The following is a 288,358-nucleotide window of genomic DNA, read 5'->3' as shown; positions in this document are numbered from 1 at the left end:
TCATCCTTCAGGGATATTTTCACTGGGTATAGAATTCCAGGCCGGCAGTTACTTTCTCTTTGTGCATGAAAGACTATTTTCTTCTGGCTTCCACTATCGCTCTTGTGACCTTTGATGATGACCTTTATTTATTTCTTTGGTTTCTTTTATTTTGATGTGCCTGATTATTCTATTTATTTTGATGAGTTTATTTATTTTGGGGATTTATTGGGTTTCTTGAAACGGTAGATTTTTTTTTTTTCCCATCAGTTTTGGAAACTCAGCCATTATCCCTGTAGATTTCGTCTCTATTCCATTCTTTCCATCTGCCTGTTTTCTGTAGAAGTTGTTTTGCTTACCCTCTCTTCTGTGTTTAGTGTATTTTATCTCTCCATGCTTTACTCCAGACATTTTCTTCTGTCTGTAATTCTCTTCTCAGCCATGTCTGATTTGCTCTTAAACCCATTCATTGATGGGTCATGGTGTTTTTCTGTATTAGAGTATTTGCTTGGTTTTTCTTCAGATTTACAATGTCTTAAAAAAAAGTCATTTCCAGGTCTCTGCCAAAATTATCAAGCGTAGCGTTTTTATCTGTAAACATGAGAAGAATCTTTGTTTCTTAGCCTGTATCTGATATTTGCATATTTGAGGTCCCCATGGTTTATTTCTGTTCTCCCTGTTAGACTGTTTTTTTTCCAGAGCAAATACTGTGGTTCATTCTGATTCAGAATGTTTGAGATGAAGGTTGATTTTCTGTACTTCTAGAAAGCTCACAATTATGATATTTAGTTAGGATTTTGAATTGTGGGAGTTAGAAAATGTTGAAATACTAAATCTATATAGTATCAACTCCAAAGGCAGTAGGATTTCTTAGTAATCTTTCCCAGAATAAATAGACATGGAAGAATGTAGGCACCAGGGGCAGTTGTGGTCACCATGCAATTAAATACTCCAACGCAGCTCTGGGAACAGAAAAAGTGAGAGTCTGTGAGCATTGTGTCCAGATCCTTAGGTGTTTGCACTGGGACTCGATTTGGCATTGGACAAGTTGGGAGAGTTGGGTTCTAACTCATCCCTCTTGGGGCCACAGAGAAATCACCTAATTTCTGTGCTTTCTGTCATACATTGGCATATGTTGGCATATAATTATTGAATTTTAGTTATTATACAGAATTGAGAAGAATTTATTTATTTTTTAAATATTTTATTTATTCATGAGAGACACAGAGAGAGAGAGAGGCAGAGACACAAGGCAGAGGGAGAAGCAGGCCTCATGCAGGAGCCTGACGTGGGACTCAATCCCGGGTCTCCAGGACCACGCCCTGGGTTGAAGATGGCACTAAACCGCTGAGCCACCTGGGCTGCCTGAGAAGAATTTAATAATAATGACTGCAGGTACGGTTGCCTCCACTCCTGCTACCAACACTAGTGTACTATGATCATCACCACCTGCAATGAGGTGTTTTCTTTTTTCTTTTGCTTTTTTTTTTTTAAAGATTTTATTTATTCATGAGAGACACAGAAAGGCAAAGACATAGGCAGAGGGAGAAGCAGGCTCCCTGTGGGGAGCCCAATGCAGGACTCTATCCTGGGACCCCAGGATCATGACCTGAGCCAAAGGAGACACTCAACCACTGAACCACCCAGGTCCCCCTCTTTTTTCTTTTTCGTGTGTGTGTGTGTGTGTGTGTGTATGTATTTCCTGGTTTGTTTTTTGTAATTGAGATATAATTGACATATAACATTGTATTAGTTTCAGGTGTATAACATAATGACTTGATATATGCACATTTTGCGAAATGGTCACCATAGTAAGTCTAGTTAACGTGTCCTCACACATGATTACAACTTTTTTTTCTTATGATGAGACCTTTTAAGATCTCTCAACAACTTTCAAATATACACTACAGTATTAATTATAGTTGTCATGCTGTACCTTGCATCCTCAGGATTTATGTTTTATAACTGGAGGATTGTTTACTCATTTCACCTACCTTCTGCTCCCTCCTTTGGCAACCGTGGTCTGTTCCGTGTATCTAGGAGTTTTTTCATTTCTTAGGTTCCACATGTGAGACCATGTGGCATGTCTTTCTCTGACTTATTTCACTTAGCACAGTGCCCTCCAGGTCCACCCATGTTGTTGCAAATGGCAAGATTTCCTTCTTTTTAAGGGCTGAATAATATTCTATTGTGTATAAATACCACAACTTCTTCATTCATATATCGGTGGACGCTTAGGTGTCCTCCTTGTCTTGCTGTTGTAGATAATGTTGCAGTGAACATGGGGTGCAGATATCTTCTTGAGTTAGTGCTTTCATTTTTTTTTTGGATAAATACCCGGAAGTGGAATTACTGGATCCTATGCTAATTCTATTTTTTTTTGAAAGATTTCTAATTTATTTATTCAGAGAGACTGAGAGGCAGAGACACAGGCAGAGGGAGAAGCAGGCTTCATGCAGGAAGCCCGACGTGGGACTCGATCCCGGGTCTCCAGGATCACACCCCGGGCTGCAGGCGGCGCTAAACTGCTGCGCCACCGGGGCTGCCCTAATTCTATTTTTAATTTCTTTTTTTTGTTTGTTTGAGTTTTATTTTTTTAATAATAAATTTATTTTTTATTGGTCTTCAATTTGCCAGCATACAGAATAACACCCAGTGCTCATCCCGTCAAATGCCCCCCTCAGTGCCTGCCAACCAGTCACCCCCACCCCCTGCCCTCCTCCCCTTCCACCACCCCTGGTTCGTTTCCCAGAGTTAGGAGTCTTCCATGTTCTGTCTCCCTTTCTGATATTTTTAATTTCTTGAGGAACCTCCATGCTGTTTCCAGAGTGGCTGCAGCAGTTTGCATTCCCACCAACAAGTGCAGGAGGGTTCTCTTTTCTCCACATTTTCAACACTTTTTTCTCCCCTCCCCTCTCCTCCCCTTCCCTCCTCTCCCCTTTTTTTCTTTTTTTTGATAGTAGCCATTCTAGGAGATGTGAGGTGATAGCTCATTGTGGTACCTATGGAAAGTGCTATCCTAAGTGAGTTTTTTTAATGAGGAATAATCTAGGCCTTAGAGATAAATTCATGACTATTATTGTTCTTTTTACTTTAGCTGTCTCATTTTGGTTATCTGTGTATATGAGTCTGTTGACTTATTTTGCTTCAGGAGGAAAGCTCAGAAAATAAATAAATGGAATTTAGGAAGCCTTCTGTTCAAAAATGTAAGGTACATTACTCTGTTTTTTTCATATAAATTGCTTATGATGAATTTATTCATTTGTTTATTCAAAAATATTTTTTGAGTATAATCTACTAGACAGACTCTAACAAGTAATTAATAGGACAAAAATCTCAAAAAATGTTTTTTAAAGCTAAAATGTTTCATTACCTTTGGAGCTTTTTCATATGTAAAATAAAACTTCATTTTACTGAAATGGCTTGTGATTGACTCTTGGTTTTAGAGTCCAATTTTGGATGACATGGATTTTCACTTCACAGTTCCTATAGAGGAATAAAGCCACGGTGTGATAAATGAAAGCTCATAGTAGGTGGTCTCGTTGCAAACATGTGAGCATGACTATCTTATAGGCTTTTTTTTTTTTCCTAAGATTTTATTTATTTGAGAGAGAGAGCATGAATTGGGAGAGAAGTGGAAGGAGAGGGATAGGGAGAAGCAGACTTCCCACTGAGCAGGGAGCCTGATGTAGGTCTCAATCCCAGGACCCTGAGATCATAACCTGAACCGAAGTCAGACTCTTAACCCACTGATCCATCCACCCAGGCACCCATATATTATAGGCCTTTATGCTAAGCATTCATAATATGAGATATTCAGTGGTGGCTAAAGTATCTGCAATTTAGCATCTTTTCTTTCAGGCTTATTTTTCTGTTATGCAATGTTTCCTCTGCTCTCTTTTGTGCCTTTTGCAAATGTATTTAAACCATTAAACTTAAAAAAGAAAAATGCCTCCTCTTTTGTCTCACATTCTACTGAGCTCAGCCAGATAAGACAGTTCCAAATCATGTGTATTTGGGAGTGGAGAGGTAGAGATGGCAGCTTCTATTCATTTGGCAGCTGAGACCTAGTTCTGTAAGGCAGAGTTGTACTGAGAGGTGGAATTTGCTGACATATGCTAAAAAGTAGATTTGTTTGTGAGGTTTTCTTTTTAAATTTGAGCCTCATTTTGCTTGTTTCACATGTACAGTACTACTGACAGGTTCCCAGGTATGTTTGCTAAATGCATACATGGTACCTGACCAGCTGGGGAAGTTTTCACACCAGAAACATCAGGTATCCCCCCTCTTAGAAGCAGTGAGAAGCAAGTGCATTGGGGCTACCATGGTATTTCACTCTTGCATGTCCTACTTGAGGGACCCCTTTGCTATGCCATAAAGCACTATCTCATGTTTATGTTCCAGTATGTGACAGTTTCTCTCTCTTGACAAGAATACTGAGACCTATCCTTTATTGTATCACTCCTGAGTGCAGAACAAGGAATTAGAGCTTGGTTTCCTTTGGTGATTTTCAAATGGGAGGCCCTGGGTTTTGTTGCTGCTATTGTTTCTTTCCTTTGAGTTTCACAAGACTTGGTGAGATTCCTTCTCCTGAGATTCCAGTTTTCAAGAAATTTAGCAAATTTCAAGGTTCCTGTTTTTGTTGTTTGGAAACATATCTTGCTAATGGGAATTAAGGAAGGGACATAGAGGGAAAGAGGTTGGTTTCAGTCTTTGATTTTTAACTTGCTTTAAGGAATGGAAACTGAGCAGGCTTATATGGGAGGAGATTGAAAGGTTATTGACAACATCAGTTGCTCGTCTCCAGGGTGTCCCAGAGACCCTGTTATTCCTATTCCTATTATTCCTGGAATAATATGGCACATCAGCAGGCTTCTCGTCCAGCTACTTGTCATCTGGGCAAAGTATACTTCTGGGAGTGTCATTTGTAGACAGAAAATTATACTTGTTTTACTAAAAATGTTCTAAGTTCCTCTTCTCTCCCACAGTGAACTAATTACTTACGATATGCTGGGATTCTGTATTTGTGATCTAACGAAAGGATATAAACGGACATTTTTTACTTACCCGTGATTCTTTGTCAATAGTTTGTAGCTTCAGTCTTACACATATGTAATCGTGAGTCTGTCTGCTTCTCTTCTTTCTCACTTGTCCAAACATGTTAGACATGCCTCACCTGTTTGCTATTTTCAATAAGAAACAAATTCTTACTACATTTGGGTCCAGTGACAACATCAGAAGATTTATATTAGGCAGGCTGTGGGAAACCGGGACTTCTCTCTCTCTCTCCTCTTCCTTCTCTGCTGTGGGATCTCTTCTTAGGTCAAACACAGTGACTTCCATCACATTGGCATTCACCATTCTCTGAATCACATGTCCTGCTTCTCATAGTGTGATCTCTTGTGTATATGCCCCTCGGGATTTCAGAAGGCTAATCATCTCAGCCCCTTCCTAACCAATAAGGATCCACATTAAGTTTGTGTTCTTTCTCTGAAGTGTTGAAAGTAGGAATGTGCTCTCCATTTTCCTGTTTAGCTGACACGGAGATCTATTTATTTCATGTACTTTTGTGTCACGAATCTTCTTCTACTTGAGTGATAGAGTGATGGCTATGTCTGGGGTTTTCATTCTATTGTACTTTGGATGCTTAAAGGTTTTATAAGATCAGAAAGTCTAGGACTTTTTGTTTGCTTGCTTTGAAGTCATGCCCTGGAAGCTTGCTGGGACTTTGATCTTTATTGATTCTGCCATCTCAGAAAATAAGGAAAATAGGTAAAACCAAGAAGAATAATTGAAAAAAGTCCTGTGGAGCAAAGCTGTCACGTGGCAGAATGATTCAGGAGTTGCAGGAAGCATTATTGATTGTGAATCCTTTGTGAATTTTTTAAAGAACCCCCTTTAAAAAAATTTGGCCTTGGGATCCCTGGGTGGCGCAGCGGTTTGGCGCCTGCCTTTGGCCCAGGGCGCGATCCTGGAGACCCGGGATCGAATCCCACATCAGGCTCCTGGTGCATGGAGCCTGCTTCTCCCTCTGCCTGTGTCTCTGCCTCTCTCTCTCTCTCTCTCTCTATGTGACTATCATAAATAAATAAAATTTAAAAAAAAAAAAAAATTTGGCCTTAACAAGCATTATTTAGTTAAGATACAGATACTTTAGATATGATGACAGTGACAGTATTTTATGATAGAATGTTTTTAAAAAGACTTAATTTTCACAGAAAAATGTACATTTAATTTTATAAGTAAATCTTTGTTAAATTGAAAAAACTGTACTCTCACATTATATATCTGTGAGGTAATAGGAAACATATGTATTGGTCTTTGTCCCCAGTTCCTGGCAAAGAACTCCTAAAACATTTGCAAATTTCCCAAACGATAAGAGCATGCTGCTGACACAGAGTTCCTAAATCCCTTGGAATTTCCTCAGGGATGGCAGGAAATTTTGTTCTAGTAAGTTTACTCTAAGTGGGCGGTGGATGGGGGCTGGTCACTAGAAAGAACAGGCCGTGGTTAGAAGTTTGGAATTTTTAGTCTTGTCCCTGATTCTCCAGACAGGAGCAGGGCTGGAGATGGAGTTAATAATTGATCATACCTAAGTGATGAGGCCTCTGTAAAATTCCTAATAGTATGGGGCTCAGAGAGCTTCCAGGTTGATGAGCAAACTTGTGGAGGTCCTAGGAGAGGACCACACCCAGAGAGGTCAGGGAGGCTCTGTGTCCCCTCCCACATCCCTGCCCTGTGCGTCTCTTACATCTGGATGTTCATCTGTATCCTTTATCTTATCATTTTATAATAAACTGGTCGACAGTCAGTAATCTGTTTTCCTGAGTTCTGTGAGCCTCTCAAGCAAAGTAAAAATGATCATCAATGGTAAAAATAAATTTTGTGTATATTTTCTAACCTAAGTCCCATAAAATTTGGCTTATTTGATAATGTATTTTTCTTCCTTGAAACTTGGTTTTTGTATTCAGGACAAGCATTTCCAAATTAATTAGTGTCACATTCATACTTGTCCTGTTAGTTCTAATCATTTGTTTAAACTGAGATTTCCTTATTTTAAAATCATTACTCCTGTTGATGGAAGGAAATGTGTTTGAATTTCACAAGTAAATAGGCACTGTGTATTTGTTACACATGTTGAGTGTTAATTAGCCAGAAACTCTAACCTCTGGGTGGGCAAGGACATGTCTCTCACTCAACATTGTGGCCTTTGATATTTCAATGAAAAATAAATATTTGTCTAGGGAATAAATTGGAGTCTAGTCTCTCAGAGTATTTTTCCATCAACAGTTTTTATTCCCTTAAGCCATAAATGATTTTCTCTAATAAAATAATTAATAAATGTGCTCATTCTTTCCTACATGTGTACCTTAGTGTTTCTTCAGAAAATTGAAACTTATATGTATTAGTTTTAAATTGGGTACAGTGGGGATCCCTGGGTGGTGCAGCGGTTTGGCGCCTGCCTTTGGCCCAGGGTACGATCCTGGAGACCCAGGATCGAATACAACGTCAGGCTCCCGGTGCATGGAGCCTGCTTCTCCCTCTGCCTGTGTCTCTGCCTCTCTCTCTCTCTCTCTCTCTCTCTCTCTGTGTGACTATCATAAATAAATAAAAATTAAAAATAACTAAATAAATAAAATGGGTACAGTGGACTTTTGTCCCCTTTCTTCAACTTTCTGTATGAAAATTTTCATATAGAAAAGTTGAAAAAAAAAGTTGAAAGAATTGTACAACAGATACCTATATACCTACTACCTGGATTCCACAGTTAACATTTTAATATATTTGCTTTATCAAATATCTATCCACTTGTCCATCCTCTTATCAGTATATTTTACTTACACATTTTGGGAAGTTGTGGGTATCAGTACACTTCACCCCCACAACTTTAGAATTCATTTGTAGTGTTTATTGACAGAATATTTTTAGAGTGTAGCTATTTGAAATTATATGTGATCATTTCGAACAGATAATTGTTAGAAAATTAAATTCTATCCTCTTTATTTTCCATACTTTCAAGGTAAAGAAAGCAGTTTAGAGCTGTATAATTCTTTGTAGTTTACAAGGAATTTTCCTGTCTATTTTCTAATTTGGACCAATAATATTGCTGTATTGCTGATAATAACTGTAGCTAACAGTTACTGTACCAGATACTGTGCTAAAAGTTAACCCATAACAGAGATGCTCTGTTAAATTCTGTTTATCCCACTGGTACTTGGTGATCATGTTTATTTTTCAAGTGGATTGATGTGTTCACTTAAAAATATTTTTTAGCCTGTGGCATGCCTTTTGAATGCACATTTGTGAGCTGCTGCTATGTCTAGACTGAACTCTTTGGTATTTGGATTCCTGAGGACAAAAACAGTTTCTTGGGTATTGTATCTTTATAGGTTGTTATTTGTTTTTTAAGTTATTTATTTATTTATTTGTTTATTTATTTATTTATTTATTTGAGACGCGGGGGTGGAGGTGGGCAGAGACACAGGCAGAGGGAGAAGCAGGCTCTGTGCGGGGAGCCCGATGTGGGACTCGATCCCGGGTGTCTAGAACCATGCTTTGGGCTGAAGGCTGCACCAAACTGCTAAGCCACCAGGGCTGCCCAATATAGGTTGTTATTTGTAATAATATTTGGCCACAACTTAGGAGGAGTTGCTGAAAATGTTCCTGTGTTCTTAGATTATCTTTTACACATTAACCTTTGATATCCAAAATGTTGTGTGACTTTAAAAGCAAATTGGGTCATATGAGAATAGGCATCTAATAATTGTTTAGGGGGTTACTAATTAATTTTTAATATCCTATGAATAATTATAGCTACTATTTTTTATATTTGTTGTATGCCAGATACTGTGATTTATGTGTATTGTATATTTAATTTGTGTAACCAGCCTCTAAAGGCTGAGGACTCTGAGCACAGAGGGGTTAAGTGGCTTGTCCTAGGTCATGTGGCTAGCAAATGGAAGAGTCAGGTTATGTGTGTTTCAGCTCTAAGTCCTAGCATTTGGCCACTGCCCTAATGTTTTGCATTGTATGTATGGTACCCAGACCACCTGCATCATAATTTTCTGGGGCGATTATTAGAAATGCAGACTCCTGAACCTCATCCTAGACCTGCTGAGTTTGAACGTGTGCATGAAGTATGTGTTTCAGTCATTCATTTGATTTCTTTTTAAAGATTTATTTATTTGTTTGTTTATTTATGATAGACACAGAGAGAGAGAGAGGCAGAGACACAGGCAGAGGGAGAAGCAGGCTCCATGCAGGGAGCCCGACGTGGGACTCGATCCCGGGACTCCAGGATCGTGCCCTGGCCAAAGGCAGATGCCAAACCGCTGAGCCACCCAGGGATCCCCTCATTTGATTTTTTAAAAAGATTTAGTTATTATTTTAGGGCAGCCCAGTTGGCTTAGTGGTTTAGTGCCGCTAGTGGGAGAAGCAGGCTCCATGCTACTTCTCCCTCTGCTTGTGTCTCTGCCTCTCTCTGTCTCTCATGAATAAATAAATAAAACCTTAAAGAAAAGATTTAGTTATTATTTTAGAGAGAGAGAGAATGTGTGAGCATTCTCAGAAGGGGGGGGGAGAGAGAGAGAGAGAATCTCAAGCAGACTCCGTGCTGAGTGCAGAGCCTGATGCAGAACTTGATCCCACAAATCTGAGATCATGACCTGAGCTGAAATCAAGAGTCTGACGTTTAACTGACTAAGCCACCTAAGCATTCCACTCAGTTGATTTTTATGTGCACTGAAGTTTGAGGACACACTGTGCCATATGCTTCTATAAGCATTGTCATGTTTTAATCTCTAATAACCTAGAAAGATAGCCAGAATCAATTAAAAATTCTTGTCCTTGGAGTACATGACATTTTGGGTTCATCTTTTTGTTTGTATCTTTCTTTCAAGATTGTCATGGATTTTAAGCACCCAGATGGTGTCACAGTGCCAGTTATGTTGCCTCGTCGGAGTTTGCTGGTGATGACTGGAGAATCTAGATACCTCTGGACACATGGGTATGTATTGAAATGACCTTGGTGACAGAACACCTCTTGCTTTGTGAGAGTTCTCCTCTTTCCTGCTTGAGCCACCAGAATCATGCCCCATGTCTGCACATTGATGTGTCCAGATTTCAACCCCCAGGGACATCTGTGCCCTTTTTATGGTAAATAGTAACCTTTTATTTTGATGAAATTCAAGCTTAAGGGGAAATTGCAAGTGAAATATAATGAGGTCCTTTCATCTTTCTCCTAGATTTACCAATTGTGAACATTTCACCACGTATTTTATTGTTCTTTTTTTTTTTTTTTTATGATAGTCACACACACAGAGAGAGAGAGAGAGAGAGAGGCAGAGACACAGGCAGAGGGATAAGCAGGCTCCATGTACTGGGAGCCTGATGTGGTATTCGATCCCGGGTCTCCAGGATCGCGCCCTGGGCCAAAGGCAGGCGCCAAACCGCTGCGCCACCCAGGGATCCCTATTTTATTGTTCTTATATATATTATCATTATTATTACTATTGCCGAATCATTTAAGTTGCAGACATCATGACCCTTTACTCTTATATGCTTTATTGCATATTTCCTGAGAGCAAGTATATTCGTTATATCAGGGATCTGGCTCCTTGGCCAAATTCAGCCCTTAGCCTGCTTCATGTAGCTCTTAAGCGAAGAATAGTTTTACTTTTTTATTTGTATTTTAAAAATTTTTATGATTATTATGATTATGATTATTTTGGTTTTTACATTTTTAAAGGGTTGTAAAAAACAAAAACAGAACATGTGACAGAAACTGTATGTGGCCCTCTTTGCCTCAAATGTTTAGTATTTGGCCCTTTTACAGAAAAAGTTTGCCAACCTTGATAATATAAAGCTGCTGTGCAACTCAAATTCAGAAATATCAGCACTGATAAAAATACTCTTATATTGTCCATCTTCACATTTTGCTGGTTGTGCTTCATAGCATAGTACTATTGAAGACTGCCGGCAGTTAGAAGAACACAACCAGATTTTACTCAGGGACTATTGCAGTAGGAGGGAAGGGACCACAGCATAGAACTGGGCTGGATCCCAATTACAGCAAGGAGAAGTCAGGACAGATAGCCAAGGAGCTGGGGTGGGGCTGAATAAATCCAAGTGGAAGCATCAGCGATGAAGCAGCAGTGGGAGGCTGGGTTCTGGCCAAGGACCATAGGGTTCTTGCTGATCAGAGGTCCCCTGGGGGATGGTTGGACAGTGAGGAATTGGGTCAGATATTGAGGAGGATCAGATGTCAAGAGTGGGGGATTCTTGTTAAACCAACTCAGCAGGACTCTTGCTAAAGTTGGGCTCTTGGCAGTGATGCCCAAGGATGGGGCCGAATCAGGCTCAGAGGAGTCCAACTAAGGTTTGGTTGAGCAGAGAATCTTTGTTACTGGTTTGTAGTATGCTCTCCCTCTAATTCACAATTCCGTCTTCAAAACTGATTAGTTGTCTGGTCTCTACTTTTCTTTACTTTGAAACAATTCCACAGCTTCTCTTTGTGTTTTGGGATGTTGGCATATTTAAAGGGGCCAGTTGTTTTGTAGAATGTCCCTCAATTGGAGTTTGTTTGATTTAATTTAATCTCAGAGAAATGTGTTATGCACTGTCAGCAGGAATATAGCTTTAGCCTTAGAGGAGAAGCATCAAACTACTAAAATTTCCATATATTCCACTTAAAATACTGCTGAGTTCTGTATTTATTAATAACGTCCTGCTTAGAGATTTTAACCGATGCATTAAAATAGGAAATCAAGGAAATGAATGTGTAAATCACTCTGTAATGTGTCCTGAATATGAGCCATAAAACAAATGGCCTGATTTTGTGCAATGAGGCTTAAATTTACCTGATTTTTTTTTCATGGCCATCTAAAATATTTACACTTACAATAAATGAAAATGGTGAGGCGATCCAGTGGGTTTGTGTGTGTGTGTGTGTGTGTGTTTATTGGAGTTTGATTTGCCAACATATGCTTTAACACGAAGTGCTCACCCCGTCAAGTGCCCCCCTCAGTGCCCATCAACCAGTCACCCCATCCCTCTGCAAACCTCCCCTTCCATTACCCCTTGTTCGTATCCCAAAGTTAGGAGGTTCTCATGGTTTACCCTCTCTGATATTTCCCACTCATTTTCTCTCCTTTCCCCTATAATCCTTTTCACTATTTTTTATAATCCCTGAATGAATGAAACCATATATTGTTTGTCCTTCTCTGATTGACTTACTTCACTCAGCATTATACCCTCCAGTTCCATCCATGTTGAAGCAAATGGTGGGTATTCATCATTTCTAATGGCTGAGTATTATTCCATTGTATACATATACCACATCTTCTATAACCATTCATCTTTCGATGGACACCTCTGGACTCCTTCCAGAGTTTGGCTATTGTGGACATTGTGCTATAAACATTGGGGTGCAGGTGTTTTGGTCTTTCACTGCATCTGTATCTTTGGGGTAAATCCCCAGCAATGCAGTTGCTGGGCCGTAGGGTAGCTCTATTTTTAACTCTTGGAGGAACCTCCACACAGTTTTCCAGAATGACTATACCAGTTCACATTCCCACCAACAGTGCAAGAGGGTTCCCCTTTCTCCACATCCTCTCCAACGTTTGTGGTTTCCTGTCTTATTAATTTTCCCCATTCTCACTGGTGTGAGGTGGTATCTCATTATGGTTTTGATTTGTATTTCCCTGATGGCAAGGGATGTGGAACATTTTCTCATGTGCTTGTTGGCCATGTGTATGTCTTCTTTGGTGAAATTTCTGTTCATGTCTTCTGCCCATTTCATGATTGTATAGTTTGTTTCTTTGCTGTTGAGTTTAATAAGTTCTTTATAGGGGCAGCCTGGGTGGCTCAGAGGTTTAGCGCCACCTTCAGCCCAGGGCCTGATCCTGGAGACCCAGGGTCAAGTCCCGCATCGGGCTCCCTGCATGGAGCCTGCTTCTCCCTCTGCCTGTGTCTCTGCCTCTCTCTCTGCCTGTGTCTCTGCCTCTCTCTCCTCTCTCTCTCTCTCTGTGTGTCTCTCATGAATAAATAAATAAAATCTTTAAAAAAAAAATAAGTTCTTTATAGATCTTGGATACTAACCCTTTATCTGATATGTCATTTGCAAATGTCTTCTCCCATTCTGTAGGTTGTCTTTTAGTTTTGTTAACTGTTTCTTTTGCTGTGCAGAAGCTTTTTATCTTAAGTCCCAATAGTTCATTTTTGCTTTTGTTTCCCTTGCATTCATAGATATATATTGCAAGAAGTTGCTGTGGTAAAGTTCAAAAAGGGTGTTGCCTGTGTTCTCCTCTAGGATTTTGATGGATTCTTGTCTCACATTTAGATCTTTGATCCATTTTGAGTTTATCTTTGTGTATGGTGTAAGAGAATGGTCCAGTTTTATTCTTCTGCACATGGCTGTCCAATTTTCCCAGCACCATATATTGAAGAGACTGTCCTTTTCCAGTGGATAGTCTTTCCTGCTTTGTCCAATATTAGTTGACTGTAGAGTTGAGGGCTCATTTCTGGGTTCTCTATTCTGTTCCATTGATCTATGTGTCTGTTTTTGTGCCAGTACCATACTGTCTTGACAATCACAGCCCTGTAGTACAACTTGAAATCCTGCATTATGATACCCCCGGCTCTGGTTTTCTTTTTCAATATTCCCCTGGCTATTGGGGGTCTTTTCTGATTCCACACAAGTCTTTTTAAATTTTTTTTAATTTTTTTATTTATGATAGTCACAGAGAGAGAGAGAGAGAGAGGCAGAGACACAGGCAGAGGGAGAAGCAGGCTCCATGCACCGGGAGCCCGACATGGGATTCGATCCCGGGTCTCCAGGATCGCTCCCTGGGCCAAAGGCAGGCGCCAAACCACTGCACCACCCCCGGATCCCTGATTCCACACAAATCTTAAGGTGATTTGTTCCAACTCTCTGAGGAAAGTCCATGGCATATTGATAGGGATTGCATTGAACATGTAAATTGCCCTGGGTAGTATAGACATTTTCACAATATTAATTCTTCCAATCTATAAGCATGGAATATTTTTCCATCTCTTTGTATCTTCCTCAATTTCTTCCAGAAATGTTCTGTAGTTTTTAGGGTATAGATCCTTTACCTCTTTGGTTAGGTTTATTCCTAGCTATCTTACGCTTTGGGGTGCAATTGTAAATGGGATTGATTCCTTAATTTCTCCTTTTTTTTAAGATTTTATTTATTTGTTCATGAGAGACACAGAGAGAGAGGGAGAGAGGCAGAGACACAGGCAGAGGGAGAAGCAGGCTCCATGCAGGGAGCCCAACGAGGGACTCGATCCTAGATGTCCAGGATCAGGCCCGGGGCTGAAGGTGGCACTAAACCGTGGAGCCACCTGGGCTGCCCAATTTCTCCAACTTCAGTCTCATTGTTAGTGTATAGAAATGCCACTGATTTCTGGGCATTGATTTTATATCCTGTCACATTGCTGAATTGCTCTTTGAGTTACTTCCAAATTTCTTCTTGTGATTGTGTTCAAGTTTCAAAGTATTATGGTCTGAAAATAGGCAGGGGGCAATCCCAGTCTTTTGGTATCGGTTGAGACCTGATTTGTGACCCACTGTGTGGTCTATTCTGGAGAAAGTTCCATGTGCACTTGAGAAGAATGTGTATTCAGTTGCATTCGGATGCAAAGTTCTGTATATATCTGTGAAATCCACCTGGTCCAGTGTATCATTTAAAACTCTTGTTTCTTTGGAGATGTTGTGCTTAGAAAATTTGTCATTTGCAGAAAGTGCCCTGATGAAGAAGTCTCCTACTGTTAGTGTATTGTTATCTAAATATCTCTTTCTTTAGTTAATTATTGATTGATATACTTGGCAGCTCCCACATTAGGGGCATAAATATTCATGATTGTTAGGTCTTCTTGTTGGATAGACCCTTCAAGGATGATATAGTGTCCCTCTTCATCTCTTGCTACAGTCTTTAGGATAAACTTTAATTTATCTGATATGAGGATTGCTACCCCAGCTTTCTTTTGAGGACCATTTGAATGGTAAATGGTTCTCCAACCTTTTATATTCAGGCTGTAGGTGTCCTTAGGTCTAAAATGAGTCACTTGTAAACAGCAAATAGATGAGTCTTGCTTTTTTATCCAGTCTGAAACCCTGTGTCTTTTGATGGGATCATTTAGCCCATTCATGTTCAGAGTTACTATTGAAAGATATGAATTTAGTATCATTGTAATACCCCTTTAGTTGCTGTTTTTGTGGACTATTTGCCTGGGCCTCCTCTTTCTTTTACAGGGTCCCCCTTAATATTTCTTGCAGAGCTGGTTTGGTGGTCACATATTCTTGCAGTTTCTGCCTATTCTGGAAGCTCTTTATCTCTCCTTCTATTCTGAATGAGAGCCTTGCTGGATAGAGTATTCTTGGCTGCATGTTCTTCTCATTTAGGACCCTGAATATATCCTGCCAGCCCTTTCTGGTCTGCCAGCTCTCTGTGGAGAGGTCTGCTGTTAATCTAATATTTCTTCCCATATAAGTTAGGGATCTCTTGTTTCTTGCTGCTTTAAGGGTTTTCTCTTTATCTTTGGAATTTTCAAGTTTCACTATTAAATATCGAGGTGTTGAATGGTTTTTATTTATTTGGCAGGGGTTACCTCTCTATCTCCTAGACCTGAATGCCTGTTTCCCTCCCCAAGTTAGGGAAGTTCTCAGCTATGATTTGTTTAAATATGTTTTCTGGCCCTCTGTTCCTCTTGGCGCCCTCTGGAACCCCAATTATATGTAGATTTTTTTCTTCTGACGCTGTCATTTATTTCCCTCAACCTATCTTCGTGGTCTTTTAATTGTTTTTCTCTTTTTTCCTCAGCTTCCTTCCTTGCCATCAACTTGTCTTCTATGTCACTCACCGTTTCTTCTACCTCATTAACCCTTGTCATTAGAACCTCCAGTTTGGATTGCATCTCATTTAACTGATTTTTAATTTCGGCCTGATTAGTACTTAATTCTGTAATCATGAAGTCTCTTGAATCCTTTATGCTTTTTTCCAGAGTCACCAGTAGCTTTATAATTGTGCTTCTGAATTGGCTTTCTGACATTGATATGTAATCCAAATTCTCTAACTCTGTGGCAGAGAGTAGTGTTTCTGATTCTTTCTTTTGTGGTGAGTTTTTTCTAGTCATTTTGCTCAGTGCAGAGTGGCTATATGAGTGGGCTGTGTCAAGAATATCAACCATGACCTAAGTAAATTTCACCCTATATGGTTCTACAAATTGAAAAGAAAGATCAGAATGAAATAAAAGGACCACTAAAGTGAAAAACAATTTTAAAACAAAATAGTAAAAAAATAAAAGGCAAAAAATCCCAAAGAAGAAGAGAAAGAAAAAAAAAGAGAGAAGAAAAAAAAGGAGGGGAACTGGGAGATGGTGGTGGTGATGAAGTTGTAGTGGAGGGAGAATGTAGTCTACCTGAGGGGTTCTAGAGGGTGATCCTCTGTTTTCTGAGTATATTAAGTTCTGTATGTTAGAAGATGCTCAGTCCCAAATTTATATAAACCAGAAATACTTGTAGAAGACCCTAACATTGACCACCAAAACATAAATGAGATAAAAGAGGGGGGCAGAATGGGAATGAGGAATCTCACAGACTGAACCAGCACAGTATACCACTTGGTTGTGGGTGCATGCTGGTCATGTTTTAGAAGGTTTTTACTTCCACCATTGTAGAACAAAATGAGGCAGAGAAAAGAGAAAACACAAAACCAAAAAACCATATTTTGTATATTTCCCAAAACTAAGTTGAGTATGTTTGAAGGGATTCTAGAAGTGGAAAATATATCTAGGACCTGTAATTGTAGAAATATAAGACTCAAAAAGGAAGAATCTTAAAAATAAAGAGGTGGTAAAATATTGTAGTTAAGGTGGGAAAAGAGAAAAAAATGGATATTTACAGTCTGATATAAAAACAAGTTGTACTGGAAAAAGGAAGGAAAAAAATAAGAGGGGTACCCTCTAGTTCTATATATTATAAATCCCTCGACTTCCCCTGGAGCTTTCCAACGCTGCTTGGTCAAGAACTTGCTCTTCCCCTGTGCTTCCAGCTGGTCTTCAGGGAGAGGGGCCTGCTGTACTGATTCTCATGTGTGTGCACCTAGGGGAGCTGCCCTGCCTCCTGCCAGGTGCCGGACTCAGTGGGAGCTGTTGACCTGGTGAGGCCTCTGTCCCCTGGCAGCCCCGCCCCTCCCAGGCACAAGGTGACACAAGGAGGAACAACACCACTGGCAGCGGCCAGCTCTCCAGCTCTGGAGTCAGCTTCCACAGTAACTACTGTAGTCTCCCAGTCCGCACTGGTTTGGATGCCCCTGGGCGGTGGGGGTGCACTGATTTGCACAGCTTGGGGGCACCCAGCAGTGGAAGAGTCCTTGCTGTCCTGTGCCCTCCCATGTCTGCCTGTCCCAGGGGGAGTGCAGGATCCTGGGCTGTGTCTCCTTGGCGCCCTGGATCCAGGGCCTGTGCTGCTGGAATCGCACTCCCGGGGTACGGCTCCTGAAGGCAGCAGGGTGCAGACCCCTCAGTCTGGAGCCCTCGACTGGCCGACTGGCTTCTCCCCAAGGCCCCGCTGGGCTGCGCTCTAGCCCTTTACCAAGTTTGGCCCACAGTCTGTGCCACTCTCTCTCCCCGGATGCAATTCCTGTATTAGTGACTCCCAGAAACTGGAGGCTTCACTGCCCCTCCTGCGATTCTGCTCGATTTCCCTGCTAAGCACCTTTCAGTCTGGGAAGAATCTGGTGTGGATTTTTTGAAGTTCCTGCTTCTCCGGGGCTGGGCTTTCCTGTCCCGGGGGCTTTCACCGCCTGGCCTTAGCCTGGCTCTTCGCGGGGTCCCTCTCCCACTTGTTTCTTTTTTATTTATTTTTTTCCACCTTCCTACCTCGTTAGAAGCAAAAGCCCTTCTCTCTGTAGCATTCCAGCTGTTCTCTCTTTAAATCTCAGGTCGAATTCATAGGTTTTCAGGATGGTTTGAAAGTAATATAGGTAAGTTGGTGGGGCCAGGTGAGTTGAGGACCCCTACTCCTCTGCCATCTTGCCCCTACCTCTCAATCCAGTGGTTTCAAGTACTTCTAGAATTTTGAGAATATTCACAGTTTCTTTTTTTAAGCTTAAGCATTTTTACTATTGATGCACTTAAGAGTAATGGTATTTTAGCAAATATAAAATGAAAAATTACTTTTCATAGGCCTCTGTTATAAACATATTTTAATCTATTTTGGGTAATGGTACAGATTCTCCTAAACATCATTTCAATCATATTATTTTCTTTCTTTTTCTCTTTCTTTTTTCTAAAATTTTTATTTATTTGAGAGAGTATAAACATTAGGAGCATAAGCATTAGGGCAGAGGGAGAGGGAGAAACAGACTCCCCACTGAGTAGGGATTCCCAACTTGGGGCTAATCCTCAGGACCCCAGGATCTTGACCTGAGCCAGCCAGAGGCAGACATTAACTGACTGAGCAACCCAGATGCCCCCAATAACATTATTTTTTTGTTCAAAGCATATTATGCAGTTAAATATTAAGAATAGTTTATCTCTATAATATTGAACTGCAGTCAATATTTGGTTTTAAGCCTTTCTCTTGTATCAAAATTCTTTACAATAATTTTAGGAGAGAAAAACCATCAGTGTTATTGTTAAAGGCTTCCATTGATACCCATTGGCTCTATTGTGATTATGTGTGTGTGTAGGGAAGGGGTAGAGTAAGGAGGGAGGGGCTACAGGTAGAGACAGGAATAGAAAGAGACTGGCCAAATAATGATATACCAACCATGGAGGTATTAATTAATATCTCTGGGGAGATGGGAGAAGAGATGAAGAAGCATATTTAATACACTTAAAAATATGTATAGACCACAGGTAATACCCCTTGATGAAAAAAAACCACTTTGATCTCTGCTGAAAACAAAGTACTAGAAAGCAGTACTGGCGGATAGGGATTGAAGGTTGATTTGGGGCACCCGGCTGGCTCAGTCTGTGGAACATGTGACTCTTCATCTTAGGCTTGTGAATTCGAGCCCTAAGTTAGGGGTAAAGTTAATTTTAAGAAAAAAAGAAAGTTGGGATCCTTAGGTGGCTCAGCGGTTTAGCGCCTGCCTTCAGCCCAGGGCGTGATCCTGGAGTCCCGGGATCGAGTCCCACATCGGGCTCCCTGCATGGAGCCTGCTTCTCCCTCTGCCTGTGTCTCTGCCTCTCTGTCTCTGTCTCTTGTGAATAAATAAATAAAATCTTAAAAAAAAAAAAAGAAAGAAAAAAGGTTGATAAACTCCGCCCTGTAATGTTAATTCCAAACTCTTAATTTGATCTAGTTCAGATTTACTATTCTAGCCACCATGCCTTAAATAAAAAATGGCAGCCTGGCAGCACATGAGTCAAACATAGCAGGCAGGCATGTTCTGTTTTGGCTGGGCCAGTGGTGGTCTATGTGGTAGCATTTAAAAAAATTGCCTGGATGTAAAAATCAGCTTCCACCTAAAAATCTGAATCTTCAGCTTCTTTTGAAAATGGGACATCTTGGGCAGGCTGGGTGGCTCAGCGGTTTAGCGCCACCTTCCGCCCAGGGCCTGATCCTGGAGACCCTGGATTGAGTCCCATGTCAGGCTCCCTGCATGGAGCCTGCTTTCTCTCTCTCTCTCTCATGAAAAAATAAGTAAAGTCTTTAAAAACAAAGAAAATGGGAAATCTGACAACATTGGGACGTTGGATCCCTTGGCCCTGGTCCTGGGGACAGTCTGGGGCCTTATAGAGATGAAGCCTGTGTTCTCAAGTTCTCTGCACATCCCACCACGCCTGGGCTGAGCATCAGCTATCAGGTATTACTGTGCTCACACTATCGTGTTTTGCGAGGACACAGTCACTTGAACGTGAACTAGAGCTTGTCTGTGTTAGAAGTAGGAAATGGGAAGCTAGAATAAGTGGAAAAGTGAAGAAAAGTGGAAGAGAACACTCTGTTTTGAAATAAACTGTTTGTATATATTTAACAGCGAACAATGTATTTCTAGACCAACCCACCTGCTTCACTCCTTGAGGTTATCTGACTGGCTTGGCAGATGTTTATTTATATATTTATTTGACTCTCCTTTTAAATCAGTTTTGGAGCATTTTCTTTCTGCTGGGCCCTGTTCTCAGTTTCTCACAATTAGCTCACTTAACTCATACAAGTCACAGTGGAAAGTTTGTTCCATGGTTTTGTCCCCATTTTAAAGGAAACGAGCATAAAGAGATTATGTAACTTGAACAAAGTCACAAAACCATTAAGTAGCAGAGCCAAGATGAGAAGCCAGGCAGTCTGGCCTCAGGATCTGTGCCCTTAACCATGTTGTTACAGCTGGACCTGATTGCTCCCTCTAAATTCATGCTGTGACCTCTGGCCTTTACTCTCTCGCGCCAGCCCTTGGCAGTAAATTTCCTTTTCTTTTGTCTTTGATGTAGAGCTCAGCTCTGCCTTTATAATATGTAAAACTTTTTCTGGGTGCATTAGCCTGAAATAATTTCTCCCTCAAATTCCTAAAGATTGTATTATCTTAGAAGATAGAGATGTATCTTCTATTGAACTATTATTTAAACCTAAAAAATGTTTATCTTTTTATTTAATACTTTTTCAACTAGATTATAATTTGAGTAGGGAAGAAAGAAAAGATGTTCAGGAATGTCTTAAGAATTCATTATTTTAAAGATATGGATTACCTATTCCTAAAAGTCTGGCTTAACTGCTTTTGGCACTCCAAGCAAACTTCCCAATGAGCAGGGAGCCCGACTTAGGGCTTGATCCCACGACCCTGAGATTATGACCTGAGCTGAAATCAAGAGTCAGATGCTTACTAGACCAAGCCACCCAGGAGCCCCAAGGTAGAGCATGGATTTAAATGTCAAAGTGAAACTTTTAAATTGTCTAGAAGAAAATACAAGAGATTATTTCTGCAGCCTAGGGGTAGGCAAAGTTTTTTAAAGAAAGATTTTAGAACACAGTATAAAAGAAAAAAAAAAGATTAATTATGTCAGAATTAAAAACTTAACTCATCAAGAAATATCATTAAAAAAAAAATGAAAAGACATGCCACACTAGGGGAGAAAATATCCAGAATACATATATCTAACAAAGGTTTGGCCTTAAGATTTAAACAGATCCTTCACCAAAAAAAGTATCAATGAATGGCTAATAAGCAGGTGGAAAGGTATATAGCATCATTAGTCATCAGAGAAATGCAAATTAAAACCACAATTTCAGGGGCGCCTGGGTGGCTCAGTTGGTAAAGTATCCACCTCTTGGTTTTGGCTCAGGTCATGATCTCATGGGTCTTGAGATGGATCCCTGCTTGGGCTGCTGGCTCAGTCCATTTGAAGATTCTCTCCCTCTGCCCCACCTCCTAGTCACCCATGTGTGATTATTATCAAATCAATCCATAAATCTTTAAAAAAAAACAAACCACAGTTTCATACCACTTGCTACTCACTAAAATAACTATAATTAAAAACTCAGGTAATTCCAAGTATTGATGAGTATGTCAAGCAGCAACTGTTCCATATTATATGTTGTTTTCTGATGTTGATGTCCTTGACCCTCAACTAGATTTCACTTACTAAGAAAGTGTCATCCCAAGTTTGCTTGGGGTGCCAAAAGCAGTTAGGTCAGGTTTTTAGGAATAGGTAATCCATATCTTAAAAATAATGAATTCTTAAAACATTCTTGAACATCTTTTCTTTCCTCCCTACTCAATCTAAGAAAGATGTATTCAAAGCTATAATGATAATTATGTGTTTGTCTATTTGTCCTATTTTTGTGTTCACTTTTTGCTTTATGCATTTTGAGGCTGTGTTATTATTAGTTAGATGCATACAGATATACACAGTTTTTATATATTCCTGGATTGACTCTGTTGTTATGAAATGTCCCTTTTTGGGCACCTAGGTGGCTCAATTGGTTAAGCATTGGACTCTTGATCTCAGCCCAGGTCTGGATCTCAGGGTCATGAGTTCAAGCCCCATGTTGGGCTCCATGCTGGTTGTGGAGCCTGCATATAAAAAAAAAACGAGAAATATCCCTTTTCATCTCTAGTGATATTTATTCCTTTGAAGTCTACTTTGATTAGGATGGTTATACCACTTTTCTTTGGTTTTGCTTGGATCATGCAAAATACTTGTCTTCTGTAACATCTTTTTTTTCTATCTTGATTTTCAACCATTCTATGTCCTTATTTTAAGGTGAGTGTCTCTTGTAATCAGCATGTAATTGGACTTTATTTCTTTAGTCCATTGTGACATTCTTTGTTCTTTAATTAGATGTTGTAGTCTTTTTACATTTGACATAATTATTGATTGGATTTGAGTTTATCGTTTACTTATTTCCTCTTTGCTCCATGTGTTCCTTGTTTTTTTTTTTTTTTCTCTTTCTCAGATATAGTTTTAATTAACAATTTGTGGGCACCTGGCTGGCTCAGTCAGTCAGAGGAGCGTGCAGCTCTTAGACTTGGGCCCTACATTTGGGTGTAGAAATTACTTAAAATCTAAAAAAATAAAATATTTGTTATTTTATTTATATCTCTTGAAAAAATTTTAAGTGTACAGTCTTTTTGTTTTAAAGATTTTATTTATTCATGAGAGAGAGAGAGAGAGGGAAAATGAGAGAGACAGAGACATAGGCAGAGGGAGAAGCAGGCTCCCTGTGGGGAGCCCAGTGTGAGACTCTATCTCAGGACCCTGGGATCACGACCTGACCCAAAGGCAGATGCTCAACCACTGAGCCACCCAGGTACCCCATGTGTACAATCTTTTAATATGATTACCCTGAGGATAACTTCTTAAAAAATAGAGACTTCTATTTCCTTGTTTTTTCTATAGTGCTTAACAATTTGGGGGAATCAAATAGATATTTTCCATAAATTCTTCTAAATTTGCTTTTTTCTTTAATATTTTTAAAAGGACCTGAAATATTTTTATGAATACAGTGTTAAATAAATTATTTTGACTGTTGTTTTTAGAATCACACCCAGAAAATTTGATACTGTTCAAGCATCCAAGGGTCTCCAAAGTGGAATTATCACCAGTGATGTTGGAGACCTAACTTTAAGCAAGAGGGGAATGAGGACATCATTTACATTTAGGAAAGTGAGGCAAACGCCTTGTAATTGTAGTAAGTATATAATTTTGATTCTGAAGTAAAATGGAGTACATTTAGTGTAAAAACCTTTTTAAGTCCCATCAGACCCAAGGGGAGCTTTGTCTTAACATCTCTAACGGGATTTCTCATGTTCCATATAATATTGTACTCGATATAGATTTTTCTTATCCACCCCCATGGAGTTTGTTCCTTGAAGGCAGCGACTGCATTTTATTGATTTTTATTTTTCCTAAATACAGTACTTGGGCATAGTTGGATGCCAAATAAACTTTTTTTTTTTTAAATTGAAGTCACAGTTAAGGGTGCTAAATAATATTGTAGGACGTTAAAATATCACTTGTACAAAAATAGGTTTTATTGGAAACAGCTTGTCAAGTCTCTAAATTACTTCCCTTAACCCAACGAGGAAGTTAGAGATGACAGGTTGTTTCATGGTAAGTAGGTAACTCTAGGGCAGTAAACAGTGGTTTGTGTTTTGGTCAATTTGGAAATCTAGGAGGGAATAAGAGAAGTGCTGAAAAACGTGTCGAGAGGATGTTATTTTGAATTGTCTATACAAGTATATCATGACCTGTATTTCATGGTCTCATTATATAAAAATCCCTTTCATTTTGTAAATAGTATCTGTTAGAAAACTTGAAATTGCTATATTTGATATCTTGATGTTAGTGAAGCTTAAAACAGATTTTTGTTTCTTTTGCTAAAAGTGTCATTAAGGCCCTGAAATATCAAATTTTTTATTAAAAATTTATTTAGTATTTGCTGAGTGTCTAACTGACAGTAGTTTTACAAGATACTGAAAAATAAAGCTTGAGGAACTGGAAGTCTAATTGGAGAGACACTGCAAATTTTCTTATGCAAAAGTTTCTTTATTGCAAATGTTAATTATAAAGGTAAGGCATGTTATAGAAGCTCTGAATGTGTATTCAGTTTACAGATGTTTTTCATCTTCAAGGACATCTTTTTGGATACTTTTGATCAAAATTTGAATTTTTTAGGAAAAGGGTTTCTCCTCCCTTTAGATTACTTAGATATTTATAATTGCCAAGAGAATAAAATTTTACCAGGACTGGTTTAGGATCATTGTAGAGTGTGTGGTACTGTAATTCTAATGTGATCAAGATTACGTAACCAGTCAGTTTTCACCTGCACATTTTAGAGCTGTCGGGCTTTATACCCCCTTTTTAAATGTCTGCGTGAAATGTTTAGAGCTGCACTACAAATGGTAGCAGAAACCAGCTCTCTCCCACCCCCTTCTCCAGAGTTAGGAAGAATTCCTGAAGTCATGGACGCTGCTGCCCACATCTGAGCTGCCACATGATTTCTAACTATGCCTGTGTCCTGACTGCGGCTTCTCTGGGAGCAGTGCTCCTTCCTTCTGCATGTCCTGCAATAAAAACGTGTATCGTAGACTTCAGCTGAAGATAAAGGGAAATCATAGCATAGCAGAGGACGGGCAAAGATTTAAAATGAGTGTTAGACATGATTGCTGGGAACAAGAAATGACTTCAGAATTGATTTAATTAGGGTAACAGTGTACTCTCAGTTTCCTTTGTTATGTCCTTGACTTGATGGTGTTCTCCTTAGGGTGTACAGATTCTGTCGAAGGAGGCGATCGATGCCTGTAGTCCCTGAGATTGTGGGCTGTGCAATCTGCACTGGCTCTGAGGCTTACCTTGTTTGTCACTGCAGGACCATAATGTCCTGAGCTTCAGTGTTGTCTTCATCTGTAAAATGGATGCAATAGTGTGTCTCATGGTGTTATTGTGAGAATTGAGACTATCCGTCTCAAACTGCCTCAAGTGTTTTCATTAAATGCTCGTGATCATTACCAAATGACACTTTGCTCCTGGGGCTTGTTTTTCCAATAGTCCTAGGGCCCCAGAACTTCTGTTTCTTTGCTCACCAAGAGAAAAACTCTAAATTGTGTTAATTCAGCTAAATTCCTTCTGGTTAGGCCAGACCCATCGAGATGCCTCCCTAAACAAAAGGACCCTTAATCTCACTATGAAAAATCCACCTGCGTGATAAGGCAAAATTGCAGTCATGTCTTATTGCACATGGTTTCCCCTTCTTGTTACTTAGACCCCTCACACGTGTAATTGGACTTGTTAGGTAAGAGCTATTTTTAAACTGATAGATCAGAGCCTGCATATCCCTAGCTACCAAATTTGCATTGATTTGCTTGTTCTTTTAAGAAGACGTGATACTTTATGAATCACTTGGATAAAAATGAAAGATTTATATTCCCTTATTTTTTTATAGGTTACCCTTTGGTCTGTGACAGCCAGATGAAGGAGACCCCTCCATCATTTCCCGAGAGTGCTAGGGAAGCCTCACAGCTGGAGCAAGACTATGTCCATCGAGTTTACGAAGAGATTGCTGAGCACTTCAGCAGCACGAGACATACTCCATGGCCACGCGTTGTGGAGTTCTTGAAAAGTTTGCCATGTGGTTCATTAGTGGCCGATGTTGGGTGTGGAAACGGAAAGTATCTTGGTGTCAATAAGGAGCTATATATGGCAAGTCATTGTTTCTGGCTCTCTTTTTGCTTAATTTGTTACATTGTTATCACCTGCCTCCTGACATAATGCTGTCTTTTAGGTCATTGCTGAAAAGTTATAACCAACAGATGGAAAATTAACGAACACTCCTATTCCTTTTTTTATTCTCCTGAGAATTTGTGGTCATGTGTGCCATTATTTGTAGTGTGTGTGTGTCTGTGTGTGTGTGTTTTCCCCTCCCTTTAGATTTTGCTTCCTAAGATTATCAGTAAGACTATCTTATGTTTATAAAGCTCTTAACAGTCCAGAAGGGATATTTCTAGAAGCCACTGTCTTTACTTAGATCCTCCTAAGTATGAGAAAGTTAGAGTGTTGTGCCCAAGATTGTGAATCCGAGAAACCACCAAGGAGCTGACACCAATGCAAACCCACAAGGGTTTATTTACAAGCTCGAGCTTGGGTCCAAGTATGGTCACAGCGGAGCAGGGACTTGGACCCTGAAGCTAAGATGCGTAGCAGCTTTATAGGAGCCAGTGGCCAATGGGATTGTAACACACATAGAAAGTTGCACAGTCATAGTGACCATTTGAACTGGCCTGTCACTCTGGTCAGAATTGGCGGGCACAAGGCAGGGTTACATTTTTATGAGCCGATTTCGGGTAAGGGTGTGCTCAGTGGCTTGACTAGGGTGGGGGAGCACCTTAAGCAATAAGCAGGTCATGTGGGGGTCATACAGGAGGTGGTGGGTGCAGCACAAAATGGAGTTAGTCCTGTTCTGCTTGTCCAGGGATAGGGGATTTTTGTTAAATTTCCTGGGTCCCACAAAAGCTGATGTTTTTATCTGTTAGAAATGAAGCCACTGAGACTCACGGAGTACAGTACTTCCCTGCTGTCATATAATTAGGGGACTTACTGGAACTTGAACCCATGCTTCTGATGCCACATATGGTGTTCTTTTAGAAGGAAGAAATAAAGGTTACTATTTTGAGGTGTCTCACTGTGGAGGACACTAAGGCTTAAAATAGCTTAAACCCTGAGACCTAGGTTACAGCATGAGGCCCCGGATTTGAACCTACTTTTTTCTCCTGCCAAATTTCTCTTTCCAGTAGCTATGATTTCCTTGCCTAAGGTCCACTTTTTTCCTGCTATGCAGGGAAGTGGAACATTCTCCCTGCACTAGGGCATTATTGTAGGTAGCCATGTCCTGGCTGCTTTGGGAGGACTAAAGCTTCCCTTTTTCAAGATTCGGGGCAGGAGGAGCTGAGTAAGGAGCATAGCCGGGAGAGTAAGAGCAGCCCACGCTCACGGGCTCCTGGGGTGCATCCCACTGCGCATCCTCTGCATCTCGATCTCGTCCTCAATAATCTGTACCTCCATGAAGAAAGTCACTCTTGCACCTGAGGGAGGGCAGTTTGTACATTGAGACAGATAAAAGCACAGCTTTTCATTCAAGATAAGACCTTAGTATCCACCTATTATCATCATGTTTACAATTAAATTTTAGTTTATAAAGAATAAGGTCTAATGAGTTAGGTTTGTTAATGTGGAAGAAGTGAGTTTTGATGGGCCACTTAAAAATCAAATTGACATCCTCTGATATTTTCATCTTAAGGTATTATCCAAAATGTTTCCCAGTGAGCTCTGCTTTTGGACTTCCCTGATGATAACCCACAGCTTTGTCGAGTCAGGCAGCACTCAGGACAGTGAAGTGAGGCTGAGGTCAACGACACTGACGTAGTCTTATGGATTGCATCATCCTGTTACGAAGGAAAAAAATGATTTCTTGGTAAACTGAGCAAAAAAAATCGGAATCTGCTCAAGGAGGAATATGTTTAATAGAATTAGAAAATCACAAGTATAGTCCCTTCCCATAATTTATATTCACTTTATGGTTGGGAGTCCATGTGTACTGCTTCCTCTCTGCTCTTCATAGAGCCTACTGCAGTGTCTAGCCTCTTGGGAAGGCTCAGTAAGTGTTGGTTCAGTGGAGGAATGAAAACTCCTTGTCTGCTTGGAATTACGGTTTTCATTATACCAGAAACGGAATTACATGTGATAAACGGGAAGCCTGCCTTTTGAAGTTGCTGAAGCTCCAGTCTATATATTGGAGTGTATTTTGAGCAGCTGACTTTGAGACTGAAAATATGTGCATTTTTTGATACTCATGAGGGAATGTGACCTGAGACATTCATTCGAGTTATTCATATGTAGGATTGTCTCAGAATTTTAAAAACTATGATTATCATTATTACCCGCTTCCTTAACAAAATATATTTTTAAAATACTAGCTTAGGCTCTCAGAGAGAGTTTTATCAGCTGCTTTTCACTTTTTTAGATGTCCTCAGTTACTCCTCATTTCTGTCATCAACACTGGCTGCTGTCTTTATTTTCAGGGGTAAATTTTATAAGCAAAGACTTTATGCCTTCAAGAGACTGCTACCTTTATAATAGTACCAACAGTAGATGACATAGTATGGACCTCAGCATGGCTCACTCACTAAGTGATTATTCTGTACGTTGGTCTCAGACCACATTCACTCTGAATGTGGTTCGTAGATAAGTCATTACTTAATACGTGTTAGGGACTTTCTTGGTTGCTGTAAATAGTTGGGATTACAGGTATAATAATAATGCCAGGAATCTATTTATAGTGATAAGAATTGGAGATAATGTTTTTATAAGACTCTTTTGTACATTTCTGTTTGTTTTGTTTTGGTTTTTGACTGTTGACTATCCCAGTAAAGGAGAGAACAGAAAGACCCTAAGAATATCCGGTACCTGCTGTGTGCTAAGTGCTGTGTTCTGTTTTCTCATGTAGTGTGTGGGATTGGTATTCCTGTCTCCATTTTACAAATGGGAGAACGGACGCTCGGTCACATTACAACAGGCCCAAGGTTATCTGATGTCAGGACAAGTACTAGAACCTCCTCTCCAGCTGCAGAGTCCATATAGTCTGGCGTTCTGTTGAGAGAGACTTCACGGCCAGCTCTGGTGACAGACAACAGCTGCTGTTGTCTTAGATGTGGCAGAAATCATGTCTCATTTGTTCACTTACTTGGCACATGATGGAAACTCATTGATGGTTTGTTGAATGGTGAGGAGCAAACCTGTGAGTTCACCTTCTATTTCTCACATGAAAAGTGAAATAGACACAGTGCTGTGTTCTGTAACCTTGAAGGAAATGGGACAGACTCACAATGGGTGGGCCCTAGCTCAGAATGACATACCTTGAGGATACATAGGTTTCTCTTGAGGATACATAGGTTTCTCTTGAGGATACATAGGTTTCTCTTTGTATCTAGATTCCAGGATGAGAGATTTTGTCCACCCTTTGTTCCAAATGGTAATAATAACATTTGCATAGTCCTTTGTGGTTAGGAAGTATTTAATATGCATCATTTTGTTTGGTTCTCCTATCAACCCTGAGATGTAGGCATTTTTATAATGAGGAAACAGAAGCTAAGTGCCTTTCCTAGGTTGTTCAGCTGGTTATTGCTGAGGCCAGACTTTAGCTCAAGACTTTAGGGGGCTGTTTTCACTGCACGTGACTGGCTTTGTCTGCCTGTTCCCCTGCGCTCTGAACTCCTTACAGCCAGTCTGATTTCCCTACAGTTGTTTGTTTTCTTAGCAGTTTTTAAAATGTTTTGTTTTTTAAGTAATAAAAATAGTTGCAATGCGGAAAATGGACAAACGGAAAGGTGTTTGCCTATAGTCTTAATACCCTAATAAAGCAGCTTTATATCATCACAAGTATGCATGCAACTTGATGACTCCGTATCACTTCATATTTCCACTATGATGTGTACCCTTACATAGTTACTGGACCTTATAACACTCTGCGAGGTTCCTTGTGTTCAGTGTGGAGTTAGTATACATAACACAGTAATGAGCACCTACTCTGAGAAACTTGTGAGTTTTTGGAGTGAGAAAGGAAGGAAGGAAGCATGTGGGTTTTTGGAGTTAGAAAGCCTGGGTGTAAGTCTGTCCCACCACTTACCTCTGCTAACTTGGGGCAGATTACTTACATGTGGTGAGACAAGTCTTCTGCGTCTGCCGTGTGTTAACAGATAACTCAAGAGTGTGTGTCAGGGTTGAGGTTATTAATACAAAGAATCTGCTGTCATACCTGGTGGCTGCTCCAGTAAAAGGCAATTTTTTTTTTTTTAGCCCATTTAGCTTTTTTTCATATTTTGGATAGTTTTTTGGGGGATGAATTTTTAGAAGAACAATTATTGGGTCAAAAGTTGTAAATAGGGATCCCTGGGTGGCGCAGAGGTTTGGCGCCTGCCTTTGGCCCAGGGCGCGATCCTGGAGACCCGGGATCGAATCCCACATCAGGCTCCCGGTGCATGGAGCCTGCTTCTCCCTCGGCCTATGTCTCTGCCTCTCTCTCTCTCTCTGTGACTATCATAAATAAATAAAAAAATTTAAAAAAAAAAAAAGTTGTAAATATTTCTGGGGCACCTGGGTGGCTCAGTTGGTTCAGTGTCTGACTCTTGATCTTAGCTCAGGTTGTGAGTTCAAGCCCCATGTTGGGCTCTGCACTGAGCATGAAGCCTACTTAAAAAACAAAAAGAGTCATGAACATTTTTATCTTCCTTAAAAAGCAGTGTGCAAAATTGCTTTTGAAAATCAGTGGGGCCCGTTTGTACTGTCACCAGCACTTTGAGAGCGAGTTTTATTACCACCATCACCAAAGCGCATTTTGGTTTTAAAGTATTTTTGATACTTTACTAGGAGAAAAATGAAACCTTGTTTTGCATTTTGCACCTTTGATTACCAGAGTGAAAGTTTTTTCATTTTTAGCAGTCCTTCTGGAATTGCATGTTTCGTGTTTTGTTGAAGATTCTAAAAATTGTAAAGGAGTGTAAGTATACAGTTGAAGCCTAACCAGTGTGTGTTTTTATGTCCCTGACATCCATCCAGTGTACAGAATTATGTAGCTTGTCGTGAGTCCTTTAATAAACGTGAGTGCTTCTAAATCTTATTTATCAACAAGCCCTTTTCTCTCATGCTGTTGACACTATGCAGCATGATTAGGAAGAACCTCAGATATTGGGTAGTATCCTTGGTACGGAGGCTGAAGGAAAGTGAAAAATAGGAATGGGGAGAGAGGAAGTGAGTGACCATCTGATTGCAGCTTATGAAAGACTTGGGCAGGGTGAGCACAGGATGAAGGTGCTGAGCCAGGCATGCGTCGTGTCTGCACCAGACCTGCTGCTTTGTGGGTCTCATTGGCGCAGAGAGGCACTCGTACAGGTACCTGTGGTGGCCTGGCAGCCAGAAGGAAGGGGTCTCCTCTTGTTTGCTTTGGCTTCTGTGTTCCATGTTCTGCTGTATCTGTGGTTCTCGGGTAATAACTTCCCTTCTTTGTTGAGCACTATGTCCTGGTATTTGTTTTGTAGTTAAGTTGGATTTTTTTAGACTTTTAGTAAGATTTATAACAATCTGACAAAACTTCTGACTCCATGAAATGAATTTTATTGTAAAAAAAAAAAAAAGCAACCACCGAAATGTAATACACATATTATTTGAGTGGTATTGTCAGGTTAATATTGTGACTGCTGGCTTAGCAGCATAGAATACGGATGAAAATAAAAGTAATGAGCCAGTTATGTATCTTACGTAGGTAAAGATGGCAAGCAATTGGGAATGGTGTCACTGTTATCAATAGGCCCTTCGTACTTTCTCATCTTAAAATATATCAAAGATACATCGCTATACTTTACCTCTAGCTTAGTACCTTTTATTATACTTCAAAAATTAATGCAGCTCTAGGATAGAATATAGAAGCTGCTTAATGCCAGTTAGAAATTGAGCAAATTCTTATTAAGTATGACTAGCATGGCAGTGTGATTTAACTTAATAAGACTTGTTTTGACACGAAGACTCGTATTCTTTATTCTCACATAGACTGAGGGAACCTAATAATCAGTGTTCACTGCATCTAAAATTCAAATGAGTAGATACAGACTTGAGGTGGCTACTTCTGTCTGCTGAAATCTATCACATTTCTTTTTCTCTATTTCATACAGAGTGAGTTAAGAAATATCTGGGGATAATTATTAGTGATTTAACATTTCTTATGCCCCTCCCCCTCCTAGCCCTCCCTCAGTTTACCTGTGCACATTGTACAGTGCTCTCTCCCTACCTGCGCACACACATGTGCACATGCATGCATATGGTACTCTCAGGATTAAACACAAAACTGTGTACAAAAATACCAGCAGAGCTAGAGAGGAGACACACCAGGTGGTGTGGAAGGTGTGTGAGGCCTCCCTGCCTGGAGGGGAGGAAGGGGTGCGGCTATTCCCTCAAGGCGATTGCATTTGACTAAACAGTTCAATTAAATAGCGTTCGACAAATTTTGAATTCATCACTTTATTCTTGATATATATAGGTTAGGTATAAATTTAGCAGAACAAGACTCAATAGCTTTAAAAAATGAAATAAATTATTTTACTTTTTTATTATTTGGGGATTTTATTTTCTGATTGTGTTGTGCCCAAGATTGCGAATCCGAGAAACCACCAAGGAGCCGACACCAATGCAAACACACGAGGGTTTATTTACAAGCTCGAGCCTGGGTCCAAGTATACCAGCGGAGCAGGGACTTGGACCCTGAGACTAAGAGGCGTAGCAGCTTTATAGGGGCCAGTGGCCAATGGGATATGCAGAAAGTTGCATAGTCATGTCAGTCCACATGCAGGTGGCCGATTGAATTACATCTTACCCTATAGTATCCATTTGAGCTGGCCTATTACTTTGGTCAGAATTGGCTTGGCTGCCACAAGGCAGAGTTACATTGTTATGAGCTGATTTCTGATTAGGGTGTGCCCAGCAGCTTGACTAGGGTGGGGCAGCACTTTAAGCAATAAGCAGGTCATGTGGGGGTGATACAGGAGGTGGCAGGTGTAGCACAAAATGGAGTTAGTCCTGCTCTGCTTGTCCAGGGGTAGGGGATTTTTGTTAAATTTCCTGGGTCCCACAATTGTACATAAAATATATTGAAAAGTAAAAAGAAGCAGGCAAATGAGAGGGAAATATCAGAATGAGTGGAAAATATCAGAAAGGGAGACAGAACATGAGAGACTCCTAACTCTGGGAAACGAACTAGGGGTGGTGGAAGGGGAGGTGGTCGGGGAGTGGGGGTGACTGGGTTACGGGCACTGAGGGGGCACTTGATGGGATGAACACTAGGTGTTATTCTATATGTTGGCAGATTGAACACCAATAAAAAATAAATTTATTAAAAAATAAATAAATAAATAAATAAATAAATAAATAAATAAATAAATAAATAAATGCAGGCAAAACCCCAGCTGTCCTATATGTTGGCAGATTGAACACCAATAAAAAATAAATTTATTAAAAAATAAATAAATAAATAAATAAATAAATAAATAAATGCAGGCAAAACCCCAGCTGTCCTCCTGCTATCTGGGCCATCACAGTACAGTTTATGTCATGTCAGGAGACACCTGCAACTCTGCACAAAAATCTGAAGGTCTGTGTTTATGGGATAATTTCCATTTTTATACGCATGATACTACAAAAAGATCTAGATTCTGGTTGGTGATCCACTGGGATGCCAGTTAGGACTTCCTGTTTCCACCTTTGTCATCTTTACTCTAGTCCTTTTGTTTCCATTCAGTAATTTGAGTTCAGTTTGATGCCTGTGAGGACTAGCAACACTGCCCTGTAAGCACGTGATATGACCTTGTGCCAGCTGCAGGAGCAGAAAATCACAACCTTGCACTGTTTCACAATGTGAAATCTAATAACTTATACTAATGAATAAACCCATTGCTTGTAATTTCTCTTGACATTTAAACAGGATATTATGCAATTCTTTCTTTTTCTTTATTACAGATTGGTTGTGATCGGAGCCAGAAGCTAGTGGACATCTGCAGAGAGCGGTGTTTCCAGGCCCTCGTCTGTGACGCGCTGGCAGTGCCCCTGTGCAGCGGGTCCTGTGACGCCTGCATCTCCATTGCTGTGATTCACCATTTTTCAACAGCAGTGAGTATCGCCTCTCTCTCCAAGAACCTATAGCTAAGGTGATGAGAGATGTTTGTGGAAGTGACCGCGGTGGACCTGATTTTAGTTTTTCTTTCCTTCCTTACCATTCTCTTCCTTGTCATCCTGAGGTTTGTTCACTCTGATGAGAAGGCATGTGGCCTGGAGAGGGGCTGCAGGGCAGTGGTGCTCCCGCAGAAGCTCGTGGACTCCACCCTTGGGCTACCCTGAGTCTTCTCATCTTCTCCTGGCTTCCCCACATGCAGGGTCCCTACATTTCAGCTGTCCGGGCTGTGGGGGCTCAGCAACCTTGGGCTTCCTGCCCACTCCCTTGGCCTCCAAGCTCCTCTGTTTCCCCTCTGCCTTCCTCAGCCCCTTGCTTGCCTCCCTAATGGTTGGGTTCCCTTCTTTCCCATCCTTCCCTTTTTTCAAAATTCAGGTATTTAGCTGGTAGTAGTCTGCTACTCATGCTTCTAATTAGCCACATATGTTTCTAATTTTAAAATAAGTGAATTAAATGTTTCATATTTTTCTTACAAGAAGAAAAAGAATCTAATTTTTCCTGTGTGTCAGTGGTTTCTCCCCTAATCTAAGCAGTAATTTTATAGATTGCCCTGTGCTGGCATCACCTGATGACCTAAAGTGAATTCAGAATGAAATCAAGAAGAAAACCCTCCATGTCTATTTTTTTTTTAAATTTATTTATTCATGATAGTCACACGGAGAGAGAGAGAGAGGCAGAGACACAGGCAGAGGGAGAAGCAGGCTCCAAGCACCGGGAGCCCGATGTGGGATTCGATCCCGAGTCTCCAGGATCACGCCCTGGGCCAAAGGCAGGCGCCAAACCGCTGCGCCACCCAGGGATCCCCCTCCATGTCTATTTTATTAACGCAAATAAAAATGTTCTTTTCCCTGTTTCTTTAATACCTTTTTCCCTTCAATCACAGAACAGAATTTTCTTTTTCTTTTGTGTTTTATATTGCTGTTCATCCTAATTAAAAACAGCCCTCTCGTCAGTTATACTATCCTGTTTCCTCTCCGTATCTCCTCTTGGTTGATAAAGGACAATGTATTTTCTACCAGGAACGTAGAGTGGCGGCTCTCCAAGAACTCGTTCGGCTCCTGAGACCTGGTGGGCAGGCACTTGTTTACGTCTGGGCAATGGAACAAGAATATAATAAGAAGAAATCCAAGTATCTTCGAGAAAATAGAGTTAGCCAAGGAAAGGAAGAGGGGACCAGCAGTGATACAGCCATGCCAGAGTTGCTGGTGGAGCAGGTGCCTAATGTAGGTAGTCGAGACTCCGAGTGCTGTGTCTCCTCTGTTACTGACCTCCCGGAGGGAGGGCATAAGGCAAGGACAGTCACTAATGCTAAGCTGCCTGTTCATACAAATAGGACCTCCTTTCCTTCTCAAGACTTGCTGGTTCCCTGGCACCATCAGGGAAACCCTGGAGAAGGCAAGCCTGGGCATCCAGCCGGAGCCCATGACCCAGGCCCTGTGTTTCACCGATACTACCACGTGTTCTGTGAGGGAGAGCTGGAAGCCACCTGCCAGACTCTGAACAGTGTCAGCATCCTGCAGAGCTACTATGATCAGGGCAACTGGTGTGTGATTCTTCAAAAGGTCTGATCATCTCTGTGAACATAGATACAGGGAAGAAATGCTCAGCTTGTTTTTTTAAAGATGAGATTTACTGTCTTTTTCATTAAAGAGAGAACTTGTGGAAAAGTGCCAAAGGAGACCGCCTGAGAGAAATTTGGGAGTAGAGATTAATTAGGATGCATCCAGGCTGCTACTACGCTGACTTCCTTTTGTCCATAAAAGTGGACTTCTCCTAAATGAGGAGGAACGGGGATGGTTTGTAAAAGTCTGTGACTATTTGGGATCCCGGAGTGAGAATACAATATTTTGAAGATAAACTTTTTTGCTATAAATGTTACTAATTGAACTAAATCATGTAGAGTCTTGGTAATGTAATCATATAACATTTTAATAAAGAAAATATTCTTGGTCAGTAGAGAAATGTCTGTGAAGTTTTTTTTTTTAAGATTTTTTTTTATTTATTCATGAGAGACAGAGAGGCAGAGATATAGGCAGAGGGAGGAGAAGCAGGCTCTGTGCAGGGAGCCCGATACAGGACTCGATCCCAGGACTCCAGGATCATGCCCTGAGCCAAAGACAGATGCTTAACCGCTGAGCCACCCAGGCATCCTGTTTGTGAAGTTTTATCTTTGATTGTGAACTCTGTAAAATCACAGATGATAACCATTCTGTGCCCTCACCTCACAGGGCTTGACATATAGTAGGTGCTCAGTAAAATTTTAGTCCATCAGATAATAATTATACCTTAGTAGGAACTTCATCCAACAGATACTCATTGAACCCTTCCTATATATTAGTTACTATTTTAAGCACTGGTTGTGGAGCAGTGAACAGAGGCTCTTGCCCTCTAATTTACATTGTAGAAGGAGGACAAACGATAAGCAAATAAATAGATACTATGTGCTAGGTAGTGATAAATGCCATGGGGAAAATGCAAAATGGAGTGAGAGGTTGTATCTAAACAAAAGATTTATATTTAAGGGGCTGAGATAACCACTAATCCTGAGTAGTTCATTACCAAGAATTTATTGGTCTCCCAAATGCGTTCACTGGGTGCTATAGGCAGCCCCAATATGCTCTTGTACTAACTCCTTTGTTTAAATAGCTAAAGTAAAAATTGTCAGCCAGACCTAATTATGCCCATATAGTCAAAGCCATCGTGTCACCGTTGGGTATTTCTAGTCATTCACAGTTTGTTCTAGTCTGGGTGCGATCAGCAGTTTTTACTTACAAATATGTCACAGTTACTCTGTTAACTTAGGTCTAGTTTCTAGGAGGAACAAAGGTAGAAAGTTAAGCATAGGTCAAATGATCATGTGGAAAGGAAAGTACTTCTGTAAATAACTGCCAGCATGCATTGCCTTTATAGTCATAATGCTTAAGACAACTTTGAGAGAAATTGCTTTCCATGAATGATGATGCCCAGACGATTGTATCTCTTGTTACTGTTTGTGATAAGTTGTTTTCAAGCATCAACATTCCAGAAACCAGAAGTGATCAATAGGTCTTGGGTGAGACAATGGTTATAATTATAATTGTTATAATTGTTCCCTCCAGATGAATTTATAAGGTTTATGATATGGAAAGAAAAAATATGGGGCTAAAAAGCAGTTTTAATCTGATAGAAATTCTAGGACTTCACATCGTAATTTGAAGTTCAGCTCATGCTAATAAATTTTAGTATATGTACTGCCAAAGTGAGCACTCATGCTAATAAATTTTAAACTCTAGATGGAATAGATGATTTTCAAGGAAGATGAAAATACCAAAATTAATGGGAGAACAGGTAGAAAATAGCATAGGAATTCAAAACTTTGGCTCTTGAATCAGATTTAAAGTTGAACTCTTGGTCTCCCCCCCCCCCCCTTTTTTTTTTTTTGTTAAGCTGTGGAACTCTGGACAAATTCCCTGATTTTTTCCATGCTTCAGTTGTTTCAGCTATAAAGTTGGAAGAGTTGTTATGAAATTAGCTTAAATAATACTTACAGAGCTCTTGAGTGCTATAAGAATATAGTAAGCATTTGGGGAAAATGTCTATTACAGTTAACTCCCAAAGAAAGCCCACAGGAGTTTAGGTATTGAATGATGTCAAATCTAATTTAATTGTGTAATAAAAACCTATTTTTTACTGATTTTTTTGGGGGGAATGTTGTTTGTTTGCTTATAAGTTGCAACAGATATATCATAATTTCCCATTACGATTATGAATTTCTCTATTTGTCCTTCTAGGTCTCAATAATAACAAGGCCATCAGTAGTAGAGTGAGTAAATAATGGTCAGTTCGTTGTTACTGCATAAGCGATGAAAGTGAATAAACTCCTTACAAGGTACATTATGAATGGATCTCAGAAACCTAATACTGGATCAGAGAAGCCATTCATGGAGTAATAACTATATGATTCCTGCAGAGTTCAGGTGTGTCTCTTAAGACCACCTTTGCTTCTGTTGCCAATTGTACGTTCAGGGGCTCCCCAGAGCACTCTCAGGTTTGATAATTTGCTAGAAGGGCTCACAGAACTCACGGAAACTGCTTAATGATCATTGTTTATTTCAGCAGAAGGATACAGATTACAGCCAGCCAAGAGAAGTGAAGTGGCACCATTGACCATGGGAGTTACATGCATGGAACTCCCAGTCATCCTCTCCCAGTGAAATTTGGATGGAACTGACCTCTCCCAGAAACAATACATGACAAATACACATGGAGTGTTGCCAACCAGGGAGGCTCACCTGAGGCTCACTGTTCAGATTTTTAATGGAAGGCCTATCTGCATGGACATGGTTAACTACCCATGCTGCTAACCTTTAACCTCCGGCTGCTCTGGAGGTCAGGATGAAAACCACTTGGCCTGAGGCCCCCAGGTAAACAGATGCTTAGCAGGCAGGATATTGCAAGGGCTTAGATAAAATCTCCTCCCAGGAGCCTAAGGAAAAGGTCAGACCCCCTTTTGGATAAGGTTTAACTCTACTATGCAGTTTTCTTGAGGCGAGAGTTTAAAAACAAGCAATAGTATACTTTTACAAGCCTGGATAATAGTGAACTTTTTAATTTAATTTTTTTAAGAGTGAACTTTTGAAAAGAAGGAACAAATGGGCCTTTGGAGTGTTCATAGGGTTCTTTCTCTGGGCACCCTTTACATGGGTGCTTGCTTTGTGTTAATTCACAAACATATTGAGTATGTGATAAGACCTTTTAAATTTTTTTTTGTGATAAGATCTTTTGATTTGTATACCTTTATGTGTAATATAAACTTCAAAATTAAAACAATTTGGGGGCTCCTGGCTGGCTCAGTCAGTTAAGTGTCTGGCTCTTAGTTTTGGGTCAGGTCATGATCTTAGGGTTGTGGGATTGAACACCGGGTTGGACTCTCTGCTCACAGCATGGAATCTGCTTCTCCCTCCCTGTATCCCTCCCTCGTTTACACTCTCCTCTCTAATAACCAAATAACCAAATAACTAAATAAATAAATCTTTTCAAAAAGAATTTAAAACAACTTATAAAAGAAAGTTCTAAATACACAAATGTTTTCAATATATTATGTCAGCTTCTTTTTTTTTTTTTAAAGATTTTATTTATTCATGAGAGACACACAGAGGCAGAGACACAGGCAGAGAAGCAGGCTCCCTGCGGGGAGCTCGATATGGGACTCAATCCCAGGACCCCAGGATCACAACCTGAGCCAAAGGCAGATGCTCAACCACTGAGCCATGCAGATGTCCCTTTATGTCAGCTTCTATAAGGTATAATTTACATATAACATTCACTGATTTTAAGTGTATAGTTTAATGAGTTTTGACTCATCGCAGTGGATAGTCATATAATCATTCACACCATCAAGATAGAGAACATTTCCATCACCCCATGAAGCTCCTTCTGCCCCTTTTCAATTAGTTCTCTCCTTATAGTCAAGATTGATCTGCTTTCTACTGCTGTACTTTTGCCTTTTCTAGAATTTCTGGAATCACACTTGTAGACTTTTATGTCTCTTTTTTTCCCATTCAAGGCAATACTTTTGAGATTCACCTTTGTTCTTTCATATATCAATAGTTTGTTTCTTTTATTGCTAAGTAGTATTCTATCATAAAAATTTATCACAATCTGTTTATCATTTCACCAGATGATAGACATTTGGACTATTTCCAGGTCAGAACTTATAATTTTTTTAAGGCTGCTATGAACATTTAGGAATGCATTTTTGGGGCTCCTGGGTGGTTCAGTTGGTTAAGCGTCTGTCTTCAGCTCAGGTCCTGGGATTGAGTCTTGCATTGGGCTCCCTGCTCAGTGGGGAATCTGCTTCTCCCTTTCCCTTTGCCCATCCCCCTGTTCATGCTCTCTCTCTCCCTCTCTCTCTCAAATAAATAAAATATTTAGGAGTGTGTTTTTGCATCTACATATATTTTCATTTCTCATGAGTAAACACCTCAGAGATGAATACTGAGTCATATGGTAAGCATATGTTTAACTTTATAAGACGCTAGCAAACTGTCTTCCAGAGTGGCTGTCCCAGTTTGATAGCCCATGAGCAATGTTTGAGAGCTCCAGTTACTCCCCATCCTTGCCAACACCTGTATTATCAGTTGTTTTAATTAGCTCTTCTACTGTGTATGTATGTAATAGTATCTTTCCATATTTTTAATTTGCATTTCCCGAAACACAAGTGATGTGGGGCATTTTTACATTATTTGCTATTTGTATATATTCATGGGTGAAAGTTGGTTCAAATCTATCAATTTTTAAAAATTGAGTTGTCTTCTCTTGAGTAAGTTATATAAGTTATGTGTGTTCTAGATAAAAAGTGCTTTATAATTCACATATTTTACAAATATTTTCTCCCAGTCTGTGGCTTACCTTTTATTTTCTTAGCAATGTCTTTGGAAGAGAGCGCATGTTAAATTTTGATGAAACCCAATTTATCTATTATTTTTTAATATTATAAGGTTGTCCTTTTTGTGTTCTGTTTAAGAAATTTTTGCCCAACTCAAATAACTTAAGATTTTCTCTGACATAGTCATCTAGAAGTTTCATGGCTTTAGTCCTTACATTTAAGTCTATGATCCATTTCAAATTAATTTTTGTATACATGTTAAGGATTGGCTTACATTTTTGGATGTCAGTGTCCAGTTCCAACATCATTTCAAAAGACTATTTAATTTTTTTCCAAATGAATTGCTTGACACCTTTTTGGAAAACCAATTGGACATACAGATATGGATATATTTCGGCATAGTTTTTTTTTTTTATCTGTGTATCTGTTTTTATACTAATACTTCACTGTTTTGGCTGCCATAGCTTCATGATAAGTTTTGGAATCAGGTTTCCAACTTTGTTCTTTTTTTTTTTTAATAATAAATTTAGGGATCCCTGGGTGGCGCAGCGGTTTGGCGCCTGCCTTTGGCCCAGGGCCCGATCCTGGAGACCCGGGATCGAATCCCACGTCGGGCTCCAGGTGCATGGAGCCTGCTTCTCCCTCTGCCTGTGTCTCTGCCTCTCTCTCTCTCTCTCTCTCTCTGTGACTATCATAAATAAATAAAAAATAAAAAAAATAAATAAAAGAATTTGAAAATTTATAAAAAAAAATAATAATAATAATAAATTTATTTTTTATTGGTGTTCAATTTGCCAACATACAGAATAACACCCAGTGCTCAGCCCTTCAAGTGCCCCCCTCAGTGCCCATCACCCACTCACCCCCACCCCCCGCCCTTCTCCCCTTCCACCACCCCCAGCTCATTTCCCAGAGTTAGGAGTCTTTATGTTCTGTCTCCCTTTCTGATATTTCCTACCCATTTCTTCTCCCTTCCCTTCCATTCCCTTTCACTATTATATTCCCCAAATGAATGAGAACATATAATGTTTGTCCTTCTCCGATTGACTTATTTCACTCAGCATAATACCCTCCAGTTCCATCCACGTTGAAGCAAATGGTGGGTATTTGTCATTTCTAATGGCTGAGTAATATTCCATTGTATACATAAACCACATCTTCTTTATCCATTCATCTTTTGTTGGACACCGAGGCTCCTTCCAAAGTTTGGCTATTGTGGCCATTGCTGCTAGAAACATCGGGGTGCAGGTGCCCCGGTGTTTCATTGCATCTGTATCTTTGGGGTAAATCCCCAGCAGTGCAATTGCTGGGTCATAGGGCAGGTCTATTTTTAACTCTTTGAGGAACCTCCACACAGTTTTCCAGAGTGGTTGCACCATTTCACATTCCCACCAACAGTGTAAGAGGGTTCCCTTTTCTCCGCATCCTCTCCAACATTTTTGGTTTCCTGTCTTGTTAATTTTCCCCATTCTCACTGGTGTGAGGTGGTATCTCATTGTGGTTTTGATTTGTATTTCCCTGATGGCACCGATACCAAAAGATTGGGATCGTCCCCTGCGTATTCTCAGACCATAATGCCTTGAAATTAGAACTAAATCAACAAGAAGTTTGGAAGGACTTCAAACACGTGGAGGTTAAGGACCATCCTGCTAAAAGATGAAAGGGTCAACCAGGAAATTAAGGAAGAATTAAAAAGATTCATGGAAACTAATGAGAATGAAGATACAACCGTTCAAAATCTTTGGGATGCAGCAAAAGCAGTCCTAAGGGGGAAATACATCGCAATACAAGCATCCATTCAAAAACTGGAAAGAACTCAAATACAAAAGCTAACCTTACACATAAAGGAGCTAGGGAAAAAAACAGCAAATAGATCCTACACCCAGCAGAAGAGAGTTAATCAAGATTCGAGCAGAACTCAATGAAATCGAGACCAGAAGAACTGTGGAACAGATCAACAAAACCAGGAGTTGGTTATTTGAAAGAATTAATAAGATAGATAAACCATTAGCCAGCCTTATTAAAAAGAAGAGAGAGAAGACTCAAATTAATAAAATCATGAGTGAGAAAGGAGAGATCACTACCAACACCAAGGAAATACAAATGATTTTAAAAACATATTATGAACAGCTATACGCCAATAAATTAGGCAATCTAGAAGAAATGGACGCATTTCTGGAAAGCCACAAATTACCAAAACTGGAACAGGAAGAAATAGAAAACCTGAACAGGCCAATAACCAGGGAGGAAATTGAAGCAGTCATCAAAAACCTCCCAAGACACAAAAGTCCAGGACCAGATGGCTTTCCAGAGGAATTCTATCAAACGTTTAAAGAAGAAACCATACCTATTCTACTAAAGCTGTTTGGAAAGATAGAAAGAGATGGAGTACTTCCAAATTCGTTCTATGAGGCCAGCATCACCTTAATTCCAAAACCAGACAAAGACCCCACCAAAAAGGAGAATTATAGACCAATATCCCTGATGAACATGGATGCAAAAATTCTCAACTTTGTTCTTTTATGCACTTAATCACAACTTCAAAACATACAAAACAGAATGATAGAAGTAAGGGCAGGAAACATAGACAAATCTGTAATTAGAGGTGGAAGTTTCAGTGATTTACAGAACAAGTACCTAGAAAATCAGTAAGGGTAGAACAGACTCGAACAACACAACCAACTTAAGCTTATTGACATTTATAGAACAGTCCAGCAACGACAGCAGAATACACAAGAATGTTTACTGAGAAAGACTTTTCTTCAAGGTCATAAAACAAGACTTGATAATTAAAAAGTATCCAAGCCCTACAAAATATACTCTCTGGCCACACTGGAAATAACCCATAGATTTGCAAGAATTCAAAAGGGAAAATAGAAAGTATTTTGAACTGAATGAAAATCATGACATAACAAAATGTATGCAGGAAAACAAAAAAACACAGCAAGCCTGACATTGCTATCCTTAGAAAGACCTACTTAGAAGGTTGGCCCTTGGCTGGTATCCATGAATTTGGATTTTGGTGTGTGTGTGGGGGGCGGGGGGCGGGCAGTGGTGGCACATTCCCACTGCCCTGAAAAGATCAGCTCCCTGTGCCTGAAGTGTTTATACAGATATGGTGGTTTATGCTTAGCACCTTCCTTCTGGAAGTCTAGAGTTTGGGCACAGGTCCGGCAGAGAGTGCCTACGTGATCAGCTCTCAGTAAAAAATGTGGGCACTGAGTCCCTAGCTTTCGTGGTTGGCAGCATTTTATGCTGGGGGAATTAGGCATGTCCTATGTGACTTTACTGGGAGAGGACTCTTGGAAACTTCTGCCCAGTTTCCTCTGGACTTCACCCCATGTGCCTTTCCCTTTGATGACTGATATATTTTACTACAATAAATCTTAGCCCTGAATACAATGATATGCTCAGTCCTGTGAGTCCTAGTGAATCGCTGAACCTGGGAATCAGCTTGGGGACTCCCAACACATTACGGAAGTAGTGCTCACAGGGAAATGTATAGCACTAAATAAATGCCTATGTTAGAAAAGAAAGGTCTCAAAAGAAGAACCTCAACTTTCTTCTTAAACAAGAAAAAGAAGAACAAATGAAATGCACAGGTTGCAGAGGAAAGGAAGTGATACAGATCAAAGCAGAAATCAATGACAGAAAAAAAAACAATAGAAATTATCAGTGAAACCAAAAGCATGTTCTTGGAGACCAATAAAATTGATAAACTTCTCAACAGACCAGGGAGAGAATTCCACGAATTTTATAATTGGAAAATTTGATTAATAAAACATGTTAAGGTAGACTCTCATGAACCCATTTTTTAAAGACTGATGGTGGAAAGAAGTTTATTATTCTATTAATAATGCTTTTTTTCCCCCCAGAACTGTTTGCAGTAGGATTACTTCAAATGAGAACCCAATGTAATAAGGGAGTGTTTCTATCATCCACTGAGGAAAATAAGACACAGTTTCTGTATGAAAGAGGTATGATCTTAGCCAGTTCCTAAATATGTTTGAAGATTGTGTTTGAGAATTGGAGATTCCAGATAAAGCAAGTAAAGCCTATAAGGATAAAAATTCTTTAAATGTATTATTTATTCTTTTTGCTACTTTGCATATCTCTTTAGTCCTTGACACTTAAAAAAAAGAGAGGTTCTTTCTTTGCATTATTCCTTTCATTGCTTTTCTGCTTTGGAATGGCCACAGTGGCTAAGTCAGAAGTTTACTAAGTGTGTCCATTGTTCTTACCAAGAGCCTTAAGTCAGCCTCCTGAATGTTTTCCACTCACAGTGGGCAGAGAATGTATTAGCTCCCACTTCTGGCCTCTTCTTGATTCCCAGCTTCAACTCTGTATTTTGTCTTCCCTTGAAGATGAAGAGGAGTATTCAAGGTACAGTCTTCCTGGCCTTCTCCTAAAAGAACATTCTTTAGTTGAAGTCTTGATCTTGCCATAAAAGAATTCCCATATGGAAAGAGAGAAGGCACTGATTTCCAATTAGCTTTTGCAGTCATGACCCTATCATGTTGAAGAATTATCATTTTTCAGTTAATGAGAGAAAGAACCTGAAGTTTTAGCATAGAGTGTTATAGTGTGACTCATAATTCTTCCCTCTGCTGTTTGGTCAGATTTGAATGAAAATCTGGGGGCTGAGGGTAGGGATTATTTGGTTAGAAATATTAGCTCCCCGAATATGGCTTCAAAACCTTATTTATAGTATGGAAGCTACTCTGTTCAAATCAGCACTGGATAAGATAGGACAAATGTATAAGAATAATAATGGAGCTCTGATCTGGCTCGAATCATATTTTATATACTCTAGGAATTATAGCCAGATCTTTGAAAATTAGTTGTGAAGAGCAGAGTATGGTGGAACTCTGTGCCTGCTTTACTTTTTAGGGTCTGCCTTGCTGAACACTCTTCCCTGGTGTCCTTCCGACCTGAGGCAAATTGGTTTAGTGGTTCTAGAAAGAATAAAGCGTTTTTAAGTCAGACATGGATTTGAAACCGAACTCCACTACTTACCAGCTGTAGGACTCTGGGGAAATGTGCATCTGTAAAGAGAGGCTAATAATACTCACCTTTCAAGGTGTTGGGTGGATTATGTGAGATTACATGTAAAGTACTGCCAGCACTTCATTACATCCTAGATGGTTATGTTCCTTACCCCATCTTCTGCCTAATTGCATCCCTGAGAGCAAATCTGTCCTTTACCTTTTCTAATCTGTGTGTTTGTGGTGGGAGGAGGGATCAGTTCGACATAGGCATTAATTACCTGATTAATTCAATGCATGTTTGTTGTGTGCTTACTAGTGCCAGGTACTATTTTAAATAGTGAATGCATCTAGGAACGTAAAGAGATCCTATGCCCATGGGACTTACAGTCTAGTTGGAGGGAGTGATATATGTGTGGTGGGACAGACGATAAGCAATAAATCTAAGTAAGTAACCCATATATTATGTTAAAAAGGGATGTTTTTTTCCTCCACAGAGAAAAGGAGCAGAGCAGAAAAAGAGGTTTAAGGTGGGAGATCACATGGGTTCTGTTTGTTTGTTTTTTAAGAAAGATTTTATTTATTTATTTTTAAGCAATCTCTGCACCCAACGTGGGGCTCGAACTCACAACCCTGAGAACGAGAGCCCCACGCTCCATAGACTGAGCCAGCCTGGGTTCGTCTTTAAAAGGGTGGTCAGAAAAAAAAATAAAAAATAAAAAATAAAAAATAAAAAATAAAAAATAAAAAATAAATAAATAAATAAATAAATAAATAAATAAATAAATAAATAAAAGGGTGGTCAGGATGGTTGTCTGTGAGAAGAGGAGGAGCTAAGTGTGTACTTGTCTGGGGAAGAGCCTTCCAGACAGAGGAAGAGACCAACGCAAAAGCAAAAGTGCCTAGAGGCTGGTGTGGCTGGAGCCGACTGCGTGAGAGCTGGTGGAGGTAAGGGCAGAAGGTGGTTTGGGAAAGGAGGTAGACCACGCAGGATGTGCTGGAAAGTCTGCAGTTTTTTCCATCAGACGGTGAGCTATTTGAGTGGTTCTGAGTGGATAAGCAATGTGTGGAGACCAGAGAAGATGATGAGGGTGGAAGCAGGGATGCCAGCTGGAAGGCACTGGCCATCATCAGGATGGGAGATGATGACCGGCTTGCCACAGCATGGTGGCAGTGGAGGTAGCTTTAGGATATGTAATCTGAAGGTAGAAGTATCAGCATTGGTGACGGGTTTGAGGTGGGGTGTAGGGGAGCAGGAGATGCCAGCAATGCCCCCAAACTTGGGAGAGTGGAGCTGCCCCACGGTTATCTGGATCTGTCCTGGTGGGCTTTATCCTTCAGTTCAGATGCAGTTTTGCTTTGCTCTGTTCTTCCCTTCATTGCTTTCAGGCACAGGTCCATCATGGTGCTGTCTTAAGCTCGTCCTCCTGGTAATACATCTGCAGATAAATCCAGCAGGTACTTTAAGCTCAGGCCACACTCCTGAGCAGCTAGATGTCCAGGCAGTGAAACAGAAGTAGAAATCAGTGCAAGGATTGTGATCATAAATTCCTTTAGGGGCCGTTAGGCTGAGATAAACACATACATCCAGAGATTCCAAATTAGGATAAGCAACAGAAAGGCAGGTGATTGATGGCACTTTATTTTTAGTAAATCACTGGAGAGAAAATGCTTCCCCAAGAAGAGCCAGGTGTGCATGAGCATAACCTTCAAATGCCCTTGGCAGGAAGCAAGGGGTAATAAATAGTGATGAAAAGAGGGAGTGAAGAGCTTTATTGTTGCCTTGCCTTCTGTTGGACCTTTGTTTACAGGTCCCAAAAAAGCCCTGAAAAGCAAGTGTGAAAAAAAAAAAACAGATATTCTATTATAGTGCAAAGTATCATTGTCTTCCCTCTTGCAAAAGCAGTTGGAGTTTGTTATTGATTCATGAGAAATGGTGAATAAGCCTCAAATGCAATTTTAAAGAATGTCCATTCTGGCTTTTGTAGTTTCCAGCAAGGAAAATGGGGCAGTTAAGGAAATGAAAGCCTTTAGAAGCTGTTTTAAAGGATCAGCATAAAAAGCTAGAGAAGTTTGTACAGTTAAGGAAGGAATTCTTCATCTATGGTCTGTGAATAAGCTTCAGAGTGTCTATGAGTGACCCATAACAGGATACAAATCTATGGGTACATGTGTACATCTTTCTTGGGGAAGGGTCCATATTTTTTTCCAAAAAAAGTGCACAAGCTATAGACTCTAAGCAGTGACCTTTCCTTGCTTATGCTCATGAGATTTTTTTTAAAGATTTCATTTATTTATTTGAGAGATAGAGAACATGTGTGAGAGACAGAGCATGAGCAGAGGGAGAAGCAGACTCCCCACTGAGCAGGGAGCCTGATATAGGACTCGATCCCAGGACCCTGAGATCATGACCTGAGCTGAAGGCAGACACTTAATTGAGCTACCTAGGCACACCGTTCATGAGATTTAAAGACAGCCCCAAGTCTAAGCTCCGGAGGCACTGAGAGATTAGGATGTAGAGGTGCCCCCGGGATGTGGGTGCATGTAGGGGATAGTAGGTCTATATGATTATTACTTGAGTCAGTCCTTGATCTAGCTTTTTGAATACATATTTGAGTCCTGTGTGGGGAAAGACTTTAAGTGAAAACAAAGAAAGTATGTGGTATAGTCCTTAATTTTTTATGAACCTTGGGAGAGGAATGGGAAAGGCACAGTAGGTATTTACCAGGATAGTGGTTTCTTTTCCTACTGAAAACTCCCTTTTTCCCTCTTGGACAATATACAAAACAAGCTAGACTGGCACATCTCCTTGTTAAATAGAGCAGTTAAACCAATAGTAATGGAACCCCCATGCTTTCAGACAGACCAGTGGAAACATTAGCCAGTTCAAGGGAAAAACAAAACTTGCATGCCAGATGGTCCCTGGCTACTGGACTGTAGAGGATGGTGGTACAGGATTCTCTCTGATCTGTGTACTATCACTATGGCCAGGAGCATAGAGGGCTGATTGGCTTGGGCTGGGGTTTTGTGCAGTTCTCTATACCTGTCATTGTAGCCAGAGGAATTGGGATCCCTTGACAGGTGTAAGCAATCGGGACCCTCTTTTGTATATTCAGGTGGCATTAGTCTTGCACAAACCGTGGGATTGAGAATGGGGAAGAGATCTCTCAAAGGGAATTTGGCCTGCACTGACCAGAATGACCACAGATGCTAGGCTGCAAACAATGAGGGTTTTACAGCTGCTCTAGGTCCTCTCCAGAAAAGGGTACAAAGGAATCTACGTGGTGCAGGTTCACAGTGTTAGCACCAGGAGCCTTTCTGGTAGGGCAGAAATGGTGTAGCGGTGTCTTCTGGCCAGGAATGTTATTGCCATGGGATTAATAGCAGTGTCTATGATGACAGGCAGAATGACAGGGACTGTCTTGGCTTCAACTAGCAACCAGAGCAACTTCAGAGCTGTGCAGAGCACTGATGGCGTCAGGGGCAGTGTTGGCAGCAGGGCACCTCCAAGGACATTGCAGATTTGTGAGGAGGCCCTAGGATCCTTGAAGAGCTCTGTGGTCCCTCTTCTCTGAAATACATTGAGAGCCCAAGAACTGCTGTCAACAGACTAGGATCCCCTAAGCAGTGGGGATGATTGGATTCTGGGGTGGCAGGGGTGAGGTGGCTGTACTCACTACCAAAGCTAGGTGGGGTTGGTTACCATTGAAGGACAGTCTGACCCCAAGGGACCCGTGGCTCTGGCTGGCTGAGGATGGTGTCCCTAAAAGACAATGAGATGAGAACCTGCTAAATTTTTACTTGAATGTTGTAAGTAGGAAAGGTATTGTTTGAGTCTAACTTGAATCACTGAAATGAGTCTTGGCCCCTCAATCAACTCCCAGACGTGAGCCAGTTCCCAGCCCCAGGACTGCTTGAGGAAGGACGCTGGTCCACTGCCAAAAGTTCGTACTGTGAATGTTCTTCTCAGCCTTCCTCAAAGGGACATTAGCCCCTTACCCGGTGGCAAAGTCAACAGACCCTGTTGGGATTAGGGGACACTGGCTCTGAACTGACCCCAGTTCTGGGATCCAGGATGGCGCTGTGGCCCAATGGTGAGGGTAGGGGCTCCTGGAGGTCTGGTGATCACTGGAGTCTAAGCTCAGGTTGGCTTCCCATGGGGCCCAGTGGCCCCCTGCCCCCCAAGCCTATCTGGTGGTGATGTCCCTGGTTCTGGAATGAATAATTGGAATATCCCAACCCAGCAGCTTCTGAGTTCCTGCGTGGGTCCTGGGACCTGTGGAGTGAGGGCTGTTACTTTGGGAAAGGCCACTTGGAAGCCACTAGAACCACCTCCATAAGGAAAACAGACCAGAAGCAGTTCCAAGCTTCCGAGGGCTGCAGAGATGAGCACCACCATCAAGGACTCGAAGGAGGCCAGGGTGGCCATGGCTGCCCTATCCCCATTCAGCTGGCCTTTCTGTGGTGCAGAAAACAGATGGATCTCCAGGAGCAATGGGGGATGATCGGAAGCCCACCCAGTTGGTGGTGGATGGCAACTGCTTTTTCAGATACGGCTTAATTGCTTGGGCCAGTTATCATGTCCCCTGGTACCTGGTGTGCAGCTGGATGGGTTACCAGAATACATTCCAACTCATTTTACTTTTTATTCGATGGATACTGTATTACTTGAGTAGTTAAAAATATTTAGTAAAAAAATATATATATATATTTAGTGACTTCGTGCTTTTAATAATGAGGAGCAAGCTGTGCTTTGGATTCCTGAGCTGCACTTAAATACAGAGCTTGGTTCTTTGACATCAAGCTTGTGACTGACTTAGCAGCAAGCAGCAGCTCCTCAAGGTCTCACAGAAGGCACCACCTCATAACTAGGCATTCAGATGCCTTTCCTGGCCTCTCCTCCAGCCCTTTTCAACTACTCTCTGCCCTGAACTCCATGCCACATGCTGCCAATAGCTCAAGATATAGTGCCATGATTGATTGTGCCTTGTGGTGTTCAGTCACTGCATGCATTTTAGGGCGCCATGTCCTACTGATGCCAACTCCTAAATATTCCATGCACTGATTTCTCCCCTGCCCTACGCCTCACCTGTCTTGATTTTCTACTCTGCTGCCAAAATGGGTTTTATAAAATCTGAAGACGTTTCTCTTTAACTGAACTCCATTAGTGACTTTTAATTCCCAATAATGAGATCCAAACTCCTGCAAATGTCAGATGTGAGTCTTTACAATGGTTCTCTGCTGGGTCTGCCCTGTCAATCCTCTCTGCCCCCACCTCATACCCTGGGGTTCCATTTGTTCCAAACCACATGCTCCTTCCCATGCATGCCTCATACTTTCCCTGCATTGTTTACAGAATCTTTCTCTTCCTGTTCCCAAGATGTTATTTTCTGCTATTTTCACATACTCATATCATCCCATTATTTTAAGGCCGCATTTGAATGTGATCTCCATAAAGCTTTTTGCAACCCCGCTCCACCCCAGGTAATTTCTTTTTCTTCTGATTTCCAAAGCATTTTATCTGGGATGGTCTTACTTATCCCTTTGTACCTTATTATATTCATTTGAACATATGAATTGCCTTCTTTATTTTAGGATATAAGCCCGCTAAAGATAAAAACATAGAAGGGAATCAGTAATTCTTTGTTGAAAGAAATGCATAATTAAAGATATTTGAGCTAAATTTTTGAGAAGGAAATATTAATAAGTTTGATATCTGTTATATTTGTATCAAGTTTATCTCTCAAGAAGCTCACAAGTGTGGAAAAACAATCTAGTGCAATAGAGTAAGTTTGGCAATAGGATTAGGAACTATATCATGCCATTGGGTTTTATTTATTTATTTATTTATTTATTTATTTATTTATTTATTTATTTATTTTTAAAGATTTTATTTATTCATGAGAGATACAGAAAGAGAGAGGCAGTGACACAGGCAGAGGGAGAAGCAGAGCCTGATGTGGGACTCGATCCCCAAACTGGGATCACACCCTGAGCCAAAGGCAGGTGCTCAACCTCTGAGCCACCCAGGAGTCCTAAGCCATTGGGTTTTAAAAGAGGATACATTGAAAAAAAAAAAAAAAAAGAGGATACGTTGTTACTTTTTTTACTTCATTCTCAACTTTATTCCATTTTCTTGTGATATGAAGATCAGTGTAATCAAATCTATTTTATTCTTGTCTTATATACATTGGCACTCTTATTGTTTATATCTCTTATTGTTTTGTTATATAACAAATAATTATATAACATTATATAGCAAATAATTATTATATAACAAATATTATATATATATATATATATAACAAATAATTATTGAATATTTGCTGTATGCCAGGCACCATGGTGGTCCTAAGTAGTGCACTGTGAATGAAACAGATCTGCCCTTGCCTTCCTAAAGCTTACTTTAAAGTATCCTGAAAAGGACTAACAATAAACAAGTTAGTATTCAAGTCATTATATAAGTTATAAATCCTGTAAATGCTCTAAAGAAATTGGATTTGCTGATAGGGAATAAAAGCAGACTACCAAAAAAAGTAAGTGCATTTTAAATTTGACATCTTAAGTAATATATTCACATGGTTCAGAAAATTTGAAATACTAAAAGGTGTTTCATTGCTGCGCCACCAAGTACCTTTTCACTAACTTTTTTGTTATTTTAAAATCTTTGAATCCTATCCAACACCCTGTCATCTATATGCTCAGTTCCCCACATCTTCCCATTTCTGATTGTGGTAGCAAACGGCTCCCCATGATGCCTGCCTTCTGGCATTCATGCCCTGAGACAATCCCTTCCTTTCACATGTGCGATAGACCTGTGACTTGCTTTTGACAAACAATACGGCAAGTGTGATGGGTTGTCACTTCTGTGATTAGGCTATAGAAAGTGATGTCGGTCCTGCAGCAGACTCTGTTTTCTTCCTTCCTTCCTCTGTTTCCTGGCAGCCGGCAGCTGCCATGTGGGAGAGGCCTTGTGGCAAGGAACTCAGGGCAAACTTTGACCATCGGTCTGTGAGGAACACAGTCCAGCAACCCTTGAGAAATAGATGCTGCCAACAACCACTAAATGAGCTAGGAAGCCTATTTGTCCCCAGGTGCAGCTTCCAATGAGCCCGCAGATTCTGGGTCTGCATCCTGGTGACAGCCTTGTGAGAGACAGTGAGGCAGAGGACCCAGCTAAGCTGTGTCCAGATTCCTGACACCCAGAAACCGAGATTGAAAATGGGTATTGTTTTAAGCCTCTATGTTGTTACCCAGCAGTAGTAACTAAATACATATTCTTAGCTATTATAAAACCATGTATATACCCTTGTATATTTTTATATTCTTCAATAATATATCTGTAGGAACAACTCCAAAGTGTGGGATTCCTGGCTCAAAGAGAATGTGCATTTGTCAATTTGTTTGCTATTTTCAATTACCCATCACATAATTTATACTGATGTATAATCCCAACAGCAGTATATGAGAATAACTCCCCATCTGAATTTGTTATTGAGATGTTGGATTTTGCCAGTCTGATAGACGGAAATCATAGCTCAGATCATTTAAATTGCATTTCTCATATGAGTAAGGTTGAACTTACTGAGTAAGGTTGAGTAAGGTTCATGTCTTTTGACCATTTTTCTATTGACCTAAGTTTTTTCTCTGTTGATTTTTAGGGATTATCCCTTTGTGAGGTGAGTTGCAAATATTTTTTCCAGCTTTTTATTTGTCTTATTAGTTTGCTTATGGTATAGGTAGCCATACATGGGGCTTTGGTGTCAGTCTTTTCTTTCATGGTTCTGGATTTTGAATCAAACTTAGAAAGATGTTTCTTAACTTAAAGATACTAAGGAACTGTCCCATGTTTTCCATTCTCACTCTACACTTAAATTTTGGTAATCTTGGCTTTATTTTTGGAGTTTATCTTATGGCCTAGTGTACCATAAAGGTCAAATGTGTTCATTTCTTCCACATGGCTACTTGGTTGACCCAATACCATTTATAAAATGTTCTATATTTGTCTCACTGGTTTGAGATGTCACATTTTGCCACGTATTAATCTTCTGTATGTAAGTTGGATGTATTTCTGTGCTTTCGAATTTGTTTTTCTTTTTTTAAAAATTTTATTTATTTATTTATAGAGACAGAGAGAGAGAGAATGAGAGGCAGAGGGAGAAGCAGGCTCCTTGCAGGGAGCCCGATGCGGAACTCGATCCCGGGTCTCCAGGATCATACCCCAGGCTGCAGGCGGCGCCAAACTGCTGCGCCACCAGGGCTGCCCTAGAATTTGTTTCATGATTTTCTTCGTCAACTCATGTACTAGTTCTATAAAGTTTTAATTGTTGAAGATTTATTATATCTGATGAGTCTGGTCACTTCTTCCTCTGCACCAATTGCTCTTATCCAGAGTTTCTTGTCTGCATTTGTGTGTGTGTGTGTGTATGTGTGTGCAATTTTTCAATCACCTTAATTTTAAAAACTTGTTGTTTTTTTAATTTAGATTATAGTAAATTTATGTATTCACTTAGGAAGAGTTGGTATTTTTATGATGTTGAGTCCTCTGACCCAAGGACATAGCATGTATTTTAACTAGTCAATTTCTGTGTTTGTGTATAATGTTTAAATTCTGTCTACTAATTTCATACCTTCCAGTTGTAATTTCTTTTTTTTTTTTTTTTAAATTTTTATTTATTTATGATAGTCACACAGAGAGAGAGGTGGGGGGCAGAGACACAGGCAGAGGGAGAAGCAGGCTCCATGCACCGGGAGCCTGATGTGGGACTCGATCCCGGGTCTCCAGGATCGCGCCCTGGGCCAAAGGCAGGCGCTAAACCGCTGCGCCACCAGGGATCCCCCAGTTGTAATTTCTAATGAGTTCTTTTGTTATTCCCACATACCCAGTCACATCATACACAGATAAGATAGTTTTAACTCCTCATTTACAATTTTTATGACTCTAATTTCTTTTTCTTGTCTATTTGCATTAGTATCTCCAGTAAATGTCAAATAATAACATAGTGATTTTCTTTGTCTTATTCTTAACCTGAGTGGAAATGATTCTCATGAATTCCTTTAAGGCTGAAAATGAAATTTTATTGTGATATCAAGTCTATCCCTATTTTATTGACTTCTGTTTAAACAAGGATGTTGTTAAGTTTTTAAAGTGCCATTTTAGGACCCAAGGACATGAATGTAATTATTTTTCTTTATATCCATAATGTGATAAATTATATTAATAAATATTTTAATGTCAACATAGAAAATTTTTCAGGTGAACCTCACTCACCCATGTATGTTTTTTTTTTTAATAGCCTAATATTTTGATCAGGATTTTGGCATTGTTATTCATGAACGAGAATTGTTTGTGGTTTTTCTTGCAGTCTTTGTTGGGTTTTAGTGTCAATGTTAAACTCTTTTCATAGAATTAAAATGGAAGTTTTTTTCTTCATCTGCTCACTTCCCTCCTCAAGCTCTGAGATGGTCACATAGCATTGGAGTGATGTCCTGGAAGGGTTGGTCCAGTTCTTTCATGAGGCACTCTGGGTCTTTCTGCTTTCTTCTGTTTGCTTTGTTGGGTAGTGATAGTTCTTTAAAAAATTCCCTATTTCTTCAATGGAAATATAATTAGATTTTCTGCTTCCATGTGAGGTCAAATACTGTGGCCTACAATATTATTGCTTTCACCCAGGTTCTCATAATTGTTTACACAGGGTTGAACAAAGTGATCTTTTTTAAAAAATATTTTTTAAAATTTATTTATTCATGAGAGACAGAGAGAGAGAGAGAGAGAGAGAGAGAGGCAGAGACATAGACAGAGGGAGAAGCGGACTCCATGCAGGGAGCCCGATGTGGGACTCGATCCTGGGGCTCCAGGATCAGGCCCTGGGCTGAAGGCGGTGCTAAACCGCTGAGCCACCCGGGCTGCCCCAAATATTCTTTCATGATTCTTTTAATTTTCTTTTTCTGTGGTTACTTTTTCTTAGCATTTCTTACTTTGTGTTTCTGTGCGTTGCCCCATTAGCAGTTGAGTCAGTCAGTACTATGTCTACCTTTCTCTTTAAAGAATTAGCTATTGGGGGCACCTGGGTGGCTCAGTGGTAGAGCGTCTGCCTTTGGCTCAAGTGGTGATCCCGGGGTCCTAGGACTGAGTTCTGCATCAGGCTCTATGCAGGAAGCCTGCTTCTCCCTCTGTCTATGTCTCTGCCTCTCTCTCTGTCTCTCATGAATAAATAAATAAATAAAATCTTAAAAAAAAAGAATTAGCTATTGGATTTACTCCTTAATTCTGATTTTTTTATTTTCTGACTCACTGATTTCCTTCCTTTCTGCTCTCCTTTGTGAGACACACTCTTAATTCACTTATTTTCATTTTACTTTTGTATTGATAGAGGTTTTCCATTGTCCTTTAAACTCTTAATGTCATGTTTCCATCACGATTGATTTTAAGAAATCTGGCAACTTCCATTGTCAAAGAGTTAATTACGTAAAAGACCTTTAAATTTCCCAGGCACAGTGGAAACTTTTCTGATTTTATAATAAATTTTTTAAAGTTCCTTTATTCTCCTCTTACTGCATTTCTGATTGGAGAATGACATTTGGGCTGTTTCTACTTTTCAATAATTTATCGAGGCTTGGTTTTATAATAGTAGGTTTATAATATTATAGGTTATAGTATTAGGTTATAATAAACCTAATATAAAATAAACCGTATCAATCAGATCTGCCTTATTAGGGGCTAGCCAACAGTGCAGGTGACACAATTAAATAGTGAAAAGTTTATTGTAGGGATTGATGACGAAAGTGTGGGCCAGGTTAGGGGAAGCTGTCAGAGAGAAGGAGCACCCATGGCTGGCAACAGCTGGGAGCCATAACTTTCTCTAGGCCTGAAGTCACAAGACCAGGGTAGGTGATAGTTTCTGGAACCAGGAGAGGGAGGGCTGCCTGACAGCAGCAGTGTCCTTTGATAGAAGAGCATATACTAATTCATCTATAGCCAAACAGGTAGGGAGTCAGGGGCATAAATAAACCTCATTCTCCTCCCTGTCCAGTCTTCTGCCTGTGTCTCTTGCTGGCTGAACCCAAGAGGAAACCAGAAAGCAAAGGAGCCCAGGGTGCAGTCCATGCAGGGCAGCTTCCTGGGGCACTGAGTATGGGGAGAAAGGTGTGGGGTGGATTTCCCTCGTGCCTGACTAACAACGAACTCCCCTTTGTCTTGAAACCCCCAATTTAATAGTTTCCTACTTTCCTTTCCAAGGAGCTAAAAGGCCTGGATATTGTTTTGAGAGTGGGGAAAATTCTTTTCAGAGAGGAAGACATGGCACTGGATTATATGCCAGTGCCCTGGAGGCTTATCCTTGGTATTATTGTTATAACTGGCCAGACACTTCTCGCCTTCTTAAGAAACCAGAGGATTGGGAAAGGCAAGAGACAGAAGTGTTTTGAGCTCAAAAACCAAGTGGTGCTCTAGAGACTAGAGAGTCTTATTTTAAAATTCAGTTTAAACTAGACACAAGGACATCCAATACAGTGTTCTGTCCTTTCTCTATATAATGCTATATAGGTGAGGGAAGATTCCCTTGAGGCATGAAAAAATTTATTGCCTCCAGTTAGAGAACAACCTTTATAAAAATTCTCCTCGGGAAATGAACGGACCCGAGTCATCCTGGACTCCTCAAAGTTCTCAGACAGAAGTCAGGATATTGTTGACATATTTGACCTCTAGAAGAAGTTTCATGCCAAAAGACCAAATGTCAGTTTTTATTCTTGCTGATGCTGAAAAGATGTCTTCTTCAGAATGTCAAGGTTGTTGTGAAATGGTATCACTTAAAATACTGGAAACTCTTCCCACAGAGGCAGGCGGTCCTGTTTCTAATCTAGGCAGAGTGAGTTTTTTTCTTTTTTTTTTTTTTCCAAGAAGCCATAGAACACTACCCTAATCAACTGAACAGAATGTCAGTGAAGAGTCTCTCATGAGGGAAATTTGGCACGAAAGCTCTGAGCCAAATGAGTTTCTACAAAGCCCTTCTGAAATGAGAAATGCTATAAGTGACCTGTGCTTCCCAGAGGAGGAGCATAAAGCGAGCACACCTGTCATAATTCAGAGGGAGGAGGTTTGCACTGGCCACCAAGTGGACATCTGGTCGACCCACTGTCTGCTGGTCTGGAAGACTGATAGGTGTGGTTTTAAGAAGCAGCTTGCACAGTTACAGAGAAGATGCCCTTGGGCAAAAAGGCTGTGATCTCTACTGGCCCCAAAACTGGTTTTTCCTTCAAGTAATTCTTAATTATTGTTGAATTATTGTTTTACGTGGGTAATATGGTCCTTTGGAGGTTTTCCTACCATCTCCATATGGTGTGTATTCACCTACAGCAATTTTCTCAAAATGGGGCCCCTGAACACCTGTGCAAGGATGCCCTGGTGGTGCCCGATGGAAGTGCAAATTCCTGGACCTGAGCAGGTAGATGAGCCAGAATCTGAGACTAGGACTCAGCGTGTGTGTTTTGACAGGCTCCTAGAGTAACATTTGTGTGCTGCGATGGTAATGAGGATTTGATTCTGTTCCTGTTTGAAATATTTCTGACCCAATCATTAGGCTCAGGAGACCCAGGCTCCAAATGTACCAACTGTGTGAGCTTGGGGGAAAAACTCAGGCTCTCTGAGCCAGAGTTTCTTCATCCATATATTGGGGGTAGTTAAAGCCTCTGTTATAAATAAGAAAGATTGGGGGAGAGATCTGTGGAAGAACTTTATGAACTGCCAAACCCGAAATCAGTTATAGTTGATTAGTTATCACATAAGAGATTGTGTAAGTGAAAAAATTGGTGTAAGAATTTAGAGAAAGTCTGAGCTAGGGGAGCCAGGAAAGAGATTTATGGGAGAGGTGGTGCTCTAGCTGCACTTTGGGAAATGAGTGAAGATTCCCACGGGTGTAAGTGGGCTAATTACAAAGAGGTGAAAGCAGAAATGTATGTACCTCCGTGTTCAGAGTCTGGTTTGGCTTCTCTGCAGAGCATAACCACTTTTAAAAATTCAGAGGTCTGAGCCACCCCGCAGGCCAGTGAAAGAAGGACCTCTGAGAACCAGGCCTAGGCACCGTCAGGGCTTCTAACAGGCAGTCTGGGCTGAGAGGTGCTATTTAAAAAAAAAAAAAATATATATATATATATATATATATATATATATATATTTATATATATTTATTTATTTATGAGAGAGAGAGAGAGACAGGAGGAAGGAGAAGCAGGCTCCATGCCAGGAGCCTGATGTGGGGACTCGATCCCAGGACTCCAGGATCACGCCCTGGGCCAAAGGCAGGCCTAAAACCGCTGAGCCACCCAGGGATCCCCGTGAAAGGTGCTGTTATAAACAGTGATGTCTGCATAGGGGCAAGGGCAGTGGATGGGGCTGGACAGAGAGGATGTGGTAGGAATACAAAGGGCTTCAAGTGCTAGATAAGGAAAGTGGAGCTTACATAACAGGAGCAGCATCCTAGTAGCTTTTGGAGTGATTAAGTTAAAGCAGCAATTCGGGAAGGTTAATTTGGTGGTGGTGTCTAGCTCACGGAGGGTGGGAGGAGGGAAGGCAGAAGGGGTGCAAGGAAACTAATGAGCAGCCAGCAGAGTCGTCTGTGAATGATGTGAAAGAAAGACATAGAAGCCTCTCTTGGCAAAAGTCAAGGTCGGAAAAATGAATTTCTTCTTGAAGGAAGATGTGCAGCCTTAAAGCACCTAGTGCCTGACAGCTAGATTGAAGGTCAAAGAAAACATGTGGACACCAATGTCGAGGTATTTTGGTACCTTTTCACTCTAATAATTGACCTGTGACTGTGGGACCCAGAAAATTTAACAAAAATCCCCTACCCTGGACAAGCAGAGCAGGACTAACTCCATTTTGTGCTACACCTGCCACCTCCTGTGTGACCCACACATAACCTGCTTATGGTTTAAAGCGCTGCCCCACCCTAGTCAAGCCGCTGGGCACACCCTAATTGGAAATCGGCTCATAACAATGTAACCCTGCTTTGTGCCCGCCAAAACCGCGCCAATTCTGACCAAAGTAATAGGCCAGCTCAAGTGCATACTATAGGGTAAGGTGTAATTCAATCGGCCACCTGCGTGTGGACCGATGACTGTGCAACTTTCTGCGTATCCCATTGGCCACTGGCCCCTATAAAGCTGCTACGCCTCTTAGTCTCGGGGTCCAAGTCCCTGCTCCGCTGTGTCGGGTACACTTGGACCCAAGCTTGAGATTGTAAATAAACCCTCATGTGTTTGCATCGGTGTTGGCTCCTTGGTGGTTTCTCGGATTCGCAATCTTGGGCACAACAGTGACCTCCTCACTCAGAAAGAAAAGAAAATTCTTCTAGCACTCAGAAACTGATGGTTTACTAGTTTAGTTTTTCCATTCCCTTCCTCCCTGCCTTCCATCCAACAGATTAAAGGACCTTTCATCTCTTAGGCCTTTTAAGTGTTTCAAATATTTCTTAAACATATGCTTCAGAAATGTGAAGATTATAGATGATTTTAAAGGTGAAAATTATAGATGATTTTAAAATATATTTATTAAAAAATGTAAAAACTGGGGCACCTGGATGACTCAGCTGGTTGAGACTCTGACTCTTGGTCATGATCTCAAGGTCCTGGGATGGACCTCGAGAGGCTCTGTACTGTGGGGAGTCTGCTTCTCCCTCTGCCTCTCCCCGCACTTGTGCGTGCTCTCTGTCTCTCTCAAATAAATAAAGAAATCTTTAAAAAAAGTAAGAAATGTAAGAAAAACTTACTAAGTTTTTCTTTAAGAGGCAGGATATTCAGAGCCTATAAGAATTCATTTGTCTTTGTGGTGTTCAGTGAACAACTTATCACATGGAGGTAAAAAGTGATTTGAAAAGTTTTCCTGAATCTTAATGCAGAAGAGAATTGCCCTTGTTGGTGTCCCTGAGCGAAGTCCAAATAGAGGAAGGAGACACTGGCTCTTGGGAATTTGAGGTACCACCCTCTGTTCCTTCTTTTCACCTCTAGACAGGTAGAGAAGATAACTCCAAAGACTACAATTCATTGCCCTACTGTTGCTGGGAAAACGGATGATTATAGGGGAAGGGTTGGAAAAATAAAAGTAAGATGAAAACAGAGAGGCAGACAAACCCATGAGAGACTCTTAACTCTAGGAAACAAGCAGGGTTGCTTGAGGGGAGATGGGGGTAGAGGGATGGGGTAACTGGGTGACAGGCACTAAGGAGGGCACATGATGTGATGAGCACTGGGTGTTGTATGCAACTGATGAATCACTAAATTCTACTCCTGAAACTAATAATACAGTATATGTTGACTAAGTTGAATTTATTTATTTATTTATTTATTTATTTATTTATTTATTTATTTAATGATAGTCACAGAGAGAGAGAGAGAGAGAGAGGCAGAGACACAGGCAGAGGGAGAAGCAGGCTCCACGCACCGGGAGCCCAATGTGGGATTCGATCCCGGGTCTCCAGGATCGCGCCCTGGGCCAAAGGCAGGCCCCAAACCGCTGCGCCACCCAGGGATCCCGACTAAGTTGAATTTAAATAAAAAATTTTAAAATAAAATACCCTCAAGACAGATTTCCAAAGACATATTCCTAGGATTGTGGCATCCTATTTTATTGTACATTTTCACTTAAGCTTGAAATTTCCTCTACCAGCACTGTCCAACAGAACTTTTTGTGATGATGCAAATGTTCTATATTTGCACTCTCAAATATAGTAGCCACCACCAGCCAGCCACATGTGGCTACTTAGCACTTGAAATGTGACTGCTCCCACTGAGAAACTGAATTTTTAAGTTTCATTTCATGTTAGTTAATTTTAATAACTGCATGTAGTTATTGGCTACCATACTGGACAGTGCGTTCTAGAAGAAAGAAATGGTTAAGAAATTGTGCCAGAGAACTATTGAAAAGTCCTCTCCCTGCTTCTGTAGCACACAGCATTGGAGAACAATGACCATGTCACTCTTGGTGATGGGGACCAGGGGTGACAAGCATTTGCAATTTCTGTCATTCAGTGAACCGCAGGAGACCAACAGCTGCCAAAGGCTGAGGTGTGTCTATGACCTATGGTTGTTCCTTCTGTGGGACCCAGGAAATTGAACAAAATCCCCTACCCCTGGACAAGCAGAGCTGGACTGACTCTATTTTGGGCTGCACCTGCCTTGTGCTGACCTGCTTATTACTTAGGGCACTGCCCCGCCCTAAACAAAGACCAGGACACACCCTAATCGGAAATCCGGCTCAGTGGACCAGCATGACTGTGCAACTTTCTGCGTATCCCATTGGCCACTGGCCCTATAAAGTTGCTAAGCCTTTTAGTCTTGGGGTCCAAGTCCCTGCTCCGCTGCGTCGGGTATACTTGGTCCCAGGCTCCAGCTTGTAATAAACCCTCGTGTGATTGCATCGGTGTCGGCTCCTTGGCGGTTTCTCGGATTCGCGATCTTAGGCACAACACTTCATAAGCAGAAGTTTCACTCACATAGAACAGGTCTTCTAAATGTGATTATATTTACAGATTGGAGTTACCAGGGAGTCAGATAGAATACTATATAATACAAAATACAATAGAAAATACTCAAACAAAATTGCTTTTTAGTACATCAAAGTTTTACTCAACCTATTAATGAAAAAACCAGCAGCAAGACAAGTCTGAGGAGTGTCTGAACAACCAGAATTTATAGTCTGTTAGAAAAGCTGAAATAACATTGCTGAAACAAATAAAAAATTGACTAGTTTCCTGCAGGGAAACAAAACGTTTTAAAGTTTTTATTTAGATTCCAGTTAGTTAACATACAGTATAATATTAGTTTCAGGTTACAATGTAGTGATCCAACACTTCCCTATGTCACCCAGTGCTCATCATGGACAGGTGCGCTCCTTTATCCCCAACACTTGTTTCCCTCCTTCTCCCCCTCCCCCAACATCTCCTCTGGTGACTAGCAGTGTGTTCTCTGTAGTTCAGAGTCTGTTTCTTAGTATCTTCCTCTCTTTTCCTCTGCTCATTTGTTTTGTTTCTTAAATTCCACATATGAGTGAAATCATAAGGTATTTGCCTTTCTCTGATTGACTTATTTCACTTAGCATCATTCTGTTTAATTCCATCTACAGATGAACATACTTTAAAAGGTGCCATTACCCTACACTGGGCCATGTTGTACCTCTTACGTCCCTCCACCCCAACCTGCCCTGCTTCAGTGAATGCTGCCTTCTGGGGTGACACTTGTGCATGAAGGCACTTGGATGTCAGTCACAACCTGAGCTCCCAATCTGCGCTGTAACCACCTCGTGTGGACAGAGGTGGGTTGAAGGGAAAATATGCCAAATCCTAGCAAATTGGATGGGGTTTTTAGAGCAGAATCCCTTCTAATGGGTATGGTTATTCTTATTAAATGTACTCCATTTATTTTCTGGAGTGACACAATGGGTTATGCAGGTTTGGGGGGGATGCTGTGGAAAATATTTCCATAAGAAATTAGGCAAAAGGAGAAAAATGCAGATCTTTGAACTTTCCTTTAAGCAGGTCATGATGAAAAGTAAGCTGGAGCTTGAGGAAGGAGGCAGAAGCTGCAGAGAAGTGGTGGCCCTGGAAATTCTATGGTAGATCCTCCTAGCTAGCGTATGGCTATGTTAGCACTGCTGATGTCCTGTCCCTCAGACAGCTGCCTCCTTAGATCACACTTACTGGGGAATGAGCATGTTCACTTTGTGAGATATCTAGCATCTGTTCACTAATGGCACTTCATTAATATAAACTAGTATCAACTGGGGAGTGATAAAAGTTGTTGCAGTTATAGAGCAAGGGGGGGGCGTAGTTGGTGCCACCCAGACAGGGCCTCCTACCTGAGGTGGAGGGTGGACTGGTGATTATCATCCACCCAGGTGTGGGACTCAGCCTTGCAGGTCCAGAAACCTCAGTTTTGACCAGGGAGCCAGAGTTGATCAGGACCAGTGGCCTGAGTCTCTGTACCTGAGGTCATAAGAGACTGATCAAGTCCCCTTTGTTCCCATCTAAACTAGGCTTCAATGCAAAAACATTCATTATATGTTCTTACTTGAATTTCCAGACACCCCCTTGTTGAAATTAAATTTCTTAGGAGGTAGAAATAATCCGCAAAAGATGCTTGTGTAATCCATAGAATGACATGGAATTGATGTCCACTAGATGTGTGCCACGTGACGTCTTGGGAATCACAGTGTGAATAATATCACAGCCATGATAAGAATTGCTGAAACATTTCCAAACATCGCATCACTCTGGTAACTGCGGTGTCAAAGTCTCCTCTGCTTCTCCTCCTGGACGATGTCTGATGGTTGTTCTTAGCCATTTCCTTTTCTAGGCTCCCAGAGACTGTTCCCTTTCTATCACGTGGTTTGTCCTCAGAGGTTTCACCTCTGCTTGAGAAGGGGCATTTATATAAAATGTAATCTGCTTTGACCTGCTGTTGTACATAATCAAGACTGGGCTACAATGGAGATGGAACTAGAAATGTGTTCTCCACTATCTGCTGCTTTGTTAAAATTATACTGAACATCACTGCCTTTACTACTGTGGAAGGCCATAGAAAATAATTTGCAGGGAATTGTGCTGATGTTGAAATCATATTGTCCTGGGTTCTTGTGGAATGGCCCCTCTCTGCATTGCTCACCTGTGAAACGCCTTCCTCCCAGGGTCGTTGCAAGGACTTCAGGAGCTAACGCACATTAAATTGCTTAGCACAGTTCTTGGCATGGGTAACGCATTCAGCAAATGTGAACTTTCCCACTCTGCCTCCTCTTCTCTTTCTTTTTCTTGTCTCTCCCTGTCCTCTCTCAAAGTCTTGATTAACTAACTCTTTTGTTATAAAATTACTTTCACTATGAAGTAAACAACCATAGTGCCGAAACATGTCAACAGTGCAACAGGATGTCACTGAATTAATGTGTTCTCTCCTTTTATTTCTTCCTGTGTGATTCTCCTAGGAGTATTTCATTAGCACAACCATCCATATAGTCAATGCCTCACTTCAAGTCACACCCTACTTCCAGTCCTAATTCTACTATATTCTCTTGCCATGTGATGTCTAAAGTGGTCATGACTGACTCTTCACAGATGTATGGGATTTTTCTATAGTAAGCATGTAATCTAAATGTCTAAGCCAAGACTGACTGGCCTCTGCCACTGACAAAGCTCTTGTGTGATGTATTCTCCTATGATTATAAGGCTCCATACTCAGGAGAAGCAGATTCATTTCAATAAAATTACAAATACAGGGTAACTAGCAAAGTACATCTGCTGGGGAGAATAATGATGATCCAAAGCATTTGTTATTTAGGACAGTGCTCTGTGGGAATATGTCATTACTCTCTCCAATTACTATGGATAATTAAGAGTTGATTGGTACTTAAAACACAATGAACGTTATTCATGGGAAATATAAATTAGTATTTTGTTATTCCCTGCCTTTGTTGCTCACAGGACTAAAAATCCGCTGACTGTAGGCTCAGCTAACCCACATCCTGAACCCATGAAAGCCTTGTGTGGCAAAACAGTGGAAGTCTGGAGCCCACTAAAATGGGTGGGGTGGGTATCTTGACCCCCAGTCACACTTTACACCAGTGTCTCTATTGAGTGGGGAGCATAGGTGAATAGGAGCAGGAGTTGGGAGAAGGGGAGAAGATATGGTCCCCTCCACGGAGAGAAACTGCATCCGTAAAGCACAAGATCAAGGGAATTTAACCAGTTCTGCTCTGACTAGGGCAAAGGTCATCATCTAAGAGGTTTGGGGCAAGGGAAGACAGTGGAGAATCTTAGCTGTCTGGAGGGATCACAATCATTCAGGTTGGGGGATGCTACCCAAATAGTGTGAGGTAACAAAAGCATCTGTGTGGCAGCATGTAACTGACGAAGATGTGATGAAGTCTAAAATAATTATTGTTGACAAGTGCTGAGCACTGATGGTTTGGATGCACTCTTATCAGGTTTAACTGATTTTATGTCTTGGTATTTTAACTTTAATTCTTACCGAGGTTCTGTGACATATATATTATCATTATTCCCATCTCACAGGTGAGGAACCAAGGCATAAAGCAGATTACATCAGCTGGTGGGGTTTGTATTTAACCCAAGAGACTGGCTTCAGGATCTGAGTGTTTGACCATGAGCCAGTTCCATTAAATTTTTGCAGTTGAGGCTGGAAAACAGGGAGTTTTAAATCTGTGTTATTGACTTCAGCATATTGTTGAAAATGACTCTTGGCCTTTTCTTCCTCTGAAGATAGGCAGGCTTATGTTGAAAAAGAATTAAGATCTTCATGGGAGAGTGGCCATATGATATATCATCCAAACTGGGACACTTCCAAGAGTGGAAAGCTATTAATAACTTCACCAGAAAAACTGGACATATGGTCATCCCACTTATAGGCTAAGTTTCAACCTTCGAGACCTGAAGTTCTAGGATGCTGCACACATTACACATGAACACATGTGTGTTACTGTCGTCTTCTCTAGATGAGATGTCTGTATTTTCTGGGCAATCTGAAGGATTTTTGAGGATAATTTTGGCTGTGCCTGCCTTACCCATGGGTGATGGAACTTAATCCCTCCACAGAAACAACCCCATATAGACAGGTTAAGCATTTTCAAACCTTCTCTTATTGAGCAGGTGAGCCAGTGTGTAGAAAAATGTTTTTGATAGATTCTGTATGAACCGATAACTTTTGATTTCCTTCAAGAATTAGTATAAATTCCAAATAAATGAGGTTTGCAAAGAGTGTTTTAAAACCCTAAGTAGGGGATCCCTGGGTGGCCCAGCGGTTTAGTGCCTGCCTTTGGCCCAGGGCGCGATCCTGGCGACCCGGGATCGAATCTCACGTCGGGCTCCCGGTGCATGGAGCCTGCTTCTCCCTCTGCCTATGTCTCTGCCTCTCTCTCTCTCTCTCTCTCCCTCTCTCTGTGTGACTATCATAAATAAAAATAAAAAAATAAAATAAAACCCTAAGTAGATGAATACATTTCATTAGTTAAATCCATCCATTCACTGAATTTGTTGAGTAAAATGTGACAGGCATTTTACTAGATGCTGGGGATACAGTAGGAAACAAACACACTGACGAAACCAAAAACAAACAACTCCCAAACCCAACCAGCCAGGGTAGTTGTATGTAGAGGTAAGTGATAGTATGAATCTAAAATAGAGGATGTGTGACGGGATAGTGTCAGGATAAGGAGGTTAGACTGTGTGGTCAGGGAAGTTGTCCTAAGGAAGGGACGTTTGATCTGAGATGTTCATGACAAATAAGTGTACAGGCCCTCTGTGGGGGTGGGTGCAGAGAGGAGGCTCTGTGACCCAGGCACAGGGGTCAGGAGGCAGGAGGGAGACAAGGGGTGGCAGCCATGCAGCTCCTGAGCCCTGCACCTGCCACCTGCTCAGACACCAGATTGCAACAGCTGTTCCCTTGAGCATCGGCTGTGTACGGTGAGGACTGGAACCAGGCAGTGTTGGGATCGGGAAGGCTCAGGCCTAGGGCAGAGCAGATCCCAGACATGAACGTGGTGTGGGCCTGTGGGCTGCTCTGATCTTCCCCAAAGAGTGTCAGGTGGCCTTCCCCTGCCTGGCTTGACAGGGTAGGGGAACAGGAGTGGCAATAAAGGAGTATTAAAAATCTAGTCTCTTACTTCCTATTATGCCCATTTCCTGTGAATCTTTCAGTAGAAGAGACATTTCTTTCTCAATAGTAAAATGATCGACAGAGACTCCAGGTCACTGTGTAAGCCATACCAGAGTGGGCAGAGAATATTCTGTAGCAGGCTCTCCTGGCTGCCTGTGGGACTGGGTGGGCAGGTGCTGCAGCCTCTCCCTTCGGCCCTGCCCTGGCTGTATACCCTGACCTGAGAGCACCAAGCAGCCTGCAGCCTCCCTCATCCAGTGGATCAAATCACACAGACTTCGAGAGGCCCTTGTTGTTTTGGGTTGTGACCTACTCTGCAGTTTAAAAGATGGAATTCACAGCCTAGAAAACTGAAAACCACACGGCTTCTGGCAAACTCTTCGATATTATCAGACCTGAGGTGCGCTGTCCCAGCTATCCCCGAGTTAGCTAGAGGCACAAAGGAGAAGGAACTGGTTTACCCCAATCTTCCTTAATCCACATCTGTAGGCCAGCTGAAGAAGCGGAGGCTGAAACCCGGCCTCCTGTGCAGAGAACTATCTACTGGGGATGTAAAGAAGACAAAGGAGTGCCCCAGGCAGGAGATAACCTCACACCCGGGGCATCCCTCCTCAGGTGATGGAAACTCCTTTTGCACCCAGGCTTGAGCAGCAAGAGAACTTCACCTCTGTAGAATTTTCAAGGAAGAAGCCCAGGGGGAGAGTCAAGTGTCAGCATGCCGTTCAAAGAAGCAGGATTCTGGGCAGCCCCGGTGGCGCAGCGGTTTCGCGATGATCCTGGAGACCCTGGATTGAGTCCCACGTCAGGCTCTCTGTGTGATGCCTGCTTCTCCCTCTGCCTGTGTCTCTGCCTCTCTATCTCTCTGTGTCTCTCATGAATGAATAAATAAAATCTTAAAAAAAAGCAGGATTCTTCCCAAGTTGCTACGTTAGAAAAATGGATTATTCTAATTCACTCCTAGCTAATTTCTTACATGTAGGGGCAGTCTGTCTACCTTTTTTCCTCACCCCACCCCCGACAGGGTCATGTTCTCTTGTGCCTCTGTACATTTAGTTACTGTGCTCTCTGCCCAGAAGTCACTTCCACCTCATGCCCTTTATTCCGCTTTTACAAGGGTTTCAAGATTCAGTTTAGGATTAGTGCCTATAGGAAGCCTTTCTAGAAGTCTCAACACTGACTTGGGAGCATCCCTTACTCCCACCCCACCACTTGCAGTCCTAATCACCCTGGGGATGCCTCTATGAGAGCTACCACAGGTCTTGAAATTTCACAAATGTGTATTTGTGGTAGGTACTGTATTAGGCACTGAAGCGAAAGTGGACTAAAATCCCTGCTCTAATAGAACTTCTTTTTGGTGGGGGAAAACAGGCCATAAATGAATGAATATATTCTTGTAATAGGATACTATGCAGCTGTAAAAAGGAATCAGAAAGAGATGTATATCTCGCTCTATGATCTCCAGGATGTATTACTCTTACTCGTCTAGTATATTCTGGATTTGTTTGATCACTTCCATGTAACGTCACTTAACTTATTTCTCTAGCTCCTGTGTTTTCAATCAACTCATTAGATCTAGAAGTTGGATTGAATACATTGGTTGGTTGGTTTGTTTTTTTGGTAAAAAAATGCCTTGTTAGCAATGTACTTCCTATTGTGTCACATCATAAGGTATATGATTATCTGGTATGTTTCACTTGTGCTTATAGCTTTAGAACAAAATCAAAGGTTAACCAAAGGCGAATAAAAATGATTACCTATAAAGGAGTAAGGGAACAGGGGTATAATTAAGACCTGAGTGTGTCTTGTTGAAACTATATAAATATTTACATAATTTAGAAAGAGTGTTCCAGGCTGCAAGACTAACATGTGCAAATGACCCGAGACAGGCACATTCTGGTTCCTTTGAGAGAGATGGAGATCAATGTGTAATTTATGGTTTACTTACTTGCCTGCCCTGCTAGACTGTAAGCTTTTGAAGACAGGACCAATGGCTTTCATCTTGGTATAGTGCCTCTCATATAGTGGGTGTTTGATACATATTTGTTGAATAAATGAGCATCAATAAAGCACTTTTGGGATCTCATTGCCATAAAGTCACAAATCTGTAATTTTCATCAGTGTTCTCTGATGAATCAGGGGAAGCTTAGAAAGTCTATAAAATAGGATAACTGAGGCAAAATAAAAATATCAGCACGCTATTAAAGATCTTCAGTGTACATGGAAACCCACAAACCACACTGGTCCTTCGAGTGTAACGCTTCAGAGCCATCTTTCTTTTTATTAGGTATGACTGTGTTTTATTATTACAACTGTTTAAAGGAAACAGTTTATTTTTTTAAAAGATTTTATTTATTTATTCATGATAGACATACACACAGAGAGGCAGAGGGAGAAGCAGGCTCCATGCATGGAGCCTGATGTGGGACTCGATCCCGGGACTCCAGGATCATGCCTGGACCAAAGGCAGGCGCCAAACTGTTGAGCCATCTAGGGATCCCTAAAGGAAACAGTTTAATAAAAACAAAACATAAATACCTTATAAATAAGATAAAAATAAATGAAAAATTTAAAATAAATAAAATTATGTGCCCTCCTTAATGCTCATCACCCAATTAAAGAGGGCATGTGGTTGTGATGAGCACTGGGTGTTACACACAACTGATAAATTACTGAACACTACATCTGAAACTAATGATGTACTATAGGTTGGCTAATTGAATTCAAATAAAAAATAAAGCAAAATTAAAATGATAAAGACATAATAAATCAATACTTTTAAATAAGCAAGTCATTAAAAAGTGTAAATAATTTAAATACATAAATAAACTCATTTATTTTCCAGATGAGAATAAAATGAAGATCTCAGTCCTCTACTATCTCTATCCATGTGTGTATCCATGTGCATCATCTCTACGTGTCTGCCTATTTTAGAGTGGAGTCAGGTGGGATTCATGGGTCACTGCTCTTCCTTCAGTTTATCTTTGCCTGTGTCAAGGCACCCACCTAATGCATAAAATACATGCAGAATAAAGTAAGGGAACATTTTGTTGGCCTCTGAGGGGTTGGAGATGCATAGTTAGAGGCTTTGATAAGTAAGTCAGGAGGTCATGAGCAAGTCTTATCTAAATCACTTGGGAAGGATGGTTATTTATAGTAAGCCTTTTCCTGGAACACAAAATGGTAGGCGAATTCCTACCCCTGAACACCTAAAAACGACTGTCTTTAGGAGCACAGGGCTCAGGTAAAGCTTAAAATTGTCAAAGCCAAGATCTGGGCACTAGATATGGTCATTAACATTGGGGTGTTGCCATTTCCAGGACCTCTTAATGAACAGAGCTAGTGGAACATATTATAAAGAAATAAAGATACAGATCTAGATACACACACAAGTCTATTTCTGTATCAACCTATATGTATTAAAGACGTGAGTAGTTACAGATACTTCCAATTCCAAGTCAACCACAGCGTTCCTTCATGTTTGCTTCATTTCCATATTTGAAACTTGGTTCTCCAACAGGGATAAACCTAATATATTAGCTTCTTTGTTCAATCACCCAGGATGTAACCAGCATCTGTTGCCGTCATGGCTCCCCTCCTGGCATGGGTGTCCTCCTCACCCCTCTGAAGCCCCAACATTCTGTGCTAGATTCTCCCACTCAGGCGCCCTACTGCAGGGATGCACTTCCCACCCTGCTGGGGCCCTGACGCCTGGTCCCAGCTGTCCCTCTGCCACAAGAGCACCCTTCTCAATGCTCAGAGAACTCCTCCCTGCTGCCCCTGGGCACAGGCACACCTTGCTCACACCTGCTAGATGACTCCAGGGCTGACTTATACAGGAAGGGAATGAAAAGGAGTGGGATTGGAAGAGAAAGATGACCTAACAAGGCTGATGCCAATTTGGTGTCCTTTCTCCTAAAACTTAATCCATCTTCATTCATTCTGTTACACAACACACACAAATTCTATTTTTATTATTGTTATTTTAGTTCAGTTTACAAATGATATTTATTTAAAAGATTTATTCATGAGAGACAGAGGCAGACATAGGCAGATGCCTACAAATGATATTTTAATTTTTATTTCATGGATTATATGAACAGCTAACATGAAAATGGTTTAAAAACACTACATAAACATTAAGTCATGGAAGAAAGCATTTATTTTTGTCTTCAGTAACTGATCTTTTAGAGATTTATCTGCAGGTGTTTGATTATTGGTGCCATACTTATTTAGATTTACAAAAAATAAAAAACTGAAACAACAAAAATTAAAAGAATTGAATCCATCTTTCTGCCTGAATGCTCCAGATATTTTTTTTCCCCTTTAAGCACCTGGGCGGCTCATTGGTTGAGCTTCTGCCTTTAGCTCAGGTCGCGATCCCGGGGTCCTGGGATCGAGTCCCTCATCAGGCTCCCCACAGGGAGCCTGCTTCTCCCTCTTCCTATGTCTCTGCCTCTCTCTGTGTGTCTCTCACGAATAAATAAGATCTTAAAAAAAAAAAAAAAATCCCCAACAGTTTTACAAGAAAAGGTCTCCCTGTTGGCTGTCCTGGGTTGATTTCCCGAAGCTCACAGCGCGTAACTTTCTGTATGTAGTAGGTCTAGGGCTACTTTTTATTGAGAGTTCTCTGGACTTGCAGCAAAGCCCGGGACTTCAGATCACTGGGCTTCCCCGCCCCCGGGACATCCCTCCAGCACAGGGACCTCTGCCCAGAAGGGCACTCGGCTAGCAGAGTTCCAGATGTAGGGTCTGAACAGTTCCACCGGCTGCTAACGCCTAGATTTTGCGAAGAAACAGATGAGAATGCCGTTGCTATCATGCAAAACAAATTGCTAAGCGTCCACTGACACGACTTCGGTGGCGGGAGAGGCCGGCTGACCAAGGAGGCGCAGCCCCTCCGCTTGCTCTGCAAAGTTTCCCCTGAAACTTGGGGTTGGCGTCATCACCCGAGCCCTAAGTGCCACTCACCTCCGCGCATGCTCTCTAGGTGGACCAGTGCCCCTCCTACCCGCCTTCCAGGCGGAAGTCTCCTTTTGTTTATTAAATTACGACAGTCGTAAACTGAGATTTTTGTGACGGCTTCCTTGTTTTTACGACAACAACCATGGCGGCTGCCGGTGGTAGATTTGAAAGTGCGAGGACTATCGAAGAACGTAGAGAACAGACCAAGATGGCCAGGGCTGAGGTGTTACGTCAGGTATCTCCGTTTTGGGGCTTTGGAAGTCGTTTAGAATCGTCGGAGTGGACGGTTCCTGGGAGCTAGGCCTCTGGCTCTGCCTTCACCCCCTCTTTTCGCCACCTCCGTGTCTCATCTTATCTGGCTGAGGGTCTCCCTTTGGGATGCCCGAAAAGTCTTGGCTATTTCCTGCCTTCCTAGATTCGTTGACAGTCTTCTTCTGCTCATTCTCTTTTTAGGGAGACCTGTTTCTTTCTGGAGTTTCCTTTTAAATTTATCCATTCTTGATATTTCCATTATTTGATCACCGTGGCTGCGCGCTTTTGAGGGACGCCACCACTAATGACTCTGCCAGCGCATTTGACAGCCTCGGTTCTCGCTCCTCTTGTGTCTGAAATAAAGATTGCCATTTTCAGAAACATACGTGAGGCACATTGGAATAGGTCGGCCGTTTCCCTCTCTTGTCTTTTATTGGTATTATTTTGGGGAAAGTAAACTGTATTATCTGATAAGATGTAGAAGTGTGGCAATGAGGGGGAAAGTTGTAGCTGGAGAGCAACCTAGGTACAAGTGAATGTTTTTGTTTTTGTTTGTTTTAAGATGTTAGAGTTTTAAATAAATGCGGATGAGAAAGGAGCTGGTAGAGGAGGGGGCCTAGTGAGGTGTGCATAATGACTATGGTCAGATTTTAGAGGCAAGGGTGGGCAATTAGTTTTGGACAGGTGAAAGGTTGGTATTGTTATCTGATTTCAGGATATGTAACATATATGCATAATAAATATTCTTCATCCTTTTTGGTATTTTATTTTATTTTATTTTGTTTTTATAAATTTTTATTATTTATGATCGTCACAGACAGAGAGAGAGAGAGGCAGAGACACAGGCAGAGGGAGAAGCAGGCTCCATGCACCGGGAGCCCGACGTGGGATTCGATCCCGGGTCTCCAGGATCACGCCCTGGGCCAAAGGCAGGCGCCAAACCGCTGCGCCACCCAGGGATCCCCTTTTTGGTATTTTAAGCAATTTTTGGAGAGAGTATGGTTTGTAAGCAAAGTTGTTTTTTTTTTTTTTTTTTGACTCTTTAAGATTTTATTTAATTATTCATGAGAGACACAGAGGGAGACAGAGACATAGGCAGAAGGAGAAGCAGGTTCCCTGCAGGGAGCCCAGTGTGGGACTGGATCCCAGGACCCAGGGATCATGACCTGAGTCAAAAGCAGATGCTCAACCACTGAGCCACCCAGGCGCCCCTGTAAGCTAACTTTTATTTTTTTATTTAAGATTTATTTATTTATTTATTCAGAGAGAGAGAGAGAGAGGCAGAGACACAGACAGAGGGAGAAGCAGGCTCCTTGCAGGAAGCCCAACATGGGACTCGATCCCCGTTCTCCAGGATCACACCTCGGGCTGCAGGCTGCGCTAAACCGCTCTGCCACCGGGGCTGCCCTAAGCTAACTTTTATAGTACAGATATGCATAGAGTTAGGGAAGGACCAAAACCAACTTTAGACTTTAGAGAGAGAATGAAAAGGCAGAAGCAGCCTTCTAGAAAGAACTTTATTTGACTGTTGTTGAAAGATGAATATAAATTAGCAATATGATCATTTGCTTTTAGAAAGATGATTCTTCCTGATGCATTTTGGGAGCTTGGGTGGAAACATGTGGGCATTGCAGATGGAAGGCATGATCAGTCTCCTGACAGTTGTAGGTCTCAGGCAGTAGCAGTAGGATGGTGAAGGAAAAAAGAAATTTGAGTCCTATTTAAGGTAGGGAGCTTAGAGAGAGGGGAGGGTCTACTCTAGTTCCAAAGATTCTGTCCTTGATTCACTAGAGATTGTTAATGTGGAAGGATAGTTTTGTATTGTTTTTAATCTTTCCTACACTTTGGTAAAAGCAAATTCCTGGCAAGGGATGGACAATGACTGAGGAGACCTTATATGAAAGTGGAAAATTGTTTTATTTTACTTTTGTGAAAAACAATTGGATCACTTGTGAATTTTTATTTTTTTGTTGTTTCAGGCTAAAGCCAATTTTGAAAAGGAAGAAAGGCGTAGAGAACTTAAACGACTTCGGGGTGAGGATACATGGATGCTACCTGATGTCAATGAACGAATTGAACAGTTCTCACAGGTCAGTACTAAGAGGTTCACTTGATATAACAGATCTGTCTTTTTTTATACTTAATTAAGTTAATATTGCAAGAAGAATTTCATATACTATTTTCGATAGTTACAGGATGAATATCCCATAGTTGGCATTACTGACTAGATTTATCTCTCTGGCAGAAAAAATATACTTTAATATTTTGGACATTATAACATTGGACAGATTTTGTTATTTCAGTTGACTGGTAGAAAGCTTAGCAAATTTCTGGCCTACTTATATCAGCTTATGGATCTAAAAAGTTACATCTTTTAAAGCTTAATGTCATTTATTTTGCTTGAATTCTTTTTTCCCTTTTAGTACTTTTAATTTATACTATCTTGTTATATTTTATGTGGCCTAATAATCTTCTATAAGTTCTTTTGGGGCCGTAGAAATATATACGTATATGTATGTATGTGTGTATGCTCACACACACAGTTTGAGTATAAGTGTTTTTACTTGATTATATCTGTCAGATGAATCTGTAAATAAGACTAAAAACTAAAACTCCCCTCATATTTTTCTGAAAAGATATCTCAGCTGTCTGATTTATTAGCAATGCATATATTATAGAAGCATGTTAAAAGTTTCTGAGAAGATTTTATTCTGTCATATTTATTGCTTAATCTCATGAAAATGTAGTTTTTGGAATACAGATTTCTTTTTCCTCAAAATACTTGTTTTCAAAGTAAGGTAAAACTAATTTCCTTTCTTAATCTCTTTAAAACGATTATTTATAGGAACACTCTGTGAAGAAAAAGAAGAAAAAAGACAAGCACTCAAAAAAAGTAAAGAAAGAGAAGAAAAAAAAGAGTAAGAAACAGAAGTATGAAAAAAGCAATGAGTCAACAGACAGTTCATCAGTAAGTATGTGTTAATGCTAACCAAAGCAGCTACTTGAGAAAATTGTATTTAAAGGAGTAATGTATAGGAACTTAAAATCTGTCAGAAGTTAAAAAATATTATTAGTGAGGGTATGAAAATGCCTGGGAGACATCTACTGGCAGATGTCCAGGAAATATGGATCTTAAGTTACAGCGAAAGGTAGGAGGATGGAGATACAATTTAGGAGTCATTGCTTGGTGAAGCCATTAAGATGGATAAATTGCCCAGGGAAACTGAAAAGAACGAGCACCACCACCACCAAGGAACCAGACAGGAGTAAAGGCCAGCAGGTAGAAGTAGGTGGAAAGGTGGAAGGAAGTACTATAAAAATAAGAGTCTTAAGACATTTGAGGGTCTGTTATTCTTGTTTATTTTTTTTAATAGAAATTAACATTTAAGTTTTTGAAATAGGACATGTTTATATATTTATCTCTGGGGTCAAAAGGAAGGACATGCTCTTTTGCTGAATCTCTGGCAAGTTCCAGGGGGAGAGGACTCACAAAGGAAGGGAAATTCACATTGATTTTTCTGGAAGAAAGAGGTCCATTGTTGGGGCACCCAGGGTTTTTTTTGGCCAAACGTCAGGGTGTGTTTTACTGCATGACGTTTGCATAAGAAAAAAATATTGAAAACTGTAAGGCAATCAATAAGCTAATTATTAACTGTATACTTAAGATAGGTGGACATATAATCTAAAATTTAAAAACTAGTTCCAAAATAGTACATAAAAATTTAACATGATGAGCTTTTAAACATGGTTTATATTTGTAGCTTCACATTGTTAAAAAGTGCTTCAAATGTACTGCTGGAAAGTTGTTCTTTATAAATGGCATGGGGGAAATGTCAGATATTAAACTGTATAAACTATTTTTATGGAATTAGAAAGCTAACGTGTTATTCAAACTTGAATCAGTTTTCAATTTCCACTTACATTAAGTTGATACAATATTAATAATCTAAAAAACATATTTTCTAACCAACAAAAGTCCATTGAATTCAAGTTATGCATGTTGAGTGATGAAATCTCTGAGTAGCCCTGAATGGTGAGACCTGGAACCGATGCAAATGGTTGTTAATCAATTGACTAATCAGTTGATTAATTGACCAATCAATTGTTAATCAATTGACTCAGTCAGTTAAGGGCCAGCTCTTGATTTTGGCTCAGATCATTATCTCAGGATCATGAGACCAACCCCAAGTTGGGCTCCGCATGGGGCATGGGGCCTGCTCAAAATTCTCTCTCTCTCCCTCTGCCCTTCCCCATCCCTCTCTCTGTCTTTTTTTTTCCTCCTTCTCTCTCAAATATATCTAAAGAGAAAGAAGTACAATGTGGTTAAAGAGCAATGAGCTAGCGATGTTGAGGAATCATTGGTCTCCTAGGTATGATCTTTAGAGGGTTGTATGTGCAGTTGAATCACCAGATTCTAGTCTGGCCCTCTCATAGTTCTAGAAACTGAGTTTTTGGCAGTATACCCTGAAATAAATGGCTCATGAAAGCTTATCTTATAGGAGAATGCAGTTTATTTATTCATAGTGAGAAATACATCTGTCTTGTCAGTAGCCAGCAATATTTTTGTAATGGTAGGAATACTTGAGTTATTTGGGAAAAAATTGTTAAATATAATTCAGGACAAAGTGAGATAGAAAATATTAAAGTAAAAAGAAGGTAGAGGCACTGTTTTCACAATTGTGGATTGAGTTGCTGATCCCATTGAGACTCTGAAAAAAGTAAGTTATCCTTTTTCCAAAAAGAAATTTATATACAAAGTTGTTTATTTTGGTGGGATTTATGAAACTCCCTGGAATTTAGACAGAGATCACAGGTTAAGAATCTCTGTCCCATGGGGACAGATCTCTTAGGTTGAGTAAATATTTATGTGATATGATTAAGGGTACTCGCTTTCCCTTCTTATAGACACATTGTCTTGTTATTTTTCTTTGTTCTTTACCAGAAATACAGTTGGCCTTTGAACAACATGGGTTTAAACTTCATGCATCCAATTATAAACAGATTTTTTAGATAAATATAGTATAATACTATAATGTATTTTCTCTTCCTAATGATTTTCTTAATATTTTTTCTCTAGCTTATTTTATTGTAAGAATACAGTGTATAATACATATAGCATATAAAATACGTGTTAATCTATTATTTATGTTATCAGTAAATCTTCCAGTCAGCAGTAGGCTACTAGTAATGTTTTTCTGGGGAATTAAAAGTTAATATGTGAATTTTTGACTGTGTGGGGAGTCAACGCCCTTAATTGTTCATTGTTTAGTCATTACCTGTGTATATATGTCTTTTTGTTGCAACATACGTTGTGTACATTTTTACATAGGTATTAAGTTGTGTAACTATATTTTAGAGTGTTGGAAGGAATGCTCAGTGTCTGTACCCACTGAAGTAGAATGAAGAATGAAAGAGACGCTTGTACAGACAGTGAGGGGAAGGAAAGACGGATAGTTAGAGGAGTCTGGGTTATTGTGGGGTCTTCAGGGAAGGAGAGATAAATAATACTGAGGAGAATAAATTTGGATTAGCAAGAACTCAGGAAAGGAGTAAACTTTGATCGAGAGTAGGAGCACCTCCTCGCCTGAGCTAGGAGTGCATTGTTAAAATGTGAACAAATACAGAAAAATGAGGAGGCGTATGGGGAAGAGGAGCAGATTATTGATGGTGTTTCTGCTTGTTTCTGTTTCCTCTGTGAAGTAGCAGGTAAAATCATCTGAGAAGATAATTTGGGAGCACAAGTAGGATGAAGGATGGAGGAGATAGTGTAGATTTGAAGCAGTGTCATTTAGGTAATACAAAAACAGCAGATGAATTTCTGAGTAGTGCTGAAGGTCCATGGGAGGTTAGAAAGCATATCTTGACTTTCTCAATGTTTCCTTATTTTTTCTATAACTTTTAAAATCAACTTTATAGAGATATAATTTATGTATAATGAAATGCTCCTATTTTAAGTATACTATTTGATGAGTATATCTATTTAACCCTGTCAGTTAAGATTAGAACATTTCTTTTCCCCAAAAAGTTCCTCATGGCCCTTTGGAGTCAATCCTACTCTCCCTTTTCTTGCACCCTGGCATTGGGCAGCCATGGATCTGCCATAGCATACCGTAGATGAGTTTTCCCTGTTCTAGAATTTCATATAAATAGGTTCATGTAATACCTTTTTTGTCTCAACATTATGCTTTTGCAACTCATTCATGTTGCATGTATCCCTTCCTTTTTATTGTTGTATTTCATTGTATAAATATACCAGTTTGCTTATCTGTTTACATTTTGAAAGTCATTGGGATTATTTTAGTTTGGGGCCATTATGAATAACACTAGCTAGGAATGTTTGTGTACAGGTCTTTTTGTGAACACATTTTTATTGCTCTTGGGAAAATGCCACTAATTTCCAAAGTGGTTGGACCATTTTTTTTTTTTAAAGATTTTATTTATTTATTCATGAGAATACACAAAGAGGAGAGAGAGAGAGAGGGGCAGAGACACAGGCAGAGGGAGGAAGCAGGCTCCATGCAGGGAGTCCGACGTGGGACTCGATCCAGGGTCTCCAGGATCAGGCCCTGGGCTGAAGGCGGCGCTAAACCGCTGAGCCCCCCGGGCTGCCCGTGGTTGGACCATTTAATAATCCTACCAGCTGTGAATGAGAATTCTAGTTATTCCATATCCTTGATACTACTTGGTATTGTCGATCTTTGTACTTTTGAGCCATCCTACTGTGTGCATAGTAATATCTCTTGTGCGATATTTCCTTGAAGACCAATGATGTAGGGAAGTTTTATAACTGGATTTTTTGTTTATCAGTGAGCCATTTTGAGTTAATTTTTGTTTATGATATATAGTAATTATCAAAGTTTATTTTTTCCATATGGATTTCCAGTTGTTTCCGTATCGTTTGTTGAAAAGGCTAATAACCTTTCTCTGTTGAACTGCTTGGGTTCCTTTGTAGAAAATCAAATAAGCAATTATTTTTGAGTTAATATCTAGACTTTCTGTTCTGCACATAGAGCTACACATCTCTCCTTGGCCAATAAACACACCATCTTAATTACTTAGCTTAAGGTTAAGCATTAGAATCAGGTACTGTAAATTGTGATTTTTTCTTTTTGAAAATTATTTTGGCTACTCTGGGTTCTTTGTATTTTAAAAATAAATTTTAGAATTAGCCTATTACTTTATTTTTTAAAAAAGATTTTATTTATTTAGTCATGATAGACATAGAGAGGGAGAGACAGGCAGAGGGAGAAGCAGGCTCCACGCAGGGAGCCTGACGTGGGACTCGATCCCGGGACTCCAGGATCGCGCCCTGGGCCAAAGGCAGGCGTGAAACCGCTGAGCCAACCAGGGATCCCCTAGCCTATTACTTTAAATAAAAGTATCTACTGATGCTTTGATTGGAATTGTTTTGCATCAGTAGATCAATTTTGGGAGAATTAATATAATATCTTAAGTTTGCCAGTCTTCCCACCCATTATGCATGTGGTAGATATATCTCTCCATCTATTTAACTTTTCTTTAATTTCTCTCAGTGTTCTCGAATTTTAGTGTAGAGGTCTTCTGTATCTTTTGTTCTATTTTATTTTCTTGAGTTACTACTGAAAGTGAAATCTTTAAAATGGCAGTTTCCATGTATTTGCAACTAGTATATATATTTACAGTGGTCTTTGTATACAGGTTTTTCCTGCTCTCTGAAAGTATGTTTTATGTCACTTTGCTTTTATGAAAGTTCAGTGTTAGTACCTGTTTTTGCTAACCAAAAGAAATCTGAAGACGATTTTCACTTTTATGAAATGGTAATTGCTTCTTTATTTTACGCCATTTTGGCTTGTACAAGGTTTCATAGGAATGCTTTATTTTTGGATAGTGGAGAAACCTGTATTTACCTTGTATCTTCTTACCTTGCTAAAAGCTTACAGCTTTTTTCCATTGGTTCTTTCTGGAGGGAGAGGGATAAGAAGAGAGAGAGAGAATCTTAAGCAGACTCCATACCCCACATGGAGCTTGATGCAGGGCTTGACTCACAACCCTGAGATCATCATGACCTGAACCAAAACCAAGAGTCAGGCGTTTAACTGACTGAGCCACCCAGGTGCCCTTTTTTGGTTGATTTCTTAGTACTTTTTTTATGTCGTGTAAATAAAGACACTCTTCCCCCCTTTGATTTCATTTGTTGTTGTTGTTGTTGTTTTATTTCACTAGTTAGGACTTCAGTATTGTGTTGAATACAAGTGGTAAGAGTAGGTATCCTTACTTTATTTCTTATCTTAGATGGAAAGCATTTATCTTTCATTTTTGAGCATGATATTACCTGTGGGTTTTTCATGTATGCCCTTTTCAGAGTAAGGAAATTGCCTTTAGTTTTTTTCTGAGAGTTGGAATCTTGAATGGACATTTAATTTTGTTAAGTGCTTTTTTTTTGTGCTTATTAATATGATCATCTGATTTTTCTCCTTTATTCAGTTAATATGGAGAATTACGTGTTTATTGTTGTTTATTATGGTGTGTAGTAAATATGGTGTGTTTTATATATAAATAAATAAATGTAAAAAATTTTTATTTTTCTGGTTGTATTTGCCAACAAATTTGGGTTTTGGTATAAGGTTATTGTTGGCCTTGTATATGAGTTAAAATTATTTTCTCTTCTGTTTTCTAGAAGAGTTTATGCAAAATTGGTGAGTTTTTTCCTTAAATGTTTGCTAAAATTTACCAATGAAACTCTTTGGACCTGGAGTTTTTTTTTTATGGGGTGGTTTTTCATCACAAATTGAATCTCTTTTAAATGTATTAAATATTTTCTATTTATTCTTGAGTTAGTCTTGGTAAGTTAAGTTTGTAAGGAATTTTCTTTTTTTCATCTAATTGGTGAATTTTTTGTAATAAAGTTGTTTATGATATGTCCTTACTATCCTTTTAATGTCTGTAGAATCTGTGGTTGTGTCCCATCTTTCATTCCTGATTTTTGCAATTTCTATTTTTTCTTTGTTTTCTAGGTCAGTATAGTTTGAGGTATATCAATTTTATTAATTTTTTCAAAGAATTGCCTTTAGTTTTCATTGATTTTCTGTTTGTGTATTTTCTGTTTCATTGATTTCCACTGTCTTTTATTATTTCTTTCCTAATACTTATTTTTTTGTTTAATTTATTCTTCTCTTTCTAGCATCCTAAGGTAGATATTCATTCTAAATCTACCTTTTTTCTAATGAGTATTTAATTTATAAATCTTTTTCTTAGCATTGTTGAGTCTCTAATTTTGACATATTAGATTTTCACTGTCATGGTTTTCAAAATATTTTCTAATTGATTTTTTTTAACCTGTAGGTTATATACTTTTTAAAATTTCCAGATATATATGGATTTTACCAGTTTATCTTAATTTTTTTTTTAATTTTTATTTATTTATGATAGTCACACACAGAGAGAGAGAGAGAGGCAGAGACACAGGCAGAGGGAGGAGCAGGCTCCATGCACTAGGAGCCCGACGTGGGATTCGATCCTGGGTCTCCAGGATCATGCCCTAGGCCAAAGGCAGGCGCTAAACCGCTGTGCCACCCAGGGATCCCTCTTAATTTGTTTTTGACTCTGAATTTAATTCTGTTACTGTCATAAAACTTACTCTGTTAATTTTGGTTTAAAAAAATTGAGGGGGATCCCTGGGTGGCTCAGTGGTTTGGCGCCTGCCTTTGGTCCAGGACGTGATCCTGGAGTCCCGGGATTGAGTCCTGCATCAGGCTCCTGGCATGGAGCCTGCTTCTCCCTCCTCCTGTATCTCTGCCTCTCTTTCTCTCTATGTTTATCATAAATAAATAAATAAATCTTTAAAAAAAATAAAAAAATTACTGAGAGTTTCAGTTTGAGAAGGCAATGTAGGAAGACTCTGAACTCATCTGCATGGAACATACCAAATTATACCTATTGGTAGAACAATTCCTCTTGAAGAAGACCTGAGGGCTGGCTGAACAGCTGTTGAACAACCAAAGGTAGAACAGCAAGAGAATAGCAAGAGAGATGGAGACAGGATGGATTACTTTAAAAGAGTAATTGACATACACAGCCATAGATCCAGCCAGCCAGCAAAAGTCACCAACCACACATGGTCTTCATAGAGGACACCATACAGAAGACTCCTTCAGCTTAAGGAGAAGCAGCTGTTTTGCCTAACCTATAGAAACAAGCATGAACATAAGCAAAATGTGGACAGAGGAATATGCTCCAAAAGAAATAACAAGAAAAAGAAAACTCAGAAAAAGAACGAAATGAAACAGAGATAAGCAATATGGCTTTTTTTTTTTTTTTTTATAGTCACACAGAGAGAGAGAGAGAGGCAGAGACACAGGCAGAGGGAGAAGCAGGCTCCATGCACTGGGAGCCCGACGTGGGATTCGATCCCGGGTCTCCAGGATTGCGCCCTGGGCCAAAGGCAGGCACCAAACCGCTGCGCCACCCAGGGATCCCGCAATATGGCTTTTAAATAATTGAAAGTAATGATCATAAAGATACCCACCAGGTTGGAGAAAAGAATGGAAGAACTCAGGCCTTCAGTAAAGAGATAGAAATTCTTAAAAAGAATCAATAGGAGTTGAAGACTACAATAACTGAAGTAAAACGTGTATTAGAAGAAATCAACAATGTATTAAAGGATGCAGGAGAATGTATTAGTGATCTGGAAGATAGGGTAATGAAATGCACACAAACTGAAAATAATTTTAGAAAGGATAGATGAAGAGATCTATTGGACATCATCAAGGGAACAAGCATTTGCATTATAGAGGCCCCAGAAGAAGAAGAAAAAAGATGTAGGAAACTTATTTGAGGAAATAATAACTGAAAACTTCCTTAACCTAGGGAGGGAAATAGACATCCAAGTCCAAGAAGCACAAGAGTTCCAAACAAGATGAATCCATGGAGGTCCACACCATGGCATACAACAATGTCAAAAATGTCAAAAAAAGCAGCTGGAGAGAAATAAAAAGTCATTTACAAGAGAAAAAAACTTAGGCTATCAGCTGGTTTTTCAGCAGAAACTTTGCAGGCCAGAAGAGAGTGGCGTGATATAGTCAAAATGCTGGAAAGACCCAAAACCTACAACCAAGAATATTTTACCTGACAAGGGTTTCATTCAGATTGGAAAGAGATTTCCCAGACAAAAGAAAGAGAAGCTTATCCTTACTAAACCAGCCTTCCAAGAAATGTTGAGGGAAAAGAAATGGCCATGGACATAGGAATAATATGAATAAAAAGATGTAAAACATGACAACATATACATAAAATGTGGACAAGGGAGTAAAAAGAGAAAAGCAGAAAAAGAAAAAAAATTTTTTTTTTTTTTTTTTTTAAGAATATGTTTGAACAAAAAGACCATCAAATTAAGATAGACTTTTGTTTACTTAGGATGTTATATATGAACCTTATGGTAACCATAAACCCAAAACCTATGATACACCCAAAATATAAAGAGAAAGAAAGTGAAACAAAACAGTATATTCATTGATCACAAAGAAAGAGAGCATGAGAAGAAAGGAACAAAGAACTGTAAACATAACGGAAAACAAATTTAAAAAATGGCAATAAGTTCATACTTATCAATAATTACTCCAAATATAAGTGGCTTAAATGCTGTAATCAAAAGTGGAGAGGATAAAAAAACAGGAGCCATCTCTATGATGCCTACAAGAAACTCACCTCGGACCAGTTTCAGAAACTCACCAGTTTCTTCTAAAGAAACTTACAGACTGAACATGAAGGGATGAAGAACATTCACCTTGCAAATTGAAGTGGAAAGAAAGCTGGAGTAGCAGTATTTACATAGACAGGATAGACATTAAAATAGACCATAACAAGAGACAAGGGCATTACATAGTGATAATCTAGGCATTCCACATTGGGTATTTACCCAGGGAAAATGCAAATACTAACTTGAAAAGATACATGCACCGCTGTGTTTATCACAGCATTATTAACAATAGCCAAAACATGGAAACAGCCCAAGTGTCCATCAGTAGATGAACGGATAAGGAAAATGTGGTGTGCAGACACACTATGGAATATTACACAGGCTTCAAAAATAATGAGATTGTGCCATTTGACACAACATGGATGGACCTAGAAGGTATTATACTGAGTAAAATAAGTCAGAGTGAGAAAGACAAATACCATACAATTCCACTCATGAATGGAATTAAAAAAAAAGAACAAATGAAAAGGAGAAACAGAAATATGTATATGGAGAACAAACTGATGGTTGCCAGAGGGAAGGGCTATGTGGCGGGGGTGGATACAATGGGTGAATGGAAGAGGGAGGTATAGGCCTCCAGTTACGGAATGAGTAGGTCACGGGAAGAAGAGCATAAGGAATACAGTCCGTGATATTATAACATCCGTGTAATGGGACAGATGGTAACTACATATAGTGGTGAGCACAGCAAAATGTATGATCAAATCACTAAGTTGTATACCTGAAACTAATATAACACTGTGTGTCAACTATAATCAAATAAGAAAGAAAGAGGAAAAACCTCAAATGTGTAGGCTTTGTTAAGTCAGGAGGTACATTAAACTTGATGGTGTATGAGTTCTTCAAGGTAAGGTGGAAGATTGAAACTAAAATCAGAAGAATTGAGGTCATAGCATATCAGAGAGAGGTGAACAGTGATTTTGCTAAGGTAGTGAAGTGATTGTATAAGGTGAAAATGAGAAGCAAAATTAATAGAAAGGGAATGAAGGCAGGCAAGTTGCACAGATGGTCCAGGTATGGACCATTGGTACAGAATGGTCTGTGAATGAGTAATAAGAATACTAAATGTATCACTGATGCTTCTTTCATTCAGTGCCTGGTATTTAAAGCTTGCATGCTGGCTGCTAATTAAAGTTTCTGACTAGCACTATTGGAAGAGTAGAAAAAGAGGATTTAGTTAATTTAGTGCACCTTTATTGAATGTCAACTCTGTCAGACACTGATAGAGACACAGGGAATATAAAAATAGAGGTTTTTTTTTTTTTTTTTTCAGACCTTTGGGGAACTCATTTTGTAGTTAGATAAATAGATATATAACTTCAATATGTAATCTCATGATGCCAAGGCAGAACAATACATACTTGTTAAATACTGATTTAACAAGATAGTTAACTTTTCTCTCCTATAAGAGAATTTGGGTAGACAGTCTTGGACTAGTGTGAACTTCTGGGAGTAAGGCTTCTACTGTTTTGCTACTCTCTCATCTTTATAGCATTACCTCTTAGACTTGATACCAAGAAAGAGGATATATACCCTCTCTTTCATAATTTGACTTCCAGAAAGTCCCAGATAATACCTTTATTTCCATGTATTTGAACACTTGATCATAAGTCTTCACTTTCCAGCAAGGGAGGAGGCACAGTATGTCTCCAAATAAAATAGGGTTCTCTTGGTAGGAAAGAAAAGGAGCTTTGTGACAGGGAGCCCTAAAAGAGGTCAAATGTACTCTTTATATTACTCCAGATATAATTAGGATGGATGTTGGAAAAAGAAAGGGGAGCAGGAAAGACTGGAGTCCAGGAAACTAATTTGGTTATTCCATTTGTCTATGTGAGAGATGATAAGATGTGATCTAGGATACTTCAAAGGAAGAGGCATGTATTAATTGGGGCTCTTGGTTGCAGGTAACAGAGGTTAAACTTAAATTGGGTTATTCAGAAAAAAGGGACAATTATTAGAGTACAAAAGTCTCCTAGGACATATAGCTGTAAAAGAACAGCTGGGCTTCAGGAATGGCTGGAATTATTGTGAATGCTTTTATGAGTCATCCTGCCATCTTCCATGTTTGTTTTTCTCTGAGTTCATTTTTTTTTCCTTGATAACAGATCAACTTTTGTTGAATTTTATTCCTCATGACAAAAATAGCTTCTGCCAGTGCATTTCCACTTCTCTTTAGTTTTAGAGCAGGTCCAGGTAGGCTTGATTTCAAATTCCTGATCTGTATTTCAGCTTGATCTGAACTGGGTAGATCCTGCCTATGAATTGGGTTCATACCTACCTATGAACCAGTCAGCTGTGGCCAGGGGTGAAAGTGGACTCCCATGGTAGGCATGTGGTGTTCACTTTATGATGCTTTTGAGAAATATTTTGGAAATTAAAATAGGTTTAGATGGGAGGGGACAGTTGATCCTGAGATTGTGAGCTTGGATAAGTGAGTCGTTGGTGTTACCATGTAATTGAGTTCAGTAATAGAAGAGAAGGAACAGGTATTGTGGAAAAGATGATGGGTTAGTTTTTTGTTCTTATTGAGTTCAGCATGGCATCTAAATATAGTAGGTAGTTGGTTAAATCACTAAAACTTTGGGTAGACAAATTTGAAAGATATCAGCACAATTGGTGGTAACTCAAGGCATGAGAGTGGATTTAATGGCCAAAGGGGGACGTTTAGAGATTTAAAAATGTAGTGGACAGAGAATGGAACCCCAGACTAAATTGTTATTTAAGGGCTGAGCAAAGGAGGAAAAGTGCATGAGGGAAATGGAGAAGAAATGAAGAATGGGAGCAGAACTGAGAAAGGTCATGGAGGTCGAGAAAGTGAGTTATTCAGAATTGTATTCAGCAGAGGCCCAGGGGGATAAAGATGGAAACATTCTGCTGCATTGCGCAAAGTGGAAGCCAGTGATGACCTTTGAAGAAGTCTCAGTAGGTTAATGGGGACATTAGCTGTATGGTAGATTTTGAGGATTGGGTGAGAGTGAGTGGATGTGCAGGCAAAGGGTATAGACTGCTGTTTTAAGAATTTAACTTAGAGTAGAAGTTGGGAGATAAATTGCTACTAGAGGGAGACATAAGGACAATTAAGATTCCCCTTCTCCCTTCATTCACACACACCCAAAGGATGGGGAAGACATATTTCTAGGCCAGTAGAGAGCTTTGGTTGAAGTTACAAGAGAAGGAGACCATTGATGGTGCATGGTCCTAGAGGAACAGGAATGGTTGGGGCCAAAATATATGGAGGACCTGCCTTGAAGAGGAAGAGTTAACAGGAGGAAAGGATAGGCACAGCCATAAATAATTTTGTTAGAAATTGGGTAGAAAGCTAAAGTGGCTTCATTTTTCTTGATAGAGGAGGAGAGATCCATTTCTTAACTGTATGGGGAATGGAGTTGGTAGAAAACTTGAGAGATGTTTAAGATCATAAGCCTCACCTCTCTGCCAAGATACTAAGCTAGGTCCTTGGGGATACAAAGTAGGCAAGAGCAGATGTGATTACTGTCCTCATAGAACTTACTGCCTAATGGGAGAGCAAGACATGAATCAGAGAATCACACAAGTAAATGTAAAACTGCTAAGTGCTTCAAAGGGGAGTAAGCCAAGGGAGTGGAAGAGAGAACCGGCCACGGACCAGTAAGAGGGATACTAGTTGTGGCTGAAAGTCTAGCTCAGCGGAAATTGTGAAGGTCATGATGGTTGGGTGTATGTGGGGGTTCACCTGAAGTTGTGAAGCTCGTGGTGGTTGGGTGTATGTGGGGTGGGGATGTGTGCAGCTGTTCTGGGGAAGCAGCTGATGGCCCTGATAAGTGACTTTCAGGTGATGGGTTAACGTCTCGTAGGACAGAGCAAACCTGTACTTTTAGAAGGCCTTCATGGGGCGCCTGGCCGGCTCAGTCAGGAGAGCTTGTGACTCTTGATCCCTGGTTTTAAGTTCAAGCCCCATGTTGGATGTAGAGATTGCTCAAAAATAACATCTTAAAAAAAAAAAAAAAAAAAAAAAAAAAGAAGGCCTTTAACAGAATCCTGTGGAACAGTAACATGAACTTTTTTTTAGCTTGATCATAGTAAATTTGGCACTCCTCCAAGGAATGTGTGAATTTTTTAGTGGTAACACCAAGTGGTAGTAAACGGGTCTCTAAGTTGATTTTTCTTTAAAGGTTTTATTTAAATTCCAGTTAGCACATTGTGTTCTTTTAGTTTCAGGTGTACAGTACACTGATCAACACTTCCATATGTCACTTTGTGGTTATCATGACAAGTGCAGTCTTTTCTAAATTGATCTGATAATGTAAATATGAGTAGGCCAGAAATCTATTTATAGTCATTATCTTAAAAATTATAACTATATATGTAAATAGCTAATTCTAACATTTCTATAAATCCAAATCAACACCTAAATGAATGAAGGAATGAATAAATTCTGCTCTCTGTTGAGAAACAGCTGGCACTTGAGATGCCAGAGCACAAATATGTTTATTCCATGTGGATTATACCTTTTACCAGACATATTTTTGTTCTCTAGTTAGGTAATTATCAAGAACTTTGTGGAATGAAGGAATATTGTTCTCATTCAGGAAATCCTCTTTCTCTTGGCCTCCATGTTTCTCTGCTTACACCTTAGCCAGCGTTGTGTACTGGGTTATTTCTAGGGAACTTTCCTACACTTAACATTGTACAGATAGATGTTAGAGCTGGGGGAATCTAGATTGCTATTCTGGTTCTCCTCCTTGGATACCATGTAACTTGGGCAAGTTACCTAATTTTGGAAAGCTTTTCTTATCTCTAAAACCAAACAGTATTTTATGTAGGGTTGTTTGAAGGAGTCAGCTTGAGAACATATGTGAAAAGACTTATTACAGTACTTAATATAGAAGTAGGTGATTGATGTGTTTCTGGGAAACAGAACCCAGAATCTGGCAAAATGCTGAGCACACCAGGGCTGTTGGCCAAATACTTTGTAGCTGATTTAATAATCTGGTATTTAAACACAGTAACCAAGTACTTAACCAGCTTGGCTGTTAACTGAGATCTCTGTGTTTTTAGACCCAGGGAAGTTTAAAAAGGGGGAAACTTAGAGGCAAAGTCATTTACTTGAATGTTGTTTCCCTTGTTCCAAATAAACAAAGATGTCAGTATTCCGGTCGGTGAGAACTGCAGCTCTGTGTTGTAGTGAGTGCTCTGCTGTCAGTCCTAATCTTTTGTTTTCTCCTTCCCTTGGCATGATGACAGTCGTGGTGTTTCATGGGCTTATCCCCAAAGAGTGGGTTTGTATGTTCTTTGTTCAGATTTTCAATGTTACTTTTTATTTTCATTTATCGTTATTTTTTAAAAATTTTATTTATTTATTCATGAGAGACAGAGAAAGCGAGAGGCAGAGACATAGGCAGAGGGAGAAGCAGGCTCCATGCAGGAAGCCTGATGTGGGACTCGATCCCGGAACTCCAGGATCATGCCCTGAGCAAAAGGTAGACACTCAATCGCTGAGCCACCCAGGCCTCCCTCAATGTCACTTTAAAAAATATATATATATTTTTTATTTATTCACGAGAGATAGAGAGAGGCAGAGGCATAGGCAGAGGGAGAAGCAGGCTCCATGCAGGGAGCCAGACGTGGAACTCAGTCCTGGGTCTCCAGTATCAGGCACTGGGCTGAAGGTGGCGCTAAATCGCTGTGCCACCTGGGCTGCCCTCAATGTCACTTTTTAGAGGGAACCTCTACTCTGAGAATTTTCTCCAGGAAACTGAGTTCACCATGAATTTTTACATTCAAGTATGCAAGTTTGAGAGTTTCACTTACTGCTAAATATTCTTAGAGCTCTGAAGATGAGTGGGTTGAGGCTGTCCCATCGCAGACTCCTGGCAGGGAAAAGGCCTGGAAAGTGAAAGATGAAAATTCAGAAAGAGAAGACAACCAAGTTATTCAGGTAAGTTACCTGATGGTAAAGAAAAAAGTGTGAACAGCTAAAATGGATGAATGTTGAAGTGACATATGGTTAAACTATTTCAGGAGAAAAATTAGACTTTGAAAATAGTATACTTTTACAAATAATTCTGGCAGTGATGCTGTTTGCTTAGTCTTTAGACTTCTGTTTTTCCTTTGTGAGAAAGTGAGGGCTTACATCTGTTCTGGCCCCACAGAGGGTTTCCTCCTCCTGGCTGTTGCTGGAAGAGCTGCGCTTTCCCTCCTGTGCTGGAAGCTCCATACTGCTCCTTGTGTCAGAGCTTTCTCCAGTGGGTAGAGTGCCATCAGTTGTTTTCCATAGCCATGTCGTGTCATAATTTCTGTTAGCAATATTTAGAGTTGAAGAGTTGACAGATGTGGGGCTGTGGTTCATTTACCTGAGTGAGAATGTTTGCCAGAGGGCAGGAAGGTGGAAGGTGCTGCTGCGTGAAGGCCTGTACTGTGTCAGGCACTGGGACTGTGCACCTTAAATCGTTTTTCTGGCTTATTCCTGTAAACAACCTGGAAGGGTAGGAATTTTATTCCATTTTATAGGAGAGAGACTAAAAAGCTTGCTTCAGGTGTGGAAATGCAGGATTGATCCAGGCTTGTGTTCCTCCAGGATCCTTGCTGCTGTTACCAAGTGTTTGTTGTTTACTTCTAACCAATTTAGATTGAAATGGCTTTTTTTTTTTTTTACAGAGAGATGAGTGGATGACTGTTGATTTCATGTCTGTTAAAACTGTGTCCTTATCATCACTCAAAGCTGATAAGGAGACTATGAGGAAAATAGAGCAAGAGAAAACCCAAGCACTGGAACAGGTAAGAGCATTTAAAATGCTTTAACTTCCAATCACCCTTAAGCAATGAGACATTTATATAAATACAGTTTTACTTGTGAAATATTATTTTATCTTTTGCAGTATTTAATAACATTAGTGGGAATAACTATGGAATGTGGTATAAGTTTTTATAAAATGAATCTCCTGTGGGAAGTCACTCTAATGCTATACTAGATTAATAAATCTAGGGCATTTGTAGTTGAGTGAATATTGAGTTTGGTTCATAGCTTGGATTCATAAGGGTTTTGGGCTTGAACTGTGCTACTTGTGTGGTCTGAAAATCTTCAAGCTGAGAATTTAATTTAAAGTATTTTAAAGTATTTAATGTTGGTAATGCTTTGAAGTGCTTGGCAGGAGTGAACGCCAGTGCTTTCTGGAGGACCACACTGTAACTTTAGGTGTTTCGGTTTCCCAGAAGAAAGCTTCTTATCTAGAATCAAAAAATACATGAAAACACAAGGATAGTCCATGAATGAGAGTTAATCTGAAGTAAGGAACAATAGAATCAGATCATAAAACCTTTATCTGTTGGGATATTTAAAAGCTTTATATAGTGACAGGTATAAAAAATGTGAATAAGAAATAAAAGATTATTGTGAAGGCAGGTTTGAGAAAGAGCCAATAAGAACTTGTAGAAATAAAAGATATTGCAGTTGGAATTAGAAACTCAGTAGATGAGTAGACAACAAATTGAATACAGCTGAAGAGAGAATTAGTGAACAAAAAGGTCATCTTTAAGAGTTGACCTTGAACGTGCCATAGAGGGAGAGAGACATGAAAAATGTGAGAGCGGTCTTAAGAGTCCTGTGAGTAGTATTATTTTCTGTGTCCTCCACCTCCACTTAATTTTTATTCTGAAAACATAGGTGTGGTATGTCGTATTGGCAGCTGTTCATATGGCACACTGAAGGCCAGGGATATTCAGAGCATCCTGACTAAGCTCTGGAACGTGTTACTGTCTCTGAGACCTGATGGAGTCAGAGTCACTGTGTTCAGAGAGGGGAGGGAGAGTACATGTGGAGTCGGGGAAGGGGTGGCCAGGGGATCCTGGAGCTGTGTGATGTCTGGAAGTTGGTATTACCTGATGCCATGACAAACTTGCTTCTGAATTGTGCTCTGCTCTTGGTGGGCATTAATGTTTTGGCATGTTAGGATAACCCTGGCTTGTGGTCTTATGTTTTGTTTATATCCTGTTCAGGCCTGTTCTCTGTATCACATCATAAGGCCTTGGTTGACCCTTGGATGTCTTTAACAGACTGAAGTAGTGACCAGTTATTCTTAGAAATACCATTACATAAAACTATCTTCATTTTCCTAAGAAATTGTAATAATTTTTTATCCCTCACCTTTCTAGCTTTGAATTCCAGACTTTCTAATTAACAGTCTTTTCTTACAAACTCTTCTATGAACTTCCCTGGTTCCTTCAAGCCAGCATCTGCTGATCGGCTCACCTGCCTGTGGAGTTCTTGTCTTTTGCACGTGTGTCATCTTTTCCATTTCTGCCAGAGCCCCTCTTCCTAGTTGTAGGTCTTATGCCTTCATATGCGCCTCAGTTGTCCTATCTGTACTGGAGCAGAGTTAATGTGTACGATGAATGGGAGGGTGGTCCCTGGGATGAAGAGTCATATGAGGTTAGATACTAGTAGGTTTCAGGCCCTGATTTGCTGTTGCATGGGCAATGCCTATGACCTCTTCACTTCTCACTCAGCATCCTATGACTGGTGTCAGGGTGATCTTTTCAAAGTACATCTGGGATCATGGTGTGACTCTGCTCAGAAATCTTTGGTGATTCCAGGGAAGGGGAACATTGCTAATGTTTCCTTTCTGGTGGAAGAAGCTCCATCAGTGGTATTTTGTGCCACTCTCATTTTTCATTCTGTCCTTGAGGATATGGAGTAAATTTTCTTCTGGAAAATTTGGACAGAATAAACGGGGCATCCTTGGCTTTGCCCTGCATTTCCTACTTATGGAGCTGACTGCTTGCAGGGGCCCTGTGGGGATTTAGGGAGGTGGCCTTGGCTCTGTGCTGGCTCCACCTGGGAGAGCCTGCCTCATTGTGCAGTTCAGTTAACAGGCCCACTTGCTTTTTACTGAAAGAAAAATTCTCTTCCAGGTTAGCCTTCATCAGCAATAAAAGTAATTTTTGTCTTTTGTTTCCTTAAGGTTTTGTTGTATTTCTGAACTTGTTCAGAGCCTGGCAAAAGAGAAAGGTGCCATATTTAGTCTCCTTTGAAGACCCCTTTACCTCCACCCCAGAGCTGCCACAAATAGAGTCCAACACATTGGATTGGACTCTTTCTCTTAGGTAATTTGTACCTAAGCCAGACTACCTTATTTCTCTGCAAATTCCCATATCTTCATTTTTGTTCATCTGGTTCTTTCTCAGTGAATTCCCTCTTTCTCCATTAAGGCTACATCGTATTTATCCTTTAAGGCCTGACTTGATATGTATCGTGAAATTTTTCTTCTTTAAACTGAACTAAATGGTCCTTGCCTTAAAATCAAATGTTGACTCTTGTAATGGAAGTGGGGATAAAATGAAGATACTGGCAAGAAGTCTAATGATGGTCCTTCACTGAAGCTTGATTTTTATGTCTCATTTGTTTTTCAGGATATCATTTTTTTTGTGTGTTCTAGGATGGTGTTTTTAAAAATGTAGGTCATGTAATTGAGTTATTGCAATCAGCACTTAAAAATATAAAATGTCAGGAGGTATTACATGTAATAAAGACACATTTTGTTTCCTAAAATATTTGTTTTAGATGCACACACATACAGACATATACAAGAACATATATCCTATCTGTCTTTGGTTGAAGATCACAGAAAAGTGTGCAAACACATACTGAAGGCTATGTGTGTGTCCTCTGGGTCTCTTCTGCCTGCACTGTGCCGTGGTCTGTGGACTGTAGCATGGTTCTGTAGACTTAGTCTAGAAGGTTATAGACATGCATGCCAAGTTTCCAGCCTTCTTTTACAAGTGGGGGATGTCCCCACCCCATCCTTGGCTTCCTGTGGCAAGACTGGCTCCAATCCTATTTCACGTGGGCACTCTATTTCTTATCTTACAGAAATTTTTTTAGCCTTTTTTTTTTTTTTTTAAGATTTTATTTATTTATTCATGAGAGACATACAGAGAGAGAGAGAGAGGCAGAGACACAGGTAGAGGGAGAAGCAAGCTCCATGAAGGGAGCCCGATGTGGGACTCGATCCTGGGTCTCCAGGATCACACCCTGGGCCGAAGGCGGCGCTAAACCTTTGGGCCACCAGGGCTGCCCTTATCTTACAGAAATTGAACCAAGGGCTATCACTTTTTCTTTTTTAAAAGATTGATTGATTGATTGATTGATTGATTGATTTATTTATTTATTTATTTATTTATGATAGACATAGAGAGAGAGAGTGAGAGAGAGGCAGAGACACAGGCAGAGGGAGAAGGAGGCTCCATGCTGGGAGCCTGATGTGGGACTCGATCCCGGGACTTCCGGATCGCGCCCTGGACCAAAGGCAGGCACTAAACGGCGGAGCCACCCAGGGATCCCCTGGGGCTATCATTTTTTGCATGCACATAGAGTCCAGTAAGGCCTGTGGTTTCAGTTCAACTTACTGCTTCACATTTCTGTGCTCTTCTGGTCCACAGAGGGGTTTATCTTGTTTTGAACTGAAAGTATGTTGTGTATTTTGTGTATCTTTTCTGTTTGTGCTGAGCTGGGTGGTTGTGATGAGTGATTGGAAGCTGTAGAAGCCATTTTGACTAAAAGGCCTGAGAGTGTTTTAGTAATTGATTTATATTGATATATTTTATTTCTGGTTCCTTCCTTGTAGTCACTATGTAGTCTGTCATCATCTAATTATGCCATACTGCAGTTGTCCATTTCTTGTGGAAATCTAACATTCTAACCCCAAAACATTGGCGTTGTTTGCTGTTTTTCAATAGCACTATTTACAAACAGTGCTCAGCGAAGGTTCTTGTGTGTTTTTTCCCCTGCATGTGAGTGAGGACTTCTTAATGCACATCTAGAAGTGGGATGACTAAGTTAGAAGATACACACCTGTCTTCGTTTGCAAATACTTCAAAGAGATTGTATCAGCACAGACTGCCTCAAAAGTGTAGGTTTCTTTACCACGTTTAGTATCTGTGATTGTTAAACTTTTAGATTCTTGTCATGAGTGAGAAAGGCATTTCATTGTTTTTATATGCTTTTGACTGATTACTGTTCATGTCTTTTTTTTGTCATTCAGATTTCTTATAGAATGAGCTGCTTATGTATTTTGCTTATTTTTCTTTTAGAGTTGTCTTTTTCTTACTGATTGGTGGTAGTTATTTATATATCCAGTCCTTTTACTGTTGTATATTGTCACATAATATCTCACAGTTTGTCTACTCTGTTGTCAAGTGTCCTCCTCAGTGTGTGACTCCAACCTTTTGTGTCCTGTTGAGAAACTGATGTTATCTGTTTGAGTGTCTGCACAAGACCACTGGAAGAAATTCCTTGATTATAGAACCTTGGAGGTTTTGTAGTAGTCTAACCAGGGAGGTGACGGGATCTTTTTTGGTAAAAACTAAGAAATCAAATCCTAATGGTTTTGCCTATCCTTCCATGTTAACCTTGAACTTAAATTTTGTTCTTTGAAGATTCTGTATTCTTTTGTCAGCTCACGAATATCTTTTATTTTATTTTTTAAAGATTTATTTATTTATTCATGAGAGACACAGACAGAGACATAGACAGAGGGAGAAGCAGGCCCCTCACAGGGAGCCTGATGAGGGACTTGATCCCAGATCCTGGGATCACGATCTGAGCCAAAGGCCGGAACCCAGCCGCTGAGCCACTCAGGGATCCCTCACAAATGTATTTTAAAAGCTTTTAAAACAATTTTATCCACATTTTTGTTTCCAGCAGTCTGGTTGGCTTATAGTACTAGAAATAACATTTAGCTCTCTTTGTTCTTCTCCATCTAGTTGCTGGAATAGTTTTCTGATTTCCTAAGGTCAAGTCAGATGCCCCTAGTTTGTGGCTCTGCAGCATGCTCTACCTCCATAGCATTCACCTGGACTAGCTTAGTTGTCTCTCTCCCATCTTGGACTGCCTCTGTTCTGATGGCAAGGGTTGCCTGGCTTATTTGTTTGAGCCCCAGTACCTGGCACAGTGCTTGGAACACAGGAGGTGCTTGAACGGTGATGAGGCTACCATCAGCTCTTTCTCAGTCACAGCCACAGTTGTCGGACCGGATTCCTGCCTCTAATCTTGTTTTTCCTCAGTCTTGTCTCCACTCTTAACCCACTTAGCTCTCTGGGTAGTTCAGAGCCAACTACTTTCATGAGTCACTGTTGCCCCAGCATAAACCCCAACAGCAGTTGGCCTTCATCCCCGATTATTCTACAACCTGATCTCTTATCTGTACTCACTCGTACTTCTAGGTTTTAGAGTATCTGGATAATTTTCAGTTCCTTGGAAGTGCCATGTTTTCCTTTTCCTGTGGGGTTTTATGAACATGCTGTTATTCCTTCTCCCTGGAGCATCTCTGTGCCTTCCTCCCTCACAAGAGAGAATGTGGTTCATTCCTGCTCCTCTTTGGTCTAAGGCTGCATGGATTACCCCCTCTCAGAAGTCTGAGCTTTCAGTGAGAGGGGTTTGAACCCTGTGTGGCTTTTCACTCTGTACTTCGGTCCTCAGAGCACTTGTCAGTGACTTGTGTGTTGTCTCTTTTCCTCACCGTCTCATAAGGCTGCCAGGGCTGAGTTAGGCACATTGACCATTTATTTTATCTTCTGCAGCTAGATTCTGATTCATAATAGGCATGATGTTAATTGACATGTTATTTTTTGTGAGTTGCAGAAGAATGTGTCTTAATATTTGTCCAAGGTATATTATTTATTACATATTTTATGGTGAGGTTATTTTTAAATTATGATCTCTGAAAATGTTTCGTTCTAGTCCATACTGCTGGAGAGAGAATTGAATCCATACTGGAAAGATGGTGGGACAGGTCTTCCATCAGAAGACTGTAACGTGTCATCAGTTTCCAAAGGTATCTCTAGATTTTGGTTGTAGCCACACAGGTTTGTCTCATAACTTGGTATTCCTAAGAGAATGACCAAAGTTAGTAGATTGGTAATATTTGGTTACTTAAATATTAAGTATTTCTGCTTGGTTCTGTAGTTTTGATTAAGTCCAGAATTCTCTGTGTTTGTTTCTGTATTTGTATAACACTATGAGTTTACTGATTATCTGATGTGGAATCCATATGGCTTCCTGTTGTGAGCACCTATAGGTTATTACTGAAGGTTTAGATAGCAGATGACAAAGCAAATAAAATGTGTGCAGTCTTTTAAGGCCTTATTTTATTTTATTTTATTTATTTTATTTTATTTTATTATTTTTTTAAGGCCTTATTTAAATTTAGTACCTGGAAAGATTATTTTAACTTTTATGTTTGGGGGAAAATTGATTAACTGTGTATATTTTTATACTTGATAATGTTTCCATATTTGAGTTTCTGTTTTGAATGGATTAATATAAAGTATGATTCTGTGAGGATATAATAATGCTTAGGTTTGTTACAAATTTTATAACAAAATGTCTAAAAGTATTAAGTTTGAGATTTTGTGAAAATAGTGCATAAATATTAAAGATGTGATTTATTTTTGGAGACTTCTATTTTGCCAGCGTTCATAAAATTTGTTATTTACTTTAGGATAGTGTTGTTATTTTCCAACAGATGGAGATAAAATATTTAAGTGTCACATAATCACACTTGCTACCATAACTTGAAAAATATTTATATGCCAATTACATGTTGCACTGACAGGTCCATGAAAAGTTTATTTAACCACAGCTAACCCAGTGCACAGATGATGGCATTGTAAATTATGGTGTTATCTTTTTCTTTTAGTGGTTAATCAGAATATTTTCCTGCGTTTTTTGTTCTTACATTTATTGTTATTTTGGCCATTTATAAAAATTCTTTTTATATTTTATGTGGAGATGTTCCTAGAGCCACCCTGAAGGTTTGTTTATAATTTTCTTTACTGGGTTTGCCAGAGTTATTAATAATTGTAGCTTTTTCTTTATTGCTTTTCAGGATGGGTAAAAATATCTTAGTAACTGTAGTCACACAAGAATCTCTCAGAGATACCTTTTTTAGTACTTAAAAGCAGAAGTTGAGGGCAATAAGTTAGCTCACTGAACCATTACTGTGTTGAGTTAATTTTTCGATACAAGTCTTTACCACCACTGTTGTCAGAGGACAATCAGAGAACACTTAGAGTCGACAAACTGAATCTTTGGGTATTTGCAGCCAATATTCTCAACTTCTTGAATGTGGAAGATTTAAAGTTGTACTGTAGAAAGTATCTTTCAGCTGGCTGAAACGGCATTTCTAAGACACGAAGAGAAGAATGACCTAATATAAAGCTTTTAGAGAGCCTTTATTCTTTCCCCTTTGTAAACAGGCTATCATCACCTCCCTTTCCCGTGTTATGCTTATTAAGGAAGAAAAATGACAGCTTCTGTTTGTCAGAGGTTCAGATCCCATAGTTGAAACTAAGTTTTATTATTTTTTTTTATTTTACTTTTTTATATGTATATTTGTTAATTGGAGTTCGATTTTCCAATATATTGTATAACACCCAGTGCTTGTCCTGTCAAGTGCCCCCCTCAGTGCCCGTCACCCAGTCACCCCATCCTCCCACACACACCCCTTCCACTACCCTTTGTTTGTTTCCCAGAGTTAGGAGTCTCTCATGTTTTGTAACCATTTCTGATTCTTCCCACTCATTTTCTCTCCTTTCCCCTATAATCCCTTTCACTATTTTTTTATATTCCCCATATGAGTGAAACCATATAATGATTGTCCTTCTCCGATTGACTTACTTCACTCAGCATCATACACCCTCCAGTTCCATCCACGTCAAAGCAAATGATGGGTATTTGTCCTTTCTGATGGCTGAGTAATATTCCATTGTATATATAGACCACATCATCTTTATCCATTCATCTTTCAATGGATACCGAGGCTCCTTCCACAGTTTGACTATTGTGGACATTGCTTTATAAACACAGGGGTGCAGGTGTCTCAGTCTTTCACAGCATCTGTATGTTTGGGATAAATCCCCAGAAGTGCAATTGCTGGGTAGTAGGGCAGTTCTATTTTTAACTCTTGTAGGAACATCCACACCACACAGTTTTCCAGAGTGGCTGTACCAGTTCACATTCCCACCAACAGTGCAAGAGGGTTCCCCTTTCTCCACATCTTCTCCAACATTTGTGGTTTCCTGTCTGGTTAATTTTCCCCATTCTCACTGGTGTGAGGTGGTATCTCATTGTGGTTTTGATTTGTATTCCCTGATGGCAAGTGATGCAGAGCATTATCTCATGTGCTTGTTGGCCATGTGTATGTCTTCTTTGGTGAAATTTCTGTTCATGTCTTTTGCCCATTTCATGATTGGATAGTTTGTTTCTTTGCTGTTGAGTTTAATAAGTTGTTTATAGATCTTGGATACTAGCCCTTTATCTGATATGTCATTTGCAAATATCTTCTCCCATCCTGTAGGTTGTCTTTTACTTTTGTTGACTGTTTCTTTTGCTGTGCAGAAGCTTTTTATCTCAAGTCCCAATAGTTCATTTTTGCTTCTTTTCCTTGCCTTCATGGCTGTATCTTGCAAGAGGTTACTGTGGCCAAGTTCAAAAAGGGTGTTGTAAAAAAAAAAAAAAAAAAAAAAGGGTGTTGTCTGTGTTCTCCTTTAGGATTTTTTTTTTTTTTAAGATTTTATTTATTTGTTCATGAGAGACCCACACACACACACAGAGACAGAGGGAGAGAGAGAGAGAGGGGCAGAGACACAAGCAGAGGGAGAAGCAGGTTCCATGCTGGGAGCCTGATATGGGACTTGATCCCGGGACTCCAGGATCACGCCCTGGGCCAAAGGCAGGTGCTAAACCACTGAGCCACCCAGGGATCCCTCCTTTAGGATTTTGATGGATTCTTGTCTCACATTTAGATCTTTGATCCATTTTGAGTTTATCTTTTTGTATGGTGTAAGAGAATGGTCCAGTTTCATTCTTCTGCACATAGCTGTCCAATTTTCCCAGCACCATATATTGAAGAGACTGTCCTTTTCCAGTGGATAGTCTTTCCTGCTTTATTGAATATTACTTGACCATAGAGTTGAGGGTCCATTTCTGGGTTCTCTATTCTGTTTCTTTGATCTATGTGTCTGTTTTTGTGCCAGTACCACACTGTCTTGATGATCACAGCTTTGTAGTACAATCTGAAATCTGGCATTGTGATGGCCTTGGCTCTGGTTTTCTTTTTCAGTATTCCCCTGGCTATTCAGGGTCTTCTCTGATTCCATACAAATCTTAAGGTGATTTGTTCCAACTCTCTGAAGAAAGTGCATGGTATTTTGATAGGGATTGCATTAAATGTGTAAATTGCCCTGGGTAGCATTGACATTTTCACAATATCAATTCTTCCAATCCATGAACATGGACTATTTTTCCATCTCTCTGTGTCTTCCTCAATATACTTCAGAAGTGTTCTGTAGTTTTTAGGGTATAGATCCTTTACCTCTTTGGTTAGGTTTATTCCTAGGTATCTTATGCTTTTGGGTGCAATTGTAAATGGGATTGATTCCTTAATTTCTCTTTCTTCAGTTTCATTGTTGCTGTAAAGAAATGCCACTGATTTCTGGGCATTGATTTTGTATCCTGCCACATTGCCAAATTGCTGTATGAGTTCTAGCAATCTTGGGCGGAGTCTTTTGGGTTATCTATGTACAGTATCATGTCATCTGTGAAAAGGGAGAGTTTGACTTCTTTGCCAATTTGAATGCCTTTTATTTCTTTTTGTTGTCTGATGCTGAGGCTAGGACTTCTAGTACTATGTTGAATAGCAGTGGTGAGAGTGGACATCTCTTTCGTGGTTCTGATCTTAGGGAAAGGCTCTCAGTTTTTCCCCATTGAGAATGATATTTGCTGTGGGCTTTTCGTAGATGGCTTTTAAGATGTTGAGGTATGTTCCCTCTATCCCTACACTCTGAAGAGTTTTGATCAGGAATGGATGCTGTATTTTGTCAAATGCTTTCTCTGCATCTATTGAGAGGATCATATGGTTCTTGTTTTTTCTCTTGTTGATATGATCTATCACATTGATTGCTTTATGGGTGTTGAACCAGCCTTGCATCCCGGGGATAAATCCCATGTGGTCATGGTGAATAATCTTCTTAATGTACTGTTGGATCCTATTGGCTAGTATCTTGTTGAGAATTTTTGCATCCATGTTCATCAGGGATATTGGTCTATAATTCTCCTTTTTGGTGGGTCTTTGTCTGGTTTTTGGAATTAAGGTGATGCTGGCCTCATAGAATGAGTTTGGAAGTATTCTGTCCCTTTCTATCCTTCGGAACAGCTTTAGTAGAATAGATATTGTTTCTTCCTTAAACATTCGATAGAATTCCCCTGGGAAACCATCTGGCCCTGTACTTTTGTGTCTTGGTTGGTTTTTGATGACTGCTTCAATTTCCTCCCTGGTTATTGGCCTGTTCAGGTTTTCTATTTCTTCCTGTTCCAGTTTTGGTAGTTTGTGGTCCAGAAATGTGTCCATTTCTTCTAGATTGCCTAATTTAGTGGCATATAGCTGTTCATAACATGTTTTTAAAATCGTTTGTATTTCCTTGGTATTGGTTGTGATCTCTCCTCTTTCATTCATGATTTTATTAATTTGAGTCTTCTCTTCTTTTTAATAAGGCTGGGTAATGGTTTATCTATCTTATTAATTCTTTCAAAGAACCAACTCCTGCTTTTGTTGATCAGTTACACAGTTCTTCTGGTCTCTGTTTCATTGAGTTCTGCTTGAATCTTTATTATCTCTCTTCTTCTGCTTGGTGTATGTTTTATTTGCTTTTCTTTTCCAGTTCCTTTAGGTGTGAGGTTATTAGCTTGTGTATTTGAGTTTTTTCCAGTTTTTTGAGGGATGCTTGTATTGCAGTGTATTTCCCTCTTAGGACTGCTTTAGCTGTATCCCAAAGATTTTGAACTGTTGTATCTTCATTCTCATTAGTTTCCATGAATCTTTTTAATTCTCTAATTTCTTGGTTGACCCTTTCATCTTTTAGCAGGATGATCTTTAACCTCCTTGTGTTTGAGTTTCTTCCAAATTTCTTGTGATTGAGTTCTAGTTTCAAAGCATTGTGGTCTGAAAATATGCAGGGGACAATCCCAGTCTTTTGGTATTGGTTGAGACCTCATTTTTGACCCAGTGTGTGCTCTATTCTGGAGAAAGTTCCATGTGCACTTGAGAAGAATGTGTATTCAGTTGTGTTCAGGTGCAAAGTTCTGTATATATCTGTGAAATACATCTGATCCAGTGTATCATTTAAAACCCTTATTTCTTTGGTGATGTTGTGGTTAGAAGATGTGTCATTTGCAGAAAGTGCCATGTTGAAGTCTCCTATTATTAGTGTATTATTATCTAAGTATCTTTTTACTTTGGTTATTAATTGATATACTTGGCAGCTCCCACATTGGGAGCTGAATGAATTAAATATTGAATTAAATATTCATGATTGCTAGGTCCTCATGTTGGATAGACCCTTTAAGCATGATATAGTGTCCCTCTACATTTTTTACCACAGACTTTGGGATAAACTTTAATATATCTGATATGAGGATTGCTACTCCAGCTTTCTTTTGAGGAGCATTTGAATGGCAAATGGTTCTCCACCCTTTCATTTTCAGGCTGGAGGTTTCCTTATTAGGCCTAAAATGATTCTCTTTTAGACAGCAAATAGATGGGTCTTGCTTTTTTATCCAGTCCCAAAACTCTCCGTCTTTTGATGGGATCATTTAGCCCATTCACGTTCAGAGTAACTATAGAAAGATATAAATTTAGTGTCATTGTAATACCTATTCAGCCCCCATTTTGTGGATTGTTTCTTTGGTCTTCCTCTTTCTTTTACAAGATCCCCCTTAATATTTCTTGTAGAGCTCGGTTGGTGGTCACATACTCTTGCAGTTTTTGCCTATCTTGGAAGCTCTTTATCTCTCCTTCTATTCTGAATGAGAGCCTTGCTGGATAAAGTATTCTCGGTGTGTGTTTTTCTCATTTATTACCCTGAATATATCCTGCCAGCCCTTTCTGGCCTGCCAGGTCTCTGTGGAGAGGTCTGCTGTTAATCTGATATTTCTCCCCATATAAGTTAACAAACTCTCATCTCTTGTTTCTTTAAGGATTCTCTTTATCTTTGGAATTTTCAAGTTTCACTATTAAATGTCAAGGTGTTGAATGGTTTTTATTGATTTTGTGTGGCAGGGAGGAGGGACTTTAATATCTCCTGGATCTGAATGCCCATTTTCCTTCCCAAATTAAGGAAGTTCTCAGCTATGATTTATTCAGATATGCTTTCTGGCCCTTTGTCCCTCTCAGCATTTTCTGGAACCCCAATTGTACATAGATTCTTCCTTCCTAGGCTATCATTTATTTTCCTTAAGCTTTCCTCATGGTCTCTTAATTGTTTTTCTCTTTTTTTCCCTCAGTTTCCTTCCTTGCCATCAACTTGTCTTCTGTGTCACTCAGTCTTCTACCCCATTAACCCTAGTTGTTATGACATGTAGTTTGGATTGCATCTCATTTAATTGATTTTTAATTTTGGCCTGTTTAGATCTAAATTCTGCAGTAATGAAGTCTCTAGAATCTTTGAAGCTTTTTTCCAGAGCCACCAGTAGCTTTATAATTGTGCTTCTGAATTGGCTTTCTGACGTCTAATTGTAGTCCATAATCTGTAACTGTGGCAGAGAGTAATGTTTCTGATTCTTTTGTGGTGAGTTCTTCCTTCTAGTCATTTTGCTCAGTGCAGAGTGGTTGCATGAGTGGGCTGAGTCAAGTATATCAACCACGACCTAAGTAAATGTCACCCTAGAGGATTCTTGCTAGAGGTGAAAACCCTTCTCTCTGTAGTGTTCCGAGTATTCTCTCTTTAAGTCTCAAGTGAAATTCGTAGGTGATCAGGATGTTTTGTAAGTTATCTAGGTAAGTTGGTGGGACTAGGTGAGTTGAGGACCTCTACTCTTCTGCCATCTTGCCTGTCTTCCTGAAATTAAGTTTTAAATGATTTGCATTGTTTGGCTGCATATGCAGGCAGTGTAGTCATTCTGTTTAGACCAGAGGTAGGGCTGACATGGTCGGGCACCTAATAGTTAGGAGCTATGGAGCCATACATCACCCAGTGGTCATCATGACAGGTGCACTCCTTCATCCCCATCACCTCTTTCCCCCATTCCCCACCCACCTTCCCTCTGTTGATCATCAGCGTATTCTCTGTAGTTAAGAGTTATAGCTCTAGTTTTTAATTCCTATTTTACAAGAAGAGTTTAAGTAAATTCTTTTAAGTTCATGGCTAGTGAGTATTCAAGCCACAATTTGAATACAAATAGTTTGGCTCTAGAGCCTGCTCACTTCCCAGCATGCTCTTCTGTGCCTTTCATAGATGGAAAGGGTAGTAGTGTACTTTCACCCTTTATTTTATCATACATTTATGTCAATTTTTTTTGAGTAAGTATGCAATTTGTATTTGAAAAAAAAAATCTATTTAAAACTAGCCAGCTTAATTTGATGTCAACTTCAAGTATTTAATATTCTGCCAAATTGGCACATCCAGAGGTTAAGGAAAATAGCTGTGTAAGGACATAACCCACACACAATAAAAACCCCAGGATGATTCAGTATAGTATTAACTTATTGGTCCCATTCTTTAGTGCTAGAAAATAAGAGTTTTTCTGGTACTGTTTGTTGCCAGTGATTTCACCCTTGCTTATGGAATCAAATTTTGCAACTCAAAAGCATAAAGCAAATCAGAATTTTCTGCCTAAAATATTTTTAGTGGGAAATATCCTTTTTACAATGTAGAATGGAAAGAATAGAAAAAGTCTGCGAGCCCCATCTGAACCTAGTCTGCTATTCTGTGCACCACGCCTGGGCCATATCATCTCTGGATCCTGCCCTTGCCAGCCACTCAGTGGTCTGCTTGCTGCCTCCTAGTCCATTCTCCACAACACAACCATAATGAGATCCTCAGAAAGTAAGACCAGTCCTGTCGTAGGCCTCCTCCTTTCAGTTCTTAAGGGGTGTCCCATGGTTTCTGGATAAAAACAGCCTTCAGGATGCCAGGAGGCCCTTGGTGTTCTCTGGTCTCTGGCTGCTGGAGCGCCCCCAGCAGACCTTTGTTTATGGGCCTCATGAGGCCTTTGCACAGCTTTCCCTTCCATTACCTAGTTAACTCCTACTTGTCTTTTATTGCCCTGCTGCAGCTTCTTTGGTGGGGCCTTTTCTGACCCCTGCACCAGGCCGTGAGCTGCTGTATGCCGGTAGCTCTGTGTCCCTTGATTTCAGAACCTTTACTGCAGTAGTGATTTCACATGTATTGATGTGCTTATTGGACAATCTTTATTGAGATTATATGTTCTATGTGGGGAGAGAGTGGCTGTTTTTGCTTATCTTATTTTTTTTTTAAGATTTTAAAAAATTTATTCATGAGAAACAGAGAGAAGGCAGAGACCTAGGTAGAGGAAGAAGCAGGCTCCATGCAGAGAGCCTGATGTGGGACTTGATCCTGGAACTCTGGGATCATGCCCTGAGCCAAAGGCAGATGCTCAACTGCTGAGCCATCCAGATGTCCCTTTTGCTTACATTTTATCTCTGGCAGTTAGTACGATACTTTTATTAAGTGAATAATATGATAAAGTCCTGAGCCAAAATGCTGTGTAAAGCAAAATAGGGAACAACAGCATTTTAGTGAATATTTGGTGTTTTATCATTCCTTTCATTATTACCTGGTTAAGCTCGGTTTAGAAATGAAAAGAGAAGGATAAATTATTATCCAGTTATCTTATTGAATATTACCTGCAGAATATGTATGCACTTGTATTTTACATGAGAAAAAGGTTTCTCAGTCTTCACATAACACGCGCTCCATGTAAGAGTAACAGTAGTCAGCATTAAACACCACTCTATTTTCATAACACAAAGTCATGCGTCTTTATATGAGAGCATTCACAGGATATTACCTCTTAACCTAAAGTTACAGTAAAAGATGTTTTCAGAAATAAGTATTTATGAAATTGACAAGCTATGTAGGTTCTTGAGATAAATAGTGTAAAACCTGGACAATTCACATTGTCTAGAAACCACTTCACAAATCATTTGGAAAATCAGCCTAGAGGTAATCATAATAAAGCACATTTCCCAACCATTCTTTACGCTGATCTTGCTTGAGAATTGATCAGATAGCACCTATTCTTGATAGCAGTAGGGCCTGACCCTCCTACTTAGATGTCGATTCTGGATCAGTTTTCTGGTGTAGGCTGGTCATGAGGTACCTTCAGAATCTTCATCAGTGAATTTCAGCAAATATGCATCAACGTTATCTTTTCCTTCAGCACTGCCACTTCTGAGAAATTGTGAATATCCATCTCAGATATGTTTATTATGGGTTTTTTTTTAAGAGTTAGCACCCATTTTATCACTGGAAAGGCAGAAGTAACCTCTCAAGGCAGCCAGGGCAGCCTGGGTAGAATACAAATGGAAATCAGAGGGAATCCTACAGGAAGTACAGTGTAAGTGCTGCCTTTGAGCAAACCTTCAGTGTCACTTAGGAAGGGAGCTCCCTAAACCACATTATTTGTGATTGGAGAAGAGCAGGGCTGCAGGGGACACCCCCCTCCACCGCCACCAGGTGCACAGTGGGGGGCACTGTGTGACATCAGGTGCATTGGAACTGGGTACACCACTCCGTGTGGGGTCGGGGGGCCAGCACCGTTCTCCACCTGCCTGCCCCTTTCCATAGAAGTTGTCTAAGGGAACTTCACCAGTAACCTTCTTAGTGCCACCACCAGTCACCCCTCGCAGCTTTGCATAGCACTGTCGTCCCTCAGCAGTGCCTTTCCAGCGTCATATGTGATAGAGAACGGTGACCATACCTGTCCTACGTAGGTATTGTGAGCATTTGCTGAGAATGTCTTTTCAGCTCAATATCTGGGATACAGTAAATGCTTAATAATGAAGATGATGTCAAATACTTGTTCTTATGATGAAATGTTTTGGGAAGCTTTTATCAACAGGTTTTTTGTGATGATTGAGGTACCATATTTTCAAAAATTAATCTTGTTTTTTTTTTTTCCTTAGAAAAGATTAATTGGACAAGTAACGAAACTGTTCTCAGAATTCATACAGAATTACTTTTACCAGTATTCTGGTAATGGGAATATTTGTATAAAGTTTACATGGCACATATACATATAAGCTTATTTTCATAGCATCCATGTGAAGATAGCACTGTAGCTGTTATTGTCCTGAATCTCAAAGGCACTAAGGCTTAGGGCTGCTAGCTAATTTGCTCGTAGTCGTATGAGTGATCCTAGAACCCAGATCTGATGGCTCGTTTAGCTTTAGTGACTTTGGATTCTTTACTACCAGATTGTATTTACTACTATGTAGTTAGTAGAAATTCTTGCCTACAGACCATTCTGATGTATTTCTGTTCTTTCTATGTATATTTTCTATTTTTTGGCTTTCCCTTTTTGAATCTTTTGACTTGGAAGAAACATCACAAGTGGCTTATATCAACTGCCTTATAGTTGAAACAAAGGTCCAAGGAAGTCAGTGACTTGATTAAAATCTTACAACTAATTTGTAGGAACAGCAAGACTGATACTTAGGTCTCCTGATACTTAGCTTATTGTTATTTTTTAAATTATCTATCTTCTGAGAAAAATGGGGAATGTAGCCTGAATTTGTTTAGCTGTATTTTGTGTCTACCAATATAGCCTTTAATTATGATGGGAAGCATATCCCTTTAGTCTGTTACATTTTGGCTTTAGGTATAGGTGTATGTTAAATGTTGTATGTTGGTAAGTTTATTATAATTATTTGATATATCTTTACCTAAACATAGTGAATAGGGACTATGTTTTATTTATGTTTTTACTTCCTACTAGGTTTAAACATTTTCATATTTGTAGTAAATGTTTACTAAATATTTGTTAGATTGAATTTCATGATGGATGGTACTGCAAATTGTTATTTTTCATTTGCTTTTAAAATGTCTGATGATATTTTGTTTTAAAAATATTGGATTATTGTATCTAATTATAAGATGAATAAGACTATTGAAATAGAAAATATAATTAACTAGAAATGACATTATTATAAATATTTCTAAGATTGTAAATTTTGCTCATAGCTGAATTCACTGAAAATTTTTATTCTTGTTTGATTTCCCTGATAAATGTCAACACAAAAGGATAAAAGTCTTCCTTTTTCTCTGAGATTTTTTTCCTCTGAACTATGTTAATATATTGGTGATTGTTCAGGAAATAATCACTATGCCCATCAGCATTTTTATCAGTTTCATGGATAGCTCTTTGAACTTGTGTAGCTGGGATGTTAACATAGGTATTAATGACAGTAGGTTTCTCTTTGTGTAAATTGAGGATTTAGACTAACTTTGTTCACTGATTGCATTGTTACATAGACTATATAAGAAAATGAGAGCAAGAGCAAAATAAACTTGGGAGAAAAGTGAATCATTGAGTTAAGTAGAGATCTAGGTTTTGAAGTACTAAGTACTTTAGGTCTATAAAGAAAGACCAGGGATCCCTGGGTGGCGCAGTGGGATCCCTGGGTGGCGCAGCGGTTTGGCGCCTGCCTTTGGCCCAGGGCGCGATCCTGGAGACCCGGGATCGAATCCCACATCAGGCTCCCGGTGCATGGAGCCTGCTTCTCCCTCTGCCTATGTCTCTGCCTCTCTCTCTCTCTCTCTCTCTCTGTGACTATCATAAATAAATTAAAAAAAAAAATGAAAAAGAAAGGCCAATGTCTTAGAAGAGATTGCTTAACAAAGAGACTGGAGATTTGAGTGAGACTGCAGTTAATAGATTGAGGAAATCTTTTTTTTCCCTTTAAACTTCTTATTAAAATTCAACTCATGCGGAAAAGTACACAGTCTGAAAAGTACAGACTAATCACGTTCACAAAATCATGTCATCAGCACACATTTTTGAGAAACAGAACATGTTAGCATCCCAGAGGCTCCTTCTGTGGCGTTTGAGGCACTGTGCTCTTGTTGGAAAGGTGGCCACTGTTGTGGTGTCTGGCACCAAGGTCAGTTTTCCTGGAATCATAGAGTGCGTATTGTGTGCCCTTTTGGTGCCTACTGCCTGTGTTCATGTTTTCACATTCATCCATGTTGTTGTGTATAGGTGTGGTCATTGATTTTCATGCTGTATACTAGTCTGTTTTAGGAATATATCATCATTTATGCTGTATTTCCATTTTTCTTAAAGTGAACATTTGGATTATTTTCAAGGCAGGGATTACTGCAGACTTCACTGCAAAGATTCTTATATGTGTCTTTCACAGTCTCTGTGTATTTTTGTTGATGATAGAACTGGGGGTGATACAAAGCAATCATATTTTTAGACAAGGAAAATCAGGAACAGAGTTTTGACTTAAGTGATTAGATTTCTTTATGCACATCAAAAGTGTTATGTATGTAGAAGGAAATACAAGCAGCTTAATAAAGTTTGGAGGCATTCAGATTTTCATAGTTGGTAATAATGACTGCATAGAATAATTTGTTTTATATACATTTCCGTATTATCATCTGTGATTTCCTTATTTGTTTTTTGTGCTGGATCTGAGGTAGCTTTTTCCCTGCTGTTTGTATACTCTTATTCTTTATTTATGGGAATGCCCTGCCTCCTCTTATCTTTGTTTATAGAAATCCAACTCATTATTTTAAGCCTGATCTGTAAAATTTTCCCTGACCACCTATTTAGAAATAACTCCTTTCTCATTTTTCTGTAATTACTTCTATCTTTATTTTTGTTACATATTATACTTATTATTTTTGTACTCATCCTCATACTCTTGGATTGCAGTTGTTTTTGAGTATAGTTTTATTTATTTTTGCCTTCCTCAGTCCCTAAAATCTGTACCTTGCATATATAGCTATATAAACAATATGTTGAGGGGCACCTGGATGGCACAGATTAAGTCTCTGACTCCTGGTTTCAGCTCAGGTCATGATCTCGGCATCCTGAGATTGAACCCCGTGTCAGGCTCTGTGCTTAGCATGGAGTCCGCTTGAGATTCTCTTTTTCTCCCTCTCTCTGCCCCTCCTGTTCATGCTTTCTCTGTCAAATAAATAAACCTTTTTTTAAAAATAAAAAAAATAATATATTGAATTTTATTTTTTTAACATGTTGAATTTTAAGTGTCCTCATGGTTCTTAATGTCCAAGAAAAAATATCTAATTTATACTTTAGAAATTATTACAGAAGTAATAAATATTGATTTTATTATAACCACATGAGAAGTATAATTAACATTAAGTATTGGAATTTAGTTTCAGTAGTGGAAGATGGTGGATTAAGCTGGCTGAGAAAGTCTTACCAGAGAATGAAGGAACAGGCTGAGAAACAGAATAGAAATTTTGAAGACATTGTTGCTGAAAGATATGGGGTGAGTACTGATATTAATGAGATTAATATTTAATAGATCATAATTACTATCTAATTAATATTAATGTGTTATATTTATAGTTATATGAGAAATAAGTGTCTTTAACTTTGTCAGTGTTTGGTGCCATGAAGCTCTTTTGAATTAAATGAATATTAAATCTCAACTCTTATTGACTGCCAAAGGCATTTTCTACCTTTTTTTAATTATGTAAACTTAGGTAGCATATTTTTATTGACATGATGAATATAAAACTTAAGTGAATACAATTTAAGTGTATGTGTTTAATGTAAATAAACTTTTTCATTGTGAGGAAATTTAAATAATGCAGGAAATCCTCCATGGTATACCTCTTGAGGTAACTAACCACTGTTAAAATTTTAATATATTTAGGGGTTTTTGCTTATTCCAGAGATTTTGCAATATGACAGGTTTTTAAAAATATATTTTAACAATATATTTACATATGTTTTATATATTAACAATTATATATTAACTATATATATTAATAATATATTTACATATATATACACACACACACACACACACTCTTTAAACAATGGAACCATGATATTTTACATGATATTTTAAAACCAGCTCCTCCATTAACCATGTGTGGATATTTTTGGATTTTCATAGCTAGTAATTTTAATATTTAGAAAAAAACAGGTTTAGAAAATAAGATTTCAAGAATATGAGTAAGCAGGAAAAATAAGTGAGATTCAGTCAGTAGATTCAAACCTAGGTGTTCTCTCCTAGGACCCATTTAAACGGTGTAAAGTAGGTAATATATTGAGCACTGGATGAATTGTGGTCCTTGCTGTTTTTGTCGTTTGTATCATTACCGTATTTTATTGAATCTAAGAAGCCACTAAGTTTAGACACATGTCTCAATAAGAAGGCAGAGAGCTGCCTCTGATGCAATGCTTTTATTATGAAACTACCCCCTCCCCATCATCATTTCTGTTCTTTTTTTTTTATAATAAATTTTTTATTGGTGTTCAATTTGCCAACATACAGAATAACATCCAGTGCTCATCCTGTCAGGTGCTCCCCTCAGTGCCCGTCACCCATTCACCCCCACCCCCCGCCCTCCTCCCCTTCCACCACCCCTAGTTCATTTCCCAGAGTTAGGAGTCTTTATGTTCTGTCTCCCTTTCTGATATTTCCCACACATTTCTTCTCCCTTCCATCATTTCTGTTCTAATCATGTTGTTATTCAATTTAAGAGACATGTTAAATCTGTATTTTTAAATACTTAAAAAAGATGAAATATTATAGATTATCTCTGCCTAGGCTAATATAATAACTTTAACATGTTTTGATTCCCCCATCTCAGCTCTCAGATTTTCTTGAAATAATTTGAAAAAAATTCTTTAAGTTTTTATTTAATTTCCAGTTAGTTAACATACAGGTTAATATTAGTTTCAAATCACAATTTGGGCATTCAGCATTTCCATACAACACCTGGTGCTCAGCACAACACCTGTGCTCCTTTATCCCTATCACCTGTTTCCCTCATTCCCCCCACCACCCCATTTCCCCTCTGGTGACCAGCAATGTGTTCTCTGTAGTTCAGAGTCAGTTTCTTGGTTTGTACCTCCCTCTCTTCCTTTGTTCATTTGTTTTGTTTCTTAGATTTCACACATGAGTGAAATCCTATGGTATTTGTCTTTCTCTGACTGCTTTATTTCACTTAGCTTAATATTCTAGGTCCATTCATATCCTTGCAAATGGCAAGATCTCATTCTTTTTGATGGCTTATATTCCATTGTGTGTGTGTGTGTGTGTGTGTGTGTGTGTGTGTCTATCTGTATATCTGTTCATCAGTCAACAGGGCTGCTTCTGTAATATCCCTTTGATTTAGCATTTTTGTATCTGTTGGGTAAATATCTAGTAGTTCAATTGCTAGATCATAGGGTAGCTCTATTTTTAACATTTTGAGGAACCTCCATACTGTTTAACACAGTGGCTACACCACTGTGTTCCCACCAACAGTGTAAGAGGTTGTAAGAGGTTCTCCTTTCTCCACATCCTTGCCAACACCTATTGTTTCTTGTATTAATTTTAGCCATTCTGATGGGTGTGAGATAATAGCTCATTGTAATTTTGATTTCCCTGATAAGTGGTGTTGAGCATCTTTTCATTTGTCTGTTGACCATCTGTATGTCATCTTTAAAAAAATGTATATTTAGGTCATCTGCCCATTTTTCAATTGAACTATTTGTTTTTTGGGTGTTGAGTTTTATAAGTTCTTTTATACTTTAGATACTAACCCTTTATCAGATACATCATTTGCAAATGTCTTCACCTATTCCATAGACTGCTTTTAGTTTTGTTGATTGTTTCCTTTGCTCTGCAGAAGCGTTTTATTTTGGTGTAGTCCCCATAGTTTGTTTTTGCTTTTGTTTCACTTGCCTCAGGAGATATAGCTAGAAAAAAGTTTGTGCAGCCAGTGTTACTGCCTGTGTTCTCTTCTAGGATTTTTATGGTGTCAAATCTCACATTTAAGTCTTTAATCCATTTTTAATTTATTTTGTATATGGTGTAAGAACGGGTCAGGTTTTTTCTTTTGTATCTTACTGTCCATTTTTCCCAACATAACTTGATCTTTATTCCATTATCCTGTAACTTGTAGTGTTTAGTATTACAGATGAAGAGTTGGTAACAGTTTTACTTTTTTTTTTTTTTTTAGAGAGGGAGAAAGTGTAGGGGAAGGGTAGAGGGAGTAGGAGAGAGAATTGAGAGCAGACTGCTTGCTGAGTGTGGAGTTTGACATGGGGCTCGATCTCAGGACCCTAAGATCATGATCTGAGATGAAATCAGGAGTCAGATTCTCAACTGACTGATTTTTATGTATGATTCTTTTTTTTTTAATGAAGATTTTTAAATTTATTTATTCATAGAGACAGAGAGAGAGGCAGAGACACAGGCAGAGAGACACAGGCAGAGGGAGAAGCAGGCATCATACAGAGAGCCTGACGTGGGACTCCATCCAGGGTCTCCAGGATCACGCCCTGGGCTGCAGGCGGCGCTAAACTGCTGTGCCACCGGGGCTGCCCTGTATGATTCTTTAAGAATCTTTATATGCTTTATTTTCTCCCCTCTCCTAAGACTACCAGAGGATCCCTTCATACGTAGAAAGTTAGCTGGAGAAATATTCTTGTATTATTATTATCTTGTTAATACTTTCTTCTATCTTTGCTTTTTCCTTCTGGTAGTATTCATATATGCATATTAGATTTTCTAGAATTAATTGTCCTTGTGTCTTTTTTCCTTATAACGTATTTGTTTACCATCTTTTCCTAGGTAGAGAGGATTCTCAGGCTAGTGTTGAATTCACTAGTACTGGATGAAATACTCTCTGTTCTTTTGTTCACCATATCTGCATGTTTTTGGACACATAGTTTTTCATTTATAAGTTTCTCATGTTCTTGAATTCTTGTTTTTCATGAGAGTCTGTTATGTTTTAGTAATGTAGCAGCCTCTTGAATCTCACTGACCTTAGGAATTAATTTTTTAGAAATGATGTCTTCATTGTTTTCTGCATTATATTTTGTTTTAGTGCTGGGCATTTGGTCTAAGTTCTTTTGAGTTCCCAGATATTTTTCATTATTTGGTAATTTTTGATGAATTAATCATATTTTTTTTTGGCACTTATTTTAGGGTAGTATATTAGTTTGCTGGGACTGCCATAGCAAAGTTCCACAGGCCTAAACAACAGATCTATTTTCTCACAGTTTAGGAGAATTGAAGTCCAAGATCAAGGCATTACAATGTTTGGTTTCTCCTGGGGCATCTCTTCATGGCTTGTAAATGGCTGCCTTCTTACTGCGTCCCTCATATGGTATTTTCTCTTTGTATGCTCATCCATTCTGTCTTTATTTATATTTATACATTTCTTCTATTATGGATATCTGTCAGATTGATTTGGGGCTCAACTGAACTTTTTACTTTCAAGTGCCTATCTCTAAATGCTGTCGTGTTCTGAGTACCAGAGGTTAGGTCTTCTACATATGAATTAGATGAGGGCACATGTAAGCCTTTATTAGGTAGGATGATTGTATGGGTCTCTTCTTTGTTGGGTTTTTCTTCATTGTGTTTATATGACAGTGTATCTTAGCACAGTGGCATATGGGGGCACAAGTCATTGAACCTTTTTTTTTTAATTGTAGATATCTTGTTTAATTTCTCTTCTTTGTAGTCAATGGAAATATTTCAGTCAAAATTAGAAGAAGCTGAAAAAACTGCATCCACAAAAGAAGATTGTAAACGAGAACGATGGAGGAAACCAACATACGCAGAAAAAGCACAAAGTAGTCAAGAAAGTAGAAAATCAGACTTGGTAAAATATAATAAAAATTCAAGGGATAGATACCATTCAACAAATATTACAAACAGTACCAATAAAGAGAAGTTTAGTGGTGATGAAAAAGATAATAGGTCTGGGTCTTTAGAAACCTGTAGAAGACAGTCCAGTCAAAGGCAAAATCAAGAGTTTTCTTCCTTTGGAAATTTGAAACCCAAATTTTTAAGACCCTCTGATGATGAAGAACTGTCATTTCATAGCAAGGGCAGAAATTTTAAACCCTCCTGTTCATCTTCAGCACTGGTTGATCATGGTTTTCGAAAACCCACAGAAAACAGTGAAGAAAGTTCTTCATCATGGAGCCAATCTGATGTGAGAGAAGGAAACAGGAAATGCTCACATCAAAGATCATTAGAAACTGGGGGCACTGTGGACCATGGGAACGTTTCAGACAATGCGAGAGAAGAATCACGGGATGAGAGCCTAAGAGATGACTCTCTGAAGAAAGAGCATCTACAGGACACACTGTCTCCATTTGCCGGGTATTTTGTCATTTGTTTTTTAAGCTGATGAGTGAATATTAAATTGCAGAGGATTCAAAGAAATGAGATGTATTTGCAGAGTATCACTTATTAAGTAGATATGAGTTATGATCAGTTTCTTAAGTATTGTGGAAGACAAGATATGCCCATTAAAAAAATCAGTAGCTTTGTTTTATGGGTTGCATTGCATTCCACAGTTTTATTTAATAAATGGAAGAAGAATTCAGTAGCTATATTAGATCAAAATTGTTGCTTTTTTGCAATCTAAAAAAATGAAATGAGTTGAAAATCCCTTTAACTGGATATGCTACAGGAGGTACTTTGGTAGACTGTGTTACTGCTGCCATATTGCTTTCAAAGGAAATCACTCCATTGTTAAGTGTAGTTATAATGTAAATATTGCATGGCCAGTGGAGGTCTGGGAGACTGAAGGAAAATATGCTGCCAAAGCCTACGTATGGAGTGAAAACAATATATGAAAGATTCTGCAGAAGGAAGCATGAATTATGGTGACTGTTTTACAGTTAAGAAATAATCCACTTTTGACATTAACAGGTTTTAAAGATGTTAGCATTTCATTTTTTTTAATAATAAATTTATTTTTTTTTAATTGGTGTTCAATTTGCCAACATACAGAATAACACCCAGTGCTCATCCCATCAAGTGTCCCCCTCAGTGTCCGTCACCCATTTACCCCCACCCCCCGCCCTCCTCCCCTTCCACCACCCCTAGTTCGTTTCCCAGAGTTAGGAGTCTTTATGTTCTGTCTCCCTTTCTGATATTTCCTACCCATTTCTTCTCCCTTCCCTTCTATTCCCTTTCACTGTTATTTATATTCCCCAAATGAATGAGAACATATAATGTTTGTCCTTCTCCGATTGACTCATTTCACTCAGCATAATACCCTCCAGTTCTATCCACGTAGAAGCAAATGGTGGGTATTTGTCATTTCTAATGGCTGAGGAATATTCCATTGTATACATAGACCACATCATCTTTATCCATTCATCTTTTGATGGACACCGAGGCTCCTTCCGCAGTTTGGCTATTGTGGACATTGCTGCTAGAAACATCGGGGTGCAGGTGTCCTGGCGTTTCATTGCATCTGTATCTTTGGGGTAAATCGCCAACAGTGCAATTGCTGGGTTGTAGGGCAGATCTATTTTTAACTCTTTGAGGAACCTCCACACAGTTTTCCAGAGTGGTTGCACCAGTTCACATTCCCACCAACAGTGTAAGAGGGTTCCCTTTTCTCCATATCCTCTCCAACATTTGTGGTTTCCTGCCTTGTTAATTTGCCCCATTCTCACTGGTGTGAGGTGGTATCTCATTGTGGTTTTGATTTGTATTTCCCTGATGGGCAGTGATGGGGAGCATTTTCTCATGTGCTTGTTGGCCATGTCTATGTCTTCCTCTGTGAGATTTCTATTCATGTCTTTTGCCCATTTCATGATTGGATTGTTTGTTTCTTTGGTGTTGAGTTTAAGAAGTTCTTTATAGATCTTGGAAACTAGCCCTTTATCTGATACGTCATTTGCAAATATCTTCTCCCATTCTGTAGGGTTGTCTTTTAGTTTTGTTGACTGTATCCTTTGCTGTGCAAAAGCTTCTTATCTTGATGAAGTCCCAATAGTTCATTTTTGCTTTTGTTTCTTTTGCCTTCGTGGATGTATCTTGCAAGAAGTTACTGTGGCCGAGTTCGAAAAGGATGTTGCCTGTGTTCTCCTCTAGGATTCTGATGGAATCTTGTCTCACATTTAGATCTTTCATCCATTTTGAGTTTATCTTTGTGTATGGTACAAGAGAGTGGTCTAGTTTCATTCTTCTGCATGTGGATGTCCAATTTTCCCAGCACCATTTATTGAAGAGACTGTCTTTCTTCCAGTGGATAGTCTTTCCTCCTTTATCGAATATTAGTTGACCATAAAGTTGAGGGTTAACTTCTGGATTCTCTGTTCTGTTCCATTGATCTATGTGTCTGTTTTTGTGCCAGTACCACACTGTCTTGATGACCACAGCTTTGTAATACAACCTGAAATCTGGCATTGTGATGCCCCAGCTATGGTTTTCTTTTTTAAAAATCCCCTGGTTATTCGGGGTCTTTTCTGATTCCACAAAAATCTTAAAAGAATTTGTTCTAAGTCTTTGAAGAAAGTCCATGGTATTTTGATAGGGATTGCATTAAACGTGTAAATTGCCCTGGGTAACATTGACATTTTCACAATATTAATTCTGCCAATCCATGAGCGTGGAATATTTTTCCATCTCTTTGTGTCTTCCTCAATTTCTTTCAGAAGTGTTCTATAGTTTTTAGGGTATAGATCCTTTACCTCTTTGGTTAAGTTTATTCCTAGGTATCTTATGCTTTTGGGTGCAATTATAAATGGGATTGACTCCTTAATTTCTCTTTCTTCAGTCTCATTGTTAGTGTATAGAAATGCCACTGAGTTCTGGGCATTGATTTTGTATCTTGCCATGCTGCCAAATTGCTGTATGAGTTCTAGCAATCTTGGGATGGAGGCTTTTGGGTTTTCTATGTAGAGTATCATGTCATCGGCGAAGAGGGAGAGTTTGACTTCTTTGCCAGTTTGAATGTCTTTAATGTCTTTTTGTTGCCTGATTGCTGAGGCTAGAACTTCTAGTACTGTGTTGAATAGCAGTGGTGAGAGTGGACATCCCTGTCTTGTTCCTGATCTTAGGGGAAAGGCTCCCAGTGCTTCCCCATTGAGAATGATATTTGCTGTGGGCTTTTCATAGATGGCTTTTAAGATGTTGAGGAATGTTCCCTCTATCCTTATACTCTGAAGAGTTTTGATCAGGAATGGATACTGTATTTTGTCAAATGCTTTCTCTGCATCTAATGAGAGGATCATATGGTTCTTGGTTTTTCTCTTGTTGATGTGATCTATCACCTTGATTGTTTTATGAGTGTTGAACCAACCTTGCATCCCACGGATAAATACCCCTTGATCATGGTGAATAATCTTCTTAATGTATCGTTGGATCCTATTGGCTAGTATCTTGTTGAGAATTTTTGCATCCATGTTTATCAGGGATATTGGTCTATAATTCTCCTTTTTGGTGGGGTCTTTGTCTGGTTTTGGAATTAAGGTGATGCTGGCCTCATAGAACGAATTTGGAAGTACTCCATCTCTTTCTATCTTTCCAAACAGTTTTAGTAGAATAGGTATGGTTTCTTCTTTAAACGTTTGATAGAATTCCCCTGGGAAGCCATCTGGCCCTGGACTTTCGTGTCTTGGGAGGTTTTTGATGACTGCTTCAATTTCCTCCCTGGTTATTGGCCTGCTCAGGTTTTCTATTTCTTCCTGTTCCAGTTTTGGTAGTTTGTGGCTTTCCAGAAATACGTCCATTTCTTCTAGATTGCCTAATTTATTGGGGTATAGCTGTTCATAATATGTTTTTAAAATCGTTTGTATTTCCTTGGTGTTGGTAGTGCTCTCTCCTTTCTCACTCATGATTTTATTAATTTGAGTCTTCTCTTCTTTTTAATAAGGCTGGCTAATGGTTTATCTATCTTATTAATTCTTTCAAAGAACCAACTCCTGGTTCTGTTGATCTGTTCCACAGTTCTTCTGGTCTCGATTTCGTTGAGTTCTGCTCGAATCTTTATTAACTCTCTTCTTCTGCTGGGTGTAGGATCTATTTGCTGTTTTTTCTCTAGCTCCTTTAGGTGTAAGGTTAGCTTTTGTATTTGAGTTCTTTCCAGGTTTTGGATGGATGCTTGTATTGCGATGTATTTCCCCCTCAGGACTGCTTTTGCTGCATCCCAAAGATTTTGGATGGTTGTATCTTCATTCTCATTAGTTTCCATGAATCTTTTTAATTCTTCCTTAATTTCCTGGTTGACCTTTTCATCTTTTAGCAGGATGGTCCTTAACCTCCACGTGTTTGAAGTCCTTCCAAACTTCTTGTTGTGATTTAGTTCTAATTTCAAGGCATTATGGTCTGAGAATATGCAGGGGACGATCCCAATCTTTTGGTATTGGTTCAGACCCGATTTGTGACCCAGTATGTGGTCTATTCTGGAGAAAGTTCCATGTGCACTTGAGAAGAATGTGTATTCAGTTGAGTTTGGATGTAAAGTTCTATAGATATCTGTGAAATCCATCTGGTCCAGTGTATCATTTAAAGCTCTCGTTTCTTTGGAGATGTTGTGTTTAGAAGACCTATTGAGTGTAGAAAGCGCTAGATTGAAGTCACCAAGTATAAGTGTATTATTATCTAAGTATGTCTTGACTTTGGTTATTAATTGATACATTTGCAGCTCTCACATTCAGGGCATATATATTGAGGATTGTTAAGTCTTCTTGTTGGATAGATCCTTTAAGTATGATTAGTATCCCTTTTCATCTCTCACTATAGTCTTCGGGGTAAATTTTAGTTTATCTCATATAAGGATGGCTACCCCTGCTTTCTTTTGAGGACCACTTGAATGGTAAATGGTTCTCCAACCTTTTATTTTCAGGCTGTAGGTGTCTTTCTTTCTTTTTCTTTTTTTTTGTAATTTTTATGTATTTATGATAGTCACACACAGAGAGAGAGAGAGGCAGAGACATAGGCAGAGGGAGAAGCAGGCTCCATGCACCGGGGGCCTGACGTGGGATTCGATCCTGGGTCTCCAGGATCGCGCCCTGGGCCGAAGGCAGGCACTAAACCGCTGCGCCACCCAGGGATCCCTGTAGGTGTCCTTCTGTCTAAAATGAGTCTCTTGTAGACAGCAAATAGATGGGTCCTGCTTTTTTATCCAGTCTGAAACCCTGTGCCTTTTGATGGGGTCATTAAGCCCGTTCACGTTCAGAGTTACTATTGAAAGATATGAGTTTAGTGTCATCATGATATCTTCAGTCCTTGTTTTTGTGGATTGTTCCAGTGGACTTCTTCTTAAAGGGGGATTTTAAGAGTCCCCCTTAAAATTTCTTGCAGAGCTGGTTTGGAGGTCACATATTCTTTCAGTTCCTGCCTGTCTTGGAAGCTCTTTATCTCTCCTTCCATTCTGAATGAGAGCCTTGCTGGATAAAGTATTCTTGGTTGCATGTTCTTCTCATTTAGGACCCTGTATATATCCTGCCAGCCCTTTCTGGCCTGCCAGTCTCTGTGGAGAGGTCTGCTGTTACCTTCATACTCTTCCCCACAAAAGTCAGAGATCTCTTGTCTCTTGCTGCTTTAAGAATCTTCTCTTTATCTTTGGAATTTGCAAGCTTAACTATTAGGTGTCGAGGTGTTGAACGGTTTTTATTGATTTTAGGGGGGAATCTCTCTATTTCCTGGATCTGAATGCCTGTTTCCCTTCCCAGATTAGGAATGTTTTCAGCTATGATTTGTTGAAATACATATTCTGGCCCTCTGTCCCTTTCGGCCCCCTCGGGAACCCCAATGAAACGTAGGTTTTTCTTCCTCAGGGTGTCATTTATTTCCCTTAATCTATCCTCATGGTCTTTTAATTGTTTGTCTCTTTTTTTCTCAGTTTCCCTCTTTGCCCTCAACTTGTGTTCTATGTCACTCACTCGTTCTTCCACCTCGTTCACCCTTGTCATTAGGACTTCTAGTTTGGATTGCATCTCATTGAATTGATTCTTAATTTCTGCCTGATTAGATCTAAATTCTGCAGTCATGAAGTCTCCTGAGTCCTTTATGCTTTTTTCTAGAGCCACCAGTAGCTGTATAATAGTGCTTCTGAATTGGCTTTCTGACATTGAATTGTAATCCAAAATTTGTAACTCTGTGGGAGAGAGGACTGTTTCTGATTCTTTCTTTTGAGGTGAGGTTTTCCTTGTAGTCATTTTGCGCAGTGCACAGTGGCCAAAAACAAGTTGTATTGGGAAAAGGAGAAAAAGAGGAGAGAAAGAAGGAAAGAAAAGAGAAAAAGAATAAAGGAAGAAAAAAAAAAGAGAAGAAAAAGAGAAAGAAAAAAAAGGGTGGGAGAATCAAACAGAAATCAAAAAGAAAAAAAAGAAAAAAAAAAAAGAAACCATGGGGCAGTATCTTCTGATTCTGTATACTCTAAGTCCCTTGACTGCCCCTGGAACTTGTCCCTCTAGCTGGTTTTCTGGGGGAGGGGCCTGTTGTGTTGATATTCAGGTGTCAGCGCTTGGGGGAGCTGCTTTCCCCCCTGCCTGGTGCAGGGCTCAGTGGGGGTGGTTTACCCTGTGCGGCCCCTGGAGGAACAACCACAGTGGCGGGGCCAGCTCTGGAGCCCTGGATTCAGCTCCCACAGTAACTTCAGAGCTCTGTGTCTGCAGGGGCTTGGATGCTCCTGGTGCAGGGCCACTGATCTGCTCAGCTCGGGGCAGGAGTGTCCTTGCTGTCCTGGGCCCTCCTGGCCTCTGCCTGTCCCGGGAGGAAGCCGGATCCTGGGCTGTGTCCCCGGCACCCTGTGCTCCTGGGCCTGCGCTGTTGGATTCGCGCTCCAGCCGCGCAGCCCCCTCTCTGCAGAGCCGCCGCCCCTGCCCATCCGAGCTGCCCCTGGGGCCGTGCAGCCCCCTACGCATGGAGCCTCTTCCTCTGCCGGAGCCCCTCTGAGCTGCTCCCAGGTCCAGCCATGCACGCGCTGCAGCCCTTTAGGGAGCTCGGCGCACTCTCCCTGGGGTGCAGGTGTCTGTTAGTGTCCCAGGGAGCCTGAGGGCATCCCCGCCCTCCTGGGGTCTTGCTCTAACTCCCTGCGAGCCCCTTTCTGTCCGGGAAGATTGGTGGAGCTCCTGCTTCTCCAGGACGGTGCTTTCCTGTCCTGGGGGCACTCACCCCGTCCTTAGCCCGGCTCCTTGCGGGGCCCCTCCCCCTTGGATGCCTTTTGTTTCTTTATTTCTTTTTCCCCATCTTCCTATCTTGATAGAAGTGTGAACACTTCTCACTGTAGCATTCCAGCTTTTCTCTCTTTAAATCTTAGGCCGAATTCGTAGAATTTCAGGATGATTTGAAGGTTATCTAGGTAATTTGGTGGGGACAGGTGACTTGGGGACCCTACTCTTTGGCCATCTTGTCCCTCCCTCCAGATGTTAGCATTTCAAAAGAAAAATATGGATACTATAATGATTGTACCTCTAATAATTAGGAAAATAGGTAGCATTTCCTGGTGTTATCTTGAACCTGTTATATAGAGGGCTGGGTTAGTAGACTAGGAAATCCCAGTTGAGGAGAAACTGATTTAGCTATAGAGCTGGGTCTTATTGGAGATAGCCAGCCATAAATGGAAAATACATGTCCAAAGGATAATGATTAGCTTATACTAGAATGATAAGCAGATTATGTTTAAAAATACCACCAAATGAATGGGACACTAAAGGAGGAGGTTTTATGCAATAATTGAATTCGGTGGTGGCAGTAGTAGGTGTCAGCATTGTGGTTTGGGGTCATGAGTCTGGTAAATTGTTTTTGTTAGCAGTTCCATCTAAAGCTGTGGATTTTAAATCACAGTGTATACCTTGCAGTGGGGAGGAAGCTGGCAAAACCTGGACTGAGCCGTGGGAGCTCCAGTCAGATGGGTTCTGGTTCAAGGTAGGGCTTTGTTCCCAGGAAACCAAAGGAAAGATCTAGTTGTATTGACTGGACATACATGCCAGGGACTAGAGAATGTCTAAGGCTGTACACATAATGTAGTTGCCTGGGCTTTACTCTAGGTACTCTGAAAGGTAGACTGTTTCTAGTCCTCACCTCCTGATGGGCTGAAACTTACTTCCTTTGATCATCAGGGTTGCCTTAACCTTTGGGCAGTCTGCAGGTCTTGACGCCTGTGACTGCAGCTGCATGTGAAACAGTCTTACACTCTATTTCACCTGGTTCTCTAATTCTTATTTGTAGGTTGTATTTAAATTGTAAGTTTCTGATAGAACTACTGTAATATAGGCACTCACTGGAAGATCTATATGTTTATAACATACATGTTAGAATGTTATACTGTATATATTTATGTAAACATATATATGTTTAAAGATTTGTTTTAATAAATATATTTTATTTATAAAATTGAAAATATTTTATATAGGCACTCACTAGAAGCTGTATATATGCTTATATGTTATATATATTTATGTAAACTATATATTTTATTTTAGAGAGAGAGCTAGCACACTTAGGTGGGGAGAGAGGCAGAGGGAGAGAATCTCAAGCAGTCTAGGGCTTGATCCCACAACCGTGAGGTCATGACCTGAGCTGAAGTCAAGAGTGAATGCTTGAGTTAAAGAGTTGGATGCTGGGTTATTTTAATGTCAGATGGTTTGAAGCTTTCCATGAATTCCATGATTGACCGGAGAAGGAAAGAGCAGTCTAGAAATTATCTACATATATGTGAAAGATGAAAAGAGTTCTGAGCCTGTATACGTTTTGTGAAGTAAGAGACCAAAGGAAGATGTGGAAGAATGCCTATTTTCAGGGACTTGAGTCAGTGAAGAATCGTGAGAAACTCTTAGTTTGTTTGAACATTATTCTGGGTATATGCTGAATTTTTTATAAAATGCTAGAATTCTGGGGAGCTTTAGAACCATGAATCTTAGAAGTATGGGAAAAAAATCATCGAACTGATTTTAGAACTAGGAGAAAATATTGTGACTCCTGAATTTTCCAGATGGGGAAACAGAAACATACGAGGTTGTAACTTGCAGAGTGTTGTGTCACTAGGGTTACTAGGTTTCGCAAATAAACAAAAGTAAGTCCCTTGCAGAATTTGCACAGACTTACACTAAAAAATTTTTTTGTTTACCTGAAATTCACATTTGATTGGGTGTCATATTTTTTATCTGGCAATTGTATGTAACACTAGCCATTTTCTGGATTTGTGACTTTTTACAAGAGATAGCATGTGTAATTATATATAAAAAACAATTATATATTTAAGTTACAAAGCTTCACAATGCATATGCTGTTCTGAACCTTGGTTTTTTTCTGCCCTATCAGTGTATCTTAAAGACCTTTTCAGGGGATCCCTGGGTGGCTCAGCGGTTTGGCACCTGCCTTTGGCCCAGGGCGCGATCCTGGAGTCCCGGGATCGAGTCCCACATCGGGCTCCCGGCATGGAGCCTGCTTTTCTCCCTCCTCCTGTGTCTCTGCCCCCCTCTCTCTCTCTCTATGTCTATCATAAATAAATAAATCTTAAAAAAAAAAAAAGACCTTTTCACATCAGCTTGTATGTATGTAGCTTTCAAAGGCCCTTTAATATTCTGTTAAAACTTAGATAGAAGCTAGTATTCCTCCTCAGTCTCCTGTTGATGGACTTTAGGTTGTTTCTAGTTTGTTGCTCTTACAATAATGTTGCAGTGAATAGTTTTGTAATATGTGTCTTTGCACACTGATTAAATATAGCTGAAAAACTCCAAGCGTGGAATTTTATTTATGTATTTTGTTATATTAACCAAGTTTACTCTCTAACCAAACTTTTCCTTGCCAACAGTATTGCACTTTTCAATCTTTGTTGTATACCTACTTCAGAAACAGTTGTTCCTTGATTTGCATTTCTTTAAGTATTGAAGTTTGACATATTTTTAAAATGTTTGTTTACTTTTATTTTAGCTTTGCTAATTAGTCATGTGTCGTGATAACTTTTTTGAGTTCTCCATGAGACTCTTTAGTTTTCATGTAATTTATAGTGTTTTCATCGCTAGTAGAGTTGCATTTTCTTCTTGTTTCACTTTTCCTTTTTCATCCTTCCTTTCATTCATTCTTACTCTGATCAGATTTCTCATTCTTTTCCTTTGTCCTCTTTAGAGCCTACAGTTATCTTATGTAGACACAAAACATCCTCTCAAAGTGGTCAATGTGCTCAAGATCTTTAAGCTTATTATTCTTAGAAATAAAATGTGTTTGTATATAATTTTGTTTTGTGGAAAAATATTAGGTATATATTTTCAGGATGTTGAAACCTAGGAAGTATGCAGTATGAACAAAAATTAGTGTGATGTCCTTAATTTGGATTTTATGAAGTTGACATCAGGAACTAACCCATAGTTTTTAGAAACTATGAAGAGGACTTCTGAAATTTAGCAGTAATCCTGGAAAATGAGAAACAGTTGCACTTTTTTCTTTTTATAGTGTAATTGCAGATGTTATGGCAATGTGGTTGTTATTTTTGTTTTTTTTTATTTTGTAAGATTTTATTTATGTATATGACAGAGGCAAAGAGAGCATAAGCAGGGGGAGCCAAAGGCAGATGCTTAATTGATTAGTCACCCAGGTACCCCAGCAATATTTTTTTCAGAGTATTTGCTCATCATTGTAAATGCTTAGAGAAAGTAAAGAGAAGTCTTTTCTTGCTGTTTGCGGCTAGGCGGTATCTTTGCTGTGGTATTAACAAGATGAAATAATGTGTTCTTTGTGTGCTCAACGATTCATTTTAATGTCTTTGTTTGATACCTATTGCTCTTCTACGAAGTATGTTGAAGTATGTGTTAATATTGAAGATAATAGAATCAGGTGTTTGGAATTCTTGTATATTATCTAATTTATCCTTATCTACTAATAAACAATTGAATTCCTGTTAGGAAATCTCCGCCCCACCAAAAGATGTAGGAGTACACATTTTATGACAATGAAAGTTGCTGCTTTTAAAGGTCTCTTGGGATTCCAGTTATCTTCTTGAAACTTGTGAACTTTGTTGGAGTTCTTCATACCTTCATTGTCCCCTTGATGGAATCTTTTAGCTTATATACTGAGAGTGACAGGAAGAGTAAAGTTCTTAAAAAAAGGGAAGAGTCAAGTAAAATGACAAAGATAGGCCTTTGGATAGAAATAATAGAGGTCTTTGGCAATTTAATCATGAATATCATCTTTGGAATATCATAGACCAAATTATGATTGTGGGTCATGAGATGGTAGAGATAGAAAGTATATGTGGGAGACACAGGTTAAGTGAATGGCCTCCTTTCTCTCTCCCTCCCTTTTTTTTTTTTTTTATGGCACAGATACCTGAATACATTATTAATGGAAAAGAGTATTTTATTTTTTTTAAGAGTATTGATTTTAGAAGAGAGATGACAGATGCCATAATTGAGCAAAATCCCAAGGTTACTGTGGATGAACATAGAATCCAGTGTCCTCCTACAAGTAGAAGAATTAATCGGGGGTGGAAGTGTTAAGGAAGAGGAAGGTGTGGCTGTATATTGTGAACAACAGGAGAAAATTATAGAAATTCTTGATGGCTTAGGTCAGTGTTTTTCAACATATGATCCCCATAATATTGGTGTTCTTTTTACTCTGGATATGGACCACAGTGATTTTAATAGCTTCTGAAGAAAAAAAGTGATTAACAGCTTGATTCATACACAGCTCATAAAATTGAAGTGTCCTCTCATTTTTATGATTTAACTGCTATTAGCTTATTTTATCTTTACCAAAAAATATAGGTGAATTTTTAGAACAGAGTTACCTTAAAATTAGCAGTCCATGTGCATATCATATTTTCTTAAAGTAATCCTTGGAAACTGGAAGTTTGAGAAATAAACTTTTACTCAGATTTGAAAAAGGTGTCTACTGTGACAAGGAATACAGTGACAAGGGGAGGTTATTTTTGTGCCATACATGTCCCTTGGAGCTTAAATTAGATGGCTTTGACAAATTCTTTCTACTGTTTATTTTATACTTACTGAACACACTGATTTCCTAGGTCTAGTGGTATAAAAACGGGTATGATGTCATACCCTTCAAGGAGCTCATAGTATCAAAAAGTCAGTTATATATAAGCATGTAAACAAATATAGGAGCATAAATGCCATGGACTTAAAGTTACAGGTATAGGTATAGATCCTTATAGTTTCAGTTCTTACATACAAGAAGGGATGTTTCTTCTGAGACATAATCAGGGGAATAGAATCCAGGAAATAACTTGGAGACAAGAAACAGCATGGTCTAGTTGAATATTGTGATTAGTATTTTGGAGTATTAGATGCAGTAGCTCCCTGAGGAGAGGACATATCTGGAGTCTTCGCATCTCTGAATCCTGAGAGTGCATAGCATACATTGGCCTCTCAATAATTTATGGAATGTAGTTGAATGGGAGGAAGATGAATAGGCAGGTGTTGCAGGTGTGGCTTGTGTGCTCTGTAAATGGCATACAAAGTTATGCTTATGAGTCAGACAATATTCTGTTGTGATAGGAAACAGGTATGTCCAGGATTTGAAATCAGAGTTGTATTTTAGAAAGATTCCAAGGTATTCCATAGGTTAACTTGGGAAATGGAACAGATTTGAGTCTGAAATACTGCTTAGGAGGCTATAGTTGAGAGATAAGAAGTCATGAACTGAAGGAGTGAATGAATGTAGAAGAGAGGAGGAACTTGAGTTGGCCTCCACGGCTCAGTGATGAAGCTTTTAATTCTGCTGTCCCTGAAAGGGTTTGGTTACTTCTCTGTGCACCATCCCTAGACATTCTTCTGTACGTTTGTCTTAAGTTTTTTTAATTTATGTAAGTAATCTTTACACCCAGCGTGGGGCTTGAGTTCCTGACCCGGAGGTCAAGAGTCACCTACTGAGCCAGCCCAGCAGCCCTCTTTCTTTTCTTGAAAAGATTTCACCATTGGATTTTGAACATAGTGAATGGAGTACTGGTTGGAGAATTCTTTGATTTAGTAATTGGCTCTTAGGGGCAAAAGGAACTAACCATTATTGAGTACCAGGTTATGTGTTGTGTTTGGAATTTTATTCTATTACTGCAATTACTATAATTTTATACATTATCACATTTGATCCTATAATGTAAGGGTATGTATTAATCAGTGTTTGGGTTTTATAGCCTCAGGTTAAGACACTTGCCCAATCTCATAAAGTTAGTGACAGAGTCTAGATTTGAACTCATGTCAGTCTAACTCCAGAACTCCTTTTCTCATAATCCTAGGAAGGATTTCTCATTTCAAGCCAGGTTATAATTGGCAGTTTAAAGAAACAGCTTCTAGAGCTTCATGCAAAGCTTGCATTAGGAACTCTTAGAATTTTATTAGTAGTCTGTTTTTAGGTATTTATACTTTTATTTTTATCCTTATCTATTCATAGGCATGTATCTGTTGACATATTGACACTTGGTATAGTAGTTTATTAACATCCCTAAAATCTTTCTTCTCTAAAGGAGATGAATTAATGGTTTTGGGCCTTTGACTTTTCTTCTTTTCCTCTTCCTCCTTCTCCTCCTTCTTTTTCTAAAATTTATTTATTTGAGAGAGAGAGAGAGAGAGAGCAGGAGAGCAGGAGAGACAGAGGAAGAGGGAGAGAGAATCTCAGGTAGACTCCACGCTGAGCGTGGAGCCCAGCATGGTGCTCAATCTCACAACCCTGAGATCACAACTTGAGTTGAAACCACGAGTCAGATGCTTAACTGACTGTGCCATCTAGACTTCTCTGGTGTTTATTCTATAATTCTGAATATAGGTCTATAATTCTATAAATCTGAGCTTGCATGCAAGACAGCTTATTTCCTGAATATTTGAATTCAGTGAGAAATCCTGTGTGCACATGTTATGTGTCGGGATTATAGTAAAACATCTATTGGATTAGCAAAGAAAAGTTTGGAGAAATAGTGAGGAAACCAACCCCTTATCCATTTTACCTTTCCTATGTTCTTTATTTCTCAGTTGGCTGGAGTTGAGATGAAAAATGGTTGAATTAGGAATAACTGTTGGAAAGAAAAATTTGGTCAAGTACTTAAAGATTTGGCATCAAGGAAAGGCAGAAAAATCGGAAGGAATATTAGGAAGTTTTTCACTTAGGAAGCTGGGCAGTTTAAAAGGTAGATCCAGGGGCAGGCTGACTTCATGGGGGAATAATTCCACTGATAACTTTTTCAAAAGGGCAGGAAGTATGGTTAAATTTGTTATGCCTTATACATACATGTAAAAATTTAATATTTATATAATTCCTACATAAAGAACAGGAATAGTAGTTTTCAAAGCAGAGAATTTCGAGGAATTAATCGAATGAGAAAGAAAACAAGTTGAGGAAAGTTGTGTTGGTTAGGAAGTCCAGCTTTTTATTGAAATATGATTGGGTTGCCTGAAATTAAAATAAATTACATTTATAATACAATAAAAATTATGTGTACTTCAGAATTTAATTTGGAAAAAGTTACTAAAAAATATTTTCCATACAAAAATACAACTAACAATACAGGTAGTACCTCAACAATACAAGTAATACCTCCTACTGTTGTTCTTAATTGGTTTTTAACGTAGATTGAGTCAGAGAAAGATGTACACCATATAATATCACTCATATGTGGAATTTAGGAAACAAAACAGATGAATGTGTGGGAAGGTAATACGAAAAAGAGAAAGTGGCAAACCATAAGAGACCCTGGGGGATAGAGAACAAACTGAGGGTGGATGGAGGTAGGTAGATGGGGAGTTGGGCTAGATGGCTGATGGGCATGAAGGAGGGCACTTGTGATGAGCACTGGGTGTTGTATGTAAGTGATGCATCACTAAATTCTACTCCTGAAATCAGTATTACACTATATGTTAACTAACTAGAATTTAAATAAGAATTTGGAAGAAAAAAATAGGTCACGTCTCAAAAAAAAAGGAGGGGGGGAGTAAAGTTACTTCATAGTATCTGGCATGGGGAAGTGCTCAGTAAACATCAGTGTATCAAAAATACAAAATAAAAAGTAGATTGAAAGGACTTGAGGGGAACAAAAACATGTTCCTTTCTATTGGTGCTTCACTTGTAATATTTTAGGTTTCTTTGAGCACCAGAATGTGGTTTTTTTCTTTCCCTAATATGAAATGGTTCTTATAGAATTTTTTTGCAGATATTAATGTTTTTTTAAAAATAAATCTTTTAAATTTTTATTTATTTTTTTAAAAAACTCAAATGCTACCTATTGAAAGATTTATATATATATATTTTTGCCCAAAAAGGAATTTGCTACTTAAAAATAATTGGTTGTTAGGTCAAGTTTTGATTTAAAGGTCTATATATATAGTTTAGTATTACTGGCTCAGCATGTATGTTGAAAACTCAAGTACTTTCAGTAGAGTATGATGATATTTAGTAATTCAGAAAAATTAGGAATATCATAGATATATCCTTTATATGTGAGATTATGACAGGTTTTTCAGCTTAAAAGTTTTTTATCACTCCCCTTTGAGAATTTTTTTGAGGTATATTTATATTGAGGTATAATTGACATATATAAACTGCATATATATAAAATGTATAATTTGGTGAGTTTTAAAAAATGTATATTCTTATGAAACCTCAACCCCCCCCAAAGCTTCTGGTACCCTTTTATAATTCTTTCCACCTCTCCCCACACCTTTACAAGTCCCCTAAACTTCCACTCATCTGCTTTCTTTAATTATAAACTAGTTTACATTTTCTAGAGTTTTATATAAGTGGAATCATATGTTATGTACTCTTTTTTTGTCTGGCTTTCACTTTGTGCTTCATCTATGTCGTTGCATATAACAATAATTTATTCTTTTTTATTGGTGGGTGGGTAGTTTGGCTTTGGTAGAGAGAACACAATTTTTCCATTCACCTGTTGGTGCACATTTTGAACATTTCCAGTTTTTAGCTATTATACATAAAGCTTCTTTGAACATTCATGTATAAATCTTTGTATGGATGTATGCTGCTTTATCTCTTGAGTGAATACCTAGGAGAGGACTGGCTAGATCATATGGTAATTAAATCTTTAAATTTTAAGAAACTGTGAAATAGTTTTACCGAGTTGTATCATTTTACATTCCCATTAGCAGTGTGTAAGACTTGCAGTTCCTTTACATCCTTGCAAAAACTTAGAATGGTCAATTTTTGTTATTCTTGGAAATGTGTAGCAGTATCTCATGGTTTTAATTTGCATTTTCCTAATGGCAAGTGATATTGAGCATCTCTTTATGTGCTTATTTCCATCCAGATATCTTTTTGTAAGGTGTTCAGAATGTTTAGTGATTTTGCATCTCTCATTTCTTTATTGGTAATTTTTATCTTTTTCCCCCCTAATTAGTTCAACTAGAGGTTTACCAATTTCATTGATTGTCCTAAACAGATTTGGTTTCATTGCATTTCTTTATTGTTTTTCTGTTTTTTAATTTATTCCCACTCTGATTTTTATTATTTCTTGCATTCTGCTTACTTGGGTTTGAGTTGCTCTTCTTTTTCTACTTAACTTGTAAACTGAGATTATTGATTTGAGATCTTTCTTATATTAGAAATAAGCATTTAGAGCTAGCTATAAGTTTCTCCGTAAGTAATACTTTGGTAGCATCCTGTAAATTCTGATATATTATGTTTATATTTTTATTTGATTTGAAATACTTTTAAATTTCTCTTTGATTTCGTTCTTGACCATGGGTTATTTGCAGATATGCTATTTAGTTTCCAAATAGTTGAGGATTTTCCAGAGATCTTTGTTAATAATATCACGGGATTTAGAGAACATAGTTTGTATGACTTAAATCCCTTTAAGTTTATGGACACTTGTATAGCTCAGAATATGGTCTGTCTTGGTTAAGTGTTCCTATGTACTAGGAAAGAATGTATTCTGTTGTTGAGTAGAATATTCTCTGATTGTTCACTAGGTCATGTTAGTTGTTAGTGTTATTCAAGTCTTGCATATCCTTGAAGAATTTATTTATTCCATCAAATATTGAGAGTGGAGTCTTGAAATCGACAACTATAATTGTAAATTAGTCTGTTTCTCTTTGCAATTTTATCAGTTTTTGTTTTATGTATTTTGAAGCCCTCATTATGTGCATAAACATTTAGGGATTTTTCTGTACTCTTGATGGATTCACTTTTTCATATGAAATGAAAAAGCTTTCTTTGTTCCTGGTAATATTTATTGCTCTGTAATATAATTTGTTTGATTTTAAAGAAGCCACTTCACCTTTCTTTTGACTAGTGTTACAACAGTATATCTTTTTCCACCCTTTTATATTTAACATATTTGTGTTTTTATAGTATGTTTCTTGTTGTTGAGTTTTGCTCTTTTACCTGACAGTTTTACCTTTTATTTCAGATGGTTAAATCATTTATATATAATGTAATATAATAAGGTTTAAATCTGTAATTTTGATATTTCTTCTCTGTTTATACTATCTGTTCTTTGTTCTCTTTTTCCTCTTTATCTGACTTATTTTAGATTGCATATTTTTATGATTCTATTTCTTATAATTTTTTTGGGTGTTATTTTTGTCGTTTCTTTATATTTGATAGTATACATCTTTAACTTGTCCAATTTTAGGTGGTGTTATACCATTGCGGTATGGTATAAGAACTTTACAATAGTTTTTTTTTTTTTAATTTTTATTTATTTACTTACGATAGTCACAGAGAGAGAGAGAGAGGCAGAGACACAGGCAGAGGGAGAAGCAGGCTCCATGCACCGGGAGCCCGATGTGGGATTCGATCCCGGGTCTCCAGGATCGCGCCCTGGGCCAAAGGCAGGCGCCAAACCGCTGCGCCACCCAGGGATCCCTTTTTTTTTTTTTTTTTTTACAATAGTTTTTATTTACACTTACCCCTCTTGTCCTTTCTGTTAGCATTGTCATACATTTCACTTACCCTCGTCATAAACCTCTCACTTATTATTTTGTTTAAATAGTTATTTTAAGGAAATTTGTGTAATAAAAAGTATTATACATTTACTCTTATCATCATTTCTGTTGCTCTTCTTTCCTTTGGATTGATCCACATTTCAGTCTGGTATAATTTTTCTTCTGCCTTTTATTTAACATTCTTTCAACTTTGTTTCTGAAAGGGGCTTCATTTTGTGTTACATTTGAAAGATACCTTCACTTGATATAGAATTCTCGGTTGACGATTTAAAGTATCTTAGAGGTATTGCTGTTCTCTTCTTGCTTGGATTGTTTCTGATGAGAAATCTGCTGTAACATTTACCTGTTTCTGTTTGCTTAAGTGTGTCTTTTTCTCTCCACTATGGCTGCTTTAAAAGTGTTCTCTTTATTACTAGCTTTGAGCAATTTGATTATGATGTGCCCTGATGTGGGGTTGTTTTTTTTTGTTTTGTTTTGCTTTTTTGTTTTTTTATAGTTCTTTTTGGGCTTAGGATTTCCTGAGATTCTTGGTTCTGTAAGTTTTTAAATTTTTAGTAAATCTGGAAAATTGGCCTTTGTATATTCTGTCTCCCATTTGTTTCTTTCAGGGTCTCCAATGACATGAACAGAAGGGTATTTAAGGTTGTCTCATAGCTCTGAAGCTCTTTTTATTTTTTAAAATTCTTTTCTTCTCTTGTTTCATTTTGCTGCATGGGTTTTAAGATTTCAAGTTCACAAATTTTTTTGCAGTTTAATCTTTCATGAACCCTATCTACTATATTTTTTATCTCAGACATTGTAGTTTTCAACTATAGAAGCTCAATTCTGATCTATTTTATATCTTAGTTTATAATTTTTTAAACATATAAATACCGTTAAAATAATAACTTAATTTTCTTATCTGTAGTTTCTTACATCTGAGTCATTTTGGGGTTGATTTTGATTGATAGCTTTTTCTCCTAATTGTGGGTCTTACTTTTATATGTCTTTGCATGTCTGGTAATCTTTGATTGAATACCAGATATTATGAATTTTACCTTGTTGATTGCTGAATATTTTTGAATTCTTGTAAATATTCTTGAGCTTTGTGACATAGTTAAATGAATTGGAAACTATTTGTTCCTTTAGACTTCCAGTAATGAAGTATGGCCCCTAATACTCTACCCAGTGTTTTCTGATTTGTGAGTTTTCCATTCCTGAAATACTGAATACTGTTCCTCTGCTCTTTGGAATGATGGTTTCTCTGACTACAGGTAGTTTCTTGCTGAATACTCAAGGGGAATGCTCCACACTTTGCTGTAATTTTTTCGCTTTCCAGCTTTCTTTCTCCTTTCTCTGGCTGATTTGGAGTTCTAGCTATGTCTCATTCACTAAGGAGTCCTTCAGGTGCGGCCGGCATTCCCCTTCCCTGCCATTATCTTTCATAAAGAAGTAACTGAGACAACTTTTTTATGCCAGGACTCTAACCCTAGCTGGAAATTTCTCGTCTTCACCGAGTATAGGTTTGGGACATGATCTTAGTTATAAATTAGTTTATGTTGTTTGACTTATTCAGGGTTTATTTTGCAAAAAGGACGCATGGTCATTGTTTTTATTCTTTGAATGTGGTTATTTATTTATTTATTTATTTATTTAAATATTATTTTTAAAATTATTTATTTATTGGAGAGAGAGTGCGTGTGCTGGAGAGCAAGCTAGAGAGTGAGAGAGTACAAGCAGGGGGAGGGGCAGCGGGAGAGGGAGAAGCAGGCTCCCCACTGAGCAGGGAGCCTGATGCCACCAATGCACCGATGCCAATGCTATACTCCATCCCAGGACCCTGGGATCATGACCTGAGCCAAAGGCAGACTCTTAACTGACTGAGCCGCCCAGGTGCCCTTTGAATGCAGTTAAATAGTCATTTCCTAGTTATAGTTTCTTAGCTTATCCGTAATTTAATCACACCAAATAAGAATTACCCCTGCCATGTAGAATTATGCCCTGATTCTAGTGTTTTAATTTTCTCTTGTTTCCTTTTTAAAAATGATTATGGAAATATTAGTAAAGAATAGTGACATTATTATTTATCTCATTGTTGCTGGAACTTTGATCAGTTATTATTATAACTGCCACAGGCCATTGTGACATTGTAACAGAGAACTTTAAACTGTTGATTTTTGGTGAAATACTGAAATTTTGTTTTTTTTGTTTGTTTTGCTAAAGAATTTTGTTGACGTCAATGAAAATAACATTTGGGTCTTCATGTTGTTACTTGAATGTTCCTATATTTCATATGCTTTTTTTTTTTAAATTTATTTATTTATTTATGATAGTCACACACAGAGAGAGAGAGGCAGAGACACAGGCAGAAGGAGAGGCAGAGACACAGGCAGAGGGAGAGGCAGGCTCCATGCACCGGGAGCCTGACGTGGGATTCGATCCCGGGTCTCCAGGATCGCGCCCTGGGCCAAAGGCAGGCGCTAAACCGCTGCGCCACCCAGGGATCCCTCATATGCTTTTAATCTGTGTTGTTCAAACAGAGGTGGTCCTGAGGATGATTCCAGCCACATCTTGAGTATTGATGAGAAGAATAAATTGGGAGCCAGGATTATCAAGGCAGAGATGATGGGAAATATGGTAAGTCTTCTGTGTTGTTCTTAGGAGAATAGACATTAACTCTTTAACTCTTACAAGTAATTTTGGGAGTTTCTTTGCAATGTGGATGTAGCACAGTTTGAAAATAACTGCTGTTTATTTATTCTTTAAAGAAATTCTTGAATATTTCTAAAAACAGTTCTGTCTACTTCTAAATAAAATGTCTTGTCAGATTTTTGAAATTTAAGATCATAGGGAACAAAATGTTTTTAAAATTTCCTTTCTACTTTGGACTTCTAGCATAGCTTATTTGAAGGAGATAAAGGTGGCATTGTCTTCTTTCCCTGTTTTAGTTACATATTATTAAGAGTGTGAATTTCTTTCTTAGATTTCTTTACTTAGGAATCTCACAAATGAGCTTCTAAAAAAGATGGTTAATTCACTTGTCCAAATTGTAATGGAGTATGTTTATGCCTGATAAGCATTAGATTTTTGTATAAGTTAGTTCATTTAGTTTTCATAATAGTGTTATGATTTAAGACTGATTTACCTCAGAATTTAAAAAAAATGGGGATGATTTGGTGAGAGCTACACCCATATATATTTATTGATTACTTATGTATTATAGTGTCACATTTCTGATGTACTAGTACATGTTACATTATGCATGGTGGGATAGGAAAGCCAGACAGCTTTGCATGTCTTGACAGTAGATTCCCTCATGGTCATATGAATGTATTCATCTCAGACCCAAATATCAGTGATCTTTAAGTGGTTTCCCTTTTGTTGTACTATCAGTGTGACACTATTCAGTAGAATAAAAGGTGGTCGAACAAGATGCTTCTATTTTTGTTAGTTTGTGTGTCTAATACAAGGCTTATCTTGCTCTTTCTCTTTGAATCTGGTCTTTGGAAACACTGAACTTCAGCCCACCCCAGAAATTGGTAAGAGAGGCCAAACTACCACCAACAATAATAATAGCAGGAAATAAGTTTGAGTTTTGAGAGCACAAAGGAATTAGTTTAAAATAGTGAAAGAGAGGTCCTAACCAAATTAGGAAGCTAATTTATGTTAAAAGAAGTGTTCCTTTGGTCATGAACCATTGTGGTAGAGAATACTATTCTTTGCTTGTCATGTAATTCTATTTGTTTAATTTGTTTCTTTGTGTGTCAGTTGTTTTATATAAATTTTTATAGACTTTCTAGAGTAAAAATGAGATATATTTAGAGTTCTAATTTAAATTTCTCAATAATAAAGAAGGTAATATTTAAATCTTGTTAAGGCTTTCTTGTTACAGTAACTGAATTTTTGAGTATTGAATGTTTATAGTATCCAGAGAATTAGAAAAAAGTCGTTCTTGAGGTTGTATATTTTCTTCATGCCCCTGTCTCTCCTCTAGAATATATGTCCTTGTAATTATTTACCTTCAAAGCATAAACAAATACCATGGGTATTTGAGAAGTGTGTAACTGAGATAAATTCATTAAAAAGCAATTTACTAGTCTCTGAGTTGGTGGTTGAATTCAGGCTTTGGCTACCTCAGTGTTCACTAGGCTATTTTCCCTTCTGTTGTTTAAATTTGAAGTACTCTACACTGAGGAATTAAGCTATATATGACACCTATTTTTCTTGTTTTTCTCTTTTTTTGTTGTTGTTGGTTTTTTTTTTTTTTTCACTTTGAAGGAATTAGCAGAACGACTTAAAGCTCAACTTGAAAAGGCAAATAAACTCAAAGAAACTATAACACAGATATCAGCAAAAAAATCTGGGGTAGAGGTAAGTGATGAAAGTTTGTAGGTATATAATGACCTTGTATAATACTACTACTTGGCAGTGGTAATATTTTAATGTAAAATGTCTCTATATCTGTGTTGGTGTATTTATATGTATTTGCTTGTTTTTAAAATTTATTTTTGTATATATTCTCTCATGTTCCACCAGTGTGTTCTAGTGGAAAAAAGCTTAAGCCAGAGAGACCCTATTTTATTTTGGACTCTACCATTTACTGATACTTTGACTTCATAGAATACACTCTGGTCCTTAAATTCTTCCCCTAAAGAATGAGAAACTTCAATTTGGTATCTGTTTCATAAAAAAACAAAATATTTTGTTCCAGGATTCATGCATCCATCTATTAGTGAGCAGGATGGATAAAAATGCCTGCCTGCATGGAGTTTCATTTGGGTCGGGAGAGACAGCACACATTAAACATAATAAATTCTGTAGCATATTAGAAAGTTAGACACCCAGTGGAAGGCTAGTGGGATCTTGAGTGCCCTGTGGCTTTGAGTACACAAGCTTATTATGGTTGAAAAAGTGACAAAAAAAAAAAAAAAGTGACAAGATTTGAAGTGAAACAGTGGATCCTTGTATCTGGGTGAAGAGCAATCGGGGCATGAGGAGCAGAGAGTTCTCAAAGATTGGAAAAGCAGGGAGCCTATTGTTGCTGGAGGGGAATGGTTGGAAGACAGGGAAGTTAGAAGATCCAGGTTAGAGAGGCCATGGGAGGCCTGATCATGTGAAGCTTGAAAGTCAGGATGAGGAAGTGTGTTTTTATTCTGAATGAGGTGGCATTAAAGGGTTTCCAGGAGAAGATATATTTTACAGGATTATCCTGGCTTCTTTGTTAAGAGTAAATTGAAGAAGCATGAGAGTAGAAGCTGGAATGTAGAAAGGTTCTGGCAATAATCACACAAAGAATAGTAATGGCTTTGACCAAGATAGTAGCCTAGGAGATGGTTAGAAGTGGTTAGATTCTTATATGCATAAATGTTTCCTGTGTATAGTTTGAAAGGAGAGTAGAGAGGATTTTTATAATGGTTTAGATGAGAGGGGTGTATGAAATACAGAGGGGAGGCAAAATGACTTCAAAGTTTTAAAGCCTGAGCAGCTGGAAGAATAGAGTGGCTGTTCTTGGAGGTGTAGAAAGAAGAGGGGAGTATGTTTTTGGGAAAAAAGTAGTAGTTCTATTTTTAGATATGTTGGATTTGGATGTCTTTTTTTAAATTATTTTTTAAATTTTAAAAATATTTTTAAATTTTATTCACTCATAAGAGACACACACAGAGAGGCAGAGACATTCGCAGAGGGAGAAGGAGCTCCCCGCAGGGAGCCTGATGCGGGACTCAATCCCAGGACCTCAGGATCATGCCCTGAGCCGAAGGCAGATGCTCAACCACTGAGCCACCCAGGTGCCCCTGGATGTCTTTTAGATGTGGAACAAATAGAAATGTAAGGGAGACAGGTTGATGTTGGAAATTAGGGAATTCTGAACTGGAATTGGAGAGCTCTTGACATTTGACATGGTATTTAACTCCATTATAATCACATGAAATCAGTGCAGGAGTTAAATGTAGATAGGAAAAGTTGAAGGGCTGAAATGGGTGTATTACAGTGTTGAGAGGATTATAATGAGATTTATAACTAATTTTAAAGGATTGCTCTCAAAGATTAATATGTATAATTTAATATCTGTATGTGAGGAGATGAGAATATATGAAGTCAAGTTCCATAGGGTATTCTTCAAGCTAGTATTATTGATGATTTAGATCATAGTAGAGACTATGTTTGTAAAATTGGCTGTTTTTACTACGTTGTACCAACTCCTATTTTAAAAAAGTGGTTAACTTAGGTGTCCATTGATAGATGAATAGATAAAGAAGATGTGGTAATGTATACAAGTGGAATATTACTCACCCATCAAAAATGAAATCTTGCCATTTGCAATGATGTGGATGGAACTGGAGGGTATTATACTGAGATAAGTCAGTCAGAGAAAGACAATTATCATATGCTCTCACTTGTGGAATTTAAGAAATGAAACAAAAGATCAGAGGGGAAGAGAGGAAAAAATAAGATGAAATCAGAGAGGGAGACAAACCATAAGAGACTCTTAACTCTAGGAAACAAACTGAGAGTTACTGGAGAGGAGGGGGATGGAGGGATGGGGTACCTAGGTGATGAGCATTAAGGAGGTCACATGATGTGATGAGCACTTGGGTGTTGTATGCAACTGATGAATTACTGACCTGAAACCAATAATATATTATATATTAATTAATTGAATTAAAAAAATTAAAAAGTGGTTCACTTAACATTTCTTACACAGATTAAGGAGTTGAAAGTAAGACACTGCAAGTAGAGTTACAAAGTAGGGACTTACAGAGGAAGTTGGACCCAGGGGCACTGTATGGTTGGTCTTATGCACTTCAGCCATACTTAGGTTTTTAAGGTCCTTGTGATCATAGAACTTTTATACTCTTAACACTTCTGTGTGGTCTCTTTGTGCTAACTCTGTTAAATCCCAGATCCTCCTATGATGTGACCTTCCATAGATGCGCCCCATTTTCCAGCCTCACTTCCAAGGCCCTCATATAACGTATATGTCACTCTGACATTTACATGTGCTACTAATTTTCTGTGCCAGAGATCACCCTCTTGAAGTTTGTCCACTTTTCAATTTGTCTTTACTTCCTTCTGAAGCCTTTTTTTTCATTCTCTCAAAAAATTGTGACCTATTCTTATTTTGAGACTTAAGGCCCGTAAAGTATTCTCTGTGGCATTTATCTTTTCAGGTGATATATATTTGTATTCTAGTCGTCAGCCTGTAATCTATACCTGTTTCTTTCCCAACACTTGTCACTTTATACAAAAGGGTTCTAAAGCTGTGACTGGACTTCAGGGGATTCTTGAAATTGAAAGCAATTCAACTGAAAAAACTAAAGCAGATCTTCTTTTAAATAACTTTTTTTCCTGTTGTTTTAAGGATATCCTAAAGTAACTGTATCTCCTCTCTTGAGCAAATAAGTTTATAATATTACTAATATCTGTGATTTTTAGATCCTCCTAGCTTCTGAGCAGTGAACCACATAACCCAGTGGAGCAGGATTCAAAGTCGTATTCAAAGTAGTACACAAAATTGACTTTCTGTTTGTAAACTCTTCAGGAAACTGAATAGCCTTGAAGCTTCATATAGAAAGATTTTTATTCTAAGGATTTTTTGACCACAAAGAAAACTTTATCTTCTCTGCAGAGACTGTACACTTGCACATTTTGTTCAAGCCTTACCAGACATACATGCAAAACCTACACACAACTCTGATAGAATTCTCTGCTGCCAGTAAAGTCATTTATTCTCCCAAGGCCAGGGCCTTGACTCAACTGCCTTTCAGAGTACTTTTGTTGAGAAATGAGAATAGAATGCAGAGTTGTTTCCTACTTCACAGAAATTTCCTGACTTATTAGAGGAAAATCCTGAGATGTTTCTTATAAAAATTTTGTGCTTTGGGAGAAAATCTCATTCATAGAACAGTTGAATGAAGAGGAGAGCTTTCATTGCATAGTTTGTGTTAGAAATGCTAGGCTGTATGAACAAGGTAAATCTCATGATTCAGCAATCTATGAATATTGTTTTGGCTCTAGTGAACAGCCATCAGCACTTGTAATTATTAGTTTGCTTATTTTCCTTCCTTTTTAGAGAGTGAAGTATTCAGTATTTAGGACAAGGGCTGTTTCTCTCAGTTCATATGTTGTGCCTGGAGTAACACATGGCATATTGTAGACAACCCCAAGAAACACTTGAAGTATGTGTTATACAAGTGCCTTCAATTAATTTTATCACTGAGAGTTTTCTACTTAAAAATGATCTGTGAACCTCAGAATCCTCTGGTCTGGCCTTCCCACAAGTACACTTTAATACCTTATTGAAATAGTAACACTACTGCATAGTATATCCATCACACTAGTGCTTGGACACTGAGTGATAAGCTATGGAAGATGACCAGTTCTCTATCAGGACAGGTCGAATCCTAATCCTCTAATGTAATAGATCCTCGTCTGCATTTTGTAACTTCTCCCTCTTAATGATCCTTCAGTGGAATCACATTGTCGACACATTTAATCTAAGGGAATTCAGCTCTACACTTTGTTTTTTACAATAGTGCACCCAAATCAGTTTACCATTCATGGTGGATAATGAAGTAGTCATTGCGTGATGGTTCAAGGGCTGTAAAATTCTTTTTGCGTGGCTGGCAAAAAAAGAGAAAAAAATTTTTACAGTTCCTGGACAGCTCTGCGGAAGGTTTCATAGACATTCTCCTGAAAGAAACTGAGGAATTAATGGAATTAATTAGAGGGCCTCGGAGAAACATTAACTAATGAATAATTGAAACAAACTCATCTGTGGCATTTTGTATATAAAGTCAGGTACTTGATTGGTGGTGATGTAAAATATTTCCAATTGTAGTTTGACCGTACTTGACCTTCACACTGTGTTTTGACTCGGATTCTTGAATACATGGTGAGTTTACTGTAACACAATTGCTGTGATTCCCATACTATAGGTACACCTACACTGTTTTCCTGTGTTTGGCATTCCAGTCTCTGCAACTGATCCTCATAAACACAGTAAAAGAGAAAAAAATTTAATTACAAGATTGAAATGGCTGTTGTGTTGATGCCTTGCCTTTCATTTTTAAGTGGTGAGGTTTGACCTTCATTCAGCAAATACTTTTCAGTTCCTTTGTAGAAATCACATGTATTCTCAGTTTTCTAAATTGAGTATTTTAAATCTAAAATAAACATTGTAGCCTTGCATTTATTCCACTGTTCACCAGTTGCATCACCATGGGTATACTTTACTTGGTAGTTCAGTCTTTCCTGCCACAGAGATCTTCTCCTCCTTTAGTCATTTTCCTGGCCAAGCAAAACAGGTCTGGGATGTACCTATTTTGTATATAATTCTCCTTCTTTTATTCCCTTCCCTAAATTATCTGATTTCTGTGGTCTACAATTAGAAGTATTTTCTATGCATTACTTATTTCTTTAAATAGACTCTTTCTTTCTTTCTTTTTTTTTTTTGAAAGATTTTATTTATTTATTCATGAGAGACACACAGAGAGAGGCAGAGACACAGGCAGAGGGAGAAGCAGGGTTCCCAGCGGGGAGCCCGATGCGAGACTCGATCCTAGTACTCCAGGATCACGACCTGAGCCAAAGGCAGATGCTCAACCACTGAGCTATCCAGGCATCCCTAAGTAGACTATTTCTAAAGAGTAAATATTTTAAGCTAAATTAAAGCCAAACAATTTCATAGATGATACGTAAATACACATTTTATAGTAACATAGACTCTTAGATCTGTTCACTCTTGCATCTTGTATCAAATTCCTCATGAAATAGTGTTGGCATTACCTGCTAAATATCTCTTAAATCTGCTGTTTTCTTTTCTTATCTACTTTATAAGTGTCAGTTCTTTGCCATCATCATCTGGACCTCTGCCTCACTTTCCCTCCAGGCTCATTGCCTTTGCACAAATCATTTCCTTTGCTTAGACATATTATCCTTCCTTCCCTCTATTTCCTTATCACCTCCTGTTCATCCTTAAAATCTTAACTCAGACATCATATTTTCCTTTGGAAAGCATTCTCTGTGGAAAGAAAACTTATAAATAAGATCAGTTATACAAATATATAATTACAGCTTTGATGGTACTTCAAAGGAAAAGTATAGACATGTGGGGATAGTGAAGAGGGCCCAGTGCAATCTGGGCATCCAGAGAATGTTTTGAGGCCGTAGCCATTAATTTTGGATCTTATCATCATGTTTGTAACTTTGCCAAGGGAAAAGCTTTTCTCTTTATGACAACTCTCTGTAAGACTTCTTTCTAAGCCACAGAAATAATCTTTAGCACGGCTGCTAAGTGTGAATGGTGACCCGTAGACATCAGTCATGGAATAGGAAACATCAGCTTGAATGACTTGTTGGCCATTTGAGGTAGGATTTTTTTATTTAAAAAAATTTTTTTATTGTTTCATGAAAAGTATTCTCTCAAATGTAATAATTTAGAGCAACTTGTAATAATTTGGATAGTTGTGATCATATATATATCATGTTGAATTTTGGTATGAAGAATTCTTTTGTGGGCTCTCTCAAATTGTGAGCCAGGGCCCTCCAGTAGTTACTAAAGCCATAACTAGTTAGATGGTTTTCTTGGAGAGGGAATGACCCAGGAACACCTCATTCTTCCACCGATTCACCTCTGTTTCCTCAAATGCTCATCATTCTACTGTCATCAGCGTTTCATTCCTTTTTTTTTTTTTTTTCTGTTGTATAATTAAATTTAAGGGAAAAATGAAATGCTACTGTATTTGGGCAGTAGTGAGTCCGGAGACTTCCATGTTCTCTTGAAGGGTTTGATTCTAATACATTGTTTTCCAGATTTTGTGGGGAGGTCATGGAAGAATGAGGATTTATATCGTATATTTGCAATTTAAGGGTGCAATTTTAAGTGAAACAAATCAACCCCAAAGTAAATTTTATGTATTTAAAAATTACTTTGGTTGTATTGTAGTATGCATAACAAGTTAGTTATAAGAAGTCAAATTTAATGTGTTTTTAGGAAAGCTAAAAATAAAAGTTTTTTTTTTTTTTTTTAATGCTGTTTTCTTATTTGGGGAGGTGATCATTTTATTCAGGGGCTCCAGGGAAAGGCCAAAGAGCTGATAGGACAAGATTGGTGTCCTCGGCCCAGCTGTGATCGCCCCAGCTTTAGAGTTGAGGAAAACAATATGCAGTTTTCAGTTTTGTAGTGTGTAAATATTCACATACCAGACATGTTCTGTGGTAGACAGTTGCTAATAAAGATTTATGAGAAAGAGAAAATAAAATTAGTGATTGGGACTAAACACAACAAAACAAGGAAACAAACACTATAAATTATATCATAATGAATCATAGAAAAAGTTTATGGTATTTGTTATGTTCCTATCTACCCAGAAATACCCAGTATATCACCCATGTGTGATTTTCCAAATTAAGTCTAAATATTAAGTGATGAAATATAGTTTGGTTTAGAAATCTGTGCCATTGGAGCATTCTAGGTTATGTTTAATAAAGAATTATTACCGTAAAGAAAACCACTTTGCTTCTAATTCCTTTAGTAATATTTTTTACTTAGTTTCTGTTTCTAAGTTTATTTCATTAAGTTTCAAGACATAATTTTATTTTTCAGGACAGTGGTATTAATTGATGTGTATAGTATTATAGCTGCTACTATTAATAGTAATAGATGGTATTTTTTGAGAGCATGCTATGTGCCAGGACTTGTCTTAATCATTTATTTGTAGAAATTTATTTAATTCTCATTAAAATTCTATGAAGTCATTTATCTTCATTTTTTGAATAAATTAAGTACAGGATGATGTGAGTCTCAGGTAAGTTTTAATTTGGTGGCAAGAAATGAGGTTAGGGATGTGTGTGCAATTTAAAATTATTTAAAGTCGGGATGCCTGGGTGGCTCAGCGGTTAAACACCTGCCTTCAGCCCAGGGCGTGATCTTGGAATCCCAGGATCGAATCCCACATCAGGCTCCCTGCATGGAGTCTGCTTCTCTCTCCGCTTATGTCTCTGCCTCGCTCTCTGTGTCTCTCATGAATGAATAAATAAAATCTTTTTAAAATAAATAAAATTATTTCAAGTCCATAAATTATTTAAAAATAATTCCTTTGACATAGATGGATGAACTGATGTTTGAAATATAAAATCTTACCTAGATATTGAAACTACTTTTTCATATGTGACACTTATGCAAGTTCTAAACACAAAAATTTATTTGCCCTGAAAAGCTCACACAATTAAATAGAAAATTTCTATTATAATAGCACATGGGCTTTAAAATAAACTAAAGAATATTTTTCTTTATTTTTTTATTCTTAGGTGACTTCTAATTACAAGTATAATATGCATTCTTTATAGAAATGTGGAAAAATAAAGGAGAAAATGAATCACCCCAAATCCTACCACTCAGGGATTATACACTGATAAAATATTTTGAAGTATTTCCCTCCAGTTTTATTGCCTGCCTGCCTACCTTCCTTCCTTCTTAATGACATGTTAAATATTTTTGTACGATTGACAAAGCAATGCAAAGAAGACAAAAAAAAATCTACATTTAAAAAATATTTTTGATGTTTCCCTCAAGTGTCCATTATAACTGTACAAACACATGCATAATTTTACATAATTATAGTCTTTTTTTATTTTGCTTTTCTCTATTCTGTCAACTTTTTTCCATGCTGCACAGTTATTTATTATTAAATGAAATTATAATCATATCAGCATATTTAGTGTCCCAATAATATAATTTCTAAAATTTATTTTAGGAAAGGAGACTGAAGAAATTTAGAATGACCCATTTCTCCCTGCAAATTTGCCTACAAAAAAAAAAAAATCACATTTCTCTTAGCAGCTACTCAAAACTTTTGCCATTCTCTCCAGATTCCCTGCTTTATTCTTAGCGGTCTCTTTGCTTCCTGCCTAATGATTGGGAAAACAGAGATTATAAGGTTGAACGTTTTCAATGTCTATCTTTTGACCCTGTCCCCAGAAGATGAATCTTTCTGCATCTCTCTCTTTTTTTTAATTTTTTTAAATTTTATTTTATTTATTTATGATAGGCACACAGTGAGAGAGAGAGAGAGAGAGAGAGAGGCAGAGACATAGGCAGAGGGAGAAGCAGGCTCCATGCACCGGGAGCCCGACGTGGGATTCGATCCCGGGTCTCCAGGATCGCGCCCTGGGCCAAAGGCAGGCGCTAAACCGCTGCGCCACCCAGGGATCCCCTCTCTGCATCTCTCATCTGGCAGTGGGAAAGGTTTTCATCTCTTTGACGGCCACGTTCTTTATCAGAGCTCTGATCTCATTCCCTTTCTGGCCTCCACCACCTTTTCCCACCCTCTCTTGTATGGAATCTTCAGTTTCTTTCTGTTAGCCTCCTTCTCATTACTTGCAAATACACTTAAGTTGCTATTTCTCTAAAACAAACAAACACCTTTCTTATTAGCCACTTCGTTGTTCTCCCCTGGCAAACCGGCAGGGCATGGTGGTTCAGGCCAAGGAGCAAGGGTGAGGGGGCAGAGCTGAGAGGGAGATGCTGTGATTTGAGGATGGTTTGTTTTTCTTTTTTTTTTTTTGGTTTGTAATTCTGAGAGGCTGCAGAGTGAGGTATGAGTGAGGAAAGAGTAAAAATCTCTGTTCTCATCCTGGCCCTAGCTTTTAGCTTCATGGTTCCGGTTAACATTTTTTTTGTGGATGATCTGTAACTTAAGCTCTGCACTCTATGCTGAGCCCTAAGCTAGTGTTTTCCGTTGTCTGCCTTACTTTTATGGGTGTATCATAACTTCAGGATGTATAAAACCATGCCTTTACATACATAATTTTCCTTCTCTCTTTTTAAATATTTTTTAATTTAAATTCAATTTAATTAACATACAGTATATTATTAGCCTCAGAGGTAGAGTTTAGTGATTCATCAGTTGCACAAGCACCCAGTGCTCATTACATTGCGTTCCCTCCTTAATGCCCATCACCAGTTACCCCATCTCCTCTCCCCCAGCAACCCTCCGTTTGTCTCTTATGGTTTGCCTCCTTCTCTGTTTTCTTATTTTATTTTTCTTTCTCTTCCCCTATTGTTCATCTGTTTTGTTTCTTAAATTATACCTTAGTTTGAAATCATATATTTGTCTTTCCTTTATTGACTTATTTTGCTTGGCATAATACACTCTAGATCTATCCATGTCAAATGGTAAGATTTCATTCTTTCTGCTAGCTGAGTAGTATTCCATTGCGTGCACGTGCGTGCGCACACACACACACACACACACACACACACACATCTTCTTTATCTATTCATCTGGGCTTTTTTTTTTTTTAAGATTTTATTTATTTATTCATGAGAGACAGAGAAAGAGGCAGAGACACAGGCAGAGAGAGAAGCAGGCTTCATGCAGGAAGCCTGATGCGGGACTTGATCCCGGGACTCCAGGATTACGCCCTGGGCCGAAAGCAGGCACTAAACCACTGAACCACCCAGGGATCCCCTCATCTGGGCTCTTTCCACAGTTTGGCTACTGTGGGCATTGCTGCTATGAACTTTGGGGTGTAGATGCCCCTTGGATCGCAATGTTTGTATCCTTTGGGTAAATATCCAGTAGTACATTTGCTGGGTCATAGGGTAGCTCTATTTTCAGTTTTTTGAGGAACCTCCACACTGTTTTCCAGAGTAGCTGTACCAGCTTGCATTCCCACCAGTAGTGTAAGAGGTTCCCCTTTTCCGTATCCTCACTGACATTTATTGTTTCCTGAGTTGTTAATTTTAGCCATTCTGGCTGGTGTGAGGTGGTATCTCATTGTGGTTTTGATTTGTATTTCCCTGATGCTGAGTGATACTGAACACTTTTTCATGTGTCTATTGGCCATTTGTATGTCTTCTTTGGAGAAATGTCTATTCATGTCATAATTTTCCTTCTTTTAATTGCATACTCATCCTGCTGTTTTACTGAGTTAAAAACTGTGGAGGTCCTTAATTCCTTCTTCCTGCAGTACATTCAAGTGTAGTAATACTATTTAAAAAAAAAAAAAAGTAATACTATTTTTACCTTGCTTTCCCCCTCCTGTACATACCTCACCTTTTTTTTAAAGATTTATTTATTTATTTATTTATTTATTTATTTATTTATTTATTCATTCATTCATTCATTCATTCATTCATTCATGATAGATATATAGAGAGAAAGGGAGAGGCAGAGACACAGGAAGAAGGAGAAGCAGGCTCCATGCCGGGAGCCCGTTGCGGGACTCGATCCTGGGACTCCAGGACTTCGCCCTGGGCCAAAGGCAGGCGCCAAACCGCTGAGCCACCTAGGGATCCCCACACCTTATCTTTTTACTTTCTGCCGTCACTGCCCTACTTCAGTATCCCATTGTCTCTTGCTTAGAGTATAGTTGTATCATCTCAACTGATCGTCTTGCCACTCTTTCTTTGCTCATCAGAATGTTCTTTAAATTGCCACCAGGCTTAATCTAAATGCAGTTGTAATAGAGTCAAAAGAACCTGGATTTGGGCAGTTAGAACCTCAGGTTTCATGTTTGACCTTCTTTGCTCCGTTAGCCAAATTAGTTACCTAGAGACAAGAGCCTTTGAAATATTTTTGAGAACTTGAAAATGTAATATAAATTTAAAATTTTTCTAAAAAATGAATATGCCTTTACTTAGAAGTCTTTTAGCAGCACTGGATCTTTGTGCTTTGTTGGGTTTGTTTCCTTAACTTCTTAGCCCTTTACCCTTTGACCTGTGTTTCGAAAAACTCAGTTCCCTTGCACCCAAGAACATATCTGTTTCTCTATCCTGTGTGATCTGGTACTACTTGATTTATACTTTATCTTACTTAAGAGTCTAGTGGAGATTTGCATAAACTCCCTGCTTGCTCTTTCTCCTCCTCTCCTTGCCATTTAATTTATGAATTCCTTAACAACAGGATCCATATCTTGTTCACTGTATTAGACATATTCATGCTGTTGGATTATATAGTGATAGAAGTGGTTTTGAGTGGTTAAGAGTTCATTGATCTAATGGAATGAAATGCAACAATATTTTTAAAAAATGAAAGGTCCGCAATGTTTTTGATTTAATTTCATGCCAGTTATGGACCTGTCTTTTCAGATTGCTCATGATTTCATCCCAATGCTAGACAGTATAATAAAATGTGTGAAATCAGCAGTTAAATTGGTCTTGGTTGTTGAGACCTTAATCAGGCACTCAAGGCCTTCTCCAAGATGTGTGCAAACTTGCATTTAGGTGAAAGAAATTTTTTGCAGTTGAAACACATCACCAGTTAAAGGAGCATTGACAATTTACCTTTTCTTTTAGAAAGTCGGTGTTTACTAAAATACCATTTTTACTCAGTTTTTTGTAGAGAAATAGAGTAATAGAAATAAGTTGTGATGGAATGACTAAAGGAGAGGAAATAGATCCTCGCTAGTAAAATGTGGCTCAATAATACATGTGTTATAAGGTTTTTAAAATTAAATGAGATATGTTTTAGAACTTTATAAAATTATGTAAATATTAACCTCTATTTGGAAAAGTTGTCTTTGTTTTTATTTTTAATTTTTAAAAAAAGATTTTATTTATTTATTCATGAGAAATACAGAGAGAGAAAGAGAGGCAGACTCATAGGCAGAGAGAGAAGCAGGCCCCTTGCAAGGAGCCTGATGTGGGACTTGATCCCGGGCCCTGGGATCACCCTCTGAGGCGAAGGCAGACACTCAACTGCTGAGCCACCCAGGCGTCCCTTACTTTGTTTTTAAATAGGAAAAATATAAGGCAGTTTTCAGGTTTTACCGCTATTGTGACATATTAAATAACATGTCCTTAAATTTATCTGTTTCATAAGCGTCAAAATAACAAAAAAAAATTGTATCAAAAGAATTCTATTATTTAAGTGTGGAAAGATTTTAGAATGTCAGTTAACATTTAAAAATTTCTCAATCTCTTTCCTTCTCTCATCCGTCTGCACCCTGGCAAATGCTGAAAGGAGCATAGTTAAAAATATAATGTAAAGTTACGTGTTTTTTCAGGTAATTTCATACGTAAGGATTACGAAAAAGCAATGATGAAAGGACATTGAAGAATTGAATTGGCTTTCATATTATGCCCACGCCAGGTGTTATCCTGGTGCTAGAAAATCTTTGCTTAAAAAAATTAAAATCATTAATTAATGTGTCTCCAAATAATCCAGCTGTAGTCTAGCATTAATTTTTACTTACTCCAGCATTGACAGGGTGGCTTGAGGAACTGAAAGGTCGTGGTCCTGTTTGGAAAATTGTGGAGCAGCATTTCAGAGTGCTCTGACTAGAGGTGGATTAGTGCTATGAGGCCTTCGCTCTGTATGAGAACATAACAATCACAGACACAATATAAAAAGAGAATTGAAGGAGATGTAACATGCTTGAAAGTGAAGATACACTTCTCTGAATTGAACAGAAATATAAAACAAATATATGGAGCTGGAGCTTGCAGGGATCTAATTCCAAAAATCGGCAGAGCAGCTGAGAGCTCAGCTCCTTTGACATTAATGGGAACTAGATTTCCTCACATAGCCTCTCCCAGCCTTAGCCTGGCTTGAGGACTTCTGAGAAAGGAATCTGGAAAAGGCCTGGAGTACTTTGGGCTGTAGCGCCTAGGAAATGATGAGGATGGCAGGTGTTTTAGATGGAAGAAGGCAGACATAGCTTTGCAGCCATTACCTGGACAATGTGAAATAGCCCTAGAGTCACAGGGTGAGATACTGTTGTAGAACTGGGAATCCTCATGGACTGGGTGAAGATGCTGTCAAAGTTCCCATTTATTGAAGGGTAAGGAGGCAGAGAGGCAGGAGAGAAGGGAAGAAAACCCCTCCCACTTAAGCTTGCACACTTGCATGCCAGAAAACATTTTATCCTACAGAAAGGTAGTAAAAAATAATTGGTAAGTAAAGACTCCTTGCCAGTGAATTTAAAATGTTGGCACAGTCTCAAAAGGACTTTAAGTATGTTTAGTAGCTTCAGTTCTACTAAAGAACTTCAGTTCTTTCTTTGAACTGAAGAACTTTCTTCTGAAAGTTTTCAGAACTTTCAGAACAATATTCTGAAAAATATATGAAACAATTGTAGATGTATATGAAGCATAATAATATCCTAGGAAATTTAGAGATGAAAGGGGGTAAATCCTAGGTAAGATTAAAGAAAGGATTTGATAAGTAAAAGAGAACTAAAAAGTAAAAGCTAATATTTATTTATTACTCACTTTATTCCTAAACATTGTTTGAAATAACCTATATATATTAATTTGATCATGAAAATACCTTGTTATTTTGTTTATTTTTATAAATTAGGAAATTGAGGTAATTAAGTCATGTGCAGGGTTCTGTAAGGAGACAGGGTTGGCACGTGGGCATTCTGGCCCTGGGATTCACAATTGCATGCTGTGCGGTCTGTGGCATGGGCCAGGTGCTCGGTGCAGAAGAGAGAAGAGAAAACATATCAAAGAGTAGAAAATGAAATAGCTGAAATAGAAAACCAAAAGTAAGTAGAAGTGCTCAAAAAACTAAGAAAAGAATTAATAAAATAAATAAGCCTCTAGGAAGTCTGATCAAGTGGGGAGGGGAGGCACCAATAAACAGTATTAAGAATTTAGAAAGGGAGACATAACTAAGGCTGCTTGGAGTCCATCTGGTACCATCACAGGCTTAGCAAAAGGTGCTTCCTTTGAGCATCTGTAGCCCTGTGAATAAATATACACATTAACAAATAGCCTTGAGCCAGGATACATGTCTTGGTGAATGGAAAGCAGCTCAGTGTTTAGTCCACTCACTGTATTGGCTGGGAACTTGTGAGTAGCGAATAATCTGCTCTCTGTGGACATAGAGATACAGGAGAGATTGTTTAAAAGTCATGCAACTCCTGTGAATTTTAATAACTGCCTAATTAATGAAATTTTAAAAGAAACATGTTTTATGGCCTTCAGTGATGACGGACTTGCAGAACACCAACTGGTGGGAAAATCTGAGCTAGTAGGGGAGTTTTCCTTTATTTACGAGATGCCACCAACGGCTTTCAAACAAACATTTAGAATTTTTAAATACCAGCTTTGAAGTAAAGTTATGTATTCTTTGTCCCTTTCCTTTTCTTTTTAATCAGTGTGTTACATCCAAATATTGCTGGAAGGCCTGTATGAAAGAAAGGCAATGTCTTGAGCCATTTTTGGACCTTCTCCACATGCTGGAGGCAGCCACATTTAGTTTCTGGCTGTTTCTTCTAGCTTGGTTGTTTCATGTTTTTTTCTGTTGTCTAGCTTTTTAACCATGTCAGGTTATACTGGTTTTCGTGGTGGCCATAGTGGCCATAAGTGGACATCTGGCCCATATTGACAAAATGAAAGGGCACCGGGTCCCATTCTATTACCCTCCCTGTTAGAACTTGCATCTGTTTTTTATCTTTTTTTATTTTTTATTTTTATTTTTTTTAAAGATTTTTAAAAAATTTATTCATGAGAGAGAGAGAGAGAGAGAGAGAGAGGCAGAGACATAGGCAGAGAGAGAAGCAGACTCCATGCAGGGAGCCCGATGCAGGACTTGATCCCAGCACTCCAGGACCCTGGGCCAAAGGCAGGCGCTAAACCGCTGAGACACCCAGGGATTAACCCCCCTTTTTTTTAAAAAAAAGATTTTATTTATTTATTCATGAGAGACACAGAGAGAGGGAGAGAGAGAGAGAGAGAGAGAGAGGCAGAGACACAGGCAGAGGGAGAAGCAGGCTCCATGCAGGGAGCCCAACGCGGGACTCGATCCTGGGTCTCCAGGATCACACCCTGGGCCACAGGCAGACACTAAACTGCGAGCCACCCAGGATACCCACTTGCATCTGTTTGTAATGTAATCAGGCAGTTGGAAGTTTTTATCTTGCTTGTTCTCAGGTAATAAAAGTAATCATTAAATGATTCTGAATTAGTTTTATCACCTGACGAATAATATAGATCAAAGGTTGGCAGATTTTCTACAGACCAAATAGTAAATATGTTAGGCTTTATGGGCTTTCCAGTATGTGTCATGGCAACTCCATTACATGGCTTTTAAGCTTTGCAGAATGAAAGCAGCCACAGACCATATATACAAGAGTGAACGGGGCTCTGTTCCAGTAACACATTATGGACACTAACATGAGAACTACATACAATTTTTATTCGTAATGAAATATATTATTCTTTTGAATTTCTCTCAACCATTTAATAGGGTGAAAACCACTGTTAGCTTGTAGCACCAGTGGCAGGCTGGATTTGGCCAGTGGGCCTCAGTTTGTTGATCCTGTTGTAGGTTCTTAAGTAAGCCCCACATTCTGTATTAATGTAACACCAAATATGGAAATAGCTCATATTTCTGTCTTGGGTACCCAGAGTGGGAACACATGGTGTCCCTGGGCGTACCCAAGAGACAGGGAGTAGAAAAGCACAGAGAAGAGGAGCATATGGAGTGCAGTGGGCAAGCAGTAGGACTAGAATTAATTTGTCCAAGGCACTTGTTTGTTAATTCTATCAGGCACCATTGTTTTTTGCTCCATCTAGATACTATAGGGACCACCTAATGCGTAGCTTGGTCTTTGGTCTGTAAAAGTGGTAAAGATGGATAATTGTAAGTAGACAAATAGCTACTGAAAAGATTATGGTCTAGCAATACAGACATGCCTAAAATTATTTAGGAAGTGAAATGGACAGTAAACTTAAAAAAACTATGAACAGCTAGAGAAAAAGTGAATTTGAAGAAGGCCATAGTACTTGAATTTGAAGAGCTTACATAGTATGTTCAGGTGCTTGGCCTTTATCCCACTATCTAGAACAGTGATTTGCAGACTGTGCTGTAGGAGCAGAGTGCTTTTTGTTTTTTTTGTTTGTTTGTTTTTTGTTCTTTTGGATTTTCCAGCCTATCAGGGACTAATAGTTTTGTAAAGCACAATACAAATTATAGAAAAATGAAATAAAGATAGTCTAAAATATAGGTCCAGATTTTAATTTAGATTGAACCAACATAAGATTACTCTTTGAGATTGTGATAAAAGTTTATAAACACTCAGTTTTTGTACTTAACTCATCAAGGACTGATAAATATATCATGGCTGGTAATTCTCAAGACTGGCATTGGTCTGTGGGCTACACTTTGAATGGTACTGGTTTCTCCTAGGTGATATGGGGTCCCTGCAAGTTTTTCAGCAAAGTGACACAATTACAGTTGTGTTGAGCAAAATGATTTTTTTTTTGCCAATACTAGTGACAGGTTCAGGCTAGAAGGATGGAAACCAAGGAACCCTGGAATCATCAACATTTGGAGTGTAGCTCAAAATGGAGGAGAAAGTGAAGTTGACTCTCTTTATGCTGATTAATTCATGTAGACAATAATTCTCTCAATAGGCTGCACACTTCTTGTAGGCAGGGACTAAATTCTTTTGGTAACTAGTACTTTTTGGAATATTTAATGAATGAATGAGTCAGAGATAAGGCAGAACTAGGAAAGAGTATTTAGAAAACTGAAATAAGTAAAAAAAAAAAAAAAAAAAAAAGAAAACTGAAATAAGAGTTTCAGGCTGAGAATGTAATAAACAGAATCAGATACTTTCAAATCAAGAAAGATGATAATTGATAAGTATGTATTAGAATTAGTAATTTGAAAGTCCTTAGGGAGATCCACTTTAGCAATTCGATAAACTTAGATAAAAAATAATGTGTTGCCCATCTCAGTTACCCAGTAAGAGAATGACGAAAGATACCCTTTAAAATATGATAGATACATCATTAATTAATGTTAGTTAATTGAAGAAGAAAAGTAGTGAAAATAACTTTACTATCTACTTAATATCATATGTGAATATAAGATCAGTAATATGTATTTTTTTCCTTCCATCTTAACAGGGGAACTAAATATTAAATGGACTTCACATCGATTTTTAATAATTGATTCTGATTTGAGAAAAAATTGAAGTGTGAATAATCTGGCTTGGTCTTGTTTCAAACTACTTTTTAATAAAATAGTTATGTAATATTTCTTATGTGATCCTTTGTTAGAACCTTTCCAATAGGGCAGCCCGGGTGGCTCAGCAGTTTAGTGCCACCTTTGGCCCAGGGCGTGGTCCAGGAGACCTGGGATTGAGCCCCGCATCTGGCTCCTTGCATGGAGCCTGCTTCTCTCTCTCTGCCTGTGTCTCTGCCCACCCCCCCTTGTGTGTGTGTCTCATGAATAAATAAATAAAATCTTAAAAAAAAAAGAACCTTTCCAATAATGTACATTTTCCTCATTTAATCTTCTGTACCATACCAGCCATGTATTTGGCCAATAGTTTGGATTGGAATTAGTGGGATATAACTTTAAAGAGTCAGAGAAGTGGAAAGCATTTTAGGGAAAGAATAGAAGTTGGGTCGAGCATCATTATAGCAGCTAATTTAGCAGGTTTGTTGTGTCATTTCATTGCTTTCATTTTCCTTTTCCTTTCTAGAGAGGCAGTATGTGTGCTTGAGCAGGGATAGGGGATGAGACAGAGAGAGAATCTCAAGCCTGACACAGGACTCAGTCTCGTGACCCTGAGATCATGATCTGAGCTGAAATCAAGAGTTGGACACTTAACTCACTGAGCTACCTAGACACCCCTCATTTCTTTATTTCTTATAATCAGATTTTAGTAGCATCTTTATTTATTTATTTTTTTAAATTTTTATTTATTTATAATAGTCACAGCGAGAGAGAGAGAGAGGCAGAGACACAGGCAGAGGGAGAAGCAGGCTCCATGCTCCGGGAGCCTGACGTGGGATTCGATCCCGGGTCTCTAGGATCGCGCCCTGGGCCAAAGGCAGGCGCTAAACCGCTGCGCCACCCAGGGATCCCAGTAGCATCTTTAAATTGAAGAAACATGCATTAAACAGGAGATTGGCTGCATAAATTATGGGCATAAATTACGGTACTCCCATATAGTACCGGTATGAATATTGGTACTTAGTCATCTTTTAATATTGTCTAGATGGAAACGTTGTTTGAAGTTTGCTTCTATGATTGCTTCTTTTTTAAAAAATAATAAAATGAACTTTGAATCCTCCCCTGCTGTTCTCTGAAAAGATCACAATCATTTTACGTTAAATTGGGTAATGAAATTCCAAGAGACTGAGGATAATCTATATGGGAAAGCTAGGATCATTTTTATGCTTTTTTTTGATTACTAAATATAAATATTCAGTACTCTTCACAGTAAGTTTAAATGTTATCTTTCCATAGAATGAAGACCAAGAAGTGATCCTGGTCAGAACAGATCAGTCTGGAAGAGTGTGGCCTGTGAATACACCAGGAAAACCTCTGGAACCTAAAGGAGGAAGAAGGAAGAGACAAATGGTATGTTTAACATAGTTATTTGTTTATTAAATCAGAATTCCTCTCTCCCCCTTGGCTTTCTTTGCATCAGACTACTTCAGAATATTTTCTGTAATGTAGGTTTATAATACAAACATTAGAAGGTAGTAAATTATATTATTATTTTTATTTTGGGGTATATCCCTTTGTATTTTACAAAATGCGATCTGATTGAACTATGGTTTTCCAGTAACTGTGAACGTTGAATGTTTAAGGCAATTTTAATTTTGGGGAGCAGAGAGGCATAGGGAGAGAGAGAGAGAACTTAAGCAGGCTATACGCTTAGAGCAGAGTCTGATGCAGGGCTTAACCTCATGACCCTGAGGTCATAACCTGAGCTGAAATAAAAAATCATATGCTTAACTGCCTGAGTCATACAGGCACCCTGGCAGTTTTACTTTTGTGCACATTTTTTTGCCATTGTTTCCAACTTCTTTTACATATTTATCATAGCTCTTAGGGAAAATTCTTGTGTTAGCTAATTTGAGTCATGGTGATGGGGTATCAATACATAATAATGTCTTAATTATGTAGTTCCTGTGATCTTTTATAAACCTTATTTTTTTTTCCATCTTCCAGCTCTACCGTTTTTAGTTCTCCCTTGAGGGTCTTGAGATGGTAAAAAAATGTATTCTGTGTTCCTAAGTTAGATTTTTTTGTTTTAAATTTAAAATATCATACCAGTGTTGGTTGGGCCCAAAGATTGGTTCATTTGTTTTTTTCAGTGTTGATTATTTGCCTCTTGAGTGCCTATACTGCCGGGGATAGTAATTTGTTCAGCAAATAGAGTGGGATAGATCCCTCTTCTAATGAAATGGGAGGAACTAGGGGTTTGAAGCAGAGATGTAGCAGGAGAATAGTGAAGTTTGAAATAATGAAAGGACAGAACGCGCCAGGCAGTCATCAGTGCATTGCCAGATGACGTCAGGCTTTTTGAGTGGCCTCTGACCGAGCAGTACAGGTATCAGGGTCAAGAGGGCAGACACTTTCGTTCGGGATTGAGGTTTGCCTGTTGAGTATAGTGAAAGGATAAGAGAGCCAGAAATTAAGGACGTGGAGCCTGAGAGTGATTGGAGTCCTAGAATAAAAGATTCAGTCTAGTGATTTCAGGAATAGTAATGTCGGGAAAAAGTATGGGAATGTGGTTCCGAAGATCTCGGAGGCTGAAGAGCAGGTTTTATTTGGAGAAGGAAATGTGAGAATAAGGGAATGTGAGAGGAAACAAATAGCACTCTTGACTTGAGAGGAAACAAATAGCACTCTTCTTTTCCACATGTAGGTATAGAACCAACTGATAGGAAAACCCAGGATTGATTTAGATGAGAATCAGAATGTTAGCTTTGTTTTTGATAGAGCTGTATGACATGAGTTTGCTCATATTTCACCTCTGTCTTTGATCTGCTTACTTCATCTCTGAATGACTACAGATTTCCCTCCATGGTGGTAGGATTATTACAACAAGAAGAGCCACACAGGCACCCGGGAGAAGGGTAGAGATGGGAGAGAAGAAGGGGTAGAGCATTTCTACCTTTTCCCCAAAACCCAGAAATCAGATAATGTTGTGCTTCCATCCCTGGGAAAGAGGAAAGTAATGGGGCAGAGACAGAAGTATTCTATTGGAAATCCCTCCCTAAGGAAGCACATAGAATAGGATAAGCTGAAGGGAGAGACTGTGATCTGGAGTGGGCTTTTTACATATAATGTCACATTTACAGATGTTAACTAAAAATACTTCAAAGACCCATGTTTTCACTAAATAATGTTCATTTTCTCTTAGGCTTCAACCCATGAAGAAAAAGAAAGGGTTAGATACTTTCATGATGATGATAATCTCAGCCTAAATGACTTAGTCAAGAATGAAAAGATGGGAACAGCAGAAAATCAAAATAAACTTTTTATGAGAATGGCATCTAAGGTAAGATATGTTCCTAGGATACCTTCTAATTTTTAGAAGCTGATTACTCCATCTAGCATGATCTATTTTTCAGAGAGCTCATTCTTTCTGAACTTTATTTTATTAAACCAAATCCTTTCTAAGACCTATCAGGAACAGATATTTTGGAATTGATTGGGAAATACATACTTGGGATTTATTTTGTTTTTAAATATAAACTCTGGTTTAGTTTTTTTATGTATAGCATGACGGTGTTAACTGTGTATTTGATGTGCCATTTAAGGGAAGGTTTTGGGCCAGAGTTTAATATCAGCAACAGGCTGCTAGTTAGGTGACCGGTGAGTTTTATCTTAATGTTCCTTCAGTTCTTTATAATTATACCACAAAGAGTATACTTAAAGTAACATTATGGATTACAGAGCAGGCATCTTGGAATAATCTTAAATCTATTTAAAACTTTGTATTTATATAGCATATGTGTATGAAAATATGTATTAGTACATCATTACGGTTAGCAGGATTAGTTTTTGTTTCAAATAGCATTCTTGGTTGCAGTCCTTTCCAAACATTACCCGAACGTTTTTTGTGAAAGAGACATATTTGAACTCAGCTGTGTAACGGGTTTGGCTCTGCTGGGGTTTCACTCAGCTTGCTGTCTAGATTTGCAGATCAGGTTTTACTAGAGCACAGTGTCTACATTTGTTACATCTTGTCTGAGGTTTTTTTCACCCTACAATGCCGAGTTGATTGGTTGTGACGGAGACTTTTCAGCCCACAAAGCTGAAATATTTGGAATAATTCGCTCAAGCCTGCTTTGGGTTAGCAGTGGTTGCTTTTCAGTGGTGGGAGTTTGAATTTGGTATCTGAGGTTCAGGAGGAAGACCTTTTATAGTATACATTTTTAGACTTTTTTTTTTTTTTTTTAAACTTTGTGAATATACTGCCTGGTGAAAAACTTCACTTAATGAAAACTAGAATAGAAACAACAAAGGTGTCTATGTGTGTATGTGTGTGTTGGGAGGAGTAAAACAAACTTGGGTTTATTTATTTATTTATTTTTATTTATTTATGATAGTCACACACACACAGAGAGAGAGAGAGAGAGAGAGAGAGAGGCAGAGACACAGGCAGAGGGAGAAGAAGGCTCAATGCACTGGGAGCTCGACGTGGGATTCGATCCTGGGTCTCCAGGATTGCGCCCTGGGCCAAAGGCAGGCGCTAAACCGCTGCGCCACCCAGGGATCCCCAAACTTGGGTTTAAATAGAAATGGTTATTCTTCCCATCACCAAGAGTTGTATGGGTTTAAATTTAGCCTGTAAGATCATTTTACTTATATTTATTTAGAGGGAAAGACTAGAAGTGTCATAGGTTCTGGGAATTCAATGTAGAATGAAGGATGTATTTTTATGAAAGTTTCTTTTCAGAAACGGACAGACCATTTTATGTGGAACTCTGAATTATTTAGTTTTAGTTATCTGAGCATAGTCCATTCAGGTTGACACACCAGGTTAAAAAAATCTTGTTGTAAATTGTAATAATCATTTATTACCTCACTGTTCATGGAACACCTAATTTGTGTGAGGTAGATACATTCTTGATGCTCAGAGCAGGGAGCTGATAAAGTCAGTGTTCCTGTCCTCATGGAGCTTATATTTCTAGTGGAGGAGACAAAGTGAACACATGCTTGAATTAAAATATTACATAAATATTATACAAAATGGAAAGTGTTGCTGCAGGAAGTACAGTAAACTAGAAGGAGATAGGCTGGTGTTCTCAGTAGAGCGTTAAAGGAAGGTCTGTCTGTGGAGGTGATGTTTCTGCAGCCTGTGAACAGTCAGAGCGTGGTCCAGGTGAATATCGAGGGGAAGAATATTCATGCAGAAGAAGCAGCAGACACAAAGGATATGAAGCAGAGGTGAACTCGTAGAGCCTAGGAAGACAATAGGGTGACACCTGTGACTGGGAAAAACGGGAGAGGGAAAGGAGTAGAAGAAGAGGTGGGAGACGTAGCATGAGTCACATCTTTTAGGTCTTAACAGGCCAGTGTGAGAGCTTGTGTATTTGCCTGAGTGATGGATTGTAAGTGATGTTGAAGGTTTTGATTAGGACAGTGTCATGATCTGGCTTATGTTTTGTAGTTGTCGCACAATTCTTGTGTATCCTGTTGTGTTTTCTTCAGTGTTTGTTCTCTCTGCTTTTTGATTGTGGAAGTTCCTTTTGTTCTCTCCTCAGCCATGCCCAGTCTGCTCATAAACCCATTAGGAGCATTCTTCATGTTTGTTGTAGTGTTGATCTCTAGAAGTTCTTTCTGGTTCCTAGGCTTTCTATCTCTCTGAGCCAACGCTCCTGGCCTGTGTACTTCACCAGTGCTCCTAGTCATATTCTCCTGCCTGGTGGGGAAGAAATGGCTAGAGGGGGCTGGGGTTAGTCGTGTCCCTTGCCTCAGGTGGGCTAGGCTGTGATAGAACCCCCGTGGGTGAAGCTGCAGTGAAATAGCTCCTCCTGAGGGCTGGCCTTGGAAAGAAGAAGAGAATGCTCTGGTGTCTATCAAAATGCTTCTCCTGCTGCTGGAAGTAGGAGAGTTTCTTCTGATCTTTACTTTGAGGACCTGGTGGAACATCTAGAGGTACAACTCACAGAATAATGGGGGCTTTCCCAATGACTGGGTCCCCTGGAGTATTTAACTCTCAGACTTCCCCACTCTGTCTATGCTGAGCCTCCAGTCAGTTACAGTTTGGGTTTTCCTACCCGGGCACTGATTCCCACAGGACCATTGCTTTCCACACATGTAAGTTTGTGATTCTCTGTACCCACCTGTCTCCCTGGTTTTGAGGTGGCCACTTTCCTGGGAGATCAAAGAAGAGTTGTTGATTTTTCATTTTGTTCTTCTTTGTACTTGTTGTTGGGACAGAGTGGCAACTTCTCAGCTCTTTAAATTCCAGATTGGAACCTGTTGGTTTATCTTTGAGAGGATTTTTCTGGCAGCTCTTTTGAGAAGGTAAAGTAGAAAGGCAGGATTGGAAATAGGGAGATCACTCTAGGAGGGTATTGCATTAATTCAGATAGAGCCTTGGATTAGTGTGGTAAACTGCTGACAAGTGTTAGGATTTGGAGCAATGCTGATGCTGTTTATTGAAATAGAAAACCTTGTGGGGGACATATTTCACTGGAGGTAGGAGATTAAGAATGCTGTTGTGGACATGTGAAATGTGAAATGCCACCATTCACATGACAGTGTGGAGTGACCACCATGGGGCTCTGGTAGATAGATGTATGGAGCTCTGTCATATAGACTTGGATGCTGTTAACATTTAAATATAATTAGGGGCACCTGAGTGGCTCAGTCAGTGAAGCATCTGCCTTTAGCTCAGGTCATGATGCAGGGTCTTGGGATCGAGCCCCACATCGGACTCCCTGCTCAGTAGAGTCTGCTCCCTCTCCCTCTGCCCCTCCCTCAGCTCGTGCTTTCTCTCTCTCTCTCTCTCTCTCTCTAATGAATAAATTAAAAATCTTTAAAAAATGTATTTAAAGCCATGGAACCTGAGAAATCATTAATGGTGTGGGTCTGAAGACTGAGCTCTCCAGCACTGCTGGGAAGGGATAGAAAGGATTCAGCAGATGAGATGGAGAAGGTGCAGCCAATGAGGCAGAAGGAAGACAGAGGGTGTGGAGTTTCAGAAGTGAGAGAAGACAGGAAGGAGGTTATGAATAACTGTCAGTTGCTTCTGAGAGGCTAAGATCTTTGGAGATGGACAGTGACCGTTAAATTTGGCACTGCAGAGGTTTCTGGTGACTCTGTTAAGTGTGGTTTCCTTGGTCCAATAAGGAGGAAAGTGTGATAATCGTGGGTTCATGAGCAAGTGTGGGGTGGTCAGTGAGGAGCTGGCCTTACAGAGGGCCGTGTGCCACCACTGTCATGCCAGGAGGAGAGGCGGGACATTTGTAGATGTGGTGGTAGAGACATGAACTCGTGCTTATTGCTTCTCTTAGCTTGGTGAAATGGGGGCAGGGATCAGGAAGGGACTTAGACAGCCAAACCTGAATATTTGTGCAGTTAAAGCTGGTAGAACCTGCACAAATATTCAGGTTTGGCTGTCTAAGTCCCTTCCTGATCCCTGCCCCCTTCCAGTTCACAGCTGGCCTAGACCTCTGTAGCTATGCCAGCCTAGACCCCTGTGACTGACCCCTTCCACCTTGTGCAGGTTTGTGGTTAATCCCTTTGGGTGTGCATTTGCACACTGCCAGCCTGACACCTGTCACTAGACTCCACTTCCATACTCAGGCCTCAGAAGAGACTGTGTAGCTATAGGAGAATGTGACAGTGGCCTGGGTCCCTATAGCTGCCTCTGGGCCTGGATCAGGCTCTGCCTTCTGTCACTGTCCTATGGCACTCTGCTCCCCTGCAGTTAGACTCACTAACTGTACACTTGCACACATCCTCCTTGACCCCCATCAATGGCATCTGCTGCCATGTACCCACAACAGGACCCAACAGCGATTTCAGTACTTGCCAAAAACCATGCCCCTGTAGTGAACCCCAACCCTTGCTGCCTTCTCTGGGTCCCATCACTACATGTAGGATTGCAGCCACTACACAGGCACCTGCAGCTGACCCCCATATCTGAGTGTAGGCTGCTGGCTCTGGTGACTACTGCTCTGAGTTCTAGCCCCTGGCCATGATCTGCTGCTGAGGACCCCAGCAGCCCCTGCAGCCTCTGTGGACCCCCTGCAGCACCTGCCAAGGATCACACAGTTGTTGATGCCATGATCCCAGGGAGTAGAGTCATCACAGTCCCTCAGACTTGTTGCCATCACATACCCTCATACTGGACACCCCCTACTTCTAGACCTGAGGTCACTGCATGTTCCAGAATGCTCCTATGTGCAGATGGACACTTTCCCTTACTGATGTCCATAAAGTCTGGAAGAGAGGACTGCTTTTTAAGTGCACAGACATCTACACAAGGTTATAGGGATCATAAGTAATGAGAACAATGTGATGTCAACAAAGGAATACAGTAAATATCTAGTAACCAGCCTCAAAGAAGATACAGGCATTACCTGATGAAGAATTCAAAATAGTTGCCTTAAAGATGCTCAGAGAACTCTGAGAACACTAATAAGCAATTTAATGATATCAGGAAAACCATAGAAGAACAAAATAGTAAGTTCAACAAAGAAACAGAACACAAAAATAAGCCAAGCAGTAATTTGTAGCTGAAGAATATGAGTGAATTAAAAAATTTAATAAAGACCTTCACCAGCAGACTAGACCAAAGAGAAGAACCTATGAGCTCAAAGAGAAATCATTTGAAATCATCCAATCAGAGAAGCAAAAAGCAAGAAGCAAAAAGCAAAATTCCTTTATTGAAAAGGAATAAAGAAAACCTATGGGTCTTATGGAACACCATTAACAAAAGTAATCTGTGCATCGATGGAGTCCCCAAGGAGAAGAGAGAAAAGGATAGAAAGCTTATTAAAAGAAATAATCACTGAGAATTTCCCAAACCTGGGGAGAGATTTGGGCATCTGAGTTTGTGAAACTAATAGATCATCCCAAAATTTCATTCCAAAATTATCTTTTCCAAGACACAAAACCTAAATTGAAGAAAAAAAATGTTTTAAAAGCAACAAGAGAAAAAAGTTATCTCCTACAAGGGAATGCCTTTAAGCCTTGCGGTGAATTTCTCAGGAGAGGCCTTTCAGGTCAGGAGAGAATGGGATGATATATTAAAAGAGCTGAAAGAAGGAAACTGCCAGCCAAGAATATTTTACCCAGCAAAACTGTCCTTCAGAAGAGAGGCAAGATAAAAAGTTTCCTAGGCAAATAAAACCAGAGAGAGTTTGTCACCACTAGTCCTGCCTTATAGGAAAGGCTGCTAAATAGTGACATGAAAACATTGGAAAATGTCCAACACACTAGGAGAGGTAAGAATAGAGTCAGATTCAGAATACTTCACTACTGTCATTTGGTGGTGTGTTAACCACTCAACTCTAGTGTAAAAGTTGAAGGACAAAGTGTTAAAAACAGCTGTAGCTGTATTAATTTGTCAGTAGATACACAATATAAAAAGTCAAGTGTGACATCAAAAACATCAACTGCAGGGGTTGTGGAGTAAAAAGGTAGAGTTTTTCTTTGAGATAGAAGTTGTTATCAGTTTAAAATGGACTTATTCCTGTAAGGTGTTTCAAGTAGGCCTTAGGGAAACCATGAACTAAATGAAGCCTGTACTGGAAGTGATGAAGGGAACCAAAGTATACCACTGTGGAAAAATGATCTTTTCACAAAGGAAGACAGCAAGAGCAGAGGAAAGGGAAAAGGAACTGCCAAAGAGCCAACACCCATTCACGGGATGATCATACTAAGCTCTTACCAATCAACAGTTACTGTAAATATAATGGGTTAGATGCTCCTATAAGAAGGTGTAGAGTGGCTGAATGGATAAAGAATCAGACTCAACTATATGCTTCCTGTGAGAGAGTCACAGTAGACAATCATAGATAGATTCAAAAGGAAGGTATGGGAAAAAATATTCCATGCAAATGGGAACCCAAAGAAGCAGGGTTAGCTATACTTAGGTCACACAAAATACACTTGAAGTAAAAAATTATAACTAGAGACAAGTAAGGTCATTATGTAATGATAAAGGAGTCACCTCATCAAGAGGAAATAATAATTGTAAATATACATGCACCCAACATTAAAGCACCTAAATATATCAAGCAAATTACAGATCTGAAGAGAGTGATAGCAGCAGTATGCTAATATTAGAGGATGCCATTCAGTATCTCACTTTCATCAGTGAACAGATAAAAAAAAAAAACAGTAAGGAAACTTACTGGACTTGAAGTACACTTTAAACTAAATGGACCTAATGGACATATACAGAACATTTCATCCAACAACAACAGAGTACATTTTCTTCTCAAGCACACATGGAACACTTTCCAGAATGGAGCATATGTTGTTAGATCACAAAATTTAGCCTTAGCAAATTGAAAAATATGGAAATCATGCCAACTTTTGAGACCACAGTGATGTGAAACTAGAAATCAGTAACAAGATAAAAACTAGAAAATTCACAGATATGTGAAAATGAACCAATGTACTCCTGAACAACAAATGGATCAAAGAGAAGTCAAAAGGGAAATAAAAAACTATATTGAAACAAGTGATAGTCTAAGCAGAACATACCAAAACTTATGGGATGTAGCATAAACAGTGCTGAGAAGGGAGTTTATAGTATTGAACATCTACAGTTAGAAAAAATAAAGATCAGAAATGAACAACTTATCTTTTACACCTCAAGGAACTAGTAGAAGAAAGGAAGGAGATAACAAAGATCAGAGCAGAAGTAAATGAAATAGAGAATAGGAAACATACAAAAGATCAGGGAAACTAGGAGTTGGGATTTTTTGAAAAGATGAACATAATTGACAAACTGTTAGCTATACTTAAGAAAAAAGAGAAGGAAAAAAAAAAAAGAAAAAAGAGAAGGAACTCAAGTAAAATTATAAAGGAAAGAGGAGACACTTCAGCTGATACTACAGAAATACAAAAGATCATAAATCCAAGCCTGCTATGAACAATTATATGCCAGAAAATTAGACAACCTAGACGAAATGGATAAATTCCTAGAAATAAGCAACCTACTGTGTCCAAATCATGAAGAAATAGGAAATCTGAACAGATCAATAACAAGTATAGAGATTGATTCAGTAATCAAAAACCTCTCAACACAGAGAAGCCAGGGACCAGAAAGAAACGGAAAAAGTAAAACTGTCTCTATTTGCAGATCACATGGCATTAAACATGGAAAACCCTAAAGATTCTACCAAAAATGTGTTAAAGCTAATCAACAAATTCAGTGAAGTTTTAGGATATAAAATCAACATACAAAATCAATTGCATTTTATACATTAATAACAAACTATCACAAAAAGCATTTTATAAATTTCAACATTCTTTCATGATAAAAACTCTTAAGAAATTGGCTATAGAAGGAACATATGCCTCAACATAATAAAGATCATATATTTATGATATGATCTTTATGTTATGAAACCCACAGCCAACCTCATACTTATCAGTGAGAAGTTGGAAATGTTCCTTCTAAGATCAGGTATAAGGCAAGAATGCTTACTCTTACTCTTACTCTTCTTACTCTTAAGAAATTGGCTATAGAAGGAACATATGCCTCAACATAATAAAGATCATATATTTATGATATGATCTTTATGTTATGAAATCCACAGCCAACCTCATACTTATCAGTGAGAAGTTGGAAATGTTCCTTCTAAGATCAGGTATAAGGCAAGAATGCTTACTCTCTGCACTCCTATTTGACATGGTAGTGGCAATCCTAGCGAGAACAGTTAGTCAAAAAAAAGAAATAAAAGGCATCTAAATAGGAAAGGAAGAATTCAAGTTTTCTCCACTAATGATGTGAACATGTATTTAAAAAATTCTAAAGACTCCACTAAAAAACTGTAAACAAATAATTCAGTAAAATTTCAGGATGCAAACTCAGCATGCAAAAAGTTAGTTGCATTTGTATAAACTAACAATGAACTGCCTGACAAAGAAATAAAACAATTTTGTTTACAATAGCATGAAGAGCAATGTACTTAGGGATAAATTTAACCAAGGAAGTAAAAGATATGTACAGCGAAAACTATAAGATATTGATGGAGGAAATTAAAGACAGAAATAGAAAGGTATCCCCGGTGAGTGGATTGGAACAGTTAATGTTAAAATTTCCAAACTGCCCAAAACCATCTATAGATTTAGTGTGCTATCAAAAGCCTATTGCCATTTTCCATAGAACTTGTAAAACCAGTTGTAAGATTTGTGTGATATCACCGAAGACCCCAAGTACCAAAGCAATTTTGAGAAAGTAGAAAGTTAAAGTTTGAACTTCCTCGGTTCAAACTATATTACAAAGCTATAGTAATTAAAACAGTATGGCGCCGATTTAAAAAGAGACACAGACCAATGGAACAGAATTGAGAACCTAGAAATAAACTCTCACTTGGTATGATCAATTTGTATTTGACAAGGAAGCCAGAACACTCAATGGGGAAGGATAATCTCTTCAACAAATGGTGCTAAGAAAACTGGATGTCCACATGCAAAAGAATGAAATTGGACATCACTTTTGCTCTTTTCACAAAAATTAACTTGAAATGAATTAAGGGCATAAATGTTAAGACTCAAACCATAAAACTCCTGGAAGAAAACACAGGGAGAAAAAAGCTCCTTGACATAGGTCTTGGCAATGATTTTTTCAGATGTGACAAACCAACAGCACAAGTGAGAACAAAAAATTAGCAAGTGGAACTGCATCAAACTAAAAAGCTTCTGCAGAGCAATAGGAAAAACAAAATGAAAAGGCAGCCGACGGAATGGGAGATGATATTTGTAAACCATCTCTCTGATGAGGGGTTAATATCCAAAATCTAAAAAGAGTTCATACAGCTCAATAGGCAAAACCCAAACAATCCAATTAAAAATGGATGGAGGACTTGAATAGACAAAATTTTTCTAAAGACATTTGAATATCTGAAAAATACATGAAAAGATGCTCAGCATCACTCATCATCAGGGAAATGCAAATCAAAACTACAGCGAGATACCATCTTATACCTGTTGGAATGGCTGTTATTGAAAAGAGAAGAGATACATGTTGTGATGACCACCAGATGTTGTATGTAAATGATGAATCACTAAATCCTACACCTGGAACTAATATTATATTGTATGTTAACTAAATGGAATTTAAGTAAAAAGTTGAAAAAAAAGAAAATAGAAGAGATAATGAATGTTGGTGAGGATGTGGAGAAAAAGGAACCCAGGTACACTGTGGATGGGAATGCAAACTAGTGCAGCCACTGGAGAAGTATGGAGGTTCCTCAAAAAATTAAAAATAGAACTACCCTTCTTTTCATCAAGAGACACAAAAGCTTATCTGTGTGTCTTCTTTTATTAATTGAAAGGCATTAATCCAGGATAGAGATTGGCCAATATTTTTCTGTAAAGGACCAGATAATAAATATTTTCAGCTTCCTGTTGCAACTACCTGCTCTGCGGTCATGGTGCAGGAAACAGCTGTAGGTGATGTGGCTCTAGTCCAACAAAGCTTTATTTACAAAAACAAGTGACTGGCCTGATTTGGCTTGTGATTTGGCCATGGCTTGTCAGTCACTGGTCTAGAATATCTAAATGATAAATATATTTTTTCATGGCAAATGACTTTGAATTTGGGTACTTCCCATACTTAGTAATTATCCTGAAAATAGATCTTAAAAGGCCCTGGGAGAAGTAACCCTTCAGGAACGGTTGGTATAGGTCAAGATCTTGTTTTATTTGTTTATTCATCTATAAATATTAATTGATCACATTCATTGTGAGGTGTTCTATTGGAAATACACTGCACATTAGGAAGACATGATCCCTGCCATTAGAGAGCTCAGAGGCTAGTGAGGAAAAAGAAGCATTCAGTAAGTAAGTATGAGAATTTAATTAGGTAATTATAGATGTGTAAATTACTGTGAAAGACCAGTGGAAAGTCTTTTGAAAGAAATACCAGGGTATTGTAACCTAAATTGGGAAGACAGAAGGTATTTCAGGTTGGATAGCAATTTTGATACTACTTCTGGTCAGCATTCAGTCCTACCCTACTGTATATTTATTTATTTTTTTACCGTCCATCCAGTTTTTGTAATTCTGAAATTCAGATTATATTCACTTTCTTTTGTATTTTTTTAAAAGATTTTATTTACTTATTCATGAGAGACACAGAGAGAGAGAGAGGCAAAGACACAGGCAGAGGGAAAAGCAGGCTCCATGCAGGGAGCCTGATGTGGGTGGGACTTGATCCCCGGACTCCAGGATCATGCCCTGGGCAGGCACGTAACGACTAAACCACCCAGGCATCCCATTTTCTTTTGTATTTTACCATTAGCTCTTTAGTAGTATCTCTTTCTTATAACCAGATTAAGGAAGGTATCTAGAACTAAATATAAACTTGATTATATTTTTGTGTTTGGATAGGGCATTTATGGTTGTTAGTTTTTTTTTTTAATGCTTTCTGTATTTTTTAGTTTTCCTGAATATTTACTACATAACTAATTAAAAAAGGAACAATCACAAATCCTGACAAAGGGTATGTGCATCTCTTATTTTGTATGTATGTATTTTAAAGTATGGATGGTAGTGTATTTATTATTGTGTATTAAAAGACAGTATGTAGGTACATAGTAACTTCCTTTTTGGAAGTTTCTTCCTTCAAAATCATAGAACTAGAGGAAGGGAATTTCCTAACCTGTTAAAGCTTTCACTTTTTCCTGAAGAGGAATGTAGGGCACTAAATTGCCATTTCAAGGCTAAGTGACTTGTCCGAGTTCGCAAGCTAATGAGTGGCAGTTGCTAGCATCAGAAACCCCAATGTCCAGCTCCCAATCCAGCTTTTTTTCATGAAATATTATTATGGCCTTTCGAAGGACTCCAGTTAATGGATAATTGTTGGTTGGTGTTGCCTAAATTTAATTGTCTTTGTACAGTTTCCATGTGTCATTTATTGGCATTTGTGAATAAGTGGTGTGTGCTTTGCTCTTTCTTAAAATACATCCAATTGATTCCAACATTCTTTAAATATAAACTTTTCCATTTAAAATCTAAGACGTCAGTGTTTCCTTGGCAACATAAACTTAGGCACATCTTCATGAGATCTCTGTACATCTTTCCTCATTAATTTTGTTAGCACCGTGGGCAGTAATTTTATCCTTTTTGTTCTGATAGTGTATTAAAAATGGACTGGAGGAGAGGAAATGGAAGGTACATGAGAAGACTAAGAATGGAAAGAAAGCCTGACAGAAATTAGGGTTTTCTTTCTTATATTGTAAGAAAGCAAAATGATTTTATTGTCTAATAAAAGATGCTTGTGTTTCTATTGATAATTTAATTTTTTTCTGAATTTGTGACATTGTGGCCTTGATACATTTTTGGATGAAAGTGGTCTTTACAATATAAAGTATATATTTCCAGAATAAACGTTGAACTTAAAAATCCTTTAAAAATATTCAGTAAATTATAACAGTAATAATGAATCTCGAGAGACTAGATGACGTATGTTTATTCAGGGCATGATCAGCAGAAGAAGGTAAGGAGTCCAAATTGCCACCTCCTGCAGGACCTATGGTGGTTTTGGTGCTCGGGGCAGCCATTCCCATCCTCTTAGACTTTCACTGATAAGGGGTGAAATTAGCTTTGCAGAAGGCTAATCCACAAGTGCAAAATGATGTATATTTTCCTGTGACATCCTTTGCAGAAAATTTGGAATTTGATCATCATGAAATGATACAAGTGATATTTAGCTTTGATATGTAACTGAATAAATTTTTACATAGTTTGTACATTTTTCTAAAAGATATAGGCTTGAATCTAGTCTATACTGCTTAACAAAATTAGTCCATTTTGTTTTCTAAGTATCACTTAGGGGTGGGAACACCAGGAAAGTAATTTATTTAGCTTTCTTTAGTTCAAGTCCCATTTCTTTTTTTAATAGTAAAATATACATAACAAAAATTTAACACTGTAACCATTTTCAGGTGCACAATTCAGTGACATCAGATACATTCACAGTATTACACGCACATCATTACCATCCATTTACAGGACTTCTCCGTCATCCCAAGCAGAGGTTCTACCTGTGAGACAGTAACCCCTTTTCCCACCCCTGTATCTCCCATCAGCACCTGGTAACCTCTGTTTTATTTTTATCTCTATGAATGTGCCTTTTCTGAGTACCTCATATAACTGGAATCATACACTTTTCTTCCTTTAGTGCCTGGCTTACTTCACTTAGCATGATGTTTAAAGGTCTGTGCATGTAGTAGCTTGTTAAGGCTGGAGTAGAATTCCATTATATATATATACCACTTTATTTAAATTATGTTTTTTTTTTAAATTCATGAGTGACACAGAGAGAGAGAGGGAGAGGCAGAGACACAGGTAGACGGGGGAGCAGGCTCCATGGAGGGAGCCTGACATGGGACTCGATCCCGGGTCTCCAGGATCACGCCCTGGACTGAAGGCGGCACTAAACCACTGAGCCACCGGGGCTGCTCTATATATACCACTTTAAAAAAGAAATCTAACCCAGACACCTGGGAGACTACTCAGGTTCTGATCTTCGGCCCAGGTTATGATCTCAGGGTCCTGGGATTGAGCCCCATGTCTGGCTCCCTGCTTAGTGGGGAGTCAGCTTCTCCCTCTTCCCCTGCTCCTCCCCCCACTCATGCTCTCTCTCAAATAAATAATAAATCCTTAAAAAATAAACTAAAAAAGTCTATTCATCTGTTGGTGCATATCTGGATTATTTCTACCTTTTGGCTATTGTGAGTAATGCTGCTATGAACATGTACAAGTATCTTTTGAGTCCCTGCTTTCGATTCTTCTGGGTATATATCTGGATGTGGAATTGCTGGACCATATGTTAATTCCGTGTTTGACTTTCTGAGGAACCACCAAACTGTTGTCCGCAGTGGCTGCACCATTTTACATTCCTAGCAACAGTGCACAAGGGCCCCAATTTCTCCACATTCTCCCCAATTCTTATTTTCTGTGTTGTTGTTCATTGTTTTTTAATAGCAGCCATCCCAGTAGGTATGAGGTGAAATCTTGTGGTCAAGCCATACTTCTTGACCATGGTGAGATTTATAAGAACTATGGGTTCTTATAAAATTTTATAAGAACTTTTAAATTTAAGTTTAAATTGTTGGTCGTTGGGCATACTGTGTCAGTACTTTATCCATTTTTCTTTCTAAAGAAAAATAGTCTAAAATTGTATGAAATTTATATTCCATCTGCTAAATCATCTTTTTCCAATGAATCCAAGGGCTTGGAGTTTGAAGGGTGGTTTCACAGTTTTGATTAAAATTTTGATTACAAATTTGTCATAAAACTTGAAATGCCTTTGTAAGAGACTGCAATCTATTTTTCTTGTTGGTAATCTGTGTCCTAATGCAATGCTAATTAAATAGATTTGTTGCAAGCCATTGTTTCTACATAAAGATGCTAAAAAAAAAAGCTTTTAGTTTTTAGTTTTCATGGAGTTTTTCTGAGTCTGATTTTTCATAAGATGCCTTTTTTTAGAGTTTAGGTTTTTTTCTTTTCTAAAATATTAAAGTGGCAAAGCAAATTAGTTTTCATGGTTAGAAAACATTTAACATTTTTATACACTTAGTTTATTAATTCACTGACATTTTCAGTTTCTGGGCTTGAATTTGGAAACTGTTTGCTTGATTAAACAGAATCTAGGTAATAATTCCATTTTACTTCTGATTCATGTGAATAGTGATTACCATTAATGAAACCAGCAAAACTTCCCTTGCTGCAGTAATGTCATCCTGATCCCTCTGGACCAGGGTTTTTCAGCCTTGGCACTGTTGATATTTTGGGTTGGCTAACTCTGTTGTGGGAAGACTGTTGGTCTATTGTAGGATGCTTAGCAGCATTGCTGGCCTCTACCCAGTAGATGCCAGTAGCATCCACACTCATACCATGTTTTGACAACCAAAAATGTCTCCAGACATTGCCAAATGCCCCCCAGTGAGAAACTCACCCCCAGTTGAAAACCCTGCTCTGGGAGAATCAGGGAGGGAATAACAGTAACCTCTATTTTGTGAGGACCTGCAATGGCATTTATAAACCCATATAGTAAACAAAAACTGATGCTCTAGAGATACTCCGTAGCTTCCTTATGATCACATATCCTTTCCTGAGCCCAGTTCATATTTCTTCCTTTATCAGTTCATAATGCTACTATCTCGCCTAGGTCAGAGAAAGCAAGGAGTCATGAGTGATACCACTCCCTCCCACATTTTCCACATTAGATGTTACCAGTCTTGTTCTCCCCTGAGTCCTAAGGACCTTACTTCTCTAAGGACCCATTGCTATGATCACTTCTTACTCGGTCTATGACAATAGCCTTGTAACTGGATTGCTGGCATTCCTCTAATTTTCTTCCATTTCTTTCTTGATTCTACCTCACAGAAGCCACAGTGATAATCTTTTTTCTCCCCCAGCGTATGTCTGATCCTTTGGCCTCTACATGAACACATTTCAGATGGCTTTTGGTTGCTGTTAGATTCTTTAAGGGCCTAACAAGGCCTTGCCTCATCTTGAGTTCTGCTCTCTCTGTCTTTGTGTCCTCCGTTTCAGCCTTTGCTGATTTTATTTTATTTTTTTAAGATTTTATTTATTTATTCATGGAAGACACACAGAGAGAGAGAGAGAGAGAGAGGCAGAGACACACACACAGGCAGAGGGAGAGGGAGAAGCAGGCTCCCTGCAAGGAGTCCGATGTGGCACTTGATCCTGGGTCTCCAGGATCACACCCTGGGCTGAAGGCGGCACTAAACCGCTGAGCCACCCAGGCTGCGCAACCCTTTGCTGACTTTAGCGCAGTCTCTCCAGTGTGCTGTGCTTTCTCCTGCCACCTGCTCTTGGCACCTGCTGCTTATGCTCTGCTTTGCCACCTTTACCCTCCTGTTCTTATGTATCTACCTTTCTCATTATCTCCTTTTTCACCCCTGTGATTGTGTCACCCCCTCTATTGGGATCTCAGATTGCCATCACTACTCTAACTTGACTTCTTTATTGAACATTTCTTTAGTTAGTATCTGTCTTTCCTGTATTATTCCATGTTGTTGGGATTGGGTTTGCTCTTGCTCGCCATTGTATCTTAACTATTATAATTTTTAGTACACGATGACACCATTCAGTAGATATTTGTTGTCTAGATCATATACCTGAGTCTTGAAATTAAGTGCAAAAATCTCTTTTTCACCATTATCCTAAATTGCACAGAAAATTCATGTATTTTCTGTTGTTTTCATTAGTGCCTATTGTTCTGATTTTGCAACAATATTATTTTAAAAACAAACACAATCTTTCATCTCTTATCATTGCTGTCCTTATCATCAACCTTTTCCACTTTGCTCTGCTAGAGACCACATTTGAAAAAATTTTGTAGTGGGCCCAACACTGAGCCACAGAGAAGTTGTTTAGGTTTTATCAGAGAAGAGGTTTGGTCACAAGGATAGTCAAATGCTGGGACAGGTTTCTTGGACCTTGTGGCTAATTGTGTGTGGCTAGTGTAGTGCACATGATCAAGAATTAAATATATGTTTTAGATTTCAAAATAGAGGTGGTATTTTTGGAAGCTCAAGTGCTTAAAAGTATGATGAAAATATATTAAGTTGGCTGAATAAAATTAGCAAAGTTTTAATAGCATCTTCCAAAAAAATAAACATTTGTCTGTAATTCATGCCTTAATTCATTTTTTTTTAATTTTTATTTATTTATGATAGTCACACATACAGAGAGAAAGAGAGGCAGAGACACAGGCAGAGGGAGAAGCAGGCTCCATGCACCGGGAGCCCGACGTGGGACTCGATCCCGGGTCCCCAGGATCGTGCCCTGGGCCAAAGGCAGGCGCCAAACCGCTGCGCCACCCAGGGTTCCCTCCATGCCTTAATTTGAATATCACATACCTAAGAATGACACATAAGCCTGTGCCCTATTGGAGAATAATCTGGAGTTCTGCCTATAATTCCTACCATTGTTCCTTTTCTAGCAAAGGCTTTAGGGAAGGATCAGGATGTTTATACCTCCTGGCATAATATACATGACCTAATAGAGCTGTAGGTAGAAACACTGGAAAAGTAAACTTAATATTATGCAGTTTAGATATTATAAAAAAACAACAAACACTGTTGAATAGTCTTCTTAAAGAGGTTCTACAGACTAAAATGAAACAAAGCACATTTCCTGTGCTTCTGAAGAGTTTAATATTATCTATATAGCAAAAGGATGACAAGGATTAATTAAAATGTTCCCGGATATTTTAGACATGGAAATATTTTAGTGAAAAAACGCTACCAGTTGTTTGTCAAAGCCAACATTAGAGTTTATTTTTATTAGATAGTAAGAGAATGTGGAATTAAAAACTGCCTGGATTTTGGTTTAATGATAGGTCACATCTCTCAGGCTTCTTATGACATCAGAAATATCTACTTTGCTTTTCAGTGTTTAAGATGAGGTTTTCTTAATTCTGTTATTCAGCACAAGTGATTTCTTCTCTTTCCTTAGGGCATGATAACTTGTATTATGTTTATTTTCTTCCTCCAAGAAAACCGTCACTTATAAAAGAGTGACTTACTCTTGTTCCACAAAAACTTCAATCTCCAATAAGTTAGCTTTACTTCTCAGAATTAAGAAACAAAGACAACAAGTCAGAAATCAACATAAGGACTTAAATCATCTGGGAGTGAATGCTTTGTTTTACTTAATAAGATTTTAATATGGTTTAATTGAATTCCATTGGTTTTTCGAGTCTTGTTCTTTTTTTTTTAAGAGCCTTTGTTAGATAAATTTTGATCCATTCTGCCTATTTAGCTGCTGGCTTTCTAGTGTCACAGTGGTATATGATTTAATAGGAGAGCAGAAATAGAGTTTGTCAGCTGAGTTGCTGAAGTAGGATGTATTTCATCTGAGATTTTTCTCTCAACTGAAACTGACAATGATTCATTCAGGAGGCAGTGCGTCAAAAGATTGTTGACTTTGTCGTGTAGGTACAAGACAGTTATATGAATAACTGAAATGTGCGTATACTTCTAGTTATTTCATAAAGTTAAGTTTTGATGAGTGTTCTTTTCAATAAACTTGGTGATAATAATATTGGTTCTTTATGAACTATGTGGTTTTTGATTGTGAAAGAGGTAGGTAATGTGGTACTTCCCATAGGATGGATGTATAAGGTGAAGGCTAACATCACATTCAATTATTATTTTTTTTTAATAATTTATTTGAGGGACAGAGAGAGCATGAGCTGGGGAAAGGGCAGAGGGGGAGAGAGAGAGGGAGAGAGAATCTCAAGCAGAGGTCCCCACTAAGTGTGTAGCCTGAAGCAGGGCTGCATCCCAGGACCCTGGGGTCATGACCTGAGCTGAAGTTGGATGCTGAACTGACTGCCAAGCACCCCTATGCTGTCTTTCTTTATGTATCACTTGTTCTCCTTTGTCTTTGCCAATTAGCTTTATTTCACTTTGAAAAATAATTCCTTGTTAGTCTTTTGGTTTTAAATGACTTTAAATTAATTTTGAAAATGTATAGTATTGGTTTCCTTATTTTCTTCTTGTAACAAAATATTGTGATTATTTTAGATTCCTAATAATGCAATGTATAAATGATAATTGGTAGTAGAAGTAACAGAATTCAGAAAGTTTCTTCTAGCTAGGATGTCATATACCAGAAAATAAGAGACAAGCATATGAATCATTTTTTCTATGATTTGTCATGGGTTTAAAAGGCATTTTGTGTCTCTTCTCTTGATAGTAATCAGATGTTTAGAGATTGTAGGCTAGCTTTTTAATTTTTACTCTAAGTTTAACAACCATTTATTGATCCCCTAGCGAAAGTGTCTCTACAGTCCCACTTTTGTATTATATACAATTCTAATGTACTTGGTTGTCCAGTTTTAAACTGGAGTATAATAAAAGCTAATTAGAAGTGAGGAAACAGACTACCATAAGAAGAAATGCTTATAGCAATGAGAACTGATGGCTAGCTTAATATAGAATGGAAAGAATGAGATGGTTGAGAGTAAGAACTAAAAAATCATGGATATATTGGTTGAGGTAGCTAGCATAGAAGCAAGCAGCCCTCCAGAAGGTCATTCCTGAAGTAAAATATATATTAACTGTCCTAGTAATTGTACTGTATTATCAGGAAAATATTAAATTAAGTTCTGTATAATATGTTTTAAAAGGCAGGAACGTTTATAATACTCTCTGGGAAATTTCCTTTCAAAATGACTGCAACAAGAAATGTTTTTATGCTTAAATGGAAAACTCTTAACTAATTGGAAATTAAACTGTTCAGAAAAACTTGTTCTACCAGTTTATAATAATGATTGTATTCTAAACATCAGTCATAATATGACATCGCTCACATTATTATCAACTGTCAATCATTTTCTAATAAAATCCTGACTTCTCTCTTTTCTTCCCTTGAAAATTCATTCCAGAGGTTTAGCTTTGACTCTGATGGAAGGTGATAGGTGTTCCAAAGGAACGTTTAAAATAGAAGAAGCTTTGACATGCTCACATACTTAAATTCTGATTTGGAAGAGTTGTTGGTAAGGGAAAGAAAAAGACTAATGATGAGGGAGAAGAGGAAGAAGTCACAGAGTGCCATATTTAAGCAGACTGCAGAGCCCATTGTATCTAAACTATATGAAATAGGGTTGAGGTCCAGTGGACAGCAGGGCTAGTTTATACAGAAGCACATGTGCCCTCCCAGTATAGAAGGAGGGAAGAAGAATGAGCCAGGTATTTGCTTGGTGGGGGGATTGTAGGTTGGGTGATAAGAAAATGGCAAATTCCTCTGATTTTTGAGGTCAACTACTGAGAGCAAGAGGAAAATTGATGGCATGTCCAAGGCTTGATGGTGATCTTCTGAAATTGCCACAGTGGAAAAACGGGAGGTTTTAAAATTGTGTTGACGAGCTGGTTTAGCTTAGGAGTTTATAGTGAAGCTAATTGCAAAATTGAATGACTTTTCTATAACATGGCAGCCAGGGGATAAGACCACAGAAGGAAGATGCTTGGTTGTGTTCAGATTGAACTATACTAAAATAATACTATTGGATTTGGTCATTGAAACAGTGGGCTGGAGCAGGAGTAGTTTTATTATATTATTACGTTAATTTTCAACCATGGTATTATACAATTTTCATTTGAAATATCTGAATTTCATATTCTGCTTTACACTGTTTTTGCAGTGGTTAAAGATAGTCAAAAAATAATATTATCTTGGAATATTCTTGAAAAAATGTACAAGCAGAGCCTCTGAACAAAAGCAGCTTGTTAAAAAAAAAGCAGCTTGTTACTGTTATTTGTAAAGGTTAAATCTGTATGAATCACTTTTCAATCAGAGAAAGAGAACTAACTAAAGACACACAGACACGGGTTTCTTATAGGGATTTGAACTTACGCAGCATGGGACCTAGGTAAGCAATCTTTTGAAGACTCCCGTGTTTGTGTGTTTATGTCCAAAGGCAAGCACGTGGGAAGGAAAAAGGAAGTATAGAGAAGGAGTGAGAACAAACTGGAGCCCTGTCGAGGATGGACAGGACACACATGTTTGTCTTATTGCGTGTTGACCTTAGTAGTGGATATCCTGTAGACTAGGCCAGGAGCTGAACACACATCTGGCCCAGAGCTTGGAGATGCCAAGCAGGTGGAGGGAATGGTGGAGCAGTTGCAGACCTAGCTGCTGTGTTGTGTAGGAGGTGAGCAAGCTATGGATATGTGGACCGTGTGTGCTCAAAAATGGCGGCTCCTTCATTTCTGTTTTCCACGCCCACCAGAAACACACAGAAAAGAGAATTCTGGTAAGCGTATGTCAGTCGTCAGACTGACGGTAACCATAGTCCATGTCTTTTTATTTGGGCGCATCTCCTAAAAATGTATTTAATGTCCAAAAACTGGAAAGAACTCAAATACAAAAGCTAACCTTACACATAAAGGAGCTAGAGAAAAAACAGCAAATAGATCCTACACCCAGGAGAAGAAGAGAGTTAATAAAGATTCGAGCAGAACTCAACGAAATTGAGACCAGAAGAACTGTGGAACAGATCAACAGAACCAGGAGTTGGTTCTTTGAAAGAATTAAAAAGATAGATAAACCATTAGCCAGCCTTATTAAAAAGAAGAGAGAGAAGACTCAAATTAATAAAATCATGAATGAGAAAGGAGAAATCACTACCAACATCTAGGAAATACAAACGATTTTAAAAACATATTATGAACAGCTATACGCCAATAAATTAGGCAATCTAGAAGAAATGGACACATTCCTGGAAAGCCACAAACTACCAAAACTGGAACAGGAAGAAATAGAAAACCTGAAGAGGCCAATAACCAGGGAGGAAATTGAAGCAGTCATCAAAAACCTCCCAAGACACAAGAGTCCAGGGCCAGATGGCTTCCCAGGGGAATTCTATCAAACGTTTAAAGAAGAAACCATACCTATTCTCCTAAAGCTGTTTGGAAAGATAGAAAGAGATGGAGTACTTCCAAATTCATTCTATGAGGCCAGCATCACCTTAATTCCAAAACCAGACAAAGACCCCACCAAAAAGGAGAATTATAGACCAATATCCCTGATGAACATGGATGCAAAAATTCTCAACAAGATACTGGCCAATAGGATCCAACAGTACATTAAGAAAATTATTCACCATGACCAAGTAGGATTTATCCCTGGGACACAAGGCTGGTTCAACACCCGTAAAACAATCAATGTGATTCATCATATCAGTAAGAGAAAAACCAAGAACCATATGATCCTCTCATTAGATGCAGATAAAGCACTTGACAAAATACAGCATCCATTTCTGATCAAAACTCTTCAGAGTGTACGGATAGAGGGAACATTCCTCAACATCTTAAAAGCCATCTACGAAAAGCCCACAGCAAATATCATTCTCAGTGGGGAAGCACTGGGAGCCTTTCCCCTAAGATCAGGAACAAGACAGGGATGTCCACTCTCACCACTGCTATTCAACATAGTACTGGAAGTCCTAGCCTCAGCAGTCAGACAACAAAAAGACATTAAAGGCATTCAAATTGGCAAAGAAGAAGTCAAACTCTCCCTCTTCGCCGATGACATGATACTCTACATAGAAAACCCAAAAGTCTCCACCCCAAGATTGCTAGTACTCATACAGCAATTCGGCAACATGGCAGGATACAAAATCACTGCCCAGAAATCAGTGGCATTTCTATACACTAACAATGAGACTGAAGAAAGAGAAATTAAGGAGTCAATCCCATTTACAATTGCACCCAAAAGCATAAGATACCTAGGAATAAACCTAACCAAAGATGTAAAGGATCTATACCCTCAAAACTATAGAACACTTCTGAAAGAAATTGAGGAAGACACAAAGAGATGGAAAAATATTCCATGCTCATGGATTGGCAGAATTAATATTGTGAAATGTCATTGTTACCCAGGGCAATATACACGTTTAATGCAATCCCTATCAAAATGCCATGGACTTTCTTCAGAGAGTTAGAACAAATGATTTTAAGATTTGTGTGGAATCAGAAAAGACCCCGAATAGCCGGGGGAATCTTAAAAAAGAAAACCATATCTGGGGGCATCACAATGCCAGATTTCAGGTTGTATTACAAAGCTGTGGTCATCAAGACAGTGTGGTACTGGCACAAAAACAGACACATAGATCAATGGAACAGAGTAGAGAACCCAGAAGTGGACCCTGAACTTCATGGTCAACTAATATTCGATAAAGGAGGAAAGACTATCCATTGGAAGAAAGTCTCTTCAATAAATGGTGCTGGGAAAATTGGACATCCACATGCAGAAGAATGAAACTAGACCACTCTCTTTCACCATACACAAAGATAAACTCAAAATGGATGAAAGATCTAAATGTAAGACAAGATTCCATCAAAATCCTAGAGGAGAACACAGGCAACACCCTTTTTGAACTCGGCCTCAGTAACTTCTTGCAAGATACATCCACGAAGGCAAAAGAAACAAAAGCAAAAATGAACTATTGGTACTTCATCAAGATAAGAAGCTTTTGCACAGCAAAGGATACAGTCAACAAAACTCAAAGACAACCTACAGAATGGGAGGAGATATTTGCAAATGACGTATCAGATAAAGGGCTAGTTTACAAGATCTATAAAGAACTTATTAAGCTCAACAGCAGAGAAACAAACAATCCAATCATGAAATGAGCAAAAGACATGAAGAGAAATCTCACAGAGGAAGACATAGACATGGCCAACATGCACATGAGAAAATGCTCTGCATCACTTGCCATCAGGGAAACACAAATCAAAACCACAATGAGATACCACCTCACACCAGCGAGAATGGGGAAAATTAACAAGGCAGGAAACAACAAACGTTGGAGAGGATGCGGAGAAAAGGGAACCCTCTTACACTGTTGGTGGGAATGTGAACTGGTGCAGCCACTCTGGAAAACTGTGTGGAGGTTCCTCAAAGAGTTAAAAATAGACCTGCCCTATGACCCAGCAATTGCACTGTTGGGGATCTACCCCAAAGATACAGATGCAATGAAATGCAGGGACACCTGCACCCCGATGTTTATAGCAGCAATGGCTACAATAGCCAAACTGTGGAAGGAGCCTCGGTGTCCATCGAAAGATGAATGGATAAAGAAGATGTGGTTTATGTATACAATGGAATATTACTCAGCCATTAGAAACGACAAATACCCACCATTTGCTTCAACGTGGATGGAACTGGAGGGTATTATGCTGAGTGAAGTAAGTCAGTCGGAGAAGGACAAACATTATATGTTCTCATCATTTGGGGAATATAAATAATAGTGAAAGGGAATATAAGGGAAGGGAGAAGAAATGTGTGGGAAATATCAGAAAGGGAGACCGAACGTAAAGACTGCTAACTGGGAAACGAACTAGGGGTGGTAGAAGGGGAGGAGGGCGGGGGGTGGGAGTGAATGGGTGACGGGCACTGGGGATTATTCTGTATGTTGTTAAATTGAACACCAATAAGAAAAATTAAAAAAAAAAGGATAATTTACTATCCGTAGTACTATGGTTAAAATATTCTGACACAAGTAATTCAGAGGGATGAGGGTTTCTCATCTCTTTCTTCACAGCTCAGTCACTCATCAGGAAAATGCATCTTTATGGATTTGGAAAGAACCGAGAGACATTAATACCAATGGTCCTATTATTATGTGAAGGATTCTTCCCTGAGATTCTTCCCCTGTTTCAACTGACACTGAAACACTGTGAACTCTTTGGAAGACAAATGTCAAGGAAATAAGTGTTATGCATTGCTAATTTTAAATGCACTTGCAATATGGTGTCTATTATAATAGAAGTAGTTTTATCTGGAAAAAAAAAAAGAAAGAAAACAACAAAGAAGTCATGTCTCTGTCTAACATGACACAGTTATCCCACTTAAAACCAAAAACATAATGATCCTTTCTCCAGAACAGAATACAAAGCTGCTCTTAACATTTATGTTAGATGGTAAAGAGATGAGAGAGGGAAAGAGAAGAAAAAATTCTGGTTAATATTTAAATGTATATTCATATATATGTATCAAAGTAGTGAAGAGGTATTATAGTGATTACAGTATTAATTTCTGAAGCTGGTTGTGTGGTTTTAGCTCACCTTTACAGCTGCTCTGCTGCGCTACATGCTCCACATTCCTTTTATCCATCAGTACAATTCAGCCAGTTGTGGTTCCTTGCCTGGCAGGGTGGACCCAAACCTTCATTTGTTAGTGGCCCTGCCTTCATTCGAGTTGTAGTTGATCATTGATTTCATTCCCGGGCTGTGAGAGTACCAAGATTTGCCCTAAAAGCTCTCTTACAAGTCACACACCCCCTTGCCTCTGTTACATAGTGCCAACCCAGTCTGCCTTTAGTCAGAATCCGTCATTCCAACCACTTGTAGTAACTACCTTTTTTGCCTTTTGGCAAAAAAGGATGGATGATTGGATGGAATGAGGAGCCAGAGCAGCCGAGTGGCAGTCTAGGTGTCAAGTGCAATGAGTCTCTGTTGTGTCCCTTGGTAGAGATATTAGTCCCTCTGGAACTAAGGCCTGTGTACCAGTATGGCTTGAAGTCATGGGGACAGGAAGCATAAATTTTGCTAGTGTATCAAACGCAGTAATACTGAGATGGGTTACTCCTGTTTTCCCCTAGATTCCCAGATGTGTGAATCCTGGCAATGGGGGGAGAGAGAGTGTTAGAGTTTGGGTGTTTATTTAGAGCACATGGTTCAACCTGGAGGACATTGCCCTAGCCCCTGAGGCCACTCAGCTGGCATTTCTCATTAAGTCTAGAAAAGGCCAGTTTATAGTTCTGATCAGCCAGCTACCTCAGGATCCTGGGGAACATGATGAATTAAATGGAGATGGACCATTGCCTGGTGCTCATTGTTGCATGACGAAGGCAGTGGGCCTGGACCTGTGAATTCAGTGGGCTTGGATTCATGGCCACATTGTATTTGCTGTGAAATTACTTCCTTGGTCACAGGAATGAATGTGTGTGATACCTGGATGATATAAGTCCAGACATGGTAGTTTTGGCCAAAGTATTGCATGCAAGGACAGCAAATCCCCCCATATCCCAAGTGTCTGTTCTAGTAAGAACAGGGTGCTTCCCCATCCATGATGGAAGCAGCCTCCAGTGTACCCAACCTGTAACCAAAGAGCTGGCCCATCCTTGTAAGTAGTCGTGCCATATCAGGGGTGCAGTGGTGATCTCTATTGTTGGCAGATTGGATATTCAGCAGTGGCGATAGCCAGATCAGCTTTGATAACTAGTGGGTCATGATACTGAGCCCACACATAACTTCTTCCCTGCCTGGCTACCCTGTTCATAACCTTATTTGGAGCAAGGTAGGAGGGCTAGTGACATAAATGTTTTCACCAAAGCCTCAGATGTCTTCTTCTTCTATATCAGTTTGGAGAGACCCATCCACATATTTCTTCCCCAGACCTCTTGGTTGCTGATTCTCTGACTGTGTTCTGTACAGATCCCTGCCCAAACTGTTAGCCAGAGTTCAGGAATCAGTTGGGACCTGTAGCTCTGGCTATCTCTCCTTCCAGGCAGAACCAACAACTAGATGCCCTGCTGAGTATTCTTCTTACTGAGAGGCTTTCCTTTTCACCACTGTCTCAGGGCTGTTCCAGTATGGACCCCGAGGACTGGGGCTGTGCACTTGTGGGTGGTGCCTGCGTACCATGAAGAACCATCTCTTTACTTTAAAAACGTTAATGTATAACCTATATTTAAATTTTTATAGTATTTGGGATCTTTTGGTTTTTTTTGTTTGTTTGTTTTTGAGATCCAGGATCTGACTGTGTTTGTATGTATGTATGTATGTATGTATTTATTTTTCATTGGAGTTCAATTTGCCAACATATAGCATATAACACCCAGTGCTCATCCCGTCAATGGCCCCCTCAATGCTTGTCACCCAGTCACCCCATCCCCCCAACCTCCCTTTCCACCACCACCCCTTGTTCATTTCCCAGAGTTGGGTGTCTCTCATATTCTGTCACCCTCTCTGATATTTCCCACTCATTTTCTCTCCTTTCCCCTATGATCCCTTTCACTATTTTTTATATTCCCCAAATGAATGAGACCATATACTGTTTGTCCTTCTCCGATTGACTTACTTCACTCAGCATAATACCCTCCAGTTCCATCGACGTTGAAGCAAATGGTGGGTATTCGTCGGTTCTAATGGCTGAGGAATATTCCATTATATATAGAGACCACATCTTCTTTATCCATTCATCTGTCAATGGATCCCGAGGCTCCTTCCACAGTTTGAATATTGCAGACATTGCTGCTATAAACATTTCGCTACATCTGTATCTTTGGGGTAGATCCCCAAAGTACAATTTGCTGGGTCATAGGGCAGGTCTATTTTTAACTCTTTAAGGAACCTCCACACAGTTTTCCAGAGTGGCTGCACCAGTTCACATTCCCACCAACAGTGTAGGAGGTTCCCCTTTCTCCACATCCTCTCCAACATTTGTTGTTTCCTGCCTTGTTAATTTTCCCCATTCTCGCTGGTGTGAGGTGGTATCTCATTGTGGTTTTGATTTGTATTTTCCTGATGGCAAGTGATGCAGAGCATTTTCTCATGTGCTTGTTGGCCATGTCTATGTCTTCTTTGGTGAAATTTCTGTACATGTCTTTTGCCCATTTCATGATTGGATAGTTTGTTTCTTTGCTATTGAGTTTCATAAGTTCTTTATAGATCTTGGGTAGTAGCCCTTTATTTGATATGTCATTTGCAAATATCTTCTCCCATTCTGTAGGTTGTCTTTAAGTTTTGTTGACTGTTTCTTTTGCTGTGCAGAAGCTTTTTATCTTATGTCCCAATAATTCTTTTTTACTTTTGTTTCCCTTCATAGACATATCTTGTAAGAAGTTGCTGTAGCCAAGTTCAAAAGGGTGTTGCTTGTGTTCTCCTCTAGGATTTTGATGGAATCTTGTCTCACATTTAGATCTTTGATCCATTTTGAGTTTATCTTTGTGTATGGTGTAAGAGAATGGTCCAGTTTCATTCTTCAGCACGTGACTGTCCAATTTTCCCAGCACCATTTATTGAAGAGACTGCCCTATTCCAGTAGATAGTCTTTCCTGCTTTATTGAATATTAGTTCGCCATAGAGTTGAGGGCCCATTTCTGGGTTTTCTATTTTGTTCCATTGATCTATGTGTCTGTTTTTGTGCCAGTACCACACTGTCTTGATAATCACAGCCTTGTAGTACAACCTGAAATCTGGCATTGTGATGCCCCCAGCTGTTTTTTTTTTTTTTCTTTTTTTAAGATTCCCCTGGCTATTTGGGGTCTTTTCTGATTCCATACAAATCTTAAGATTATTTGTTCTAACTCTCTGAAGAAAGTCCGTGGTATTTTGATAGGGATTGCATTAAATGTGCAAATTGCCCTGGGTAGCATTGACATTTTCACAATGTCATTTCTTCCAATCTATGAGAATGGAATATTTTTCCATCTCTTTGTGTCTTCCTCAGATTCTTCCAGAAGTGTTCTGTAGTTTTGAGGGTATAGATCCTTTACCTCTTTGGTTAGGTTTATTCCTAGGTGTCTTATGCTTTTCGGTGCAGTTGTAAATAGGATTGATTCCTTAACGTCTCTTTTCCAGTCTCATTGTTAGTGTATAGAAATACCACTGATTTCTGGACATTGATTTTTGTATCCTGCCACATTGCAGAATTGCTGTATGAGTTCTAGCAATCTTGGGGTGGAGTCTTTGGGTTTTCTATGTACAGTATTATGTTATCTGCAAAGAGGAAGAGTTTGACTTCTTTGCCAATTTGAATGCCTTTTATTTCTTTGTGTTGCCTGATTGCTGAGGTGAGGACTTCTAGTACCATGTTGAATAGCAGTGGTGAGAGTGGACATCCCTGTTATGGTCCTGATCTTAGGGGAAAGGCTCCCAGTGTTTCCACATTGAGAATGATATTTGCTGTGGGCTTTTCATAGATGACTTTTAAAATGCTGAGGAATGTTCCCTCTATCCCTACACTCTGAAGAGTTTTGATCAGGAATGGATGCTGTATTTTGTCAAATGCTTTCTCTGCATCTAATGAGAGGATCATATGGTTCTTGGTTTTTCTCTTGTTGATATGATCTGTCAGGTTGATTGTTTTATGAGTGTTGAACCAACCTTGCATCCCGGGGATAAATCCCACTTGGTCATGGTGAATAATCTTCTTAATGTACTTTGGATCCTATTGGCCAGTATCTTGTTGAGAATTTTTGCATCCATGTTCATCAGGGATATTGGTCTATAATTCTCCTTTTTGGTGGGGTCTTTGGTTTTGGAATTAAGGTGATGCTGGCCTCATAGAATGAATTTGGAAGTATTCCATCCCTTTCTATCTTTCAAAACAGCTTTAGTAGAAAAGGTATGGTTTCTTCTTTAAATGTTTGATAGAATTCCGTTGGAAAGCCATCTGGCCCTGTACTTTTGTGTCTTGGGAGGCTTTTGATGACTGCTTCAATTTCCTCCCTGGTTATTGGCCTGTTCAGGTTTTCTATTTCTTCCTGTTCCAGTTTTGGTAGTTTGTGGTTTTCCAGAAATACGTCCATTTCTTCTAGATTGCCTAGTTTAGTGGCATATAGCTGCTCATAATACATTTTTAAAATCATTTGTATTTCCTTGGTATTGGTTGTCATCTCTCCTTTTTTTATTCATGATTTTATTAATTTGAGTCTTTTCTCTTTTGTTTTTAATAAGGCTGGCTAATGGTTTATCTATCTTATTAATTCTTTCAAAGAACCAACTCCTGGTTTTGTTGATCTGTTCTACTGTTCTTCTGGTCTCTATTTCATTGAGTTCTGCTCGAATCTTTATTAACTCTCTTCTTCTGCTGGATGTGGATTTTATTTGCTGTTCTTTCTCCAGTTCCTTAAGGTGCAAGGTTAGCTTGTGTATTTGAGTTTTTTTCCAGTTTTTTGAGGGATGCTTGTATTGCAGTGTAATTCCCTCTGAGGACTGCTTTTGCTATATACCAAAGACTTTGAATGGTTGTATCTTCATTCTCATTAGTTTCCATGAATCTTTTTAATTCTTGTCTAATTTATTGGTTGACCCTTTCATCTTTTAGCAGGATGCTCTTTAACCTCCACGTATTTGAGTTTCTTCCAAATTTCTTCCAGTGATTCAGTTCTAGTTTCAAAGCATTATGGTCTGAAACTATACAGGGGACAATCTCAATGTTTTGGTATTGGTTAAGACCTGATTTGTGACCCAGCATGTGGTCTATTCTGGAGAAAGTTCCATGTGCACTTGAGAAGAATGTGTATTCAGTTGCGTTTGGATGCAAAGTTCTGTAAATATCTGTTAAATCCATCTGGTCCAGTGTATCATTTAAAGCTCTTGTTTCTTTGGAGATGTTGTGCTTAGAAGATCTGTCATTTGCAGAAAGCGCTGTGTTGAAGTCTTCCAGTATAAATGTATTATCTAAATATGTCTTTACTTTGGTTATTAATTGATTGATATACTTGGCAGCTCCCACATTAGGGGCATAAATATTCATGATTGTTAGGTGCTCTTGTTAGATAGATCCTTTAAGCCTGATATAGTGTCCCTCTTTATCTCTTACTACAGTCTTTGGGCTAAACTTTACCTGATATAAGGATTGCTACCTCAGCTTTCTTTTGAGGACCATTTAAATGGTAAATGGTTCTCCGACCTTTCATTTTCAGGCTGGAGGTGTCCTTAGGCCTAAAATAAGTCTCTTGTAGACAGCAAATAGATGTGTCTTGCTTTTTTAATCCAGTCCAACAACTCTGCGTCTTTTGATAGGATCATTAAGCCCATTCACATTCAGAGTAACTATTGAAAGATAGGAATTTTAGTGTCATCATAATACCTATTCAGTCCCTGTTTTTGTGAATTATTTCTTTGAACTTCCTCTTTCTTTTACGGAGTCCCCCTTAATATTTCTTGCAGAGCTGGTTTGGTGGTCACATATTCTTTCAGTTTCTGCCTATCCTGGAAGCTCTTTATCTCTCCTTCTATTCTGAATGAGAGCCTCGCTGGATAGAGTATTCTCGGCTGCATGTTCTTCTCGTTTAGGACTCTGAATATATCCTGCCAGCCTTTTCTGGCCTTCCAGGTCTCTGAGGAGAGGTTGGCTGTTAATCTAACAGTTCTCCCCTTATAAGTTAGGGATCTCTTGTCTCTTGCTGTGTAAGGATTTTCTCTTTATCTTTGGAATTTGCAATTTTCAGTATTAAATGTTGAGGTGTTGAACATTTTTTATTGATTTTAGGGGGGAATTTCTCTATCTCCTGGATCTGAATGCCTGTTTCCCTCCCCAAGTTAAGAACGTTTTTAGCTATGATTTGTTCAAGTATGCTTTCTGGTCCTCTGTCCCTTTCAGCACCCTCTGGAACCTCAATTAAACATAGATTTTTCCTTCGGAGGTTGTCATTTATTTCCCTTAACTTTTCCTCGTGATCTTTTAATTGTTTTTCTCTTTTTTCCTCAGCTTCCTTCCTTGCCATCAACTTGTCTTCTATGTCACTCACTCTTTCTTCTACCTCATTAAGTTTGGACCTCTCGTTTGGATTGCATCTCATTTAATTGATTATTCATTTTGGCCTGGTTAGATCTTAATTCTGCAATCATGAAGTCTCTTGAATCCTTTATGCTTTTTTCCAGAGCCACTAGTAGCTTTATAATTGTGCTTCTGAATTTGCTTTCTGACATCAAATTATAATCCGAATCCTGTCACTCTGTGGAAGAGAGTACTGTTTCTGATTCTTTCTTTTGTGGTGAGTTCTTCCCTCTAGTCATTTTGCTCAGTGCAGTGTCTAAAAACGAGTTGTACTAGGTAAACAAACAAAAACAAAAACAAAAAACAAAGAAGGGAATCCTCTCGTTCTATATACTGTAAATCCCTCGACTTCCCCTGGAGCTTTTCAGCGCTGCTGGTTCAAGAACTTGCTTTTCCTCTGTCTTTCCAGGTAGTCTTCTGGGGGAGGGGCTGCTGTGCTGATTCTCAGGTGTGTGCACCTGGGGGAGCTGCCCCGCCCCTGCCAGTCGCTGGGCTCAGTGGGAGCTGTTTTTCTTGTGAGCCCCCTGTTCCCTGGCATCCCTGACCCTCCCAGGCGCAGGGTGACACCAGGAGGAAGAACCCCACTGGTGGTGGCCAGGTCTCCAGCCCTGGAAGAATGTGGTGTGGATTTTTAAAGTTCCCGCTTCTCTGGGGCTGGGCTTTTCCGTCTTGGAGGTTTTGGCCGCCCAGGCTTAGCCCGGCTCCTCGCAGGGGCCCTTCCCCTCCGTCGAATCTTTCTCTTTCTTTCTTTCTTTCTTTCTTTCTTTCTTTCTTTCTTTCTTTCTTTCTTTCTCTCTCTCTCTCTTTCTTCCTTCCTTCCTTCCTTCCTTCCTTCCTTCCTTCCTTCCTTCCTTCCTTTCTTCTTTTCTTTTCTTTTCTTTTCTTTTCTTTTCTTTTCTTTTCTTTTCTTTTCTTTTCTTTTCTTTCTTTCTTTCTTTCTTTCTTTCTTTCTTTCTTTCTTTCTTTCTTTCTTTTTCTTTCTTTTTTTCTTCTTTTCTTCCCCCCATCGAATCTTTCTCTCTCTTTCTTTCTTCTTTCTTTCTTTCTTTCTTTCTTTCTTTCTTTCTTTCTTTCTTTCTTTCTTTCTTTCTTTCTTTTTCTTTCTTTCTTTCTTTCTTTCTCTTTTCTTTTCTTTTCTTTCTTTTCTTTCTTTCTTTCTTTCTCTCGCTCTCTTGCTCTCCCTTCCTTCCTTCCCTTCCTTCCCTTCCTTTTTTTCCCATCTTCCTACCTTGTTAGAAACGCAAACTCTTCTATCTGTAGCATTTCAGCTGTTCTCTCTTTAAATCTCAGGCCAAATTCGTGGGCTTTCAGGATGATTTGAAAGTTATCTATGTAAGTTGGTGGGGACAGGTGACTTGGGGACCCTACTCTTCCACCACCTTGCCTTCCCTGACTGTATTTGTATGTTGCATTTGGCTATTATGTATCCACCATGTTAGACTCCCCAAGAGCACCTTCGCTTCAGACACCAGTTCAAGTTCAGGGATCCCCAAGGCCACCCTTTGGTTTGGTATTTTGCTATGAGAAGTCACAAAATTCGCCCAAAGCTGTTATACTCACACTTAAAGTTGATTACAGTGAAGGAATGCAGGTATGAAGTCAGCCCAGGGAAGAGGCGCCTAGAGCTGAGTGTAGGAGCTTCCAAGCGTCAGGCTTCTGTTTGTCTTCTCCTAGTGAGTGGTGGACAGCACCAACTTCTTCTAGCACTGACGTGTGAAATATGCACAGAGGATCTCCACTATGGAAGCTTACCTGAGCCTGAGCCTGAGCCTGAACGTGCAGGGTTTTTAGTGGGTTTTGGTCATGTAGACTTGGTTTATGTGAGAATGACTTTCATTTCCAGCTACTCCTGAGGTGGAGCTGATCCTGGCTGGCCCCAGGCCTGCACCATTGTTAGCATAGACTATCTGGTGTGACACAGGGCCCCCAGGCAAACAAAGCCAGTCTTATCAGGCAGGACTTTCCCAGGGTTTCAGGATTTCCTTCAGGAGACAGAGGGCAAAGGCCTTATGTCTCTTTGGGTAATGTTAATTTTTTATTTACTAGCTTTTACTGAGATATAATTCATTATGGCATACAATTCATCCATTTAAAGTGTACAATTCAGTGGCTTTTAGCATACTTACAGATATGTGTAACCATTACCACCATCAATTTCAGAACATTTTTATCACCTCAGGAAGGAACCATGTAACCTTTAGCTGTTCCCCGCCAACTCTTTCAGCCCCTTCGATCCCCACCCTAAAGAGACCCACAGATGTATTTTCTCTCTTTGCAGATTTCCCTGATCTGGATTTCACTTATAGGATCGTCAGTTTTTGTGATCGGTGTCTTTGACTTAGCATGATGTTTTTACAAGCTCCTGTTGTAGCAGGCGACTGTGCTTCATTTCTTTTTTGTAGCCTCCTAATACTGTGTTGTGGAGATTTCACACATTTTGTTGATCTGTTCGTCAGTTGGTGGGCATTGGGATTGTCTGTCTTTGGCTGTTATGATTAATATTGCCTATCATAAAGATTTATGTAAGCTTTTTGTTAGACATATGTTTTCATTTCTCTTGGGCGTATATCCGGAAGTGGAATTATCAGGTCATATGGTAACCCATATGTTTAATTGTTATTTGTTAGTCTATATTTGTTTGAGAACTACCAGACTGTTTTCCAAAGAAACTGTGCCATGTCACATTTCCACCAACATTGTGTGAAGGTTCTGATTTCTCTATCCTTGTCAACACTTATTATTATCTGAATCTTGCATTTTGACCATCTCCTGAGCCTCAAGTGGTAATTTCATTGTAGATTTGATTTGTATTTCTCTGTGCCAATTGGGCATTTCTAGACATTTCTGTACCCTTGGAGAAATGTCTGCCTCAGAACCTTTGTCTAGTTTTATTTTTTATTATTATTATTTTTTGTCTAGTTTTAAATAAGGTTGCTTGTTTTTGTGTTTTTAGTTTTTTGTTATTGCATTGTAGAAATTCTTTATATATTTTGTTTTTTTTTTTTCTTTATATATTTTGGATACATGATTTGCAAAGATTTCCTCCTATTCTGTGGGCTGCCTTTTCACTCTGTTGACAGTATCCATTGGTGCACCAAAATCTTTGAGTTTGGGATCCCTGGGTGGCGCAGCGGTTTAGCGCCTGCCTTTGGCCCAGGGCGCGATCCTGGAGACCCGGGATCGAATCCCACGTCAGGCTCCCGGTGCATGGAGCCTGCTTCTCCCTCTGCCTATGTCTCTGCCTCTCTCTCTCTCTCTCTCTCTCTGTGACCATCATAAATTAAAAAAAAATAAATAAAAATTAAAAAACAAAAACAAAAACAAAATCTTTGAGTTTGATGAAGTCCAGGTTATCTATTTTATTTTTGTTGCCTGTGCTTTTGTTGCCATAACCAATAAATCATTACTGAATTTAATGTCAGGAAGCTGTCCTCTATGATTTCTTCCAAGAGTTTTAGAGTTTTACTTTTTAGGTTTAAGTCTGAGACCTGTTTTGAGTTAATTTTTATATATGGTATAAATTAAGGATTCAACTTTTTTTTTTTTTTTTGCCATATAATTATCCAGTTTTCCCAATACCATTTGTTTAAGAGACTGTCATTTCCCCTTTCAGTGGTCTTGGCATTCTTGTTGAGAATATTTTGACCATTTATGAGAGAGCTTATATCTAGGCTGAGTGTCCATCTTTATGATGTGTTATGCTGTTTTGGTTCTTGTCACTTTGAAGTAAGTTTTAAATTCAGGAAGTGTGAGACCTCAACTTTTGCTCATTTTTAAGATTGTTTTATCTGTTTTTAGTTCCTCGAGATCCATCCAATATGAATTTTATGATGGATTTTTCTATTTCTGCAGAAAACATTGGGATTTTGATAGGCATTGTGTTGAATCTGTAGATTACTTTTGATGATCTTCCTCCTTTTATGTCTCTTATTGTGGTAATTTTACCACATTTTCCTGATTTGTTTGAAAAAGAGATTCTCAGAATTTTAAAATTCATGGTGTATGAACTTGAGCTTGTCCATTCCATCAGCTTTCTTTAGGATTCTACCTAAATAATGAAGAGTCTTATTTTCATTCTCTTTTCTTTCTTCATCTCCTTTCTGCCAGAAAGTTTTTGCTTTTTCCCCTTCATAGACTCACTTCTCCACTCTGTTAACATTCAATGCATGAAAACATTTTATGTTGTCAAATATAGGAAGATGCTGTCCTGAAGGTCACAGAAGATGTGTACATGGTTAATAAATTAAAAGCACTTAGGATCAAAGTCCAAATAGAACATAATGGGAAAAATTCAAATAATTAGAGGGTATAGGAGAGGGAAATTGTAGTTGTGTTGAAAAATCAATTTTGTATTTGAAGAATTATGCAGATTTAAGAGGCAAGACTGTACTCTATTTAATTCAAAACTATGAATAAATCAGAGAAGTTTGACAACATCTGTGGAACATAGACTTAAAGAATAGAAGTACTGTCTTCCATATAGAAAAGATTTGACTTGAGTTGATTATAATCCCTGATCACTCATGAACTGGTTTTTAATAACAGCGTTTTTATAACAATATGTCATTTGAGGCACCAGGTACATGTGGAAGTACATATTCTCCTACTGATATACTTTAGAAAAGATAAATACCCACTGTATTTATGTCTGTTCTCTGGTAAGCACCTTCACTCAGTTGGGTGTATTTATTCTAGATGAAATTTAAGGTTTATTTGTTTTTTTTCCCTATTTCTCTATGCTGCTTCGTAGACTATATTTAAATTACACCCTTTTTATCCTTTATTTTTTAATTTATTTTTAAAAAAGATTTTACTTGTTTGGTAGAAAGAAAGAGCACAAGCAGGGGGAGCGGCAGGCAGAGGGAGAGGGAGAAGCATGTTTCCCGCTGAGCAGGGAGCCTCCATGCAGGGCTCAATCCCAGGACCCTGAGATCATGACCTGAGCTGAAGGCAGACCCTTAACCGACTGAGCCACCCAGGCATCCCCCTTTCTGTCTTTTAAAGATGGATTTTTTAGAAAGGCTCACTGTATGTCATATACTCTTCATTTTTACAGTCATATATACCTGTGGTGAATTCCTGCTTCTGTCTCATAATAGCTATGATTTTTTAAATCTAACAATTACATGTTAGATTTAGAGGATGACAATTTCTAAGTTGTAGAGATGTTTGGATGAGAGAGTAATTTACATAAGGTTTCTGTTAGTACCTAGCACGTGGTTTGTCACTCTTATGAAAATAATTAGTGACTGTGATATTTTTAAAAATGTAATGTGTTATGGTTGAGATAAAGGTCTGAAGGTAAAATAATTGTAAATCTGGGCAGTTCATATAAATAGACAAACATGAAAGAATGCAGACATTCATATATATGAGGATTAATATGGAGAAAAATAGAAGAAAAAAATAAATTATAGACAAAGACACTGATGTGCTCAGAGAGACACATTACTACTAATAATTATTATCTGGTTTCTGATTTTTACCTGGTTCTATCAGTAATGACATTTTATTCTTTTTTTTTTTTTTTTTTTTTTTTTTTACTTGAAGGTGGATGTTGACATCATTGCTTTGGGGCCTCTCTTGTTTTCTCACATAAGTGTTTGGTGCTGTAATTGTCCTTCTAAGTACTGTTCTAGCAACATCCCATAAATTTGCCTGTATTTTATTGCACTTCAAAATACTTTCTGATTTTCTTATTTATTTATTTGATAGATACATGGGTTATTTGGAACTGGGCTGTGTAATTTTCAAATACTTGGCAGTTTTCCAGATGTGTTTCTTTTGTGATTTCTAATTTAGTTCCATTGTCTTTATATACTTTACATTACCTGAATTCTTTACAATTTATGAGGACTTGCGTTATGATCAAGAATATCATCCCTTAGTAAATGTTCTCTGTGCTCCTAAGAAGATGTGGATTCTGCTGATGTTTGATAGAATTTCTGTCAATGTTAGGTCAACTTTGTTGATAGTTTATTCAGATCTTCTGAACCTAATGATTTTCTCCTTGTTCTTTCAGTTATTGAGAAGGGGGTATTTAAATCTCTGACTGCCATTGTGGATTTGTGTATTCCTTCTGCATTTCTATCAAGTCTTTGCTTCATATACTTTGAAACTCAATAATTAGGTGCATAAATTTCAATACCGTTAGGTCCTGTTGATGGTACTTCTCTTTTGGTACTTAGAACTTAGTCTAATGGAAGAAAAACACAAGGTAATGAGCAGTTATGATATAATGTGCTCCTCATGAACCTGGTGAACAGTACCAGAGGATCTTGGGAGATCCAGGAAAGTCCTTTTTTCGGAGGTGACAACTACATGTAAGCCTCAGACTGGAAAACAACTGGGAGTAGAATGGCAAAATTGAGGGTAGAATTGGTCAGGAGCAGGATGTGCAAAGCCTGAAGGTAGCAGTACTTTTGGGGACTGAAAACAGGATGATGACCAGAGCATAAAGTTTAAGTGGGGATGTAATCATTATGAGGAGGATTGTAATGGTCATGTTGGCTCACATTTGTGACTCCTTACTGTGCAGGCATGTGTTGTGGGGATTAAGCAAGATAACCTATCAGGTAGATAGTATTGTTACAACCATTGTGAAAGGAGGAGGTAAAACATGTGGGGAGCACAGAGAGGTACATAACTTGCCCAAGGCTAATACACACAGGAGCTAGAACTCTCCCACGGTCATTCTGACGAAAGAGTCCAAACTGTTGACCTCTATGCTTGTCTGTGTATGTGATTTAGTAGGCAGACCAGAGTCTGAACTTGATCCTTTACACAATGTGGAGTTCTCTGAAGACATAAATAAAATAAGTAAATAAAATTTTTGTTTTAAAAGAATGACTCTGACTACAGTTGTGTTTGGAGAGGTAAGGAGAAGCCACCTGGAGATACAGTTGAAAAATGTTTATTTATATTCTCTATGGAGCATATGCTAATTTAAAAATGAAGGTAGTTCTTAACTTCTCTGTGATTCAATTTCTTTATCTATTAAATAGAAATGATCATGTCTTTTTCTCATGGGAGTATAAAACAATCGCATAAAATTGTACATGGTAGATACTCAGCAAACATTAGCTGTGATGATGATGTTGTTGATGAGGTTTGATTGACCTTGAAAATCAAGCTTAAATTTTTAATCATGTTTTTCTTTCTTTATTTTTTTCTTTTCTTTTTTTTTTTTTAGTTTAAAAGTTTTACCATAGAGCTTACAGATATGACTTCAGTCACTACAGTACAGTAATATGTTAACCACAGCCTTCTCCCCACTCCTGTTATTTTGGTTTTTCAGTTTATGGGAAAAACAGATGGAGACTATTACACTCTAGATGACATGTTTGTCTCCAAAGCAGCTGAGAGAGAACGTTCTGGTGAAGAGGAAGAGAACCAGAGAAGGAAAGCAATTGCCGAGCACCAGAGTTTGGCTGCACAAATGGAGAAATGTCTGTATTGTTTTGACAGCTCTCAGTTTCCCAAGCACCTTATCGTTGCCATAGGTGTTAAGGTATGAAACAGAACGTTTATTGCCCTGAGGAAATGATACGCTTTGTGCAGATTTGCCTCTTTCTTCAGACTCTTACAGCATTCTAATCTGTGCTTCCCTTATTCTGTGTTTTAAGTATTTTTCTTTTCTAACTTCCCATGATTCTTAGAATCTTCTCTAGAGCGAGTGTAAATATTTAGGTGACACAAAGCTCAAATTTTGTGTGATTCTTCTGTCAGAGAAGAAGCATTGGGTGATGCCAAAGGCCCTGCACTTTGTGGCTGGGCTGGACCACCAGGACTCCAGTTCTGGCTCGGCCATGTATCAGTGGCATGACCTTATTTCCATGGTTGGCACTTGATTCTTGGTAATAAAACCACTTCAGAAATACTCAGTCTAAAGTAGTTTCTGTTTCTTCCCTTACTTTCTCATAGAACCTATTTGTTTCTTTACAGACTATCTCATAATTTGCAAAATTTTACTGTATTTTACTCATTTATTGAGTCCCTCTCAATAAGGGACTTACTTATCATCAGTAAGTTCTGTGAGGGCAGAGGTAACTAGTCATCATCGTCCACCAAGCATGAATCCTGTTGTTTACCAAACATATATCCCATTGTATATAGACAGTATGTGTTTGTAGTCACTCATTTCAGTAAATATTTGACGACTTAATTCTTACTAGTGAGGAATTACTGTGTTCCCAATATACCAGACCCTAATAGTTCTGGGGAAAAGCAGACTCAGATGTGCTTGCAGAGCTTGTGTTGTAGTAAAATAGGGAAGAAAAGAAACACTAACAATTGTCCTGATTGAGGAAAGTGTTGTCCTAAAGCAGATAAAGCAGGAAAATGGGATGAAGTGACTGGATTTTTTGAGATGGTGACTCCTGTTTTGGGAAGGGGTGTCAGTGAGAGAAGAACCCCGAGGAGGGAAGGAGGTGGCATTCTGGAATGGAAAGGCCAGGGTAGCTGGAGTGGAGTGGGAGCAGAAGTGAATGGATGAAGGCTCAATCAGGAGCTGGCAATTTGGGCATTGCATGTACGTGTGTTTGTTAATTTGTTTCTTGTGAGCACAGGAGATACACCCCCTGTGAGCCAAACAGCTGGCAGGGGCTTTTCCATTTGGATTCTAGTCTTTAGTATGTGTAGATTGTTAAAGACTATCAACCTACCGCTTTTGTATTTTGGTTTCTTTAATTTACTTCCTTACCCTTCTTTGTCTTTCTTTCCTTCCAAACTTTCTCAAAAAGGTAAATGTGAAAATTCCATTTATAATTTATTCAATTAAAATAAAAACCACCAGAACTAGTAACTTGTATTGTCTAAGTTACCTCGCAGACCTTTACATAAGCAGTAATACATTTTTGTAGTTACAACATTATAAATATTTCATTTATCTTCATCCATTCCCCATCTTTTAAAAGTGTAAGAACAGATTGAACATGAAGTAACACTAAATGTTTCCTGCTGTGCTTGAGGAGAAAGTTGGGGTTATTCCCATCCCCGGTGCTGGGGACTGGCTGTGTCTGGGAGTGGGCGTGTGGGGCAGACAGTGCCAGTGTATGACCTCCTGCCAGCTTTCTGCTGTGTAGGCTGCATCCTGAAGTGGGCATTGCTTGTGCACTTGTGAAAGCAAAAGGCTGGCCAGTGAATACTGTGCTGTTCCATTCTCCTCGCTGGTCCTCTTCTGCCATGATCTCTACACTCTCCGACAAGTCTTCTCTAGCAGCATTAAATGCTTCTCTTTGCCTGTGACTTCCTGAGAGTTGGTTGATCTGTTTGTTCCCTCCTGGATGGTCTTTGTACTTCAGTTTAGAATAAAAAAAAAAAAAAAACAGAGTCTCTCCTTGCTCCACCTCTGCTTTAATGTGTAATCTTTGCTCTAAAAACTACCATCGACATTCAGCCTTTTGTCTCTGAATATTTTAAAATGTAGAAATATTGAAATATTGATTAGATGGAATTTCTTCCATGTCCTACAATATCTAACAGGTCATTTAATTAATCTGAATAAAAAATAAATTATTCCTCTTAGCTATAACCTAAGTTAATCATCCATGATTTTGAGTTTCCAAGGAATTGCTTTGCCATTAAGTTGAAACAGTATATAATATTTCAAAGCAATTCAGTAATTCTCCCTTGGCTTGAATTTCTAACATTTAAAATTAATATCTTCAAGGCAAATACACTAATGAACTATATTAGTACTCATTAGAGTCACAGAGTTAAATAACTCCTGATCATCAGCTGTTTTTGCCTTCTTCCTCCTTTTTAAAAAATAAAAGTCATCTATCTACCTCCTTAACACTGTGCTTTACTTTTTTTTTTCAAGTAGGCTTTGTTTTTAAAAACAGTTTTATTTTTTATTTTTAAAAAACTTCCATTTGAGAGCGAGAGAGAGAGAGCACGAGAGGGTGGTTGGGGAGAGGGAGAAGCAAACTCTCCACTGAGAAGGGAGCTCAACATGGAGCTCGATCCCAGGACCTCGGGATCATGACCTGAGCCCCCCAGGTGCTCCTTAAAACAGTTTTAGATTTACAGAAAAATTAAGAAGTCAGTACAGAGTTCCATATATACCATGTCCAGTTTCTTCTGTTATTAACATCTGACAGTAGTAAGCAAATTTACAAGTTAGAAATTTGTTGCAATTAATGAATCAGTACTGATATTGTTTTTAATTTTGAATATGGTTATGATTTTACTGTAAATTTAGGTAAATTTCTGTATCTACTCATAAGATCAAGCCCCTTTGCAGAATATTATTTATGTTCCTCATGAACACTGTTTGCTCACTATATACATACAGATTGACTTTTGTTTTCATTTTTTAAAAGATTTTATTTATTTATTCATAAGAGACACTGAGAGAGAGGCAGAGACATAGGCAGAGGGAGAAGCAGGGTTCCCTGTGGGGAGCCTGATGCGGGACTCGATCCCAGGACTCCAGGATCACGACCTGAGCCAAAGGCAAAAGCTCAACCACTGAGCCACCCAGGCACCCTGATTTTTTTTTTTTCCGATTTTTTTTAAAAGACAGTTTGTGTATAGTGAAAAAATAGCACCAATTTTGTTAGGTAATACATGTATTTAAATATATAGAACTTAACCAGAGCAGTAAAGCCATCCAGAATACATTTCTTTTCTTAGTTGGATTGATTCTCTCTGTTCAGCCACTGAGAGAAGGAATGTCTGATTCATAGGCACCAGTTAGACTTATCTATTATTGCCATGTATTTTTTCATTCTTGCCAAAAGTTGTGTTATTTCAATAAGCAAAAACTTTCTCAGGCCAAGGATAAAGTGTCATTCATTTTGCCCTTGGGTAAACTCAATCTCTGATATACATGTAACAGTTAAAATTGAGACATACACCATAAATTTCCAGTGTGTTAAAATCTATCTTCATGGCTTTTAAAAGTTTAAAAATCTACCAGCTATCTTTAAAAACATTAAAATATATTGCTTATAAACAAGCATACCTTATGAAATATGAGCCATGTTTCCCATGGCTCATTTGTCACAACTGAGAATAAATACAATAACATTTCACTTTGTAATGTTTCCCCTTCTAGGTTTATTTATGTTTACCCAACTTCCAATCTCTTACTGAGGGGCACTGCCTGATAGTCCCTTTGCAGCACCATAGAGCATCTACCTTGTTGGATGAAGATGTCTGGGAGGAAATTCAGGTCAGTGTGATCATGCTCATCCTTGTAATGCTCATGAGCAATCTTTACAAACTATTGTTGGTAAATTCCAGTAGGTTTTTTATACCTTTGACCAGTGATTTTACTTTCTGAATTTACACATTTCCCTAGTTGTGTAATCATGTTTTCACCACGCACTACGTTTTTATTTTATTTATTTCCCTTTGTACTCTATCTTTTGTAAGCTTTTAAAAAAGTTTTTATTGAGATATAATTGATGTATAACACATTAGTTTCAGATATAGAACCAAAAGTTTTGTGTATTAGATAAACTGTGGCAATGTAATAATTATTTTTACTTAAAATTTCAATGTAAGATTTTTAATCCATGCTTTTGTGGAGCATGAGATAATCATTCCTAACACAGTAAGATAATAGATTATAGCTGAAAGGAAAGATATTTTCAGATAATAAAGAATAAATTTGGAAGTCAAGAGTTTCCTTTGGAACAGTTACCATATTTTCCTCCAATGGAACTGGCCTGTGATGCTATGATTTTTCTATTAGCCTTTATTTCTATACTTTTCCCTTTATAACCTGGCCCAGCTTTTGAATTCAAGGATTTTTTTTTCTTTTTTCTTCTTTTCTTTTTTCTTTTTTTGTGACTGATTCTGTAAGAAACTGAAAAACACAACATGGGTGAAACTGCTCCTCAATTATTTCAAGACCTTATAATGACTAAAAAATAAAATAAAAGAAAACTCTTGCTTTTCTAAAACTTGACATTTGAATAGGGGTTACAGGGACCCCCTAGTTAGAAAATGTGAACATTGTAAGATTTCAGAAGAGACTGTGTACTTAGTCTTTGCATTATGCTGGTAAAGATGCTGAAAGAGAAGATATTTTGACTACATATTATGAAACAGTCTCTAACTTCTTATAATCTTTAAGTTTATGCTGTGAAAGGTAAAGGGCAGACTGTTTTAATGCATTTGTGGCTGAGCACAGGCAAGAGTGTGGACAAATATATTTGGTGTGAAAAAGAAATTTTTTCTAGCAGTTGATGCCAGTGCAGTAAATAATTTAAAGTGGAAAGTATGCAAATTTGATTTTTGGAATTATTTTGAGACTTTCTGGAATGTCTTTTAAAAATTTATACATGTAAAACTGGCTTAACTTAGAGCAAAATACAGTGCCAAAAAGATTTTAAGTAATACAAGAATCTAGTCTGTGTGTTTTATATTTCTACAAGAAATTAAGCTACTTGATGGAAAACATTGAGGTAGATAAAGAAGAAATATATTCAGTTCAGTAGATATTGAGTACATGAATATAAGATAATCCAGGTGTTATGAGAAATGCAGAGATAAAATCATTAATTCTGCCCAAAGTTATGGTATATTCTTGTACAGGTTACATTATAGTTTAGTGGATTTTGTGAGCCATATGCATTATGGAAAATTAAACAAGGGAGTAAAAGCCAAGTTATTTTATTATACAAATAATAGCATTATGGCTCTTTTTGTATGGTAAAAGAAGAGATTCCTACAAGTTATAAATTAGCATAAGATAGTGAGCAAATAAAGTATCTGAATTATAGCATATTTAAAGAAATGTAGCTTTGGAGATTTTTGTTCTTATTTTTCAGATATATTCAAAAATTCAAATTGGGGCACGTGGCTGGCTCAGTCAGTGGAATGTGTGACTCTTGATCTTGTGATTTCGAGTTCAGCCCCACTTGGGTATAGAGATTACTTAAAAATAAAGAATCTTTAAAAAAATTCCAAATGACATACCTTTTAAATATCCTTATGGTTATTCACCCCTTCTAGAGTATATATAAAAAACATTATTTGAATACTGTTTATAAATGAAGGAGACACTTCTTTTAAGTGATTTTTATCTCCATCTTCTAGTAACATTTAAATTTAATTTTAGATCTTACTTAATAGAAAAATGTAAAGATAAGTTTTGGCAGAGCATATGGGAATATCACAGATTTTGAATGAGTAAGAGCCAAATTTTTAGTTTCATTAAATATATAGTGAAACTTAGGTCCCCTTATCAGTGTGACAGATATATTTGAGCTTATGTTATAGTCAGACATCATAGGTCCATTTTGTAAGCAAGCATCCAGATTCGTGGTGTGGGGGCGAGGTCGTTATCTGCCATGGGCTTCACTGCCCAGTGCTATGAGGGGGCCATCTCACTGGGAAACCTCCAGCGTTGTACTGGCAGGTCTTTCTTGTGTGGTGATCAGACTCTCAGAGACCACTCTCTCACCAAGTGCCTCTAAGACAGCCTGCGAGTGTTCTGGCAGCAGAGTTGAGGAAGAAGCCTGGGGTGGCAGAAGCCTTGGATACCATTTCCTGGAATAGCCCTGTTTTCAGCCTTGGTGGTGTCTGGTTTTCCCTTATTATTTACCTTCTCCAAAGAATGATCCTGGAGTGTTCTGCCAGAGTCCAGGAGGGTCTCGGTGTGTTAATTGCTTTTTTCCAGGAGTTTCGTCTGCGCCGGTTGCTTTTTGCTGCACCTTCACTAATCTCCTCCTCCACACCACTCAGGCGTGAATCATCTTTCTAGTGTTCAAGTCATGTATTACAAGTCTTCTCTCATTCTCTTTATTCTCATAGGTTTGGACTGTTTTAAAAATTACTTTAATATTATTTTTGAGTGGTCACTCCATGGAGGGTATAGAGTTAAGTATGTATGTTATATTCTGTCTCATAACATTTATCTTTGAATAACTTTATCTTTACACATGTTCTGTTTGGAAAACTTGAATAAATTATAGTATTAATATTATATAATCAATCCTAAATAGGTTTGATACTTTCCAGTAAAATAATTTTCATTTCAAAATTTTGTTCTTATATTTACCCGGATTGTTATAATGTGACTTTATACAAATGAAAAATTGCAACACTCTGTAGTATCATTTACTTAAATATATTGTAAGTTATTTTAGTCCAGATGTGTTAGCTAAATAGGGAATGGCATCCCCGTAACACCAGGTATCTATATCTCTCTGAAGCATTAAATAGTTTTGGTATCTTGTAATAATGAACTAAAAACTTTCTTTAGTGTTTAGTTGTTGTATAACCTAAAGAATGAATATTATTTAAATACATATAGTGTATGTGTTATACCGAGCTTCAGGGAAATCCTGATTTATTGGAGTGAATAACCTCAAATTATGTCCTTAAACTCATATTTTTAAATTAAAGGCTTTTATACACAGAGGAGAGGTTGTTCAATGTATGTGTGTGTCCTCCTCAAAACTATTTGTATGATGTTTATATATATAATATTGAACTACTCTTGCATTACTACTAATTTAGGTTTTTGAGTTTTCATTTATGATTCATGACATCTGGAGTCTGTCTTCTTCACCATTGTCCAGAGAGTATCTAGAACGAGCATCTAAACAGTTAAGCCAGGAAAGGGCTGTGAGCAAACACGAAGTAAGGAGGTTTATGAGATATGTTTAGATTAGCTGAATTTACATTGTTATTGCTGCTACTACTTTTTATCTACCTTCTACCTTCTTCAGAAAACTTAGTTTTCAAATATGTAGTTCCTCTCTAGTAGTGATTTTCCTTTTTCTAGCATATAAGATTATCTTACCACAGAAGTAGGTAATGAAATTAATTACAATTAATTGAAAATATTCATAATAACAATTCAGAAACATAGTAACAGTTAACAAACTAGAGACAGTCTAAAAAAACATGTTATAAAAATGGTCATATTTTCCCATTTGGTTTTGTGTTTTAATTTTTTTGTGCATCTGTTACTAGGCCTATGAAGGTAACTGTCGTGACATACAATTAAGTAGAGGGAAGAAGGCAGTTAGTTAACTGTTTGTGGATCACCCATTTTATTCTTCACTGCTGTTGCAGACAAAGCCTGACTCACAGTGCTCTAAAACAGCAAGAGTTAATTTCTTTTTTTTTTTTTTTTTTAAGATTTATTTATTTATTTGGGAGAGAGAGAAAGCAAGCACAGGATTGAGGGGCAGAAGGAGAAAGAGCATTCTTCTTCACCCACCCAGCAGAAACCTGAGATATGAGGCCCCGAAGCGGGGCTCCATCCCAGGACCCTGGGATCATGACCTGAGCCAAAGGCAGATGCTCAACAGACTAGGTCCTCCAGGTGCTCCAGAAGTTAATTTCTTATGTCATATTCCAGTGTGGGTTGGGCAGTTCTCCAAGGCAGATTGCCTCTAGTCATTAAATCAGGTATCCAGGCTCCTTCCATGCAAAGGCTCTCCTGTGGTGGAATCCTTCTCTTTCAGCCCCTTGGATGAAAGAAAATGAATACAAAAAGGGCACAGTACCCCTTAACAGTTTCAAATGACACATAAGCCACTTGTCATACAAGTGACACTGTCCTTTTGATATGCATTCTGTTGCCCAGAATTAAATATGTCCCCACCTAAATCCTAGAGAGGTTGGGAAATTTAGTTTCCTTTGTTTGCTCAAGAAGAGGAAAGTGAGGGATCCCTGGGTGGCGCAGCGGTTTGGCGCCTGCCTTTGGCCCAGGGCGCGATCCTGGAGACCCGGGATCGAATCCCACGTCGGGCTCCCGGTGCATGGAGCCTGCTTCTCCCTCTGCCTGTGTCTCTGTGCCTCTCTCTCTCTCTGTGACTATCATAAATAAATAAAAATTAAAAAAAAAAAAAAAAAAAGAAGAGGAAAGTGAAACAATTTAATGAAAACAGCTTTTTTTGGGGGGGAGGGGTTTTTATCCGCAGAAATCACAATAGGGCTTTGGCAACTATAAGATTTGAATGATCAATTTTACCATGTAGATATCTATGCCATAGCTTATATTTTGTTATTTTTAATCATAATTTAACCTCATTTGTGTGCATACTGTCTCCATTAATTTGATTTTATATAGTACCAAAGTCAGAAAATTTTTAAAAGGGGAAACAATCATCTTTAGTCATCTCTAATGATTTACCTCACAGTCTCCTTATAATGAGAGTGTAGGTGGATAATCTGCACCCCTGTAGGCTATTAGCCAAGACTTTGAGTTTAACAACAAATTGAGCATCTAAAGTAGGGAGGCTGTGTTGAAATTCCTTATAGCCATGGCCAGAAATGAAAAGCAAATCCTGTATCCATTGCTTATTAGATATCTCTCTAGTTTATGTCAGATTACAATTACTTGATTTCTTTTTTTTTCCTACTTACTCTTATTTTATAAAATGAATACAAAACAGAAAAGCGATGAGTGATCAGTAATAAGTGATTATCAGAGATCTGGTGGGATCTCAGAGTTCCCATCCCCTACATAGCAGTAGTAAGTAGCCTCTCCCTCTATTGGATGTCAATAGAGGCTGATTGGGGAGCCTGCACAGGTGCCTCCCGTGGTGTCCCTAGGCAGTGTCTCAACAACAACCAGATTGAATCTCCAGGTTTTTTTTTCTTTTTTAAAGATTTTATTTATTTATTTGAGAGAGAGAGAGAGAGAGAGAAGGGGGAGGAGCAGAGGGAGAGGGAGAAGCAGACACCCCGCTGAGCAGGGAGCCCAAGTAGGGCTCGATCCCAGGACCCTGAGATCATGACCTGAGCTGAAGGCAGATGTTTAACCCACTGAGCCACCCAGGTGCCCCGAATCTCCAGGGAGTTATGCTGAGTGAAGAACAGCAACGTTATGCTGAGTGAAGAACAGCAACCTCAAAAGATTGTGATTCCATTGATAGAACATTCTGGAAATGCTAGGATTAAAGAAATGGAGAACACACTTATGGTTGCTGATGTGATGAGAGTGAATGTGGCTTAAGCGGGCAGAGGGATCCTTAACAGTGTTGGAGTTGCTATGTATCTCAACTGTATCCTTGTTAATATTCTGGTTGTGATGCTGTACTGTGGTTTTGTAAGATGTTTGGGGAACCAGGATTAAATGTACATGAGATCTCTGTATTTTCTTCATCTATAATCATAATTTAAAATTTTAATTAAAATTTTAAAAAGTTATAAATCAGCTGACAAATCTAAATAAAAAAAGTTTCTTCCTCCTATTTAGGCAAATATACTACTAGTACTTTATAACTATATGACACTCTACGAGGCCAGGTTTGAATTTAGAATTCTTAGACACCTTGGTGGTGGTGGGGAGTCAGCTTCTGGCTGCCAGGCTCCAGCCTGCTCCCCTTCCTAGCTTCATCCTTTACTCTAAGGGCTGTCCTGTGAATACATGTGGTCTTCCTAGACTGCATGTCTGAGCTCTGTCCAAACACCCTCCACAAACCACTGTCCCTCAGGCCTGGGAGTGTGAAATAAATAAGTAGAAAATAATAAAAAGTAGGGGTTTCATAATTATGTTGAGTTCTTTGGGAAGAGAAAACACTCTCTTTTCAACTTCAGTGTGTTTGACTTTCATACACTTGTTTAGGACACGATTGTAGGTGAAAATAGGGGACCAGTTGAATACGCAGGGTTACAAGTGAAGGGAACCAGTGGACAAGGACGCTGTGAGCATAGGTAAGCAGCTGTGAGGGAATTCCATGCCTGCCTTCCAGGAGGTTTTTGTTCTCCTCTGATTTTACTGTCAGTTCTGCATATTTTACTACTTGAGTTTGATTTTATCTCTTCCTTTTGTTATTTTAGTTTATTTGGAACCATTTCCACTATATACATAAAACAGTGCAGAGTAGTTTCAGTTTAAAAAAAATGTTGCTTAAGTATGTGAAATAATGTAGTAGGTTTAGAAAGTAAAGTAACTATAAGGTAACAGTAGAGAATTTAATGTTTACTACTTATTTTTTTTATTTTAAAGGAATTTACTTTACCTTTTATTGTTTTTACATTTTATATTTTTTCTGAGTGCTTTATTTACCAAACCACTTTCCTTTCTTCAGATGTTCAGAAAATCATTGGTAAAGATGTTTGAAGTTAAAGGATTGGACTGCATCTTTTTAGAAACATACATGGGCATGAAGAGGCAGTGTCACATGGTTTATGAGTGCATCCCTCTCCCGAAGGAAGTGGGTGACATGGCTCCCATCTATTTTAAGGTATTTGAGGATAGTCTTTGCATGCATATCTTTTCATTATGGTGCTGTTTTATGAATATGATTATCTTTTTTCTTGTATTTTTTTCTCTATGTATACTTATGTCAGACTTTATCTAAAGAAATGAAGTAAAGCACAAAAAAATTCCGCTGTATTACACATTTCTTTAGAAGAAAATTTGGGAGTTTGATCTTTACAAAGCATGCTTATTTATAAGTATGAATAAACTGTCAAATGGTCATTTAAAATTTCTATTTTAATTTCTCATTTCTCAAATGAAAAATCAGGTTTTTACCTTGAAGTACTTTCAAGTCAAAATTATAGTCATAATTCTAAAAAAAACTTACTGAAATTCACGAGAGCTTACTATGGTTACATACAAATAGTACAGATTACAATTGTTAAAATAAGTTACTGCTCTTTTAGTATTTCATACCTCATCATGCTGTTTGTAAGAAGAAACCAGTGTCTAATCTTGACATACATTTTGGACATATAATTACTAGAGTGTTTAATCAGTTAAGTGTCATTGTAATATTCAGACAGCTTTTACTGAATAGCATGGCTTGATATTGAGCTGGGTGCAGTTTAACTTACAGATTAATGTAAATGCTTCCATGTAGAGCCACCTATGAATCAGTAACATGTCAGTGATCAGAGGAGGTCATGTTTTGTGAAGTGATTACAGGAACACTTTTCAGTGCAACATTTAGACAACATAGGATAGTCAGGTTTATCAATGTGGACTGTACATCCCAATAAGAAGGATTGTAAGACCTGTTAAGGTTAATGAGGTGGTGAAAATCTATTTCCTCTGTAGAGATTTTTTTTAAAGATTTATTTATTTATTTTAGAGAGAGAGAGAAAGAGTGTGAGCATGCTTGAGAGAGAAAGAGGGCAGAAGGAAAGTCCTCAAGCCGACTTCCCACTGAGCAGGGGAGCCCAATGAGGGGCTTAATCCCAGGACCCTGAGGTTGTGACCTGAACCAAAATCAAGAGTTGGCCACTGAAGTGATTGAACCACCCAGGTGCCCCAAGACTTTTTTTTAAAAGTAGGTTTCACACCCAGCATGGAGCCCAGTATGGTGCTTGAACTCACGACCCTGAGATCAAGACCTGAGCTGAGGTCTAGAGTCAGATGCGTAACCGACAGAGCCCCCCAGGCACCCCTCTTTGTACAGATTTTTAAAAACAATTGACTATGTGATTTTTAAGAATTATACTGTTGAAGTAGAAGAAGGAGCCGGATAATCCCCCAACCCATGCTGATTCCATGTCAAACAGAATCAGGTGGGAAAGATGTTATTATACTTTAATTTTGTGTGTGTATGTTGGTACTTCTTCAGGAGGATCTTTGATTACTGTGACTGTCAGCCTTGAGGTAATGGGATGCAAGATGGGGCAGCCACTGTTTGCTCACAGTGGGCGACAGAAATGTCATCACTCAACAGGATAGTGTGTCACATTTCTACATTAAACCTTTTTCATGATCATTAAAGATGCATTTATTTGATTTGGCTTCAGTTTTATTTCATTTTATTTTATTTTTAATTTTTATTTATTTATGATAGTCACACACAGAGAGAGAGAAAGAGAGAGGCAGAGACATAGGTAGAGGGAGAAGCAGGCTCCATGCACCGGGAGCCCGACGTGGGATTCAATCCCGGGTCTCCAGGATCGCGCCCCGGGCCAAAGGCAGGCGATAAACCGCTGCGCCACCCAGGGATCCCTTCAGTTTTATATTAAATGTGCTACAGTATAGTGTCAACACAAGCAATCCAGGCCCTTTAAATATGGAACAGCAGTATATCTGATGTTTTTAAATTGTGCTTATTAGACTGTTAATTGTATGTTTAAAATTTGTTTCATTAATAATGATAACTGTACAAAAATGAGAGTATTTTATACTCATGATCCTGGATTTTCTATTAAATATTTCTTTACCATAAATACTAGTTCTGTTGCTTAGCCTAGAAAGTCTTATGCCATTTCTGTGTATTTATTCCTCCTGCATTTTTACTTCTTTGTTATAGGGCCAGAGATAGTCCAAGTGCTTGATTGCCAGAGAGCTTATAAATTACTCTCAATATTTGGAAAAGGACGGTAAAACTAAATAAGTTTATTTGAGCAGATTTTTATGAATGAGATAAGGAAGTTGTGAATGTTTGTTTACAAACTTATGTTCAATATTAAGTTGCTTAGACTTACTAAGGATTGTGTTTATTATGTAAAGTTGGGCTAAAGTTAGTATAAAAATTAAGAATGAGTGAAATAATCTTATCTTGGCTAAAGATAGGACTTTTTTTTTTTTTTTTTTTTTTAATTTTTATTTATTTATGATAGTCACAGAGAGAGAGAGAGGCGCAGAGACACAGGCAGAGGGAGAAGCAGGCTCCATGCACCGGGAGCCCGACGTGGGATTCGATCCCGGGTCTCCAGGATCACGCCCTGGGCCAAAGGCAGGCGCCAAACCTCTGCGCCACCCAGGGATCCCTAAAGATAGGACTTTAAAAAAATCAAGAAGGTCCAGTTTTAAATAACAGAAATTAAAGCTTAATCCATTCAGAATAAGAATTACCATGTATAATATATCCTGTGATTAATTCACTGTATTACTTTATTTTTATACTATCTCTTTGTATTTGCTTATGAACTATTTTTTCATTAATAAATGGCTATTTCTTAGAAAGCCATAATGGAATCTGATGAAGAATGGTCTATGAACAAGAAATTGATCGATCTCTCTTCAAAAGATATCAGAAAGTCTGTGAGTATCTCTTTTTCCTCCCTGGTATTTAGGATCTTCATCTTGTTTGAGAAAGAGACCATTTGGCTGAGTGTCCAAAGGTGAAGTAATTCTCTGAATAAGAAGTTATTTTCATCCTCCTTGGTCTAGCAAATGTTCCTTTGTTCAAATGTTTATTTGAATGTGTATTCCTGACCTTCGGGCCCTGTGCCATTGCAGTGCCTATAATGGCTATGATAGCATTCCACTCTGCCACAGGAGCTCCTGTAATGGGCTTCTCAGCCTCTGTGGGACAGGTAATGAGAGGGCCCTTCTTGTTACTTGAATTATAATGAGAGAAACATTTTCCTAGAGTCTATTTGATTTTGGACCTCTTTTTTTTTTTTTTTTTTTCCTTATACAAAGATTCCCTTTTAGGTTCCTTTAAAACAGTGGTTGAGTTAGATGATGGCCTTATCGTTCCTTGTTGGACTTTCCTAACCATGCTGCCCAGTCTTGATTTGCAGATCATCTCTTAGATATGCTGCACATGAGTTGAGTACTTCTGCAATGACCTCCCTCTTTTCTAGAAATACAAATTAAATAGAATAGAGAGAGAATAGAACTATGGATTCCTTTTTGTTCTTCTATTCAAAAAGTTGTTTATCATACAACTACTTGTTGAGTGACAGCTATTTACCAGGCACTCTTACACACCGTAGAACAGAACAGAAAAGACCGTGGACTCTGGAGGGCTCAGTCCAGGTGCAGGGGTTGGACACTCCAGCCTGTGCTAAATCTTATATCCTGCTGCCGTGTATGTAATTGGTGTCATATTGTAACACAGCTACACCAGTCTGTTATGTATTGTTTTTGGAAGCTTTCATGCCATGAGGGCAGAGCTGAGAGTTACAACAGAGAGACTATGTAATCTATAAAGTCCAAAATATTTTATTTAAATTAAAACTTTTATATATATATTTTTTTAATTTGTTGACACTTGTAGTAGATGGCATCAGATAATTTTTCTTCTGTTTCTTCTTTTGGAAAGGCAAACTCCTGATACAAGTGACTGGTAGGATTTCTCATTACATTTATTGTATCTTAGTCAAAAGATTGAAATTCCATTGCATTACTGATGGTAGTTTTAATTGAAAGATAAAACATTGTCTACAGTCTTCTTCTCTTTACTTGCTGGTGAATTGGGCCAAAAGATGTATTTAAAAATTAAAAACAAAACCCAAACCCCTCTCCAAATGTCCTCTTTATTTCTGTCTTCTGTGAGCCTGTACAAAAAGGCATCTAATGTACGCACACCTGTTGTGGCTGAGTTTTTCACTTCTCATATCATGATCTTCAGTGCCATTAAATATTCTTTTATAGCATGATTTTAATGGCGTTTGAAAATATTTCATAATAGACATTGTAAAAGAATGTATTATTCTCCATTTGCTACCCTGTATATGCAGTTTTCTTACTGGTAAACCACCTTGTACCTATTCTATGTTTGTTTTGTAAAACATGCACAGTATTTGAGTTAAATATCTAGGAGGTTTTACTATTTTAACCAATATAGAAAATAAGAAATATCTTTGTAGGAATGGTAGTTGAATATGCTACTTTGAAGTATTGCAGAGATGCCAACAGTTGCCTTTTCTAAGTCACTGCATAGTATCTGAGAATCACAGCAGACAGGGAATGAGCCAGATGACCTCTCAGCTTTAGAATTCAATAATCATATGGATGAACTTCTGAAGAGAACTTGAATATTAGGAATAATTCCAGAGGAGGTCACTTTTTAGGTTAACAAGCTTTCCACTGCCTTTTAAAAATGATAAAAAGCGTTTCTGAGCACAAAGTGAACAATCTTGACTTATTTTGATGTTATTTTTATTCTGGAAGAACCTCATTATACTTATTTTTTAAAACTCAGTGCCCCTGGTAGTTTCATAAAATGTTTTACCTGCTTCATGATTGGGTGATTTTTTTTTTCAAGTAGATCCTTGGCTTCTAGGAGAGATTTACATACTGAAATTCATTCTGATTCTTTGTTGACTTATATTCTTCTGTGATGAGTATAACCTTTTCTTTTTATGCCTGTTTGTTTCCTTTCTGAATCTTGATTTCTTCGCTTGTGTGAAGTTTGTGTGAAGTTCATAGAAATACACGAGGGAAATAGACCTTTATGTTCACTGCAGAGCAAGTGCATGTTATTAACTGACTTGTCAAGAGAAGTGTTCATTTTTCCCAAGGCAATTTTATTGAGATTTCATATGAATTCTTCCCGAACTTTTTTTTTTAAAGATTTTATTTATTTATTCATGAGAGACACAGAGAGAGAGAGAGAGAGAGAGAGGCAGAGACACAAGCAGAGGGAGAAGCAGGCTCCATGCAGGGAGCCCGATATGGGACTTAATCCTGGAACTCTAGAATCATGTCCTGAGCTGAAGGCAGACGCTCCATGCTGAGCCACTCAGGTGTCCCTCTTCCCAAACTTAAAATACTATGATTTTAAGTTTAATTTCAACTAACCCAATGTGAAATAGGTTTTGTTGGAATGAACTCAGGTGGTTAGCAGGCCTGCATTCCTTCTGGAAGCCATGGGAAGAATCTGTGCCCTTCCCTTTTTCCAGCTTCTAGAAGCTGCATGCATTCCCTGGCTTGTGGCTCATCCTTCATCTTCAAATCGAGTGATGTAGGATCTCCCAGTCTTCCCTAACACTAACTCTTATGATTGCATTGGGCCCACATGGGTAACCCAGGACACCTCCTCCTCATTTCAGTAACCATAAATTAATCCCATCTGTGAAGTCCCTCTGCCATATGAGGTAATATATTCATGACAAATGTAGGATTAGAATGTTGACATATTTTAGGGCCATTATTCTGCAGAATACAGTAATATAGGAACAGAGGGCATAGGCACAGTCATCCCAAATTGCTTCCTCATGTTCTCTCTCCTTGGAAGCACTGTCCACTGGTGATGTAGTTCTGGAACATTGTTTTAACCATCCACATTCGTGATTTGCATGTGATGTTCTGCTTCCGATAGCAGAAATATTGGATCACCTAGGTGGCTCAGTGGTCCTGGGATTGAGTCCTGCATCAGGATTCGTGCAAAAAGCCTCCTTCTCCCTCTGCTTATGTCTCTGCCTCTCTGAGTGTCTCATGAATAAATAAATGAATCTTTAAAAAAAACAGCAGAAATATTTTTGTGATGATCTGCTTTAGATAGTGGAAATATTCTCATGGAGCCTTCCATCCTTTTTCCTTTGACCACCATGTTTGCACAAAGCACTATTGTTTAGAAGACAGAAAAGATAGTAGTATTGGAAGAACCTGCTCTGTGCCCAGCACTGGGCTAAATACTTGATGTGCAGTCTCCTCCTTCATCCCCACAGTGAACCTCGTGGCTCCTCCTCGTCCTCATGAGACTCAAGAGATGTTAAATAACTTGGTTACACAGGTGTAAGAAACAGAGCTGTGGTAGAGGCCATATCTGTCTCTTGACTTCATTTTTGCCTGTTGTCTAGGTCATACATGTTTATCGTATTTTTAAAATGCAAAAATATAAAAAAATACAAAGGCACAAAACCTTGTATTTTATATTATGTACTATTTGGTTAACTGATTTTTTTCTTGTGCTTTTCCTATAACATGAACAGCTTTTTAATAAGCCTTAATTTATACTACTTTTTATTATTTTATGACGACCACTCTTTCCATCGTACCATACTATCTCCTCCCAAGTCATGCCTTCTCAAGGACACAATATAAAATACATATAATTACATAGAACTGTGATTCGGTGCCAAAATGAGGAACTGCTGACTATACGAGGGGATCAGGATCCATCTGAGTAATTTGTGGTGACAGAATTCAGGCTTAGAGGGAAAACTAGCAAGGATACAAGATCTACTTAATTGATGAAGCCAGAAACTATGGACTTTTCCAGTTAAGATAGAATTCAGACTACGTGTGTGTGTGTGTGTGTGTGTGTGTGTGTGAGAAAGAGAGAGAGAGATTATGTGTGTGTATATAGAAAGGAGAGATGAATAGATAATAGGTAATCCTGGAGAAACTTTGAAATAAGGTTGGTAAACTAAATACTGCTATACCCATCTCACCCGTTAATAAAAATTGTGGTTGACTGGGTTTAGTTCATCTTTGATAAGTAAATAGATAGTAGTAAAATCTCAGATTATAAACAAAGCTCTATGTATATGGGTAGGCCTCTCCCTATTCTGCTTGGTGAGGGAAATATGTGAATCCATATCCTTAGTCTCTGTGTAGTCTCAGGAAAATTACTGTTATTATTAATTTTTTTTACTGTTATATTTTTAAAAAATAGTACCTTCTTCGTGTTTTCCCCACAAACAGGAAAATACTGGTTTTTATTATAATTGCTGGATGTTATATATATGAGTTGTCTGGCTGAAAGGCTACCAAATGAATGCTTTACTTTGAAAGTTAGGTCATTGCCTAGGTATTTGTAAGATTGGAAATTTATTATATACTTTTGTCTTGAAGGGGTGCTTATTACTCTCATGTCATAGAGCAGGAGAAGGGATTCAGCAGAACTCTGTGATTCTAGGCTGTGTTCATGTGTGATTTATCCATTTATTTAGGTACCCAGAGGCTTACCTTACTTCTCTGTGGATTTTGGCCTCCAAGGAGGGTTTGCCCATGTCATTGAAGATCAACACAAATTCCCTCATTACTTTGGAAAGGTATGCTCACAAGTTTAATAAAATTCTGGAGTTTAGCAATTTGGTTAACACTTGTCTTTCAAAGAGAAATAAAAACTGGGCACAATATAGAGTGAAGTTGGTTAGTATGGTTCCACACAATATTTAGAGAAAGAAGCTAGGAACTATTAATAAAAGTATCCCAGAATATTCATAACAGTCAGGAATGTCACTTTGCAACCAAATATATACTGACCCTGTCAAGAGTGCTGATACTTGTTTTCCCGTGGAGTCAGCACGCCTTGTGTTGAACAGGGTGACGCCTGTTGACACCCAGAGTGAGCTGACAGTGAGCCAGGTTTTGTTGTGAGCACTCTGTTTTGTTAGATGTTCTTTGTTTCACAGATGAAGACCCTGACCTCCAGACAGGTTATGTAACTCAGTCACAGTGACAGAACCAAGGGTGCACATGCCTCTCATTCATGGTCGATGCAGACCCTTCGTTTGTAATGAAGCACCATACAGTCCAGGAAGCATATGTGACTGTATCGCTTCATGCCAGGCAAGTCTATAGACTGCCGGACATGGTGTTTTCCTATGTCACCCTCTAAGCATTGCACGTCTCCGCCATATCCTTGTGTATGTGGATACTGACAAGCATAAATTGCATTAATTTCTGTAGCTAACAGCACAGGAAGAGAATCATGAGGGAAATAATGTAGAATAATAAGCAGACTAATCAAAATCCATTTCTTACGGGGCTTTGGAATATGACTTTTAAATGAAGGTGATTTATAACTTTTAATTCTTTGTCTTAGTATTAAAATATGATTTGTTTCCTGAAAAAAAGATCTCCAGCTAATAATAGAAGAAACAGGAGTATAAATATACCAAGTAGTAGAACAGGAACCTCTGCTTGGATTGCAGTCCAATAACAAAGTTCATAATTGCTACATGTTGGTTAATTTTTTCTCCTTAGCCTTCACCAGAACAACTCAGAAGGATCCTCTCCTCATGGGGAGAGGTACTAAAACAAGCAACAAAATGAACAAGTTGCATGACAGGAAACACAACTAGCACACCTAGAATTACAGGGTTTGCATAGTTATAACTAATAGAAAACAAGATTTTTTCCCCCACGTTTTTATTTAAATTCCAGCTAGTTAACATATGGAGCAAAATTAGTTTCGGTGTAGAATTTATCAATTCCATACAACACCAGTGCTTATCACAACAGGTGCACTCCTTCATCCCCATCACCTGTTTCCCCCATCCCCCCCACCTCCCCTCTAGTGAACAGCAGTGTGTTCTCTGTAGTTCAGAGTCTGTTTCTTGGTTTCCCTCTCTTTTTTTCCCTATGTTCATTTATTTTGTTTCTTAAATTCCACATATCATTGAAATCTTATGATATTTGTCTTATCTGGCTGACTTATTTAGCTTAGCATTATACTCTCTTGTTCCATCCATGTCATTGCAAATGGCAAGATTTCATACTTTTTATGGCTGAGTAATATTCCATTGTATATATAGTCCACATCTTCTTTATCCATTCTTCAAGCTGATGGACCCTTGGGGTTGCTTCTATAATTTGGCCATTGTTGATAATGCTGCTATAAACATGGGGGTGCATGTACCCCTTTGAATATGTATTTTTTTATCCATTGGGTAAATACCTAGTAGTACAATTGCTAGATTGTAAGGTAGTTCTATTTTTAACTTTTTGAGGATCCTCCATGCTGGAAAATAACACTTTTCAAACTAATATTTATGTAAAATTTGAACATCCTTACAGAGAACTACTAAATTTTATATTTAGTAGCAAAATAAACAGAAATAGTTTCATTCCGTTTCAGACATGTGTCTGTGTTTTTTTTTTTGTTTCTCATTCTTTAAAAGGAAATCATTGGTGGGATGCTGGATATAGAGCCAAGACTCTGGAGGAAAGGGATCCGAGAAAGCTTTGAGGATCAGAGGAAGAAAGCACTGCAGTTTGCTCAGTGGTGGAAACCATTCGACTTCACCAAAAATAAAAAATGTTGAGTCATATCATTCATTTTTTAAAATTTCTTCTTCAGATTCCTTTCAGTTTTATTTCCATTGTATCTAACTAACCAGCTGACCCTCAAGCCAGAGGGAGAGAAGGTACTGCTCTGGGTATCTGACACCAAGCATCAGTGGATCGTGTTTCCTGCCCTACCTTGTCCTGTGGACTTCATTGTAGTAACTGGGAAGTGAGACCAGGTATAGGGGTACCCTATTTACATTCCTGTTCCATGCCTACATCTTGGTGTTCTGAACTGTTCAGTGTAAGATGTGGAAAGACTTTTCTGACGGATTATCTGGGAGGTATAGCGGATCATTGGTTCAGAGGGAGGCGAGTCTGCTTCAAGGTTGTGAAGATTATTGACTGGCGTCTCTTGAATATTTTAAACTGAATTGGCATTTTCAGTAATAATTGCAATTTCTTTTCAAAGCATTTTATAGAGGGGCTCTTAATTTTCTACCATTAGTATGTATATCTTTTTATTAAAGGAAAAAGAATGTTCCAAGAATAATAAAGAAATAAAGCATAATGTGTTCATGATTTGTTTTTATTTCTGGATTTTTAAATAGTGTCTTTGAATTTGGGGAATTTTACAAGTAATTGTTCCATGCTCACTTTGGCAGCATATATATTTAAACATAATTGTTCCAAATAACACAATTTACAGTTGTTTGAGTTTTGAAAGTTATAACCTAAGCCAGATCATCGTTTTGGGGTTGTACTATTACAAAATCTTAAGTAACAAGAATATTCTAAATGTCCAGAGCACATTCTGTTGCTCTGTACTTAATCTGCACTTAGTTTTTCCTTTTTTTTCACACTTGGTGTCAAGAGGAAGCCATATACTTATTAAAATATAACCATGGTGTAAGAGTGCCTATTTTTTAAATATGGAAGATATTTTTGTTGCAACTCTTTTTCAAAGATACTGGATTTGGGAGCTGATCCTTGACACTTTGTCATGAGATGTTGAATACCTACATCAGTCTAGTGAATACTCCAGAGTAGCTCCTCTCTATAGCTATTTTTAATATTACAAGTTGGCCTTGAATAGGATAAGAAGGATATGCAAACTGAACTCCCGATTTTCCTCCTGTTCCAGTTTTTACAACAACCGTCTTTTGTTTGTCTTAGTTGTCACAGAGCCTGTCTGCATTCCAAAAGATGGGTCCTAAGTCCATCTCTTGATGGGAGTAGTGTCAGATAATTGGTGACCACCTTTTTTTTTTTTTTTTTTTTAAGATTTTATTTATTTATTCATGAGAGACACACAGAGAGAGGCAGAGACATAGGCAGAAGGAGAAGCAGGCTCCCTGTGGGGAGCCTGATGTAGGACTCGATCCAGGTATCCCAGTGGCCACCTTTAATCCACCAACAGTCTACCCTGTGGCCGCAAATTTACACTTCTCTCACATTAAAAATATATTCAAATCCTCCCAAGAAAGTCTCATCTCAGTAGGGCAATAGGCATAGGCTTGAGATTCAGGATCTTATCTTCCCTAAGACTCAGAGATGAGGTTCCTTAGGTGCTTCAATCTGAAGATGCATGAATTTAAGAGACAAATTATCTGCACCACTTACACACACACACCCCATATACAATAGTAAGAGAAGCATACAATAACTGCAGTAGGCACATTCATTGAAAAAGATGGAAAATTTGAGGCACTTTGTAGTCACCGTTTCACTAGTTTTAAAATTAGGTCAAGGATATGTTGCCAGTTGCTTATTAGGGCTGTGGTCTTGCTTCTTGGGGCTGATTCCATGGGGCCTTTCGCTCTGTCCTGTGTACTCTTGGTTCAATGCAGAGTCAGCCTTTCTTTTTCATGAATAGCTGAAGACTGATCTTCCAGCCAAGACAAAGTAACCATATTATTTGCCTGCCTTAGATAACCAGAAAATAGAAAATATACATAAAATGGTGGTTTTTTTAAGATATGGCTATCAGGAACGAAAGTATAATGATCCCAAAAAGACCAGAAAGAAGAGAGATGAACTCTGCAATTGCCCTGTCTTGTTGCTCTGAGAGAGATCTCATCTGACGGTACCAGATGTGGGAGTCCAGGCAGAGCTTACTGAACATGCTGTGTTGGGGAAATAGAGCCATGAGTTAGGGACGCCCAGGACAGCAGGACAGGTTAGGACATCACGTGCATGTGTGGAGAGATTGATGTACCTGAGAGGCTTAGTGGTCACATGTCCCACCTGCAAGAACAGGAGGTTTCAAAGCTGGCCAGGATGTGTGAGTCCCCAAAATGGTAGTGTGTGATGTAGAGGGATCATATCTTAAGCCTTAGCACTGCTCTAGCCTTGACGAATCTTAAATGCAAGAGGCAGAAAGATCAAGCTGTTTCTCAGTAACTTACTTTATCCAGAACAATGCTCATATCAAAGATATTTTACTGTTTAAACAAGTAGTGTGTGGTTTATAGCCTCTGTAAAAACAAATGACAATAATAGCACATATTACTAATGTATCTGTCATAATCCACAGAATACCTTCTAACACTTTTGCTTTAAATGTCTAATTCTATTTTAAAGTATTTTTAATGAGAGAAAAGTTCTTCTATTTGTTTCAGTATTTGCTGTTTTTAGTGTTCTGCGTTCCTTTGAGTTGATCCAAATTCATGTTTGGTGTCCCCTCTGTAAACGGGCATAAAGTTTTTCAGGCTTGCCTTTTCTGTTTCCTGCTGTATCTAATTTATTGATTGATTCTGTAGTGATTTTTTTTTTTTTTTTCCCCTGCTTGTTCTTGTTTTTATAGCTAAGTGATCTCCTTAATTCCAGTTTTTTTTTAATCATTTTGTTTTTGAGTTTTGGATATTCAGATTTTCGTCAAGTTTCTCAAGAAGCAATTTATAGAAATTTCTTTCTTTCGTGTGAACATTATTTTATTTAGTTTCTTTGTACTTTGCACACCTTGTTCCAATTCATTTATACTTCATCCGTTTACTTCTGTTTTGCCATAGTGTGTAAACAGAGTTGCCAGGATGTTTCTTTTCATCTTGCTCATACTTAGAGGTCTGCTTCATAATGACGGTTACAGTGTTATTTGGTACATAAATATTCACAAATCATTTATGTATTGTGATTGGGGCTTTCAGCATTAAACAGGAACAACCCTAGGCCCCTGCAGCACCTCTTGTAGGAATATTGCCAACCCATTAGTAACACCTATTTTGGACTTTATAAGAGCAATGAATAAACTATCTAAAAGGATAGAGTAATAAATTTTATGTACTTTAAAAAAAATATTTGAGAGAGAAAGTGAGCACATGTGTGGGGGGAGGTGGGGCACAGAGGAGGAGAGAGACAGAATCCTTTTTTTTTTTTTTTTTTTGAGAGACAGAATCCTTAAGCAGACTCCCTGATGAGTACAGAGCCTGACGTGGGGCTCCATCCCACAACCCTGGGATCATGACCTGAGCCAAATCAAGGTTGGATGTTTAACCGACTGAACCACCCAGGCATCCCCTAGAGTCATAAATTTTATATTTTTCATGCAGCAACTCACGTTTCCTGAGCTAATATAGAAATTGGTACCTTAAAAATTGGGAGTTTCTAAACAAGGCTTTAAGACATGTGGCATTGGGGATCCCTGGGTGGCGCAGCGGTTTAACACCTGCCTTTGGCCCAGGGCGCGATCCTGGAGACCTAGGATTGAATCCAACGTCGGGCTCCTGGTGCATGGAGCCTGTTTCTCCCTCTGCCTGTGTCTCTGCCTCTCTCTCTCTCTCTCTGTGATGACTATCATAAATAAATAAAAATTAAAAAAAAAAGATGTGGCATTGGTTGGATGGTAAAAATCTACTTAAAATTAGCTCTGTTAATAAAGATACATTTAAAAATTTAAAGCTAAGCTTAAATTTTATGTATATGGCATTTCATAACATTAAGAGAGGAGTAACCATTGCTTTCAAGTGCAGCCTTGAGTATTTAATTCCCAGGGTCCTTGTTATCTGTGGTCCTTTGGCTGCATGGGCCATATAATGGGAAGGTATGTGAAACTCTAGTTCTGTGTTTGTTTATATTCACTGCTTTGAACATGAATTATTGTTGTAACTTGTAAGATAATAGAGATCATATATGACACCAGTTCGTTTATTTGTGTGATGTCACTTTAATAATTCCAATTTGGCCATTGGGTTGCCGGTTGTAACAGCTACTTAGTACTTCTTAAAGAACTCAGTAAAATAAATACCGTCATTAAAACGACAGCTGTGAAAACAATTTTTTACCTATTATTAACACTATTAATGTAGTGTTAGGTTTAAAATGGGAACACGAAGTAGTATGTGAAAAGTCATTTAAATGGGTGTAAAAAGGGAGAACTTTTTTCAAATGGAACTATTAGGTATCTTTTTGAAAACCTTTTAAACACATATTGTAAAAGGGAGAAATGAAAAATTAGAGTGACATCACCTCAGTGTTGGCTGGATAGCACATAAGCCAGTAGGCTGCTGCTCTAGATCAGGTAGGATTTTGCTGGAACATGTTACAGTTTAGAGATAGTGAAAAAGACATGTTACTCATTTTTCAAACACCAGAATCGGAAATTTTTGTTTTTGTTGTGTGAAACCCTTTTGAATTATTAGTGATTTCTTTGCTAATTTTTGTTTCTTTTTCAAGGAAGAACATATCAGAACCCCTGTTTGTGTTTTCTTTGTGGTCATTTTTGCTGGAAATTAAAAAGGTAATGCAAAAGGAGGACTATGAATTAGTTATTACCAAGATGACATCCCCATGATTGAATTTGATTAAACAGACAATTCATAGCGTACTTTACTATTTATGATAAAGGCACTTGTTCTTCCAAAGAAATGTTAGATTTCTTCCTGGATATTATAATACAGTCAATAAGCCAGATGTAAGTAGGACAGTTTTCTTAAGTCAACTAATTCATTTTATCCATGTTTTACTCTCACATTTTTCTCAGGACTCTTGTTAGATGAGTGACAGTTCAAAAATAGCTTGGGAGGGGATCCCTGGGTGGCTCAGTGGTTTAGCGCCTGCCTTTGGCCCAGGGCGTGATCCCAGAGTCCCGGGATTGAGTCCTACATTGGGTTCCCGGCATGGAGCTTGCTTCTCCCTCCTCCTGTGTCTCTGCCTCTCTCTCTCTCTCTCTCTCTCTCTCTCTCTCTTTCTCTCTCTATGTCTATCATAAATAAGTCTTTAAAAAAATAGCTTGGGAATGACGGTAGTGACAGTGATACAGTTTTTGAACCTCACTAAATGCTATAAATAGCCACAAAGCAACTAGAATGCAAAACCAAAGACCTACAGAAACCGTCTTCAAAACAGAATATTCCCGTAGCCCCAATTATAATAAGTTAGGGACAAACTACCATCATTAGTAGTACCTGCATATTAACGGCATCTGTACAAAAGGAAGCGGAAGGAAAACAAGTGGGCTTTTAAGAACCCAAGGCACAAAAGAACCCCCACATTGCCAAAAAGTGCTTACCACAAAGCATGACAGCTTAGTCTGAAAAGAGTAGCAGAAATTGGAAACAATCCCAATTGTGGGTGAATATAGTGGCATCTGATGATGACTGTGGAGTTTAAAAAAATAAAAAGTTACTCTGGCTTATTCCTTCCCTTTGAAAGTAGAGGCAAACTTTCTTCATCCAGAACAGTAAGTGACAGAATATTATCTCATTTAAATCCTATGCAAAGTTTTTTATAAGATGAGAGAGATTAGGAGCCAACTAATATTCCTACAGCCAGTGAGAGTCCACAGACAGACAAGTCCCCAAACTTATGAACACTGTAACTCAGGAGTTCAAAATGGGTTTAAAAACTAAGAAAATGGTAGAATGTGTGAAGAAAAAACCAGCATATATTAGAAGTGTAAAACTATCAGAAAAGAAGTGAGTGAAGACAAAAATATTTTAAATGAGAGCTGTCAACACCCAGGAAGGCTTAGAGTTCAGAAATGAAGACAAACATAGGAAAACAAAAACAGATAACTTTTTTTTTTTTTGCCAACATATAGCATAACACCCAGTGCTCATCCCATCAAGTGCCCCTCTCAGTGCCCATAACCCAGTCACCCCCATCCCCGTCCCACCTCCCTTTCCACCACCCCTTGTTCGTTTCCCAGAGTTAGGAGTCTCTCATGTTCTGTCTCCCTTTCTGATATTTCCCACTCATTTTCTCTCCTTTCCCTTTATTCCCTTTCACTATTTTTATATTCCCCAAGTGAATGAGACCATATAATGTTTGTTCTTCTCCGATTGACTTATTTCACTCAGCATGATAACCTCCAGTTCCATCCACGTCGAAGTAAATGGTGGGTATTTGTCGTTTCTAATGGCTGAGTAATATTCCATTGTATACATAGACCACAGCTTCTTTATCCATTCATCTTTCGATGGACGCCGAGGCTCCTTCCGCAGTTTGGCTATTGTGGACATTGCTGCTATAAACATCGGGGTGCAGGTGTCCCAGCGTTTCACTGCATCTGTATCTTTGGAGTAAATCCCCAGCAGTGCAATTGCTGGGTCATAGAGCAGGTCTATTTTAACTCTTTGAGGAACCTCCACATAGTTTTCCAGAGTGGCTGCACCAGTTCACATTCCCACCAACAAGAGGGTTCCCCCTTTCTCCACATCCTCTCCAACATTTGTTGTTTCCTGCCTTGTTAATTTTCCCCATTCTCACTGGTGTGAGGTGGTATCTCATTGTGGTTTTGATTTGTATTTCCCTGATGGCAAGGGATGCGGAGCATTTTCTCATGTTCTTGTTGGCCATGTCTATGTCTTCCTCTGTGAGATTTCTGTTCATATCTTTTGCCCACTTCATGATTGGATTGTTTCTTTCCTGTTGAGTTTCATAAGTTCTTTATAGATCTTCGATACTAGTCCTTTATCTGGTACATCATTTGCAAATATCTTCTCCCATTCTGTAGGTTGTCTTTTAGTTTTGTTGGCTGTTTCTTTTGCTGTGCAAAAGCTTCTTATCTTGATGAAGTCCCAGTAGTTCATTTTTGCTTTTGTTTCTCTTGCCTTCATGGATGTATCTTGCAAGAAGTTACTGTGGCCAAGTTCAAAAAGGGTATTGCCTGTGTTCTCCTCTAGGATTTTGATGGAATCTTGTCTCACATTTAGATCTTTCATCCATTTTGAGTTTATCTTTGTGTATAGTGTAAGAGAATGAACTAGTTTCATTCTTCTGCACGTGAGTGTCTAATTTTCCCAGCACCATTTATTGAAGATACTGTCTTTTTTCCAGAGTCAATCCCATTTGCAATTGCACCCAAAAGCATAAGATACCTAGGAATAAACCTAACCAAAGAGGTAAAGGATCTATACCCTAAAAACTATAGAACACTTCTGAAAGAAATTGAGGAAGACACAAAGAGATGGAAAAATATTCCATGCTCATGGATTGGAAGAATTAATATTGTGAAAATGTCAATGATACCCAGGGCAATTTACACATTTAATGCAATCCCTATCAAAATACCATGGACTTTCTTCAGAGAGTTGGAACAAATTATCTTAAGATTTGTGTGGAATCAGAAAAGACCCCGAATAGCCAGGGGAATATTAAAAAAGAAAATCATAGCTGGGGGCATCACAATGCCAGATTTCAGGTTGTACTACAAAGCTGTGGTCATCAAGACAGTGTGGTACTGGCACAAAAACAGACACGTAGATCAATGGAACAAAATAGAGAATCCAGAAGTGGACCCTCAACTTTATGGTCAACCAATATTCGACAAAGGAGGAAAGACTATCCACTGGAAAAAAGACAGTCTCTTCATAACAGATAACTTAATAGATAAGATGTAAAGAAGAAAGCTCTTTAATGAAAAAAGATTTAAAAGGTTGAAGAGAACATGATGGATAGAAGATAAGCTGAAGTTTAGCACAAATATAGTAAAAAAACTTTGAAGAATCAAGAGAATGAACAGAATAAAAAGAACAAGGCCCAGATAATCTCATGGGATTTTACTATCCCTTTAAATACCCAATGATCCTAATACCTGTTAAGCTATTTCAGCATGTAGGAGAACTTCTAAACTAGCTTTATGAAGCAAGGGTACTATGATCCCTAAACTTGAGAGAGATTGTACCAAAGTAAAAAACTCAGAATATCATTTGTCATTTATTTTTTTTAGAAGATTGTATTTATTCATGAGAGACACAGAGGGAGGCAGAGACACAGACAGAGGGAGAAGCCAGGCTTCCGGTTGGGAGCTTGTTGTGGGACTCCATCCTAGGACCCTAGGATCTCAAACTGAGCTGAAGGCAGACACTCAACCACTGAGCCACCCAGGCATCCCTTATTTGTCATTTATTAATGCAGAAATTATACACTAGTAATAGTAAAATGGAGGGGATCCAAGATGATAGTGTTGGAAAATCCTGAACTCTCCTCCTCCCATGGACTTTAACAGATTTACAGCTCCATGTGCACTCACCTGGAGCCCCAATTTTTGCAACTATTACTCAGAGGACATCTTCACATCTCTGGTCTAGAGGCCAGCAGGGATTTTGATTACAGACCCACAGGACTGTACATATATTCATACTTTAAAAGCTAGTATCTGAGGGTCTGGCTTCTAATCAGCCTGAAACTAGATGGTAAATGAGAGTCTTCCCCTTGGATCACTGACAGGCATTGGCACGCCGTCAACAATGGGGGCATGTCAAGAATAAATTAAGCTGTTTAGACAATCACAAAGGTTTGAGAGACAACCAAGAACTAGGGGAAGGTGAAATGAGAAATATCACCTACACAAGATGAGCTTTCGAGGCTGGGAGAGGTAGCTGTCTTATTTAATGCACAGAAACACAAGAGAGTCCAGCAAAATGGGGAAGCAAAATATATTTCAAATGAAAGAACAAGACAAAACAACAGAAAAAGACCACAATGATACAGAAATAAGTAATCCACCTGGTAAAGAATTCAAAGTAATGGTCATAAAGATGCTCACCAGCCTCAGAAAAAGAGATGAACACAGTGAAATTTCAGTGGAGAGGTAAAAAAAAAAACATCATAAAGTACCCAACAGAAGCCACAGAGCTCAAGAATACAATAACTGAGCTAGGAAGTACACTAGAGGCATTCCACAGCAGACTGGGTGAAACGGATGGATCAGCAAACTGGAAATACCGCAGTGGAACTCACTCACATATAGCAACTGAAAGAAAAAATTTTAAAAAATAAAGATTACTCAAGGGACCTCTGGGATAACATCAAGCAGAATTACATTTTCACGTAGGGGTCCCAGAAGACAAGAAAGAGAAAGAGGCAGAAAACTTACTTGAAGAATTAATGGCTGAAAATTTCCCTAACCCAGGGAAGGAAACAGACATGTAGGTCCAGGAAACCAGGAGTTCTAAATAAGAACCCAAAGAAAGTCATGCCAAGACCATTAGAATTAAAAGATCAAAAGTTAAAGACATAAAATCTTAAAAGCAGCAGGAGTAAAGCAGATTATTACATACAAGGGAAGGCTTGTAAGTGTATCAGCAGATTTCTCAGAAATGGCAGGTGAGAAGGGAGTGGCCTGACCTCTTCAAAGTGCTGAAAGGAAAAAAAATTTCCATGTAAGAATGGACCTGCCTCTCAACCTACCAAGCTTATCATTCCAATTTGAAGGAGACATAAAGAGTTTTCTAGATAAGCAAAAGCTGAAGGAATTCATCACTACTAAGCCAGCTTTGTAGGAAATATTTAAGGGATTTTTTTTAAGCCTGAAAAGAAATGGCATTAATTAACAAAACATACAAAAGTAAAAATCTCCATGGAAGAGGTAAATATATTGTAAAGGTAGTGGATTAATCACAAAGCTACTAAAATGATTAAAAGACAAAAGTAGTAAAATTAAAACTACAGTAATTAAGGTATACATGAAATAAAAACAATGTAAAGAGTGACATCAAAAACCAAATGGTGGAAGTAAAAATGTAATTTTGGAATGTGTTCAAATTCAGGTTGCTATCAACTTAGACTATTATATACATAGGATGATATATGTGAGTTGTATGGTAACCACAAAACAAAAACTTACAGTAAATACATGAAAGAATGCAAGTAAGGAATCTAAGCATAATGCTAAAAATAGTCATCAAACCACAAGGAAATAGAGAAGACAGGAACAGAGAGAAACTACAGAAACAGCCAGAAAAAGAAAATAAACAAAATAGCAATAAGTATATAGTATAAGTATATATAATCACTTTAAATGTAAATAGACTAAATTCTCCAATCACTAGGTAGGGAGTGGCTGAACGAATAAAAAAAGAAAAGAAAGATCTGTATACTGCCTACAAGAGACTCACTTCAGAAATAAGGTCACACACAGATTGAAAGTGAAGGGATGGAAAAAGATAATTCCATGCAATTGGAAGGGAGAAGAAATGGGTAGGAAATATCAGAAAGGGAGACAGAATATGAAGACTCCTAACTCTGGGAAACGAACTAGGGGTGGTGGAAGGGGAGGAGGACAGGGAGTGGGGGTGAATGGGTGACGGGCACTGAGGGGGGCACTTGACGGGATGAGCACTGGGTGTTATTCTGTATGTTGGCAAATTGAGCACCAATAAAAAATAAATTTATTATTTAAAAAAGGAAATGGAAAGAAAGCTAGATAACTTTAATCATATCAGACTAAACATACTCTAAAACAAAGGTTGTAACAAAAGACAAAGAGGAACTACATAATAACAAAGGGGTCATTCCAGCAAGAAGATACAACATTGATAAATAAATATTCACTCAACACAGGAGCACCAAAATATATGAAACAAATATTAAAAGAGAGGGAGGAGAAATGGATAGTGATACAATAATAGGGAATTTTGACACCCCATTTACATCAGTGGATAGATCATATAGAAAATCAATAAGGAAACACTGGCCTTATTACAGTAGACCAGGTGGGCTTATTAGATACATACAGAACACTAATCCCAACACAGCAGAATATGCATTCTTCTCAAGTGTACGTAGAACATTCTTCAGGATTGATCACATATTAGGTCAAAAAAAAAGGCTCAATAAATTCAAGAAGACTGAAATTATATCAGGCATCTTTTCTGATCACAATGATATCAAACTGGGAATCAATTACAAGAAGAAAACTGGAAAAACTACAAATAGAGGAGGAGATTAAACTATTTACTGAAAACTCTTTAAGTCCTGGAAGAAATCAGGGGAGAAATAAAAAATACAAAGAGACAAATGAAAAAAGATACATGAAAAATCAATGGAATATACAAAAATGGTTCTAAGAGGGAAGTTTATAGCAATAAAGACCTACATCGAGGAGGAAGAGAAATCTCAATTTAACTCTACCACTAAGGAACTAGAAAAAGTACAACACACAAATCCCAAAGTTAGTAGAAGGAAGGAAATAATAAAGATCTGAGTGGATATACATTAAATAGACACTAAAAAGACAATAGAAAAGATGAATGAAAATAAGAGCTAGCTCTTCAAAAAGATAAAATTGTCAAATATTTAGCTAGACTCATCAAGAAAAAAAGGCTCAAAAAAAGTCAGAAATGAGAAGGTACAACTGATAACAACAGAAATACAAAGAATCATAAGAGACAACAACATTAGACAGCCTAGAAGATAAATTCGTAGAAATGTACAATCTTTCAAGACTTAAATATGATGAAATAGAAAATCTGAGTAGATAAATTACCAGTAGGGAGAGTGAATCTTATTCAAAACCTCCCAACAAACATCATAAGTAGATGGCTTCACTGGTGAATTTCACCAAACATTCAAAGGTTTAATACCTATTCTCAGACAATTTCCAAAAACTGGGGAGAAGGGAATGCATCCAAACTCATTTTATCAGCCCATATTATTCTGATACCAAAACCAGGTAAAGACAAGAAAAAAAAATAATAAAGCAAAGCAGGAAGGAAAGAAGGAAAGAGAAAGAAAAAGAAACAAAAAGAATTACAGGTCATCTATTTATGATTAAAAAAAAAAACACCTCTCAACAAAGTGATTATATGGGGAACATACTTCAACATAATAAAGGCCATATAAGATAAAACCACAGCTGGAAGCTTTTCCTAAGATCAGGAATAAGACAAGGATATCTACTGTTCTCACTTTTATTCAACATAGTATTGGAAGTCCTACTAGACACACAGCAATTAGGCAAGAAAAATGGCATACAAATTAAAAAGGGAGAATTAAAAGTGCCCCTATTTTCAGATGACATGATACCATAAAAGTCCCTAGAGACTCCACCAAAAAAATTGTTAGAACTAATAAATGAATTCATTAAAGTTGCCGGATACAAAATTAATATACAGAAATCTGTTTCTATACAGTAGTAACAAGCTATCAAAAATAAATCAAGAAAAAAAAATAAAATAAAAAATAAATCAAGAAAAAAACCTCATTTACAACTGCATCAAAACCAGTAAGAATACCTAGGAATAACTTTAACCAAGGAGGTAAAAGCTCTGTACATGGTAAACCAATAAAAGAAGTTGAAGAAGACACAAATGAATAGAAAGATCGTCCATACTCATGAACTGGAAGAATTAATACTGTTAAAATGTCCATATAATCCAAAGCAATCTACAGATTCAATATAATTCCTATCAAAATTCCAATGGCATTTTTAATAGAACATTTTAACTATCCTCTTAAAGACATACCTTTAAGATTTGTATGGAATCACAAAAGACCCCACATAGAAAACTATCTTGATAAAGAAAAACAAAGCCAGAGGTATCATGTTCCCTGATTTTAAGGCTATCTTACAAAACCATAGTAATCAAAACAATTTGGTATTGGTATATAAACAGAAGCATGATACAGAATAGTGAGCCCAGAAATAAACCCATGCATATATAGTGAATTAATTTATGAGAAAGCAAGCAAGAATATATAAGGGGCAAGGACAGTCTCTTCAATAAGTGGTTCTGGGAAAAGAAAACATTTATATGCAGAAGAATGGAACTGGACCACTATCTTAAAATATATACAGAAATCCACTCAAAATGGGCTAAAACCTTGAATATAAGACCTGAAACCATAAAACTCTTAGAAGAAAACATAGGCTTATAAGCTCCTTAACATTGGTTTTAGCAGAAAAAAATTTTTTGATCTGATTCTAAAGGCAAGGGAAACAAAAGTGAAAATAAATGGTACAACATCAAACCAAAGAGCTTCTACACTTTGAGGGAGCCATCAACAAAATGAAAAGGCTGTTGAATGGGAGGAGGTATTTGCAAATTATATATCTAATAAGGGGCTATTATCCAAAATCTATAAAGAACTCCTACAACTCAAAAAAAAAAAAAGTAATCAGATTAAAACAGGCAGAGGAGCTGAGTAGACATTTTTCTTAAAAAAAAAAAAAAGGTACAGATGACCAACAAACACATGAAAAATGCTTAACATCACTAATAAACAGGGAAATGCAGGTACATGACAATGAAGTATCACCTTACTCCTGTCAGACTGGCTACTGTATATATAGAAAAGTATTGATGAAGATGTGGAGAAAAGGGAATACTTATGTACTGTTGGTGGGAATGTAAATTGTTGCACTGTGAAAAACAATATAGAAGTTCCTTAAAAAACTAAAAATAGAGCTACCAGGCAATCCACCTGTTCTACTTCTGGGTATCTACCCAAAGAAAATGGTGAAAACATGAATTCAAAAAGACATATATATGCCTGTGTTCATTGCAGCATCATTTACAATAGCTAAGATATGAAAACAACCTAAGTGTCCATTAATGGATGGATGAATGAGTGAGTGAAGTGTGTGTGTCTACATACACACACACACACATACAATGAATATTAATTATCATTTTAAATGAATTTTTACCATTTGGTACAATATGAATGGACCTTGAGGGGCTTCATTCACCTTTTGCTTTATTTACATTGACATCACATTGATATTCTTTGCCATCATCACATGCAGGAAGTTGTAATGATTTTGACTTCAACCCCATGATTTCCAGAATATTATTTGAAGAATTTTGGCTTGATGTTAGTTCCAGGCAACTAATATCCATCATAGGTACAGGTTGAGAAATTTGATGTTTCTTCTAATTTGCCAAAAAAAGCCAGTGGCCTGGCTAGTAATATATTCTATAGAGTATACTCAGGTAAGTCAGTAATCTGTCAGCAAACATTATAAAATGCATAAATTTAATGTAGTATTAACTGAGAAATATGCAAGGAGCCTAAATTGTTATTTGCTATGAGTGCAAATAAAACCACATAATCTTAATAGGGGAGAGGATGAAAGTTAATATCCAACAGAATTTTCTCTGAGTGGTATACATTGTCTATAAAGTTAGGCTCCAGTGTTAATAATTTGACCAAAGGTTTGTTTGTTTCTTTTTTTTTAAGATTTTGTTTATTTATGAGAGAGAGAGAGAATCTCAGGTAGACTCTGCACTGAGCACAGAGCCCTACTTAGAGCTTCATCTCACAACCCTGAGATTATGACCTGAGCTGAAACTAAAAGTTGGAAGCTTAACTGACTGAGCCACCCAGGCATCTCTGACCAAAGCATTCTGCTTATGGTAGTGGCAGATTAGGAAATCTGAGTCAGCTTTCACATAGGAAACCTAAACTATCTAGAAGAGTTTTTTTTTTTTTTTCAAACCAAACCATATCCACCTGCTTGAAGGCATAAAAGAGCTCACAAGGTAGTAGAGTCTAGGAGAGATGAGTATTCAGAGAAGTCCAACATTTGGTATCACTTTGCCTCTGGGGTTAGTTACTGATTCCAGAAACCAAGCCACATTACATCTGCAGCATTTTATTTGTTGAGGCAATCCCAAAGATCTAACCAGTTGCAAGTGCAAGAGAACTAGACTTCATCTTTTGCTGGAGGAGTGGCAAGATACTAGAAGAGCATGCAGAATGAAAATATTGTTCATCCATTTCTGGAAAATACTAACCTGTTATAGGAGGTAAATAGAGTTTAAGTGTTCAGAGTCTTTGCATTGATAAAGGCAATCGTACCCATTAACATTGGCCTTTGAAAAATCAAGGATGTGAGTTGTAATTACTAAGGTAACCACTGTAAGAATAGCTTAAGACGGGTGTATCACTACACAGCTAATAGACGGTGATACGGAATACCAAAGACAGACAAAAAAAGATAAAGCAAACATAGAATGTGTGATTCAATTAAAAAAATCTATGGTAAAATGGTCGTTTTAAATCTAAATACACCAACAAGAAAAACTATCAATCTGTATTTAAAAAGACAACCACCAAATTTGACGAATTTACTGTGAAATCTGATGCTAAGAAAGGTCATGGTTTGTGCTTTGCAATCTGGCCTCCTTCCTTTTCTCACAGTTTATTAAATAAGAATAGAGTCAAATTAGAAAATATTTACTGAGTACTATAAACAACATACTTGGGCAGAGTGGAAATGTAAAAAAGAGTAAAATGGGCTTTTTGTCTTTAAGAATATTAAAGCTTTAAGATGTTAAATTATGAAAAGCTTAATGTTAAAATTTAAAATTGTATTTTAGAATAACTAAAGAATTTGCATATCATGTCAAAAGAAATGGGAGATTGTTCAAAATGGGACAATTTTAGATGAGTGTGGATTTTACTGAGTCCATGGATAATATTTAGTGAAAGTTGCTAGGATATGATGTTCTGGTTGGGTAAAATAGTGAGAGCAAAGTGCAAATGGAAAATATACAAGACATGTTTGGAGGTTAGCAAGTAAACCAACTGTGTCTACAAAAGTCATTTGGGGGAACGCTAAGGAGATGGGAATCCCCTGAAAGATACGGGACATATTTTGGAAATCTTGTTAAGTCTAAGTAGTTGCAGCTTTCTCCAACAGTATTGTGGCATTAGTGCAGATGTTAAGAAAGATGGTAACCTACTTGAAGTGGTGTTTTAAGAAATTAATTTGGGAAGGAGTGTGTAAAATTCAGGGAGGTCATTTAGAAGAGCTCCCAGTCATCTTGTTACAGTAAAATAAGGTCTGGAATAAGTGTTACAGTTTTGGTTGCACATTTCACAGACATATCAATGTAGAGATGAACGAATGAACAGTACTACTGCCATACCAAAAAGGGGAAGAGTTACAGGACTCTTTCAGAGATACTTATCTGTGTGTCTTCTTTGATACATGCAACGTTTTCTCTGTCAGGTAGATATAAATTGGAGCAGGCTTCAATGGTCCTATGATATTCATAAAGAGTAGTAATTCAGTTAAATAGAGTCACTAGTACTCTTCCTTCCATTTATCATTTGTATTCTTGTATCATTGAAATGGATCAACTTACAGTGATTGAGAAAGAATCCATGAACTACATAGCAGTGATGTCCACAATAGCCAAACTGGAAGGAGCCATGATGTCCATTGACAAATAAATGGATAAAGAAGGTCTATGTATATACAGTGGAATATTACTCAGCCATCAGAGAGAATGAATACCTAACATTTACATCAACATGTATGGAACTGGAGGGTATTATGCTGAGTGAAATAGGTCAATCAGAGAAAGACAATTATCATATGGTTTCCCTCATATGTGGAATATAAGAAATAGTGCAAGGGACCAAAAGGGAAAGGAGGGAAACTGATTGGGGAGAAATCAGAGAGGAAGACAAACCATGAGAGACTCCTAATTCTGGGAAACAAACAGTTGCTGAAAGGGAGGTGGGTAGGGGGATGTGGTAACTAGGTGACGAGCGTTAAGGAGGGCATGTGATGTGATGAGCACTGAGTTTTATGCTATTGTGTTAGCAAGTTGAATTTAAATAAAAAAAAAAAAAAGAATCCATGAGCTAGTGCCCTCACCACAATGGTAGAGAGTCAACCTTTGGACAGAAAATGTCATTCCTTCCCTGAGTTAACATACCTAGAAACTCTTGGTCCCTTGAACGTCTTGATAAAAATTGATGAAACTTTGGAATCTTCTTCCAGCAGTAATTTTCAACTATCACAGTCTCTACTAGTAAAAAGGACATTTATTTCTTGATGATTTATGGTATCTCTAGGCTCCAGAATGATCATCTACAATAGATCTCTGTGAAATACACAGTCATAGAATTTATTGCATAGTTAATGCTTTTCATCAATCTTACCTTTCAAATTGTTAGTCTCTATTAAGAAACATTTTAATGATAAACAGTAAAACATGCCATCCTACCTATTAGTTATCTTCTTTCTATGTACTAAATGTTAAGGTGTTGATCATCATTTACACAACGATTATATTTCATTATAGTTACTACCCTGTCTTCAGCTCAATGTCAGACTGCCCACTGGATGCATTATACAAGTCAATAATTGAATATAGTTACACATATTTTTGGTTTTAAAATGAAAGTAATGCCAGTAGAGAACATGCAACCCACTTCAATTTATTGAGGGTTTTCCACTATAGGAAATTCTATTTAGAAATGTCATAAAGAGCATGAGTTTGGAGTAGTGCAGTTAGATGTTAGCAATTGTGTGGCCTCACTCATGTTGTTGTACTTACTTACTATGAGATAGGCATTGTGCAGGGCTTTCGGAATGGAGCACAAAGAAGATAGAACTTGACTTTAAGGTGATTAGAGTTTCATGAAAGTGGAGGTAGGGCAGGAAAAATATCAGAAAGCTGTTGAAATTAAACCAGTTTACATATATCCAGTGCACAGGCAAGTGCCTGGTAACATAGACAAGGTTGGAAATAAAGGTTCTCCCTTTCCAAATGTTCCCCTATTTGGCTTCCCTACGGCAGATCTGACACTGTACAGTGATATCTTGATACAATACCAAATTGCATTGGTGACCAGAGTTTGGCTGAACATAACGTCTTATTTGGGTAAAGGTGGGAGTTTAAACTGTTCTATCTATGCGTCTTCCTTAATGTACAACTTGGCTTTCACTGAAGAAAAGCAGTTTTTCAAATCAATAAAATTTCCCATGCTTATTTGAATTTAACAAATTATCTCTCTCTTTTTAAATGTAACTCAAGGGAATGAGGAATAAGGCATTGTTGAGATGTATTATTAGCAGGCATAGTTTTTTAGAATTTCTGTACAATGACACAAGGTGTTTGTAATACTCAAAGGACCCTACTTTTCTAGTAAGTAGGAAGTAGACTGCTCATTTTTAGACCTTACTTAAATATTTCAAGCTATTATGGTCTGTTAAGATTCATTTTGAAATACTCTAAATGAGAACCAAATCAGAAAATCAGTGATCAAGGAATTGGATGCCTACAGTAGCATATGGTATTCTATTAAAAGACAAAAACTATTTTTTTCCAAGGGATTTACTATAATTTAATCTTATGAATTATTCTTTGAATTCAAAGTTCTGTCTCTGGTAAGGCATATTCTTTGAATAGATTTTACATGGCGATGATGACTTTCTGCTCATCCAGCTACTTACTTATCTGGCAGTTGGACTTAAGTGTGCCTGGGCTCAAAAGGAGCTAGACATACAGAAATACAAAGTATTTGGGATGCCTTGGGTGGCTTAGCCGGTTAGGTGTCCAACTCTTGGATAGCTCAGGACATGATCTTAGCATCATGAGATTGAGCCCTGCATTGGGCTTCACACTGAGTGAGTAGCCTGCTCAAGATCCCTCTGCCCCTCTCCACTCTCACTTGCACTCTGTCTCTAAAAAATAAACCAAACAAAGTGTTTAAAAATGCAGTTTGTGGTAAATAGAGTTCATTTAGTCAGCGTCCAAGAAAGCATGAAATAATTGAAAGTGCTTATTTACTTTTTATCTACCATATATACTTAAAAACCTTCCTTTTTGAACATTTTACCTTTTAAATGCATGATAATTGAACACAATTGTATGGAATATCGTGAAAGTCACTTTTTAGCAACATCTTAAGGACTGAACTTCTGGAATCTTCATAACAGCAAGGAAAAAGTAGTGAGGAATGGGATTGCCTGCCTTTTTGTGCTGAGCATTTGGTTTCTTTCTCCAGGAGAGTTTTTCCAGAAGCTACAATTTTAAAAATTCCCCTAGTATACAAACCAGAACTATTTTACTGGAAAATTCTGGCAGGTATTTCCTTAACCAAATGCTCATTTCCACCATGATGGGATAAAATAGCTCCCTTTTCCCCTAGCAAAAACAAAAAACAAAACAAAACAAAACAAAAGTTTGACTTGAATCTCCTCATCAGGAAACAGTCCAAAATTTGAGACATACTGTAAAACATGTGGTCAGCATTCTTAAAATGCCAGTGACAGGTGCAAAGGAATGGTGGGCTGATTAGCTTACAGGGAACCCAAGAAATAAGCCAACTACGTGCAAAAATGTGTGCTTCCTGCATGATACCGGAAGGAGAAAAAGAAAATAGAAAAACAGCACCAAAGGAGCAGTTGGCACAATTTGACTGGAATAATTGGCAAAGTTTGCACAGGAGCTGTATCGTAGATGCTAGTTCTTTATTAATATTAAATTTCCTGAGTGTAACCATTACTTTGCATTATGTAGGTGAATGCTTTCGTTCTTTGGAGATACAGGCTGAAGTTTTTAGGAATAAAGTGTCAGAGTCTGCAAGCAGCTCTCAAATGGTTGAGGGGAAAATATGTATATATATAGAGAGAGCAAACGAGGCAAAATGTTAAAACTGGTGAATCTAGGGGAACAGCAAACAGGTATTTATTGTATTATTCTTGCAACTCCTTTATATGTGTAAAAAGTTTCAAAATAAAAATTTGCATGTTCATATACAAAATGAATATACAGGTCAGAAAAAATTAGATTGGATAAATAATATAAAGTAGAATGAGTCTGGTTGTTACCAATCATATCAGATCAAATTCTCATTTTCATAATATGTATTTTTTAATGCCATCTTTACTATCTGGATGAAATCTATAGGTTATATAACCCACCTAATATAAAATTTCAAAAATTGATAGAATGACCTCCTATAACATAAAAGAGAACTGTCATCCTCCTAGATTTCCAGAATTTCCCCTAGGGGGTGGTACTGCCCCTGATGTGAACAACTGGGTTCATTGTTTGCTAGTGTAGCAGGGATATTATCCTGAGACATCACTGTGATTAGAACATGACTGTGTGTGTTTGCTGGGTGGGATGAAGGCCCAGGAGACATCAATCTGCATTATATTAACCTGCCTGAAGGTAGGGAGAGGGAGAATTAGTGGGGCCTGAGATACAGGTGAAGTTGGAAAGAACCGTAAGGTGTCTGTTTTCTTACTTGGTTCCTATAGCTTTTGTTTAAGTTCCATGGAAAAATAAGGTTCTAGGTAAAAGCTAAAGATCTGGTTTTTTGTAGGTTTCTTAAGAAGATGTAGCCGCGAGTATCTGTGTATCTGTATATTGACAACACAGCTGAATGCAGTTTATTTTGTTTCCCTTAGTTCTTTAAAATTTTTACAGTGGAGGAAGTTTTTCCTATAGCCCTGGATGAAACTTAGGCTGGCTCATAGCTCTCCTGATTAGTGTTAGGTAACTAATATTACAAGCTGGTAACTCTTAATTGCCTTGATTCCATAGTTTAAAATTTTCAATCCAATATATTAGAAAACACTTTATTGCATAGCACAGGCTTCCTGTTCCCTGCAAGTTAGGGCCTGTAGTGGGTGGGCCCCTACCCTCTCTAAAAGAGGGAATGGTTGACTTCTCCTTGATCTTGTCCCCTCCTTCACTAGCTACTCTTCCTACTGACTCCTGTTGGAGTTGGAATTTGCAGTGGGAAAGGGGAATGGAGGCTAAGGAGTTTCAGTGAATAGGTCTTAAGGCGATTTTAGGCTGTCTGAGTACAGCAGACGTAGAAAGTTGACTATCCTATCACTGCATTGATGGCACTTTGGAGATTTCCCTGCTGGGCTGTACTGACTATAAGGTGTGTAATGACCTCTCTTCCTCTGTGGTCACTTGCCTCTGAGCCCAGGTTTTCTGGCGGGCTTCTGCCTGGCTCTTTCCCCTACCGGGACCAACATTTGGTCCATGGAAAACATTTATGAATTTGTTGACTCATAAAAGTGAGGAGGACAGGGCAGTTCCAACACATCTGCCTTTACTTTGCTCCCTCCATTGGAGTGCCCAGCTGGTCACATTGAAATGGATGAAACCCCATTATGTTTGTTTCAGGCAGGTATCAGCTTTGGAAAATAACTGTCAAGTCTTCCAAGTAATCCTGCTGAAAGTCCTTTCTGTAGGCTAGGGGTGAAGAAATAGAGTTGCACTTTCGCTCTTCCTTTCTGGGGAATGAGTGCTTCTCACAATATGCTTGTTTCTGTCTCTAAATATTTTCACAAATCTTCTCTGACTCTCTTCTAGTCGATACCTTGTTGTGACACATTGCTTTGGAATTTTATATCTATTTTATGGTGGAGCCTCTGCCGAAACTCCCTGTTGAACAGTCCATTCTTCTTGGGTCCCCAGGCAACAGTACAGTAGAGCAAGCAGGCTAGATGGGGGAGAGTCAAGTTTAAATTTGACTTCCAATTCCATCACTCATTTTGTGATCTTGGGCAAGTTACTTAACTTATTGGTAAAATAATGGTAACATGCTAATGGGATTCTTGGGGGAAGGAAATGAGAGACTCTGCATAAATCATTTAGGCTATGACACAGTGAGTGCTCAATAACTCCTGTAGTTATGACTGGTATTCTTTCCATTTCTGTGTAGAGCAAAGTGGTGCTCTGATGCCTTCAGAGTTGGCAGATCTGAGAACATCAGAAGATACTTCCTTGAAATGTATATGAGCATTCTTATGGGAGGTATCCACAACTGTAGTAATGATGAGGCACCTTTGATGGCTTCATAGGTTGCAGACATCAGCGTGGGTTGGAGTAGTAGAAGTGATAAACTGGACTGTGAGTATCTGAGAGATATCCTTAGATGTAACCTGGTGAGACTTAGCAGGAACAGAAGTCCTGCATGACCTTTCTGTGGGAAATTCCAGTGAAATCTGTGTTATTACTGATAAAGTGAACCCATCAGCCAAGTAACCCAAAGTGAAAAGCAGAGGTTATCAGATTTCTTAAGGCATTTTGTATTTTTTTGTTGTTGTTAAGAGAGAAATACTGAAATAGAATGTGTTCATCTGCAAGTGGAAGAACACCTAACAGTGACTTGTGAAATAAAAACTTGTAATTGTTTCATATAACAAGAAATCTGAGGTAAGCTAACCACCTGTGTTGGTTAGCTGACTCTAAATTATTATGGCCAATCTCTCTACTATTCTTTTAGCCTTCCATCCTGGTCACAAAATGTGTTTTTGTTTTTCCTTTCCAGACATTAGGTCTTTGTTGAAAGTAGGAAGAAGTGGGAAGAGTTGGCATTAGTCACATATGTCCTTTCATCAAGAATACTAAGGTTTTCTAGAGCCACCCCATACCCTCCCAAGATCTCTGCTTGCATCTCATTCACCAGGATGGTGTCACAGGGCCACCACCACCACTAGCAATAAGGGAGATTGAGAAAGCTTCTTTCTGGTGGAGCTGGGCAAGGGTGAAGGGGCTTGGAATAGATACCATGTTAAGTTAACTAACAGGATCTCCCACAAATACCATTGCCTCCTTTTCAGTGCAAGCATCATTCTGAATGTTTCAGAGGATTAAGAGCCCAGAAAATTTGGACAGGCTTCAGAAATCCTCCCAGAACTTCAGATAAATATCGATAGAAACTATGAGAAGAAAGAGATATGTAGTTATAATTTAGAAATTCCATGGGATCCCTGGGTGGCGCAGCGGTTTGGCACCTGCCTTTGGCCCAGGGCGCGATCCTGGAGACCCGGGATCGAATCCCACGTCGGGCTCCCGGTGCATGGAGCCTGCTTCTCCCTCTGCCTGTGTCTCTGCCTCTCTCTCTCTCTCTCTCTCTGTGTGTGTGTGTGTGTGACTGTCATAAATAAATAAAAATAAATAAAATAAAAATAAAAAATTAGAAATTCCAGAAGAAGGGACACGGCAGGTAAAGAAGGATAACTTAAATAGTGAGACGAATTCTCTGGAATGAAGATAGATCATCAGATCAAAAGATCTCACCAAATATGAGGTAGAGTTAATAAATATTAGCCCATAGTTGATATTTTTGAATTTCAAATTTTAACTAAAAATGTCTGAAATCATCCAGGCCAAGGAAGCCTTTTACCAACAAGGAGGAATTGTGTAGGCATAATATTCTCTGCAATATTAAAGGTTAGAAAACTGAAACAACAGCTACAGATTATTGAGAAGAAATTATTGATTCAATAATTTCAGAGGCTTCACAAACCATTTTCTTTTTTTTTTTTTTTTTTTTTTTTACAAACCATTTTCATACATGAAAGGCTTTAAAGAGTTCACTCCCATACTTTCATAACAAACTACCTCAAAAATTTTTTCAGGTCGAGCAACAAATGCACACACACAAAAAATAGACAATAAGGGGTGCTTAGCCTGGCTTAGTCAGTAGAGCATGTGACTCTTGATCTTGGGGTTGTGGGTTTGAGTCCCATGCTGGGTATAGAGATTACCTAAAAAAAAATAGACAATGAAAGGCTTATGCAAATATTATAAAGCAATGAAATTGTAAAAGTTAGAGGTTATGTCTAAGTAACTATTTTTGAATTTTGGTTTTGAAACTTATGACATTAATTAAGTATTTTTCTACTAGAAAATACAGAATGTTATATAATATAAATTACTATTTACCTAATTAAAATCTGAAATATTGGAAATAAAAATTAAAGACTAGGAGAATGGGAAAAGGGAGGAAATAAGTCAACTTAAAATGTTAATCTTCCACCAATAAATAGATAAATAATGGGATAAAATTATTAATATGGGTATTCACAGACTTTCTCCTCTCCCCCATCCCACACAGGAAAATATTATCTTACTTGCCAAATTATCTCCTATATTTCGATGACATACAATTAAGAGACAGTATTGTATTTAACTGCCAAATTATCTCCTATATCTTGATGACATTCAATGAAGAGAGAGAAGATGGGTCCAGTGAATCTGAAGTAGGAGGCAGAGGTGAGGGAGGCATGCTCAGGATGGGGTGGATGAGTTTAACTTTTCCCCACCTTGGGGCTGAGTTGGTGAGTGAGGAGCTCTGGAGGATGTGGGTGATTAGACAACTGACCAGAAGAAAGGATTTTAAGATGTGTTCACGGGGTTATGCATCAAAACATCTTCATGTCTTTCAACAGATGAAAGCAGAAGATGCAATCCCCTTTTCAAGAATGTCAAATATCAAAACACAGTTACCATTCTGATGAGCTGTGCTTTGTCACACTGCCCAGAGCATGAACCACAAAGGTATTTAGTGGGTCTACTCCTAAGAGGCTTGTCTAACATGGCGGATTGAGAGTCAGCACTCAGCCAAAACTTAGAGTAACATCATTGTTTTGTCACCTGAGTTGAGAGCACATTTTTATACCCAGCTTGAGAGCATGTTATTACCATGGCTAACAGACTTTATGATAATGGTAGAGAGGAGGGGAGCTGTGACAGCAACGGGGATAGCACCAGACACATCCTCGTGGGTATGCTGAAATCTGTGTTGTCAATGATATTTTACTTGGGAATGGATGTGCCAGTTGCAGAACTAAACTTATACAGTGCTATGTGAATTCACTAAATTTAGAAAGTCTAAAGAATCCTGTAAGAAACCGTACAATGAAAAATTATATTTTATCCCAATATCCACAGCTATTCAGTTTCTCTGTGGGTCCTCAGAAGAAGCTAAAGCCAGATGTGAATAATTTCACCCTTAGCTGACCAGATCCTCATGCCAGAACTAGGTCCCACAGGGATACAGTGATGGCCCTATAGACTGAATATAGAAGCACTGGTAGGTTGTCAAAAATGGAAAATAAGGTGTCAGAGACTGAAGAAACAGACTTTGCATTATGATTAGAAAAAGTTCAAGGATGAACAGTATCTGCATCAGAAGGGTGAGATTTCTTATGGATATCAGGAGCTGAGCTTTATGTGCAAGTCAGCCTCAGAGAGGATGGGGTTTGTTAACCTCAGTGTGGCCCAGAGCCAGGGCCACATAGACCATCACTTCACTAGGGTTACAGATACTATTTGAGGTATTGATATGGAAGATTATGTTCAAAGATTTTTCTAAATATTAAGATAATTATAAGATAAGAATGCTAGTGGAATCTCTCCTACTAGCTCCATCATACAATTCCCAGTAAACTTTGATTTGGGTTCAGCTGATTCTCTGTGAAAATTTGATACCCACTGGGATCATCATAAGAAGAAACCAGAAAAAAAAAAAAAGAAAAAAAAAAAAAAGAAGAAACCAGAGAATGAATCCAAGAACTAGAAATGCCAGGAAGGTAGATACCAAATGAGAAAACTCCATGTGGAGTTAAGGGGTAGGATGTTCTCTCTCTCACATCGGTAGGATCTGGTCAGCTTTATATGTTGGACTAAGTGATAACCACTGCATGAAAGAGTATAGAAAACAAGAGGAATATTTTTTTTAGATGAATAATGTTTGTTTAAAAATGTTATATGGTGTCAGTTATAATTTGCATTAATGCTTCCTCCTATTTAATATATCAACAGAAATTGTACTATGAAATACTAAAAAAAGAATTTCAAAGTGAAATCCTAGAAATTCTAAAAATTGGGTGCAAGCCACCAGTTTTGTGTAGTGCTGACACACACAAGCTTTGATTAGCTGTAAGAGTTTGGGACAACAAATCTCTCTGAGCCTCAGTTTCCTCCTCTGTGAGCTGGAGGTAATAATGCCTATCTCACACATGGTGGTTAACATACACATGTGTTTGTCAACACACACAAGTATATATGGACACACACACACACATATATATATACATATATATATATACATACATATATATATAAAATGCATCTCACACAATAAAGTGCTTAGAGAATGATATTCCAATATAATGGTGTTATTGTTGTAAGTATCGTGTATTTGTAGACATAACAGCACTGAAGACATTGATCATATACCAAAGGAGAATTTACAAATAGCAAATATTAAATTTCTTCTGAAAAAAACAAGATTGGGGGATGGCATACTTTTAGGGAAAATGAAGAGCGTGTGAGTATGGATGCAATATGGATAAGTGAGGATTCTGACTGGTGGGAGAGATAACCATGCAGCTTGGACAAGCTGGGCCTGAAATGGGACCTTAGAGGCAGGTGTCCTCTGCTGGGGAGGAGTGACAAATGCCAGCATGTGGGGAGCATCAGGAAACCAAGGACAGAGGGTTGTATTCGGTCAAGAAGCGTCCAAGGAGACAAAAGAGATGGCAGACTTGAAGACTGCGCTGTGGGGCTCCCTGGTGGCGAGCCCTGGCCCTTGGCTACCGGCTCATACCCTCTCTGGCTCTGACTTTGGGCTCTCCCAAATCTTGGCCGACTCCCAGGTGGACTCTCACAGGAATCCTACATGTATCCTGAACACGGTTTTTTCCTAAATCGAGTCTCCGCTTTTAGTCTGTGAGATATTCTTCAGTTTCTGTGAGGTATAATTCAACTTGGACTCTCTCCACATGGCTGCGTATGTCCTAGTTATACATGTACATAAAACGTGTGTGTAGACATCAGCCATGTGGAAACATGCATGTGTGTATTATTGTGGCATTTCTGGCATTTGGTGAAAGATAGCAAGAGTGTGGTATGTGTCCCGTTCACTTCTGGAAACTGGGAGTCCTTTAATTAAGGCCTTTTCTGTTATGCTGGGGTCATGATAGAAGCAAAATAGGGTGGGGGATGGGGGCAAAGATGAGGCGGGGAGCAGGAAGTAGGCACCTCACAGTGCGTACCTGAAAAGTTAACACCAGTATTCTGGCAATAGCGAGGTGGTTCTGTTCTTAATAAAGTCGCATTTTATATTGTAAAGAATCATAAAATGTTAAGTTCTTTAACAGAATCTTCTACGTGCCATAGAACTCTGGGTACAATTTTGTATTTTCATTTAATGATTCTGCTTTTAGGGGGAGAAAGAGGTGGAACCCGACAAATCCATTTCCCTGCATGGTTCAATTCAAGTTAAAGAGGAAAAGCTTTTCAGTTTCATGGTGAAATCTCAGCACAGTGAGCCATGTCACTCCTGACTCCAATTTGTCTCACGCTGAGTCCTTTGCATCCACCTGTCTTTGTTAGAAGAATCAGTCAAGCTCTTAATCTTGCAGAGTTTTTAAATGAGTTCCCTCCAGATCCATCTCACAGTAACAGAGGAAATCATACACATTATGCAAAAGAAATAGTCGAAACTAAAAACCCTATGAAAGTATGAATTAAACCAATCTAACCTTAGGCTTCCAAAGTAAGCAATCTAGAGATCATTCTAGATCTCTAGAAAGACTTCTATTCTCTCTCTCCTCACCTCTCATGTAGTTTCTTACCCTAGATGATAATATCATTGCTAGTGACATTTATTAACATGACCATATGACAGAGGAATATCCACATATTTAAATGTCTCTGCTCTACGTACATAAATAGGTGGCTGGCAGCTTGCAATGGTGTTTTGGCTCAGAAAACTAAGTGTGAGACCCTCTAGTCCTATTCAGATCTAGGCATGATTGTCATCATAATCATTAACATGTACTGAGCACTTCCTACAGGTCATGTCCCATGCTAAACATTTTCATTCAGTATTTCACTTAATTTTCCCAGTGACTCAAAAATTAGGTAGATACCCCACATGCTCCTGTGCAATGCCCTTATTCTGCAGATGAAAGAGGAAGTGAGACCTGGGGAAAAGATGCGGGTCGAGGCACACGAATCAGGCACTCTGCCCCACCCTGGGGGGCCCATCACACTACAGCCTAGGAAGCATCACCCTCAGAACTGAGTAGCTCAGACTTGGCACAGGTATATGCACTTGCACACTTGGCAACAGTGGTCCTGTTGGTCATGAGCAGGACTCACACTCAAGTTCTCACCTTTCTGACCTCAAAGACTGTGTGTTCTTTCTGCACATTATTGGATATTATTGTATGTTGCTGCCTATCATCCGAGTTGTGGGCACTACCCCCCACCCCACCCCACCCGGCACCGGAAAGGACAAGCACAATTCTTAATCCTGGACGACAGAGAAGTGAGTTGTGTTAACAACTCTCCTAGAATCTGAAGGGAATTTGTATTGGGATGTTCTGATTTGGAAGTGAAAATAATCAGACCCACCCTGTTCCTATCATGCAGGGTGCTGGTCAGTGTTTCAACATTTTCCAGCAGCCTTTGAAGCTGTAATCTAGAAGAAAGACTGTACTCTAGGTGTAAATGCTATAATCAGTTCCTGTAATGAATTCTCTGTGGGTTTATTTGGGACAAACTTGATATATGCTCAGTTCTCTAGAAAATCTCTCATGTTTGTTTTCCTAACAATGACAAATGCTAGGAGTTTTAAATTTACACCCTTCATTTCAGCAGAGTTGGCATAAGACTCTTGCACCTTGAGTTGACTGGAAGCATGCAGTGTGTTCTCATAACTTTTCCCATCACATTTCCCAGTTAGGTATCTGAATCTTCGGGTTTTTTTTGACTATCATGTTAAGCAAAATAGTTTCCACAGCTCTCTAACAGCGTTCACTGTCTTTTGAAGCTAAGAATAGGCAATAAATAGTCTGGCATTTTAATTAGATACTTGCCTTCATGTGCCTTTCAGCTGCAATCTAGCAAAGCTGAATAATAGATGGCAGTTTGATCTGACTTCAGACATCTTCATCTGTCCAATTGTGTCACAACAGACAAAGGAATGCAGAATGAGGATGATTTTGTTCATTTTTGTCTTAATCCCTACCTTGCTGTTCTTTGCCTACAGCTGTTCCAGTTCCCTCAGTGGTTTCCTGTCCCCTCAAAAGTGCAGTGATGCTCGTTGGCAGAGTATCTGCGATCTTAATGCATAGTCATCTTACAATGTTGCTGTTCGAAAGTGAGATAATGACATTCCAATTAATCCAGCCTTTCCCTCTTTCTTGTCTCCCACACCTACAGGTGGGTGCTCAGGGTGCTGAGCTGCCCGCCTAGGAAATTGGGGCAGATGGCACTAACCTCTCCTGGAGCATGGCGCTATGTAGAGGAATTCACAGCCTGCCACCTTGGGCCAACCTCTGTCAGACCTGGCCAACTGTCAAATTTGATTGTTGATGTAAGAAGGCTAAACCGAGAAGGAGACTCTAGGTAGGAGGTAATAGTGGGAAAACCAGCAAGACCAGGGAAACAGGTAATTGCTAGAGAATTTGAAGCAAATGGTGAGGGACCAGATTCAGGAATTACTAAAGCCTTGCTGTGATAAGGTTTTATTAATTACAATGATAGGCAAGATGTGAGTCCTGTCCTTAGAAAAGCTCAGATAACAAGTCCACTGCAATTTGGGATGGCATATTTTAGAACAGAGGTGTGCACAGGGTCTTGTGAAGGAAGTTAAGCTACTTGAGGTTGATGGGAACAGGAGGACAGTCAGGGACCATACAACAGGGAAGAAAATATGGGAACTAAGCTTGAAGCATGAACAAAATTTAAATAAGCAGAAAACACAAGAGAACATTCCAGAAAGGAACAGCCTAGAGCAAATTCACCAAGCTGTCCTACAGCCAATGGAAGTGGCCAAGATTTCAAAATGGCAGTAACCCAAGGTAAGAATGGAGATCCAAGAAATGATACTGGTGAGGTAAGGAGCCAGGATGGAATGGGACTTTCTTTCTATATGCACAAGTTATTCTATACTCACAATTCAAGTGGAAAATGGGAATCATTGCAGATTTTAAGGCAGGGTAGAGAGATGATCAGATTTGTTTAGAAAAACCTCGTGGCCACCTATGTGGAGGAGGCCTCAGAAGGACCTGACATAAGAGAAGAAAGAGTAATTTATAGCCATTTGTAATACAGTCTATTTGAGAGATGAAAAGGACTTGCACCAAAGAAAAGGTAATAGTAGGTTATAGATATATTTGAGAAATACTTTGGAAATAGGATTTTGAAAACAGATCATAGATGGATACCAGATTTTGGAGGGGTGGAGGGAACACAGGAGGAGAGACAATTTGAAAGAGGACAAGGGAGATAAATCAAATACTTTTAGATTTTCTGAATTCTGAGAGCTCTAGGACATTCAGGAGGATGGTTTCAAAAGCTATCAGGAGAGTGGTAATTGTGGAGATAAAGGACCTAGATTACATGAGATCAATTTACATAATATAACATGAGACCAATTTACATGAGATATGAGATATGCATGAACTATAAATATATAAACATGAGATATAAATATATGAGATAAATTTAAGTGAGATAAGTCACCTGGATTTACATGACACATGGAGTGTTACACACATAGTAGTTGAATCCATAGACAGATAAGCTTAACCAAATTGATGTGAAATAAATTCTCAACATGTAATATATAACATGATGACTCTAGTTAATACTGTATGTATATTTGAGAGTTGCTAAGAGAGTAGATCTTAAAAGTTCTCATCACAAGGAAAAAAAGCTTGTATATATGTGAGGTAATAGATGTTAACTAGGGGTGATCATTTTACAATACGTACTTATATAAAATTATTACATTGTACACATTAAACTTATACAATGTTACACATTAATTACATCTCAATGAAATTGGGAAAAAAAATAAAGCCCAAGGACAAAGCCATGGAGAGCACTAACTCAAGGGGACAATGGAAAGAATATTTTGCTATGAAAGCAGATTGCTATGCAAGTTTTAGAATGGTGGCATTTGGTATTGCCAAATGTACTTGAGAGTAAGCAAAGGGGTCAAAGCATTGTAGATTTGACAGCCTTCTTGTGGAGGGTCAGTTTTGGGGTGGAGAGTGAATGAGAGGTGAAGAAATCAAGACTGACTATTCCACTTTTCTAGAAGCTTGACTTTGAAAGGAAAGAGAAAAAAGATTATAATAGCTGGATGAGATAGGCAGGTTATGTCTTATCTTTATATGACAGATGGTCAACTGAAGCTCTGAGACATAATGATTTGCCTAGGGTCAACCATTGGTCAGTGGCAGAGCCAAAATGAAATCCCTGGTCTTTGGATTCTGAATTCAGATTTCCTTCTACTTGGCCACCTGAGTGATTGCAGGATTGATCATCCCCTGCAGTGGACATGACCATAATCAGTTAGTTTAAAAGAGACTCTGGTATATCTCCTCCAAAGTCTAAAGTGTTATGCGGGGATAGGCAAAGGGAAGAATTATTTTCCCTGTTTGCCCTAACTTGTGAAATGCGTGCAGGAAAACTTCATTTTGAGCCTCATTTGGCCCGTTTTCTTGGCTGGCTATGAATGTTCTGGCAGCCAACTCCTGTCTTCCTCCTTAGCTATGGCCTTGTGCTCGTACTGTGATTTTAATTCATGACCCCACCAAAGATGATAAAAAGTAAATTGCATTTCCACCTACATCCATATTACAGATCAATTACTTAGCGCCTGAAATACTTTGTTGTTTAGACAACATGCATTGGATAGAATCTTTCTCCCTCGATTGAAGATATGCATATTATTTAGTGTTTTCTTTGGATTAGAGCAACTGTCCTTGCAATGATGCACAGGCTGTTGGAATCAGAGCAGCCATCTGCAGTGACGAGGATTATGTAACATTCCTTGCTTTCACGTAAAAAGATAAGCCTCCCTCCCATGCAGACATGAGGAAACCAGGCTCTGTTCTGAACTCAGACTCTCTGAACTTGAGTCAGTAACTCCTGGCCCTCCTCACCAAGGACCTAGAGTTTTAGAATCAGAATTTCATGCAGAGTTTTGCAATGCTTGGAGTCCAAGGTCACCTGGAAGATAGTATCCACCTTAGAAAGGATTAAGCCAGTAGAGTGCATTTACATGGACTTTTTGTCATATTACTCAAACCCAAATATCTATTCCTAAGTAGATTTGCCTCCTCCTTTAACAAGTAGCAAGTTAAAGAATGATATTGTGTGAAATAGATATTAAGCTTCTTAAGAATGAGAATCTTGTCTTATACTTATTTCATAAGAATTATAGTAAAATAGTTTTGTGTAATGATTGTTACATCCCATAGATTTATAAAGGTTATTGGCTAATATTTACTCTTCAGCAGAGAGTCAGCCAAGTAAATGACTGCCGATTGATTTCATCTCATTCTAAGTTCCTTAGCAAATTTACTGCAATTTTTAAGTTGAATTAATGCTCCCTCAAACAGTACTGATGACTCCAGAGAAAGCTGCCTTCAGGGTTTGTTGGCTGCAGAGCTATTCTGAGTATGATACATCTGGAAAGAACCAACAGAAAGATGACAGTTTCCCTTCAACATTTTCCTTTTTTTTTTTTTTTTTTTTTTTTGCCTGTTTGTTGGATTTACTATCTAGTTACATCTGATCACAGTGGGAGGCATAGGTGCAAATAAAGTAGATATTTGTGTGCTTTGTTTATTTTAACTCAGTTATTAAGCGGCTTTATGAAATAAGAACTTAGCAACAGTAATCTTTTCTCCTCTCTTTCTGCATCCTGAAGTTCAGGCCTAGCTTGTCTTCCCTCATCCCTTTGCATCCTTGCATATTGGGAGGAAATGTATGGAGATTAAAAAGCCCTAAGTAGGGACAGGGCATCTGGGTGGCTTGGTTGGTTAAGCAAAGTCAGACTCTCGATTTTCATTTAGATCATGATCTCAGGGTCGTGGGATCGTGTGTTGGGCTCCACACTCAGCACAGAGTCTGCTTGAGATTCTCTCTCTCTGCCTCTCCCTCCACTCACATACATACACACGCTCTCTGATAGATAGATAGATAGATAGATAGATACATAGATAGATAGATAGATAGATAGATAGATAGATAGATAAAATAAAATAAAATCTTAAAAAAAAAGCTCCAAGTGGAGTCCATGAGAATTTGTGATTTTTTAATGAGAGCCTAGATTTTCTTGAGCCAGGATCCCTTCTTGCATTCTCTGTTTTGTGAGAAGTATGCCCATCTATAGGGTCACAGCCTACCTTCTGGCCTGACCAAGGCTCTGGCAGAGCAAACAGAACCTAAGTTCAAATGGCTGTGAAACAAGAACCCAAGTCCATGAGCAGGCCGATGGCTGCTCATGGAGTAAAAGCACCTCAGAGTTCTTCCTAACTTCCTAACTGTGTTAAAGCTATACTTAAAAATTTCATAAGCTGCACATCCAGACAAGGAATACTAATTGACCAAACATATTCACAGATCTCATTAGGTAGCGTGGCTTGAATCCTGATTTCCATTCATTGCTAAGGAAATGTAGGAAAGCTACATCTTTGAAACAGTGGCAGATTTTGCCATCTGTGAAAGAAGGATACTGCTGTTTTAATGAACAAATCTAAAGATGATATTCAAGTCCCAGTTTGGTCATTAGGCACTGAGCCTAGCACTGTACCTGACATAATAAGTGCTAAAAAAATACTTGTCAGTTAAATAAAGAGTGAGTCTCTTGCTCACTCTGTTTCCCATCACTCTCTGGACCCCACCCCCTAACCCAGATTTTTAACATGGGAAGAAATGAATGCACTTGAGTATCATCTTCATGGCTTTTGTTGCTCTTTATACAAACTCAGTTTTGGGAGGCTCTATCTAGCCAAAAAGTATCAAAAGACGAAAGCATTGGTTATATTTATTCTCCAGTTTCTATAATTAGTTTATAAATAAAGCCAGTTGGTTACTAACATAGAGCAAAGGTAGAAAGGAATTTTTAGTACTGATTTAAATACTGCAAAAGTGGAATGTGTCCATATAGATATATGAGCTGTGGTTAAATTATGGTATATTTCTCTTATGGAGTGCTAGGCTGCTGTTAAAAATGATGACTTAAATGTTAAAATCGATGTCAATAGACATAGCTCAATGTTCATGACATATTGCTTTAAGGAAGAGGCAGTTTGATTATAATCCCTTATGACTTGGCACAAATGTTATTTCTCAGACTATTCCTTGTGATCACCTCCCACCTCCTGCCCCCATGTCCTCAGTTAGGGTGGATGCCACTTTCCTATTCATTATTCTTTCAATCAGTGCTTATAGAGTGCCAAGTATTGTGCCCTGTGCAAGTCTTCATTACTGCACTGGGACATTTCAATGATCTGTTTGTGTATCTGCTTTCCCCACTGGAATGGGGTTCTTTGAAGGAGGAGATGGTTTTATCTGTCTTTGTTTCCAGAGACATTTTGGTATTTGATAAATGTAGACTAAATGAATGAGAAGAAAAAGGCAAGTAACTAAGTAACAGAAAGTGAAAATACCACCCATATAAAACAAGAGCATGCAGTTATAGAGAGGTTTCCAGTGAAAAATGGGCATTATACACCATGAGAATCCTGTTGAATCACTTAAATTTTTGTAACCCAGAAGAAATAGTTGTGACTCCATGCAAGTGGATATATACTAGAATATATATAATTATATATACATGCATTCCCCACTGTTCCCAGTGCACGTATGTGATGTACTTGAAATGCAGATTCAAATGTGTGTTTGAAAATGTATGTATGTATGTAACTTCAATGTTTATGGGGCTTTATGTTCAACACACTATGGCCTCGCCAACCACTTCCTCCTCTGCCACCAGATTGCTTAGCCAAGAAAAAGAAGAGTATTTAGATCATAGTATTCTTAACATTTGCAGTCTTTCTGGAATTGTTGAAAAAAATATATGAGATATGAAAAATATATTTAATGGAAACTATTACATCAGGATTTCATGTCATGTCTGTTGTCTACATATAGTAATCTAAGTCCAGAAAACTGCCAAACTGGGCAGCAGTGATTTATCCATATAGCTTATGAAAAAATTCAGAGAACTGGTCTAACATTGCCTTTCTGTTCTTTCAACACCTCTTCCCCTCTCTGAGTCTTCATACTTGATTTAAAGAGAAATATGTAAGGGGGGAGGCTGCCTTTGGAAAATGTGATGCAGTGTGTCTGAAAAAATTATGTTTTTTTGCCCCAAGATCTTCTGTGTAGAGATGCAATGGGAGGTGTCGTCTGTCCCTATAGTGGAGGGAGTAAGGTCCTGGTAGAACCTCTTACAAAGATAAGGGAGGGGACTGGAAGTAAGGGAGACTCGATGTTATCCCCTACTTGCCTACCGTCCCCGTCTCCTGGTGGGGCCTAATTCGCCTGTGTTATTATAGCATGGGGGAAAAAGAATGGAGGAGGTCATCACCCTGCTCGGGGGGCTGCCAGACAAAGATGGGCCAGAGCTGCTCCTCTGCCTGGAGATGTGCAGGATGAATCCCACATGCTTTTATGGTGCCCAAGGTATGGCCACATCACCTGGATGACTGCTGGGGCTGGGAGTCACTGCTAGTGATGGGATCCCTCACTGAACAGGGCATGGATCTGGATGGACCACCCGGCTACAGCCGAGAAAAACGGCTCTGGATGCCCACGGAGAGAGCTGAGCACTTGCTCAGCCAAGGAAGATGTTGGTTCCTCTCTCTTCCTCTTCCCTACCTGGGAAGAGGGAATATAAGGAGGTAAGTAAGAGGTGGGCATGCCCCCTCCTCCACAGGCTGTTAGAACCACAAGGTGAGCTGGGATCAGGACTGGGGAGGGAACGGTGTAGGGGAAGAGCTTTGAGTCATATGGAAAATTGAAGTTCAAAAGTTGAGACCCCTCAATAAACCAGTTGTGCCATCTGATGTCCCATGTTCATGGGAAACTGCCCTGATTTTAGGGGGCAGCCACTCTTTTCCCAAGCTGATCTTAAAAACAATTGCTAATGGGTGACAAGCTCTGCTTTTCAGAGGACAGTATTAAGAGGGTGCACATTAGCCATTGATCTTTAATGTGAATGTTTTCTACTGTAACTTGGGGTGGGGGGGCAGAGGAAGAGGGAGAGAGAAGCTCTGGCAAGGAGCCTGACATGGGTCTTAATCTTATAACTCTGAGGTTGTGACCCAGCCGAAATCAAGAGTTGGACACTCAGTGGAATGAGTCACTCAGGCACCCCCATTTGGAGCTATTTTATTTAAGGAACCTCTGGAAGTGGTAATGATGCAACACACCCTTGTTCTTATACATTCCAGAGACGCAGGGCAGAGCTGTGTGTGGCCCTCCCAGCATGCTCAGCAAAGACATGGGGGAGGTCATGGCTGAGACTGGGTTACAGCAGGTAGAAGCTGCATGTCCCCTTGAGCCTGAGGACAGGACAGAATTGACAGTTTCAAAATAGGTGAATTTTTGAGAGCTTCTGTCTGGTTAGTAGAACGGGGGACAGGTCTCACAGTCAGCGTGACTTGAAGCCTTCCCTTCTCTCTCTCCTCTCCTGGCCCCTTTGGATCTCAACTCTTTCCTGTAGTAGAGAAAATATATGAAAATGACTTGATCCCCAAGACCTGGGTCCCCCAGCCCTGGCTCCCTCTTCTTACTTAATCTGTCATCCTGTGATTAAGAACTGGATCCTCTTGTCTTGCTTAAAGGCATCCTAGGGGTAACAGGGAACCTATTACAGCAGAAATTCCACGGGGTGCTCGTTGAGAAAGGATCCTCAAGAGCCAGGCTGGGGACTTCGGGTCCCTGGGAAATTCCCAGAAGGGTTCCCCGGCTGCCTCAACTTACTGATGCAAGTTTAAGTCTAGTCGCCAGCGTGCAGGGCCTCCTCTGCTCCCGTCGTTGGAGTGAGTCAGTCACCTTCTCTTAGGGGGCGGTGACAAGAAGACCCTACTGAGTTTTGAGTGGGCTGAAGCCAGTGCCTTGGTCCCGAGAGGGAAAGACACACAGGACGCCCGGGAGCGCCTTCGGGTCCCCGGGCCTGGCCGCGTGGACTGTCCTGGCCGGGCGCTCCCGCCGTGTTTGCGAGGGTGGCTCTGGCCGCGGCCCCAAACAGGAGCCTCTGGGCGGCAGAGGCCCTGGTGCGAGCCCAGCTGAGCCCGGCCAGGAGCACAGCAGCTTTCTTCCTCCACAGCGTTCCTTTCTGCCGGGGTGCAGGCGTGGCCGAGTCCCATAGCTCCATCAGCTCTTTCCACGTATGAGCGAATAATTGCATTATCAGCCTTAAAAGCGCGGCAGTCTACGACGGACTCGGCCCTGCGGTGGGAGGATCTCGGCCGAGGGAGCCGAGCCCGCCCCCCGCAAGCCCGCAGGGGCTCCCCCAAAGCGCTCCCTCCTGCTCAGGTCTCGGGCCAGGCTCTCCGCCGGTTCTCCCGGGGCTACCGCCCCCTCTCAGCTTCTCCATCCATCCCACACACACTCCTTTTGGGGGCCACTCAGCCCCTCAAGATGGTCCTCATGGCTTGGATTTCTTTTCTTTTTTTTTTTTCCACAATGACCAAAATCCACCTATGTTCCGGCAGGTCTGTATGTTGGGCGGGAGGCTACTGTTGGATTCTAGAAGCACGGCCCCTTCCCGGAGCAGCGCTGGTTCTCTGGTCTGTCACCAGCAGCTTCTCCTCCCCCCAGAGCCCCGGAGAGACGTGTCACCCCATCGGCGGTTCCCTGAAGCCCTCGCCGCTCCCCGGGAAGGGGTGTCAGGCCCACAGCCCTCAGACAATGTCCCTTCTAAAGAAATCCTCACAGCTTCTCGTTGGGTTAAGGCTCCCTCTTGGGGTGTGGGGTGATGCTTGTGGGCTGGACTTTAGGGGTCACCCGAGTGAGTTTTACAAGCATCCACACTTGTCTTTGGAGCTTAGGGGTACTTAATATCCTTCCTTCTTAGCTCTGTAATATCAGCTGTGACGGAGAACGCCGTTTGAAAAGTTCCATTTTGACAGCATCTTGCACTAAGATGTTGGCACGAGGCCCCAGCAGCCCTTGCCTACCTCCTGGCTCTACCTCCTGAGGGCCCGTCCGCTCCTTGCGGCCCCAGACATTGGGAGGGTGCATCCCAGTAAGTGGCCGCCTGGTGGCACCGGGTCTTGCGCATTAACCACTGTCACACAGGGGCTCTGTGTTGGGGGCCGGAGGTCTCCGTGGGCGCCCGAGGCCAGTGTCCCCTCAGAAGCTTCAAGCCTCCGCACCCTGGCAGGGAGTGGAGTGTGTGCCACGCTTGTCTCCCCACTTGAGCAACTGCTCCCCTTCTGGCCACTGCTTTCCCTTTGTTCTAGGTGTTTCCATATCATCTCCTCAGTGGTTCTGGTTTCCGCTTTAAGGAAACGCAGAACAACGCCTGATTTCTTTTGAGGAACAGGGTAGGGGAATGGTTAGACAGGAACGAACATGAAATTAGCATCTCAATAAACCGTTTGGGTCCCAGGAGTAAGAATATGTTCTAAGGAGGGTCCCAGGAGTAAGAATATGTTCTAAGGAGCGCCAGGAAGGAAAAGTGCATGGAGTCAGCTAGAAGAGGGTAATAAGGGGACCTAATTTAGTTTTGGGGTGGGGTGGGCGTAGGGTATCCGAGAATGCTTCTCTGGGGAAGTTTTACTAAGGCTCAGATCTGAGTCGGGGTACTCAAAGAGTGTTCTAACCAAATGGACTGTATTAATGTCGTTGGCTGCTGTAACAAATAACTGCAAGCTTGGCAGCATAAAACAGTAGACGTTCTTTCATCATTCTAGAGGCCAAGTCCAGAATCAAGGTGTTGGTAGGGCCGTCCTTCCTCCACAGGTCCGAGGCGGAGAAACTTTCCTTTTTCTTTTCCAGCTTCTGGTGGCTCCAGGCGGTCCTTGGCTTGTGGCTATGTCATTCCAGTCTTGTCCTCTCTCTACATTTTTCTCCTCTTTTCACTTTTTTGTCTTAGAAGGATGCTGATCATTGGATTTAGGGCTGACTCAGGTCATCCAGGATGATCTCATCTCATGATCCTTAATTCCTTCTGCAAAGACCTTTTATCCAGATAAGGTCACGTTCACAGGTTCTAGAAGGTAGGGCATGGACACATCCATTGGGGGGAAACCACTCAAACCACTACAGGGCCAAATAGTGGCCCTGGGGTTCTCTGCCCTGAACTCCTGGGGTGGCCCATCTCTGTGTCACTCTCTCAATGTGCCAAATGCCATTTGTGTTGCTATCTTCAAATTTGGGCAGTTCTATACCTCCAGAGTATATATTTATGGAGACAAGGACTTTGTTTCTTCTGGTTTTGCATCCCACCCCCACCCCTAGCATCAAAACATTTGAACTCAGCTGCACATTTGCTGTCATGTCCATTCCAACTATTTGAGGACAAAGTAAAGGAAATGATAATTTGAATCTAAAATTAATAAAGTGTCATAAATGAATGAGATTGCCCATCTGTGGAAATCTTTTTGGAAGGAAATGATTTGGATGAGTGTTAAGATTTGGGAGCTCTTAGCTCCCAGCCAGGGACCTCAGGGGCTCCTCCTACCCCCAAAAAGAAGGCATCAATTTAGGATATAACTAATGAAAGATAGGATGTCATCTTGGAAATAGTGACATGTCTATCTTGAGGGTATGTTGTAATGACAAAACTCTTTGGTGGCTATTAAAGAACATTGAAAAAGCAAGTGGGAAGAATTTGTGATTGCCAGTCTGTCATTATCAGAGACACAGAGACACCATGTGTGGCAGACGTGAGCTTTCTAGTCACATTAAGGCTGCTCTACCTAGCAGACTCGGGCTGGCATCCAGAACATTGGCCAGGTTTCTTTGTTTGGGGTGGTATCCTTACCATAAATCTTCTGGTGTCAAGTCAGTTTCCCAGGTAACGTGACAGCTGCAAGTGAGGGGGCAAGGGGTGAGGGAGCATTGTGCCCTGAGCAATAGGCACGAGTATGCCAATCACCAGAGAGGTCCGCTTTCCATCTAAATTAAGTTGGCCTTTGTGGTGGTGTCTTGTGAAGTTGGATAGCAAGAGTTAGCTGCTGGCATGCGATGTCCCTCTGGGAGGAGGCCTGGCCCCAAGCGTCCCACCTCCCTCCTGTCTACCCCTCTGTGGTTTAGGAGGGTGATGGGGTAGTGAGGCAGGGCAGGAGGATGTAGCCCTCAGACAGGGTCCGGCTGTGGCAATAGATGTGGCTGCTGAGGAAAGCAGGCATTGAGTGAGGTAGAAGGAGAGAGAAGAGCCTCAGGAAAGTGGAGATGGTATTTTTAAATGGAAGGATGTGTGGACCTAAGGTTTTTGATGTTGCTTGAATGACAGTACATTCCTTCCTTAAAAGCCCAGACGTCATCTGTGAAAAAATCCAGACCAGAACAACATTGGAACACAGATGCCAGACTCCCAGATAAGCATGTGAGGTGGGTCGATCCCAAAGATCCCGTAAATTTCCTTACAGAAACTTAGGTGCTTGAGTTCCATCAGGCCCGAGTAGCAACAGGGAAAATGCTCTCGGATTTATAGTTACATTTCATCTACTTAAAAAGCATGGGGAGAAATATAAGAGGAAGGAAGAAAAACGCACTTGGCTCCATCACAGCCACTCTGCTTTTAAGCAGATGCACATTCGATTGCAGACTTTGTTTTTTCCCCCAATTAGTCTCCAAATGAGTAACTCACAATTTCCATTTGCATGGTTCATTTTGTTTCCCAATGAAGTAAATGGTTATTTCTTGGTTCAAAGAAAGTCTTTTCAAGGACATCAGAGACCAATAGCATCCTCATCCATTAAAAATGAAAAACTTTTGCTTACAGTGGTAAAACCAAGCCACGTAGGTGGCAATTCCAAGTTATTTGCCTTTTCTTTCCTGGCAGCCCTGGAGTGTATAGATAAGTCTGTCCTGTGCCTCTCAGGAAGACAGGTGGACCAGCCAAGGGCTCCCCCTCTCTGGGTATGTGTAGCCCATGGGCTATCACCCCACAGACCTGCAAGGGGGTCTGGTGTGTCAGTCTCTGCTCAATGAGGAAGGGGTTGGTTTGCTTGGATGCCCACTATCTGGAACTCAGATGGGGAAATAGGGAGATAATCAAGCTGTTAGGAGTGGACTCTGAAGCGGAAATATGCTAGAGAGAGGCTGATCCAAGCACCATGTGGGCTTTGAGTCAGTAAGCCAAAGTTGCCAATAAAAGTTATACAGAAAAAAATCTATACAGGGTGGAAGACAAGAAAGCCAGTTAGAAGGTGGAAAAAACAGCATGTGAAGAAGAATTGAATTATATTAGGGGCAAAACATGAGCCTGAAGGTTCATGAAGAATGGGAGGAAACCACGTCTTTGATCCCAGTTTCTCTTCCACAGTTAAATGTCAAGAAGTTGTGTGGCTGCCCACGACCCTCCTTTGCCTGATGCCTCATCCCTTTTCTTGGTCACCCTGTTAGATTCCCACCTCTCTAGTTCCGTGTGTGGTAAAGAGCTCTGCTGCTTTGGCTCCAATGTTCTTTTTGTTTACTTTTAACCAATAGTGGAATTTATTGACTTGGGGATCCAGTGAGTCCATGGGTGGGATGGACTTCCGTGGGAGTTTTCAAAGTGAGCAGGCCTGCCGCTCCACCTCCCTGCTCATGCCTGCCCTGAGGCCTCTGCTGTTGGCCGCTTTTATCGCCCTTGGGCTTCTCTTGTGGCAGCGTGGCTACCTGGGGTGGCCGGGGCTGTGTGCTTCTTCAGGCTAGAGAGGGCATTTTTCTTTCCTCTTATTGCTGAACCAAGTCCATGGAGCTCATTCGGATTTGCCAACTTGGGTGCTGAACCAATGCCTGAGATTGGGGAGGGCCAGTCCCGCCTTTGCTCCTGGGGACATGTGATAACTGCAATCTTCAATCCCATTGATCACAGGCTCTTACTTGCTTGAAACCATCAATGGATTCCATGTCAATGACAATGAATTAAAAGTTCTTGGGGCACCTGGGTGGCTCAGTCAGTTAAGTGACCAACTCTCAGTTGCAGCTCAGGTTGTGATCTCAGGGTGGTGGGATCGAGTCCCACATGGTTCTGTGCTCAGCAGGGTCTGCTTGTCCTTCCCCCTCTGGCCCTCCCACCCACCCCTGTGCACTTGTGCTTGCTCTCTCACTCTCTCTAAAATAAAGAAATAAAATCCTTAAAAATAAATACACACAAAGTTCTTCATCATGTCCCGGGGGATCCTGCATGATCTGCCCCATGCCTGTTTTCCTGACGGTGTCTTGAACCTTCACCCTCCCTTTATGTTCCATCCACACTGAGCATTTAATTCCTCAAAAGGTCCAGAATTTTCCCACCTCATGGGCATCACACATGCCCCTGGATCATGGTCTGTTTGGAACTTTCTTTACCCACTTTGCATCTAGCTATCAGTGAAGTAAACTTACATTTTAAAATGAGGGCTGTATCTTAAAGGAAAAAGTAGATAGAGGGAAGCTAAGGGGGGTCAGATCTAATTTAGATCAGAGAGAGGCAGGAAGGAGGGTTCAGAGAAGGCCTTCTAAACTGATGCGTGAAGGATGCATGCCTGGCATTTTTTTCCTATCTGACTCTCCTGCTAGATGGAGCTCGGGGTGAGGGGCAAGGGGTGTCCTCAGCTGCTCACTGTTTTCCCTGTAGCACACAGAGTGGAGCCGGCCTGGGGAACACACGAAGTGTGTGTTTGCGGATTGCCTATGCGGGGATCCGGAACACCCCGAGGTCCATGCTGTTGTTCCCATAGAGCAGTGGGAAAACCAGCCCAGCCTGGTGAGGCTCCTTGCCCAATGTCACCAGGACTTGCCTCTAGGACATTAGCTGGCCAGGACTGGAACTGAGCTGCAAGTCCAGGGTACTCACCTACAACCCCGGGGTCTCCTACAGGGAAGCTACCGGTGGATTTGTGCTTTGGCTCCAAGAGACTAGAGAAGAACACCCTGACCTCCTGTCCAACTGGACTCTCCCAATCATGCCCAGAACTCCCACTCTTGCCTCTTTGCCTCCTTTGGTTGGACCTGGACACTTTCCCCTTTCCCTGTGTCTGTCCAAATCTTCCTCATGGTTCAGAGGGCACCTTGAATATATCTTTTAAACTCTGTTTGCACTTTGGTTGTGATGCTACCTTATACTTTGTGCTAGGATTATTTGTACTTATTTCTCTCCTGCCAGTTAATTCCCTCCTTGAGAGATGGAACATATTCCTCTTGGTATTTGCAATCCTGAGAGCACGTAGCACAATGCCTTATATACAATCAGTGCTCTTTAAAAGTTATCAGCCTTGATTCTGAAGCCATACGCTGTGCTGTCTTCCACAGACAGGTTTCTGAGATGGTGTCCTTAATGGCATCTCCCTGGCCACGTGTCCCTGAATGTGGACTCAAAAACCCTGCTTGACTTCCTGACTGGCCTCTGCTGACCAGGCAAGTCATTTAAGCTCTCAAGTTTTCTTTTAAAAAAAATTTTCAGAAAATGTAAGACAATATATACAAACAGAAATATAAAGCTATTATAAAGTTTGACAACTGCCTTGTGAGGGTCTTGGAGGTATCGGCTGGTCAAAAGTGTTGATAAACCAAGTTCATGTTCTGAACTGGCTCCCACACATGGTTTTCCTTGTTCTTGCTCTTTAACATTTAAGTGAATGTGTGGCTAATGAGCAGATAAGTACAGGAGAAAGAGTAATAATAATAATAAAGTATTCCATTCTCACACTGTCTATAAGAATCTTATACCAAATTCTCTTATGATCCAATTATTCCATTCTTGGTCATTAGGCTATAAACCAAGAAGCCGGACTAGATTGAGCCAGGCCACCCATTTTGCTTGTCTGTTGGTAGAAAGCTCAACACACACATCCTCCTCCTCCTCCTCCTCCTCCTCCTCCTCATCATCATCATCATCAGGAAAGGTCTGTGTGAATTCTTGGTGACTTATGCTCAGGAAGCAGGCTCAGGGCTCTGCCATTGTGGCCTGCATTCTTTGTGGCTTGCTTCCTCTATGGACCTCTATGCCTCAGGGATGGCAAGGCTCTGGGCCAGAAAGAGGTTTCACTTGCAAGAAGCAGTTCCCCCTTAACTGGCCCTATATGATGCCTGTCTGAAAACCGTCTTGACTGTAGTCACATCATCACTCTGGAGGCAAATATAAACATCATTAATCCTAGAAAGGCAACATGAATGACACATATGCCTCAAGCCCCGTTGGGAACATTCTGACCAATTCTATTAGTGAAAGAGAAATAAAGCTTTACAGATTACTGTCATTTATTTTATGGGCCTTTGTTATACTTAGCCATTCAGAGACGAAAGAAATCCCAAGTGCAACTTCCATAATATTGAGTTGGAATGACTCATATTATTGCCTACCTATTATTAAGCTTTTTGGGAGAATTGTCTGGTCCTAATTGAAGTTTAGAGAACCTTCACCTTCAATGCAATAAACCTGTCACCCCCAGGGAAGCACTTTGCACCTGAGGGTACAGCGTGACGTTGAGGGGTGAGATTCTGCAGAAGAGGTAGGGGCTGGGGGTCATGCTGATGCCAGCTCAGGGGAGCTCAGTGGCCACTGTTCAACCAAGGGGAAGCCTGGCCTGCAGTGTAGAGAGAGTGGGAATTGGGCAGATGGAAGGAACTCAAGGCTGACCTCACAGAGCTTCCCCACCCCACACCTGGAGATGCCTGAAAGCTGGTATGGGTTCATTTATCCAAACCGCACTTTCTCCTGCACCTCCACCAGGCTTTATCAAAACGGGGTTGGATACCCCAAGAAACATTTTATTAGGGGACTCTGGGCAACTATCCCCTTGAAAGCTAATAAATGGTAATGATACATCTTATTTCAAAAGTACTACATGCTCATTGTAGGACATTTATCTGGTACAGATAAACAAAAAGAAAAAAATTAAAGTCGCCCAGTTATTCCGCCACTCGTAGAAAACACTGTCTACACATCCGTTAAGTCTCTCTGCTCACAGTCATATGATTTCTTTTTAAAACATAGGCGGATACAATCCATATGGTTTTGAAACCTGTTGTTCACATGATACAGCATGAACACACTTCCTATTACTTGGAATCCTAAAAAATTGTAATGCATGCAAGGGTATTCCATTTTTAGGAATGCACGACTATGTATCTTGGAAACATTCTATTGTTAAGCAGTTAGGTTGCTTTAAATTTCCATGTAAGTAATGGAAATCACTATTTAAAGCCTCTTTCCAGTTGGACAAGTAGATGATAGTACATTTTTAAAATCTGAATTTATTTGAAACCATGATGTTGTAGACATTGTCATGTTTTTGTATCTACGTAAAAGTGTCTTGTGATTTCTCCATTTACTATATTTATATTGATATGTTTATTTTTTTGAATTGATTTCTAGGGATTTATGCTCGAATGAAGATGTATATATTTTATACATACACATATATATTACACTTGCATGTTTGTATTGTAAATATTGCAATTTATACTTTGTTTTTTAATTTTACTTTGGGAGATTAAAAAGAACTATTGGAAGACTTAAAAATTAGTTACAATTATTACTCTTTTTTCAGCTTTATTAAGATATAGTTGGCAAAATTATGACATTTTCCTTATATTGTTTTTTTTCCTTTCGCAAAATGCTTAGAAAGCCTTCTTTAATAAAGATTATTTAAATATTCACCTATGCTTTTTTTCTTAGTTCTGTTAAAATTTGCCTTTTTTTTTTTTTTTTTACATTCAGTTACATCTGGAATTTATCTGGATGTGTGTGGTAGGGCTTTTACTGCATTTTATTGCATTGCTTCATAGATGTTCCAACACTGTTGATTGCATAATTCAGAATCCTCTACATTATTTGAAACTCTTCCTTTGTCATGTATTACAGTTTTATATACACGTTTCTATTTTATTGAACCATTTCTGGAACTGATTGTTCGTCGCTACGAGCCACTATTGTTGAAGAGAGAAAACAATAAAGTCAGGTTTATTATTTAATTGCCAATTTAAGGTACCACATGAAAGCAAACGATCTCTGGGATAAGCTTCTAGATATTCCCCTGCAGCTGAGGCCAAGGCGGCTCAAGTCCCAGCTCAAGATCTAATTGTAAAATGGGCAGAACTTCAGAGAAGGCTGGATTTGCCTTATAAAAACCGTTTGCACCAAAGTCAGGGCTCTGGTGGGAAGGAGACCTCAGGACTGGAGTTAGGGTCTTCTAAACCCCTGGTTCCAGGCCTTCTGTTGAAGATAGCAGCTACCTGCCACCACCCCAGCTCTTGGATGAGGAGTTTGTTAAAATGGGGATCCTGTTGTTCCTGGTGATTACTGCCCCCACCGTGGAGGAGGGATATTCCTCCAGCTGCCCTGATGGTGGCGGCTCTTGGAAAGCTGGAGGAACTGGTGGCCTCTACATCACAGGCAAGTCATTCTCACTGTAGAAAACTTAGGAAAAAAAGAGAAGTATCTTTTTAAGTCTCCTAAATCTCTTTGTCCTTTGCTCCAATGATGAGCACTCTGAATATTTTGATATATCCCATCCCGTCCCTTTTTTTCTGCACACATGCAAACACTCACACATTAAAAACCCATTGTTCACTTGATGGGATGAGCACTGGGTGTTAAATGTTGGCAAATCGAACTTCAATAAAAAAAAACCCACTGTAAATATGGGGAGCACACTGTTTAGAAAGTTTTTTTTAACGCTGTTTTTTAAAGAAATTAACATTATATTGTAAGTATATATTCTCCTGAGCACTAATATTCCTGGAGCATATTCCATTAGGAAAATATTCCGTGTCTGTGGGGTAAGGTTCCCCAGCACCCTGCTCACTGAGCTGCGGTTAGAAGGTTTGGGGACTTGGCTCCAGAACCAATAATTGCCTCAAGGGATGGCAGCCTGCCCTGATTTGGGCCAAGGAGGGGTGAGGAGAGGCATGCGGGTGGGCTCCGGATGGGTGGGAATGGTGCGCTGCTGCTCTGACAGCTGATCTATGATGGGAAAGGAGTCAGAATAAGGAGACTATGTGATGTCTGGGCCAAACCAAGAGAAAGACCAGAAATCAAATCAGAGGCCCAAATAAAGTGTCTAAGGTCCATCCTATTTTTTGGTCTCCCTGTTTTGTGAGTCAATAAAACTCCTCATTGTTTGAGCTAGTTTGAGTTTTTACAGCTGAAAGCATTCCGAGAACACGCATGGAGTATAGGGCGGGCCTTCAGACCTGCTGGCTCGGTTCTGATTTTGAAGCACAGCAAACCCAGGTCTGGTTGTGCAGCTTCACCGAGAAAGCTCAGACTGTGAAATCAGAAGCACATGGATTTGACTCTTTCCTCGGCTGCTGACATCCGATCTCGGGCAAGTCATCCGTCCCCTTTGAGTCTTATCATCTGTAAAACAGTAATAGCTATTTCAGAATCTTAATGGAGCTAATTGTTGTTATCAAGGGAAGGTGGAGATAGAATACACGCCACCATCCCCAGCTGTAGGAACAGCCGGCAGAGGTCTGTGTTGTCATAGGGTCAGTATTTTTAAATGTGACCATTTTTTTTTGGTTCATAAAAGTAATAATTGCTTATTTAAAAATTCTGAAAAGTATTGTAATGGATAAGAGTTACTCATAACCCCACTATGCTGAGCAACCAGCAGTGATTGGCCTTGTGGTTGAGCACTGACCATAAAGTGGGAAACCAGAGTTCTTTGTGCAGCTCTGCCTACGTTACTTTTACAACATTGGCCAAGGCACTCCAACTCTGCCTGCCCCGGGGAGGGCCCACTTCCACGGGACGAAGGAGAGAGCTTCCCACCTCGTCACAGAGGGCAGGCATCTAGCAGTTCCACATCACTGGAGACCTAGAGAAAGTTTTCTTCCCCCAGGGTGTTTTCTGTATACCAGTCCAGAAGATTCCCCTTATGCAATTAGAGCCAATTCACAGGCGTCCAAAGCTAGTTATAGGCAGGGGCTCACTGCATTAATTTTCAGGCAGGCAGACAAAGTAATCTTTTTTTTTTTTTGGCTTATTGGTATGCCAGCAAAATGCAAGCAATGTCTACTATTTAATTCTGCGGGAACAATCTGATGCAGGAGGACACACATCCTGACCTTGCATTGTCTGCCTCTGAATGAGAATCCTTGGTGGTTTCAAAAGGCAATTCAATTAGAGGTTGTTCCAGATTTTTAAAGCATAGAAACCAACAAGTACAGATACATGTGGAAGAGACATTCTGGAGGCGCATCACTGCGCCTCTGAAAGAGGTGAAGAGTCTTGTTATCTGCCAAGGGGATCATAGCTCCAATGAATGGATGGGGACTGTTTCCAGAGCAAAGAACTGCTTAGCCTCCCAAACATGTTGACCTGAGTACAGAGCCAGCCTGAATAGCCCAAGTAGTTGTACACCAGAACATTCTCCGAATCAGGTATTTCTTTGCCCACCTATATGGCCTTCTCTTGCACTAATCTCACTTTTCCTTAACAATCCTACTGTGCAGAATTTAACACCCCGCACACACTCCCTGTTAACTTTTCTGCTTCCCACATGCCAACATTACTGCTCTGCCCTGGAATGCTCTTCTTTCCCATCTTTGCCTTGCAAATCCTCCCTAACCTTCCAGTTTCTTCTTCAATGGGACAATCACTGCGGGGTGGCTGTCTCAAGCCCTTCAGACCAGGTGGGATCTTCTGTTTTACACTCCTCGCAGGGCTTCCTGAACTTCCCGTTTAACAGCACGATTGCGCATATCACGACCTCCCTCAGCAGGAGAGTCTCCTTTTAAAAAATCTGTATACTCTAGGGAATGACAATTTAGCCGAGGAAGAGCCATTTTGAATCTAAAGCAGGAGCGATTGAAGTGATGTTGAACTGTAAGATTTGGTTTTCTGCCCTTAGCAAAAGTGGGATCTTGGAAACGAAGCAAAGTCCAATGATGAAAAAAAAAGTAAGTTATATTCTTGCAAATCGGAGCCCATCATTATGTGAAAGTCATACTCTTAAAAAAGGTTCCCTTTAAAATCTGCATGTTTACACATATCTGATGTTGGGTATCCAGCAAATGGGTTCTGGTCTTGTGTTTTGTTCTGTTTTTCCTACAGGTGCGCAGAGCACTTCGTGACGTGAAATGAGAGAAGTAGGTCAGGCTGCTCGTTCAGAGGGGATGCCAAGATTAAGTCAGAATTTGGCTTTTCCTTATCCTGAGGCTTTGGAGAGACAGGAAACACTTTTTATGGGATTTAGAATCATGATGTAAGAATTCTTTCCCCAGATATCTGTTGTATTTATCAGTTTTAAGAAAACCTATTACATTAAAAAAAATCAGACTCTAATATGAAAAGAAGAAGGCACAGGGTTTGCAATTTGAATTAAAAGATAATTCTTGGCAGCACAAAAGCAGTTCTTTTCTTTCCCTAAATTCTCGTTTATGGATCATTAGCCACTTGGCAAGAGAGATTGGAGGAAGACAAACTAGCAGTTAAGGCACTAAGGACAAATAGCCATTTGAAGATCAATCATAAGTGAAAGCGAGCCTCTTGGTAATTGCCAACCATTGGGAAAATATAATTCAATTTACAAAGTTATCGATTTACATTCATCTTTTGGAGAGTGGCAGGAGGGTGACCTTCTAGTATAATCATATATTTCTTGCTTTGAGATTTCATCCAAAAATGTAGGAAAATCTCTCTCTGTGGTAGCTGAGGGATCTGGCACTGTCATCCAAACTTGCCTCATAATCGTCACGTGGTTGGTGTCACCCTGGAGAGTATGTGGTTATATGATGGTCATATTTGTTATGACCAAGGTTTTGGTTTTTGGTTATTCTCTACAGAATTTCAGTAGTATCTCTGCAGCCTGAAGCTCGTCAATGTCTTGGGTTTCATCTGTGTCTTCTTGAGTGTGGCTCCCATCCATCCCATGTCTGACAGTATTTTCTTGTGCCTGTGGGTCCTGAGTGAGATGCAGCTTGTGTTAAAGTGGAGTTCTGAGGACCCTAAAAACACAACAGCTTCCATGCTACTCACTTCCTCCTCCCTCTCTCTCTCCCCCCAAATATTGACCCCACTATGCCGCAGACACTTGTCTCAGCACAGGAGACACAGGTGCCCTTGATGGTGAGCTGAGCATAGACCTCAGTGTGTTTTGGAAGCCAGAGGAGGGAGCCTGAAGAAGGGAGAGACCCAAGAAGGAAGAGAGGAGGATGCTGGTGGGAAAAGGCTTGAAGGAGGGGATGGAGTGGGGAGAGGAATGGGAGGAACAGAAGTGTCTAGATCACAGATCACCCTGTTACCTTTAAATAGGGGAAGGGGCCAATTTTCCTTTGAGATGAGGTAGCCAGTTAAGAGGGTAGATGTTGGTCTGGCTGTGTGACCTAGTGGCCAATCAGACGTTGTGGTTTTCACAAAGTTGGAAGATATGTCGAGAAGTCTCCAAGCTGCTGAGTGTCGTCGCCTGCTGCTGAGTGAGGGCGTCGTGTGTGGGGGACACAGGGCTCTGCACCTGCCACCGCGACCGACCGACCACAGGAGCCTTACTGTTCCCACCCACAGCAGGGAAGAGGGGAGCCTGGAGCCTCCACGTCGAGGCAGCCATCGTACAGGTGAACCCCAGGCAGACAAAATGATTTTGGCTCTTCCTTCTAGAGGAAATCTTTGAGGTTTACATAGTCTTACCTCACGTGGGAAGTTAAGAATTTGACGAAGTTTTAAAGGAAGCTTGAAATCTTAGGCAAAATGTAGCCAGTGAAATATGACTCTTTTCAGCCCTAATTATATCCACTCACTGACCCTTCTCTGCAGAAGCTTGAGGAGGAAAATACAGACGCTTCATTACATCGCTCATCAGGTGCACTGTGCTCTGGGCATTTGGATTTGAGCCTCAGAGCCACCGGCGGGGCCCACGGGTCTCAGGCTGGAAGTGGAAGCAGGTAGTACTAGATTTGCAAATCCAGCTACATAATGGATGCTGTGATTTCCTCTGAGGCATGGCAGTCAGCATCCTGATCCTGACACTTGCTTCATCTTCATCTAATTTTTGCCTTCTTAGACATCACGACTGCCATGATGACATATCCTCCACAAAACCTGTCACGTGGTTTAACGAGAGATTTGCAAATGTGTTTATGTGAGAGACATATGAATGATGATTAATTATAAATATAGTTGTAAATTCTGATTCAAAATGCTTCCCTTCCTATCCCCTGCCCTCAACATTCCTTCTCTTTCAGTTCCTTAGTGTCACCTAAAATCGATTTGATGAAATGATATACTGTAGAGTGGTTTTGACTGAAAATACCTATTATGGATATTAGTGATTTGTGTGTATGTGTGTGTCCAGGATCTCTTTCTCCTTTTGAGAATCTTTCTTTCTTCTAGTGACTCACTTTTCCATCCCCACAGTCACAGGAAATAAAGGAGAGTCTGTATTTTCTGATGACTCTATCCCTGGTGACAGCAATTGGTTCAGGGAAGAAGCCTAACCTATGCTGGCTGGGAGGCCCTAGGAACTTTTTTGTTTTCTTAATTTTTTAAAAAACTATCAGTAAGGTAGTAGTCTCTTTCTTCTCTGATATTTGAAGATCAAAAGATAGAAGGCGGTAATGACTGGCATCCAGGGCTTCACTTGTAGAGACGGTTGAAGATCAAAAGCAGATACATTGAAGGGAGGTGATCCTTCAGCCTTTGGGCCTCTGCTTTGTTTTGTCTTAGGCCTCACTTTGCTTTTGCCCTTCCTGCAGTATGTTCAATTTTTTTTTAAAGACTTTATTTATTTATTCATGAGAGACACAGAGAGAGAGAGGCAGAGACACAGGTGGAGGGAGAAGCAGGGTCCCCTCTGGGAGCCCAATGTAGGACTCGAGCCCAGGACCCTGGAATCACAACTTGAGCCAAAGGCAGATGCTCAACCACTGAGCCACCCAGGTGTCCCTGAAGTTTGTTCTTATTATCAAGAAATACCTGTTCCTTTTGCTCCTCTGTTTGCCTCACTTTTTTCTTAAAGATCGGAATGAGCTCTAATGGCATTCTGTAACGAATTAACTCAACTGAGGAAACTTTCACTTTTCGAGAGGACATGGTCACTAAAATGAATCAAGCATGTTGGGTGGCATTTCAGGCAGGATGGCAAGTGGAAAGGAAGAAGTTTGGAGCAGAGTGTCCATCCTGAGGCCTCTAACTTGTGCTGTCTCACTGCTAGTCTGTGCCTCTCACCAAAAAGGCGACTTTTGCTGAAGATCGTTTCGAGCCGTGGGAGCTACATGAGCTGGATGGTGATGTCCAGCCACTTCGCGCATGTCTTGAAGGAACCTGGAAAGAGAATGGGTGAGCCTGCCTTAGGCAGATCTGCTCACGTCCTGCCCTGTGGTCTGATCTCCCCAACAGCTCTTTCTGTGCTTTGATGCCGCAACTCCATACAACAGGTCCAGGAAAAATCTTTGTGCTGTCACAGCGGATGTGACTGTGGACCAGCAGCACCAGGGATTTCTTCGAAGCCAAGCAGCTATTCAGCTGAGTATAATAATTTTCTTTTTTTTCTTTTTCCAAAAGGAATCTCAGCTGGCCAGTTGTCCAGAAAATTCTCAAATTTGGGGCCAAGGTTCCTGGGAACCACAAAGTCCCTTTCCTCCTGTGCATCTTTGAAGCTGACCTCTTCAAATTCTCAGCTTGGGTCCTGGAGTGGATGGCAGACAGTTTACTATGAAACGGATCCCCTTGGAGCCAATGTTTAAAATTGTAAAGAGAATGAGTGCTCCTTCATCTTCCTGCCTGAGACCCTGTTAGATGTGGCTGGCTTTGAAGTACCCTCAGGAGTCTATGTTGACAACAAGGGAAAGGATTTCTGCATTTGTTCATGGTTGGAACGAGCCTCATGGAGCATGATAGAGAGTCCGCAGAATGCCCTTGTGAAGCTCTCTGTCAAGAATGATCATGGCTATGGTGATGTTCTTTAAAAGTAGTAGAGTATTCAATCAAAGCTCTCTGTGGGTGTAAAATGATCACGTCCCAATATCCGGCATGGTGGTCCTCAGAGAATGCTAACAGCAATGTGGCTTTCATGAGTACCTGTTATGTGCCAAGTGCTCTTCTAAATGTGTCACATGTATTATTTCATTTAATTGTCACACCACGTCTGTGAAGTAGGCACCCTTATCACCTTCACTTTATGGATGGAGAAAATGAGGCACAAATAATTGAAATAAATGCCCAAGTTATGGTAGCTTGACCCATGATGCCTTGAATCTCTCCTGGCCACTGTGATTTGCTTTTGACCAACAAATGTGGCCCAAGTGAGGTCACATGAACTCCAGGGATAGTTCATAAGTAGCCTTACAGATTCTACTCAGATTTTTTGGTAATACTTGCTCCTGGGATCTCCCTTTCAGAAACATAAAAGCTAATAATAAATTATTATTTTTTTTAAATCCCAAAGTTTGAGGGTGGTTTATTATACAACAATAGATAACCAGAACACTTATAGGGTAGGTAAATGGCAGAGCTGGGGCTGAAACCCAGGCAGCTTGGGTCTAGATGCCTTGCTTTCAACCATTATTCTGTGTGGTCCTCTAGTGCTTTTTGTTGTTACTGTACTCATGATGATGATGATGATGATGATGATGATGATAATCACAGATGCATTGTCCCCAAACAGGCAGGTATGCAAATCTATAAGTGAACATAGTGGATTTGTAAAGAAAAGATATATTATGCATGGGATTTTGAGTCAGGTGGACCTGAGTTTGAACCTCAGGTTCACCACCTCCTCATTTTATGACCGTGGACAAGTTACCACCAGTTGGGGCCTGATGGTGGTGAGGGTCAGGTCCTCAAGTCGAGCATATGCTCAGTCACCTCTGAAAGTTCTTCACGTTCTGTTAGTATAAACTCAAGTGTCTTTGGGTGGCCACATACTCCTCAAAGTCAAATCTTTTCTTTTTGACATACTGTGTGACATGTGAAACAAAGGCTCATTGAATGAGATGTCTGGAGCCATACACTAACTACTAAATGTAAGTATTTTGTTTTATATCTCGACTGAATGTCTACATAGTTGAATTCACTTGAGTTAAATTTGTTTAGGAAGAGCCACCATTCTATTTTTCTTTTTCTTTTTTTTTTAATTTTTATTTATTTATGATAGTCACACAGGGAGAGAGAGAGAGAGAGGCAGAGACACAGGCAGAGGGAGAAGCAGGCTCCATGCACCGGGAGCCCGATGTGGGATTTGATCCCAGGTCTTCAGGATTGTGCCCTGAGCCAAAGGCAGGCGCCAAACCGCTGCGCCACCCAGGGATCCCATCCCATTCTATTTTTCTATGCTTGTTTCCTTATATAGCGTGAACATGAGATTAATTGCCCAGGGATCATGTGGTATTAAAGGGACATTGTTAGAAGAGTGTCTGACACTTGCCTAATTCAGGGTAGAGGATTACTTGGATGCTCTCAAGGCTTGGTAGGCTGCCTCACCACTTACTGGGTTCCTGTGGGGAGAAAAATAGATCAGTGATACCAAAATGGATTTTTAAGGGACAGAAGAAATCAATTTACTTCACTAAATCTTAAGTAAAACTTTGTCTTTTGTTCCTCTCACATTGAAATGTTTACATTTGCAGTATTTCCCACTGTTTAGCGGATGAATCAAGAACATGGCATGATAATTGTATAAGCCAATACTTGTACACTCATCATGTAGGAGTTTGTGTGTCTCTTGAGCATCTGATTATAACAAAAGTGGTGGTATTTTTCAACTTTATACTCAATGCTTCATGATTAATCCAGAGAAAACTCTATGATCAGAATCCCTGGAAATTCTCATGTGTGAAGAAGCAGTGGAAAGAGGCAATGGAAGAATTATTTATATCTAAAGTCCTATTTCAAGATTGCCATCCCTCTTTCAGAGTACTTGATGGCTAGAATCCATTTATCCTATCTATTGCTGTATAACAAATCACCCCATACTCATAACTTAACAATCATGCATTACCCCTCATGGTTTCTGTGAGTCAGGGAATTCAGATAAAGTACAAAGTACAATAGGGATGAGTTGACACTGCTTCATGTGTCTGAGGACTCAGCTGGAATATTTGAAGGGTAGGGACTAGAATCATCTGCAGTCTCAGGTACTCATATGTCTGACAGTAGATGCTGGCTGTTGACTGGGGTCCTACGTAAAGCTGAAAGTTGAGTCAGCTGGAACACCTACATGTGGCTTGTGGTTCCTCAAAACATGGTGGTTGGGTCCCAAGAGCATCAGAGACAGAAGGAGAGAAACAGATAGAGACAGGGGCAGATGCAAGTCACAACTGCCTTTTAAGACCTAGCTTTAGAAGCCAAGCAGCATCACTTCTGCCATGTTTGATTGGTTAAGATCAGCCCAAATTCAAGGGGAGTGGCAAGGGAGGTAGGGATAGACCCTACTTCTCAATGAAGAGATGCCAGTGTCACTATGTAAGAAGAATATTTGGAATGGTGTGTGTGTGTGTGTGTGTGTGTGTGTGTGTGTGTGTGTGTATGGTCTTTGAAAAATGCAATCTCCCTCCCCACGTTTGAAGTAAGATTTTTGCTAGGTCCCACAGAAATACCCTCATGGTTTATCTGATTCCAAGTTCTTTCCTGGAACACTAGGGTTGCATGGCTGAATGGTGGGGGCCACAGCAGCTAAAGCGATAGGAAGAGCCAGATCTTTAACAAAGAGTGGAATATATGAAAGAGAGTGTTCAATTCAAGGAAAAATACTCTCAGTATTCAAAACACCAAGAGAGAGCGTTTCAGTGGCCAAGAGAGCTATGTATTTTCAAACCCAATGCAGACTTGGAAGATGTCCCCCAACATCTCTCAAAGGACCTTCCTTTTCATTTGACCTGCTACTGTTTAAGGGCCACAGAGGAGGCCTAACTAGATCACAACATAGGAGAGGCTCTAAATTTGACATATCTAAGAGGATAGGAATGAGTCAAAGGACTCACTTTTGTGGAAGTCAAACATATGATCTGATACTTTGCTTCATTTTTATTTTCTGTTAGCTGTGCACATCCAGAGAGTGCTCCACACTTTCTAACCACCTGTTCATGTAAAGAAAACATTTTCTTTAGTTTTGCTATTAAACTCTTGTTTGAAATTGCCATTTTGAAAAATCAAGTGAGATTTTCTATAAGGTAGAAAAAAGGTAGGGTTGTGGGTCAAACAGAGATGAGTTTGAATCCTGAGTCTGCTATGCATTATCTGCATGATCTTGGGTAAGCTCTATTTTAAAAAAAATCATTTATTAATTTGAGAGAGAGAGAGATAAAAAGTGAGAGAGCAGGGGAGAGGGACAGAGGGAAGGAAGAGAGAGTCTCAAGCAGACTCCCTGCTGAGTGTGCCCCCCACCCCCCCCATGCAGGCTAGATCCCATGACCGTGAAGGATCATGACCTGAGCTGAAACCAAGAGTCAAGACGCTCAACAACTGCACCACCCAGGTGCCCCTGATGTTGGGTAAGTTCTTAAAACAACATGCAATAGTTGAGTAACAGAAACATGATAGGAGGGGTGCCATAAGTCAAGCACATGATTGGAAGCCAGCCAAAAGTCACAAAAGTCTTAAAGAAGATGCCAAGAATTATGCTGTGCATAAGCTGTTCTCAATTGCCCTCCTCACCTTAATGAAGTCATCAGGAGAAAGTCATGTGTAAATGGAATGTAGCACAACCAGGGAGGAGCTAAGGTGGTGCCGGGAACTCCGTCTAGGGGAAGGGAGTGGCTGAAAGGAGAAAAGTGTTGAGAAGAGGGATTGAGAACTTTCTGGGCACTGAGCATGTCTGTTGCTGCCTGGGGCTGAGCCCCTGTAAACACAATGTCTCACCCACCCACGTTGTCTTGCCCCCTCCAGCTCACTCAGAAAGGGATGCCCTATCTGGAAGGTGAGAGGGCTCTGTATCAATTGGTTGGAGCTTTCAGCAATTTTTAGCAGCCTGATCTTCATTGTGCACTGTCCTTGCTGCTGCCTCAGAGAGCATTCCTTGAGGTGGTGGGACTTTGGGAAATTGACTATTCTTGGTAATGATGATGATGTGAGCCTGTGAACCGATGGGAGCTTTGTAATTCCTTTTTTTTTTTTTTTTAAAGATTTTATTTATTTATTCATGAGACACACACAGATTGAGAGAGAGAGAGAGAGACAGAGAGAGACAGAGAGAGACAACACAGGCAGAGGGAGAAGCAGGCTAACTGTGCAGGCTCCATGCAGGGAGCCTGATGTGGGACTTGATCCTGGGTCTCCAAGATCAGGCCCTGGGCTGAAGACGGTGCTAAACCGCTAAGCCACCAGGGCTGCCCAGCTTTGTAATTCCTGAGTGTGATGCATGTCACTTTATTTTCCTAAGTCTAATTTATTCCTGCTAGTCATTCATTTATTCATGCATTTATGTGTTAAGAAAAATTACCCAAAAGTTGGAAATGAGAAAGGAAAAAAAAAAAAGGAGCACCTGATATTCATAAGGCAGCCTGGCATTTGCAGCTAGGTCATGTTACTCTCCTAGTTGGTATAAGCAATCTCACAGAATCTCAACTTCAGACAAGTTTCCTCATAGATAAATGAGACCCCAGGTTACTCTGATAAAATGAGACAAAACAAGACCATTTCTTTTAAAGCATTGACAAAAACAACATCACTGAGCCACTTACAAGATAGCAAATATATATATTCTTTCTTGCCCAAAATGAATGTTTGCTGCTTCTTTACCAGTCACAAATCTATCCTTATTCTAGTTTCCCTTCCTGTAGATAGGTTGTAATGAGACCCCTGATTACAGAATTGCCCTGCTTTCTGACAGCAACCAATTCAGGGCAAACCCTGACTTTCTTAGATTCCCTCCCCCAGATGCTCAACCCAAACCCAATTCCTGTAAAGGGTTCCTCTCGTGGCCTCTTATTGAGACACCCCATAGTTCTCCATGGTGAGCACTCTCCCTCGCTGCGATGAGAACAAAATTCAACTTGTTCAACTGTAGATGTGTTCTTGGTGGACTTTGGCTGAAGGTATTGATAGAACTGAGGCATAAAGACAATTAGGTGAAGTTTTAGTATCGTACAAGGAGTATTGTCTAGGGTCTTAAAGTATCCTTCCACCCTTTAGGAGAGTAAACTGTATAATTCATTGATCAGCTCTAAATATTAGAAGATATGTTAATTTAATTTTTTTAATAATAAATTTATTTTTTATTGGTGTTCAATTTGCCAACATACAGAATAACACCCAGTGCTTATCCCGTCAAGTGCCCCCCTCAGTGCCCGTCACCCACTCACCCCCACCCCCCGCCCTCCTCCCCTTCCACCACCCCCAGCTCATTTCCCGGAGTTACGAGTCTTCATGTTCTGTCTCCCTTTCTGATATTTCCTACCCATTTCTTCTCCCTTCCCTTCTATTCCCTTTCACTATTATTTATATTCCCCAAATGAATGAGAACATATAATGTTTGTCCTTCTCCGATTGACTTACTTCACTCAGCATAATACCCTCCAGTTCCATCCATGGTGAAGCAAATGGTGGGTATTTGTCATTTCTAATGGCTGAGTAATATTCCATTGTATACCGTCCATCGAAAGATGAATGGATAAAGAAGATGTGCTTTATGAAGATACGTTAATTTTAGATGGTTTCCCACCCTCTCTGTAGAACAGAGAGCTCTGATGGTTCTGGGTGTGTTATGCTGAAGACTATTGACTAGCTTTGTAGTTAACATAGCATGTTAATTTCAGCATCCCTTTTTTTCCCACTTCCAGTAAAAATCTTAGTTTTTCAAATTCTCTTTCAATCACTGTTGTTATTGTTTGGTACAAGCATTGATGCCCATTCTCTGTTTGTACGAAAAGGATGTTTTTAACATTTGGAGACTTCCATATTGATGGTTTGGACAATAAAACAGAATGCCAAAATATGAGATCTCTAGGGCAAAAAATTCTGAGATGTTTCTTGTGCCTCACCTATTAAAAAGGCTTGTGAGTGGAGGTGCGGGGTAGGGAGAGATGGGGCATTGAGAGTGGTAGGGAAGCAGAGGAGTTGATATTTGATGGATTTAAATGCTCCCTGACCCCACTTAGTGACCCGAGGCCATCATCCTATTGCACCCAACCCCTGGGTCCTGCTTCTAGCACCAAAGGTGGACGTCTTACAGGCTGTTACTAAATCACGCTTAGGCTTTTCTTCTTTGCTCTAAATAATGTAGGAACTCATCAAATATGTATCCACATTTACACATCTGGCACAATGTGCTGAGGTTTTAAAAAATGATTATATAAGTGATGTGATTCTCACAGTGATCCTTGACCAAAAGCAATAAAATCTCAGATGAGTCGAGAATGAGACAAATTGGAACTTTATTCCCAGAGGGCAGGGTACTATCCTGGTTTCTTAGTATGTAGAACAGCATTGAATATAAAAACACCGCAGTTTTCCCTCAGAAAGTAAATGAATACACACACAGAAAGCAGAGCTATAAAATGTGTAACTGCATCCTGAAAAGGTTCATTTAAGAAGTGTTTTAGATCTTGTTACTGTAGTGAGACTAGCAGCTCTATATTCAGATTAGCAAACAAATGGCATTGGATTCCTGGTGACTGAGTCTCCCCTTTACTTTCCTGGGAGTGACCCTGTCTACAGCAGATACTCTTACCCAAGGGCTGTCATCGTGGAGTTTCAGAGCTGTCCCTCTCATCCAGGAGCCTGTATGGTACCTACGACAAGATCTCAGAAGATTTAGGCTCTAGGTCTACCCAAAAACAAGTTAAAGTTCTTTATTTTGTGTGTGAGATTTTTTTCTCTTTTGTCTCCTTTTGAACTGGGCCTGGAACAGACGATCTCATTTTAAATTAGGCCATGACCCTCTGTATCTCGTGTATTTTACATGGGTCCTGGAGATAACAAAGGCCAGCTGCAGATGGGCAGGAGAGACATTGTTATTTGCCTTTTCATTGATATAACCCATGTTTTTTGGACTAAGTATCAGGCTTTGGGTGAGGTAATGGGAAAAGGTTGGTAGCTGAGATAGACCATTTACTGCCCTCCTGGAGATTAGTGGGGGAGATAACAAAGCGGTCCAGGGCATCAGCCCAACTCTAGAGACAGATTGCCGGGGTTCATATGTATACCAACTTCACCCACTCCAGTTTTATGACCTGGCAGATCACTTAGTGTGTGTGTGTTTTATTTTTTTATTTTTATTTTTAAAAAGATTTTATTTATTATTCATGAGAGACACGGAGAGAGGCAGAGACACAGACAGAGGGAGGAGCAGGCTCCTGGCAGGGAGCCCGATGTGGGATTCGATCCCAGGACCCTGGGATCATGTCCTGAGCTGAAGGCAGATGCTCCTGGTTGCTGAGCCACCTGGGCGTCCTAGTCTGTGTGTGTTTAGACCATTCAGGCCATATAAAAGAATACCATAGACCAGGTGATTTATAAAGATCAGAAAAATCTCTTCCTCATGGTTCTGGTGGCTGGAAGTCCCAGCTCAAGGAACCAGCAGATGTGGTGCCTGGTGAGGACATTCTAACTGGTTCATACATGGCTGTCTTCTTGGTGTGTCACCACAGTGGAAGGGGCCACATGGGGCAAGGGGTTAGAGAACTCTTTGAGGTCTTTCTGTAACTACATGAGTCTATCCCTAACTGTTAATCTCTCTCTATCTCTCCCTCTCTCTCTCTCTCTCTGTACATATATGTCTCCCTGGAGAACCCTGATGAATATAATGCTCAGTTGTGGCCACAGGTGTCGGACAACGTGTCTTCTGAAGATGAAAGGCGGTGATTTTGTTTTGCTGAATAGACTGTGAACAGCCAGACCTGGACTGGGCTTCCTTCTCCACTGGTATCAGTTCGGACACTAACTGAAAGTTGGAGAAAGCCTTTCTCAACTTACCTTAAGCAATAATGGAATTATCTGGCACAGCCAGAAGTCTAGGGGTGGGTGGGCTTTACAGCTGGTGCATGGAGCAGCACAGCGTGGCCTCGAGCACCGAGCACCCGGACTGTTTGCTGCCTCCTGGCTCTACCAGCCACAGGCCCGGGGCAGCCGTAGTGCAGCTCCTGCTGAGGAATACCAGGCCCCGGTCCTAGGACTGCAGGGAGGCTACGTGCTTCCTTTTTTTAGAGAGTGAGAGGTGGGTGTGGGGGAGACAAAGGGGAGGACAGAGGATGCTAGGTTGGTAGACAGAGTCGATTTCTGGCCCGCTGAGCTCCCGAGCCTGCCCCAGACTTCTAGACGCCGCCGAACAAGCGCCCTGAGCTGATGCCCACGCTGCGTTCCTGGGTCACCGTGTTTGGCAGAGACCAGGCGTTCTCACGGAAAGGACACCGTTCACCACAGGCACATTTGGTTGTCATAATTATTGGGGCACTCTGGCATCTAGCAGGAAAATGATTAAAGATGACAAATATTCTGTAAGCCCGGGACAATTTCTCACAGTAAAACCTGTTTCCTATTCCAAGCAATTTCTATCTAATGTCTTGAAACACGAAGTCCACTCTAAATATAACTATTGGGGGATCCCTGGGTGGCTCAGCAGTTTAGCGTCTGCCTTTAGTCCAGGGCATGATCCTGAAGACCCTGGGATCGAGTCCCATGTCGGGCTCCCTACATGGAGCCTGCTTCTCTCTCTGCCTCTCTCTCTGTGTCTCTCATGAATAAATAAATAAAATCTTAAAAAAAATAAAAAATAAATATAACTATTGGTAGTATTTTTAGTACATGCGATGAGCAATTTTTAGTGAAATTACTTGAAATATGAAAAAAAAGCCCACAGGTTTTTCTGGAGAGAGGATTAAATGATGTAAAAAAAAAAAAAAAAAAAACCAGCTATGATGGAGCGGCTTGGGGCAGACAAATACATCTAGTGAGAACAACTGAGAGGGGGGACATGAAGGAGAACAGTGTTTTCGAAGTCATGGGAAGCTGAGGAAGTCAGAATTTGAAGACCTGATCCCAGAGATCAAGGAGGCTCCTCCCCGCAGAGTATGTCCTGATCCTTGGTTTGGGCCACGAGTCGGGGCAGATGGTGATGTCCCCTGTCCTCCCTGTTAAAGGATTTCTGGCTTCCTGTTATAACCCTAGCTGGGGTGACGTGAGCCTGTCATTTTTCTTCCTTTGGTGATCGGTGGCATTTAAGAGCAGCCCGCAGACTCCATCCTGCTCAGAATGACCGTAGACACACGTGACATGCTGCAGAGAAGGCACAGGCTAGCTTGTGGCCCTTGCACCTATTCGCCACAGATGACAGTCTGCACAATTACAATTCTGCAGCATCGTAGGCATCAGCAAACACCCAGCTGTGAGTTTCGGTTGTACTCTGGCTCTGAGTGATCCATTCCTGAGGCTCTTCTTCTTAGGGGGACTTATGCCACTAAATGTCTTAGATGTGGTCCCCATAAGTGGGTCTGATGAAGCCATCCATGTTGTTAGCAACTTGAGCTTCATCCCATGGAGAAACTGTGAAGAAAGGATGTGGAATGTTTGTTAGGATTTTCTCACCAAGGGGGAAGGAGTCAGCGTGTTTCCTCATCAGCTCCCAAGTGTTATTCATGGGGAGATACTTCTGGGGGTGATGATTTCCTGTTCCTTCTGGACTTCCATGTATACATAGGAGGCTTCTGTAGTTCCAGAAAAGCCCCTCATGCTGAGAGAAATGGATGAAACCAGTTAGAAGTTGTCCAGACTGCAGTGAAATGGCCCAGACAAAGTCTGCAACACCTGGGGGAGGGAGCACAGTGGTCACTTATGCTCTGACTTTAAGACTTGGGAGGAGGTGAATAATGGTTTTCAAGTGAAATAAAGATATTTCCACACTTTCTCCTCCTAGGAAAAAACAAAAATCAATGCAAAATTTAAGACAAATCAAGGATAACAGGAGATAGAAGCATTGTAATGCCAAACCAGCACATGAGGATGAGAGGCAGGTGAAGGAATAATAAGTAGCTCAGGGGCAGGGAGGAAGCCAAGCCCAGGTGCAGGCAGGACACCAATGAGAGTAAGCCCATCTGCTCAGCTGGTCCCCAGAAAGCCTCATAAGTGGATGCATCGGGTGTCAAAAATGTGTGAGGCTAAAGGTGAGGGATGAGTTAGGAGGGGCTCTTGGAAGGTTTGTATAGAGAATGAGGCTCCTTACTCTGCACAATGACTGTCTTTACCCCTGCTTAGCCTAGCTCTGGGGATTCCAGGTGGGCAGGGATGAGGCATCAGGCCTGAAATTGAGGGATTATACTAAATCCAAAAACAGAAAGGTAAGGCTTCAGCCTATTTCCCTAGATAGCTCTAGAACATGAAAGACAAAGTCCAAAATAATAGTTAAAAAAAAAAAAAGCAAAGAATACATAGAATAGATGGTAGGCTCCAGTTATTCATAAATAAGTTTAGGGAAGCTAAGAGATAATCAGAAAACAGGAAAGAATCCTTAAAAATAAAAAAAATGTAAAACTTGAATAGATCCCCACAAAATGAGGCTTCTCAAAGAGTCAAAGAATAAACACTAAGGCAGAAGAGTTAAGGAAATTTGAGAAGCAATTGGACGAGAATGAGTCACAGGAAGGAGAAACAGAGTAACAGGGATGAGGCTGTCAGACCTGAGAAGCTTTCCAGAAAGAGGAGTAAAAGAAGAGGTGATAACAAGGCTGAAGGATTCAACATGAAGGGTTCCAGAAGACAAGCCAGAGGGAAGAAAGGGGCCCACATAGTCATATCAAAATTTCCTGAAAGCTGAAACATAGGAATTTGTCGATGGAATATGCCTGTTGAGTACCACACATAACAAATGAAAAGGTGTCACACAGAGGGCCCAGAAGCATGCAATTTTACAATGTAGGGGTTAAAATGAAGTTCCAGAAACTTCCAGAGATAAGAAAGGAAAGAGTGCATACGAGGACTGGGAATCAGAACAGCAAAGCTCAAGACCAATGCGGGATGTTAGAAGACAGAGGAAACGGTTTCTAAAATTGTGAAGGATCATCATTTTTCAACACAGAATTCTTAACCAAGCAAAATGATTGGTCTAGTCCACAGTGGAATAAAAATATTTCAGTTTCAAAATTACGTCTGCCAAGAACTCTACTTCAAGAAGATCCTGGAAGAAGCATTCTATTCAGTGGAAGGCTAACTCGAGAAAGAGCAAGAAGATGGACCCTTGGAAACAGAATCCAACAGAGGAGAGAGGCAGGGGGAGTCCAGGTGTACACAGGGCTTGGGACCACTTGTGCAGGTGGGATTGGGGATGGGGGTGCTCCAGGAAGAATGTATCCAGGAGAGAAATGGACTTGATGGATGACCTGACAGGCTTGAGCTAGAGGAAATTTCAGAGGATGTGGAAAGGAAATTAAGAAATGAAGAAAATTAATGTTAAAGTGAGATCATTGTTAACTCTGGGGTAGGGGTGGGGGACAGTTGTCCAAGAAAAGAACCGTCATCCTAGTTTGCTACTTGGCTTAGCATCAACAATTTTAATACAGCAAATAGTGACTGAAATTTGTGATTCAAAAGTATTGAGGATATAGTAAGAAGACTAAAGTTCTCTCATACTGTGAGAGCAAGTCGGCAGACACAGTTTAAAATTCAAGGGATAATGGTATGTGTACATTATTTAGGAATGCGGAGGTGATGAGAGTATTAGATAGCTGAGGGTGATGTTATCTGCCTGGCAGGCGTGAGAGGGTGAGGGTGCAGGGACAGAGCTGTGGGCCGTGGGAGTTCACCTGTGTTATTGCCTCCCTAGACGGAGGGAGCAGATGTTGTGCTCAGGGTGTGGAAAGAGCCTGAGCCATCCCTGCTCCTTTGGAAGATGTATGTAGACCAGCCTGATAAGAGGGAGAGGATGGGCTGGAAGGGACAGGAGACCGAAGGTCATAAAATCAGGTGGCTGGAGCAAAGGCAAAAGCAACTTTCAGTTTGGGCCTTTTGAAAATGGACAAGAGGCTAACACAGATTTGAACTGATGGAAAGTCTTCCTGAGGCAAAGGCATCTGTAGCCCTGTGATCCCTGACTGAGTCAACACGGGGGCAGCTGCAGGTGTCTACTGTCGCCTGGCCCGCTCTGGACTGTGCACTGCCCTTTTCGGGAAAGTTTGCTCTGCAGAAGTGCCAGCTGCCTCACCCCAAAGCATCACTTCCCCGAGACATTGTAATGAGGCTTTAGCAGCATCTGAACTGATTTAACATCTTCTGAAGTTTCTCCAACTGGACAGGGTAGTGGAGACATGGTCTGGAATACACTTTGCTTGACCCATTTATCTTAAAGGTTTTGAAGGCATTTTTTTCCCTGGGCACACCTTCCTTTGACATCTTTAGGAGATGATTCAGGAGGATGGACCCATGTGAGGACAGGAAACGACAGGGAGGACTTTTCATTTCCCAGCCTGTGTCATTTATGTGTTCTCACAGGGCGGGGTGGTCATGTTCGGTGTTGCCCTTCCCCACTTCAGAAACAGCAGAATCCTCTAAGACAGGATCCCGTTGACATTAGCAGGTGCTAGACAAGATGGGACTCCTTGTTTGCTAAGGGGCATGCAAATACTTAAAGGAAAGTGATTTCTAACATATCAGCCTTTGAATCCATGACTAAAGGACAAAGGACCAACAATAGAAAATTGATATTTTATTGCCATAACAAAAAAAAATTTCCCCCCATCCACAGAGGCAAAAACTTTTACCAAATCTATGCTTCTTTCTTTATTTCTAAGAATCTTGCAGCAGAAAGAGCTGTCCCAGGCAGTACTGCCTAGCCCATGATAAGCACTCAACAACATGGTAGTTTCATTCTTACCATCTTGTTAGATTCTAAGAAATCGGCTGGCTGAGGGATCACAGGAAGCTTCATAAGCTCTCTGGACTTGAGATGTTTCATCCATAAATAAGGATGCTAGATACAAATTGTGCCTTAAGATTCCTTCCTTACTAAAATTTTGTGATCTGATAATGTGAGGATGATGTAAGAGACTATGATTTCTGCAGCATAAATTTTCCAAAGATTATGTACTAATGGCATGAACTTGAACTTTAAGGTGTGATAAATATAATCTATTGCTTCTTCATCATTGGCAAGGGAAACAGAATCAGTTATGAATTGGAATTTACTGGTTTTAATGGCAAAATACTCAGTTCTGCACTCGTTTGTAATTCCTGCTGACCTGGGAGCTATGTTCAGCTCTCTTGTCCAAACACAGCTAAGAAATATTGCCCCTTAGTCCATGGATTAACAAGAGAGGCCTAAAAAAAAAGTGAAGGAAAGGAAAAAATAAAAGAGAGGCCTCTTCACCCTTGAGAGCAATTTACTTTGACATTCGTGAATGATATGACCTTTTGTTAAAATTTTGGTTTTAAGTTTCAATGTATGTATTTATCTCAGTGAATCTAGACACCTAATTTAATGATACTTTTCCTTCCTCCTTGAATATAATAAACATTAAACATCTACTATGTTCTGGGTGTCACTGAATTTCCAAGAGACTGAGTCTGATGATAATGGAGACATCATCATCTTCACAGTGCCTAGAAATACGGAGAATGCTTGATAGGCAAGACACAGGGACATTGAACACCCTTTTGGGTTTTTTGTTTTGTTTTGTTTTGTTTGTTTTGAACACCCTTTTGAAGAATATCTAAAAATATTTTATCAATTCATGTACATAGTAGTCAACATGGCTCAGGTTGTCCAGTTGACAAAGGCAAAGAGCCAATTAAAAAAAATCAGATATTCACTTAAGAATTTTAAATATGGCACTTCACTCAATAATACCAACAAGTGTTCAGTGAACTCTCTTTCCCTACCACCCCTGGCACTTTCTTGTTTTATTTCAATGTGGATAGTATTATTATCTCTACTTTACAAAGTAGGGAACCCAAATGTGTAACCAAAATGCATAAAGGTTAAATACTATGTCCAAGACCACACTAATTAGGGGTGGAGCTGGAACTTGAAGCTGGATCTTTTTGGCAGCCTATTGCACCAGCCTGAGTTTTGTTCCCAAATCTCTGCTGGTTACAGCCCTGTGCAGCTCAGTAGGATCAAAATGAATTGTTGAGGCCTTTGGCTCTCTGGGTCCCCCAGCATCTGGATGTTCACCCTCACAGCATTGTGGTCTGCAGAGTGACAGCTCTTAGAAGCGCCACCTGTCTCCAGAAACAGAGGGCGGTCTCCGGTACTCAAACACCTGGGTGTGCAAGGATATGTGTCATTGTCAGCCATGTCATCAATTAATCAACAAATGTTGGCTAGGTGCCAGGGTGCTGCTCGTTACTTTTCACTGCGGGTCCTGAGCTTTTATAATCGGCACAACCCCGTTCCTCCTGAACGAACACTACCATGATAATTTGGTTCCCCCTGCTTTGCAGTGGTAACCAGCTCTGGCTAAAGGATGCTACCAGTCTTATGGACACTTTCTCTTCCAGTCCTCAGATCTGTAGGCACTTGGTACAGTGATAAGGTAAAAAAAATACATGCAAACTACTTTGTCATAAGGGGTAATGACCAACTTATACTCCTATTTTTTTTGCAACTCAGTGTCTATGTGATGCTCTCAAACACTATTGTTAAAAGCAATTTATCCACATGCAAAAAATTAGATGTTCAACACTGTTCTTTTGTTGTATCCAGATGGTATCTAGTTTGCAAACACAGAGCCAATAAGAATTAATATCAGTGCTAAAATTTGTATAGTTTTTTTTATGGCTTATAAAGGAAATCATGAAATCATTACAAGTCCCCTGTGAGGTAGAGATCATGATCATCCTTAGTTTTTTAGAGATGAAACAAAGGCTCCGAGGAGTTACATCCTTAATTATTTATTTACTTAGAAATAGCAGAATAGCACCATGTCAGGATCACAGGATTTGGAATTACACCAAACTTTTAATTAAATTTCTGGCCAGTTTACTAGCTATGTGATGCTAGCCAAGTTTTCTAGCCCCTACTAAACTTCAGTTTTCTTGTCTGTGCTTTGGGGCTGATCCAAATATCCACTCGTAGGGATGTGGTAAGAAATTAAATATGGTGATTCATGTAAAACATGGAACACAGTATTTGGAACAAAGCCGTTGCTCAATAAAGTGGTGGCTGATATTGTTGTCATATGAATACGACTGCTTTCTTGTCTATATTCTGGGCATTGTGATAGGTGCTGGAGACAGAGCAGTAAAAGACATAGTCTAGCACAACCTGCATAAATATTCACAGCTAGTAGGTAGAAGAGACAACACAGTGTTTTCTTTTTCTTAGTCCTTAAACCAATTTAGTTTTAAGTTAATCTCTTTTCAGTGAAGAAAAGTGAAACATTCAAAGAGATGCAAATAAAAGCTAGTTAAGAAGATGCTGGTGTCTCATCAGCTGTTCGAAGTAAAAATGTCCCTGGGTTCTGGGCCATGTCCCCTCGAAGTGGAGGCCATGCTGGCTCCCAGCGCAGGAACCTGAGTGCAGTGAGATTGTTTGCACTGTGGCGGGTGATCTTTTTCTTACAGAGTCATCACAGATTCCACATTTTCTCAGCAGATGTTGAAATCCAGATTGAAAAATTTATCAATGATGTATTGCAAAGACTATCGTCCTGAATAAGATACCATGTTGCAGACGGTCTTGTTTAACAGGCTTACAGAGTGGTTATGGTTTCCATAGAAACAAGTCTAAATCCTTCCTTTAATACAATTCTGTAGGTCTCAGTAGACCTGCAAAATATGCCATGAACTGTCAAAGCACTGCTTCTGCTGACACACGGAGAGCAACATTTGTTGGTCCGTCAAGCTGTCCTTGCGCGGCACGATGCGCTGGAAATTTCCGTTAAGATTCTGCTTTTTACAAAGGAAACACATCTTCCTCAATGTTCTACTTCACTCTTGCACTATAGTGCTCAGCAGGACAATAGGCCAAAGAGTTAAGTCTGGACTTCTCTTATACACTGGATGTGCAGCTTCCAGCAGAAGAGCCTCAATTGCAGGTCCTATCTTCAGTTTTCATTGGCTGGCAAGAGACAGCAGGCCCTGGGGATTTTTAACCATCATGCCTCTGGAAAGCTCCTGGACTCAACCCATTCATAATTCTTTCATTCATGTAAATTAAACATGAAGATATTGATTTTTCTCCTATTCAGAGCTATGCAATTTCTTAATTGATATGAACATCTACACACCTGAGTAGTCACTTCCACAAAATGGGTTTTGTGCCAGAAAGCTTTGCGTGAAGTCTACCAGATGGCGCCCCGGCAGGTCTGTGATGAGGCTGAGCTTTTCTATATTCTAATAAGCAAAACACTCTCGGGATCCCAATTCGTAATGGGTTTACAGCTATCTGGTAGGGCTGGTAGCAAATGAGGAAGGGTACTGCTTTCTGAACTACAGGATTTGGGGCACTGGATGAGAAGGCAGCCTGTCTTCTGGGCTGACACTTCTGGTAGGTGGCATGAGAGCCTCCGCTCCAAACTGAGTCAGGGGCCAGTGCACCTGCTCGGGCTGACTGGAAAGAGGGCACTTAGCTAACAAAGGACTGCTAGCCGTTGAGGAAACAGTTATATTTAACAAGAGTAAACTTTTCCTACCCTCTTCTCCAGCTCCCAAAAATATTCAGTGTGCCATAATTATAAACAGATTAGGATCACTCCAGTGCTGCCTGCCCACCATAGTGAGGACTTTTGTTTCTTCCACATCCCCACCCACCCTTCCTACTTGATGTACAGTACATTCACTACAAGCAACAAAAATTATTTTTAAAAGGCAACATGAAAATTCTGTAAACTGGACCCAGGTTCAAACTCGTTAATACCACGAGTAGATCCTTCCCCAAATACATACCCGAGTATAGCTGCTCACCAAAGTTGACAAGCACCGCTCCATTCTTAAGTATGACCCCTCCCCTCAAGTTGAAGATGATTTTTCCCTGAACAAGAGTCTCAGAACTTAGACAAGTCATCACTAATTTCAGGTAATTTGTTCTTGACTCTCAGCCATGCAAGAGATCCTTGACTGGGAAGCCTTGAAAGCTGGTGTTAGGCTGAGGAGTATGCATCTAGGGCTCTGGGAATGGCTGCAGCTCTTAGATGGCATGAAGTCATGCACTGTGAATGGGTGTAGTGTGGTGGGGTAATAGGAATAGAGATGGGCTGGAAGCCTTTTCCTAAATTCTCATGTTCCAGTCTTCATGTGTGGCTTTCTGTTTCCTTGGGGTTTATTTCCACTTTGGACTGGCTCTGACCAGGAGGAAGTCCTGGGAGTTTATGTGGTGGCAGCTCTTCCTGGGACATTGCTGGTGCTGGGAATGAGCACTGGATGCATTTGTATTCCTGGTGGTCTGTACATTTCCAGGAAGCCCTGAAATAGAGAAGTAAATTCAAGAGATGAAAAAAAATTGTGCTCCAGTATTGTTTTGGAACCAAAGTTGAGTGGATGATCCATTGGAAATGGTCAGTTACTATGGACTAGCAATAATAGATTCTTATGGTGTGATTATGGTGATGAGACCAGCTCTTATGGTAACCAAAGTGGACAAATCAGGCAGGTAGACAGATAATCAACTAGAAAAGGCAGAAATGTTGAAAATATACAGTTGCAGTATGATTTTCAAAAGTGTATTTGTGCAATAGCTACTTCTGGACTAGGCCAATGACCTATTTGTAAAAAATTTTTCCCCATTATTACTATTATTTTTCTCTCTACGTTTGGTCATTTGGCTGCTCATTAGTGTCCCAACAAATAAATATCATTCCCTTTTTTTCTGCTTATTTATTGTCAAAATATATAGTAAAATTCAATAAATTATAAAGAAGAAAGCAAAGGTCAACCATAATCTGATTATTAAAAGGCTATTACCACTTTGGTGTGCATTTTTCTCAGAACTTATGCATATTCAAATAAATAGATAAACTTTTTAGAGGCAAAAACAAGGACTCTTTTGTGACCATTTCTCACTTAATAGCTAAGTGGGTTTTTATATCAAGAAGTAAGGGCATGCATATTTTGATGGACAAATACTATTTCATTCATCCAGTCATTCACTTACCAAGTAATTATTGGATCCTGGGGGCAATGCTGAGACATGGTGATGGACAAGAATAAAAGGTCTCTAACTTATTTAACTATTCTCTTATCAATGGTTAATCAGATTATTCCACCAACTTTAAATGGACTTCTGTTTTTGCCTGGAACACTTGGTAACTGGCAAAGGATTTGGGAGGAAGGTAACTTTATTTTGGAAGCTCTTTCAATACTTAATATATTGAGCAAAACCTCTAGAAAAGCCTTTGCTACCCCTCCAAACATTAAAATAAAATCCTTTTCTCTCTATCCATTCCAGCAATAATAACAACAGTAGGCACTTACTGCTAAAATTCATTCCATTGATAGCTTTGGGTCCTCACAACAATACTACAAAGTAGATAAAATTACTGGTTGTGTTCTTATTCCCACTTTACAGCTAAAGGAAATTAGAGTAGGAGATGCCTATGATCACAAAGTAAATAGAGGGAAGGGGTTTTGAACCTGACTCCAGAACCTTTGCTCCAAGCTCCTCTTATTAATACTGAGCTTAGTGCATAACTGTATTACTGATGAATTTTCTGTGTCATAATTATTTTTTGTGTCTGACTCCTAAATGTGAGTGTGAGCTTCTTGAAGGCTGAGGCTATGCCCTTAATGTTTGTGTGACAGAAGAGCGACTGGTTTGTAAGGGGTATTGAACAAATTCTGAAGAATGCATGAATGCTATCCTGGAAATATAATGTCACTCAAAAGAGGATAAGATTGGGTTGGGGACTAGGTGTTCAGAAAATGTAATGAAAATGCAGACTTCTTCCCACAAAAGCAATCTGTTCCATCAGTAGGAGGCATCTCTATTCCAGGATGAGATGTGTACTGACCAGCATCAGACATACATTCCCACTCTGGTCTGTGAAACTTGAAAAAAAAATCTAGATGCAACATCATCCAGTCTTCTGCATATTACGTGGATGTCCACTATCTAGATGTTTGATGAAAGACCTGTATTTGGAAAAATTCAATGTTTCGTGTCACACCAACCCAGTTTTTACTGGATGAACTTTCACTTCTTCTCATCCTGAGATTTTTCATTCACTATTAACACTATTTTTAATACTTGTTCAAGGCTACCTGATGAGATCAATTTAGAAGTTAAAGCAAAACTCCCAGCTTTTGGGTGGTATTGAGTGTCTTTCTTTGTGGAATTGGGTCTCCGTCCAAGGATGGCAGAGTGAACCTCTCAACATCAGCTGTTGTTAACGACAGTTTCTTGTCTAGAGAGTTAAGGGCCTTTAGGGAATGTTTGTTTTAAAGGGGAGCATTGGGTCTCCAAGAACCAGACCATATACCTCCAGAGTAAAAATGTTCTGGATCATTGCAGGATTGCATTTTTCTTAGAATTCAGTTTTTTAGAAATGGAATTCCAGGTGAAGTCTAGTAGGGTGAGATGCTTTGTAAATATCTAGAGAGGATTCTTGAATTAATGCTGGGGATAGGTGTCTAACACATGTCAAGTCTCTGCTCCCCAACGTCCATCCTTTTCTTTCCTCTCCCTAGTAAATGTGCAGTGTAACAGTATTTGGGGAGGCAGGATTTTTCTAAATGCAATCAGAAGGACGTGGATTGTGTAGCCCAGAAGCCTCCTTGCCTTATGTCTGACGGGCTCAGATCTTTTCTTGAGGAAGTTAAATCTGGCAGCAGGATTTTCAGATAAGGAAAATCACACCTCTCAGACTGGGTCACTCACTCTGGAGACAAGTAAAAATAAATAACATTTGTCATATTTCCTTATACGTACAGATCCTTCTTTTTTTCCCTCTGTTTATGCCTCTTGATTCTCAGGACTCTTTTATCTCCTCTCCTGAAATCTCAGAGGAGATGAACCTACCCACTGGGAGTATGTGTGTAAAACAGTTGAGCAGGT

The 288,358-nt window shown here is 39.3% G+C and overlaps 2 protein-coding genes and 1 long non-coding RNA gene across 8 annotated transcripts in view; 2 read left to right on the top strand and 1 right to left on the bottom strand.

Moving 5' to 3' along the window:
- Positions 1 to 35,671, top strand: part of ALKBH8 (alkB homolog 8, tRNA methyltransferase) — a 79,419-nt gene extending 43,748 nt beyond the window's left edge. For 3 of the 4 annotated variants that reach the window (XM_072821813.1, XM_072821814.1, XM_072821815.1), the window contains 5 exons: positions 9,879 to 9,985; positions 22,983 to 23,134; positions 25,388 to 25,644; positions 33,499 to 33,648; positions 34,729 to 35,671. In XM_072821813.1, coding sequence (XP_072677914.1) covers positions 9,879 to 9,985; positions 22,983 to 23,134; positions 25,388 to 25,644; positions 33,499 to 33,648; positions 34,729 to 35,277 — 1,215 coding nt within the window. In that variant the 3' untranslated portion in view covers positions 35,278 to 35,671. The remainder of the gene's footprint in view (positions 1 to 9,878; positions 9,986 to 22,982; positions 23,135 to 25,387; positions 25,645 to 33,498; positions 33,649 to 34,728) is intronic. The other variant, XM_072821816.1, reaches the window with a different exon arrangement.
- Positions 35,672 to 70,653: 34,982 nt separating this feature from the next.
- Positions 70,654 to 216,391, top strand: CWF19L2 (CWF19 like cell cycle control factor 2). 3 transcript variants are annotated; one of them, XM_072821810.1, is made up of 18 exons: positions 70,654 to 71,912; positions 73,909 to 74,019; positions 74,775 to 74,897; positions 89,470 to 89,580; positions 90,300 to 90,419; positions 96,379 to 96,472; positions 109,845 to 109,960; positions 114,162 to 114,808; positions 134,820 to 134,916; positions 136,558 to 136,650; positions 155,499 to 155,612; positions 157,408 to 157,545; positions 195,541 to 195,753; positions 199,306 to 199,422; positions 206,252 to 206,407; positions 209,092 to 209,172; positions 213,759 to 213,860; positions 215,715 to 216,391. In XM_072821810.1, exons 1-18 carry the CDS (start codon positions 71,820 to 71,822, stop codon positions 215,856 to 215,858), a joined length of 2,670 nt encoding a protein of 889 aa, XP_072677911.1. In that variant the 5' UTR covers positions 70,654 to 71,819; the 3' UTR covers positions 215,859 to 216,391. The 3 variants fall into 3 exon arrangements, with proteins under 3 accessions (XP_072677911.1, XP_072677912.1, XP_072677913.1); XM_072821811.1 differs by lacking the exon at positions 195,541 to 195,753; XM_072821812.1 differs by lacking the exons at positions 209,092 to 209,172; positions 213,759 to 213,860; positions 215,715 to 216,391 and adding an exon at positions 208,439 to 208,707.
- A 35,328-nt stretch (positions 216,392 to 251,719) lies between these two features.
- LOC140625083 (uncharacterized) lies at positions 251,720 to 252,722 on the bottom strand. The gene is made up of 3 exons (XR_012024468.1): positions 252,348 to 252,722; positions 252,158 to 252,213; positions 251,720 to 252,081 (listed from the first exon to the last, which is right to left on the bottom strand). It is a non-coding gene; the product is annotated as an uncharacterized lncRNA (long non-coding RNA).
- Positions 252,723 to 288,358: the final 35,636 nt, after the last annotated feature.

Source organism: Canis lupus, chromosome 3 (genome assembly GCF_048164855.1).
Source record: "Canis lupus baileyi chromosome 3, mCanLup2.hap1, whole genome shotgun sequence".
NCBI lineage: Eukaryota > Metazoa > Chordata > Mammalia > Carnivora > Canidae > Canis > Canis lupus.
The sequence above is the reverse complement of the archived record's forward strand: the minus strand, read 5'-3'. Positions and strand labels throughout refer to the sequence as shown.

Excerpts from the sequence above, each read along its gene's own strand:
- CWF19L2 (XM_072821810.1), top strand. The coding sequence starts at position 71,820 with ATGGCGGCTGCCGGTGGTAGATTTGAAAGTGCGAGGACTATCGAAGAA. Across the intron at positions 74,020-74,774 it reads GAATTGAACAGTTCTCACAG|GAACACTCTGTGAAGAAAAA; the intron begins GTCAGTACTAAG and ends GATTATTTATAG. Across the intron at positions 134,917-136,557 it reads CAGAGATGATGGGAAATATG|GAATTAGCAGAACGACTTAA; the intron begins GTAAGTCTTCTG and ends TTCACTTTGAAG.